General features: G+C 45.2%; 2 protein-coding genes, 3 long non-coding RNA genes and 2 pseudogenes across 32 annotated transcripts, besides 7 other annotated features; 3 read left to right on the forward strand and 4 right to left on the reverse strand.

Moving 5' to 3' along the window:
- Positions 1–489: 489 nt before the first annotated feature.
- On the forward strand, positions 490–112983 carry DAAM2 (dishevelled associated activator of morphogenesis 2). Of its 19 annotated transcripts, XM_047418535.1 has the most exons (28): positions 1094–1257; positions 38393–38483; positions 56886–57050; positions 64361–64584; positions 69042–69131; positions 72547–72621; positions 73094–73188; positions 75624–75957; positions 76937–77047; positions 78454–78557; positions 79620–79686; positions 81352–81469; positions 83444–83582; positions 86317–86375; positions 86518–86702; positions 87292–87591; positions 92076–92183; positions 94535–94561; positions 95600–95706; positions 96793–96877; positions 99455–99561; positions 99748–99836; positions 104926–105094; positions 105289–105396; positions 106991–107051; positions 108191–108322; positions 109416–109586; positions 109927–112983. In XM_047418535.1, exons 4-28 carry the CDS (start codon positions 64417–64419, stop codon positions 110149–110151), a joined length of 3234 nt encoding a protein of 1077 aa, XP_047274491.1. In that variant the 5' UTR covers positions 1094–1257; positions 38393–38483; positions 56886–57050; positions 64361–64416; the 3' UTR covers positions 110152–112983. The 19 variants fall into 19 exon arrangements, with proteins under 19 accessions (XP_047274489.1, XP_047274493.1, XP_047274490.1 ...); XM_047418533.1 differs by lacking the exons at positions 38393–38483; positions 56886–57050 and adding an exon at positions 2991–3074 and having other exon boundaries at positions 490–2865; XM_047418537.1 differs by lacking the exons at positions 1094–1257; positions 38393–38483 and adding an exon at positions 490–579.
- On the reverse strand, positions 17944–27925 carry LOC124901487 (uncharacterized). The gene is made up of 2 exons (XR_007059917.1): positions 27811–27925; positions 17944–18146 (listed from the first exon to the last, which is right to left on the reverse strand). It is a non-coding gene; the product is annotated as an uncharacterized LOC124901487 (long non-coding RNA).
- Positions 32274–32834: an enhancer, noted in NCBI's record as "NANOG-H3K4me1 hESC enhancer chr6:39791936-39792496 (GRCh37/hg19 assembly coordinates)". NCBI's record gives its function as "activates a minimal SCP1, AML or CMV promoter by ChIP-STARR-seq in primed H9 embryonic stem cells {active_cell/tissue: H9 hESC(primed)}" and the evidence as "EXISTENCE:reporter gene assay evidence [ECO:0000049][PMID:30033119]".
- Positions 57632–58132: an enhancer, noted in NCBI's record as "H3K4me1 hESC enhancer chr6:39817294-39817794 (GRCh37/hg19 assembly coordinates)". NCBI's record gives its function as "activates a minimal SCP1, AML or CMV promoter by ChIP-STARR-seq in primed H9 embryonic stem cells {active_cell/tissue: H9 hESC(primed)}" and the evidence as "EXISTENCE:reporter gene assay evidence [ECO:0000049][PMID:30033119]".
- Positions 72611–73110: an enhancer, noted in NCBI's record as "H3K4me1 hESC enhancer chr6:39832273-39832772 (GRCh37/hg19 assembly coordinates)". NCBI's record gives its function as "activates a minimal SCP1, AML or CMV promoter by ChIP-STARR-seq in naive H9 embryonic stem cells {active_cell/tissue: H9 hESC(naive)}" and the evidence as "EXISTENCE:reporter gene assay evidence [ECO:0000049][PMID:30033119]".
- Positions 95763–96962: an enhancer, noted in NCBI's record as "CDK7 strongly-dependent group 2 enhancer chr6:39855425-39856624 (GRCh37/hg19 assembly coordinates)". NCBI's record gives its function as "activates an origin of replication core promoter dependent on BRD2, BRD4, P300/CBP, MED14 and CDK7 cofactors, with strong dependence on CDK7, by STARR-seq in HCT116 cells {active_cell/tissue: HCT116}" and the evidence as "EXISTENCE:reporter gene assay evidence [ECO:0000049][PMID:35650434]".
- DAAM2-AS1 (DAAM2 antisense RNA 1) lies at positions 96904–105494 on the reverse strand. Its single transcript, NR_125831.1, has 4 exons — positions 105311–105494; positions 99737–99877; positions 99420–99493; positions 96904–97169 (listed from the first exon to the last, which is right to left on the reverse strand). It is a non-coding gene; the product is annotated as a DAAM2 antisense RNA 1 (long non-coding RNA).
- Positions 104913–105412: an enhancer, noted in NCBI's record as "H3K4me1 hESC enhancer chr6:39864575-39865074 (GRCh37/hg19 assembly coordinates)". NCBI's record gives its function as "activates a minimal SCP1, AML or CMV promoter by ChIP-STARR-seq in naive H9 embryonic stem cells {active_cell/tissue: H9 hESC(naive)}" and the evidence as "EXISTENCE:reporter gene assay evidence [ECO:0000049][PMID:30033119]".
- Positions 105713–106229: an enhancer, noted in NCBI's record as "OCT4-NANOG hESC enhancer chr6:39865375-39865891 (GRCh37/hg19 assembly coordinates)". NCBI's record gives its function as "activates a minimal SCP1, AML or CMV promoter by ChIP-STARR-seq in primed H9 embryonic stem cells {active_cell/tissue: H9 hESC(primed)}" and the evidence as "EXISTENCE:reporter gene assay evidence [ECO:0000049][PMID:30033119]".
- Positions 112284–142576, reverse strand: MOCS1 (molybdenum cofactor synthesis 1). 9 transcript variants are annotated; one of them, NM_001358530.2, is made up of 11 exons: positions 142409–142576; positions 135443–135569; positions 133792–133959; positions 124182–124346; positions 121888–121949; positions 121431–121542; positions 121006–121118; positions 120378–120488; positions 117949–118069; positions 117169–117216; positions 112284–115231 (listed from the first exon to the last, which is right to left on the reverse strand). In NM_001358530.2, the coding sequence occupies exons 1-11, from the start codon at positions 142529–142531 to the stop codon at positions 114471–114473; spliced, it is 1911 nt and encodes a 636-aa protein (NP_001345459.1). In that variant the 5' UTR covers positions 142532–142576; the 3' UTR covers positions 112284–114470. The 9 variants fall into 9 exon arrangements, 8 of the variants coding, with proteins under 8 accessions (NP_001345459.1, NP_001068566.1, XP_047274784.1 ...); NM_001075098.4 differs by having other exon boundaries at positions 117154–117216; XM_047418828.1 differs by lacking the exon at positions 142409–142576 and adding an exon at positions 142140–142337.
- Positions 142683–188455, forward strand: LOC102723789 (uncharacterized). Of its 2 annotated transcripts, XR_001744112.1 has the most exons (6): positions 142683–142757; positions 155620–155679; positions 156544–156617; positions 171624–171673; positions 182834–182890; positions 188206–188455. It is a non-coding gene; the product is annotated as an uncharacterized LOC102723789 (long non-coding RNA). The 2 variants fall into 2 exon arrangements; XR_427924.5 differs by lacking the exons at positions 171624–171673; positions 182834–182890; positions 188206–188455 and adding an exon at positions 161162–162407.
- On the reverse strand, positions 166465–166958 carry RPL23P6 (ribosomal protein L23 pseudogene 6; annotated as a pseudogene).
- Positions 200777–208383, forward strand: TUBBP9 (tubulin beta class I pseudogene 9; annotated as a pseudogene).
- Positions 257622–257794: a silencer, noted in NCBI's record as "fragment chr6:40017247-40017419 (GRCh37/hg19 assembly coordinates)". NCBI's record gives its function as "represses an EF-1alpha promoter that drives an FKBP-Casp9 reporter gene in an ReSE screen in phorbol 12-myristate 13-acetate-treated (for megakaryocytic differentiation) K562 erythroleukemia cells {active_cell/tissue: K562(+PMA)}" and the evidence as "EXISTENCE:reporter gene assay evidence [ECO:0000049][PMID:32094911]".

Consider the following 268114-nt stretch of genomic DNA (forward strand, 5'->3'; position numbering starts at 1 on the left):
CTGATTTCGCTCCTGTCTTGCCCAGCACCCCTTGGGACACACTGTCCAGTGCAGGGACACTTTGGGGAGGGACAGGGGATTCCTTGGCACCGGGACCTTCACCTCCGAGCCGGCCTCAGACCAGGCCATTTGCCCGTAGCCCAGAGGAGGAGCCGGGGAGAAACCCGCTGCCCAGGTGGCCACTTTTGCCTCTTTGACCCTTCCATGTTTCCAAAACAGAAGGGGCCCTGAGAACGCTCCCTGCCAAAGTGGGGAACAGCTACCCTCATTGTACGCCTCGCCCTGCCGGTGGCGCTCTCCCCCCGCCTGCGTTCGGTCTGAAAGTGTGAAAATTACAAATCCCAAGAAACTGCAATCAGAAGTCTACCTAGGGAAAATTCAGAGTAACCTTGCCATAAATATCCCGCTCCAAGACGCCTGACGTCAGAGCGGGGCGGGCGGACGGGCGCGAGGCCGGGCCTGGAGGGGCGGCAGCCGCGGCTTCCCGGGGATAGCGCGGAGCACGCAGCAGCGAGCGGAGCGCGGGCGGCGGCGCCGTACCTCGGGCTGCGGGAGCGCGGGCGCCCTGGGGTCCTCGGAGTAAGTGCGGCCGGCCCTGGCGCTCCCCGTCTTGGGGCCCGGGCCGCGGGGAGCCCTCTCCGCTGGGCTCCCACACTTCTCTCCCTCTGCTTTCTTTAGCATGCCCCGCGGGGCTTGGGGAGGCAGCAGCTCCGCAGGCTGGCGGTTTTGTTTCTCCAAAGTGTTTGCAGGAGCCGCCGACCCCGGAGTGGGCTCCCAGGGCCTGTGTGTGTGTGAGTTGTGTGTGTGTATGAGTGTGATTGCGTGTGTCTGTACTGGCACATCTGGACATAGGAAATGTCTTTGGAAAACTTTTTAAAAATGTTTTTTGCGGCTTTGAAACCTGACCCCTGGTTGTCACAAGTGGACAAACACAGAAGATACCCCGCAAAACTGACAACTTTTTGGTGGTGGCTTTTCCGGGTTCGGCTTGAACCTTCACTTGGCTGGGCTGAAGTCTTCACAAGCCCCCAGCTCCCACTTGCAGGCCTGGCCTCTGGCCAGTGGGCAGGGCAGCCGTAAGGTTCTTGTTCTCAGTGGCAGTGGGACCCTGGGCGGGGGAAGGAGCATCTCAGGAAAGGGGTCCCCGGACTCTGGGGCTCTCAGCACCTGCGGTCGCAAACCAACCTCATGCCCTGACTTTACCAGGCGTCGGGACTCTGACTTAACCGGGGAATGAGGGACTTGGTCTGGCGGCAGGTAATTTTGTGAAGAGGATGAGAAGGAAGAGGGGGAGGTGGTGGTGATGGCCAGGACGCTGTGGCCCTGTGTCCAGCCGTAGCTTGGGAGTGGGATGGTTGGTTCTGCCACATGGCCACGGTGAGGTACGTGCCAGGTTCTCCAGGAGTGCCGCGTGTGGTGCCCCAAACAAGATGCAAGCTCCTAACATAAAGAGACGTGTCTGAGCTGTGGGGTGGAGGAAGGGGGGCGGTGGGGGAGAGGGAGATTTTTATCAAAATTGAACACAGATTGCTGAGATCTGGGCTTGATTTAACTCTTCTCTCTCTGCCTCGGCCACTTCTCCACAGTTTTGGAGTGGATTTGGAACGTTTCTCGGAGGGTTAGAGGAAAATCACACCTCTCCGGAAAAGAGTCCCCATAGGTTTTCCCTTGATGCCCACGTGGGAATGAAAGCAGCTTCCCATCTTTAAAAAGTTCAAAGTCTTGTGTTTTCCCCCTTCTGAGTTTGGTGTTAGTTTCCTGAGTTTCTTTGCAAAGCCAGCTGAAGCGGGGGATGGATTTTCCCTAGGGCCTAGGGCGGAAAGTGTGCTCCACGGAGAGTAGGGGAAAAAAGCAGCAGTGAGGCTGTATCGATCCATCATCCCTGAGTAGCACAGTGCCAGGCACTGCCTGTCAATAGCTGGGTTCCACAAACGAGTGACCACAGACAGACTGAATTTTCAGCTTTGAGCTAGCCAGGTCTCTGGTTTTGTATTTTGCAGTAGAGCCAACCTACAATGTCTGGGTGGGAGGAAGATTACTGGACTCTCCCTCTGTCCTAGAAAAATGAGAAAATGAAGGGACAGGGAGGAAATCTGGATGTAAAAACAGACCCACAGGAAGTTAAGATTCAGGAAGGATTTTAGAAATTATATAAATTGAACCCCAGGGAAGCTCCATAAAAGATGGAGCAGGCAGCAATGTCAGAAACAGACTCATTTAACTTCAGGAGTACGTTGTCAACTGAAGTGTAATGAAGGAGGAGGAAATCATCCCATAGGCAATGTAAACAAGGGTGCATGTAAACAGGAGTGACTGGTCCCCATGAGATGCACATGCCTATGTGTTTTTACACATACATGACTGTGTGGTGATGGCCATGGCCTTAGACATGGGAGGATAAATGGTCTATTTCTTCATCTGTGCTGGGAACTCCATCTAACCCCCATTTCTTCCTTTATGCAAACAACTGTGCTATTATTGTCTTGCTCCCTGGTAGTTGCAAACTCTGGCTCCTAACTCCCAGCTGAGTTTTCAGAGCTTTTCCTCCAGCGCCTCGGATGCTGAGGGAATACTCGTGCCCCCATCAGGACAAAAAGAGGAGAGAACATTCTCCTGGGCATTAGAACTTAGAGAGTCAGGGGCTCAAGAAGGCGGAGGCTGTGCAGGCAAGACCAATAGGAAGGCCTGTAAATGATTTTGTTTTTGGTGAGCGTGGAGGAAGTTGAAATACTACTGCTTGCTGTGAGAACATGTTCTCTCCCCAGTCTTCTTTCCCGACTGTCTCCAAAGTTTTTGATGCAAAACAGATTAAACTCCCCATTACTAAAGAGCCTTGGATCCAGGTGTAAAGAATGAAGATAAAGGGTAAGTACAGGCAGTAGAGAAAGCATAGAGATAATGAAAGATGAGGCTTTCTTATTTGATTTTACTAGAGCCAATGGAAGTAACAAGTTTAAATGTTCTCATTCATTTCCATTATTTAAACATAGAAGACTACCCAGGGACAGAAGGGACCCCTCGGAACAGGATTCCCAGAAATACTCTTATCCCAGCATACAACTCCTCAGGGACAGGTGAGGGGCAAGAACTGGGTTTTCAACTCTTTCTACATGTGGGGTTTCTGGGAGTGCTGCATGTGGGATCAGTGGAGTCCTGATGCTTCTGGGCTTGTACTAGGAGACATTTCACTATGGCCGGGATGAATTCCCAGGCCATGGATGCCTAGGCTGACATTGAAGCCTTCTCATGGCTCATTCTATCAGTTCAATCTTCTGGCCAGCTCTTTGGTCATCTTTGAGATTAGATTAAGTAGATGGGATGCATTCCAAGACATCCTTGAAGGTCCAGAGGGCAAACACAGCTGGCAGAAAGAACAAGTTGAAGGATATCCTTGGCTTTGATAGCGGATGACCCTCTAGATCTCAACAGCCAGAGACTCTGTCAAGGATCCTGTGTCATTCAGCCCTAGACTTCAGAGGCAGCCCGACAACAATGGAAAGAGTGCAGATTTCTGATCAGCTGCCTGGAGAGAGAGAACTGTGACCTAAATACGAATTAGTAACCTGGGCTACATGACTTATTCCTTCTGAGCTTCAGCTTCCTCATCTGTAAAATAAGGATAGTATTTCCCTCCCCAGGTCATTATGAAAACATTTATGCACAAGAACTAAGAACAGAGCTCAGAATGTTATAAGACCCTTCATAAAGGGAGTGCTGTATTTTTATTTTTCAGTTTTTCAGCCATCACAAGCCAGTATTGCTTGGAAAGAACCTCTCCCCAAATCTAGCTACATATTTTCCATGATTGAAGGCTAGTGGGTGGAGTTTCTAGGGCTCTGATCATCCTTACTTCCTTCCTCTAGAAAAGGTGACCAATGAAGATATTCCATGAGCATCCCTGGTCCATTATCCTGAAGTGTGGGAGAAGAAACCAGGGATCCTGGATGTCTGGCCTAGAAATCACTCTTGTGTTTGTGCTCTTTAGGGAGGGAGAAGGACAGAAGAGCAGGTTGTATAAGTATGGTGGGGAGGGGAAAGGTAGGGAGGTGGGGGTAGGGCAGGAGGGTCAAGGACCAATTGGATCTTGAAGGACAAGCCTGAGTCAGAGAGCGGGTAGGCAGCCACTCCTTGTCAAGGGTGCTCAGGTCAGAGTAATGGGGGAATCTGATGGGTTGTAAAGAATGAAAGCTTTAGTCATTGCAAACATCTCCAGTGGGTATGGGGTGGGAGGCTGCCCCCTGAACCCTGATTGATACATTATCCAAGGGAGTGACTACTCCAAAGGAACAAAGGAACATCTGATGTTAGAGAGCAGCTGCAGGTCCTCTTGGCCCATCTCAAAGCTTGTAAGTTATCCTTCAAGTTGACATTTAAGATTTTGAAGATCACATTTGTTTTTGTTTTGTTCAAGCTCTCTCTTTAACCATGGCCTGGGATGACTTTTAAGCTTTTAAGAGGCTCAACCAGTGGTCAACTTCTCTTGAGATGGCCCAGAGCGGGGGTCAGTGAATTCCTCACTCTTGGCAGCATCTATTTCTCCAACTCTCTCCACATTTTTTGGTTTGTTTTTTGTTTCATTATGAGGTTCTAAAACTGCACAGTCAAGATGCTGTGGGGGGAGGAAGTAAGTGCCTGTTCTTGGAACCTGTGCAGCGTTATGCTAGCACTGGCCAAGACTTATCAGACTATGGTTATTAATAGGTGTTATGGGTTTCTTTCTGGGGTCCCCCTCCAAAAAAAAAAAAAAAAAAAAAACCTGTAAAAAAAAAATGAACTTTAGGCAGTTTGATGTCTCTTTCAATCCTGGCCAAAGAGGAGCTGAATTATTTGTGGTACATCCTATGGTTCCAAGGAAGAGCTTTAGAATCAAGCAGACAGAGATTTGAGTTCTGGCACCACCAGGTCACAAGCTTGCTAACCTCTCTGAGTCTTCTTTATCTGTTAAATGAGAACAATAACTATTCTCATTCCCCAGGGTTGTTCTGAAAATGAAATGGAATGATATAAGGGAAGAAGCTAGCAAACTGCTCAGTAAAATGTTAATGCCATTCCCCTCTCCAGTTCTAAGTCCGTGAAAATACATGGGTTTAGACATTTGTCCACAGGTCAAAGTAAATAAGCCACTTATTCAAGGATTAACAACTGTGCTTGGAGGTCAGATATCTCAGCCTGGAGATGGAGACCCTTTATACAAAAGTGGGGCACAGAACAGTGCTCCCCATGCCAAGCAAATGGCAGCCCCATGTGACCCTCTATTGGAATAAAGGAAAGGCCACTAGCTCACTCACCCATGAATTTGGGCTATTTAGTGAGCTCTCCATAGAGCTTGTTTAAAAAGCTCAAATACTGTCCTGAGAATCAAGGTCAAACTGAGGACAGAAATCATTGAGGCAGTACCTAACATTAAAATCTAATAATGATGTCACAATGACAGCAGTATTTTAAATTTATATAACATTGTATCATTTGAAAGGTACATTGTCTCATTTAAACATCGTTGACAATCATATGAGATTGATATTAACCACATTTCACAGCCCAAATTCTGAGGACTTAAAAAACTTACCATATTTCACACCTTAAGTAAGTGGAATAAACAGAAAACAAACTGTTCCCCAAGCAGTGGGTCTCAACCCTGGCTGCACATTAGAACCACTTGGGGGAGCTTGTAAAAGTATCAATGCTTGGGCCCACCCCAGATCAATTTAATTAGACTCCTTGGGAATGGAACCTAGGCGTCCACAGTTCTGTAAGCTTCCCAGGTGATCTGAAGTCTAAGCTGAGAATCACTGGTCTAAGAGGAGTGAAAAGCACCAAAGTTAGGACCCAGGATACCAGGCATGGGAAAAAGAAACAGCCAAGACTTTGCTAGGATTTAAGCCCTATGAGGGTGCAGACTTCGTATGGTTCTCCCTGTATCCCTGGAGCCTAGGAGAGTGCCAGCTACAAGGTAAGTGCTCAATAAACATTGGGTAGATGAACAAATGAACAAGATACCATAGATTAGAAGTTGTCAATTTCAACAGTGAAACCCAGCTTGTCATCTTGTTTTATAGATAAAGTTTTATTGGAACACAGCCATCTCTGTTCATTTGTGCTTTGCCTATGGCTGCTTTCGTGCTGCAATGGCAGAGTTGAGTAGATGTGACAGAGACTGCATGGCCTACAAAGCTGAAAACATTTACCATCTAGCATTTCACAGGAAAGGTTTGCTGGCTCCTGCTCTGGATCCCAGACATGAACAGAGCAAGTATAGTAGCTTAGGGAAGGTCATTACTGCATGGTTGTTAAGAATATGGGTTCTAGAATCAGATAAACCTATGTATGATTCCTGGAACACTTACCTATTAAAAGAGCTTGCAAATTATTTCACCTTTCTGATTCTCAGTTTTCGCATCTGAAAAGTGGGGATGATAATAAAATACCTCCCTCATAGGATGACTGTGAGGGTTGTCAGCCCCTGGCGGAGAGTAACATTAGCTATAGCTATGGTAGTTGCTGTAGTTACTAGCAATCAGCCACATAGAGAACTAACTAGACAAAAGTCAAAATCTAAATCCAGTATCACAAGGTAGATCAAGGGATGAAGTAGGAAAAAATAGGCAGTCAGTAAGCTTGTGTGAAGAAAGACTAATGTGAGGTTTCTGAGATAAATGGTGTCCTTTTAAGACAACACAGATCAGGCCCCAGGAAGTGTGAGTGAGGTGCTTTTGTATGACCAATTGCTGTGTCGGCCAGCAATCCCCATCAGTCCTCAAGGGTTAACTTAAGTTTCATTGCACCAAATCTAGTCTCAAGAACAGTGCACCTGTATACATAGTTCTTTCTACCTGAAAGTCCTTGCCTCAGTCCTGGTCTTCCTGATCTACTCATCCTCCAAGGCCTGCTCAGGTGTCCCTTTTTTTCTCAAATTCCCTCTACAAGGCTCATTCCAACCCCCTTTTCCTCCTTATTCCCTTGAACCTGGCACACAACTCTGTCATCACATTGAACACATTGCATTACCGTCGAGGAAGGACCAAGTCTCCTTCATGCTTTCTACATGTTTACAGCTCATAAAAGTCAAATTGCATTGTAGAATCGACGCCTGGAAGCCAAACCATATCAACTAGGCCCTTAATCCAAGGCAATCATGTCTGAGTTTGAGGAATGAGTAGGACTTGCCCAGGTGTGATGGGCTTGCAAGAGCTAGTCTCCATAACCAGAGGGGCAGGAGCTACCCAGTTTATCGACTATGTGGATACTTTGTGTCCTCGTCTCCCCACTGTTTGGTGGCTCCTGCCCTCCACAACACTTCTAGGGGGTAGCCAGAGACAGGGAAAGATGGAAGAAACTTAAAACCAACTCTTTGATTTCTTGTCAGCAGATGTGGTGAAAAGTCGGGTTTTGTCTTCTGTAGGCTTTTCATGGATATGTGCCAAGATAATTGGGAGTTGATTTGGTATGTGCCAAGAGAATTGGGATTTGGCTCTTTCGTTAGCACCGTAATAGAAATATGGCCACAAATAATAGCAAACAAATAATGCACAGTTTTGCTGTTTGACTACAGAATGTGTTGCATAATTTTTATAGACTTTAGTGGCAGACTTATTTTGGTGGCAGATATATATTGTGTGTGGAATAATGTAAAAATGAAGTTCTATTCTGATGGTGAAGGGGAGGGCACAGAAAACTCTTCACCTTGAGTTAAATATTTCTTTTGATCCTCCCCAAATGAACGATTGGGAGCTGCCTCCTAAGAGGGGCAGGAGGAGAGGAAATGAAATACTATTTATCTATATGCTCCACTATACATGACACTAGGCAGGTCATTTTAAAAAATATATTCTTCATTTGATTTTTCCATATTATGAAGGTAATTCTTTCTTGCTTAAGCAAGTGAATTAATATCATGCAAAGATATATAAAGACAAGTAGAAATGTATTCACCCCCTTCTACACCCTGGTAATTAATGTTAATAGCCTAGTAATATATCCTGCTGTAACTTCATTTGTCCATACAAATACCTACTGGTGTGTATACAGGATGGAGGTATTTTGCCTGAGTATTTTTCACTGAAAGGGAATCTTATAGTACATGTTACTCTGTAGCATACTTTTCTTTCCCTTGACCATATGTCAAGGTCATCCTTACACTGGATGTAACTCATTTTTATTTTTTCTGATGTCTTTATGCCTAGACTTACACAGCTTTACATATTTGGGATCACATTGTTCCTGGTGAGGTGGTCATTTTGTCATCAGTCAGCTATTAAGTGTGGTTTCTTTCTGGATGATCACTAGATTGGGTCTCTGAGCTGCCAGATCAAGCATCATCCATCACCCAGGCAAGCTTTGCTTTGGCTCTTAGGCTGCGTGACGGATGTACACAGCCTGCTGACCACCCTGGGGTGTGACTACCTGGTGTGTGTGGCCTCCTTGTGTCTCCTGGGCCTGGGGTAGCTATCAGGCATCAGGCCCCTATGACTGCCCTTCCTGCTCATCAGAGTTAGGCTTACCTCCTTGGAGCTCCTTAATTACTGAATATGCGGGAAACATAGCAGGATGATCAATGAGATTGGAGAACAGTTTTGATGGAGCAAATCGGGCAGCATAGTATAATGGCCAAGCATGTGGGCCCTGCACTCAACTTGCCTGGCTGGGTCCACATCCCTGTGTAGTGGACACTGGGCTGTGCTCTCTGACCCCTTTGAGGACTGAGTCCCCAGCTGCAGGGAGTGCTGGACATGGTTAGCCTTTTTGGAGCAGCCCCGGCTAAAGAGACTTGCTGTGTCAGGCACTCCTGTCCATGCTCCTCTCCTGGGTCACCCTGAAACCAATGATGGTGGGGAGCTGTGACTACCTGGCCCCTCTGCCGCAATGTGGGACAATTCTAACGGGCGTGCCAGCTTCAGGGCTCCCTGTGGGTTTGGCGGAGGCCTTAGCTGAGGCTACATCAGAGCTTCATTTCTCCCTCTGCCCAGTGCTGCCTCCAACCTGCCCTCCTGCCTGGAGGACTTGACTCGAGGAACCCTTCCTAACAAGCCTGCTGCCCACTGTACTCCATCCCAGAGTCTGCATCCCAAGAAGAAACCCTACCTACTTTGCCATTTAATAACTTGCCCAACAAGTTATGAACCTTGTCTGGGCTTCAGTTTTCTTATCTGTCAAATGGAGATAATAACATTTCCTTCCTCATGGGGTTGTTGAGACAATTAAATGGGAAGATGCATGTTAAGTCCCTGGCACAGTACCTGGAAAAATGCTACAAGTTTTAGCAATTTTATATAAAATCGTTTTAGAGGAGTTCATTATTTTCTAGGTAATTGTTGGTAGCTATGTCAGGATATGAAAAAGTACATTTTTCCCCCTGTGCTTTGTGTGGTTTTTAGGCAACCCTCAACTGATTTCTCTACAAATAGAGCTGTGGCAAAACTGGGCAGACTGAGTGAATGTCTTGACTTTTATTGGCAAATTTGCTTTTGTTCCCCAACCCCATGCTAATCTGAGGGGTGTGGATGTATCTGGGTGGAAGCATAATGAGATGGCCTTGTTGCCGACCTGCCTGGAGACAAGGGGCTGGACAAGTTGACTTTTGGGAATTCCTCTCTACCTCACCTGTGCTTCTGCAGTATGAAGGGGGTGGTCCCAAGGGACCCTGCTGGCCCACTGGGAGCCGCCATCCTGCCTGCGTGCTTATTCATGTCATGACTGCATGGCTGTCTGCCAAATCTGATTCCTCCTGATGGGTGTTTGTTGCTTGCTCCTTTGTCCCAAGCACAGGCGGTCTTTGGTGCTGTGCTTTGAACATTCCGCCTTTCAGGTTATGTACACCCATTGTCCATCCAGAATGCCAAAGCAAAGCTTGCCTGTGTGATGAATGCTTGATCCGCCAGACTCCGGGATCCAGACTCACAGCTCATGTCTGACCACATTCCCGGGGGGTCAGTGTTAACACTCCCTTCCTTGTTTCCTCCCAGACACCAAAGCCCCCTGCCTCCAAGTTCCCTTGACCAGGGCAGGGAGGGGAGAAAGTGATTCCAGGTCAGTGGGAAGATACGTCAATATTTTCACAGTGCCAGAGGCAGCTCTGAAGTTATTTTGAAACAAATTCAGAGTTTCTGTGGACTTTGGGCTGCAGAAGGATCAAGCTATTATAACACTCTATTTCTTTTGTAATCTCTGTCAGTGTATTAATCAGACTGTTCCCCACCAGGAAGCATTGCACTAGCAGCTGCCCAGAGATAGTTAGGAACTGCTCGGCCCTTCCAAGACACAAAGTCAATAAGTTACCATCCTCGCTGCCCTGAACAGAGGTAATGTTATCGATGTCTGTGGCTGCCTAAATGGAAGCTGAGGCTGACAGCTGATAAACAGACCAGGTTTCTCAACTGTTAGAGGCAGCATAAAGCTGTTTTTCAGAGCACAGGCCCTGGATTCAGATGGCCTGGATTCTGATTCTGGCTCCACTTCTTGCTAGCTGTGTGACCTTGCACAAGTTACTTTATCTCTCTGTGCCTTAGTTTCCTCATCTGCAAAGCAGATTGTTTTGGAGGTAAAGTTAATACATTACTTGGTTAAAAAAAAAGAAAAAAGAAAGTCCTTGAAATCATGTCTGGCACATAGTAAGCACTAAGAAATGTTAGTGAGGATGAAGATGATGATGGTGGTGGTGGTGGTGAAGATAGTAGAGAACAGAGAGTGCATCTCATTAGCTGTTTCCCCAGCATCCTGCATAGTGTCTGGCACAGAGTTAGGTCTCAAGAAACATTTATTAAATAATACATCCCAGTGCCTTTTGCTGTCTACTGCCTACCTAGTCCACTCAACTCTCTACCAAAGAAAGAAATATACTTTCCATTAAAAATTTTTATTTTGTCTTAACTTTTTATTGAAGCCCAACATAAATGAGAAAAAATACACAATTTTTGAGGATGTAGCTCAATATATTTCCATAAACTGAACATCCACCACCCCAGCCCTGCCCAAGAAGCCCCCTCGTGCCCCTCTCTGGTTACTACCCTTCCATGATCCTGACTTCTAGCACCATAGATTAGTTTTGCCTTTTCCTGCTCTTCATATAAATGGAATCATACAGTGGGTGCTTATTTGTGTCTGGCTTCATTTGCTCAGCATTTTGTTGTTGTGTAGATCATTCATTCTCATTGTTGCGTAGTAGTCCATTATGTGAATACAACATACTTTACTTTTTCCATTTTTCTGTTGATGGGCATTTGAGTGGTGTCAAGTCTGGGGCTGTTGTGAGTAGCCTTGCTGTGAACATTTGTGCACTTTTAGGTGAACACATGAATGCGTTTTTCTTGGTATATTCCTGGGAGTAGAATTGCTAGAGCCTTCAGCATGCATATGTTCAGCTTTAGGAGGTATGGCCAAAGTTTTATAAATGAGTTGTGCCATGTTTTGCATATTCTTGACAGATGAAGAAGCTGTTCCAACTCAATAGTGCAGAGGCTTGACAGTGATATACAGGGATTCCTGAGACGTTCACAGCTCCCAGGCTCTTTCTAGCTGAGAGTTCACATGTTCTAGAAAGTCTGCTGGGGTAGGTAGTCCTCTAAGAAGCAGGCAGTGTGCCAGGCATTTTCGCTTACACTGTTTCACCAAATCCTCACAGCAATCCCATGAGATGGGGAGTGGGAGTATCACTCCCTTTTCACAGATGAGGAGACTGAGGCTCAGATGAGGAAACTTGAGAGACTTGCCTAAGATGTTAGAAGCAGAAACTGTCAGGGTCAGAATATAAAACAGGGATGCCCGAATCTGAAGCTCATGCATATTGGATCCCATGGTGACTCGCTTTAGCCTCAGTGCTAACACTGGAAGGAAACACAGACACAGACTTGGGTGCTGTCCCCCTAGAACCTGTGCAGGCTGTGGGGTGGGGGCTGTGAGGAGAAGTCCTGTAAAGAGGAACAGACATAAGCAACTCAGTGACCTTGGGAAGCCAAATTGTTTTCCTGCCCAGGGGCTGCTGGAGAGTCATGAATTTCCTGGAAGGCAAAGGCGACCATATAATTTACTTTCTAAACCAGGACTCTCAAGAGTGAAAGGGGCATTAACTGGATGGGACACTGGAGGGAATAGTCACAGACTGAGACTGTCCTGGGCAGCCTGGGACAATGCTCACCCTCTGGAAGTCTGTGTGGGCATTGCTGTCCTGGTCAGTGGGGCTGTGTGGGTTATTTTTAACTCTTTCAGAGCACTGTCTGTCTGGAGTTTGGCCTGATGTGGCATCCTCCCCAGCCTCCTCTGTTTATGGGAAGAGTCTGGCAGAGCCTGGCTTTTTTCTTCCCCTTTCCACACCATTTCCTGTTCAAATGGCGCTCTGACGAGGTGAGCTTCTTTTCTCAGATTCAGTTGCTGTTGAGACTCTTCTGTTAACAGATTTGATACTCCTAGAAGGTTAGGACTGTGCCTAAGTCACTGCAGTGTTTACAGTGTCTGGTGGCAGACACAGAGTTAGCGCTCAGGGGATACTTGTTGACTGTATGTATCAATTATCCCTGTGTGTATTCATTTACTCAGTCACTAGCTCACTCATTCATTCATAGTCCATAAACAAGAACTTGGTTTAGATTCTTTCCTTTTTTTCTGAGCTGACGCCTATTGCACTGGTCCAGAAAGAGAGATCAGTTCTGTGTGTGTGTGTGTGTGTGTGTGTGTGTGTATGCATGCATGCGCACATACACATACAAAGGACAAAGAATAAAAGGGATCAACTTAATTAGTAACAAAAGATGTGGTATCATGGGACTTGGTGTCAGGACTTAGGTTTGAATTCCAGCCTTCCTCTAATTAGCTGCACCGCCATAGATGAGCTTCTGAGCATTTCTAGTCATGTGTGAAATGGAAATGACAGTAATACTGGTGGTACCAGATTGAAGTGAGCCGGAAGGTGTAAAGTATATGAAAAGTGCTTGGCACACTGCAAAGTGCTGTGTAAGTCTTATTTGTTAATGCTTGTGGTCACTCAACAAACATCTGGGAAGCTGCCTGGTATGAGACACTGTGTGCTGAGTCAGGTGTTGTGGAGTGAATTCTGGTGAGCAAAATTCCCGCCCACCTCCAGAGCTCCAGTCTGTTAAAGTGAGGTTGACTGCATATGAGCCAAACCCCTGTGACTGGGAATTTTTATTAATAAGAAAGGAATCAGCAAATTCCTCCAAGGCCCTAAGGATTTGATGTGGGTTTCCAAGATAAGGATGCAAAGGATAATTAATTTCTTATTAAGCCCACAGCTGCATTTTCACCAGAACAACAGCAAGAAGCATCTAAGGGCTTGTGTGCTTCCAGGAGAAGTTTTGGTATAGCACAGTGATTTCTAGTGCAGATTCCGGGAGTCAAACTAGTGGGACCTAAATTCAAATTTCACCACTTGCTAGGAGTGTAGTCTTGGAAACTGAGCCTCAGTTTCCTCATCTGTAAAATGGTGATGGTAATGATACCTACTCCCAAATGAGGATAAAATTAATATATGTAAAATACTTAGAACAGTGCCTGGAACATAGTATGTACTCCATAAATATTTATTATTATTTGCCACATAGTTTTCTTTCCATTGGAATGCTAGGTATTATACTACATGGTGTTACTGCAACACATGGATGAGGAAATATTCTGAGTTGGGGGAAGTCAGGGAAGGTTTCATGGGAAAGAAGTATCCTAAGGTTATTTTTTTTTTTTTTTGAGACAGAGTCTCGCTCTGTTGCCCAGGCTGGAGTGCAGTGACACGATCTCGGGTCACTGCAACCTCTGCCTCCTGGGTTCAAGTGATTTCCCTGCCTCAGCCTCTGGAGTAGCTGGGACTACAGGCACCCACCACCACACCCGGCTAATTTTTTGTATTTTAGTAGAGACGGGGTTTCACCATGTTGGCAGGATGGTCTCCATCTCCTGACCTCATGATCCACCCGCCTTGGCCTCCCAAAGTGCTGGGATTATAGGAGTGAGCCACCGTGCCCGGCCCCTAAGGTATTTTTAAGGTATCTTTTATAACCTGAACAAGACTGGCTTATTTCTACCATTACGCTGTTCTTAAAGCTCAGAGAAAATTCAGTGTGGAAGAATTTCCTTCCCTTAAGAAACATAAATCAAATGCCTCCTGAAATTTTGAAGTTGAATAACATGTGGTCCTTACTCTCAAGCATTTCCAAACTAGTTGATCTATTTTGCCACCATCCTTGAGCCAGAGACAGGGGACATATAGATGAGTCCTCAAGGTACTCAGCAATGTCATGGGGGAAGGATCTAGAAGTGAAGATTATTGCTATAAGAGGGAGATGCTCAAAGTGGATGGAAATTAAACAAGTCCGTCTTGCTCAGAATGTAAAAGATATTTGAAAAATATCTTAGGATGCCTCTTTCTCATTTAAGAGTATTTGGGAGTAGAAGGACATTGTGGAGTCTCCTTCCAGGTATGTTATTAGAGGAGCCATTTCATCTGTTGATATGGTCAATACGTGGTGCTTCTTGCAGTAGGAAGATGGACAAATGGTTCCTTTGATTCCTCCAGCCTATCTGCTATACCCATATAGCTATGTGCCTTGAAGGTGAAGGGTATGATGAAATCATTCAGAGCTGCTCCTAGACAATGACAACAAGGTCTAAAAAGTGCATTCCCCACATTGCCCAGGAATGGCTGGAATTTCTGCTTCATGTGATTTATCTCTAATATTATGGCTTATTTAAAAAAAAATCCCTGTCTCATAGCCAGGATGCAAAAGGGAGTCTTCCCTCTGCCTCCATCCTCAACCCTTCTTTCCTCTGCAAGTTTTCCAGTGAGGAATTAAAATAAAAAATCCTTTAGTGTCTTAAAGCATGTAAATGTAATGCTAACATTAAAATGATGCCATAGAATCATAAACATATGAAAAGATGCTTAACCTGACTTGGAATCAGGGAAATACATAAATTAAAATCACAAGGAGACTCTGTTTTATACTCATCAGATTGGCAAAAAAAAAAAAAAAGAAAAGAAAAAATCATGCTCATCATACTGGATGTGGAGCCAAAAATAACTCCTCTTCACTAAGGGTGGAATTAAACTGATAGGAACACTTCAAAGGGCAATTTGACACTATCTGGTAAAACTGAAGATGCATTTACTGTAAGACCCAGCAATTTCACTCCTAGGTAAGTCCAGACAAAGTCTAATACATATGGAAAGAAGATATGTTCAGGAATATTCACTACAGCATGGTTTTTTAGAGCTAAAAAGCAACCCATATATCCATTATCAACCAGAAGACTGGTTAAATAATTTGATACATACATACTTACGGTGGAATACTATAGAACACAGCAAAAAAAAAAAAAAGGGTGCTAGACATTGTTAAAGACAGATACTAGTGACATATAATCTCAGAAACGATATGAAGTGGAAACAATATTAAGCAAGTTGCAGAAGGATGCCATTGCTAGTAAGTTAAAATCATGTAAAACAATACTCTCTTTTATTTACAAACATTTATATGTATAATTAAAGCATAAAATTATGTTTGTGAACAACCATAAAATTCAGAGAAGCGGCTCCTTCTAGGAAAGGCAGTAAGGCAGACCAGGGGAGAAGCACATAGGGGCTTCATTTATATCTGTAATATTTTATTTCTTAGACTGAAGGGTGGGTATACAAATGTTTATTTTATTTTTGAGACAGAGTCTCACTCTGTCACCCAGACAGGAGTGCAATGGCGTGACCTCTTTTCACTGCAACCTCCGCCTCCTGGGTTCAAGTGATTCTCCCACCTCAGCCTCCTGAGTAGCTGGGATTACAGGCGAGCACAACTATGCTTGGGTGATTTTTGTATTTTTGCTAGAGATGGGGTTTTGCCATGTTGGCCAGGCTGGTCTCGAACTTCTGACCTCAAGTGACCCGCCCACCTCGGCCTCCCAAAGTGCTGGGATTATAGGCTTGAGCCACTGCACCAGGCCTAGTTTATTATTATTTATATTTTTTAGATATCTAAAATATTTTTTGGTTTAAGCAAAGCTAATTTTAAAAACTAGGCACAGACTCCTAGTTCATCTCCCTTGACCATTGGTGAGTAGTTATGCTGAAGAGTGAACAGGAAGCTGTCTCCTATTGGCTGTAGGTCCATCTGGAAAATTTCAGGTAGATGTGACATCTCCAAATAGGCTCTTCTCCAAACATCTATATCTCATGTGCACATGGTAATCACTGTTTTTGACCTTTTTTTTTTTTTTTTCTAATTTGCGGATTTGTTGGGATCATATTTTGATATACTGGTGGAGATGCCAAATAGGGTCGTAGTAGTATAGGTTGGTCCAAAAATTATGGCAAAAACCATGATTACTTTTGCACCAACCTAATAGAAACCAAACAGCAACTCTGTGGCTCATTCCCACACAGCAAATTCTGGAGCCTTCTTTCTCCCATCCCTTCCTTGAGAGCTACTGGGATTTCTTGCAAGTGCTAGAAAGTGACCACAGGCTGTCCTTTTGATAAGGACATGGGACCAGATAATGTCAAGTGCTTCTCATTGCTACAGGGTGAAAGAATTTTCCTCTCTCCACCATCACTGCCTTGTCGCCATGAAGTCCTCCTTCCCTTCTGATTTTCATTCATATACAGCCATTGCTCTGTTCCTTTTGCGAACACCCCAGCCTGAGGTGGGAAAGTACCCACCACTGGGAATTGCTTCACTTTCTTTTACTTGACAATGAAGCCATGCTGACTTCTTCTCTGGTGTCTTATTGAAGTGCAGTCGATTCAGCTCTTTCATGTCCCTTACTTTTTATGATAGCTTCCTTCCCTTGAAATCTGGTCTGAGCCCAATCCAAGTGACATACACTGTGTTGGCCCTGAGGGCCCTTGTCCTTGTTATATGGCCTTTGTCCTTGACCCAGTCCGTGAACCTTAACTCTCAGTTCAGCAGCAGTGAACCCCTTATCGGGTTGGCGTGGTGCTTGCACTGGGGACTAAAGTTGGGGGTGGCTTTCCTCTCTGCATCCTGCTTATTTATACATCGTGTAATTCACCTTAATTAAAAGACAAAAATCATGAAATTGGGACTTGTTTGAGCAAATCATGGGAGCGTGGTTTCTCTAAGAATGTGTATTGTTGTCTCTGTCAGTCAGGCTCCAGGCAGGAAGCAGTTGGCACTCCCAAAAGGGTTTGATGGATAAGAGTTTAATGAGAAGGCTATTTACAGAGGAGGGAGTAGAGAGATGGTGACGCACTCAGGAAGGAGCAGCACCAGGAAGCCGTTAGTGCTTCTCCACCTGAAGATGTGAGAGCAAGGAGTGGTGTCGTCAGAGCTCTGCCTGCTGGAGCTGTGCAGGAGGGACCACTTGGCAGGAGCTGTGGATCCAGAGGGACACAGCCTCTGCCAGACTCATGGCTTAGCAGAAACGTAATGGGGGAGTGGGCACTCTGAAATTTCAGGGACTTGGCACCTCCCTGAGTTTCTTAATTTACCTAGTTCATTGCTCTTCCGTGACCAACCTCACAGGCCTCAGTTCTTTGGCTCTCATTCATGTCTCATTAAAGTCACGTACCAGGGCTGCTTATAGACCTGGCTATCTGCTCGGTTTCTTCTAGCTGGGGAATGGTGAAATGTTCAGGAGGAAAGAAATCTGAAGAGGTCATCTATTGTAGCATTTCCCAAACTGCCTTTGATGGAACACTAAGTTCTCACAATGGTTGTCCTAGGGAAAAAGAAAGTTCTGTGGTTAAAGAAATTTAAGTAGCCCTTTTCCATCTCCCCTACTTTTCCCCCTAGAGAGCCACAATGCTCAGAGAAGCACTGCAGTAAAAAAACAAAAACAAAAAACACCCTAGTTTTACGATGTCTAAACTAGCGCTTCTCAATTTATCTAAAGGGACTTTTTCCATGGTATACCCCACAGAACGAGTGTTTTGAGGTTTGTATCAGAATTTATATTCAGCTATAGCCACATGGAACAGAAACCTGGCTAGAGTTGTTCTGTCAACTGGGGTTCTTTATTTTTCTTACACAACCAGTTCAGCAGACACACTCCAGAGTTGGTAGGGTGGTTCCACAGTGCCATCAGGGACCCAGGCTCCCTCTCTCTCTCTCTTCTTCAGCCTTCTTTAGAATGGAACCTTTGTCTTTGTGCTCATTGCTTCATGGTTACAATGTGGCTGCATCACCTCCATCTTCAATCTGCATTCCAGGCAGGAAGAAAGAAAATGACAATGCATAAAAAGTGCATGCCAGCTACTTCCAGTCTCTTTAATAAGCTTCTCGGAAAGTCCTGGCCATACACATCAAAATTCTGTTGAATAGAGGTCCCAAACTGCAGTGGAGTCCGGGGGGAAGCTGAACATTTTTTAATTGGGCATGTTGCTGCTGCAAACAAAAGCAGGGACCCATTCATAGGAAGAAAGAAGAAGAGATCAGACATTAGGTGAACAATGAGCATCATGTGTCACATCGATCAAACCTTGTTTCTCTCTTCAGCAGGCTGATTCTAAAATCTTCACAGGTAAAATAAAAACAAACAAAAACCTATGTAATCAATAGAAAAAGCAAATTCTAAGCAACAAGCCACTTGGTATGGCAGAGTCTGCAGAAAATACTATTGGTGCTCTTCCCAGACCCCTGGTTGCTGTGGGTGCTCCAGCTAATGGTTCACACCTGTGTGGGCTGCCCTTGGGTTGTCCATCCCCTCTACCCAGAGGTACCTGGAAGTTACACCCACTTGCCCCACCCCAGCCCACCTCTCCCCTGCATCCTGTGACCAATGACTCACTAGGAAAGGGGAAGAGCCCCATTTTTTTGCCCCTTATGGGGACAAATGTGTCTCGGTCCAAGTCACCCTTCAGAGTTCCTCACAGCATGAGGCTGAAGTTAGACCTCACCCGAAACCACATTCTTTCCCAGATCCCTCCCCTGCCTTTTCCTATTTCCTTCATTCCCTTTCTGGTTCTTCCTGAGAGCTCAGTTTCACCAAATCACACATACACCCATCCTGTCCGAGGCTCTGCTTCTAGCGAACCCAATCTAAAATGTCCTGGGTAAAGCAGGCTATTCTTTATTACACCCTAAGGGAAGGGATCTAAAACCCTTCCCCTCAGCCCAGTTTGTGGCCACTGGTGGGCTTTGGCTTGGCCTGGGTGTTGTGGAGGCAGATCCTCATTCCACCCTGATGATGGCTGTGGGAATGCTCCTTGCCAAGTCCTCAGATATGTTTGAGGAGGCCTCCTGACAAGGCATTTAGCACAAGGGGTCCAGCATTGTCTCTTCTCAAGGCAGATATTCTTAGAAACTTTGATTTGCATTTGTAAGCCTGTAAACTGAAGGGAGTGTGTGTGTGTGTGTGTGTGTGTGTGTGTGTGTGTGTGATTTTCCATCTTGTGGCAATGGCAGCTGGGTATTTATAGCTGGATCTTCAGGGCCATTCTCACGTGGCTAAAGAAAATGAAAACCTCATGTGGATGTTGTTTTGTTTTCTCTCTCTGCCTCCGCCATTGCAAGCACTCCAGTTGTTAAACCCTTATTGTTGTAACTAGAGCCACCCTGAGCATCCCTGCGATGGAGGGGTTATGTACATTGACTATTTCAGGACAAAGTGCCTGTTCTCCTTCAGGCAGGCCACAGAGTAAAGGAGGGGACTTTTGGGGAGAGCTCGTGGGCAACACCAAATGGCAACCCCACCCGGCACCCTCCTCTCTGGAACGTCTGCCTGGATTTACCCCATGGAATGTGGATTCCTTAAATCACCTCATGATCCCTCTGCATATATAAGCTCCTTTGAAAGAAAACTGTTTTCTTTCTCCCTTGTTTTGCTGTATTCTGAAGTCTTTTATGTCTGGGTTTGGCCTTCTCTGTTAGGCTGAGAACACCCTGGGGGCCATGGTCTGTTTGCCCAGGTTACTAGAGCTCTTGGCAGGGGATGTTGGCGGGGGGATCTGAGAAGGGTGGCAGGAACTCAGCCCCTGGCTTTCTCCAGGATGGCTTGAGAACTCATGGAGCTCCTTAGACACCAGGGTTGGATGGTTTGCCTAATGTTTACTGAGAAGCCAGTCCCCTTCCTGATAATTGAGGGAACTGAGACTGAGGATGCAGGGCCCCTGTAGACCCTCTGTGATTTCATTCTGGTGACCTGGAACCCACACATTTACTCCTTGGACTTAAACACTGAGGCTACAGAGAATTTGTATCTGGGGCATAGGGCAGGGTGCATAGCCCAAACCTGCCAGAACTAACAAAGGCTACCAAAGAGCATGTTAGGAGGGGAATATAAGCCTGGTTGCTGCGGACCCCGGGAGCTAGGTCTTCCCACTCCCTGGCCAGACCCACGGCAGTCAGACCTTCTGCAGCTGTTCTCCTATGAAGGGTTTTATACACTCCTACTCTTCAAATTCAAATTCTCTAAATAATACCTACCATGTATGGAGGGCTCACTAGGTGCCAGACACTGGGCTAAGCCCTTGCACATTTCAACACATCTCATTCTAACAGCTCTGCAAAGTGGGTATTATCCCATTTTATAGAAGAGGAAACTGAGGTTCTGAGAATTTAGTCAACTTTCCTGAAGTTGCACATCTAGTTTGTGGCACAGAGGGGATTCCAAGTAAGGTGTGCCTGACCCTAAGACCCGTGCTTTCTGTACCGTACCCCAATCATTTCACTTCATGATGAACTTGACAATCGACTGTACCTGAATTCTGCTTTGTTATAACTCTCTAGCCTCCACAAACACTCAGTATCCCCCGCCTCCCCACCCTGCCCCTGTCAGCCTTCTATTCTTAGTGTGGATGGTGACCTCTGACTGTGGAGTCAGCAGGTAGCTTTTGGAGTGCCTGTAACTCAAACAATTTAATCTGACATCTCAATCCTGCCACCCTCCCCTCTGTTGCAAACACACCCTCAACTCCCTTTTCCTGCCTGCCTCTGTCCTCCTCCAGCTCCTGTGAGTTCTAGAGGGTTTCCAAACCTAGGATAGAGCCAGCAATTCATTAGTCTTTGTCCTGTTTCCAAGAATCCCAAATATATAAGAATTCCTCATTGAAAAGCCAAGCATTCTTGGGGGAAAGTGTGTGTCACCAAGAAAGCACGATTCCTCACATTGGGAAAGGGGATCGTAGTCCAGTCCAGGAAAATAAGTGTAGATTTCAGTGCCAGATGGAAGTGGATTGGCTCTCCCTGACACCTCCCCTCCCCAGCCACCCACCCCTCACAAACCACAACCGGGGAGCTTGCCTTCCCAGTTCATCTGAGGGCACTAACCGGATGACATTTTCCTCTGGAGAGAGAAGGAAAGAAGAGGCAGATTGTGTGTGTGTGTGTGTGTGCGTGTGTGTGTGTATGTATGTGTACACAGTTCTCCTCACCTACAGGCCACTTTCTGTGCAGTTCCTTTTGGCATGGACCACTTACTGTTTGAAGAGCCCTCTAGTGAGTTTTTGGGGTGGGGGTGAATCATAGGCGATGAGTCTGGCTGCTCTTCCACTAGGAGGAAGCATCTCCCTCCTCTTTGGGGCAGCTCAGCTTACCAGAAGATCTAAGGTAAATGAATAGGAAATCTGCTCGAAAGCATTTAGAAAGCAACCTCTTATGGCTGCGTTATGCAAATTCATAGGCTAGAAACAGGACAGGCACCAAGAGGAAGCACGTGAGCTGAGTGAGCAGAGTGTGTGTGGAGTGAGTTATAATCAAGAAAAGCTTTAGGAGGATATGAAGTTGCTTTTTTTAAAAAAAATTCTCTCCTTTATTATAAAAGAAACATGGATTTATTATACAAAATACATAGTAGCAGAAGACAAAAATAAAATTAGTTCATGAGCCCATCACGGGGCACTGAAAAGAGACTTTGATCTTTCTGTTCCTCTGCCCCCTTTCCCACAGCTTCCCACCTGGCCACAAACAACACTTGGAGAATCTGCCTTCCCAGGTCACTTAACATTTGGCAGTTAATGTTTCCAGTCTTTTCTCTCCACATACATTGTAAAAGCATGGTTGAATACATATTATATGTGCAGATGTTAGACAGTTTTGTATTGTGGTTTTATCTTCTGGTTAGTATTACCAACTTTGTAAATGAGGAGATAAGTCAAGTGAGGTGTGGAAAAGGGTCATGGCCACTGTTTGGTAGAGAGGAAACTGAGAACTGGGGGAAAGGGGCCCTAAAAGACCAGCTGATACCCTGTGGGATGGAGGATCTTTTAAATCAAGCTTGTTCAGCCCGTGGCCCATGGGCTGCATGCGGCCCAGGATGGCTTTGAATGAGGGCCAACACAAATTCATAAAATTTCTTAAAATGTTATGAGATTTTTGCAAGGTTTTATTTTTTTTAAGTTTTCTTTTTCTTTCTTTCTTTTTTTTTTTTTCTCGCTCATCAGCTATCGTTAGTGCTAGTGTATTTTATGTGTGGCCCAAGACAATTCTTCTTCTTCCAGTGTGGCCCAGGGAAGCCAAAAGATTAGACACCCTGTTTTAAATGACAGAAGATGAAGAGCATCTAAACCTCAACCTCCCAGCTCCTATGTGAGTTGGGAGCAGTAACAAAGCCAGCCTCCCCTTTGACCTTGGCTTGGTTTCCCTGGCCACAGATGGAGCTCTGATGCCTTTGTTGGGGTTGGCGTTGGCGTTGGGTGAGCACTGTGGTGAGCACTTCACATACAACTGATTTTCTGTTTTACAGATTTGGAAACTAAAGTTTAGAACAGCTAAGGACCTGGAGTAAGATCCATGTGGCACAGCAGCAGAGCTGCAATTCAAACGCGTTCATCTTTCTCCTAACCACTGTCCTAGGCAGCTTCTAGTTCCATGGAAGAGAATGTCTCCTGATTCCTCACTTTCTGCTAAGCCTTTCTGGATTGACTCACCAAAGAACAAGGGGTGCCCTCCCACCATTTCTGTGGAACTCAAATGCCTGAGCCCTGCTGTATGGAGTGTGTATCAAGGAGATTTGAGGAAATAAGTAACCTCAGCATCTGTTCTCACCACGTGGCTCTTCCTCCAGGAAGTTTTCCAGGTTGAATTCCACTGGATACTCATCCCTCTCCTCCTCCATTCTCTTCAGTATTAGCCTGATTCAATTCAGAGCCACTCAGTCATTGATATTGTGACCAGATGTCACCCGAGGAGCCCTGTCTTTGAGATTCAGAATAAATTAGCTGAATCTCACTGCCACAAACAGAGGGCAGTGGTTCTCAAATTGTGGGACCTTAGACCAGCAGTATCAGAATCACCTGTGAACTTCTTAGAAATGCACATCCCTGGGCTCTGCCCAAGGCTTCTGGATCAAGCTCTAGGGGTGCAGCCCAGCGATTTGTGTCTTATCAAGCTCACGTGGTGATCCTGGTGCACACTGAAGCCTGGGAACTGCTGGTCTGGAGATTCCAAAATAAGTGGTGGTGGCTTATATTTTTCACATCACCTCTGGCTCTGAGTTCCTATTTCCACTGAATTCGTTAAGATTATTAACTACCCCTAGGTGACAAGCATGGTGGCCCAGAAATTAACATGAACTCTGGAGCCAGACTGCTGAGATTTCAATTCTGTCTCTAAGGCTCACTCATTGTATGGGTGTCCCTGAGCAAGTGGCATAAATTCCCTCTGCTGCAGACCTCTTATCCCTAATATGAAATAACCATGGTATTCCCCATAGGGCAGCTGTGAGCCTTCAATGAAACTGTGTCTGTTAAACACAGTTTAACAGTGCCTTACACATAGTAAGCTCACAGGAAACATTAACTCTTATTGGTGTCATGCAAACCACGAACTCTTCTGCACTGTGTTGACCCAGATGTGGAATTACTCCCATACCCCTGGTTTACACACACACACACACACACACACACACACACACCGTTTACACAAGGCTTCATGAATGCGGTGAACTTTATGGAGGTCTGGGGAGACCAAGGGTATTTGTATTACAACAATTCAGAATTGAGCACTGGATAAGCTTATTCTAAAATAGATTGGCCAAAGGTTACACCATTTGGTCTTCCTCCTCTCTCCCTTGGTGCTCACAAGCAACTCACTCAAACAGGTCCCCCTCTTTATTATGTTGAGTAATTCAGCTGTCTTTACTCTCCAGCCCCACTCCTCAACTTTGCTCCTCAGTTCACTTTGCAAATCCAAAGACAACTTCTAAAGAATGGACCTTCTACCCTGATTCTCATGCTGGATTCCTCCCTCATAGGGAGAAGAGTAGCAATGAAGATTTATTTTTCCTACTGACATGAACTGTGCTACCTCTCAGGATGCTTTAGTGATAGTTTTGGTTTTTCTCTATAGGTATATGAATCACACGTTGTATTTTTTCTAGTAAATACTTGAGAAAGAATTTGATCCAGGAGTCTGGGGCAGAGCCCAAGGCTGCGCATTTCTAACATGTTCACAGGTAATGCTGATACTGCTTATCTGAGGTCCCACAGTTTGACTGCAATGTATTTATTTTTGCAATGGGGCATATTGCTCTATAAATGTTCTCCTGCTCTTGTTCTAAACCTTCACACCCTCATAACTAGGGATTTGATCACAGCCACAGGTTCTCAATCTTGATACTAGGCCACATAATTCTTGGTTGTGGGGGGGCTATCTTTTGTATATAGGAGGCTTATTAACACCCCGAGCCTCTACTCAGTAGATCTCAGTAACATTTACTAGTTACGAGAACCACAAAACTTCTCCAGACATTGCCAAATGTCTCTGGGGGCAGGGGGTGTGATGGGTAGCCACCCCCAGTTTTGAGAGCTGCTGGTCTCAGCTAAATAGTTCCTGTAATAGTTCAAGTCCATTATATCTTATTCTACCCCACACTTTACCTCTGTATTTAAGTTCAGGGGCCTGGATTTATTCATTGAGAAGAAAGGTATGGAGGAGTCCCAGCAGCCTCTGGATCACCCTTGATTTCCAAGGAGAATCATCAACACTTTGTGACTGCTTTTTCTCAAAGGCTCCACACTTAACCCATCTGCAGTGGAGCCAAGGACATCCAGGTCTGTTTCCAGTACCGTCTCTAGTCCTGTTAACGCTCCCCGTGTGGCGGGAAACCTCACAGGAACTAGGGAATGGCCTTTGGTTTTTGGCTTATAAATACTCATCATCACATTTCTTTTGCTGAGAAGTTTTTCAAAATCGTGTTTAACATTCTTGTTGCCGTAGTGGAAACTTTTGTTCTTTGGAGGGCTTCCCATCCTAGGCCCAGGTCAGATTCCTCAGCAGAGCTCTGAACATTTTCTAGGGAAGTTTCAGCAGTGAGATCGCACCTTTGATGCACTTACACAACTGTGGCTGGATTCTGGGTTAAGACTCCCAGGATCCCAACATACACAACAGGGAAACTATGCAGCTGGAGGAAGGGCCATGTGCCTGGGAGTCTTTCTGGGAGGCCAGGATCAAAATCCTTTTATGATTCTATTACTTTTCTGGGTTTCTCTCCTTGCCCCCTAATGTCTTAAATCTAAGATAAACAATGAGCACTTCAGTCAGTAAAAGATTATGCGTAATAACACACAATCTCCAAATTTCAGTGACTGAAAACAACAAAGGTGTATTTCTTACTCATGTTATCTGTCGGTAGTGGATCAACAGAGGGTCTCTGCTTGTTTTAGTCCCTCAGGAACTGAGGCTGGCAGAACAGGCCCTGTCTTCAATGTTGGCAGTTGCTGTTCTAAAGGAAAAGGGAGTCTGGTCCTCACAATTAAAAGCTCTAGACCACTAATGATGCTTCTGTTCATCAGTGTTCTATAGTGAAACAGAACCAATAGGATCTCTCTCTACATATATCTGGATTTGTTTTAAGGAATGGGCTCCCATGGTTGTGGGACTGACAAGTCAAAAATCTGCAGGGTAGGCCAGCAGGCTGGAGACCCAGGAAAGAGCTGATGTTGCAGCTCAAGACTGAAGGCAGTCTAGGGGTAGAGTTCCCTTCATTGGGGGACCTCGGTCATTTTCTCTGAAGGCCTCCAACTGATCAAATGAGGCCTACCCACATTATGGAGGGTAATCTGCTTTACTCAGAGTCTACTGATTTAAGTGTTCATCTCATGTTAAAAAAAGAAAAAATTCTGGCTGGGCATGGTGGCTCACGCCTGTAATCCCAGCACTTTGGGAGGCCGAGGTGGGTGGATCACCTGAGGTCAGGAGTTTGAGACGAGTCTGGCCAGCATGGTGAATTCCCAGCTCTACTAAAAATACAAAAATTAGTCGGGCATGGTAGCACACGCCTGTAGTCCTAGCTATTTGGGAGGCTGAGGCAGGAGAATCGCTTGAAGCTGGGAGGTGGAGGCTGCAGCGAGCCGAGGTGGCGTCACTGCACTCCAGCCTGGGTGACAGAGTGAAACTGCATCTCAATTAAAAAAAAAAAAAAAAAAAAAAAACTTCACAGTAACCTTTATACTGGTATTTGACCAAATACCTGGTCCCATGGCCAACTTGACACATAAAATTAACCCTTCATATTTTCAGCGAATGGGCCAAAGTTAGCCACATGACTCCACCCAACACAAGGACCCAGGAAGTACCATCCTCTGTGTGTAATCGGGGGTGGGGACCAACAATATTTGACTAAGCACCAACAACTAGAACAACTATAAATTATTTTATCTGAGGATGAAAGAAAGTATTAATCTGTGGTATTTTGACGTTAATGCATTCTACTAACACAATGCAGAAATAGTGTTAGACTTAGCTCTACCTGCTCAATTCATTCGTAGCAGAGGTCATGGAAGAACATGGGTTGTAGCATGGCCTGGCCTCCAGGGTGACTAAATTTGAACACTGTTACTGAACATCGTCCTGTTATTCTTCTGTATTGTTTTCTTTATAACATGTTTTCTGTGTGTGATGTTGCATTTAAAGCCCATTTGTGTGCTGTGTAATTGAAGTATGCCTTGCAATTAATTTGGCCTTTGTGACCTCCTTTTAGTATAAATTCTTTAGGTTCCTTTTTCTTGCTTGGATCGGAATCATCTGAAAGGGCTCAGGAGCCAGCTGTCGCTCTGTGTTTTTTGCTACTGAGTCACTGTTTCTGACAAGCCTCTCCTGAGTGTGGGCCCTCATTTCCTTGTCTAGAGTGGGGTTGAGCAATGTGATTTCTAAGGTTCCTTCTGGCTCTGACATTCTGTGTGCCTTTGTTCCACACCCTTTTTCAGTGATGCCAGTGCCAGGGGGTACAGCCTCAGGGATGTATAACAGGGTTTTCCTCCACAAAACTGGCAGAATTGTTCTGGGTTCTTATTTGAAAATGTGGCATGTGGCCTCTCATCAGTGCTTTGGCCATTTTGCATGCACTAACTCACAGAGAATGCAGGCTACACCCCAGCTGGTGAGCATCACCATCATCTCTATGCCCACTGGCTTTCTGTTTGGCTGGAGGGAAGCTGAGGACAAGAGGATGTTAGGTTGGAGCACAGGGAGGCCTGTGGAAGGCAGGGACGGTGTAGAGTCTGGCCCAGCTGAAAATGGGCTTGGGGAGCCTGGCCAGTCCTTCAGGTCCATCTGGGCAAACCTAGTCTTCAAAGGGCAGAGTCACAAGGACCTCAAATGCTACTTACCTCCTCCAGTACTAACATTTGACACATCTAATGCCTATTCATTGTTGTGAAGTTCAAATGAGGTAACTCATGAGGAAGTGCCCACAAAACTAAACACTTATGACACACTCTCAAACACACTCTCAAACAATAAGAATTACTATCATGAGCTGCCTGACTCCACAAGATTTTAGTGCTAGGTGCTAGGGACAGAAAAGTGAAAAAAAGATGCTCAGTTAATTAGCATACAATGTGATGCTACCTCTAACAATAGACTTTGGATGATGTCTTAGTTCAAGCTGCTCTAACAAAATACCATAGATTGGGTGACTTACACAGCAAACGCTTATTTCTCACAGTTCTGGAGGCCGGAAAGTCAAGATCCAGGCACTGGCAGATTTGACGTCTGGTGGTTCAGCCTTCTCACTGTGTCCTCACATGGCAGATGGGATGAGACAGCTCTCTGGGGTCTCTTTTATAAGGGCATGAATCCCGTTCAGGGGAGCTCCACCCTCATGACCTAATCATATCCCGAAGGCCCCGCCTACACATAGCATCAGATAGGGAATTCTGCCTCAACCTATGAATTTTGAGAGGACACACACATTCAGTCCATAGCAACGGGCAAAGCTTGTGAGAGCACAGAGGAAGGAGTTTTTAATGTTCAACACTCTGCTCGTGGGGGTGGAAGCCTCCATAGCAGCACTGACAGTTTAACCTGGTCTGGAAAGATGGCAAAGACTGCACAGGTGGAGGGAATGGGCATCCTAGCCTGAGTGAGTGGCAGCGTGCTGGAGAGGCTTATGGAAACCTCTGGTAATCTGGCCTGGTGGCTGGGTGGGGTGGGTGGGACCATGTGGGGGAAGCTGCGGAGGGAGCTGGTGATCAAATTAGGAAAGGTCTTGGATAATCTATGAGGAGCCTGGACTTCGCTGAATTTTTCAGTTACCAGGTTTTAAAAAACTTTTTATTTCAGTTTTTGGCTGAAAGAAGAAGCTATTATTTTAATTTTATTTAAAACCTGCCTGTGGATCTATAATAGGCAAAACTTAACTCAAATAGATTTAATCATAGCCTTGCTGCACTGTCCTGTTAATTTTGCTACTCTCCTTCCTCTTAGAGCTTCCACGTAGAATACATTTATCTTCTCGCTCTAGTCTCGTCTTGATTGAAATATTGGAGTGAGAGATAGAAGGTGGGATCTTTATTTTTTTTTCTCTGTATACAGAATAATGCCTATTTTAGAATGTGGAAAATACTAAAAACTATAAAGATGAAAAAAGAAATTTACCCTCTGGACAAGGTTGGTAGAAGATGAGTGGTTGAGCTCCAGTAGAATCAGTTTTGTTCAAATCCTAATTTTTTCACATATTACCTGTAAGACCTTGGCAATTTACTATCTCCAGGCCTCAGTTTCCTCATCTGTAAAATGGGAATAATAATCACAATACCTACCTCCTAAAGTTCCTATTGGGACTAAATCATTTTCTTCATGCAAAGCACTTAGGAAAGTGCTGTGTACATAGCAAATAATTAATATTTCTTATGGGTTATTGCAACACCCTCTGGGTGAGTTCAGCCCTAGAGGAAAGTAGGTGAGTTCCCTTGGGGAAGGGTCTTTCTGCCTCCATGTTCTACATCAGGAAAGTGGAGAAGCTTGTCATACCACAGGATGAGGCTAGTGCCGAGTCACAGACTGGTGTGTGTTCAGAGTTTTTCCCTGGAGGATGCTAGCTTATCCTCCCTTGCTCCTTCCTTTCTAGCATTTCCACCCACCTCGGGCTCTTGGGGCAGGCTGTCCCTTTAAGAAAGAGAGCCACACATTCTGCTCCTGACAGTGGCCCTGCCTCCCTTGCTAGATACCTTGCTGGGCTGTGGTTGGGACACTCCTGGGCTGGATTTTAGTACTGAAGCCTCCAGAGGAGGGGGCACTGCTTCAAATCAAGCACACCCCACCCCAGGAATCCATGCCCACAGAAGGACTCCCTGTCTGCAGCCCCCTGCTGTGGCCCTGGGCTCCCAGCACCCAGCTCTGGGACATCAGAAGATAATTCTTGAGGACTGAGCTCAGGATTCCTAAAAAGAAAGTTGGAAAATAGCTGGATAAACTTGGTAAGTGAAAGAAAGCCGCGTTACATCCTCTTCCTTGGATTGTGGATTGCAGATTTTGGGTTGAGTTCTGGTGACTCTTGCCAGTGGTATCTGATGGGCAAATGTGAGAAGGAGGAGACAGAGGTGGGGACTGGGATCCCCAGTGGGTAGCGAGTCTTGAACTTGGGGATAGCCCCCCACCTTATCCTGGTGGTTGTCAACCTTGAGGCAGGGAGCTGGGGGTTGACATCTGAACATAGCTGGAGCCTGGCCCAAGGAGTGAAGATCCGGGAGGGGCAGATGTCAGATTTCTCCCTCATTTGGGAAAAACAAAGTGTGGTCAGTGAGTGCTGTTTGTGAAGATGCCAGAGACCAGTGACATTTGCAGCCTGAGGGTGAAATGAGTGACCCTGTGAGTGTATCTCAGGAGGAGACTTGGACCAATTCCTCTTCTTCCTATAGGGTCAGGGGACAGACCAGGCCTGGGCCCCAAGAAATCTGCGTTGTCTCCTTGGATTGAGGCAGCTGCCCATGAGCAGCAGCGGACAGTGTCGTAGTGGGAGGAGGCAGGTCTGCCAAGGGCAGGGAAGAATGGAGGGCCTGTTACTGCTGAAGCCTGGGAACGCTGCCTGGGGGGAGGCCCACGCTCCCCAGAGCTGGAGTGAGAAGGAATGGGAGGAGAAGTCTATGCAGCAGGGGGATGGGCTCAGCCAGCATCCCCACCCTCTGCAGAGCAAATGCCCCCGTCCCATTTCCTGTGGCATGGACACAGGTGAGCTTCCTGGCCTTGAATGCTCAGGTACAGTTTGGAGGGCTGGGGTCTGTTACAAAGAGGTGGCCTCCCATGGAGGAAGCAGGAAATGCTAGAAGCCTCAGCCCCTGGCACTCACCCGAGGGTTTCCAAATCAGAGACACTTTCTGCTAAATTATGCTTCAACAGATGTTTTCTGTGTTCCTACTTGTGCCAGGCTTTGTGCTGGGGATTTACCAAAATATAATATGGCATGGTGGAATTGGGAAGGTGTGCAGAGCTGGAAAGATATTTTGGATGTGAGATTAAAGCCATTTTTGAAAAGTAACAATAATAGTTACCATTTATTCTGTACCTTGAATGCACCAATCACTCTGCTAAAGGCTTTGCATCTCCTTTAATTCTTGCAGTAGTTTATTGACTTGTGACTAATTTTGTAGATTTCAAAGATTAAGAAACTAAGGCTCAGAGATTAAGGACCTTTCCTTAAAGATGCAGGGCTGGTAAATGGCAAAGCCAGGATGAACCTCTTAAGTCGTCTAACCATTTATTCATTTGTGTGTTCAACAAAGTTGAATTGCTGGCCTACTGTGTGACAGCCATTGTAGAGGGCACTCAGGACACAGCTGGGACAGGGAAGGGTCCAGGGCAGCCTAACTCCATAGCCTGGGTCCTCACCCCCAGCCAGAGCCCTTCACACTGGGCCCCAGAGACCCCTGGGAACATTGTGTGATTGTTTTCTCCAAGGTCTGAGACTCTGCTTGAGAATGTGCTTTTCCTTGAGAAATGTTTCTTTGTTTTCATTTTAATAATAATACTGTAAAAATTGGAGGCATTTATTCTGAATCATCTGAATGACCACCATATAACCTACTATTGGCATGCGATTTTAGTCCCCAGGTTTGTGTTTCTGTGCAAGTTGGCACCGAGTGGTTTCCTAAAATGATAGTTTTTAACTTTCAATGCTTTGTTTCTCAAACTGGGCTCTACACTGTGTGCTTCAAAGGCCCAAAGATTAAGAAAGGCTACATCGACAGATTCTACTGCAGGAAGGGAGATGTGCAGTATGGGTGTCCCAAGAGGAAATGGTTCAACATCCTCCTCTCCTGGGGGGTGAAGAAAACTGAGGAGTTCAGGTTGGGGCAAAGCAGCTTGGGGGTTCTGAATCTTCCAACCTGCTGGTCTCCAAGCTCAGGATGGACCTAGGCCAGAGACTCAGAGAGGAACAGGCAAGTCAGGAAAAACGAAGACTCTTGAGTTCAGATTGGTGTGCTCTGCTCTGACATAGCATCTCTGACCTCAAGCAAACTTGCTCCTTTCTGGGCCTTTGCAGATGGGACGACTTGTGCCGGGAAGGGGGAAGTGTGGGGCCTCCCTGGAACACTGTGTGACTTCCTCCCAAAGAGGGATGTTTTGTGGTCATTCAGAACTTCTGACCTTTCCTGAGGCCCAGCTGTTAGGTGAGAAGGCCATCGCATGATCCCTGGTGTACAGAACTGTGCATGTGACTTGTGCCTCACCACCCTGGGGGCATCCAGGGCTGTATCATGCTAGCCTGGTGCTTTGGCCCTTAGATGGGGCTGGGCAATCAGCATCCTTTCTGGATCGGATGTCCTGCCAGTCTTGGAGGCTGGAGGCAGGAGACTGAGGACCCCTGCCTCTCCATCCTCTTCCACCTCCTTTCCCTCCTCCCCCTGCTGGGGTTTTGGGTCTTGCTGTCATCTCTGCTTTTGAATGATGCTCCATTGTATCTCCACTCTCTGGTTACTGTCCCTCAGCTGGGCCCTGGGTGGTCATTCTGGTCGTCTTTTCTCCAGACTCCACTCTACCCTCTTCTGTCTTGTACATTAGGAGTCAGTGAACATTATCTGCAAAGGTCTTGATAGTAAATATTTCAGCTCTGGGGGCCTTCTGTGCTACACATTAGTAATTTGTTCCTAATTTTATCTCCTCAAGCGCAGGAGTCAATAGAACTTGGCTATCTCTGCAGCCTCCCCCGCCCCCAGTTCTGTGCCTGCTGGGCAGTAGGCACTCAGGAAGTATTGCTGGCATAAATCCCAATGACCTCTCCCCATCCCCCTAGAGCCCGTGCCCCAGCAGGGGGCATCTTGGGGTCTAGCTGTACCATTTTGGGAAATCAGGATCTGGTCACCTGTTGGTTGCTGTGGCATCCTGTAGCTAAATCCATCTCTGGCCCTGTAACCTGAACCTGCCCCAGGCCCTGTGCTCCAGGATCAAGTGTCCCTGTTTGTTTTGACATCCCCTGTGGGGCGTTAGAGATCCAGATTTCAAAGCAAGATTTTTTTCTAGCAGCGGTTGAAGGCCAGGCCCCTGCCAGCTCCTGGGCTCCCATGTTAGCATTTTCAGTTAATTAAGAAAACAAACCCCACATCCTTGACAGAGGTGGTTCTGCCAATTCAGGACAGAGAACTTTGCATCAGCATAGCATGCAGGAGAAGCTGGCCAGCTCCTGCAGGCAGGACAAGCTGAGGGAGGCAGATGTTTGAGCTGGAGAGGACCCACTGGTGCCTTCTCGGCAAGAGCAGGTTCCGCGGAAGTCGCATGGTTGGGAAGCCAGCTCCAGGCAAGGTCCAGAGCATGGAATTTCTGTTCCTCTTTCCCCATCCAGGGTGCATTTATCATGGGTGAGGGCCATGGGGAAAGGCCAGCTGGATGAGAATAGCAGGGGGAGACACAAATACTTTCTTGGGACTTGCCAGTCTTCCTCTCCAGAGCCAGGTTATCCCAACTGTCTAACTCCTGGAGGAGAATGATGAGAGGTGACCTGGGGTGGCTTCAGAGGGGCCCAGGTAGCTGACCTGCCAGCTGCCAAGAAGGAGCCTGATCAGAGAGGCTGCTTAGCCATGCAGGGCCTGGATGTGAATTTAAGAAGGGTCTTTGTCAGGCTGGGTGCGGTGGCTCACGCCTGTAATCTCAGCACTTTGGGAGGCCAAGGCAGGAAGATCACCTGAGGTCAGGAGTCTGAAACCAGCCTGGCGGACATGGGGAAACGCTCTCTCTACTAAAAATACAAAAATTAGCCAGGCATGGTGGTGTGCGCCTGTAGTTTCAGCTACTCAGGAGGCTGAGGCAGGATAATGCTTGAACCCGGGAGGTGGAGGTTGCAGCGAACTGAGATTGCGCCACTGCACTCCAGCTGGGTGACAGAGCAAGACTGTTTAAAACAAAACAAAACAAAACAAAACAAAACAAAACAAAACAAAACACAAGGTCGGGGGGTTGGTGGGGGGCCTTTGTTTCTTGAAGGAAACATAGTTAAGCATACTCCTGTAAAGTAGCCCAGCTCTGCCAGTGTGTGTGTGTTGGGGGGCACTTTCCTGAGCCTGGCTGTGCATTCACTCACAGAATCACCCTGTCACCTGATCACACACCCTCTCCATCGTACCAGGGATAAGATATGTCCTTCCCCTGCTCCCACCGTGGCTGTGATTGGGCAGGTGGGAATGGGGGGAGTCAAGGGAGCATAGGTGGGACTGGCTTTCTGCACCCCGATATCTGTACTGAGTGTACTGAGTGTACTCTTTCCCAGGTGTACAAGCCCTGCAGGCAGGGTGGGCTCATGTATCTCCTTGGATGTGGGATTCTCTTGCAGTTCACAGCCTGCACACTACATGCAGTGGTCCTTGTACCTCTTGGGTAGAATGGAATTGGAGGGAGACCCAGTCCTGCTCTATCATTGCTAAATGGCCCAGCACACATTATTTGGGCTTTGTGAATCTCTTAATTTCTAATGGGAAATGGGAATGAGGTTCACATTTTATGTGTCCCCATGGTGCAGGTGTGTTGGCAAATATGAGATAAGGCGTATTTCATGCCTAGTGCAGTGAACCTGGCCTCCTTCCCCATTGGACATGTGTCTTGGTCCAGCTTCTGCCTGCTGGCTTGGGATGTGGCTGCCTTAAAAGATAGTGGGGAGAAATGATAAACACACGGCTGGCATCTTCTCAGCTTAGGAGAAGAGCCCTGGGGAAGAAGCGATTGTGCGGCCTGCTCCTGGTCTCTGGTATAACTAGTTCAAATAACTGCCAGTTAGTAGCAGATTTTTTTTTTATTTTACTTTCGAGGGTCTTCTCCTTACCTGCTGGAACTCTCTGGGCTCCCTGCCATGAGTACTTTGTCATTCACAGCACAATCCCAAAGTGAGGGGCTGGGGCTATTCTAGGAAAGCAAGTCTCTTAAAAGGTGAGCATCCCTGTGGTGTCCTAAAGCTGGGGAGAAGCCACTTAGGGTTTTGGGGGACTCTCGACTCCTTCTCTTTCTCTCTTTTTCATTTCCAGTGGAATCCTCAGGTGATCGGTTGTGTAGCTGATATGCCCAATAGCTCCCCTTTCCTGGAGAACATATCCAATTTGCCTCACGATCCTCCTGAAATTCTTGAATCCCTGGACACCAGGCTAGTTTGTTTGCTTTTCTCCTTTTGCCAGTGATTTTTTTCACTTCATATTAGGACTGTTTGCACACAAAAATTAAGAAAAATGTACATAAAAAATCAGATGTGAAATGTGAAAAAGCATACTAATGGTAGGCAAATAATAATAATTAGTATGCATAGTCACAGGTTTCTGTAACTTCAACTTGGCAAATCCAAATGTCTTGGAATGACTGTCAGGAGCACCTTCTCTTTTTAAAGAGAAGTTTCTAAGTACCCTTCAAGCTTCAAAGAGAAAATCTGAGGTGAGGAAATCAGGAGAAGTTGGGAATCAGTTTCCTGGAGTATTTGAGAATATTTAAAGAGAGAGGCGGTGTAGCTTGGATCCTAGCAGGGCTCACAATATTTAGGGGAAATATTCATGAATGAATCTTGGCTAAGATTTTTGGAATTTTTAATTTTTGTTTTTATATTGCATTTTTGTAGTTGTTGTTTCCACTTAAGTAGAAACTCAGGAGAAACCAGGAAGCAAAGCAGAATTTGTCTGCGACTGTTCTGTAGTGGGAGAGAAGAGTTCTGTGCTGTGAATTCGAAAATTGGGTTCTAGACATGGCTGTGGCATGAGTTTGCTGTGGGTCCTGAGGCAAGTAGCCTGCTTCTTGGGCCTCAGTTTCTCGCCTGTAAAGCGGTCTTTAAATGGTAGTACCTTCATTCTCAACGTCTTGTGCATGCCAGCAGCTGTATGAGGGGCGTCCTGCAGATCATGTCGGAGAAAGGAGGAGTTGAGTCCATTTGCACACAGGTGGGGAGTGTGACATCTCAAGAGGGGAAGGCACAGCTATCCAGGAGCTGAAGTGGGGCGGGGGTAGTCTTTTTCAGAGTCTGATTATTGGGTCTGGGTTTGTGGAATGGTGCTTCACCACCCCAGGGAATGGTGGCCCTCACTCACGCCTTGGCTCTGTGTGTGTGGGCTCATGGAGGTGCCCCCGGGCCTGGTAGGATGCAGGGGCCTGGGCTTCAGAAACAGTGGCTGGAGGATTCTCCCTGACTCTTTTCCTTGGGGTCCTCATGCCTGGATTACTCTTCAGGGTCTCTGTCTTTGTGTGAAGTGTGATACCCCTTGACCCCCTTGGTCTGAGAATGAACTCTCTTAATGGACCAAAGGGGAATCTGGAAAATCACAAACCCAGTTTCAGAATTCAAGGGGTATAGTCCCTTCATGTCTGAGCCCTGGAGTACTTCTTGGGTCATCTTGCCAGCTGCCCAAGCTCTGCCTGCCCTGCCGCTCACACTTCTAACTCCTGCCCTCCCTGCTACCTGAAGGCTCATACCTGGGGAACGCCTCGCTGTCCTTGGAGACTCAGCCCAAAAATCACCACACCTACAAAGTCTCTCTAACGCCTCCTCCTCCCCACCAATTTCAGGTAGTAGGGTTCCCTCTCACCTGTGCTCCCACAGGCCTGTCCCTGATGAAGCACTGAGCACAATGTTTGAAAACCACTGTTCTGTCTGACTCTCGCTAGACTATTAGCTTCCAGAATGCAAAGCCCTGACTGGTTCAGTTTTGCATTTCTAGTATGTCTTAGTCCATTTGTGCCAATATTCCACACACTGGGTAATTTATAAACCAAAACAACATTTCTCATGGTTCTGGACTTTGGGAAGTGCAAGATCAAGGTGCCAGCAGAGTTGTTGTCTGGTGAGGGCTGCCCTCTGCTCCTAAGGTGGTGTTTTGTTGCTTCTTAATGAAAAACTGTAAAGAGCATAGGTACTCCTTGCATTTTTGCTATTCATTCATGCAGCCAATATTTAATAAGGACCTACTATGCATTAGCCCTTGCCAGTGGAACTATGCTATAGTTTGCATGTCTGTGTTCCTTTCCTTCCTCTGGAGGGGAAGAACACTGTGTCCTTACATGACAGAAGGAATGGAAGGGCTAAAAGGGCCTAAGCTAATTCCCTCCACCCCCCTCCGTCTTTTTTTTTTTGAGACGGATTCTTGCTCTGTCGCCAGGCTGGAGTGCAATGGTGCGATCTCAGCTCACTGCAGCCTCTGCCTCCCGGGTTCAAGTGATTCTCCTTCCTCAGCCTCCCGGGTAGCTGGGACTACAGGTGCGTGCCACCATGCCCGGCTAATTTTTGTATTTTTGGTAGAGACGGGGTTTCACCATGTTGGCCTGGATGGTGTTGATCTCCTGACCTTGTGATCTGCCCGCCTCTGCCTCCCGCCTTTTTATAATGCACTAATCCATTCATGAAGGTAGAGCCATCATGACTTAATCACTTCCCAAAAGGCCCCACCCTTAGTATTATTGCAACAAAGATTAAGTTTCAACATATGCATTTTGGAGGGAACACAGACATGCAAACCATAGCACAGTTCCACTAGCAGGGGCTAACGCATAGTAGGTCCTTATTAAATATTGGCTGCATGAATGAATAGCAGAGATGCAAGGAGAATTTATGCTCTCTACAGTTTTTCTTTAAGAAAGAAGCAAGAATGGTTACTGTTTGGATAATTCACCCAGGGACCAGCTTCACGGGATGCTGTTTAAACAGATAAATCCAATTGGCATCTCTTCTTTGTATACTTTTGTTGATGGCAGGGGCCTGGGGAGCGGGCTGTGTGTTCCACACAGGGTGTGTGGATGGGCCTGCACATGCGCCTATGACTGGTTGTGGGTAGCAAGCACAGAATGATCCTGTTTTTCTGTAAATACTGAGCCACAAACATTGGCAGTGACTTTCTGGCCATTATCCTCAGTGGTGTGTGATTCTTGCGGCTTTTCCCAGGGTGTACCAAAGGAGTGTGACTGTGGTGACCATCGATGGGGAGGCTGGCAGCACTCAGGGTGATGGACAGAACCCCATGGTTGGTTCCCTCTTAAGAGGCTTGTGTTGGAGGCTGAGTGATACCTCATTTGGCACCAGTTGGAGAGTTTATAGCCTGTGAGGGTTCTTACACTTACCAAGAGGAAATTGGGCAATAGAAATTTATGTTAATGTCTGTGGGATAACAAAAAAGCAACATGTCCCTGGGTCAGTAGTGATCTTACCTTCAGGGGTTTGTTTATTCATTGGCACACTCAGACATTTCTACTCAGTGCCTGCCATATATGCCTGTCCTCATTCTAGGGATGCAGACTGAACCTGGTCCCTGCCCTCAGAGGGCTTAGTTTCTGGTAAAAGTGCTTGAAGATTGGGAGGATGGGAGTTGAAGCTGGCACCCTCCCCAGAGCCGTTCTGAGCCGGCCCCTTGGTGGGAAATATCATTTCTCCATTTATTAGCTCCTCTGTTCTCCCCCAAGTTGTTGCTGGCCAGAAGCACCTTGGTACCACCCTTCTAGATTTCTCATGCTCCCTCCTTCCCCACGCTGAGTTAGAGACCCTTCATCCATACTCTCATCATTCCCTGTACAGCTCCACCAAGATACTTCTGCCCACTACCCCGGCCTGCTCACATTTGTACCCCCTTTCCGACTGGGAGATTTTTACAATCAGGTCTGTGTTTTATTCACTGCCGCATCCTACAGTGCACAGTGTCTGGCCCAGAGTGGGGGTTCATAGATGGTTGTGGAGTGGATGCCCATGGGGCAATGCTGGACTGCATTTATTTCATCTTCAGCATTCACACTGAAGCCTGTGTCTATCTATTTTCATCTTTTTCTGGGTCCGTCATGGAGAGGCATGACTCTCAGAGAAGTTGCTGAAAAGCTGGGGCATTGCGAGAAATTGGAGAAATCTGGGAAGCCACAGGCTGGAGTCGCTGGGGTCCGGTGAGTCCTCTGTGACTGTCATTCCACGCACTCCCTCCCAGGGAGGGAGGCAGGTGGGCTTCAGGGCTGACAGAGTGGGGCTCTGAGTCCAGACTGTGCTTGTGCTGAGGCCTGCGTCTTCTTCATCGTGAGTGGGGACAAGTGATGCTGACAGACAGACCTACCCCTGTGGCCCTCCGGCTCAGGCAGTGCAGCTGGGCCAGCAGGAGAGAGGGCCGCCTGGGAATAGCTGGGAAGCAAGTCCAGGCCTTGGGCCCACCTCCCCCAAGGCCAGGATGTGGCGTGGGACCCAGGCCTGCGGAGGTTCCCACCACTCTGCTCCTGCACTCCCAAATGCTCCAGGCCCAGGCAGCAGGAGGGGGTGGCGAGGGGCTCCAGCTGCCTGGGTCAAGACTGCATCAGGACCAGGGCAGCTCTGCAGGCACACACCTCTGACATTTAGCCTCCACCTGGATAGCTGCCAGTGGCCCTGCAGTCCGGACCAGCTTTGCATGGGGGAGGAGAGTCAGGGATTAACCATTTCAGGCCCTTCCTCCATCAGGCAGAAACTGGTCCTCTCAGGTCGACCATGTACCAAGGACCGGAGTGGGCATATTTACAAATGTTGCCTCATTTAATCTTCACATCAACGTGAGGGTGTGGGCATCATCTCCATTTCTCAGATGAGTAAACTAAGGCATGTGGGGAGTTATGTAACTTGCCTAAGTCTACACAGTTAGTAAGTTTCATATATTCCTTCTTTATTACAAGGGCCTATTATGTACCAGGTAGTAATTCTAGTCACTGCGGATACAGCAATGAATGATAGACAAAAATGCCCCATGGAATATACATTCTTGTGGGAGGGATAATGAATACATGGGATGTATAGTCTGTCAGGTGGTGGTAAGTCTACGTGGAAAATGAAGGGAAGGGAGATGGGAGGTGCTGGGAGCGGGGCTGCTATTTCAGATGCCCTTGAAAGACCTCACTGAGAGGGTGTGAGTTATTCACACTTAGTGCTGAATAGGTGCCTGGTGCTACCCTAATCACTGTACCTGACTCACTAAATTAATCCCCACAATTAATCCCCACAATCTTTGAGGCAGATTACTATTATTATTCTCATTTTCACATGGGGAAACTGAGGCACAGGGAGGTTAAGTAACTTGCCAAAGATGACACAGCAGATAAGAAGCAGCTCTAGGATTTGCACCCAGGAAGTCTAACTCCTGAGTTCTGGCTCTTAACCTCTGTGTGGCCTCTGCCAGGGCCACAAAGACAGTAAATGGGTGGGAAGGTCAAGAGGCTTGTAAGACCCCACCTGAACAGTCCAGGTCTGTGGCCTGGGGGGTAGGCACGCTGAGGGACAGGTGCACTAGGGGGCAGGTGCACTGTGGGGACAGGAGCACTGGGGAGGCAGGTGTACTGAGGGGGCAGGTGCACTGGGGGGGGGCAGGTGCAGTGCAGGGACCAGAGCACTGGGGGGTAGGTGCACTGGGGAGGCAGGTGTACCGAGGGGGCAGTTGTACTGAGGGGGCAGGTGCACTGGGGGGCAGGTGCACTGAAGGGGCAGATGCAGTGCGAGGGCCGGGGCACTGGAGGGTAGGTGCACTGGGGGGGTAGGTGCACTGGGGGGTAGGTGCACTGGGGAGGCAGGTATACTGGAGGGACAGGTGCACTGGGGGCGCAGGTACACTGCGGGGACAGGTGTACTGAGGGAGTAGGTGCACTGGGGGAACAGGTGTACTGGGGGGACAGGTACGCTAGGGAGGCAGGTGCACTGGTGCTCACTCCTCTGCAGCTCCCTTGGTGAGGAAAGGGTAGAGGGGCCGACAGGTCAGTTGCAGTTAAACCTGGGTGAAAGTGGGGCTTGACTAGTTTGTGTCAAATAAGGAGAGGATGAGCTCCCCAGTGAGGGGGTCCCAGAGGCTCCCCTTCTCCCCTCTCCTCCTATGCCAGCCAGCCTCCCTGAGCCCTCCGAGGACTCAGATCTGAAACAAAAGTGGGACTGTTTTTTGCTCTTGTCCTCTTCTTCCCTTCCTTTTGTCTATCTGGGAATAACCCACTTAGTGGTGGTGATGATGATTGATGACATAATAGCAGCTCATATTTATTGAAGACTTACTAAACTGGGCAGCGAACATGAATAACGACACTCAGCTGTGCAGGAAAAAGTAATTGATTCTTATAATGGATAATTTTCAATGAAAAACTTAGTGTGAAAAATAAAGGTACTTTAGTCTCTGATTTAAATGAGTTGCTTTGGAGCGAGGTCCCATCAAGTCAAAATTCAAACTTCCTGTGAGGGCAGCTCCCAGTGCCCCTCCCCTGAATGGTCTGGCTTCCTGGGGAAGCTCCAGTATTTTCCTGGTGACCAGGGAAGGGCCTGGGGGCTGCAGGGTTTCTGCAGTTCTCCACGGAGCTGTACCTTGCTCTCTCTGCTGCTTGGGCCTCTGTGCTGAACTCCATTGAAGGGGCCAGGTCTGGTCCGGTCCCCAGGGCTTCTGAGGGTAGACTTGGCACCCACTGCTGAAGCTTAGGTCTTCCTCAGGCTCCTGGCTCTGCCAGGACGTCCACCCACTCCTGGAGGGCCCAGGTGTCCAGTGGCTGGTCTGGGATGTGAGGGTTCTAAATGGGTGGGCCCGAGGGCAGCCCCCAGGTAACTTCCTCAGCTGTTGCCAGCCATGTTTGCTCAGAGCTGGGTTTAGGCAGGGTTTATCCACGTGACCTTTCCCCAACCCTGCACCCTATTCTGAAATTCTCCAAGTCATTGAGTTATTTCTAATGACACTGCAAACCACCCCCTCCTCTCTTCTCTGGAGGTGGGGAAGGAAGTGGAATCCAGGGCATTTACTTTCTTTTCCTCCTAGTACTAGAAAGATTTTCTTTTTCTTTTCTTTTCTCTTTTCCTTTCTTTTCTTTTCCTTTTCTTCTGCTTTGCTTTGCTCCCTCCCTTCCTTCCCTTCCTTCCTGATGGGAGTCTCGCTCTGTCGCCCAGGCTGGAATGCAGTGGTGTGATCTCAGCTCACTGCAACCTCTGCCTCCCAGGTTCAAGTGATTCTTCTGCCTCAGCCTCCCAAGTGGCTGAGATTATGAGTGTGCACCACCACACCTGGCTAAGTTTTTTCATATTTTTATTAGAGACAGAGTTTCACCATGTTGGCCAGGCTGGTCTCGAACTCATGACCTCAAGTGATCCACCTGCTTCAGCCTCCCAAAGTGCTGAGATTACAGGCTTGAGCTACCACGCACAGCCTATAAAGGTTTTCTATTGCCCTGTCCTGTCTAGAGGAGACATCATTACCTTGTATCAACTGTTCCTCCCTCTATGCACCATTTTGTTCTGGAAGCTATCAGTCTTCTTTTCCCAGGGAAAACAAGGTCCTGGCTTAGCTCTGATATTAGAAGTGTACAAGAAAAGAAAGAAAAGGAAAAAAAAGGAAACACTGGCATTTTCCAGAGGTAAATATGTTGGGAAATATTTTAAATATTTTCCTTGTGAAATCCTCTGTATCTGGCAAGCAGGGCTATGCCTGAATTCTCACTCAGTCCTCACCACTACCTTGGGGTTAGGTCCTGTCATAGTCTCTACAGATGAAGGAGGTAAGGCTTAGAGAAGTCAAGCAACTTTCCCAAAGTCTTGCAGCTTGTTAGTGGCAGAGCCAAGTTTAGAATCTAAAAATTCTGGATTCTTGACCCCGTCGTATGCCTGAGGCTTTTGCTGCTTCTCAGAAATGAGTCTTGGGGTAATGGCTCTTTAGCACTCAGTGACGTGTGATGTAGCGCCTTGAATAACGTACAATATCCCCCAGAGAAATGGGGATGGGTTTCAGTTGGCTCCACCAGGGGTAAATATAAGAGCATACCTCTTATATTGTCATAGGATATCTCATTTCAGATTTAGAGAGGGGCTTGTTGGTTTTCAAATTCCCCCATTTGTATGCATGTGACTACCTACATCCTTCTTTTTTCACTCATTTTAACTATGACTTTTCACTAACTGTTTGGGTGACTGCACTGGAGAAAAAGTGTGATGTGGACATCCTTCAACTCCACTCTGCTTCCCTAGTGAAAGAGGCCTTTGATTTGCAGCAGTAGCTCCTGTTCGCCGAGCCTGGTACAGCCCTGACTCTCAGTGCTCAAGTTGGCTAAAGCCCTGCCCTTTTCTGTCTGCTAGTAGCTGTTGAGGATCATGTGCGACATTTGAAAACTCAGCTCTGGCTTCACTTGCACTGGAGTTGAAAGGCGAAGGGGGTATCTGGGCACCACCTAAAAATAGGGGGAGATTAACTCTCACTTTATGTTTTAAGCTTTTATTACATAATCAGCATCATGCTATTGGTGTTATATTAACTCTATATAAGAGGAAGGAGAAAATCCAGCCATAATCACACCACATGCATTTGGATTCACATTTCCAAAAGCTCCAATGCCCCGGGAATTCTGAGATGGAGGGCAGGGCAGGGAAGGGAGCAAAATCAATGAGAGGTGATTAAGGTGACCTGAGGTGGCAGGAGTCAAGCCAACGCACGGGCTCAGTTTCAGACTCATTTTCCCTTAAGACTGAGCTCTGGCATTGCCTTCTCCAGAAAGCCTTCCCTGGTGTCCTCCTTGTCAATAGCCAGCGGTATTAGGTGCCTCTCTCCACCCACACCACAATGCCTTACTTGGGTCACTGTGCGCTTCCCGCATTATGTCATGACTGTCTATTTATGTGCATGACTCTCCCACTGGACTGTGAGCTCCAGGTGCTCAGGAATGTATTTTGTTCATCTCTTTATCTCTGGTGCCTGGCACATCTGAACAGGCCAAGAAATGCTGGTTGACATAGTCATTAAGCTAAGATGCTGGACATAGGGGTCCAGGTAGTGACTGAAGATGGCATGCATTGAGACTCAGACAAATTTCTAAAGTCTGCAGGGTGGAGAACAGCACGGAGTCATGAAGTGTGTTTTCCATGTCTGATACAATATGTTTTATTTTATGTATTTTCTGTGTGCAAGAGAGAGAGCAGGAAGATTTGACTGTGTCTTACCAGTGGCTGGGAGATCTCTTCTCACGTTAGAAGAGACTTGAGGAACATGAGCTGGGGCTCTATTTTTTCCTTATGACAATGTGAGCTCCCAACTCTGGACTCCAAATCTAGTGCTCTCTTCTTTAGCCTGCAGGAGGGCAGGGACTGTGTCTTTTTTCGTATTGGTGCCAGGTCACAGAGTTGGTGCTCAGAGAACATTTGTGGAATGAGTGGCTGAATGAATGAACAAACATATGGAGGAAGGAACTCTTGCCATCCAGTGAGATTCATCAGGGAAGGCTTGAGGGGATGCGCATTGAGCGTAGCTATGAAAGAGACAGGGGCATGGGTTGGCGAAGATGCCGAGAGGACTCTGTGGTTGAGTGGTTGGAAGAAGGCTGTTGGTGCCCCTCTTGGTGCCTACCCTAATGAGATGGCCAGGCTGATGCTGACTTGGAAGGGCCCTGTCTTGGGAGAAGGGAGGGTGGGGAACTGAGGGAAGTCATACAAAGACACAGGCCCAGAGAGGGCTTCCCCCTTATATTCTGCTTCCTTTCCTCCAGAACTTGGAGACATTACTAAGATTCCTTGAATCCCTAGGGCAGGGTTGGGGGTGGGGTGGTAGTGGGGGCAGTTCTAACAAATGAGTCTGGACAGAGGCATGTGGAGTGTGGCCCAGAGAAAAGGGGAGGAGGGGAAACATATATTGCAAGCTTGGAGAGAAGGAAGTTCTATTTTGGGTGACTTTAAATCCCAGCCCCTCTGCCGGCCAGATTCACAGCAGACCTCCCCCCTGTGCAGAAGATTCCCTCATTCTCAGTTCTGTGCACTGGCTTTGGCTCCATTTTGGCTCACATCGCTGCATCCTTTAAGACTTAGTTCATTCATACTTTGGTGTTCTATCTCTTGGTATGCTTGCCTGCATCTAAAACCTCCCCCCAGCCTTCCAGCCTTCTTAAAGAAGGCATCCCTAAATAACAGCAGCAAAAATGACATCTACAGTTTATCCACATTTCTGCTATGGCCCTGCACCACCCTGGGTGCCTTATGTGTCCTTCAACTCACAAGAAAAACGCGAGGTCATTATTACTGTGATCTCTAGTTGACAAATGAAGACACTGAGCCCATGACAGGTCAAGTAAACCAGGCAAGGTCATATTGTTAGTTGGTGGCAAAGCTGTACCTAGAACCCAGGTATGCCTAACTCCAAAGCTCCATTGTCATCTCTTCTCACAGCTACAGAGCCTTCTCTCTAAATCAGAAACTCTGGGGTGGGGCCCAGCAATCTGCATTTTAACAAGCCCTCCAGGAAATTCTGATGCAGGATAAAGCTTGAGAACGGCTGGTTTGGCTGATCTGGCTCCGACCTGGCTGCAAATCTCCACGTCCACCCTAGATTTGGGGGAAAGCCCATTTGTTAACTGCCATTACTCATCCTTACTATTCTATTTACTAGCTCCGGATAGAGGGCAAGATACTCAAGTTTCCTGAGCACTTGTTTCCCTAGCTGTAAAATAGGAACAATTCCAGCTCTTCTAGAGGCACTGCCCTGGTTTCTGGTTTCCAAGAGAAGATCTTCTGTGAGTGGCTGTCAATACTCAGCACCTTAGCATCACCTGGGGGAACTTTTACAAAATATTAATGCCCACTCCCTCCCTTCCCAGACTAAGTCAACATCTCTGGGAGTGGGCCTGGGGCATGAGTAGCTCTGATGTGCATGTAGGTAGAGAAACCTGCTGCCCACTCTCAGGCTTCTCCCTTCCTATCACTTCCTCAAAGGAAGAGCCAAGGCATCTCCAACTGGTGACTCTCGAAGAAGTATGAGCTGGGCCTGTCAACTGCCTCCCCCGTCTCTCTTGGATCTGCCACCTGCAGGGTGGGTGCATCTTGGCAGTGGGGTCAGGAGCTTGCTCCTATGGGGAGGTCCATAGTCCCCATCCTATGCCAGTGATTGGATGTGTGAATTGGCGTCATTCATGGGTGGAATATTAGGAGTGCATTTGGCCAGTAAACCCACATCCTTCCAACAGCTCTATCATAAACATAGCTGCTATTCTCGAACTCCTGACCTCAGGTGATCTGCCCACCTCAGCCTCCCAAAGTGCTGACCAATATGATGAAACCCCGTCTCTACTAAAAATACAAAAATTAGCCAGGCATGGTGGCATGCGCCTGTAATCCCAGCTACTTGGGAGGCTGAGACAGGAGAATGGCTTGAACCCGGGAGGCAGAGGTTGTGGTGAGCCGAGATCGCACCATTGCACTCCAGCCTGGGCAACAAGAGCGAAACTCCATCTCAAAAAAAAAAAAAAAAAAAAAAAGAAAAGAAAAAAAGAAATGGCTGCTATTTTGACCTTTATCAGGGGCTTCATGTGTCTGTTTCTCAACTGGTCCTGAACTTGAGCATGAAGGGGAAATTTTTATGTATGGCCCCTACAAAACCCCAATGCCATATATTTTACAGAGTTATTGCTGAATTTAATGAGATGGCATATTCAAGCCAGCTAGTTAGTTGGTGGTCAGTAAATGTTTGCTGCACCAGAATCAAAACAGGCCCCCTCTGATATCAGCCTTACACTCTCCCTGTGGGATGGACCTCCCAGCCTCAAACCACCTGTACCACCAGCCCATGGCTGACAGATAATTCCCTAATCACCACTTCACTCAAGTCAGTCCACACGGATGCTTCTGGTAGGGATTTGCAGAAGATCTGCAGGTGAGAGAGTAGAATGGGGCTGTTTGGTTAAGCATGTCTGGGCTCTAGGCACAGTGTTGCCAGCAACTAGCAATCTGACCTCACCTGGTTGCCTCAGCCTCTCTGGGGCCCAATGTCTTCATTTGTCAACTAGAGATCACAGTAATAATGACCTCACATTTTTCTTGTGAGTTGAAGGAGGACACATAAGGCACCCAAGGAGGTGCATGGCCCATAGAAGAAACGTGGATAAATTGTAGATGTGGATTATTATTGCTATTATTATTGAAGATGGCACCACCTTTTCAAACAAATTCCCGGGTGATGCTGATGCTGCTGGCCCAGTGACAAATTTTAAGATAACCAGCGCTCAATGAAAACAAAACGCAGGTGAGCTCTGACTTTTGGGAATTGTAGGGAGAGTGGGCTGGTTGGTCGAGGCCTTGCCTGACCTGGATGCAGTCCAGTGTTTGGTAAACTTGCCTACAAATTAGTGTCACCTGGAGAGATTTTACAACTGTCAGAGCCCAGAAGAGTGACCAACCATCCCAGTTTGCCTGAGACTGAGAAGGTTCCTGTGATTTGGGACTTTCTTTTTTCTTTTTCTTTTTTGAGATGGAGTCTTGCTCTGTCACCCAGGCTGGATGGAGTGCAGTGGTGTAATCTCGGCTCACTACAACCTCCACCTCCTGTGTTCAAGTGATTCTCCTGTCTCTGCCTCCTGAGTAGCTGAGATTACAGGCACACACTACCACACCTAGCTAATTTTTGTATTTTTAGTAGAGACAGGGTTTCACCATGTTGGCCAGGCTGGTCTCAAACTCCTGACCGCAAGTGACCCACCCACCTCGGCCTCCCAAAGTGCTGGGATTACAGGCGTGAGCCACCGTGCCTGGCCAGGACTTTCAGTTTTAAAACTAGGGTGATCTTGGACAAACCACGATGAACTGCTCACCCTAGTGGTCCCCCCTCTCTCTCCTCCCACAGAGATTGTTTTAATTGGTTCAGGTTGGGTCTAGGCTAGGCATTGTTTTTTTTTTGTTTTTTTGTTTTTATTTTTTTTAAATGCCCCGTGATTCTACTTTGCAGCCAGGCAGGAAAACCTGAGGGATCCGCTCATAACTTTGGATAGAAAGTGTGAATTGTTAAAAGGTTTGTAAAAATTCTGGCGAAAAAAGAGGAAAGAGAAACGGCAGTAAATTAAACTGCCTGCATCCAAATCTCCTGGGGAACTTGTTAAAATGCAGATTCGTAGGTCTTCCCCCCAGATCTGTTTACTTAGAAACTCTGAGGGCAGGGCCCTGGAATCTTCATCTTTCGTAAATGCACTAGGTAGACTCAAAATGTGCACTTAGTTTGAGATGTTCTGTTGAAAGTGGAAAAAACAGGAATTAAATTGAGAGAAGAGAGCTGGGAAACTCAGGATATTGTTTAAGCAGGTAGTCTGTTCAGTGGTTCTGACCTGAGAACCAGGCTTAGGACCTGAAGCCAAAAGGAAGAATGAGAAGGGTGCAGATGGAGTCCAGAAGAAAGGGGTCAGCCTCAGCCTGGGCTGGAGGTCAGCCAAGCTGGCAAGAAAGGACAATGCCTGAGAGAAATGATTCCAAGCTTAGAGCATGTGCAGGCTCACAGAGCAAGTGTGAGGTGAGTCCACACTGCCAGCAAATCGCAGGAGGCTCTGCACAGCCAGCCTCCCAGAGGCCAGTGAGGGGAGCCCAGTGTTCACACAGGTGAGCACAGACTTGATGCAGGAAGCATTTCTAAGTAGAACCCAGTAGACTGGATATGAAGACTGGATAATCTATAAAATAGAGAACTGTGTGTGGGTGCGGGAGTACCTGTGTGTTGGGGGAGAAGAATGGGAGTTTAAGACAGCTGGGTCATGGCCAGGCGCAGTAGCTCACACTCATAATCCCAGCACTTTGGGAGGCTGAGGCAGGCAGATCACTGGAGGCCAGGAGTTTGATACCAGCCTGGGCAACATGGTGAAACCCTGTCTCTACACAAAATCCAAACATTAGCCAGGTGTGATGGTGCATGGCTATAGTCCCAGCTACTCGGGAGGCTGAGGCAGGAGGATCGCTTGAGTCTGGGAGGTGGAGGTTGCAGTGAGCGAAGATCGCACCACAGCACTCCAGCCTGGGCAATAGAGTGAGACAATGTCTCAAAAAACAAACAAACAAACAAACAAACAGGCAGCTAGGTCAGAACCTGCCTCTAATCCTGGCTCAGTCAGTTTTGTGCTTGTGACCTTGGGAAGGTTGCTTCACTTCACTGAACATTGGTTTCCTTAAAATTGGGATGCTAATACCCACATTTCGGAGTTTCTTGTGAGAATTAAGTGAGATAGTACATATAAAATACCTGGCATATAGCAGTATTTAAGACAAAGGAAGAGTTAAAGATGCTTCTCTGTCTTTGAAGTTCGGGGTGGTCCGAAGGGGGAAGGAAAGGAGAGGTTAGTTGTAGGGGAAGTTGGTGGCACCAGCATTGGCACATCTGAATAGAAATGTAGATCGTTGGAAATATGGAGCTGGAGATGAGGGAAAGGAGAATTTTGGAGTGACCATTGCTGAATTAGTCTGAAGGAAGGAGATGGAGGGGAGTTTTGGAGGGGAGAGGATACAGGAGAAGGCCAGACATCCAGGGTCTGCACCTTGGCAAAGCCCTGGTCTATCTACTATGTGCCAGGCTCTGTGCTGAGCACCAGGGTTCCCATTACACTGTGCGACACTGTCCCTGACCTAAGAAGATCACAACCCAGGGAGAGTGGCTGTAATTCAGGAAACAATAGATCTGCCTGATGTTTGATTATGGGAGAAACACAGGATGCTAAGGAGGAGGAAGGGTGGCCGGGATGGCTTCCAACAGGAAGTGAGGCTTGCTAGGTGTTCCGGCTGAGGTTCCAGGGGAGGGGCTCCAGGAGGAGGGGATCTGGGGGGTAGGGGTCCCACGGGGAGGGTTCCATGGGGGGAAGCTCCAGGGGCAGGGTTCCAGGGGGAGGGGCGCTGGGAAGAGGGGCTCCAGGGGGAGGGGTTCCAGGGTAGAGGGAACTCCTTGGGGAAGGGTTGGGGAGGGGCTTCTAGGGCGAGGGTTCCAGGGGGAGAGGCTCCAGGGGGAGGGAGTCCCAGGGGGAGGGTTCCATGGGGAGGAGCTCCAGGGGCAGCAGGGTTCCAGGGGGAGGGGCGCTGGGAAGAGGGGCTCCGGGGGGAGGGGTTCCAGGGTAGAGGGAACTCCTTGGGGAAGGGTTGGGGAGGGGCTTCTAGGGCGAGGGTTCCAGGGGGAGAGGCTCCAGGGGGAGGGAGTCCCAGGGGGAGGGTTCCAGGGGGGAGGGAACTCCTTGGGGAAAGGTGGGGGAGGGCCTCCAGAGGGAGGGCCTCTACATGGAGGGATTCCTGGGAGGAGCTCTGACCTGAGTGGCTTCGGCTGAATCAGAGAGGCTAGAGAGAGCTTGGAGTTCTCAGGGCAGGTGGATCAGATTTCACATCGTTCACAACTTGAGGAGGGAGAACTGAGAAAAGGCTTCTGAAGGGGTGACAGGATGGAAAAAGGTGACACACAGCAGGCACTTTCCAGGATGAGGTGGGTAAGTGGCTTCAACACTGGGCACTGAGGAGGGAGATCCCTTCAGTGGCAATAATCGGGGTAGAGCTTGCAAGGATGTCTGGGTTGAAAAAAGGCAATTTAGAAATGGGGAGTCCATTCAAGGACTGTTCTCAGGGCTTGAGGATTGGCCTGTGTTCTCAGAGGAAATCTCAGCTTCTGTAGCCTGAAGTCCTGGAGCCAGAGTCTCGTTTCCGTCAGAGAAAGCATCCCTCAAAGCACAGAGACGAAAAATATCTCATACCTTTTACATGCAAGATGCCTTTTGTTGACAGAGAGGAGGGGGAAATTAAAAACAGAAATGAAACAAACAAATGAAAACATCCTGCATTTATCTGAGAATTCCAAGACCTGATTTAACCATGCAGGTTTATAAAGAAGCATTCCTTTGCCACTTGCTGAGGGTCACTTGAGAAACCTATTGAGGGTGCCTGGCCAAGGCCTGGATGCCTTCATGGATTGAAGGACCTGAGTCATTGGCTGGGCCATGAAGGTTCATTCCTGGGGTGTTAACCACTTTCTCCACTCTGCCTCTCCCCACACGCTGCTGTTAGATGTCGTTCCTTTAGGAAGAGCTCACGGAGGACTGAGGACCTGCTGCACACATTCCACTGCGCCAGGAGCTATTCTCATGGACTCAGAGTCTAGATGGGGGAGAAGTTAATTGGTATAAAAAACATACACGTGGCCAGGTGAGATGGCTCATGCGTGTAATCCCAGCACTTTGGGAGGCCAAGGCAGGAAGATCTCTTGAGGTCAGGAGTTGGAGACCAGCCTGGCCAACATGGTGAAATCCCGTCTCTACTAAAAATATAAAAAATTTGCCGGGCGTGGTGGTGCATGCCTGTAAACCCAGCTACTTGGGAGGCTGAGGCAGGAGAATCGCTTGAACCCGGGAGGCGGAGGTTGCAGTGAGCCGAGACTGTGCCACTGTACTCCAGCCGGGGCAACAGACAGAGACTCCGTCTCAAAATAAATAAATAAATAAAAATAAAATCAATGAATACAAGATATTAAATAACGTATGTAATGAAGTATATAATGAAGTGTCCTATAAACAGCAGACAAAAAGTGCTTTGAGTTTATTTAGGAGAATGCAGGTAGGTTGGAGTGGTTAGGGAGGCTGCTTGGGGAAGGTGGCATCTGCAGTGGGGATGGATGAGAGAAGAGGGGGAGGAAGCAGGGGAGGTGGGCATGAGATTGGGGTGAGGGGTAATGTTGAGAATCCGCATGTGGAACGAGCAAGTCTATTCTTTACTATGTTTCAAAGCTAAAATAGTCTCCTGCTTTTATTATTTAATTTCAGAAGGATGTAGAAGCTTCGTGTATGCTTAATGTCATGTCATCACATTGATGATATGTCTTATAATTGATAGGGTCAAGAATTCAGGAAATATAGCAATTTATTTTTTATCATACCAATTTTTAAAAACTTTATTTTTTAAATTGACAGATAACAGTGTAGCAATTCATTTAATCCTTTAGCTCTTATCAAGTTCCTGCTGTGTGTATGGAAAGAGCACTGCGGGGGGAGTTGGAGATAAAAATGTCCCTGCCCTCTAGGAATTTCAGTCCCTTGAGCAATGGTGCATTTAAGGAGGAATGAGTGGGACAACATGGTCGGAAAGCAGGGAGTGTGGAGTGGAGGAGTGGGGTGCGATGGGGAAGAAAGATCAGGGTGGGGAGTAGTCCAGCAGTTACTGAGATGTAGATCAACGCCGCTTGAACAGGAAGCCACCCCAGATTAAAGTAACTTGTCTCTGTTCAGTCTTGACCATTCAGGGACTGTGGGTGACATTTTTGGAAACACACAAGGAGTGGCCAGCCAGGCCGCTCTTCCTGGGAAAGGCTGCCTGCGCTGGCTGCTGGAGAAGATGGGCAGGGCCAGCTGCATGATTTGCGGGCCCAGCACAAAATGAAAATGCAGGACTCCTTGTTCAAAAATTATTAAAAGTTTCAAGATGGCAATAGCAGAGCTTTAAACCAAGCGCAGGGCCCTTCTGAGTGTGCCCAGCTCGCATGCCCAAGAGGCCGATCCTGAAGGTGGGACAGCCTGGACCTTTCTGTGACTAAGTGTGTGGTGAGACGATGGGGCCCAATTGCTGCCTGTGAGTAGGTACAGGGTTTGGTCATGCAAGCACTGAGTTCTTTCCTGTGAGCTGGGATGGGGAGATGGGGAAGAGATGGGAAGTGCACCATAGGAGGTGCTGTGGCTGTGGGGATGCGTGTGGTGTACAGTGATGCTGCCATTTACGAGCTGTGTTCTGCTTGCAGTGGGAAGGCTGTATCTGAATGTTGGAATCAGTCAGACTGAGGTCACATGTTTTATCAACTTTACTAACTTGGGCAAGTTACTGATTTTCTCTGAGCCTTAATTTCCTTATATGTAAAAATGGAGATCATATTACTGCTTTTGCAGGATGCTAGCATACTTAAATAATAGTTGTAAAATTTTGAGCCTAGCCTAGCTTTTAATAAATACTAGTATTCTCTTTTCTAGAAATGTGTGAAATATTTATGTTTTAAAGCATGGAGCATGGAATAGTTTGGAATATATTATTGTCAGCAACTTTCTTTTTCTATTTCAAGCTCAATGGGGATGCAGCTAAAACCTACCACCCTGATTTCAAATAGCAGAGGTGGGGGGTTGAGGGGAGGTATGCCCCATTGTAATATACACCCAAGGGAAACCCAGTTACATCTGCTGGACACACACACACACACACACACCCCACCCAGAGCTAAATCGAAGCTGGGTTGGAATGTGATACTGTGTTACAGGAAGAGCCCTAGTTTGGGCATCGTCTCCTGGTTTTGAACCTCAGGGTCCTCATCGGTCAAAAATTCTGACCTCTCTGGGTTGTTGTAAGATTAAATGAGATGCATGTGTGGATACTCAGTCTCCGGTCTATGGCGGATGTAAGCGTCCTTTGAATGAGTCTGTGCTCCCAGGCCATAGTGTGGTTCATGGGAAAAAGAAGAAAAGACATTGCCTTCTCAACAGTAACATTTCCTAAATATTATGCTTGGGCAACTCCTTTATAAACGAAGAGCGGGCTGATCAGAAATTGGCACGGGGGCTGATTTCCAGCGATCTTACTGTTTCCTCTGCTCATATACTTTGGGGAGTTGCCTGGGAGTTCTTTCTACTTAGATTTGGAAGTCGGTACAAGCATGTGTGTTTGCTTTTTGGAGATGGACACATATATGCATACCATACATGCACACATACATCACCTACACCCCTCCACCACACATACATACACCACACACACCACACATATACACCATACACATACCACATGTACACAAACCCCATCACACACACTACACACACCACACATACACACCCCCCCACACATATACATACACCACACATGCACATATACATCAACTACACCCTTACCACACATACATATACAACACATATATACCATACACACATACCACATGTACCCAAACCCCATCTACACACACATTACACACATATACACCACACATACACACACCACACACATACACATACACCAGACATGCACATAAACCATCTACACACACATCCACACATGCTCATACATTACACACATATCGCACATACACACCACACATACACAAACCCCATCTATACACACATCACACAGATACCACGTGTATACACCACACATACACATCCCATACACATCCCATACACATCACACATGCACAAACATACACATATACACACACCACACATACACATTCCCTACCTACACACACCACACACTCACCACACACACCGCACACATACCACAAATATATGTACCACACCACATACACATATACCACACATGCGCATACACCAAGTACACATACCACACATATGCTACCTACACATACATAAACATACACCATACCACATACACACATAAATACATACCACACACACATACCACTCCCCACCGCTTCACCCAGAGAGTCAAAGATATGCATTCATGTCTTCTCTCTCCTCCTCCCTCTCTCTTCCTGTCTTTAGTGAGCATCTCCTATACTTGCTTGTCCAGTGCACAAGGACTCAGGGTCCTCCTGGACCCCACTCAATCCACATCCCTCCCGATGCTTTGTCCTGAAAACTCCGTTTCACAGCTCCCATTCCTAGTCCTCTTTGCCATCTCGTCTGCCTCTAATAAATTTCTGGAGTGTGACCTAGGCTGTGAGTGCCCTGTTCTTATCCACCCAGGGCCCTAGGCTGCTGTCAATTCAGCTGAACTCAGGAATGCAGAATAACTCGAGAAGCACATCATTCAGAGAGCTGTTTGCAGGGTGGCTAGGAAAGGGGGAAATGAGAGAGGTTGGCCCTGGTCTCAGCACGGGATCACGTGGGGCTGGTTTGGAGCCTGGTATTTGGGAATAAAACAAATGCATCCAAGGCGTTTTAGAAAAAGGTGCTGAGAATCATTCACAGGATGGGGCATTAGGGATTGAAGACAAAGGACAAAAGGGACTCTGAGCTTGGGAGACTATAGCTCTGTAAGGGCAGGAGCTGTGTCTGATGAGTTTACCTGCACGTACCCAGCCCCAAGAGCAGTGCCGGGCATACAGTAGGTGCTAAAAATCAATGGTGGTTGGATGAATAAATGAGCAAATGAGTGAATGATGAACTAAAGGGAGTTCATGGGATAGGATTCAATTCAAACAGCATCATTTAACGCCTCATATACTGTCTGACACAGATTCTAGTGATGGGGTAGAAGAAACTACTAGACAATATGTAGTTTGACTGGCTCATTTACAGACAGGGCCCAAAGTACTTATGTTCTCTTGCCCAAGGTGTTTTCAATCTCCTATGGCATCAATAACCCTATGTTGGACTTCTGTTCTTGATCTTTGGTAGCATCTCTGAGTATTCCCAGCTCTCATTCTACTCTACGACGCCTCCTCTAAACCATGTTTATGAGCAGAAGGTTTAGGGTGGACTAGAACCCCCGCTGGGCTACAGTTCTGCAGACATTCCGCAGATTCAAACCTTTGTACTTCCCTTATCATAACCACATCCACGCTTTTTTTTTTTTTTTGAGACGGGGTCTCGCTCTGTTGCCCCACATCCACACTTTATTATATTTATTTGTCTCTCTTCCCAACCAAACTGAACTCATGCTTATTTTACATTTTTACAGCTCTTAGCATGGTACTTAGGGGCCCAACAAATATTTGTTTGAAAGAACGAATGAAGTGGTGAAATTGTACACACAACATTTAGGAGGAGGAAAGGAGTCACCCTGGATCTACATTTTCAACCACATTTGCCTTTCAGGGGCCAGCTCAGCTCCCATCCTACCCCCTAGTTACTGCCCCATCCCAGTCTGCCCTCCCTGAGGAGATGGACTGTGCCTGTGGGTCCTGAGGCAGGAGCAGGGGCCTTTCTGGTAGAAAGGCAGGAAGGTCACCTTGTACTGCAGAAGGCACAGCCCCGGGGGCCAGGTGGGGCCATGTGCACAGGCCCTGCTGTGTTTCTAGGGCAGAGTTGGCCTGACAGAACCTCAAGGTCCTTCCCTCAAGAGTGACAGAATGCTTTTTGTGCTGGGACCCTGGGAGAGAGGATCAGGAATAGTAGCCAGTGGGGGCTTCTCCCAGTCCTGGGCTGTGGAACGGTGCTGAGGCCTCAGCGATGGGTTGCTCTGGTGGGAGAGCTGGGAGTGGAGCACAGAAGAAAGCTGGAGGCTCCTTTCCCTGCGCCTTTCAGTAACAGCAACCCCGTCTGTGTGAGCCGGAGGAGGGGCTTGGCTTCTGGAAGCAGAGGGGGCGAGGCCTCGGGTTCTCCTGTGTAGGGTGATTTCCCTTTGGCCAGGAGCCCCAGACTTACGGCGCTAATGGGTAGCAGAGACATGGGCGCTAAAATTCCTTCTCTTTCACTTCATAGCTGTTGCCCAGAGAGCTCTCCATGCTCCCCAGGTTCATAGTCAGCCCAGGTCCTTGCTCTGTGTGTCCAGCCCCTCATCCTCTCACTCACGTGCCGGCACCCCTCCGTGGCACCACCAGCATCCACCCCTTCCTCTCTATTCTTGGCGGTTCAGGGTCTCATTCCCTTCTACCCAGACACACAGACTTGCCTCCCAACTCTTCCACTCTTCCACTTCTCCCTCTTGTCTTCCCACCCCATACAGTGCCACCAGAAATGTCTCTTCTAATCTCAGACCTCACAAACTCTCTCCTCTACCATAAGTCAAGGAACTAATCAACAGCAAGCCACACACTCTCCAATGGCTTCTTCCTTCTTCCCCTGGCACTCAAGGCCCTCCTTTTTCTGGCTGTAGTTTTGGTTCCCACTGCACCTTTTTGAGCCCTGAGAGGTGCAGTGGAACCACCCTAGTAGAGCTTCTCATTCATCTGGGCTGTCGTTGTGCCAGGTTCTCACTCTGGCATGCCACTTGTTGAGAATGCTTTCCTGGACACCCCTGAGCCCCTGGCATGTGCTGACGCCCTCTCTTCTTCTGAGGCCCAGCTTCATTGACACTTCTTCTGGTGAATGTTCCAGATCCTTCCAGCCAGAAGTCACTCTTCCCCACCTACAGTCCCAGGGCCTGGAGCCGCACCTCCTTGCCTCCCTTACATCCTAGGATCTGATGTCAGGCTCATCTAAGATACCCAGAACATTGCTTTATACATGGCATTTACTCGGTGGGTGGGTGGATGAATGGATAAATGAATGAATGAATATTTGACCATGACCTTGGAGAACTATCATCTGCTTGTTTAGTGCCCTAGTGAGTCAAAGAAACCTTTATTCTCTTTATCATTTCTCAAAATGAGAAAAACAGTTGGAAAATCCTCAACTCCCACCCTCACCCCCAAGTTTGAGAAATGCCACTCTGAGGGATTTTCAGTTTCACTTTTCTGGAAAGACGTTCCTTTCTCTCCTTCCTCTTCTCGGGTCTCAGCGATGCCCCCTGTGTCTCCCACCCCTAGGCCTGCACAGAGGGGACTCAGAGGCCGAGATAATTTACTTTTGCTTTCTTTGCCTTTTCCAGAGCATAGGGGGAAACCGTAATTTAGGCGGCTGCTAAGAATAGCTCCCCCAATCCTGGAAAGAGCGTGTGCTTATTTTTGAAAGTGCTCCTTGTCTCTCCCCCAGCCCTGCCTGAGGCTCACAGTACAAGTCAGTCAAATTGTTCAGGGCAGCAGTGGTGTCTGGAGACCTGGTTTGAGTTCCTAGGTTCATACCTAGCGTCCTTCTGAGCCTCAAGTTTCTTCGTCTGTAAAAAGAGAAGATGAAAGTTTGAGATAAACCTCGAACATGGTAGGTGCTCAATAAATAATTACATCTTTATTATGGTTGGAATCACTAGATTTAGAGGGCAACGCTCTCAATGGGTCAGATAGTACAAGTGAGGAGCCAGTACGATATATTAAGTGGAATCATATGAAATCGGTGTTTCTGTGGACTAAAAATAATTGGATATTGTCAGTTGCGTAGGAATCAATCCAGTAATCCAGGAGTTGGCAGTCTTTCTATAATGGGCCAGATAGTAAGTGTTTTTGGCTTTGTGGGCCATACGGTCTCTGTTGCATGGTAGTAGCCGTAGACAATACTTAAATGAATGTGCATGACTGTTCCAGTAAAACTGTATTTGGGAAAACAGTCCGTGGGCTGAACATGGCCCCTGTAATATCTGCCAAGCCCTATAGTAATATGTAAAACTAATGAAATTACAGAAAGAAAACTCTCTGTAATACCGTCAACATTCAGGTATCTTCGCAAGTAGAACAGCAGCTTATCTGTGTAGCTATTAATAGTCTTTACTTTTACTAGGCTCTATTCCAAATGCTTTACAAATATTAACTACTTTAATCCTCCTGACAACCCTATGAATTATGTACTATTATATTTCCCCTGTTTTATGGCTGAAGAAACTGAGGCTCAGAGAGGCCAAGTAACTTGTTTGAAGTCACCTGGTTAGAGTTGATGGCAACTGAACAGAATTCAACTGAGTGTGTAGGGTAGAGTTGGGTGATGGTAATTCAACAGCTTCAGGGAGGAAGTGGATGGATTAGAGCTAAGAGGAATCCCCAGGTCTGCTTGCTGTCCACCAGCTTGAGGAGATGGTCTGCAGAGGCTTGGGGTGGAAGCAGGTGTGGTGTAGGTGGGCAGTGGGGAGATGTGTGGGCAGAGAGTCTGGTAGTGTCTCTTGGGACACGAGATGGAAAAGCATAGATTCTTCCTTTGGGAGCCAGGCCCCAAGCTGAGCCTGGGGCCATTTCCTGGGTGACTCCCAGCAGCACGTGGCACGTGGAGGGTCAGCATATAGGGAGCAATGTCCGCCTGTGGAGCAGGAAATTGTTTACATTCCTTATGTTCCATGCAGCAGCTCTGGGAAGCTCTGAGCCCCATTCCCAGCCCCAGCCCCAGGGGACCTGGTGGGGAGAGGAGGGCAAAGGAATAGGCTCCCCAGGATGCCCGCAGCTCTGCCATCAAACCAGGGTACTCGCATACCCTTTCCATTTGCTTTGCCTGTTGATTTAGCCACCAAAGGATGAAGCCACTGGTCAGGACTCTGGGCTCACACATGCTGTGCTCTTCCTTCTGTGCCTCTGCTTATGCCGTTTTCCTTGCCTGGATTGCCTTTTCCCTCCCCTTGCACCCTTCCTTGATTTTCTCCTCTCTTTCAAGGCTGGCTCAATGTCTGCTCCTCCTGGAAGCCTGCCCTGACTTCCCCTTTACCCCCCACCTCCCAGGCTGGACCCGGTCCTCCTTCTCAGGGCTGCCCAAACACCTCGTTCTCTAACTCTCCTTGTTGTCACTGCCTGGACTCTCCTTGCTTTCCCACTAGAAGGAGACTTTTAGGAAAGGGATCACACCTTGTTTACTCCTGGGTCCTCATCACAGGTCAGTGTTCAACACATGGCTAGAAGCTGGTCAAAAGCACATTTGTTTGAATGAGACACTACTGTCCTCAAACGTAGCCCTTTCACTTCTAAAACTTGGTCTTTGGGCAACTTGCCTGACCTCTGAGACTCTTAATGTCATCATCAGTAAGAAGGGATCGTGGTATCATTGTAGGGTTGGGGGAATAAATGAGATAATGCAGAAAATTATCAGTATAATACCTGGTTCTCAGTAGGTACCTTGGAAGTGACCAGGGACAGATAGTCAATACCATGTCCTTGTCCTGTTACCCCTGTGTCTGAAGGTAGGAAAGGAGGCAGTTTGATAGGAGGCAATTTGAATGTCCCAAAGCAATAGCATTTTCCGCAAGAGCTAGAGGAGGGGCTCATGAGTCAGCTTTGGTTCTGTGACAAGACCACTAGGCTTAGAGTAAGAATACTTACTTGTGAGTCCTAGCTCTATCTCTTAGCAGCTGGGTGTCATAGAGCAAGCCATGTAACAGCTCCTGAAGCCTCAATATTTTTATCTGTAAGAGGGTATAATAATAACCACCTTATAAGGTCATTGTGAAGCTGAAATGAGATTGCCCAGCTGTGAGAACACCTGGCCCAGCTCACAGGAAATGCAGAATCATGAATTATTAATATGAATCTGTGTAACACTTGAGAAAACTCTGAGCAGATCTCAGCTTAGGATACTTTCTGGACGTGTGCCTTATGGCTTAGTGGCTTACTGCTTTAGAGTCAGACAGTCCTGGGTTTGAATCCTAGCTATGTCCCTAACTAGCTATGTGACCTTAGGCAAGCTACTTAACCACTCTGAACCACAGTTTTTGTGGCTTTTGTTTTTGTTGTTGCATTTTTGGTTTTTTCTCCATAAGTTCTATAAAATGAAGCCAGTTATCTCAGAGAGTTGTCGAGGGAATAAAATGTCGACATAGCCAGTGTCTGGCATGTAGGAAAGTCTCAAGTGTTAGTATTATTCTGCTTCTATGTAAGACTGAGGGATAAACACTGATGATATGGGGCTTTTGAAGTCCTGAAATGTAAAAGCTGGTGTGTGCAGTGGCTAGGGGTTAGGGTTTGAGGGTAAGGGCTAGGATTGCATCTTTACCAACCAAATGGAAGGAATCAGCTCAAGTGGTAGGAAGTCCTTCCTGGCTCGGAGAGCAATGTGGGGGAAGCGCTCAGTACAGGCAGAGGACAGCCCCTTGGGAAGCCTTTGGGAATAGGATCGCGCAGGCAGTATGAAAGGTCAGAGCTGGGAAAGTCCTTGGAGGTCTTTAGTCAAACCCTGCCATTGCACAGAAAGGAAACTGAGGCCCAGAGAGACTAACACCATGGCCTGCTGAACTCCCGCTGGTGAGTGACAGAACTGGGACAGGCAATGTGCTTTCACTACAATGTAGAGGGACTGTGATGGTGATGGGTGCAGTCAGGCTGGAGCCACGAGAAGCGTTGCTTAACTGGCTGTGACCTATGGTTTGGTGTCTTAGGCCAGTTGGTCTGTGCTTGGGGACTAACAGTCTTGAGGAGACCTTGTCCCCACAGGAAGAGGGGAGGGAGCAAGGAGACAGGATGTGGAGGGCAGGGAGCTGCTGGCGCTGGGGAAGTTTTCATGGAGAGAAAAGTGGGTGGAGGTGGGGGCAGTTGAAATCTCTCTGGCCTGAGTTCAAGTCCACTTGGTTTCCTTGTGTCTTTGCATCCCCTTTTCTCCAAATTGCTTCTCAATTCTCCTCCGAGGTGGAAAACTCATTGTTCCTCTTCTAAAGAGGTTTTGCAGAAATGAATTCCTGTGGCCACTTCACCTTCTCCTCTCCCTGTCCAGGGCCAGTGATGAAGATTTGCTTATCTTTCTACCCAGAGATAGCTCAGAGCCCAGGGAAAAGCACAGCTCCCCTGGCCTAGAGGAAGGCAGAGCTGGGTGACTTCATAAATCTGGCCAGGCACATTCCCAGAATGCCAGGCCTCGGTCACCCCATCATTGCCTGGAGAAGCGCTGAGGCTTGCAGGCTCTGGGCAGGGCGAGTCTTACCTTGCTGGCGATGATGGGAATGGAGGCCCGCTGCAGGGTGGCGCTTCCTCTAGTGTCGCCCAGTGTGCTCCAAGCATTTCACTTCTATTACTTCCTGTACTCCTCACTGAAACCCAGCGAGGAAGACCCTGTGATCAGGGTGTCACGGATGAGGAAGCTGGGGCTTCAGAGGTGAAGAGTACTCATGGGCACTAGCTGAGAACACAAAGGTGGGGGAATCCCAGTCTCCTGACTTCAAAGCCTCTGCTCCCTACCCCACCCTGCTACTAGGAAGCTGGAGTGAAAGAGGTGTCAGAGCAGGAGCGGGTGAGGAATTAGGGTTCAGATGATGGAAGCAGCTCCTACTGATGAGGAGAAGGAGGCAGCATTTGGAGCCTCTATAAACCTCTCCTGCTCTCTAGAGGGATTTCTAAACTAAGCTATAGAGATTGATCTGCTCTAGCGGAGGGAGGCTATGGCTATGGGGGAGCTGAAGGCAAGGTAAGAAAAGCCCATTGACAGGGAAGACAAGGTCTGCTGGGGCAGTGACCGGACCACAGCCTGGCTGCTGGAATCCTGGGTTTTAATCTCAGCTCTGTTCCTAGGCCTGTGACCTCAGATAAGACAGTTCCTCTTTGGACCTCCATTTTCGGATCTCTACCATGAAGTGACCTGATTTCTAAGGCATCTTTTGGCAGAGAACCTGTGATTTTAGTCTTGGATGTTCAGATGGGGCCTTAAGAAAGGGAGGCAAGGAAAGACTTAGGGTTTGGTTGGGAGGGCATTGTCCTCAGGAGCATAAACATACTTGGGAGCTGTCATACATGCAGCCCCTCAAAAAGACACATATGCAGCAGCCCCCTGTATGCACGAGGTCCTTCTCTTGGGGGATGGTACTTCCTGTTCGCAGGGTCTGTGTCTACTTCTCCTCTCCTGAGGGCCACTGTGCCTCACTCCCCGTACTCAGGGGAGATGCTCTAATATTTAACAACAGGTATGGCACAGGCCCTGGCCAGTCAGAGCAATCATGGCTGTAAACAGCCGGTGTAAGACTGTGCCAAGGTGCACCAGCTATATGCCACCCCTGCTGCCATGTCTGATTCCTCTAGTAGAGCCAAGAAAGGTAAGAGGGAGACTAGGGAACAAGAGGCTGGGGAAGTAAAGGCAGAAAGAGGGGTCACAGGTTCTCCTTGTCCCTCCCTCATGGTGCTGTCATCCCAGCCTCCCCGCTGCCTCTCGGAGCTCCCTTCCCATGCCTTGTGCCCTGAACAAAGCAGTCTTGCTTGCCAGCTGCAGCTGCGTTCTGGAGGCTGATGGAACCAAGGGGATCTGGTCTGTATTCCATGTGATCATCCCACACTTGACAATGGGCAGGGGACCCCAGGGATTCCACCCCTACCTGCCTGAAGAGTTGGTGCTTTACTAACCCTAATGGTCAGAAACCAGGGCTTTGTCTTACTCACTCTCTGCCATTGGCTATCAAGTCCCAGGGGAACCCCAAAGTCCCCCTTCCACTCTGTTTTACTCTAATGCTAACCTACTCCAGGTCTTTGCTGCCATGTCCCTGGATTGCTGTGCTAGCCTGCTGGCTGCTTCTCCTACCCTCAGCCTCTAGGATGGTTCTCTTTTTCCTTACAAAGGTTCTTGATTGCTTATTAATTGCTAGTAGTCAAGATTTCCATCAGTATTTTTTGACTGATTAATAAGGACCCCTCTTTCCTCCTTTTCCATGAGAATAGGTCATTTCCCAAATGGTCAAGAAATATTTATTGAACCCCCATGAAGCACAAGGCTTTTATTGGCTATAGAAATGGGGATGGCTGTCAAAGAAGCAGGAGACACAGCTCCTGCCCTCCAGGAGCCCTCACGATATTTATGAGAGCCAGCAGCAAAAAGATAACCAGTAGTACAACGGCAATCTTCCATAATGTGTTATTTGAGGCTTTTCTGGGCCTATTAAAAATTCTGTCACAAAGTTTATAAAGAAAGAGAAAATGGAGCTGGTAAAAAATTCTAGAATGACAGTTAAAATAGAGCATGATGTATGAGAGGCCAGATGAGATTATACTAAATTATTAGCTAGGACTTAGGAAATAAAGCAGTGTTCTCTAGAAGTTACCCTGAGTTCACTAGGAACAAATTATGCCACATTTATATTGTTCTCTCTTTTGATAAGATTCTAGAGCTTGGTTCAAAGGAGTGTCATAGATTTAGCATATCTTGAGTTCTACAGGGCTTTAGGGGAAATCTCTCATGTTGACTTTATAGAAAAGAGGGCTAGATGAGAGCATAGTTACATAGATTTAGAGCTGGTTGAAGGACTGTCCCCTGAGAGTATTGATGAAACTTCCCTGGCATTCCTAGATCAGATTTTTGTGTCATTAGGGTCTGTGTCCTTGATGTGGTCAACATTTTTAGCAAAGATGTGCGTGATGACCACAGAGGCATTCTAATCTGTTAATAATCTGAGTCCAGGAGAAATAGCTAAGAATCAGAATTCTAAAATATCTTGACTGCAAACCGATGATACTCAACAGGGATAAAAACAGAATTCCATATTTATGGCCAAAAAATTAAGATCTATAAGTATGGGATGGGGAGAATCTTGGCTGGGTAGCAGTTTGGTGCATAAGCTATGGTCTCTCTACTGAACCCCCCTAGGTTGTCAGGAACGAGTGGTTGAGGATGATTCTGCCTCTCAGGAGGCATGTGTACTGGTTGTTGGATTGAATTGATCTAGAGGCCATGTGGCACCAATGACAGGGGTAGCGTTCTTTCTCAAGCTGGTCATCATTGACCTAGGCTTTCCTAGTGGCGAGCCAAAGCCTTGACCCTTTCTGTCCAATGACTACTCAGCTGTTAAACGTCCATCAGTTCTGGTCTCTAGACAGAACAGTGTTCTCTGTAGTTGCCTGGTATGAAAAGAAAATCTGAGCAGATTTCTTCTGAAAATCTGAGCAAATGTCAAATACCATTCCAATGATCAGTCCTATTTCTGTACCCAGGCTTCGCTCTGACTCCCCTGGGTAACTCTCTGAGGACAACTGGCCGCCTCCTTCTAGAAGGATCAGTGAACCACTGCCTGTTGCTATTTCACATTCATCCAAACATGCCTGTACAGAAAACTGAGCACAAAACTGTACAAGCCTCTGTAGTCTTCCGTCTTCCTCCTGCTCTGGAGACCCAGGCTGCAGGAGCTATGCCACATCATTAGCTCAGTGTTTCCTCTGCCAGCCTTCTTCAACTCTTTCCTCCCCATTGGTCCATGCCTTTAAATCAGTTATCCCCAGACCCGGAAATGAATCAAGTGAGTAAGTGAGCCTTGCTGGAAGCTGATCTTACGGAAGACAGGGAATAGGAGCCCGTCCACACATTTATGGAAAGTCAGCTCTGGTCACATGGAAGTCACATTCAGTGACCCCAGCCTTTGTCCTTCTCTGAGGGCAAGGAAGGGGAATATGAAAGTGTCTTGGCAGATAACACTCAGAGGACATGGTGGGGAGGATATGTAAATGCCTCCAGGTGGGAAGAGCTGGAGGGAACAGAGGGATGCTGTGGGAGGAGGGGCGACAGCGGGGTGGGTGGGGCTTTGCTATTGGGTTGAGGGCTCCCAGCAACCTGTGGGACAGAGGTTATGAAGGCAGAGTGACCTCTGCCCTGGCCTATCTGACTGTATGCCTGACCACCCTGTGTTCTCTCCTCTTGTCCAGATCACAATGAGGACCTAGGGCATCTGTCTGCTGACGCCCCCTGGCCTGCAGTGACCATGGCCCCCCGCAAGAGGAGCCACCATGGCCTGGGCTTCCTGTGCTGCTTCGGGGGCAGTGACATCCCCGAAATCAACCTCCGGGACAACCACCCTCTGCAGTTCATGGAGTTCTCCAGCCCCATCCCGAACGCAGAGGAGCTCAACATCCGCTTTGCAGAGCTGGTGGTCAGTGAGAGGGTGGGGAGAGACAGTGACAATGGGGAGGAGGGTGGATGGAGAGGCAGAGCTGGACAGAGGGCAGGGCCCCTGTGCTGGGGTCTCCATCTCTCAAAACTCCTCTTGGGAGGAGATAGGCCCCCAGGACACCTCAGCTATGTTGGGGAACCAGAGTCTCTCACTGGGATGGACAGCATAAAGTGTGTCCCCAGAAGAATGGTCCTACCTCCTCTCTGCATTGGATTGTAGACCACATGGTGCAGTAATTAGGTTATCATAGGAAGGGGCAGCTCTGGGTTTTGCAAAATAAGATGGTGAGACATCTCAAAGAACATCAGAACATTTGACGCCTTTCTCTCTTCTGCTCCTTGGAGTTTCCCTGGGATCTTTTAATGTCCGAGGCACAAAGAAGGGACAGAGTGGGATTCTGTGGGCAGACACTGGGCACCTCGGAACAGGGGATGATTGGCTAGGAACCTGGAGGTGGAAATGCCTATGTCATGCCTGGGGTCCCAGTTCAGGCCTGGGATGATTATGTGCTGTGCTTAGCAAGGGGCAGGCGGAAGCTCTGCCATTCACACCCGGACCAGCCTGTGCTGATTCCGCAATGCCCGCCCAGACCAGCTTTCAGACTGCCCTTGTGAGAAGCCCGTGTGTGTGCAGCTTTATACCCTGGCCACAAATAGACAGGCTAGGAAAGAAGCATGATTCCTTCTCTCTTTGGAGGTCTGGTGGTGAGACAAAGTCTGCACACCAAGGGAGGTCCCAGGCCTGGTAAAGAGCCATAAGTACATGTTCATCTACCATTAGCTCTTGGTCACTCATTCTGTGGTGGGCCATTAGTAAGCCAGTAAAGAAACAAGGCCATGTGGTTGGAATGTGGTTTTATACTTGTATTTGCTAATAGATATACCTGGTTAAGCCAATCCAGCTCTTTAAATAACAGGGTCCCTGAAAGATGAGATTATGCAGGTTATATGAGAAAGGTGTCCAGCTTCCTTGTCACATCAGGTTTAGGAAAACTCACTGTTTCCTGATTTTTTAGCTTTCCTCTGGATGGGGCAAGTGGTGGGGGCAAAGCGTTTGCTAGTGTAGAATAATATCTGGAGCCTGATTAGTGTTAGGGATATTTTCTTGAGTAGAGTGAGTTTTGAAAGAAGGACATGATAGGCAGTGTTCCTTTCTTTGGCTCTTTTATTCAACAGATATTTACTGAGCATCTTCAGGACAGGGACCCTTGCATGGCACTTTAGCAAAAACAAGGGTGAGTCAGACAAGTCTTGCCTGCAAGAAGAATAGCATCAGGTATCTCTCAAACAAGTGAACAATATTTCTTGGAGAGACTGCTGGGTGCTGGGCTGTATGAGGGTCCTAGGGATGTAGAGATGAGCCACCAGAGACCTCCCCTGCCTCCAAGAATGTGAAAGCCTAGTAGGGAAGACTGATTTTGAGGAGCAGTGACAAGTGTGATGAGTGCTAGGACAGGGAGCATTCTGGGGGTGGGGGCATGGGAGTGTCTAGCAGGGAGCTGTATTCTAGACTGGGAGAAGTCACAGTGGCCTCTGTGAGCAGTGACATTTCCACCGAGATGATTAGATCAGTGAATGAGGTTCAGGACAATGACAGAGGGTCTCCTGCAGAAGAAACGGCATATGTGAGTCTCAAGTCAGAAAGGAGCTGGGTCCTTTTGGGGTACACAATGAAGACCAGAAGAACTAAAGTTTTTGGATTAAACCCTAAGGGCAGTGGAAAGCCATGGAAGATTTTAAGTAGGGATTTGAGGTGATCTGATCTGCTTTTCTAAAAGACCACGCAAGGTGCTCTGCTAAAGAAGGGTTCTGGGTTGACCATTTGGAGGCTTTTGCCTCCTAATCCTACAGGTTAGAGAGAAGGGTGCCTTAGACTAAAGTATTAGCAGTGAGGATGGAGAGAAGTGGACAGATTCAAGAGCTGTTTAGGAGGAAAGATAATAGGACTTGGTAGGATCAAAGAGTGAGTAGGAATCAAAGAATACCCTGGTTTCTGACATGAAGTGTTGGATGGATATTGGGGCCCTGGGCAGGATAGGATATACTGGAGGAGATTCAAGTTGAGGGGGCTGGGATGATGAACTCAATCCACACATTCTTTCTGTACATCAGTTTCCTTATCTGTAAAATGAGTTGTTATAAGTTGTTATTTATTTATGAATAAACATTACATACTTAGAACAGTGCCTGGTACATAGTAACTCTACATAAGTACATCATAGTAGAGACGTACTGGAGACAGTGGGGCCCTAGGGTCTGGAGCTCAGGAAACTGTTGGCCTAGGGGTACAAGTTTGAGAGAGTTTGAGATAATAACTGAGTCCTGGGGAACAGGTGAGGGAGGATGGTGCCCTGAGGGACTTCTACATTTAAAGGTAGGATAGAAGAGGAGAAGTCATCAAGGAAGCCCACGCAGGAACATAGGGTGAAGCAGGAGAGACTGCTCAGGAGGGTAGTTGCTAAAGAAACCAGGGAAGTGAGGTTTAATAAGGACCGAGCAGTCAGCAGTCAGTCATGTGCTGCCTAGGCTGAGCAAAACCACCATTGATTTAGGGGTATAGAGACCACTGGCTGGAAAAGACAAGTGCATCAATAATCTGAATACAAGCTCACATGGAACTGCTCTGTAGTTCAGGAAGGGAGAGATTCTTCTTACCTGGGAAGGTCTACTGAAGACTTGCGGGAGGAGGCTGACACTGTGCCCTAGGAATTAGACCAGGTCCTTAGTGTGAGTGGGTGCAGATGCCTGTCCAGGTAGGACTCACTGTGTAAACAAAGGCACAGAAGTTGAAGAGGTGCAGAGTTTGTATTGGGAAATGTAAGGTGCATATAACTCTCCTTTTCCTTTTATTTCTGATTTTGATCGTGGGAAAGAAACCTCAAACAGGGTTCTGGGAATTTTGAGAAAGAACTTCCTGGGATATATAGAGAGCAGTTCTAGGGAAGAAATTTTGTTTGGGATTAAATCTGCAAGAGTCTTTAGTTCCAGAGGCAGGTGAACTGATGGGTATTATTTCAAATAATCCTTGTCTGTGCTGTCTGAATGGCAGTCCCTGGCCACGTGGGACTACTGGCTCATCTGAATTGAGATGAACTGTAACTGTAAAATGCACACCAGATTTTGAAGACTTAGTGTGAAAAAAGGAATGTAAAATATCTCATTATTAATTTTCTACATGATTTTATGTTTAAATGATTATATTTTAGATTTACTGGTTTAAAATATACTATGAAAATTGACTTCACCTATTTCTTTTAAATTTTTTAATGTGACTAGAAAAAATTGAAAATATATGTCGCCCATGTTATCTTTCTATTAGGCAGTTCTGATCTAGGTGAGAGAATAAAGTCTTAATATTCTCCCTTGAATAAAAGTATAGGGAAAAGATTACAGATATCAAAATTTAAGACTATTATACTTCCTTAGATATTGTTTTCACTGTTTATTGTATTTGAAAATATAAAGAGTCATAATATTATGCTTTGTTATGCTTAATTTATGCTTAATGCAAGTTTTGCTTTTGATTTTAAAAAAAGCACACTATGGTCTCCATGGCCCATTAACTAGTCCTTTGATTAGCCCTGGCATTGCTCATGAATGACAGGAGAGGCAGCTTCAAAAATAGAGCTTTTCAGGGGCCGTCTAGCACAGCAAAACCTTCAAATTCACCCTAAAATACCTATGGAGTTACCCCAAATATGACCTCATAAAGTTCCAGTTAGCTCCTTGGAAAGTTTGGACTAGCCTGATGGAGCCCCGTGCCTTCTCTTGCTGGTCCTGCAGTGGGAGGGGCTGCCTCCAGCAGGCACTACCTCCCTCGGAAGCAGATCAATGCCTCCCGGGGCATGGCTCGCCCATCCTACTCTGAGCAGCCCCTTGTCCTCACCAGCTCTCTCCAGCCTGTGCTAGGGCCTATGCTGAGTGTGGGGGAGCCAGAGAATGTCTAGGGCAGAGATTCGAAGGGCAGGTAGATGTGAAGGATGGGGCAAGAATCTGAGAGAGGCAGAACGAGATCTGCAGACAATTCCCTTCTTTGTTAGGCTTTGTATTATGGTGTCCACAAGCTTAAGAATGACAAGGGATGGAAGACAAGAGACCCCAGGGCGAGAGGATCAGGAGCTAGCAAAGCAATGCAGGCGATGGGCAGGGAACAGGGTGACCTGAAGCAGGAGGGTGGATTTGCAGAGACAAGGCTGGGGGTGGACAGGAAGTAAAGGGAGTGCAATAGAAGTCACATAGGGTTGGTTGAGGCAAGGGGATGGGGCTGTATCTCTGATAGAAAAAGAAATGCCCTATCATATCTTTGATGCTCTTCGGGAGGAAGATAGTAGTAGCCTGAGGAACTGATTTGGGGGAATTGTAATTTCCTGCAGGGCTGACTATTCTAATCTCAACCATCCCTAGTGTCAGACGTATTTTTTCTTATTGTCTTTGCAGGATGAATTGGATCTCACTGACAAAAACCGAGAGGCTATGTTTGCACTGCCCCCTGAGAAGAAATGGCAGATCTACTGCAGCAAGAAGAAGGTGCCCTCTCTGACCCCTCTGGCCACATCTCAGGGTTCATGGCATGGGGTGGCTCTTGCTGCCTTGGCATGCTCATGCATTCACCTGATGTTTATTACATGCCAGCCCTGTTCTAGGTGTTGGAGGAACAACAGTGAATAAAATAGAAAAAGGAAATTCTGCTGTCCTGGAGCTTACACTCAAAGAAATAGGATTCTCTTTTTCAAAAACGCTTAAAGCAGGACCTGCTGCATCCCAGGACTGGGGCTTGCTGGGAGACAGACAAAGAAGCAGAGTCTGGACTCTCTCGTGCCTGCTCCCAGGCATGGAGGGTGGGCATCATGGACCATACCTGGAGCAGCTTTGCTATAAGAAATCAGTTTGGGGGGCAGGGATGTCCTCTTTTGGATCTTTAGTCTCCACTCTGTCCCAGGCTAGGGCTCACACATCTGTCCATGTTCTCCTCAGCATATCCTCCCTCTCTTCTTGCTCATTAAAAGATGCTGTTAGCCTCCTGCTATGGCCCTCCCTAGAAAGGGGTATGCTGAGCTCCAGTGGGGCTTAATTGGACTTGATCTCCTCCCTTCTGCTTTCCCAGCGGCTGTGCATTCTTCTCTCTGCTGTCTCCATCTCCGTGTTTCTTCAGCTTGCCTCTGTCTCTACGTCTCTCTCTTGCCCCCTTTCTATTTTAGTCTGTTTCTTTTGCTCCTGAATTTTCTTTTCATGGCCTACTTTCCTCCTCTCCCCTCCACCCTCCCAGTTTTCAGACTTGAGTCCCAAGTCTAAAACTTGTTATTCTGCCCTCCTACATTGCTTTGGTGTTTGGGGACCAGAGCCTGGCTATTCCCACGCCTGAGGCTTAGGCTCCCTCCCTCCTGGGAGGAGACAGGAAGGTCTGGGCGGAGTCTGAGCCATGTATCCTTTGTGCTCCTGTGCCCCCTCATAGCTCTTCTCTTACTCTTCCTGCTGAAGACTTTATCCCATTCCGAGGTCTCCACACTGAGCCAGACTGACCTTGTAACATTGGAGGATTCAAATATACACCATTTCAGAGTTGCAGGAACCTGGAAAACCACACAGTGTCGATGCAGTCTCATTCTTTATTCTACAAATGAGGCCAAGAAGGCCTAGAGAGGCAAAACTCACCCACAGCCCACCCAGTCCGTTATGGCAACTGGCTGCCCATTGCTAGAACCTGAGACTGCTGGGGAAAATAGTGCTAGAGGCTGAGGACCTGTGACAAGAGGCATGGGCTGCACACGCTATGAGCCATTGTCTAGTATACTCAATGCATGCTTATTAAGCACCTGCAGAATATAACACTCTGTGTTTATGCATCTCATTGTGAGAAAAGCAGGTCTTTAAAAAGCTCAAATCATGGAAAGAAGGAAGGAAGGAAAGAAATTTCAGGCGTAATTAATCATATCTCATGATTCTCCATTTTCCAAATTGATTTACTATGGAGTTCCCTTAAGTTGGTCTCTTCTACAGCTGCTAAAACAAACAAACAAACAAACAAAAAAATGGCCAGGCATGGTGGCTCATGCCTGTAATCCCAGCACTTTGGGAGGCCGAGGTGGGCAGATCATCTGAGGTTGGGAGTTCGAGACCAGCCTGACCAACATGGAGAAACCCCATCTCTACTAAAAAAATACAAAACTAGCCAGGTGTGGTGGCACATGCCTGTAATCCCAGCTACTCGGGAGGCTGAGGCAGGAAAATCACTTGAACCTGGGAGGTGGAGATTGTGGTTAGCCGAGATCATGCCATTGCACTCCAGCCTGGGCAACAAGAGCGAAACTCCATCTCAAAAAAAAAAAAAAAAAAAAAAAAAAAAAAAGATTTATTAAAATAGAAGGCATCTCTCACTGCCTTCCAAACCAAATTGTAATTTCCCCACACACTTTCACAACCTTCCACCTTCCCACATGGCACTTCCTCTGTCTATAACACCCTCCCCACCTGTCTTAGCTGTAATGCTCTTTAATAGCCCAGTGTTCTTAGACCACTCACGCCAACCCCCTACAAGCCTTCTGTGTTGGATGGATCACCCCCCAAGGTCTGCTATGGGTGGCTCTACCATAGAACATTTACCACCCTTTCTCTGGCACTGGACTGTTACATGGAAGGCAGAGACCATGACTCTTTACTCCGTACTTTCAGAGCTCAGCACAGTGATTGGCATCTAGTAGGTCCCCATTCAGTGCATATGGCATGGGTAAATGACGAGCCAGCAAGTTTAGGAAAGGATGTGTTTGCCGACACAATTGTTTTTGGTGCTGATTCCCCTCCCCAAGGCAGAAGGCAGAATGTTTGGCCTTCAGTCATGGAGAATTTAACATGTATAACCATGATTAAATTTAACATTTAACCATGTGAAGTCATAAAGACCCAAACAAAGCAGCTTTTCTACTGGTCTAAGATTTGTATTTTGTGAAACAAAATAGAAAACATTGAGTGGATGGAGCTGAGAGCTGCAGGGCCCGCTGGCAGCTGGCAGAGAGGTGTTTTGTCAGGGAGGGTCTGGAGGAAGTTAAGTTTTCATGCCGATTTGGAAGCAGGAGAGTGGAGAAAGCAGATGGGGAGGAGCCTCCAAAGTGACCTGGGGCACAGGAACAGGAATGAGCAGGATGGGTGTGAGGCCCAGAAGCAGATCCATTTGGCTGGAGAAGGCTGGATTTTCAGTCAACATTAATATTTCTTTAACTCCCATCATTCTTGCCCATACTTGGGGAAGAGTCGAGCCTGTCTCTTGAGGGCTGAGCACTGGGCCAGAGGTCCTCGGATCTGGGCTCTGCCTCCCCGCTGCACATCCCCCTCATTCAGGAGTTTGCCAGGAATTAAATCACAGGCCTAAGGGGGTCTCCTGAGTCTTTTCAAAGCCCAAAGCCTTGGAAATTTCTCTATTTTTCTAAAGTTACTATTTAGTGAGTGCCTACTATGTGCCAAGTGTTTTCTATTAGTGTTCTAGAAATACCTGAAAGACTTAAGTTTTTAAATTTCCAAACTGTCACAGACCAATACTTTTGTAAAATATGAGAATGAGATTATCAGAAAAAGTAAAAAGATGTATAAAAATAAACAGGAATCTGAATTAGATTCAACAGCCAGGAAATTATATTTCATTAAATACAAGCTGAGCAAACAGAACAAGAGAAAAGAATTTTTAAAAAATGGTGCACGTTGCTCACTGAAAGTACACACACCTGCATAGTTTCTGCCCGCGTCGTTGTCTGGCCATGAGAGTCAATGTTCATCATCTGTATTTCACCAAGGGAGAAATGGAAGCCTGGGGGAGAGTGTAATTTCCTCCAACCCACCCGACATGGGCAGAGCTGAGAAATGAATCCCTCTGCTGACACGGAATGAAGCTCAGGATCTCAGGCCACGGGCCTGTCTTGCCTGTTGGTCCATGCTGTCCTTTTTCTTGTTTCAGGAGCAGGAGGACCCCAACAAGCTGGCAACCAGCTGGCCTGACTATTACATCGACCGCATCAATTCCATGGCTGCGGTGAGTGGCTGCCCCTCTCCTGCCCTGCCCCCACCTGGAAAGGCTACGGCAGGGAGTGATTCCCCCAGCCCCCACCCCCCACACACCAAACTGCCTTTTACTGCTCCTCAGCGCCCCACTGCCCACTCACTGGAGTTCAGCAGCTTTCCAGTTATTCATGAAATTTTAAGGTAATCCACCCCTCCTCTGGGCAATCTCAGAGTCCCCCAACCATTTAAACATTTTAAAATCCATTTGGGCATCACACAAACTTGGGAAATAAACCGGGCCAGTACTTCTCTCCATTTCACAGATGAGGAAAGTGAAGTCCCAGCCCAGAACCTAGGTCTTCCCAGGGGCCGACACTCGGTCTCAGTAAACCATTCCCTGAGGCCTCACCCTTTCTGAGGCAAGCATGGCCCCTGGGTCACACCTGAGCTGTAGTGCAGAGGGTTGGGAGACAGGCAGCCCCTTTCTACCTGCTGGCCCTCAGATGCAGAGTCTGTACGCGTTTGATGAGGAGGAGACGGAGATGAGGAACCAAGTCGTGGAAGACCTGAAGACAGCCCTCCGGACACAGCCTATGAGGTAATTCAGTTTCCCCCTCTTGCTTCCTGCTGAGTCCCTTCACAGTTGGTCTCCTTGCCTTCCCGAAGCCCTGTGCAGTGCTCTGCTCCCATGCCGGTCCTCCTGGCCAACTCTGCCTCACCTGACTTCACTTCCCAGCCCCTACTCCTCTCCTGGGAGGCTGCCAGGGCTTGGGAGGAGGGGAGAGAAACCTGGGAAAGTGGGATAAACCTCAGGTCCTGAGGAGCTCTCTAAAGAGGAATCGAGGGCAAGTGCTTTTTAAAAATTTATTGATTTATTTTTGGTAAGGGGATAGAATAGGAGCGTGACCAAATGGACAAGGTACAAAAGAAAGAGCCTTGTGAGGATGAGGGGGCAGGGTGAGTGCCCCATCCAGGAAAAGAGGGACGCACGGGTAGAGAAGTACTCCAACCACTAGGGGGCGGTGTGGTGTCTCTGGATGGGATTTGCCATCTAGAATGGGAGCAACGCAGGCATGGAAAATGGGGTAGAAGTCCTGGAGCCATAGGAGGACACCTTTCCCTTCCCAGGCCACAACGTGTGGGGCCCAAAGTGGGGCTCCTTGTGTCTGGGTCTGCCCCGTGGTGTGCTGGAACTGGCTAGTAACAGCTGGCGAATGCTGAGTGTCAAATTTTCAGCAATTTTGTAAGCTGGTTGTTAAACGTAGCTATGATTAAAATTTCAATTGTATAAATTTAAGATTCAGTAAGTTATATCAAAACAAAGGTAATAAATACTTGAAACTCTTCATTCCCAAATTACCTAATTATTTTTCTACATTTTACTATAAGGTATACTTTTGAGTTTACATGCATTGTATGTGCATGGAAACACTATGAAATATGCATCTCTTCCCAACTCTGCATTCAATGACATCATATCTGTAGCTTGAAATTGGCTATGCTGGGAGCATTTACACCATGGAAATGAGCAAACAATCAGGAGCCACCCTTCACCCTTCCCCTGGCGAAAAGCTAGCCATCCATTGCATGGGGATGTGTATGTTGTCTGAGCTGAGCTCTCTCCCCAGGAGACTAGAAACAGCCTCAAGAAGAATGGGAGCATCCCAATTGTCTCTTGTCATTCTGGTAGTGGTGGGGCTCTGGAATGGGAAGGGGATAGAGGAAAGGATGAGGTAGTCAGGAAATAAAGGGGTTGAGAGGAAGTTGCCAGGTTTGTCTCCTACCCCAATTTATTGTAATTTCCCTTAATAATATTCTGCTAACAAAAGTTACATATTGTCATTGTGGAAATTTTATGGAATGCAGACAAGCATAAAATAGAAAAAAGTAAAAAAATAGCTATTGTTAACAACTTAGTTTGAGAGCACATTCTTTTATTTTCTAGGCGTATTTGTACAATAACATAAACACAAATACGCTTGGGATAAGTAATGTTATTTATAATAATTTTCTTAGATCATTAATTATTTTACTAAATCAAGGGTACCTGTGTGTGTGGGCATGCCATGGACATCCGGCGCCTAGGTGAAACTTATGGACTGCTTCGCAGAAATGATGTTTTAAATAATAGATAAAAAGATAGGCATAACAAATCAATGAAAATACAGCTACAAATAATAAAAATGAGATAGCAATGAATTCTGCTTCTTTACACCTTAAATAGCAAGAGCTAGCTGCGAGTCTTGATAACCATCATAATTTTGAAGTACTGAGGAGTGTAAATGGTATTTTGAGATACCTGGTACAACTGTAATTTGGTATGAAAATAGCTGTGATTTCTTGGGGTGACAAAGTCACAGATTATGCTAATACTACTGTCATTTATTGCTGACATTCATCATTGAGGAAAATACTAAATTTTAATTAGAAGTTACCAAAAATAAAAATGTAATTTTCTTTTCCCACCCAAGTCCTTGGATCTGTGAATGCTATCCATAGATTCTTCAGCAGAACACAGACTCCAAATTAAGAACCCCTGAACTAAATGGGTTTTAATGTTTTTTTGCTAACATTCAAGATAGATAACTCTGCTATTTTCTTTAGGATCCCTTGAAATGTAGCTTCCCTAGGCTTAACGCCATGACTTGATGATTCTGATGGCTTTCCTATCTGGAAGCCCTCTTTGTTATCCGACTGTAATTCTCTTAATCTCCATCCTCACTGGAGAGGAGTGTTCAGGTTTAACAGCTCTGATAATTATCATGATCATGTGAAGAGGACTTCACATTCATACCATTTTAGCTATGCAACTGACAATGATATGCAAATACAGAGTATTTAAAATGCAAATAAGACACAAGTCTTTTGTGAAGATGATAGGATTTCACTGCTTTAGATAAACTACGAATAAACCAAGTGGCTACTGTAGGTGGGACAAGGTGCATGGTGGTACACAGGTAAGGGGGTAACTATTTGCAAAGTGTACACAGAATCATATGCAAATATATGTTTGTTAATGGCTCTGATTTGTAGGTTTGTGACCCGCTTCATTGAGCTGGAGGGCTTGACCTGTCTGCTAAATTTCCTCCGGAGCATGGACCACGCCACCTGTGAGAGCCGCATCCACACCTCACTCATTGGCTGCATCAAAGCATTGATGAACAACTCCCAGGGGCGGGCACATGTGCTGGCACAGCCTGAGGCCATTAGTACCATAGCCCAGAGCCTACGCACAGAGAACAGCAAGACCAAGGTGGCTGTGCTGGAGATCCTGGGTGCTGTGTGCCTCGTGCCTGGTGGCCACAAGAAGGTGCTGCAGGCCATGCTGCACTACCAGGTGTATGCAGCAGAGCGAACCCGCTTCCAGGTGAGGGGCCAGGCTGGAGGTGGGATGCCAGCTGGGTGGGGCAGAGGATGTCACATGTGAGTGAGAGCCTGAAGATTCTTTGCAGCAGAAACTGGGGGAAAAGGAAAGTAATGTGGTCTGCATGCCTGCTCCTGGAAGGTAACAGGTGAAGAGTACTGGGACCTGGAAGGCTTGCATAAAAACACATGCAGGGCCTTAAGAGTTATGAGTTTGGCTGGGAAATGGACTTGTCTTCCTTATTAGTCAGTGGGTTCCTGGAAGCCGGAATATTGGCCTGCATTATTTTTGTGGCTCTGCATCTCCAACCTCAACACCTGGCTCATGATAGGGGCTCAGTCAAGAATTACTGAATTGAGTGCAATTGCTGAGATTGAGATTTTAGGTGCTATACTTGGGCCAGTACCTAATGTGGGACACTGGGACCATCCCTGGGAGCTTCAGCCATGCTATTCTCTTTTCTTTCCCTGACCTGCCCAGAGAAGTATCAGTGAGATGAACAGTAAATATGAAGTGTCTTAGCACAGTGCCTGGCACAGAGTAAGTCCATAGAGACATGAACTGATGTTACAAACCCCATGGTTTATTGCCAAAAACTGGGTCCTGACTCTGCAGAAGACGGAAAAGGGATAAAAGCAGTGTCCATACCATAAATGAGCTAGGCAGGGAATACATATGAGCTGTAAACAGCTGGAGCACGATGATAAAGCAGCACTGAAGCACTGCTCAACCATGTAGACCAAGCCCCAAAGGCTGAGTGGAGAGGAAGTGAGGCAGCACTGCCACTGAGGTGAGAGGCAAGGGAATTTTCCAGGCAGAGGTGAGGTTTGGGGCAGCCCAGAGTAAATTGGACAGACCTGATTGGGTGGAGAGAGCAGATGGGGCATTCTAGGTAGTGGAGGCGACAGGAGTAAAGATGCAAAGGCCACACCTGTTGGGAACTCAGCCCTCTCCTCCTGCTCTGTCCTGCATTTCCACCTAGACCCTGCTGAACGAGCTAGACCGAAGTCTGGGCCGGTACCGGGATGAAGTGAATCTGAAAACAGCCATCATGTCCTTCATCAATGCTGTCCTCAATGCTGGAGCTGGAGAGGTGGGGTGCCTTCTCCTTGCCCTTGCTGTTCCCTGACTTTCTGGACCTGGGGTAGAGTGTGTGAGTGTGTTGCTTCCCCAATAATTGTTTTTGCTATTAAACCTGGGAGGGCTCCTGGGGAGTTGCCTACATAGGTAGCATCATGCACGGTGGACAGACCCAGAGCTGAGCTGGCTGATGATGGCTCAGGGTGGCAGAGAATCATTGGTGGGAGGAGGGCGAGTTTGGGCCCTTGTTTATGGAGAGCTGTTTCTGGACTGTTTTCTCGTTGGCTGGTCATGTTCTTCTAGTGCCTTCTGTTAGGTGTGCCTTCTGGTTTCCCTTCCTTTGGGGTCAGAATGGGATTCTTGAAGTATAAAAATAGCAACAGGCTGGGCGTGGTGGCTCATGCCTGTAATCCCAGCACTTTGAGAGGCCTAGGTGGGTGGATTACCTGAGGTCAGGAGTTTGAGACCAGTCTGGTCAACAGGGTGAAGCCCCGTCTCCACTAAAAAAATATAAAAATTAGCCAAGTGTGGTGGTGGGCACCTGTAATCCCAGCTACTTGGGAGGCTGAGGCAGGAGAATCACTTGAACCTGGGAGGCGGAGGTTGCAGTGAGCCAAGATTGCACCATCATTGCACTCTAGCCTAGGGGACAAGAGCAAAACTCCATCTCAAAGAAACAACAAAAAAAGCAACAATAGAAGAACTTGAAGAGCAGGTGAACGTTCCAAATTCTAAGGCAATCAGATGCCCTGGTCAAGGTTAACTTGAAGGACAGAGGGGGCAAAGGGAGCAATTTAATGATCTTTACTTTCCCCTCTTTTCCGCCAGCATACTTTTTTTTTTTTTTTTTTTTTTTTTTTAAAAACAATTTATCTTTATGCCCTGGGTTAGGGAAGGCCGGTTGGGGGAATAATCTGCCCCTAAGATGCTAACATCACCTTTGTTGGTACCACCTTTTCATGGCTGGCATGTGCTCTGATTAGCTGGTAACCACACCTCATCAGGTAATTATAACAAGTGTCATCCCTGTAGATTAGTTATGCTATGATCATTTCACAAATGGGGAAACTAAAAGTTTTCCCAAGGTCACAAAACCAGATCCAAGATCTGTCTGATTCCAAAGCTTGTGCTCCATGTCACTCTACAACACTGCTCTTTGGTGCTGAAGGCTAGAACTGGCAAGGGGCTTGAAGGAAGTGGGGCAGGAGACCTAAAAGAAGCTGGGCAGTGGGTTTGCTTTAAACTAAGAAATAAGGTCTCCATTCTTTCTTGGAACTCTGGGATTGGAAGCAGCTCCAGGTGAGTTAGCTGTGGGAGATGTGTTGGGTCTGTGGCTAGGGTGGTGATGAGGGCTCCACTGGGGATGTTGTGGAAACTGAGATCTGCCAATGAGTCTGGCCCTCCCTTGGTGACCCCCAGGATAATCTGGAGTTCCGCCTACATCTACGGTATGAATTCCTGATGCTGGGTATACAGCCTGTGATTGACAAGCTCCGGCAACATGAAAATGCCATCCTGGACAAGTAAGTTCCAAGCACCCGTCTCCATTGCAAACCTGTGGGGACAGTGCCTCAGATGGGGATAGTTGGGACCTTTGTGAAGGCTGCCCTTCCCTCTGGAGACCAGCTGCCATTCCCAGCGCAGATTCAGAATCAGCTCTGTGGGGGGAAGGGGTGCCCTTGCCTGTCCTCTTTGCTGACCTGCTTGTCTCATCTCTGATGTTATAGACAGGTGAACCCAGTAGCCCTCAACCATTGCAGTACTTCCCCCTGGGGGGCATGTGGAAATATATGAGGGTACTCTTTGGTTTTCAAACTGGTTGATGGTGGGCAATACTGGTATTGGTTGTTGGGGGCCAGGAATGCTAAATGTCCCGCAGTACCTTCCTGCTCAACAAAGAAATGTCCCACCCAAAATGCTTGCTATAACGCCCTTGTTGATCCAAGGGCACAATTATGTTCCCATGTGATACCAGTGAGGCCCCTCTGGTTCTGTCCCATTAGTTTAGGCTATTTTATTACACTAGGTTTTAAGGGACAGAGGATGGATCCTTTTGAGGTGGAACAAGTGGATGTGTGCATGAGGATAGAAAATGAGGGAGAGATTAGTTTTGAGGGTTGACTTGGAGACCCTATGAAAGTACTGGGGAAAATAGACCAGGGCTGATGTCCTCAACTGAGAGACATTGGGCGATGCCTGCAGACATTACATTCTTGGTTGTCACACTAGGGGGTGCTGCTGGCATCTAGTGGGTGGAGGCTGGGGATGCTGCTAAACATCCTCACAGATCAGCCTCCCACAACCAAAGATAAGCGAGCCCAAAATGTCAGTAGTGCCGAAGTATAGAAGCCCATTCTAAGGTGAAGGGACCCTGGATTGGCCTCCCTGAAGGAAGGTCATGGGATCTTATAAAGGGCAGACAATGGGTGTCCTACAAACAGCGGCTTCTTTCCCATTTTGCCTTCATTTTGCTTGAATGAAGCTTTCAGATTTAGCCAGTGGGGGGCTCGAAGGGGCTGTAACCCTCAACCAAGGGTGTGTCCTGGCTGTAATGTCTACTCTCTCTGTCTCCCCATTCTGTCTAGACATTTAGACTTCTTCGAGATGGTGCGGAATGAGGATGACCTGGAGCTAGCCAGGAGGTTTGACATGGTGAGGAGCCAGCAGGGTGGAGCGATTGCAATGGGGTAGTAGGGTTCTTGGTGGCCCCACAGCCACTTTTCTAGACCCCGTGTTGTGGCAGGGCTGGTGTGGGCTGGTTCCCTGGTGGGCACCCCCATGGCCAGGTCCTGTGATCAGTCATAGTTCTTCATAGAAACACAACCAATAGGATACATATATAGAGATAGACAGATGAGAGGGCATTTATTAGGCGAATTGGCTCACGCAACTATGGAGACTGAGAAGTCCCATGACAGGTCGGAGTTATTGCATGGAGAAACAGGGAAGCCAGTAGCATGGCTCAGTCCAAGGCCAAGGGCCTGAGAACATAAGGGGCCACTGGAGCAAGTTCTGGAATCCAAAAGCTGGAGAGCCTGCTGTTCTGATGTCCAAGGGCAGGAAAAGAAGGATGTCCTGGCTCCAAAAGAGGTAGACAGAAAATTCACCTTTCCTTGGCCTTTTTGTTCTCTCCAGACCCTAAGCTGATTGGATGGTGAGGAGCCCACAGGGTGGAGTGATCGTAGTATGGTAGTAGGGTTCTAGGTGGCCCCACAGCCATTTCTCCAGGCCCTGTGCTGTGGTGGAGCTGGTGTGGGATCTTCCTTACCCAGTCCTCTGATTCAAATGCCAGTCTCTTTGGGAAACACCCTCACAGACATACCCAGAAAGAATTCTTTACCAGCTATCTGAGTATCCCTTGATCCAGTCAAGTTGACACCTAAAACGAACCATCACATCTCACTTCCAGAGCCTTGGTAGTATGCAGGCTGTGGAAGCCTCCCCCGGGAAGGCATCGGCCTAGGAGGAGACTGAAACCCCCAAAGGAAAGGGAGCAAGTTATTGCATGTGATTAGTCTCAAATACCTTTCCTGGGCTGACTTTCCCCTGCCTTCCAGCAACTTCCTGAGTCCCCTCTCCCCATCCCTAACCAGATCATGCTTAGCAAACTAAATTGTATTTTCATTTTAACCTCGGCAACCCTGAAAGCACACAACTCTGCTTTATTGTGTTATAAAATCCCCATCCAAATAGAAAGCTACTTTTGGGTGGTGCTTTACAGTCACTGAGTGCATCCATTATATTTTCACAAAAGCCCTGGATTTATAGATACAGAAACAGAGGTTAGAGGGGATAAGCAGCTTGCCTGTCATCACACAACTAAAGCGTAGATCTGGGGTTTGAACCCAGGTGGTGGACCTGCGCCACATTCCACCTGCTACTTTGAATCCTCTATGCCCCTGCTCCCTTCCCTAGTTTGGATCAGTAGCTCTCAAGCAGGGATGATTTTGCTCTCCTCTCCCCCTGGGGACATTTGCAATGTCTGGGGACATTTTGACTTGTGTGAGGGGGTGCCACTGGCATCTGCTAAGGAGAGGCTGGGGTGCTGATACACAACCTACAAAGCACAGGGCAGCCCCCACAATGAGTAATTATCTGACCCAAGATGCCAATAGTGCTGAGACTGAGAAACTCTAGTTTATAAAATTGACTATCTCCCTGTTCCTTTTGTCTTTCTCTTTTTAAGCCTGGGCCAGAGGCAGGGGAAGAAAACCTTTCCTATGAGACAGGGCATAGTGGATGGAAGCAGGGTCTTCTCTCTCCTGCTGACTTCCTCTGCTGCCTACCCACTGATCACTGTGCCCTCTTCTCTCCCAGGTCCACATCGACACCAAGAGTGCTTCCCAGATGTTTGAGTTGATCCACAAGAAGCTGAAGTACACGGAGGCCTACCCCTGCCTGCTCTCTGTGCTGCACCACTGCCTGCAGATGCCCTGTAAGTACCCTGCACTTGCTGCTTCCCTCGACTGGCCTGAACCTTGACTTGGGGCAGGTTTAGACAAGACTTTGGGACCTCCCTGGTTTGGGGAGTCTGACCATGTCTCCCTGTGCACTTGCTTTTGGGAGGGCAGGCCCCATGACGGAGGCCCCTGCTTTTCCTTCCCTCCTTGGGGTCAGGTCTTCACTGTCATCTGGGGAAGGAGCTGGGGACTTGGCCCTGAGCAACTCCAACATCCTAGTCCAAAAACGGTAGCTTGATCATTGCAAAATTAAATAGCTCAGCTTTCAGCTCATGACGGGGGAGAGATCAGTCATGCTGGGGAGTTCCAAAAAGTTTTGTGCTTGGGGGAGTAGCACAGATGTGGAATGAACATGGTTGTTTTTTTCCTTAAGGTTTTATCAACTCCTTCATCTAGTCCTTGTTGGCTTCCACTCTTGCACTCTTGCCCCTGCTTCTGCCTACAAATACCAAATGTCAGCATCTATGGGAGCAGATGGCTAAGTTCTTAAGATCCAGGTGTGCACAGTGATTGAATAAATTGTACATAATTGCTAATAGCCACTCCAGAATGCAATTTGAAATGAGCTTTAACTGTACCCCTTGGTACTTAAGCTCTTCACAAAAGAGAATATTTTGAAAACCAGTGTGGCCCACCATAATGGTTGATGTTGGCGGTGTCAGCAATCATAGTGACAGTGATGACAACTGTGACTTATTGTGTGCCAACTCTGGGCCAGGCGTGATGTGAGGTCCTTTAGCACATCATCTCTGAACCTTAGAATGACCTAAGGAATACACATTATTATGTCCATTTGAATAGTGAGTGAACCTGAGGCTCAGCGAGATATTTACATATAGAAAGAATTTTGGTTTCTGCGGGGTCAAGGGTTGAGATAAAACATGTTCTGCCTCTTTGAGCTAGTGACCTGGCTTTACACGATTTTGCTGGGTGAAAAGTAGATGGTAAATGATACAACTTTGCAATGCATGTGTCAGTAGACTTGTGGACAGGATAGATGCAGTGACCTGAATTAAGAAGCTATCAGTTCTCCAAAGCTCATTGCAGCAGGTCTTCATGAAGGGCATAGAAATCTCTGGGAAACCTGACTTCTTGTGCTCCCAGGGATTCCTGTGTTTCCTGTTCCATGGGCAATGTGAATGGGTTCTTCTACTCTGCCCCAAAATGGGGCTTTGCAGACTCGATATTCTACCTTGTAGGCATTGTGGTTTGCTTTGATGTCAGGATTGAACTTGTTGGCTTTTTATGATGGTCAATAAAGTGCTAGGGATCAAGGACCAAGGAAAGAGAGTTTGTGGTTATTACATAAAAAGGAAGTCCATGTCCAGCCAGATGACTATCATTAGAGGGGATGAGAGTGAGACTCTATGAGATCACACACAACACACTATGCCTTTACCTTCATAGTTCAAGGTCACTTCCACAAGAAATTTTCTCGAGTTCCATTAAGCACTTCTCTAACCCATTTTGACTCTCAGTGCACACCTGCAATCAGTTTCCCTTCATCTTTCTCTGTAGAGTAATAATGTGGATAATCCTAAAATCTTTTTTAAAAAAAACTTCCCTGGAGACTTCATTATTCAGCATGTAATATTTTGGAGCAGGTGGTTTTTATAGATAATGTAAAAAGCAATCTGCACTTCCTGGGCATAGTATGCCCAGGGTCCAAACAAGGAAGAAAGGCAGCCAGAAAGTATTTCAGGGAGTAGAGAAATATGTTGGGGAGGTGGTTGACACATCCGTAGAAGTCTAGTTGCCGATAATCAAGAGATGACTGAATCAGTGAGTTGCCATTATCAGCAATGGCATTGCCTCTTCTTCTAGACTGGGAGCTTACCATAGGTGGAGAAGGGCATGCCTCACCAGCCAGACCCCAGGCAGCAACTCTAGGGTGGGGCCCAAGGGGGACTTCAGGACTCAGGAAAGATATGATACCTGTCATCCCTCAGACAAACGGAACGGTGGCTACTTCCAGCAGTGGCAGCTCCTGGACCGCATCCTCCAGCAGATTGTCCTCCAGGATGAGCGGGGTGTGGACCCTGACCTGGCTCCCTTGGAGAACTTCAATGTCAAGAACATCGTCAACATGTGAGCAGTGGCCAGCCTTTGCCCTGTCTTCCTCCACCTTCCTCATCACTCTCCCACTCTGGTCTCACCAGCGAAACCTCAGCTCCCTTTCGCAACCCAGTCATCCCGAAATGAGTCTTGGGCAGCATGGTCCAACAGAACTCTCTAAGCTAATGAAAAAAGTGCATTTCTCTACTGTTCAACATGGCAGCCAAATGTGGCTATGGAGTACTTGACACACGGCTAGTATGACCAAGGAACTGAATCTTAAAGGTTGTTTCATTTAAATTTCAATAGCCACATGACACGTGGCTAGTGATTACTCTCTTGGACAGCCAACACAGGTGTATTGGGCATGTTCTCAACTCTCCACGATCCACTGCATGGCTTGGATAGATGGGGAATTTAAACACATTAACGTAGAACAAGGGTCAGCAAACTATGGGTGCATGGGCTGACTCCAGTCCTCCAGCTTATTGTGTATGGCCCATGAACTAATAATTTTTACATTTCAAACAACACACACACACAAGTATAAGTGACAGAGACTATGCATGGTATGTAAAACCTAAAATATTTACTCTGGCCCTTTATAGAAAGTTTGCTGACCACTGACATAGAGCCTGACCATTTGATCATGAGGTTGCTGGATAAGGTTATCAGAGCCTAAGGCCTTCTGGTTTACCATATTTTATTGATCTTGGATAGAGAAACACAGAGAAACATTTAAATCTACATCAATTAATAATAAGGCCTTACATTAACATACTAATTTTTAATTTTAAGCTTTTACTTAACTTTCAGTATGAGTTTGAGCCACTTGCCCTTAAGGAGATAAATTGGCTGTCAATGATTCATTATGTTGCATTCCAAAGCCAAGTACACAATTATTTTCCAGCTATTCTTGCTACTGTTTTCATTTGCATAGTCAGATATTGATGTAGTTAAAATCCTAATTGGTATGTTGGACAAGTGCAACTGGGAAAGTGATCAAAAGGTGACTTTAGTTTTATTTCCTACCAATTCATTACACTATTTAGTAGGCAATCTTTTCCACTGCCAGAGGATAAAAACTCCTGAGGTCCAATGAAGTTTTTAACCCTTCTTGGGTAACAGGAGTCCTAAGATCACTTTCAAGTGCAACATAGTCTGAAATCTACAACTAGGAGGACTAAAATCATGACATGACATTCTAGACATGATTTAGCCTTAAATCTTTCTCCTCCACCAGCTGGGGCCAGGAAACTGGAATGGGAAGGGTGTGTGTGTGTGTGTGTGTGTGCGTGTGTGTATGTGCATATGTGTGCACATATGTCTGTGTGTGATATTTGCCTTCTTTTCTCTGTTCTATTTACCCTGTAACCCCTTCTATCTCCCACCCCTCCTTTCTACAAACCAGTCCGACCCTCTGAAGAGGCAGCCTGGGGACAGGAAGGAAAGAGGGAAAAGGTCTTACTTGATAAGATAATTTAGTAAACAGGCTCCCTGCTCTCTTGCCTTTTTGGCATATGGGTAAAGACGTCAGTGTGTTCCTGGAATCTTCAGAAGTTCCTTGCTGGGTGCCTCTCACTACAAAACCCAGCTCACTGGCCATGCAAGATTTTTGTTCCAGCTGGCTGGCTGCTTCCAGCTCTTCCATCTGTCCCTGGTTCCCTGGCAGTCCACTGCCTGTAGACTTATGGTGTGGATGTTCCCACTTTTCGCTCAGGTGGAAACAGCTCCCCTTGCACAGGACTGTGAAAACTGCACCCCAGTTCCTCCATGAGGCTTATATCTGACCCATGGGCAACCCTCATGCCATCTCTTGTGCCAACGAACTCTAGGAGTGCTGGCAGGGCCCCACACAGCAGTGTTCTTCTTTTGCTCCCAGGGCTTTGCTTGGTTCCAAGTAGGGCCCCAGTCTACCCTACCTCCCTCCCAACTTCAGGGAACATGAGTCAAAACTCTTGGGGAAGGCCCAAAGAAACCCCTTCCTTGGATGGTGGTGAAGGAGGTAGCATCTTGGGGATAACAGCAGTGGCCCTCTTCAAAGAAATGTCTTCATGAAATACTCTCCCTCTCCATACTCTGTTCTCTATGTCCTTGATGTGGCTGAAGAGGCCAAAAGTCATGGGTCTAACTCTTCCACATTCTCAGATTTATAAAGGAAAGGATTCTTGGGATCTCGCTTTGGGATTTCACCTCTGTTAGGCCTTGGTGTCAAGGTAAAAGCTAAATTTGAACACAGTTTCAAGAGCTTGGCATGAACAAGGCTGTCCTCTGTGTCACTCTGAACACATTCAGTCTGTATTGCTGGTGTGGGTGATGTCTCTTGCTCTTACGCATTGGTCTTTGGAAACCTGGACCATGGTAGGGCCAATATTTTGATCTCTTTTAAAGGTAAAACCTATTTTACAAGGAGGTGCAAGTCATGATATAATTCTTGGGAGCCTGAGGTTCAGTCCTAGTTCTACCATTAATTAGCTCTTGCCCTATCCCCATTCTCTGAGCCTCAGTGGCTCCGGCTGTATCACAAAGGGGCCGGGTTATAGGGTATCTAAAGGTCTTTTCTCTCACGGTCTCCACAGACACATAATGTGAACGGGGCAGGGGACCTGGAGAGACACCTGGGAAGTCTAAATCCTAGCCCCCTTGATGTGGCTGGACAGATTGGAGACCAGGGTCCCCACCTGGAGGGTAGAAAGATGATGTCTCCTGGGAAGCTGTGAATCAATGGTCAACAATCACATTGCCCCTTCCCTCTATGCCCTGCCAGGCTCATCAACGAGAATGAAGTGAAACAGTGGCGAGACCAGGCAGAGAAGTTCCGGAAAGGTGAGGGGCTCTGCTTAAGCCTGCTGTCCACTCCACATGCCCTTCCCCTGCCCAGCCCATAACTCCATGCCCTTCCAGGCAGGGAGTCACATTACTCACATTCTCTCCTTCTGTTTCCTCTCCCGTCCCACCCCCATTCCAGAACACATGGAGCTTGTGAGCCGTCTGGAGAGGAAGGAGCGGGAATGCGAGACAAAGACATTGGAGAAGGAAGAGATGATGCGGACGCTGAACAAAATGAAGGACAAGCTGGCCCGGGAGTCCCAGGAGCTGCGCCAGGCTCGGGGACAAGTGGCAGAGCTGGTAGCCCAGCTCAGTGAACTCTCAGTATGCAAGCATCTCCCCCTTTACATAGTTGAGCCAAGACCCTGGGCTTCAGGACTGGGTGGGCAGAGCAGGTGTCGGAGAGGCCAAGGACCCCAGCATGAGGGAGAAGGGAGATGGAGACCTTGGGCCAGGATAGAAGAGACCCTTGAGGCTGTACAGGTGGCATCTTTGTGTTAGAAAAATAATGTCCCTTCCTCTGGGTGACACTGTGCCAGGAAGCACACCTTGGACAGCAGAGTGCAGCTGGAATTGGATCCACTTCCCTCTCTCAGCTGGAGATCTTGTGCAGTCAGTAACCTACACAACTGCATAGATCAGTCCTGCTGTTGCATTGTGATGGCTATGACTCTGATTGTCCAGTGTCCGTGTGCGTGACGTGTGTGTGTCTGTGGTGGTGGTGTGTGTGTGTTTGCGTGTGTTAGATGTTTGGATGCAGAGAGAGAAAATGGGGCCAAATGTGTGTAGAAGATAAGGGTAGGATTTGGGGCCTAGTATAGAAAGAAACTAGAAGGAGAGGAATCATGGTGGGAGACCTGAATGGCAACGGTGCTGATGGCTTTGTCCTTGCAATTTTTCTGTTTCCTCACAGACAGGCCCTGTATCTTCCCCACCACCCCCTGGGGGCCCACTCACCTTGTCTTCCTCAATGACAACCAATGACCTGCCTCCACCCCCTCCTCCTCTGCCCTTTGCCTGTTGTCCCCCTCCCCCACCACCACCCCTTCCTCCCGGGGGACCCCCGACTCCCCCAGGTGCCCCACCTTGCCTCGGCATGGGCCTGCCCCTCCCTCAGGACCCCTACCCCAGCAGTGACGTCCCACTCAGGAAAAAGCGTGTCCCCCAGCCTTCTCACCCACTGAAGTCCTTCAACTGGGTGAAGCTGAATGAGGTGAGCATCTGGGAAGGGGCTGGAGGGCCCATTCTTCTACAGCAGGGCAGTCAGCCTCAGGGACCACCCGCCCCTTGTTTACAGATCTCCACTCTGGGTCCTTTCTTTGGTGGGGGGTAAGGGCAGTCATGTGGATGTACAAAGTGGGTTTGCTGTGCCAGGCAGCTCACGGTCAGAACACCTACCCTGGGAGAGATGCTTGACATTGGGCAATGCTGACGTTGACAAAGTCATCTACAAATGGAATTTGTGTTTGCCCAGGGTTAATGGAGTCACAGCCAAGACAAACACTGAGTAGAATTCAAGGACAGGGTCCAGTTGAAGGAAAGGATGGAAAAATAAGCAAAGAGCTTGGGCCAGCATCTAGGTTTTGGTAAAGATCAGGACAATGTATACAAAGGACTAAAGAGTTTGATGGCAAGACATAGCTATTTTGGCATCTTCCTGGGGGAAGCTGCACACACTGGCCTCATGTCTGGACCAGCAGTGAGAGATCCTCATGAGTATTATCCACTAATAATCACCAATCCCAGAACCACAGGTAGGGCTTGATTCCTCTATGGGACTCCCATGAGCATAGAGTAGAGACGCCCTTGGTTGCATTAGACCTCTAGCAATCGAAGGCCAGTTCCAGCCTGGACCAAGGCCTGCCTCTGGTTCTGCACAATGGCAAGTCCTATTAGGAGGACTAGGAGCTTTGTCCTTGAAGTAAAGACCTGCATGGTAACTGGTTTCAGTTAGGTTGGCTCACTGGGATTTGAAGCTGGGATGAATGGATTCCACACTGACCTTTATCCCATGGGCCTGTTGGACTGGCTCTTGGGGAACTCATAACTGTACCATGTGTTTGAGCTTCAGTGAGCTCAAATGCAGAGTCAAGTGGGAAGAGATGCAAGATTGCTAAGTAGGTGGTCAGCTATCTGCCAGGGGTCTTCTCCTAATGGTAGACCAGCTAGCCTGTCAATCTGAAGTCTGCTTTTGTAAAGCTTTGTGCTGGGGGCTATGATGGATAGTAATAAAATGACATTGTCCTCTCAGAGCTTAGGATCTGCCAAATTAGGAAGCATGTTCAAAGAAACCCCTAGAGAGCCTGAGATGAGTTAAGGGTGAGGTTCTAACCAAACCAGGTGTAGCTTTAGCGGTACAACCTCTGTAAATCACTCAACTTGTCTGTAAGTCAGTTTGCTCATGTGTGAAATGATCTCAAAAATTCCCTCTGCCTCTGGCTTTATAATCTAGGTGGAAAGATGAAGCATAAACACAGTCCATTTGTAGTTTCCCGGGCCTCTGATAACATCTCCAATCTGAGTTACTTAAGCTTTAGAGCCACCTGTTAGCAGCATTCAAAGCAAGATTGTTGAGGTTGGTGACAGGTGCACTGCACAGTTGTGCCCTGTGGGTGCTCTGTGGCCATGAGGTGAGCCAGAAAGACAAACTGCACATGAGTAGGCCAACCGCTCTGCAGAACGTGCAGAAAGGTTCATTGTTCATGGTCAGAAAATAACATTTTGTATTGTGGTAAAAAGAGAAATAACATTCTGTCTCCTATTGTCACAATTTATAATGTAAGATTTTAAAGATGTAATAAAAAGTTATGCACATCAATAATGAAGGAAGACAGCTAAAGCAAGCAATATTTGTGCAACATTTTCATCATATGAAGCTGTGTGCTCAGGAGTTTCTCTGGGTCCAGTAATAGTAAGGTCTATACAGATTGCCCAGGGGCCCAGAGCAGGCCAGAGTTTCATTTCTAGACTGGAGAGTGTGGGTTTGTTGGAATAGACAGTGGGGGATATTTGGAGAAGTAGAGCAAGGTGAACGGTCTTTGAATAACATTTGAGAACTTATCACCCCAATGCCAAGCTTTTAATTGTGTGACGGGCAGGTTATGGAATCATTTGGACTTCAGGTTCCTTATCTGTAAGTGGGGCAATAATAATGTCCATCTCAAGAGATTGTAGCCGGGTGCGGTGGCTCACGCCTGTAATCCCAGCACTTGGGGAGGCCAAGGCGGGCAGATCACAAGGTCAGGAGTTTGAGACCAGCCTGGCCAACATGGTGAAACCCCATCTTTACTAAAAATACAAAAATTAGCAGGGTGTGGTGGCGCACGCCTGTAATCCCAGCTACTCTGGAGGCTGAGGCAGGAGAATTAAACCTGGGGGGCGGAGGTTGTAATGAACCAAGATTGCACCGCTACATGCTGCACTCCAACCTGGGCAACAGAGCAAGACTCCGTCTCGAAAAAAAAAGAGATTGCTGTGAGGATTAGTTGATTTCCTACATACAAAGTACTTGGAACAGTGACTGACACATAGAAAGTCTTCATATAATAAATAGATTATTATTAGTGGCCCTACCATGTATGTTTGAAGTATGTTATCTCACTTCTCACGTCATCTCGGTGAGGTAAAAAAAATCATGGAGACTCAGTTTCCTTTTATGTGACATGGGAGAAAAATCTCATCCCTCCATCTTCCCACAGTCCCACAGGATGGCAGGGCTGGGAGCGTCAGCCAGCTAGGCCCGCCTGACCCCAAAGGCAGTGCACCACGGGGGAAACATAATGAAACATGCTTTTGAGAAAGCTTTCCCTGGCATGTGAAGGATATCTCCAGCGGGCAGAAGTCCCAGGAGTCTAGACTAGAGATGATGGGCTCTTGGCCAGAGTGGTGGGAAAATTAAATTTGAAAATTATGCAAGGTGGGCACATCAGGGCGACGCGGTGAGTGTCAACATGTAGGGAATATTAGGAACAGACTTACCGCTCTCTGGCTCCAGACCTCAGTTATACCTCCTCGAAGAGCCTCAAGTCCTTCTGGCAGATGCTGGAAGCTGGGGGTGGGCTGGGCAATGTTTGGGAAGAAGTGAGAGAGAGAGAAAGAGCCCGAGCTTAGTCAGCTGTCTCATGGGAAATTCTTCCCGTGTGAAGCAGCCAGCTCTCTCGCTGCAGCCCGTTTCTTCTCACCCCAGCCTCACCAAGAATAGAGAAGGATGGGAAGCTTTACCTCTGCAGGCTTCTCTCTTCCCTACCTCCACGTTGGTCCTAGCTGCAGAGGGAGGCCTCCCTGCAGATCAGACTGTGGCTGCACACTGCTTCAGCCAGCGCCGTCCCTGCCTTCCCTGATTCCATTCCCTTCTCATCTCTCTGCCTCCCACACCCCTTTCCAGAAGCCCGACGCCTCTCCTAGTCCCTTCCCCTATCCCACGTGTGCTTCTGTGAGCGCACACACACACACACGCACACACACACACATACACACACTCATACACAGTGGTTGTTTCTGCCATGAAAAGAATGCATCTGTGTTGGGGTTGGCCAGCTGCCTGTATCCCTTGCTGCTCCAAGCTTCCCAGCCGGCATTCCACAAGAGGGTCCCTGGCCTTCAGAAGGCCACAGGAATGTCCCCACCCCCTGACTCTGGCCTAGCCTCCCCTTTCCAGAGTTTAAGAAAATAACAGTGAGTGAAAGGTATGTTTCTCTCTCCAAGTCTTTCTGAGGGGGGTTGTAGGGAGGAAGAGGAGGCATTAAACAAGGTTCCCCAGCTGCGCTCTAGGTAGAGGAAGGCAGAGAGATTCTATGCTGAAGGACAGCAAAGCTCTAGATGAGGTGGGGATTCCTGAGAGGGGAGGGTTGGAACACCCTGTCAGGAGCTTGGCTGGCTGTGCTCTGGACCATCAGCAGGGTGCTACGAGACTGCCAGGGCTTTTTTTTTTTTTTTTGGCTTGACTAACAGCCAGGATCCAGACCCTAGTGCAAGGGTCCTACACAGAGATGGGGCAAGGCCTAAATGGAGAGACCTTGGAATGTAAAACCCTGGACATATCCCAGTTGTAAAGGATGGTAACACCTTCCCTGGCTCTGACCAAAGGGAAATTGTGGCAGAGTCTTGCTGGTCTCAGCAGTGTCACTACAGGTGCCAGGTCCCAAACTTTGGTATTTGTCCACTTTCTGAGAATCTGGGAAAGTGGGAGGAAGACCCTTGGGAAAGAAAACAACCATCTGAGATACATAAATACAGTCCGTGCTGCAGCTTTGAGGATCCAAAATATGTATGGCTTTAATCTTCCAATGATGGCTGCCAAGGACAGGGGTGACTCCAGGCAACCTGCCCTTTAGGGGGAGTGGGCCTGTGTGAAGTACCCTGAGTGCAGCTTCTGACTTTGCTTTTGGAAAAAGTGAAGTGGACCCCCTTTCCTACTGCCTACCCATCCCCCCAGCACCCCCCATGATTTCTAGAACATGTTTACATGTGGCTCCATGCACAAGGGAGGAAAAGGGGGTTGTCTCTGGCCTCTACCCTGGAGCAGAGTATTCAAGAGAGTTGGAGGTTGAGGGGAGCAACCGACTACCTTCTGAAGGTCTGAAATCCTGGTCATCTTAGTATGTGCAGTTGGGAGATAAGTGGGGTTAGGGAGGCATGGAGCATCTTCATGATGGAGTTGGGCCAACCATGGGATCTTCTCCCTACCCTGAATTTTAGGAGCGTGTCCCTGGCACCGTATGGAATGAGATTGATGACATGCAGGTATTTCGGATCCTGGACCTAGAGGATTTTGAAAAGATGTTTTCAGCCTACCAGAGGCACCAGGTAAGACCCTATACCCTCTGGCCTCTTGGACCATACCCTTGAATCCAAACCTCAGCTTCTCCTTTTCTTTCTGCCTGCCTGCCTTCCTTTCCTTTCCTTTCCTTCCTTCCCTTCCTCCATCTTCCCCTTCCCTTCCTTCTTTCCTTCCTTCCTCACATGTATACTGAATGATTTTATTCTTTATGAGGTGATGATTTTATTCTTGCTGAGGATGTAGGTATGAAGTAGAGGTGCACAGACCATAGGGGGAAATATGCTTGTATTATGGTTCATATTTATACACCAAGTATTGAAATGGTGTTTTGTCCATTTCTCTCTTCCATCCTGGAGCATCGGAGGTAGAGTCGCAAGGCCTGACCACTGTGGACCCTTGCTGTCTTTGGCCCAGGATTTAGGGACTAGGCTTAGAAGGCATAATAACTTCTCAAACCACTTTTCCACCACATTTTGTCTGTCAACACCTCTATGAGACCGAGCAGGGGATGTTGCCTTGCAAGGAAGGCAGAAGGTGCTGCTCCATGTCACTCAGGGGGCTGAGGCTGAGGCTGAGGCTGGGGCTGGGCCTGGGCCTGGGCCTGGGAAGGCCCGGGGAAGCCTTGGATATTGCTCTCAAGGCTCTATGTGCAGGTGGCTGCCAGCAGTCTGGTCTTCCAGTCACAGAGAAAGTAGGGGGTGAGTTGGTGGCAGAGCGCAGGGTGTTCCTGAGGTGGGAATCTGAAACTGTGCCGAGTATCTGTGGGGACTGCCAAAAGGGTTGCTTCTCAGACCTCATCCTGGAATGTGATTCGGGAGATGAGTTGGGGCCCAGGAATCCGCCTGGTAACTAGCAGCTAGGGGCCTTCCCTCTAAGTCCATTTGGGGAATGACCAGCTTAGAAGCCTCAGGGAATTGCTTTATCTCTGGCCCGCCCCAGAGGGACTTCTCCCTCTTGGGGCTGGGCTACCATCTTCCTTGTTTTCTTTACTTAGCCTGGGATCTCAGTCTTGAGGGTTTCCCTGGGTGCCAATGAGTGGGTCCTGGCAATGGCTGGCTGTTGTGGCCTGGCTCCCCACTGAGCTGGAGAGGTTGCCCTAGCTCACTTTCTGCCCAGCCCTGATCTGTGGATGACTGAGGACACATGCAGCCGCTCCTAGGGCTCTGGCCAGATGATTGCTTATTTAATTTAAATGTGGGTGCCCACAGCATCGGATTCTCTACTCCTAATTCCAGGAGGCATTTTTAACCCCATGCCCATGTCAGGCTGGCAGCTAAGGCTGCTGGAGCTGAAAGGAACTCTTTGAGCACTGGCTCCTGGGAGCCAATTCTCCACGAGTGGGGTTGAGGACAGAGGAGTGTGTGGCAAGCATACCAGGCTTGGTGATCGCAGGCCACCTCCTCATTTGAGAGTCTTTCTGCAGGACAGGACTCTGGCCCAGCCTACTCAGGCTCCAGGGCCCTGAGGTGAGGCTGGGATGGGGCCAGTCAGGAAAGAAGGTTATGGATTTTGTACAAACTGGGTCTGGGGCCTCCCAGCTTGGTGAGTTGAGAAGAGTTAAGACTGAAAGACCCCCTGTCCTGTCCCCCTCACCTCTCTGAGCCCACACAGTCCAATCACCTGCCTCCCCTCACTCAGTGGGCCGTCTAGTCTCTGGGACTGAAATCCCAGCAGCAGGACTGGAGAGATCCCGGAGGCCGTATTAACCTTGTTGCCTCTTCTCTCAGTTGGTTGTGGGGCAGGGGAGGTCCTGGGAGTCATGGTCTTCTCTGTGCCCCATGCGAGTTTTGAGTCAGTAGCTTCCACTCCATCGGCGTCAGGGAGAACAGAGGTGCGTGCTGTGCCTCTTCAGTTCCCCTTGCACATCAAAGGACAGATGAGGGGCAGTGAGCAAATTCAAGGGCACTTGCTTTTCTCTGCCTCAGTAAACACAACTTTCTGGAGCTTCCAGATCGAGTTCATTTGTGACTCCTCCTCTATTTAGAAAGGTGAACTCATCCCAGGATGGAGGAATGTCCTCCACCCTCTCTGCAGGTTTTCAGCAGAGGAAAAGGAAGAACAGGCAGCAAAGCCTGGGGTGGGAGAACTCAGGGGTTTGGTCTGCCCTAACTGGGGAGTGGTGGTCGCACTAGGCAGATGGGAGGAGCTGCCTGATCTCCGCTTCGTTTGGCTTCTCCGTGAGTGCATGTCTGCTAGAAGCAGCTCCTGTCTAGTGCCACTTATGGGTGCCTGTCTACAACCATGGGTCTCACTGGGATGAAGTGGACAGTGTAGATGCTGAGGGATCCCTGTGTCTGTCATGCTATTTCTGGGTCCCCAAATGTCTTGGCTAATGTTGTGCATGTTTAATTCTCTGTTGGCTGTGGCTGCTGCCTAGGAGCTGATAACTAATCCTTCTCAGCAGGTGAGTTACTCTCGGGGCTCTGACCACTCCAACTTTTAACTGCTGTCCCGGGCTGCTGCTCTGTACTGGGCCTGACAGAGAGGACTTGTCCATTCCACTTTCTACCTTATTCCCCATTCATACAGGGTGGTATGGGAGAGGGCCCCCAAAGAGAAAGAAGAAATGTAGCAGAGGGAGGTAATCAAATAGACCCCTGGCAGCAGTGGAGGTCAATGTCTCCTGGAATGAGGAGAAGGCTTCTAGGTCTACTGTCTTACCCACCAGGCCAAAGGAGAGCCTTTCCTGTAAGGACACACAGGGTAGGCACGACACAATTCACAAAGATAACCATGCAAGGCGGCCCCTGAAGTTGTGCAAGAGGGACCTCCCAGAGGAAGAACAGCACACTAGACAGCCTCCTGTCTACCTCGCCAGGGGCCCAAGAGAAGGAGTGGGGCGGGATCAATGATTTCTCCAGAATCTGCCTGCTGGGACTCAGAGGAGAGAGTTCTGCTTCAGTTTCCATACCTCTGAACTTGTGGATGCTCTCTACCCTGGGCATCTTGGGCTGTGCCTGAAGTCCCTAGGAGTCAGCAACTGTTCCCTAGGGGGGTTTGCAACCAGGTTCTCAGCATAAGCCTGAGGAGGGCCTCTGGGTTGGGCAGTGGGAATGGGAGTTGATTCTGTTGGAGTCATGGGAGGTTATGTCACATTGCCCAAAGCCACAGAGATCAGTCATACCCTGACCCACTGGCACAGCCCCTTCCCTCATTGCCCAGAGTGGATAATTTCTAAAAAAAATCTCTAAAAAAATAAAAAAAATAGGAAGGGGGGCTTCTCGGTGTCCTTCCCCAACCCATTGGAGCCTATGGAAAAGTCCCAGATACCGTCTCTTAAAGTTAGCTATTATCCACCCTCCTCTCTCTCCTGTCTTTTTCTTCCCCCTTCCCCTCACACCAGGAGCATTCCTGGATTGGTAGGAGGTGGCTCTTGCGGGGCGGGTAAGAGGAGGATTAGGGAACCCACACCTCAACTGTCCACTTGACTTGTTGGTTGCAGAAAGAGCTGGGCTCCACTGAAGACATCTACCTGGCTTCCCGCAAGGTCAAAGAGCTGTCGGTCATTGATGGCCGGAGGGCCCAAAACTGCATCATCCTTCTTTCCAAGTATGTGCAAAAGAAGGTGGTTGAGTTGGATGCCTGGGGGACAAAGGGGGTGGAGGAACGGAGTGGTGGCAGTCTCGGGCCTCTCCCTCTCTGCTGTCCCCTGGGAGGGGCAGGCATTGATCTGGAACTGTCTCTCGGGAACCTGCCTTGAGCAGCAGTTTGGGGCTCTGCAGGCAGGAAACTGCCCAGTCACGAGGCCCTTGCCCAGCCTGGTCAGCGTCTGGCAGCTGAGTTGCTCTAAGCCCACGGAGGGCCTCGCTTGGCTCAGGCCATGGAGCAGCATGATCTCAGCCCCTAAGCATTTCCCGCGGCTGCAGAACAAACAGGGCAGTATCTGCGCTAACAGCACAGCTTCTGTACGGGGGGGCCTCCTGCCTGAGCAGGGTCAGAGGGCACCACCTCCCATACTATTCTTAGTGCTGCCCCAGCCGCCTCTGAGACATCCTCCTCCCTTTCTTCTCACAAGCCCCCAGGCCTCAGTTTCCCCCACTTGATGGTGGAAAGAGTTCTGAATCCCCAGGGTTCCTAATGGGGGTGCATGTGGAGGGGATAGGGAAGGGCTATGGGGGTGTGTGGCTTCTCCCTCTCCCAGACAGCAAGACTGATTGGGACAGCTGTGTGGGAGCTGAGGCGCTGTCAGAAGACTGAGAGCGATTCTGTGTTCTGAGAATGAAGGCAGCAGGAAATTGCCCTCTTAGTGGCTTGCCGATAATCCTGTCCTCCCGTGGAGATGCTGTGCATTTTTTAAGCATGAGGAGGAGGAGAAGGATCAGGAACCCTTTGCCCTGTCCCTTTGGTCTACATTGAAGACATCTCTTTTACTCCCAAATGCCCCTATCAGCTCTGATGGATTATCAAGAGAACAGAGACCCTCACGTCTCTATTTTGACACTAAAATGCTCATTATCAAGTTTGTGGACTGAATCATACTAGTCTAATCTAAGAAGGCTTTGTAGAGGAGGTGAGGGGGGAATACTATTAAATATATTCCCAAGTCCTGTTAGGGAATGAGGGAAGGCGGAGGTGGTACCTTTTGGAGAAGAAGGTTTGAGGGCTGTCCTGGATTGAGGTGGGGTTTTGCCTTAGGTTGAAGCTTTCTAACGAGGAGATCCGGCAGGCCATCTTGAAGATGGATGAGCAGGAGGACCTTGCTAAGGACATGCTGGAGCAGGTGAGGACCCTCGTGGGAAGGAAGGGGAACTGAACCCAGCGGGCAGCCACGCCCCTTCCCAACAGCCCCCAGGAGGCTGCGATTCTTGGGTCAAGGAGAAATCAGGCTGGAAGAGTTAGGGAGAAGGTTTATAGAAGCCTCCCTGGGCCAGCCTTTCTTGGGGAAAGCTGGAAAAGGCTAAGTGTTCTCCAGGAGTCATTCTCCCATCTGACTCCAAGGCAAAGTCAGATGAGGAAAAGTGACATCTTCCCCAAATCTCTTCCCTCTCAGTTTTTTGGATCCTTTGGGAAACCTAGAAAACACACAAAGAAACATCATCAATTGGACTTCATTACAGTTAAGAACTTCTGTTCATCAAGGGCATGGTTACTGAGTGAAAAGAAGACAAACCTTAGAAGAAGATATTTGCTATACATACATATAACAAAGATCATATTCAGAACAAAGAACTCTACAAATCAATGAGAAAATGATGAAATCAACTTAAAAATGAGCAGAAGACTTGAAGGGGTGCTTCATGAAAGAGGATTTCCAAATAGACAATAAGAATATGAAAAGGTGTTCAATATGATTAGTTATCAGAGAAATACAGTCAACCACAATAAGGGGGCACCACACACCCACTAGAGTAGCTAAAATTAAAAAGACTGACAATGCCATGTGCTGACGAGGATGTGAAGCAATTGGAATTCTCATTTGGCACAATTATTTTGGAAAACTACTTGGAAGTACACTCTACAGCTAAACATATACCCGCCCTATTGCCTAGTAATCCCACTCTTAGGTATAACTCCAGGGAAATGAGTACAAATACTGACTAAAATAAATACACAAGAATAAAGTTGACCCTTAATAATGTGGGGGCTGGAGGCATTGACCCTCCATGCAGTCAAAAATCCACATATAACTTTTGACTTCCCAACAACTTAGCCGCTAATTGCCTACTGTTGACCAGAAGCCTTACTGATAAGATAAACAACCAATTAACACATATTTTTATGTTACATGTATTATATGCTGTATTTTTATAACACAGTAAGCTAAAGAAAAGAAAACGTTATTAAGAAAATTATTAGAAGGAAGTCCGGGCACAGTGGCTCATGCCTGTAATCCCAGCACTTTGGGAGGCTGAGGTGGACAAATTACTTGAGGTCAGGAGTTCAAGCCCAGCCTGGCCAGTATGGTGAGACCCCATCTTTACTAAAAATACAAAAATTAGCCAGGTGTGATGGTGCATGCCTGTAGTCCCAGCTACTTGGGAGGCTGAGGCAGGAGAATCACTTGAACCCAGGAGGCGGAGGTTGCAGTGAGGTGAGATGGTGCCATTGCACTCCAGCCTGGGCAACAGAGTGAGACTCCATCAAAAAAAAAGAAAAAAAATCATTAAAAGACACTGTTCATTGAGTGGAGGTGGATCATCATAAAGGTCTTCATCCTCATTGTCTTCACGCTGAGGAGGAGGAAGAGGAATGGTTGGTCTTGCTGTCTCAGGGATGGCAGAGGCAGAAGAAAATCCACATACAAGTGGTCCTGCACAGTTCAACCCTGTGTTACTCAGGGGCCAACTCTATTTATAGCAACTTTATTTATAAATTCCCCGAACTGTGAACAACCCAACTGTCCATCAATAGGAAAGTGAATAAGTAGACTGTGGTATATTCATACAGTAGAATCCTACTCAGCAATAAATAAACTACCATGACATGGATGAACCTTAGACATTATGCTGGGGAGAAGTCAGACATAAAAGAGAGCATACAGCATGAGTTCAAGGACAGGCAAATCTGGCTAAGGTCCTAGAATTCAGTTGAGAGCCTATATTCACTTGAATGGCTTACTGAAGTGATGAAAAATAACTTTCCTGGGGGATGGAAATGTTCTCTATCTTAATCTGAATGATGATTCAATGGATGGAGATTTGACAAAAATCACTGAACTGCACATTTAAAATGGGTGCATTTTATTTTATGTAGACTATACCTCAAGTTTGTTTAAAAGAAAAGAAAAATCACTGAGCTGTACATTGAAGAATAGTGTACTTTAGGCTAGACGTGGTGGCTCCCACCTATAATCTCAGCACTTTTGGAGGCTGAAGTGAGAGGACTGCTTGAGCTCGGGAGGTAAAGACCAGCCAGGGCTACGTAGTGAGGTCCAGTCTTACAAAATAAAAAAATAAAAAAAATTAACCCAGTATGTGCTACATGCCTATATTCCCAGCTACTCAGGACCTGAGGTGGGAGTATTGCTTCAGCCCAGGAGGTCACGGCTGCAGTGAGCTATGATCATACCACTGCATTCTAGCCTGATTGACAGAGTGAGACCCTATTAAAAAAAAAAAAAAAGAAAGAAATACTGTATATCAGTTACATCTCAATTTTAAAAAAGAAAAAAGAATTTCAGAGCTGTGTGCCCTGTCATCCCCTTCAGGCAGATGAAAGAAATCTGTCCACATGAGGGTGCCTCCCTCTTTCAAGGCACCCTCCCCATCTTGACCCAAGTCAGTACAGCTTCTCACACCCTGTACCCCATGTCTGCTGCTCACCAGTTGCTTGTGTGACTTGCGCCTGCTCTTTGCAGCTCCTCAAGTTCATCCCAGAGAAGAGTGACATTGACCTCCTGGAGGAGCACAAGCATGAAATTGAGCGGATGGCCCGTGCTGACCGCTTCCTCTATGAAATGAGCAGGTTGGGCCATGGGCATGGTGGGGATTCAAGCAGGTGGGGTTCTGGCAGGTGGGGCAGGTGGGGCTCTGCCAAGAGGAAGGGGATGGAGGTGGGCAGGCTTGAGAGGAGACTGGAGCTGGCTCCGGGAGCTGGGGCTGGCCAGGATAGGGGTGGGATACCTCAAGATATGGTTCACCTTGTCTACAGGATTGACCACTACCAGCAGCGACTGCAAGCCCTCTTCTTCAAGAAGAAATTCCAGGAGCGGCTGGCTGAGGCAAAGCCCAAAGTGGAAGGTAGGGCTGAGGGTTGCAGGAGGCTTAGAGTGGAGAGTTATCTGAGAAAGGCAGGGTGGGTGGGAGCCAGTGAATAGGGGCAGAGGGAAACCCCTTTCTTATTCTCAACCCAAAAACAAAAACAAAAAGTCAAAGACAAAATCTAAAATGATGATTATTATAAAAATATGCACTTGCTTATATTAGCACATGCGCCAACCTTGTGACATGTTCCTTATGCCTCAGCATGCAAGCTCTCCAAGGTGGGGCGTCTGTTGACATCTGCCCCAGCATGGGATGGAAAGGTAGAAAAGATAATAATAGCCACACCTACAACAGTGCCTGGCTGGGACTGAGCTCATCAGTCTTTACTCTACTTAAGAGGTACTAGGCTCATAGAAGACTTCTGGGCACGTTAGTTTAAGTGTGAGCCATTCAGAAAGTAGGAAATTGCACAAGCTGATTTCTAAAGGCATCTGATTTTCTGAGTCAGGAACACTTCCAATACAGGCCATTTCCAGATGAGAAATTTGTAGTTCAATGAGAACCATGCGCCAAGCACTGTGTGAAGCACTCTGCTTGGTTGGTCCTCATTTGGTCATCACAGCAATCGCACGGGTGGGTGCTATTATTAATTTCCATGTGGCTCCATTCTCTCCTTTCTAAAGTAGGGCTGTGTTAATGTCCCGAGGCTGTGACACTGGTGAGTGGTGGAACCAGGGTAGGAATGCAGATGCTGATCTTCAAAATCAGTCCCTTCCCTCTTGTCCCCTAGTACTCCCCAGGGGCTGCCTGTGCTGATGGCACAGCAGGGAGGGGCGTGGAGTTGTTGGGAGAGGCAGGAGGTCAGGACGGTGGGCAGAGACATGTGGACCCAGGAGGCAATAAGCAGGAGAGGCTGGGAGGCTCATTTGTGGGGAGGACAGGGTCAGCAGAGTGGAGCAAGAAAGCCTGTTTCCAGGATGTTGAGGTTACCAGGCTGGGGGCAGAACAGAGCATGGGCACCCCCTGCTGGACACCAGGGCCAGTCAGTACTCCCTGAGATGCCCAGTCCAGAGAGCAACCCTTCCTGAAATCCATTGAGATGCTTCAGGGATAGTCTATGGATAGGGTGGAGCATGCAGAGCTAAGGCAGACATTTTCTGTAATCAGATCTTGTTCCCCCTCACACTACACACACACACAGCAAGGGACCTGCAGGTGGTAAGCATAGATAATCAATCAAGAGGGAAAGAGAGCAGCAGTGACTCTCTATTTCTAAGGTCTGGCCATATCTCCTGCCCTGGTGATGGGTGAATCCTTATCTTCTTCACAACTTTCTTTCATCCTGCTGCAGACTGCCTTTGGAGCATGCAGCACAAGTAAGGGGTTCAGCCCAAGACATGTGTGCACAACTATTTGTATGTCTTGGGTCAGTGGAACAAATGTGAGCAATTGCCATTTGGAGATTTGGAACCAGAGTAGCTTAGCCATCAGAAAGGTTTAATCTCAGACAGTTTCCTGCTCCCAGGAGCCTAAGAATTAGTCAGTGGAGGCTGGGTGCGGTGGCTGATGCCTATAATCCCAGCACTTTGGGAGGCCAAGGCGGGCGGATCACAAGGTCAGGAGATTGAGACCACTCTGGCTAACACGGTGAAACCTCGTGTCTACTAAAAAATACAAAAAAATTAGCCGGGCATGGAGGTGGGCACCTGTAGTCCCAGCTATTCAGGAGGCTGAGGCAGGAGAATGGCATGAACCCAGGAGGCGGAGCTGGCAGTGAGCCGACATGGAACCACTGCACTCCAGCCTGGGCAACAGAGCATGACTCCATCTCAAAAAAGAAAAAAAAAAAGAATTAGTCAGTGGATATTCAGGAAAGAGTCTCCATTTGATATCAAGCTAAGCCGAGTAAGATGTGTTTGGGATAGCAAGATCTGCTGGGGAAAGCTACTCTTCTATAGCTCTGCTCTATAATAATTGCTCTGTATAGCAATGGCTGCTGTCCTTGTATAGACCAGACATAAGTCTCTTTCCTCTAAGAGCTAGATAGGAAAGATATGCCTAAAGTTGTGTATTATAGAATCAGATCAGTGTGTGTGACTATAAGTGGAGAAAAGAGGATTGTGCAAAGATGGGATTCTTATTCTTCCTTCCAGTTCTCCCAGGAAGTATTCCTGGAAGAGCTAAGATTTAGCCTATCCCAGCTAGGTGTGATGAGCTGTTGACACCTGCCCTCCTATCCCCAGCAGGGGCTCTGAGTCCATTTGCCAAAAGCTAGTTCACCAAATTTGACAAATTTACCAGTTCTTCTATGAATATATTCATGAACTTACAATTCTTGAATATATTCTTCTTATGAATATATTGCTGAATATACCACATTTACCGATTCTTATTATAAATACATTCACCGAATATAGTCAAGATGAATATGGTTGCAAATGTAATATTCTTATGAATATATTCATGAATATATTATTCTTGTGAATATATCTAAAATGTCAGAACTGCATCTGGGCGTTTTCCCATTTACACTGATTTCCTTTGAACTCTTGTCATTTTCTGTTTTGCCAACATTTTAGCATTTTTAGGAGGATTCCTTTGCAGATTTTCCAAATAGCATATAAACCTTAGAAAAAACATCCCAACCAATATAAATTGCCAGAAACTTTCCCAAGTATTCTTTTTAAATAAACTATTTTTGAAACATAACATGCATATAGAAAAGTACACAAATCATAAGAGTCCTACTTGAAGAATTAAAAAAGGGAACCACATGTGTAATCAACACCCAGGTCAAGAAATACAGCTTCCAACCCCCCAGAGCCTTCTTCATGTCCCCCTCCCAAACTTTACCCCCCTCCCTCCTCTCTAAAGGTCAAACCCATCTTGACTGCTAGTTTAGTTTTATCGGTTTTGAACTTTATTTTTTAAATTTTTACCTATTTTCTTTTTGAGACAGGGTCCTGCCCTGTCACCCAGGCTGGAGTGCAGTGGTGTGATCTTGGCTCACTGCAACCTCTGCCTCCTGGGCTCAAGGTATCCTCCCATCTCAGCCTCCCAAGTAGCTGGCACTACAGGCACATGCCACCAGCCTGGCTAATTTTTGTATTTTTGTAGAGACAGGGTTTCACCATGTTGCCTAGGCTGGTCTCAAACTCCTGGGCCCAAGTGATCTGCCCACCTTGGCCTCCCAAAGTGCTGGGATTGTAGGCATGAGCTACCATGCCTGGCCTGTTTTGAACTTTATATGAAAGGAATGATAGAGTATGAATAATTTTAGGCTGGTGACTTTTGCTCAACATTATGGTTGTGGGTTGTCCCTGCTGTTACATGTAGCAGTGGGGTATTCATTTTCAGTTCTGCATTTTATTCCATTATATGAATACACCATAATTTACCCATTCTATTTGGAATTTAAAAAACCTAGAAACAACCCAAATACCCACCAAGAATAATGTGGCTTTTAGGTTATAGAGTATGTACATGTTCAACTTAAAAGCTACTGACAAACCTTACTATTCATTTTTACAACTTTATTTACTTATTTATTTATTTATTTATTTATTTGAGACGGAGCCTCACTCTGTCGCCCAGGCTGGAGTGCAGTGGTGTGATCTCGGCTCACTGCAACCTCTGTCTCCTGGGTTCAAGCAATTCTCCTGTCTCAGCTTCCCAAGTAACTGGGATTACAGGTGTGCACCACCACGCCTGGCTAATTTTTGTATTTTTAGTAGAGATGGGGTTTCACCGTGTCACCCAGGTTGTTCTCGAATGCCTGACCTCAGGTGATCTGCCTGCCTCAGCCTCCCAAAGTGCTGGTATAGCTTCTTTTTAACAGTTACTTATTTCTAACTGTGTTCGAAGCTTTCTACAAACTTTTAGCAAAGTCGTTTTCATTTTATCTTCCTAGCAGCATCTTAAAGAATGTTCAGTTTGGCATAAGCCACAGATCACAGGATAATCTGGTCTTTTTGTTGCCACACTGAATATTCAAAAATCATATTCCGTAACTAGTAGACAAAATCTCAGTTTAGGATTTGTGTCCCCCTTCTGCACACCCACCATAAAGACATCATAGCTGAGGAAGGGCCAGAGCATACACAGCAGAATGAATTATTGAAGTTTTGGTTACTGTTAGCTTAGTTTGTATTTCTGGCAAAGATAACATTTAGAGCATTGGGGGAAAATGGTTAAGATGCCCAAAGGTTGGAAAAATCTTAAAAATGACATTCAACAGGATGTCAAGTAGCTTATTTCATCAAATCTTAGACACTATCAACTGAAAAGCATGCCATTATTTTATAGAACAAAAATAATAGAATATTATAATTTAGAATATGTTATTTAATTGATTTTTTTTCTTTCCAAAAAACCAATAGAATATAGCATTTCAAGACAGGCAGAAGCAATCCCATAATAGGTAAAATGCTGAAGTTAAGTGCTAGGTTTAGAAAAGTAAAAGTGTCATATTCATGAGTATATTCATGGAAAGAATATCTGAATAATCTTTTTTTCTTTTTTCTTTTTTCTTTTTGATACAGAGTCTCATGCTCTTGCCCAGGCTGGAGTGCAGTGAGGCAATCTTGGCTCACTGCAGCCTCAGCCTCCTGGGTTCAAGGGACTCTTTTGCTTTGGCTTCCCAAGCATCTGGGATTATAGGCATGCACCACCACACCTGACTAATTTTTTGTATTTTTAGTAGAGACAGGGTTTCACCACGTTGGCCAGGCTGGTCTCGAACTCCTGACTCAAGTGATCTCCCTGCCTCGGCCTCCCAAAGTGCTGGGATTACAGGTGTGAGCCACCGCAACCGGCCTTCTTAATAATCTTTAAATACATGTAAGAAAAGATCTTCTGAAATTGTCTTCTTGGGAAGAGCTGGCACGTCCTACAAATGGGGTATCTGGTGAATTGGCCTTGGTGAATGTGTCTGCTTCCCCTGGAGGTGGGTGAATGTGAAATCGATGGGTCTGCTGAGGAGTAGGTATAATCTCTGCCTCACTGAGAGTTGAAGGCATTTGACAGCCCCTTTTCTGAACTTTGCGGTGGCATCTTCCTGGGGTGCAATGAGAACTGCTGCCCTGCCTAGCCCATGCAGGCCTCTGACCTGTGCCTCCTCTCCCAGCCATCCTGTTGGCCTCCCGGGAGCTGGTCCGCAGCAAGCGTCTTAGACAGATGCTAGAGGTCATCCTAGCCATAGGCAACTTCATGAACAAAGGGCAGCGTGGGGGCGCCTACGGGTTCCGGGTGGCCAGCCTCAACAAGATCGCTGACACCAAGTCCAGCATCGACAGGTGAGGACCTCCCTTCCCGGCCACTTCCTTGGCCTCTATCTCACCCTACCCTGGCCTCTCACATCCTCCCTCTATTAGGACGGGAACATCCTAAGACTCATCACCCCTTTCTCTTAACACTCCATCCTCTGACCCTCTGACCCTCGTGCCCAGTTTCCTCTGTCACTTACCACTGACCTGACTTTCATCCACAGAAACATCTCTCTGCTCCATTACCTGATCATGATCCTGGAGAAGCATTTTCCTGATATTCTAAACATGCCTTCAGAGCTGCAACATCTTCCAGAAGCTGCCAAAGTCAAGTGAGGGTTCTCTCCAAGACTTCCTTCTCCCCATGATGACCCTCATTCTTGTCTTACTTTCCTCTTTTGGGGTCTACTCTGGGCTTGATGATGGCTGGTGTGAGACCTCGGTTCTTGTCTTCTGAGTTCAAAAGAATTTAAACAGACACACAGCAAAGGGGGTTTAGCATAGAACAATGTATTGCAAAAGAAGATATCTTGTGAGTTAGGTGCAGAATAGACAGTACACCCTGAGAGAGAGAGGATTCAGGGTGGGCTGCTTGTAAGGATGAGACAGCCAAGACTGGCACCAGGAAGACTCCCAGTATGGGAGACTTACACGATTATTCATAAAGAGGTGGGAAGAGGTATTGGGAAGCAGGCTCTGAGTGGTCCTCTGGGTGCACATGTGTAGTAGCTGTGTGTGCTTTTTCATACATCGCATGTCTCATTAGCACCTTAAATCTCCACCTAGGGGTGTGTTTTTTTACTATTATATGAGCAAAGGGCCAGTCTGAGGATAGGTAAAATCAAAATGCGCATGCTTTCCAGAGGGGAAAGTCCCTACTGCAGATAGCTTTGCTTGAATGAGCTCAATTACAATGCGAATGCTGAGGTTTATTGTGTTGACTGTATGGGCACCACCACAGCTGCTGTGTTCTGAGAAGTGCTCACTTCCTTGACTACCTATCCTGCCTCAGGCTGAGTAGGAATGGGCCATGTCTCAGGGTCTGCTTCTGGGAAAAACCAAACAAAGACAATTTGCTCTTAAATCCTTATTTCAGAGATGCTTCCAGAAAATACCAGTAGAAGAATGGGGAAGTGAGCCAGAGATAGAAAGAATGCCAGTAACAAACATTATTAAGCCAGTTACCAATCACAGGCAATTGGTGCTTAACCCCATGAGGAATTCTGGGAAACAGTGTGGAATAGTTACTTCAGTTTTCCCACCCAAAGGGCAAGGTTGCTGGGGCAATCAGAGAGCATCTCCTCTCAGTAATTGGCTGAGGGGCTCTGCAGGGGCAGGGAATAACTCTCTGGCCACAGGTACAGGTGGAAAGAGCTTGGCCTCAAAAAGAGTGTGCGTACAGTTGGAAGAGTTGGGGCCATGCCCTACAATGGATGGTCCAAGGAAATGTGGGTGGGGCACCAACAGCATCTGCTAGGCAAGATATCAGACACGAACATCTAGGCTGATAGATGTCATCTCCAGGAAAACTAGAAACATAGTGGTAAATGGCTCACTGGTATCGAATGCTATTGCTTGCAGGATCACATAAAGAGCTTATAAGCATTACCTGGTAGTAATAAAAATAAATAGGTCTAAGCCAGAGGCCACAGGTTGGAAATCTTCTGATATTGCAGCATGACATTTCTGACCTGGAAAGATCTATAGAATGCAGGCTTCACCTTGTTAATTTATTGATGCACAGACAGAGGCATGAAGGGGAGGTGCTTTGTCAGGGCCAACATCAATGGCCACACCAGGGCTGGAACCCAGGCTCACCGACTCCCAGGCCACTGTGCTTGGCTCTGCCCTCTCCCTGAACCAGCCTTAGCACCTCAAGGCGGGAGTTGATGGTCCTCATTCCCTTCCCTCTGTGTCTCCTTACAGCCTAGCAGAACTGGAGAAGGAGGTGGGCAACCTCAGGAGGGGCCTGAGAGCGGTGGAGGTGGTGAGTACCTTGTCAGTGCCTACCTGGGTGAGGGCTGCTGTCAGCAAACACTGTTCGTCACTGCACCCTAAGCTCCTACACAGGGGCAAAAAACAATGGGTACAGCCTCTAGCACAGGGTCAGCCCTCCCAAAGGATAACTGGATTACTGGGGCTTAAGTTTGAGCCTTTTAAAAGGGGTTACCTAAGACTATACCCATGTTACTGTCCAACTTGGTATCTATTTGGCAGTGGAGTGGAATGAACCATACATCTGACCCATGCCTACATTGGATTCAAGTGCATGGGAAAAAGAATCCTCATCCCTTGACTGCCAGCTAGGGGCAGGAAGCACGCAATGTGGCAGTGGGACCGATGTACCCAGAAGGTTCTTCCTTATGTCTCTCTGCCTGTTTCCTGGGCCAGTGGAGGACCCAGGTCTTTTGTTCCCACCATTCCCGTTCTGATGGCTTCTCGGCTGATACTATCTCTGGCCCTAGCCTTCCAGAAAACACCAGTAGAGGAGTGGGGAAGTGAGCCAGACTGGCCCAGTATGGGGATGTCTCTAAGTCTTGTCCCCCACACCTAGGAAGAAGGGACCCGTTCCGTCTTCACTGAGGAGAGAGGCAGTGGGTAAGGGAAGAATGGACTTTAGAGACAGATTAAGGATGACAAAGAACGTTTTGTTGCCACTACGGTGGGGGAAGATGATTTCCAAATTTACAATTTTATAGTCCTGTTAAGTGCTACTCAAAGTGCGGTACATGGACCAGCAGCTTCTGAATCAGCTGGGAGCTTTAGAAAAATGTCTCTTTAATTTGTGCATGAGTCACCTGGAGTCTTGTAAAGATGAGTCTTGTTAAAATGCAGCTTCTGATCCTGTGGGTCTGAGAGTCTGTATTTCTCATAATTTCCTAGGTGATGCTGCTGGCCCCAGGTCACATGTTGGGTCTCAGTGCTCTAGAGAAAGAAAGATGGCAGGGTGGGCTGGCTGCTAATGTTAGCTCATAGTCTTTGCCATCCTTAGAACTTTGAGATGCAGGGTGTTCCCTCTTCCAAAGGGCTCAATGTCCTGTGAGTGACGAGGGGAGATGTGGTGACCCCTGCACCCGACTCTCATCTTGGCACCAGTCTAAGCAGCACTTCACCCTCCCTCCTCAGGAGCTGGAGTATCAGAGGCGCCAGGTACGGGAGCCCAGTGACAAGTTTGTCCCTGTCATGAGCGACTTCATCACGGTGTCCAGCTTCAGCTTCTCCGAGCTGGAGGACCAGCTAAATGAGGCCAGGGACAAGGTAAGGGTGCCCCAACCCCCACTGCTTGCCAACCCAGCCTTATCTAAACAAGCTCCTTCACCCATTCCTACCACAGACAGCCCAGGAGGGACAAACCCAGAGTTACAGAGCTTTGAGAGAAAACCGTTTCTTCGCTCTTAACAAGACAAGCAATGATAACCACATACCGCAAAGATCATGGTCCATTTATCAGATATCAGGCACCATGTTAAGTGTTTTAATGATTTGTCACCACCTACCTTATGGGTTTGTTGAAAGGTTATTTCCCACTTGACAGATATGAACGCTAAAATCAGAGATGCTAAGTAACTTGCCCAAGATTGCCCAGCTGTAAGTTATAGAACTGGGTTAGAATCTGACACCACAGCTCAGCAGTGGACATGATTACCATGCCTCTATCTGCTTCTCACACTAACGTGTCCATAGACCTCATGTATGGGGGTCTTATTAAAACATGGATTCTCATTTAGGAGGCCTGGGGTCTGAGATTCTGCATTTCTAACAGGAGGTGAATCTGCTGCTAGTCCATGAAGCACACTTTTGAGTAGTGAGATCTTTCTTAGAGGATACTGAGTGAGTTGAATTAACAATGGTAGCTCTCAGTAACTCAGAACAGTGCCTGGCCTATATAAATATAGCCACTGTTTTATAGCCACCAACTCATCTAACCCCCCAACACCACTATGATGTAGATTCTATTATTCCCATTTGACAGTGGAGGAAGCTGAGGCACAGAGGGGTTATTAACATAACTAGAGGATCTTTGAAGTTCTGAGTTCTGCCAGCCTCTTCCTGACCTCAGGAAGGGCTTCCCAAGGTCTATACCCCTGACCTCATGCCTACCCCTTACAGGCCCAGGGGTGGCTCTAAGGTGGACTGAGTGAGCCCAACTCTTTACCTGCCTCTCCTTAGCCTTGTCTCTGATCCTGATGATGATGGGGGTGTCTTCTCACCTCTTCCAGCCCTGCCCCCTGTGCCAACAGTCCCCAGCCTTGCGCTGGGCTCTGCTCTGGCTAGAACCCAGCTAACCTCAGGGGCTGAGCCCAGCATGCTCCAGGGCACTCTCCACCAATCCTGTTCTGTCCCTTGACAGTTCGCCAAGGCCTTGATGCACTTCGGGGAGCATGACAGCAAGATGCAGCCAGACGAATTCTTTGGCATCTTTGATACCTTCTTGCAGGCCTTCTCAGAGGCCCGGCAGGATCTAGAGGCCATGAGGAGGAGGAAGGAGGAGGAGGAGCGGCGGGCGCGCATGGAAGCCATGGTGAGGGGCAGTGCCAGGCCTGGGACTGAGGGGAGACGGGTGCTACTTGGGGAGAACACCCCCAAACTGGGGTGTGTGGGAGGAGGGCAGAGACTGAGGAACTGAGGAACACCATAGGGGTTGGATGTCAGCCCCAGGAGAGAGAAACTTCTTCCCAGCCTGAGGGAAGAGAGTGGTGTGAAGCTGGGGGCCTGTATGTCCTAGGCAGGAAGAAAGTGGGGCCAACAGATACAGGCAGGCAGCATGACCATGGCCTAGGAGTTAGCCCAGGGTTGGGGGGCTGCCCTGGCCTCAGCGCCTCTCCCTGAGAGGGTTCCTATCTTTGGCCCCCCGCCCGCAGCTGAAGGAGCAGAGGGAACGTGAGCGGTGGCAGCGGCAGCGGAAGGTCCTGGCTGCAGGCAGCTCGCTGGAGGAGGGAGGAGAGTTCGATGACCTGGTGTCGGCCCTGCGCTCTGGGGAGGTCTTCGACAAGGACTTATGCAAGCTCAAGCGCAGCCGCAAGCGATCAGGGAGCCAGGCCCTGGAAGTTACCCGGGAGCGGGCAATAAACCGGCTAAATTATTGACCTGGGGAACTAGCCACACAGGAGGCCGGGAGACAGGGACTGGTGAGAATGGGGCTGAGTGGAGGAGGTGGTGATATTTAAACCATTTGGTGCTTGGTTTAGAGCCTTGGGCTGGGTCCTGGGATGGGGGGCTGTGTGTGGCTGGACCAGGTGTCTCCCCACGCTTACCTTAAGGGGCTCCTCTTATCTCCCCTTCACATGATTCCTTCTGTGCCCTGGCCCCAGGTATTATTCTGAGGCTGCCTTGGATGGCCTCAGGCCAGGTAACCCCAGGCTGAAGGGGCCCTGCTCCCCATCCCCTACCATGGGCACCCATGTGCTGGCACAGAACAGTTCCAGATCTAGACTGGAGAGGTCCACAGCCTTGTCCAGAGTTCCTGTGTAGCACGGGGAGCAATGATGGAGGGAGCCCCTGAGAGGGAATCTGGTGAGGGAATCCAGACTCCCTTCTCTCAAGGGGAGGCTCAACAGAACATTGACCTGGGGGCAAACTTTCCTCTTGAATGGGAACAGAGGAGGCATTATATATTCTAGTTAGATCAGCTCTGGTAGGTTCCAGAGAACAGTCAATGTTGGAAGGATGATGCAGGGACCAAAGCCATCAGGACAGAGTAGCAGTGTCTGTTTCCCATGTCACAAGTCCTCTGGCCTCTCCCTGCATGTCTTAAGTATCTTTCCCTTCCTTCTCTACCCTCACCTCCATCCTGTCTACTAATCCACAGTCCTAGAAGACTCACCTTGGGTTTCCACAGCTATGGCTCACTACCAGGTGCTTGATGAATCTGGCGAGGGGCTCAAGACAGACCTCATGCATCACCACACCTCATGCCTTTTGGGCATCTCCCATGTCCCCATCTCCTGGACACCTGGCCATTGTTGTGAAGCCAGACAGTGACCTCAAATGTTGCCTTGGAGTCCCCTACAGCCCCTCAGCAGAGGGCAGCACTTGAATGCTTAGCTCCATCCCATAGTTCTCTACTTCATATAAATTGCTCAGGCCCTCCCACCCCTTCTCTAACACTAGCTTCAAGGCAGAAGCCACAGCAGCCTCTGTCCAGCCTGCAGGTGGCCACTTGGAACCATGTGTCCACTGGCGTTGGGGAGTTGGTTCCTGAGAGGTCTGAGGGCCAGAGCTGCCCTCTACATTAACATGCTGTCTCTAAGGGTGGCCCCTCCTCTCAGGCGTTCAGATGGTGCGAACAGCAGAGCAGGCAAGGGAAACTGGGGAGATGGGGATGGAGGAGGAAGGCTGATATCCTCTGGGGAGCACATCACCTGAAGGTGCCAAGGAGGAAGGCTGAGAGGGGGGCCACCCCATTTCTGGTACCCAATTTGGTTCTTCAGCCCAACTTGCAAGGGGTTCCTTCTGGTCCTCCCATCCACTGCCACCTTCCATTTTGTCCATCTCATGCTGGCCTTGGTGGATGGGATGGCTGTATCTAGACAAAATTTTTCTAAAACTCCATCAAGGCTCTTATTCAATACCACGTTCCGAGTTGGCCTTTCATCTTCTTTGAGACTGGCCCTGCCTAACCTCTACCATCAATGAGCTCTTGGCCCTTCTGCCCTTCCCTGTGTTTCTCACTTTCCAACCTAATCCCTGGCTCAGGGTTATTGCCAGTGGAGACTGGTGAGCTGGGCCTACTCTCAGCTGCCTATCTTCTGCCTTTCACTTGCATCCAACTCCTGGGGCTGGGACCGTAGTAGCTGCGGGGGGGAAGAAACACAGGGTCGGTGAGCCCAGCATGTGCGTTGGTTTGAGGGGGCGGGCGGTGTGTGTGTGTTCTGGTGGGAGGGATCTGAGCAAGTGCAAGCCTGGCTGACACAGGTGTGAAGAGGCCATCCTGGAACCCAGGTGAGGGCAAGATGAAGGCTTCCAGGCAGAACAGCTGCAGAGAGTTTGGCTATATGCATCTGCAGCCCCAAGAGCTCCCACTGCAAGACAAGTGTTGGGGAAGATGGGAGGTTGTGGGTGAGGCCTCTAAAGGTCCTCTCCCAAACTGACCAGGCTGATGTCAACCTAACCCCCTCAGGGGCAGGGAACAGGGGAGGGCTCCACAAGCGTGTCTGGCATTCCCACCCACCATGGAAGACTGGATACGCACCTGGAAACAAAAGGACTATGGAAGCTGTTCAAGATACATTTGATCTTCAGAAAAGCAGAATTTGGTTCAACTGTTGACAGAGGACACAAATACGTTGTTCCAGAGCTCAGCCTTCTCACTCTAAAAGAAAGATATTTTTCTATTTATTTTCTACATCTGGCCAGTGGCTCTGGTGCTAGATGCCACTGTAGCCAGATCTCCAACAGTGCCTTGGACCATGGACTCATACTCAACTGAGTAAGAAGGGGCTGGTGCCCAGTCGGGGTGGCTGAGCTGGTCCTTAATAGGTTGTTTCTTGGTCTTGCTTTCTTCATGCCCTCCCCACTGCTCCTGCCACCTTTAGATAAGTTTCTCTAGCTAATTTTGTGGCCAATGTAAAATTCGTCATCAACCTAACAAACACAACCTTCTCAGCAGCATTTCTCCCCTGTGATGGAAATAAAGTGTTTAGGGCAGTGGGAGGAGAAAATTCTCCAGGTGAATGGGGAAGGGTCTGTTCCAGCCTCTCCCTACTCCCATCCCATTTCCACCAACTGGGGAACTGTGACTATCTATCTCCCCCGACTTCTACCAGGGATGCCTTCACGCCAAGGCTGTTCTCACCAGCTGCCTCAGATGACAAATGAGGCTAATGGACATAATCTACAGTGTCCTTTTTCACTTGCACCTTTTTTATAAGAATATATTGTAATACTAAAAAATATTAAATTCATACCATCCCTACCCAGTCTGCCTTTAAACTTGTGCCTTCTTCCTATGAGGGGATCTGGGGTGGGCTGAGAGTGTGCTGGAGCCAGCTTGTACCAGCTCTGTGAGAACCAATTGTTTACATTTTCAGAAATTTTGCAAGCCATTTGACATACTGGTAGCTTGAAATTATTCAACATGGGAGTATTTATATCACAAATTGTCTTTTCCAGAGAGCTGGTTGTTTAATATTTGCCAGCACACCTTGGCATAGGGCAGAGGGGAGGCAGGCAGGGGGCACCACTGAGGACTCAAAGACATCCAAGTTAGAGAGCCCAGCAGGCCAGAACTGTGTGTGTTTGGGATGTGAGAACCAGGAGCCTCTAATTAATTGCCCTCTCTGATCTCTCTAATAGCTGGTAATGCAAGCAATGAGCTTTGAACACCCCTGGCCACCACCTGACAAAAGATTTCCCTTAGATGGTGCATTTCTATGCCCCCTACTCCACTTTATTTTCCCATAGCGGGGCTATACAGAGAGTACACCCTTAGGCCTTTCCAGGTCCCTCCTCTTCTTCCCTCAGGGAACTGTGTCTTGGGATAGGATTGATTGATTGATTGATAGGTGCAGCCTTCCCTGTGAAACTGCAGCAGCTCAGTGCCCTACCCACACAGTGTCTTCATTCTTGCATCTGCAAAGTTGGCATCGTAGCTTTATTTGTGCGCTGTGAGGGTGAAGGCAATCTATCATCAACTTTTCTTTCCCTGATATGCTCCAGAATAAAGAGGGGTGGGTGGAACAGCCGTGAACAGGGCCAGGTGTGGGCTGTGTGGTCTGGCAGGAGTCCTTAGGGCTATGGCCCATGTGTGCACATCCTGTTTCAGAAGAGGGGGGCCAGAGGAAAAGGGGCCAGCAGGACCGGGCAACTGTTAAGCTGAAAGGCTGCAAGTCTGATGGGACACAGACTTGGGCAGAAGGAGAGATGAAGTCAGGACAGGACAGGACAGGGCAGGGCTGCGGCTTCACAGACTTAGGGAGGCAGAGCTGCCGGGGAGAAGTTGGGATCCATTCTTCAGGCAAGCTTGTGCTTTGCTCTCCTCAAAGTGGGCTCCTCTGCTTAATGAGCGCTTAATCTCTCCCCAGGAAAGCAGGAGAAGAGAAAACCCAAAATGAGAAGGAAAAGTTCTGGGCTGGACTGTCGGAACCTGGTTGTCTGAAATAGTCCACAAAGAACATGATTTCTCAGTTATCTGGCATTGCTTGTTGCAGTCCCGCTCCCACGACCTTAGTGTCCTGGAAGGCTTAAGGGCCTGCTGGTATCCTCCCTATAGAAAGGAAGCCCCATTGGTCATTAGAGATCATCTAGCAGCAGGCCTGTTTGTTAGTAGTAGAGCAGGCTGACTTCGGGTTTACTGCTCAAGGTAAACAAACAGTGACTGTGATTAAAGGAACCTGACGTCTTTCCCTCAGCCTACATTGCATCCCAGCTCCAGGCCTGGGTGGGCCATGGGTGAGAAGGGCAGGTGCTAAGCCCGATGGAAGTCCCCCCGCTGACCACCAGTCTTGCTAATGAGCTTGATCTCCTCCAACACGATGTCCCTGCTGACAGCCTTGCACATGTCATACAGGGTGAGGGCGGCCACTGCAGCAGAGGTCAGGGCCTCCATCTCCACCCCGGTGGGGCCCCGAGCCCGGCAAGATGCCTGGATCTTCACGGCATGGCGTGTGCTGTCCAGCTCCAGCTGCACCTGGATGTGGCTCAGGGCCACGTGGTGGCACAGAGGGATCAGCTGGCTGGTCACCTTGGCTGCCTGGACTCCAGCCAGCTGGGCCACCACTAGGGCATCTCCTTTCTTGAGCTGGTTCTGCTGGACAAGCTTGAAGGCTACCGGTCCCAGGAGGACCACGGCTGAAGCCACAGCCACCCGCTCTGTGTCTGGCTTCCTGCCCACATCTACCATAGCTGCCCGTCCTTCCGAGTCCACATGAGTTAGTTGTTCTGAGGTTAGCTGGGGTCCTGAGGGGGCAGCAGAAGCCCAGGAACCTGGGCTAAGGCACTTTGAGTTGGCATCTGAGTCTGCACGGGAAGTGTAGTGTCTCTGAAAGGAGCCAGACCCCAGCCGCTGCTGGGCTAGAGGAGGGGTCTGGGGGACCCTGCATCCTTTCCATAAAGTGGCCACCTGGCTGGAGAAACTCATTCTGGGTCTTAGACCCTGAACATGGAGCGGGTCCCAGGAGAAAATGCTTGGATTGGCTGGTGGGGAATTGGGGAACATCAAAAATAACTCTGCAAGGCAAGAAGAAAAGAGAAGAAACACTAAGTCCAAAAGGCAATTCTTTTTCCCACCTCTACTCCCCAACCCTCTCCCTATCCCACCTCAAGTTCTCTTTCATACCGGGGAAAGAGGAATGAAGAACAAAAAGCATAGTGGGACAAGACAAAGTAGAAGATCCACAGATAGATGGCACCCAGAGTCCAAGTTCACAGCCCTTCTCACCCAGTGATGTACAGGGTAACAGCCCTCCTAGAAACTGCTGTGCCACCGTGGCACAGGGTTCCCTCCACATGAAAACCTTCTCAATTCCCAAGTTCTCTCAAGCAGCACCAAGTTGAGGCCTGGATCACATGACCTCTGAATGTCCCTTCATTTTCTTAAAACTAGAGCTAGGTCTCACTCTAAATTACCAATTACACCTATTTTTATCTTCACATTCTCCATGAAGAGTTAATATAACCACTTAGTTTACAGACAAGATAATAAGGGGAATTTGTGATCTACTTAAATGTTTTTCAAGTCCCCTGAAGCACATGAGAAGCACATACAAACTGACGGGCTAATTCAGATGGTGCAGAGGGCCTAGGGAATGGTGCAGGCTCTTGTTACTCAAAGGGTGGTTGGCTTATGGACCAGCAGCACCAGCAGCACCAGCACCACCTGAGAACTCACAAGAGATGCAGAATCCCACCCCAGACCTTCCAAGTCAATCCAAAAGGACAAAATCCCCAGTGATTCACATGCACATGAAATTCTGAGAGGCCCTGTCCTAGGCAACTCTTGGTTGTATAGAAAGCAGACTGGTTACTCAATATCTCTGAAAGTATGAGGCAAATGCTCCCCCAGCTTCCCACTTCGCATCATACTCTAAGCCCCAGACATGTCAATGTCAGAGGGGCAGCCTCCCTTCTGGGGAGATGCCATCAAGGCCATGAAGGTGCCTCAGCATGGGTCAGGGCCCAACAAGAGGACTTGGATGCTGGGGGTGGGAGGAGAGGAGATGAGAGTCTTCTTCCCAGTGGCAAGCTACCTTTGCTTTCCCGGGCAGCCAGTGGGCAAAGATGGTCCTTGGGCTGTCTCTAGCCTGCCTTCCCCTCTGGGCCACTGAGTTCCCTCTGCTCTAACCTCTAAAGAAAGGATCTTTCCTCTCATCTTTTCTCCCCCCTGCTTTTTCTTTCCTAGTGGCACAGTTCAGGGGGCTCAGAACTGACTGCGAGCAAAGGGTCAAGGCCTCACCTGCTATAATCTGGGCACCGTGACAGAGGGGCAACAGCCACCCTACAGCTCCTCAGTGACCAGCCCAGCCCCCAGGGGTAGGAGACCACATAAGGACTTAAAACCAGGGGGCTTTTGTTTGAAGCATCCTACACACACGATGATACATCCTATGCAGATGTTCCTGAGAGTTAAGGAATTGGGAAGTTGAGGTCTTGGCCATCATTACCTCATGTTACATGTGAGTAACATTATTAACTTGCTGCCTCAAGATCTGCCCAGCACAGACGTCTGGCCACACATCCACCCGTGGGGGCTCATGGTCCAGATACACCGTGCATGGATCATTGGGTACTACAGAGGACACCTGTCACATTATCCAAATGGGAGATTTTAGAGCCGAGGAAAAGGCCTCTGTTTTAACCAGGATTTCAATTCTCAGGGAGCCACTAACTTAGTGATCATTAAATCTGGCAGACCATCCCCCTGCTCTGATGTCTGGTGAGACAGAAGGATCATTTCTGTGGCAGGTATAGTAAGGGGGATCATGAACAGTGGGGGAAGAAACAGTAAAACCTTGAAGGTTAAGAAGAGATGAAGGAGGAATAGAAGAAAAACAAGGATGAGAAATCAGCATGAAATGCAGGAGCTGGGGGTGCCTATGGCACGGCTCCCACCCCACGAGATCCCCAAATGACAAGGGTGAGTGGTTACGTACTGATGGGTCACCCACCGATGAGGATCATGGGCCGGTTCTTCATCTGGGAAATACTGAACATGCCTGGGGTGAGGGAAAGATGGGGAGGGAGAGGAAAGCAGGGGAGGGGGAGAGGGAGAGGAAAGCAGGGGAGGGGGAGAGGGAGAGGAAAGCAGGGGAAGGGGAGAGGGAGAGGAAAGCAGGGGAGGGGGAGGGGAGAGGGAGAGGAAAGCAGGGGAGGGGGAGGGGGAGAGGGAGAGGAAAGCAGGGGAGGGGGAGGGGGAGAGGGAGAGGAAAGCAGGGGAAGGGGAGAGGGAGAGGAAAGCAGGGGAGCGGGAGAGGGACAGGGCGGGGAGAGGAGAGTTCACTGAAACAAACGCGCTTGACAGCCCCGAGCACATGCACTCAGCTGTATGACAAAAGGCCCCCACATGTGCACTGCGAGGTCGCTCAAGGCTGAGCCCAAAGAACAGTCTGTGGACATCAGGACCCTGCCCTCCCTAAACAGAAGGCCACGTGTGGGATGAGAAAGAAGCAATGACACCCCCTTCTCCCCACCTAGTAAAACAGCCCAAGAGAATCTGGGGTCCCCTCTCCTGTGCAGCCTCTGCTATGACTTTTCCCCATGGAAGGAGAAGCATCACTGTACCCTGAGTCCAGAGGGCCAACAGCAGTGAGTGGTAGTGGGGATGATGCTGACTCTCGCCAGCTTCCCCCTAGGTGTTCCTTGGTCATCTCACCCCACAACTCCACACCTCCCTCCCAGGGACAAGGCCCACTCACCATCCAGGCCAGCCCTCCCCACCCTGCACTTACCTGCATGCTGCCGCTTCTTCCTGCCCACAGCAGCCCCAATGATTCTCAGCAGCTCCTGCTCAGAGGCCCCAGCTCGCAGGTGATCCCGCAGGGATACCTCAGAGTTTCCAAAGAGGCAGACCTACATGTGGGTGAGGACAATATGCCTTCCTTACCCCTGAGCCTTGGCCTCCTGGCCTCTGAGGAGCTAACTCCTTCCCTGGTTCTCCCTCCGGGAGGAGCACCAGGGCCCAGGCCTCCCATGGCAGGGCCCCTAGCAGTGAGAGACAGAGGTGCTGTAGGGAGGTCAGAGAGGCTAGAAGAGCAAGAGGCAAAATTCGACTTCCCAATACCTATATGTGAGTTACAGTCATACTTCCCTCAGTGTATTTTTAAAAAACTAAGTAGATGCCAACAGAGATAGCATGTAAAAATCCAGATCTCTACCTTCTGAGACACTTGCTGGAATGGCCACTTTATCACCATGAGAATGGCCCCCAACCAGTTGGAGCTGTGTGTGTCCTGGAAGTCTCCTACCCCTGTTGTGGCACACACATCCCATTTCACCTCAGCCCCTCCAAGTCCCTTGTGGACATCACCTGACTGCCCTGTACCTATTTGAGTCTGTGATCACTGCTTGGAAGCTTCAGCTGAGGGCTGCTGGGCATGACAACTTAAGGTCAAACTTCACTCAATGCTTCTCAGCTTCTGTAAGAGGGATGGATGAGACAGCCCCAGAAATCAATATACCTACCATCCTTCCACCAAAACTTATGAAGCATCTACTCTGTGCCAGCTCTGCACAAGGCACTGTGGCCACAGAGAAAGAAGAATGTCTGAGAAGCTTCTGCAGGCAGAGACCACTGGAGAAGATACCAGTGAAATCTAGGATAGGTCTAACTGCTTCAGCGTGCCTGTTATTCCTCATGCCTCGCTCCCCAACCAGCCTCCAGGTTCCCTTCTCTGCAACAAAGAGGTTCCTCCTGTGGACTTCACCTGGTACCACCCTCCCCTCCCGCCCCCCAGCTGGCTCCTGCCTGGGAGATCAATGGGTAAAGGGAAAGAACAATCTTCAGGCATTTCTCCCCTACTTCCTCCCTGCTTTGATGTATCTGGCAGCAGCTGCTTCTCTGCACAGCTCAAGTGCCAATGAGGTGGCCTCTCTTCTAAGGCTCCAGCCCTTCCTGGGCCCCAGTGACATCAGTGCCTCCCCCTTGCCCTTCCTAAGTGGGAACAGCACTTTGCTGCTGCTGGTCCCAAGTACCTCAATATCCTTTATTGGTTCCCTTAATCTTATATGTTATAAATAGCTTCTTCATTACATTCTCTTCAGAATCCCACCTTCCATTTCCTGCCAAGACCTCACAGATACAGATACCACCTCTAGTCCAAGTCAATTCCGTATCTCCAGCCCAGAAAAACCCCCAAGCTTTTCAGCAACCTGCTGGATGGTTCCTTTTGGATTCAAACTGCATGCATCTAAACCCAACCCACCATCATCACCCTCCCACAATTGTAAAAGATCCCAAGGCCTTCCAGCTACCTTGATGCCTTCCTCCTCTCCTTCCGCGAACATTACCAAGCTCTCTGAGTCTTCCTTCCCTTCAATTCACACTCTAACATATTTGGAGAACCACTGAATGGCCACCTAATTGGTCTTCCTGCCATCACACCCAGCCTGTGGCTTATAAAACATACATGGGGGATGTCTCCCCTGTTCAGGAACCTTACGCAGCACACTATTGTCCACAGAACACATTCTGAACCAAAGCCCCCTACAATGTAGTCTTCCCATAGCTGACTTTAATCTGCCCTAGCCCGCCCAACCAGTATGAACCCTATGTATGCACCCTCCCCTCCCCACTTCTGCCCCACCCATTCTTCAAGGCTCGCTGAGGTCTGTAGTGCTCTTGATGCCCTGCACTCTCACAGGCTATCTAGCCACGCGTGTGGCAAGGACTCTCGTGCTGCCACACATTGCCTCTGTTTGGTCTTGCCTGTGAGTCTGCATAGCCCTGACGAGAAGGGGTCCCGACATCCCCCACAGGGACGAATGCACAGGACATGCTTGTTAGATATGAGTAACATCCATTTCTGGTTTCAGAGCTGAGCCCCTGGCCTGGTGGAAGGGGCTAACCATGGCGGGGGCCAGGCAAAATGCACATTGATCCTGCAGCTCCATGAGAGCTGGAAAGGAGCTCCCAATAAACCAGAAGCTACTTCAGGGCCCCACAGAAGGAAGGAAGGAATCAGGGTGACATTTCCAGAGGGGCCATGAGTTCACCCTCACCTGCTGCTCCCATCATGCCCCCAAACCTGACATTATTGCACCAACCACCTCCCCCGACACCGTGCCCTGCCAGCCTCCTCTCCAATCAGGGAGCACAGGTGGGAGGAGACATGAGAACACAGAGGTGGCAAGGGGTCCCTGTGGAGGAGGGGATGCTCACCTTGAGGTTCCCATCAGCTGTGATTCGCAGGCGGTTGCAGGTCCCACAGAAATGCTCAGACATGGATGTGATGAAGCTGATCTGGCCTTGGAAGCCAGGGATTTTAAAGGCCTGGGCAGGGGAGAGTGGGAGCAAAAGGGCAGTGGAGGGGATGGGCTACTGAGCCCAGTTTCTCACTCCATGACATCAGAACCTCCACTCCTCAACCCTCTCCCAGAGGACCCCACGTGAAGCTCCACCCAAGGCCCTCAGGTGATAGAAGACTCTGGTAGGATGGATGACCCATGGGTTGACCTATGCCTGGCTTGCCCTAGATAAAAGCTGCTAAGGCAGGGACCTGTGGGCAGCATGTTTAGAAAAGTCTGCGTGGAAGCGGGATGAGCACCCCTCTCTGCCACTTCCTGGAGTGTGTCCTCTGACATGTTACTGAGCCCCCCACCCTAGCCGAGCCCACATCTTCATCCATGAAACAGGGAGGTGGTTGTGATAGCACTGATGCTTCCTGCTTAAATGGTACCATCCCACATCACAGCATCCCCACCACAGTGCAGCTCCCTGCTAGCTCTCCATCCTAGGGTGGAGGTACGACCTTCCTCCAGGCCTGCCCCACACCCTCCTGCTCCCTAACCTTGGCTGTGCTGGATTCCTCCTCTGGCACCTTCTCCAGCTCTGGCCACTGCTGCCGGACAGTGTCTAGCATCTCCTTATAGCTGACCATCTTCTTGAAGTTCCACTTGTTGCCTGTATTCGGGATGGGGGAAGGCAAGGGGAGCTTCTGAATCACAGTTGAAGGGGCCCCGGGGTCTTTGAGTCCATCCCCTGCCACAGCATAGCAATCAGTTCTCCAGCCTCTTGGAAGGGAGGGACGGGGGCTCTGCCTAAAACTGGTGGATTGAATCACATCCACAGCGGGCTCCGAGAAGCCACCAACAGCCCATCATAATCCTAGACTCACTGCCCCTGAGGTCAGCCATACCCAGTGGGTGAGCCACACTATGCGACCTGCAGGCCCAACCCCTTCTTCCCTCCCTCAACCCATCCCTGGTCACTGACCATCAAAGGGCATATACTCTATGAAGCGCACATCCAGGGGGAGGCCCTCAGTCAAGGCCGCAAAGTCCAGGAGTTCATCCTCGTTAAGGCCTCGCATCACCACACAGTTCACCTGGCCGGGGAACAATGGGACCATGAGGGCTGTGCCCCCTGCATTCTTTTGTGGAGATGACCCTTGGGGGCCTGGCACTCACTGAGGCCTTCCACTCAGGGACCCATTCCTTGCTTCTCCCACTCAGTTCTCTAAGTTACGGGATTCCTTGGGGTCACTGATTTTCTCGTTTCTCTCAAGGGTCGGCAGGGCTGGACCAGCAGGGAGAGAAGAGGTGGAAGGGTGCACGTACTTCAGCCATGCTGGCCAGAGCTGAGGGCTCTCAAGTGGGCCAAGGGGCGGTGAGGGGAAGGCCAGGGCAGTGTGGAGGGAAGTCGGGAATCTACGGCAGGGGCACGGCCTCACCTTCACAGGGTTGTAGCCCAGCTCGATGGCCTTGTGGATGCCCTCCATGACCTTGTGGAAGCCTGGGAGGGAGAAACAAGGATCCAGGAACTTCTGTCCTCTCTCCTCTTCCCCCACACCCCCACAGAAAAGCACCAGAGCCCATCTAGTCTGGAGATTGGCAAACGTTTTCTAAAACAGGCCAGAGTAATATCGTAGGCTTTGCAAGCCAAGAGGCAAAATTGAGGATCCGTGTAAGTACATGTCACAAAGTGTTGGCTAAATTCAAAATGTAATAGTAATAACTGACTACAGTGTCTTGTAAAACAGATCTACAAATGGGATACAATAATGCGATTCTTTTTGCAGGGACAATATTTTGCTTAAATGGGGTTCATAGTTAATGTTCCCTATCATTAACTGATTTTGAATGCTATCTGTAAAATGCATTCTTGGCTCAAAGGCTACATGAAAACAGGCAGGGGGCTAGATGTGGCCTGTGGGCCATAGCATGCTGACCCTGGATCTAGTTGAACCCTCTTGTAGTCTACGGGAGGAAACCAAGACCCAGAGTGAGGCAATGCTCTGCTCAAAGCCCCATGGCTCCATCTTTCAGAATGCAGGTTTTCCACTCCCGTTTCAGTGTTTTTTCCTCAACAGTCCATCAATTATTCACTCAACACATACTCTCTGAGCACCTACTACGCACAGGTGCTGTTCCAGGGCTGGTAAGCAATTATTGTCTCAACAATCATTAACCACAGTCAATGTGACCCCAGGCTGACTTCTCACTGCCCAGTTCTCTCATGCATCCAATCACTTGATCACCTACTGCATCCTGGCCCCCTCCAGCACCCCCAGCCTGCACAGCCTGGGTGGTCACCTGTGAGACAGGGTGCCTAGAGATGGCCTCCATGGTTTCCTTGCAGCATTTTCAGACTGCTCAGTGAGAGGGTAAAGGGAAAAATGTATAGCTTTGAAAAAAATAATGCTGCTAGGATAACCTAGAACTATAAGTTTTCTTTTCTGTAAAACACTCCCCTCCAAAGGCAGGTGGTGGACAAAAGAGTATGAATGGGAGGGAAGATCTGATGTCTCCAATCCATGTGCCAGGAAATAAGAGACAAAAAGGGAGAACGTGTTTGCGGGCAGTACAGCCCACAGATCCACCTCCCACTTTCCCACCGTAGAGCCCTTGCAGGTTCTGTACTCCTGCTCCCCCTCAGAGTATGTGCCATTGATTGAAACCCTCCAGTTCCTCAAGGCCAGCATGCATGCATCCTCCTTGAAGCCCTCCTAGTTCTCTCCTGCTAAGAGTTCTTTCTTCCTCTCTGTAACTCTTTAATCAGTACCACAAGACAAGCAAAGGCTGTCCCATGGAATGACATCTTTTGGCCCTTAGCAGCCTGTAAGGACAGGGCAATGTCTTATGTGTCTTCTGTCCCCTCCACAGCACCTGGAGCAGGCCTCCATAGAGGAAAGAGACACCATGAGTGCTTCCTCAGCACATGGAGGGTATTAAGCAAGGCATCACACCCCGTTTAAGAAAAGGAAGGAAAGAAGGTGGTGGGGCTGATCTTGAAGCTGTTTCCAAGGAAGAGGAAGGAGATCTGGGTCTCCCTGCCACCCCTCTGATCCTCCAGAGTCCTCAGTCATGTACCCCCTCCCAAATATCAAAGGGTATCCCAACCTGAAGAGCCTTTGCCCCAACATGAGGTCCATGCCAAAGGGAAGCCAGGCACTGGTCTCCTGTGACCCAGAGCTCGAGGCTGGCTCCACCTGTCTACCTTGGGCCTCCTGAGGCAGGTGAGTGGAGGGTATGGCTGTGCCTGTAGTAGGAGGTGCATAGGAGGGGCTTATACCCAGGTGGGCACAGGGATAACCATGGGGGCCTGCTGGGGGACCCCCTCCTGGCAGCATACACCCAGACCCTGGCATCCCAGGGTGGCTACTTCCACCCTGGGCTGTCCCGTGTTTCTTCAGAGCTCATCGTAGAATGACCAACTCGGCCCAGTTTGCCACAGACTGTCTTGGTTTTAAAACTTCAAGTCCTTCATTCTAAAACCCCCTCAAGTCCTGGGCAAACTGGGGCTGGGGTGGTGGGGAGGTTGGTCACCCTAGGTCATTAGCGTCTGACCCCCAAAGTCCCTGACATACATTTGGCAAAGATGAGGGGTGAGAAATAAGTGCTTTGACTTACTGATAGCCCAGACACCAAGAGGAAGTGACCAGGCCCCTGGCTCAGCAATGGCCATGCCCTCCCCAGCTATGTGCAGGCCCTGGGAGGGACACCCACCCCATCCACATCCGCTCACCTTTCCTGCGGACAATGAACTCAAACTTGGCAGGCACCAGGGTGTCCAGGCTGATGTTGATGGCACTGAGACCAGCCTTCTGAAGCTGGGGCAGTAGCCGGGCCAGGTTGATGCCATTGGTGGTAACACCTATGGTTCTCAGCCCTTCCAGCCGCTGGAGCTGGGCTGTAAGGACAACAGAAAGGGGGTCAGACTGCTTGCTTGTTCTTGGTGAGGCCGGGAAAAGGGCTGGAAGGCAAAACTCTTTGTCCAGACAAGATGGATGGAAAAGAGGCTCTCTGCAGACCTATATTAACCAGGCCTAACTTAAAAAGAAAGCTAAGAATCAAAACTGACAAAAACAACCAAAAGATTAAGCATTGAGTGCTCTGTGCTAGGTGCTCTGCTGAGGGCTTTGCATACATTAGCTCATTGAAGCCTCACAATAACAATTATCTCATTTAGTAGGTAAGGAAAGAGGTGCTCTGAAAGATTATGAAAATTGCTTAATCTCACACAGTAAGAAGAGCTGGCATTTAAATCCATGTGTACTTGACTCAGGACTCTGCTCTTAACAACCAAGTACTACACAGGTCTTGATACTCTGTATAATGGAAACAAAAGTGTTTGAATTAAGTGCTATTTGACAGCTCCATTCTACCAAATATCCCTAGAAATAATGGAAGGATTTTAAAAATCCATAATAGCATTGGAAGGTAAGAAAGAATGCCGTAGATAGCCCAGAAAGGTAAATTAGTACTGAAAGAGAGAAAGCAGATGGAACCGACCAGACGGATAGAGACCACAGCTCAAAGTGCACCCAGGAGAAGGTTCTGTAAAAACAGGGAGTGACTAGTGTGCACGCAGCTTAGTAGTCACATGTACAGGAGCAGAGGGGTCCTACTACATGTCAGGGAGGTTGTCTAAGAGGGGAGTTATATTTGAAGGAGCTGGACAGGTTGGCCTCATCCTTCCCTGTCGGCACGGGAAGGCAGCAGAAGCATTTGCCTCAAGGATAAAGCACCAGTGCAGACACTTAAGCCAGCCATGGGGCTGTATTAGTTCCTTCTCATGCTGCTAATAAAGAAATACCTGAGACTGGGTAATTTATAAAGAAAAGAGGTTTCATTGACTCACAGTTCAGCATGGTTAGGGAGGCCTCAGGAAACTTACAATCATGGCAGAAGAGGAAGCAAACACGTCCTTCTTCACATGGCAGCAGCAAGAAATGTTGAGCAAAACAGGAAAAGCCCCTTATAAAAATCATCAGATCTCGTCAAAACTCACTATCATGAGAACAGCATGAGGGTAACCACCCCCATTATTAAATTACCTCCTACTGGGTCCCTCCCATGACACGTGGGGATTATGGGAACTACAATTCAAGAAGAGATTTGGGTGGGGACACAGCCAAACCATTTCGGGGGCAAGGCCTGAGTCCTGGTGACACTCAGCAGTACCTCACACCCCTTCTCCACAACCTTGGAGCAACCCAAACAGAAACACAACACAAACAACATTGCCGGGCAGGCCAACAGAGACCTCAGGCACTAAGATGAGTACACCGCCAAGAATCAACAAACATTTAAGGAAGAAGCATGAAAGAAAGATAACTACTTCCCCAAATAGAAGAATGAAAGGAGGAGGAGAAGGAACAGTGATAACAGAAGATAATTCTTTTAAAAAGCAGAGGGAATATCCTTATTGGGATAAATATTCAATCTTGAAAATAAACCAAGAAAAAACCCTAATTAGGGCTCTTGAAAATTAAACAATATATAGTTACAAGAAGAAAAAACTTGAGAAGCAGAATGAACACAGGAATGAATGAGCAAACTGGAAAATTCAGCAAAGGCATTCTTGAAGAGCTGGATACAAAAGATCAAAGAATGAAAAGAATGAGTCTGAAGAAACACACCTGCTCACATTCAAATCCAAGAAGATCTAGAGAAAAGATAAGCTATGAAAATGTACACAGTAGTTATCTGTGATCAATAGGATCATAGGTGATTTTTGTATTTATTTATAGGTAAAATTTCTTTCTATAACAAACACGTTTTCTTTGATAATGTGGGTGACACACATACACACCCCTCCCCCTGAATTTTAGCTGACCTTTGCTACATGGACAGTGCCACTGACTACACCCTTCCAGCCACCAGACCAGTTGTTTCCAAGAAGCTATGTAAACGTATGTCTCTATGAAGACCCAGCTCAGCGCTGCAAGAGAGAGGAAACCAAGAGTAAAGTGCTCAAGTGAAGCCAAATATTAGAAAAGGCAGAATGTTACAAAATTCATCATCAGTTTAAGGTAGGGGTGCATGGGAATGCACACAATCATGGTGTAAGAATAAAATCATATAATCTTTCTGGAGAGAAGTTGTACATGAATTTTTAAAGCCTTTGACCTGAAATTCCACTAAGAATTTAAGGAAATAATCACGGATGTGAATAACATTTACCTACAAGGATGTTCATCACGGAGTAATGCATAATTAAGGAAAGTGGGAAATAATCTAGAGAGCCAACAATAGCAAACTGGTTAAATTATGTTTTCTCTGGATGACGGAACATTATGCAACCCAAAATGACTCTATAAAATCATACATTAGGGTGTAGGGAAATGCACGCACTATATTACGTAGAGAGAACAGTAACAAGAGATGCAGTAAACACAAGATGCAGAGGAAAAATGGCAGGTGGGTCATCAAACCAAAATGTCAACAGTGGTTACAAACAGGCAGTAATGACATTCTTTCTGCTTTTCTGAAATAAACATAAATTACTTTTGTAAAAAAAAAAAATAATAAAGTTTACAAATAAGAGCTGTTTGAAAAAGGAAAGAGTTTCACTCTGACTCTACCAATAAGGAAAATTAGCAGTGGTTGTTCACTTCTACCAAATCAACCCCGGAGAAACACAATCTAGGCATGTAAGAACTTAACAATCTAAGTCCTTAAGAAGGCTAGTTGTTGTGAAATGGTATGAGTTAGGGGATGAATATGGGCAAAGAATGCGAGTAGATAAAGGAAAATGAAGCAGGTTACGTTGTATTCTTTCCCTTGCCCACTGAGACCTCAGCACCATCACTGATTATCCCCTTACTGAAGAAATCAGCGGCAACTGCCCAAAGAACTAGCTTAAAAGTCAACTGGAGGCCAGGCACGGTGGCTGATGGCTGTAATCCCAGAACTTTGGGAGGCCAAGGCAGGTGGATCACTTGAGGTCAGGAGTTCAAGACCAGCCTGCCCAACGTAGTAAAACCCTGTTTCTACCAAAAATACAAAAATCAGCCAGGTGTGGTGGTGGCATATGCCTGTAATCCCAGCTGCTTGGGAAGCCAAAGCAGGAGAATCGCTTGAACCCGGGAGGCAAAGGTGGCAGTGAGCCGAGATCGTGTCATTGCACTCCAGCCTGGGTGACAGAGTAAGACTCTGTCTCAAAAACAAAAAACAAACAAAAAACAGCAACAAAAAAAAAAAAAACCTGATAAGCTGATTTCAAAATTTACATGGTCAAGCCTTAGTATATGTAAAACACTGTTGAAAAAGAATAAAAAGAACTTGCCCTACCAGATAATTGACTGATGAAGCTACAGTGATTAAGACAGTTGATACTGGCACAGAGACTAACAAATGGACCAACAGAACAAAGTAGAACTTGAAACAGATCAAGTTCAGAATGGCAGATTTATGGAGGAAGTAAGGATTGTTCAATATAAAGAACTATAAAAAAATGGCTATCCATATGGAAAAAAATTACATTGAATTCCCAAAAATCATCTACAGATGAACTAAGGACCTATATGCAAATTTAAAATTTTTTGTGAAGAACGAAGGTAGGTGATCTGATCTGGGGTTAGGTGTTTCATTAACAAGATATGAAAACACTAACCATAAAAGAAAAAAACGCTGATAAATTCAAGAACTGCTACTGATCAAAAACAATCATTACACATGGTGTAACTTGTTTTTTCAGATGGGGAGGAGATATTCACAACATATATAAAGAACCTGTACCAAATAAGTACGAAAGGACAAAGAACCAAATAGAAAAATAGGCAAAAGACATGACCAGGAATTACACAGTAAAATATATTTTATATATATGTATAGCTAATTAACATGTGAAGAGATGCCAACTTCATTCTTAAACATGAAAATACAAATTAAGACCACAATGAAATATAATTTTACACTTGTTCAACTGGCAAATATCAAGAATAATACTGAGTGTTGGGAGGTCATTTGGCAGGATCTCTTACATAGGGCGGGTGAAAGTGTATTTGGCACAACCATGTTATTAAGTAATGCCACATTGTTTTCCAGAGTTAAACATTCACCTATTTTATGATCCAGCAATTCCACCGCTAGAGAAACTGTATACCAAGATATGTTAATGAAAACAGTGTTTAAAGTGGCACCGTCCACAACAAAAAAGCTAGAACCAATTCAAATGCTCACTAAAAGGAGAAAATAGGGTACATTCACATAATGTAACAGTAGACCACAGAGGAAAAAAGAACTACAACTCTGTATAACATTATGCATTTTACTTGAGTCAAAAACAATAAGCCCTGAAAGACTACACACAGCATGACACTTACAAACTTCAAAACGCTATATCTACTTTTTAAAAAGCAAGGGAATAGGCCAGGTGTGGTGGCTCATGCCTGTAATCCCAGCACTTTGGGAGGCCAGGGCAGGAGGATCACTTGAGCCCAGGAGTGCAAGACCAGCCTGGGTAACATGGCAAAACACTGTCTCTACAAAAAATACAAAAATTAGCTGGGTGTGGTGGTGTGCGCCTGTAGTCCCAACTACTCTAGAGGCTGAGGTGGGAGGATCGCTTGAACCCAGGAGGTTGAGGCTGCAGTGAGCTGTCGTGCCACTGCACTCCAGCCCGGGCAACAGAGCTAGATCCGGTCTCCCAAAAAAAAAAGGGGGGGGGACAGGGCAGCAAGAAAACGATAAATAGAAAACTGAGGAACACTTACCTTAGGTGGCAGTGGGGTGGGGGCAGGGTACAGTATAGGGAAGGCCCCATAGGTAGTTAAAAGTTATTGCCAAATGGCTGGGCGCAGTGGCTCATGCCTGTAATCCTAGCACTTTGGGAGGCCGAGGCGGGTGGATCATGAGGTCAGGAGATCGAGATCATCCTGGCTAACACAGTGAAACCCCGCCTCTACTAAAAATATAAAAAATTAGCCAGGCATGGTGGCGGGTGCCTGTAGTCCCAGCTACTTGGGAGGCTGAGGTGGGAGAATGGCGTGAACCTGGGAGGCAGTGGTTGCAGTCAGCTCAGATCGCACCACTGCACTCCAGCCTGGGCGACAGAGCAAGACTACGTCTAAAAAAAAAAAAAAACTTTTTGCCAAAACATTGGTGGTATAGTGGGTTTCCTTAGGAACCACTAACATTATTAACATGAATAAAGTAAAGCAAGTCATACATGGATCAATGATGAGAATATCTCATGAACCAAGTATGATTTAACTATGATTTAACCTAATTCTATGCAACTGGAGCCCACCAAAAATAAAACAAAATGCTTTACCTCTTTTCACAATCTGTCATTGGCTTTCCATTACATTAAGCCTCTCATGGGCTTTAAGCTGTGAAATCAAGCTATACTCTACAAGAAAGGCAGGAAGGAATGGAGGGAGCGAGGAATGGAAGGAAAGAAGGAAGGAAAGAAAAAGGAAAGGAAGAAGCTGCCGCAATGAGTGATTTTTTTTCAACTTTTTTTTACGTTCAGGGGTACATGTGCAGGTTTGTTACATGGGTTAACTTGTGTCATGGGGGTTTGTTGTACAGATTACTTCGTCATCCAGGTACTAAGCCTAGTACTCAATAGTTATTTTTTCTGATCCTCTCCCTTTTCCCACCCTCCACCCTCAAGTAGGTCCCAGTGTCTGCTGTTCCCCAGTGAGCAATTCTTAAGCTAAGTCCAGCTCATCTGGCAGTGGCCAGTCGTTCGGGAAGTTAGGATGGAAAACAAGGGCCCTGCAAACTCCTCCAACACTCTCACAGTACTTGTGCGCTTAGTTCCTCTTCCTTCCTTTGGAAGACCCTAACTTTCACTGTCCAACACAGCAGCTGCTGGCCACATGAGGCTACTTAAATGAACGAAAAAATCATAAAATACAAATTCAGTTTCTCGGTTACATTAGCCACATGTCAGGCCCTCAAGAGCTATGAGTGGCTACTGTATCAGACAACACAGATGCAGAACATTCCATCATCTTGGGAAGCTCTATGGCAAGCTTGTCCAACCTGTGCCCTAGGGGCTGCACATGGCCTAGGATGGCTTTGAATGTGGCCCAACACAAATTTGTAAATTTTCTAAAAACATTAGATTTTTTGGTAAATTTTTAGCTCATCAGCTATCGTTAGTGTTCGTGTATTTTATGTGTGGCCTCAGACAGTTCTTCCACTGTGGCCCAGGGAAGCCAAAAGATAGGACACCCATGCTCTATGGGACAATGCTATTCATGGCCAAACCCGCCATAACTTTTGCACCAAGATAATGCTTTAAACCCATCTCAGCTGAAAAGAAGGGGCATGGGACTTTGTCTGCACACGAAGCAGGGTGCAGAAGTGCTGGAGAGGCAAGGGGTTGGCAGAGGGAGCCAGAGAGAGCTGAGGGGCCCAAACCCTTCCCGTGGGGTGTTCTGCAGCACCTCTCAAAGGCTGACAGAGCTTCAGACATGGACCTGAGGTGAACGGGACCTCAGGCTCGGCAGAAACTGTAACCTGCAATCCTTTTGCTCTGCCTCCAGGTGGGGGCCCCTCAAAACCCTCACGTGAGAGGGTAGGCACAAGTGTTCGTGAACATCCTGGCCCTGACTTCTGTTCTCTCTCTTCCCCCATCCCTCCTTCCTCCACCAGCACCCATCTGCCCTGCCCTTCAAGGCTGCTTTGCTCTGAAGCAGCTCCTCTGGGGAAGATCAGAGGCTAGCCCCTGAGGGATGTCAGAGTGCTCACAGGCACAGCGCCACAGGAAGTGAGGGGGTGCAGCCACCATTCTTTTTGAAGCACTGGGAGAGGGGCAAGGGGAGGTGTTTCACCCACCCCCACCACCTGGGAGGCAGGAGGTAAATCCTCAGAAGCAGGTCACTGCAAGCGGGGCCTTGTCCTAACTAGCATCCATGTGGCGATCACCCCTTGCCCATCCCATTCCATCAGCCAGGGCCAATAACCACAGAATATCACAGCAGAAAACATCCTTAAAGTGGCTCATCCACAGCTGAGGAAACTGAGGCCCTCGGTGGGGAAGGAACCTGCACAAGTTCACCCAGCCAGAGAGTGGCAGAATGGGGACAGAGCTACCAACTTTCCTGGCTCCCATTCTTCCCTCTCTGCATGCTGGGGTTTCCCGGGAGAGCCCCGAGTCCTCATACCAGTGCTCAGCCATCCTGTACCTCCCTGACCAGTGAGTGATCCTCATCCCCTCTGCTCTCTCACAGGTCCTGGCACAAGGCGGCCCATGCCCGCGGGTGCCAGGGAGAGGAAGTGGCCTGGATGAGGGGGCTGGGCCTGGCAAGCAGCTGGTTCAGCAGGTTCAGCCCTTTCCTGGCAGCCAGCCTGCCTTTTAGCCCTGAGGAGCTGCCTGGAACATGGGGTCAGCTTGCCTGGGCCAGCTCAGCCAGCACAGGATGACAGAGGTTCCCAGGCCAAGTGACCAGTAGGAGCTGAAGGGAGCTGGCCATGGGGCAGGAGGGAGAAGAGGGCTGTCAGGGGGACCTGGGCCCCTCCTTGGGACTCTCACAGCACCTAGGCTCCCCTTATACAGCAGCTGCTTCCTCCAGTGGGCCACAGGTCCTCAACAGCAGGGCTGGTGCTCATTCATCTTCGTGTGCTCAGCACAGTAGGAGGCATGCAAGAGGGCACTCCAGCGAACAATTACTGAGCTAGAGAGCTGAGGGGCGGGGGGTCCTGTCCAAAGCAGCTGGACGGGGCAGCAATCAAGAACATGGAACCTCATAGCCCCGATTTCATCACCTATAATTACATGAGCAAAGGTCTCTTTCCTGATCTTGGGGTTTAGAAGCTCATGGCAAGAGGCCCTTTAGAGCTACCTTTACAGAGCACTTGCCATAGGCTGGGCATTTCATTCTCATTCCCTCCTCAGGTCAACCTTATAAGGTAGGTACTATCACTGCCTCAAGGCTTAGAACAGATTTTAAAAGTTGCCCAAGGTACGCTTCTTGTAAGAGGCACAGTGGAGACTCAGATAGGAATATGCCGTACTGCAGAGACTACTCTGACCCAGTCTCCATTCATTCAGCGAATTTCAGGGAGCATCAACCACGTGTCAGGCACGGTACTGGATGCCAAAAACAAAACCTGCTCCAGCAACCTGAGAGCTTTCACGCCAGCGAATGCAGGAGACAGACAATTAAAGAAACCAAACACACAACCCAAACACACAGTGCCAGGATGAGATAAATGCTATGAAGCAAAACAAAGTAGGGTAAGTGAGTAGGGCAGGGGTTGCCACACTTTTTCTGTGGAAGTCCAGATAGTAAATATTTTCTACTTGGCTGGCCAGCTTTGCAACACAGTCTTTGTCAACACCATGCAACTCTGCCAAAGCAGCCATGGGCAATATGTAAATGAATGGGCATGGCTATATTCCAATAAAACTCCATTAATAGACACTGAACATATAGGATTTTATAATTTTCGTGTGGTAGAAAATGTTATTATTTTATTTTTTTCCCCATTATTTAGGAGCATAAAAACCATGGCAGGATGCAGTGGCTCACGCCTGTAATCTCAGCACTTTGGGAGGCCGAGGTGTGTGGATCACTTGAGGTCAGGGTTTCGAGACCAGCTTAGCCAACATGGTGAAACCCCGTCTCTGCTAAAAACACAAAAAATTAGCCAGGCATAGCGGTGTGTGCCTGTAAGCCCAGCTACTCTGGAGGCTGAGGAAGGAGAGTCACTTGAACCTGGGAGGTGGAGGTTGCAGTGAGCCGAGATCCTGCCACTGCACTCTAGCCTAGGTGACAGAGCGAGACTCTATCTCAAAAACAAACAAACAAACAAACAACACTCAGTTTGCACGTTAGACAAAAACACATGTCGGCCCAGATTTGGCTGCTATAACTTGCCAATTTCTGGGAAAGAGTGGCTGGTGTGAGTACATGAGGACGCACTTTAGACAGGATGGTTGAGGAAGGCCTTGCTGAGAAGATGACATGTGAACAGAGACCTGAATGAGGTCGAGGAGAGTGCCCTGAGCTCCTAGCAAAGGGAACAGCACATGTCAAGGCCCGGTCATGTGAATGGGAAGGAGGGGAAAGGTGGAGAAGCCTGCAAGGGTTTTGGAGGTCAGCAAGAGCCAGGTCACGTGGGCCTCCTGGAGGACCTTGGTCTCAATGTGACAGCAAGCTACTGAGGTCTGGCATTTGCGAGCTTCCTGACCTTGGGCAAGTTATCCAACCTAAGCCTCATTTTCTCATCAAAAATGGAAATAATAATAGCACCTGTCTCAGCAGGTGTTGTAGGACCAAGAGAGTGTCATGTGCTAAATGAATGTCAGCTGCCACTGTTAACATCGGCATCAGTGTCCAGCCGGATGAGGCAGCGCTGGGAGAAGTGGCGATGACTTTCGTCCAACTCACCCACAATGTCCACCACGTCCGGCCGGATAAGCGGCTCTCCACCTGTGAGCCGGATCTTGTCGATGCCTTCCTTCACAAAGAGCCGGGCGAGGGTCAGGATCTCCTCTGTGGTCAGCAGGTTGGCTTTGGGGGTCAGCGGGACCCCCTCCTCGGGCATGCAGTACTGACCTGAGGGAAGGATGAATGGGAATGTGGAGGGAGGAAAGAGGCACGGCCACAGCCCCGTGATGCCTCCACTCCCCAACTCTCCATCAGGCCAAAGGCTTCTCAAACCCATCTGGATGTGAGCGGAGACCTCACTAAACCTGAGGTGGAAAAACCCCAGGCCAGCATCTCCCCAGGCCTCACCTTTCTCATTTCTGAAACGTTAACACCTTTCCCTATGCCCAACACACACAATCTGGCCATAACATCCCTCAGTGGGAGGCCAAGGGCATGGGTTAGAGATGAAGTAGGCTGAGGGCAGAGCCTGGCCTGACTTCCTGGGCTGAGGGCACCTGGGCAGGGGCGTTCCTCCTGGCATTGTCACCCATCCTCCTGCATTTCACTGGCTATGGCAAACAGGTAGCTTTCTCTCTGTGTGTCATGGGGTGAGAGAGAGGTACTCTCTGGCCTGGCAAAAGCTGCCGTCCTCTGTAGCTACAAGCATTCTCAAATCCACTCTATCTATTTCAGGTTATCATCAGACCCATTTTATATGTTGGAAAACTGAGATACTACTTGTTCATGGTGAGGTATCAGAATGGGGTAAATGAGGTGAGCAGCGGCAGGCTGTGGAAGGGCCACCATCCTCCACCATCACTTCCTGTGGTGCAGTTTCATTAAGGTTTGGGTCAAGATCTGTTAGAGAGTCATGAAGGCAAATTACTCAGTTGGGTCCAGAACCAGTCCTTTGAGACTGAAGAGAATAAGTAAGACTACCAGAATGTAAAGCATATAGTACATCTTGTTTGGTTAAAAAGTTACTAAACATACATGCATGCATTTATTGGGCCATGAAGTAACTTTATTTCTTATCGTGAGGTATAGTGAAAGAAAGTGGGGAGGAAAAGAAGGGGGGGAAGGGGGGAAGGGGAGGGGAAAGTGGGGAGAGGCAGAAGGAAGGAACAGAGGGGAAGGAAGATCAACTTTGGAAGTCCCTCCAGCAGTGGCTACAGATCCAGAGCACTCTTTGGGAGGATTATGAAATGAGGCCTCTTTGTTATTAGCCTAGCCCCAGCTGATTTGTCACGGGACTGGGGCACCTCCAGAGTCAGCAGTGCTGGCATGGGCATGGCTGTCTACTTCAAATGTTTATAATGTCCACCACCCCACCCCTGGCCATGTCCTGGACTTCGGGAACTACAGGGAAACAGGAGGAAGGACCCCTGAAGAATGAGAGGTCCAGGATCCAATCTTAATTCTAAATCCAACTGCATTTATGTTTTCAAATCTAATTCCAAGTAGGACACAGCTTCTATAATCATACAACTCAGCCTTGACCCCTATCTTGCCCCTGAAGCCCACCTGGCCTGGTAAGCAAGGGGTAGCAGGTGAAGAAGTTAGAAAGCAGAACTGGAGGACACAGGAGGATTTCCAGGCACAGGGAAATTTCAAGGGCTGCTTCAGCAGATGGACACCAGCCCAGAGAGGGCCCAGGAAGGTGACTCACATCTGAGGTTGCACTTCTCTGTGAGGGAGATCCGCAGGTAGCTGTGCTGCCGGCCGAAGCTGTCTGTGAGGAAGGCGGAGAAGGGGGCCGCATGCTCCCGCAGGAACTGCCTCCGCCTGGACACCTCCTGCGAGGACAGACCAGGGAGGAAGCATGGGCCCCTGCTACCGGGCTGGGAAGAGGCACAAGGAGAACCGCCTGCCCCCTCCCTTACTCTGACATCTGTGCGGAGCTTCCAACTCTTCCACATGTTTGGGCTCTGCAATGTTGGGGAAGCTGGGATTGTCCCTCTCGTTGAGAAATCAGCTTGATGGGAAGGACCCACCCCTTAAGTATTCAGCTTGGGGGTCGGGGGCGGATGGTGATCTCTACTGGGAAGATTTCTGGCTGGGCAGCAAGGTGGAGGCAAGGGTGTGGGGAAATCTATTAGCCCTTATTCTTCACTCTAGCCAGTGCCAAAAAAAGGATTGTGCACCCATGGTCTCGGGCATAAATGAGAAGAGACTGCTGAAGGCCACAAGCAAGGCCCAAACCCGTCCTGCAGAGAGAAAGGAGGGAGCCGGCTTCACTCTTTCCCATGTACAAGTCTGATCTAGTCTGATCCGTCTCCCCCTGACCTATCGGTCCTTGGAGAGTACAACCTGGGTCCCGACAGATGCTGATGAGATAATTGCTCCAAGGAAGTAGCATTTACCAAGCATCTTAAAGTTTCCAAAGAACGTTCTGTTTCATTCCCACACCCACTCCACAAGGGATTATTATAACTAAGGCTTGGATGGGGTCCAAGAACACCCTCGGCAGAAGCAGGATTCAAATCCAGGTCTTCTGATTCCAGGTTCTTTTTTTTTTTTTTTGAGATGGAGTCTCGCTCTTTTGCCCAGGCTGGAGTGCAGTAGCGCGATCTTGGCTCACTGCAAACTCCACCTCCCAGATTCATGCCATTCTCCTGCCTCAGTCTCCCAAGTAGCTGGGACTACAGGCACCCGCCACTGCACCCGGCTAATTTTTTGTATCTTTAGTAGAGACGGGGTTTCGCTGTGTTAGCCAGGATGGTCTCGATCTCCTGACCTCGTGATCCACCTGCCTTGGCCCCCCAAAGTGCTGGGATTACAGGCATGAGCCACCACACCCGACCCTGATTCCAGGTTCTAAATTACTCCCTTCTATCACAGAGAGAGTCCAAGAAGATAGGGAGGATGACAACTAGGGTGGGTAGAAGTCACTTCTCTAGAATATTTCAGACAAAAAAATCACGACCCTGGAAGTCATGCATGAGATCTACAGACAAGGTTCTGGAATGGGAATAAGAAACCCTGGTTTCTGCAGTAGGTATGACCTGGTACACTGTGAAAGTCCCTTAACTTCTCCAGGCCTGCTTTCCCAGTTGTAAAATAAGAATACAGCTACAGGCTAAGGTTGTCTTGCTAGGAGTAAAGACAGGGGTGGAGTGGTAGTGGTGGTATCAGAAGATGGTAGGTGAACACTTAAAATTATGATGAAGAACAGAAGGTCTCAGGCCCTCCAAAGGTCTAGCGCAACTATGCCTACAATTAGGAGGAAGAAGCATTTGCTTCAGTAAGTTCCTCAGCTCCAGCTGCACATTAGAACCATCTGGAGAACTTTAAAAAAACATTCCAGTGGAGACCAACTAAATCTGGATCTCTGAATCTGTTACGTTTTCAATCTCTCCAGGTAATTCTCATCGGCAGCCCTTGACTGGGTCAAGAGCCACTGAGTGGCTCAAAGATAAGAGACATGAGAGTATGTGTGAAGCTGCTCTTGATTTTCTGGGCCCATAAAACATTCCTCACTCTACCCACCGCGGGAGAATTTCCCACCTCCTCTGAGAAGCCCTGCTCACCATCCTGTGGGGAGTAAGCAGCAGTCACTTCTCTAACTGCCGTCTGCTATAATCACAACAGTCACTTCCTCCCTCCCTGCGGTATGATGGAGAAAACTCAAACTCAACCCATTGCCTTTCCACAGATAGCCTCAGGGTTGGGGCGGGGAGCACTCCATAATCAAGAATCCCATCAGCCACCGGAGTCCAGATGAGATACCTGGGAATCTGGATGTATTGCAGTGCTGTGCCCTCTTTTTCATCAACAGCTATTTGCAATTCAGTCATGTTAGTCACCCTAGATTCTGCCTCTTCACTTGCCAAGATACCCCCCCTCAACCCAGTCTTGACATGATGGGGGGATGGGGTGGCTGGATGGGGGAGGAGTCAAAATACATCAAAGAATTGGAAGTTGAGAGGACCAAGGAGCATTATTCAGCAGAAACCTGAGAGCAAGCAGTGTGATGGAGCAATCAAGAATGGAATTAGGGGCCGGGTGTGGTGGTTCACGCCTGGAATCCCAGCACTTTGGGAGGCCGAGGAGGGCAGATCATTTGAGGCCAGGAGTGTGAGACTAGCCTGGGCAACATGGCAAAACCCCGTCTCTACTAAAAAATACAAAAGTTAGCTGGCTGTGGTGGCGCGAGTCTGTAATCCCAGCTACTCGGGAGGCTGAGGCAAGAGAATCGCTTGAACCCAGAAGGCAGATGTGGCAGTCAGCCAAGATCGCACCACTGTACTCCAGCCTGGGCAACAGAGCGAGATTCTCTCAAAAAAAAAAAAAAAAAAAAAAATGGAATTTGGTGCTTTTGTTCTGGCAATGGGAGAGGCTGGTCAGATTTCACTTTTAAGAACTTCTGTGACCTTGTCTAGACTTATGCAGACTGCACCACCCGTTCTGAACCCAGCCTCCTAAACACACACACTCTCACCCTGCCAGCAATGCAAACTCATTACTCAGATATTAACGAGCCCCATTCCTGCATCTTCTCTCCTCTAACACTGCATGCCCTACTTTCATTCTTCTACTTTTTTCCCTGTCCCTTAAGTCTCCTGGAGGAAAAAAATATCAGCACCAGTCAAAGGAGCCCAAGATTCAGAGGGAATTATAGGACAGAGTAGACAGCAACCCTGCTTGCTCAGGAGGGCTGGGACATGCCAGAAGTAGTAGGAAGCACTCAACGGATCATATTCCCAGGGTCCCAGGCTGGCCTGGGCTGTTTCCTCTCCGTGAGAAGTCATTCTGCCTGATTCAGTATCCCCAGTGTCTAGCACAGGATGTTGGTACATTTTGAATCACATGAACAAATAGTCCTGTCCCTAATGTAAGCAGAAAGGTCGTATATGCAAAAGCCAGTTACATGGGGGTAATCATTTCCCGGCTGGTCTCTACTGTCAAAATGGTTTAACCTGGTATAGTGGTTTGAAACCCTGGCAGCCCATCAAAATCACTCAAGGAGCTTCAAGAAGGATTCTAGTTTCAAGAAGGAGCTAGAATCTGTCCCAAAGATTCTAGCTCAATCTAGTGCCTCAGCTGTGCAGCCAGGGCTGAGAACCATCGGCCTAGTGACACCAAGTGCCAGGTGCTATTTTAATCCAGGGCAAGTTGTTGTGGTTCTGAGCACAGGATTTGGAGTAGGTGAGCCTATATTACAAGCCTGGCTCTAGCTGTTGAGCAAGTCACCTAAATTCTCGAAACCTTAGTTTCCTCATCTATGCAGTGGAAATAATAATCCAACCTAACTCAGTTGGAGGAGTTCCTGGCACCGAGGTTTTCATTCAGTGATCCATGGAGGAACACTGTTGTGTGCTGTGATCAGTTTTTCTAGTTTGTCAGCTTCCCTTCCCTTCCAAGACCCTGGCCTTCCAACCCTACTAACAGCAGATGGCCAGAGGCAGGGTTTCAAAGCTGCTGCCACACCACCCAAGTGGGGTCTGAGCATCCCCAGGACCACCAATACTGGTGTGCATCAGCAGGCACTAAGCAGCCTGCCAGACACTACTGGTCATCTCATGTCTACCCAATGCAGATTAGGGTGAAGGGGGTGGGGAAGGGTGGGACAAAAGAGTTAAAGCGGGACCCTGCCCTCAAGGTGCCCTCCTCTACTAGTCACTCATCTTAGGCATCTGATTTGACTGCTAAAGGCTAGCCCTCAAATAGCTCCAAAGTCTAAACAGAGCAGCAGGGTTATTCGAGAGGAAAAAAAGCACATTCCAAATCTAAGTATCGTGGCCCTGATTTACCCTGCTATTGGGATGATGTATACTAAGGGTCTCTTAAAATTAATCTCTTTTAAATGAGAGGACCCAACAAAGAGCCTAGCCTAGCTCGATTCTCCTTCCCCCTCCCCTCATTCCCACCCTAAGTGTGAGGTCTTTACACCTATAGCTTCTGAGGAGGACAGTCACATTTCGCTGAAACATGGATTTTGAGGAGCTGGGCAGATTGGAAGTCAAGATGACCTCCTGAAAGCCCTCTTTCCCTCCTCCCCCTCATTCTCCCTCACCAGTGCCTGCTGTACTCCTTCTACCTTCACCCACACCCACTTCCTTGCAGCCTAACCCCTAGCCAGCATTTGTTTTTTCTGGCCCCCTGAACAGATGGGTGCCTTTGCCTTGCCTAGACTCACCCTCCCTGCTTCCCCCGCCACAGGCAGCAGGCTTCATTGTTGCCCAACAAAGCCTGCATGGAGCCTCAGAGGGAGAAAGAGGGATACAGCACTCCCAGGCTAGGCTGAACCCTACAAAGATTGTCTGGGCCACCCCAGATGCAGGCTGGCAGGTTGCTGTGTCTCCCCCACCCACCTCCCCATTGACCCACACACTACTCCTTTCCATAGCTAGAAGCTACTCGACCTGTTCTTGGACTCAGCCCACAGCCCCCTTTCCGCAATCCTCACAGCCAGCTCCCACTTAACCTCACTTCTCTCCCTCACACCCTCATCCTGCCACACAAACAATGCCCAGTGGCTTTCCATCCTAGCTCTCCAAGCACCTCCCATCCCAAACCAGACTACCAGAGCCCTGTGTGGGCGTGTTGGGGGAGACAGACCCTGCAAGAAGGGGTTCAAGGTGTCCCCACCCCAACTGGCAAGCTCTGGAGATGAGCAGAACATATCCATTTCCAGACTCACCTCCCCTTAGAGTCTCCTCAAGACAAGTTTCTGTGCCCTCCCCCATCTTATGATGGGCTGGCCCAGTCCTCTCATTTTATAAACATGAAGCAAAGGGAAGTGACAGCCCCAGGAGCCAGGTGAAATTGGAGGCGAAACTGGCGGGTGAAAACATGGGACTCCCTGTCCAGTGTGGTCTACTATGCCACGTGACTCCTCACTAGTTAAGTTTCAAGCAGCTACAATTATTGGCTGAATCCACTGCCTGCACAACCCTGCGTTAAGCGCTTGTGGGGATAGAAAGGCGGAGGTGCACCCAGCCCTCAGGAACTCCCAGTCTGCTGAAGATAATCCTAATGAGATGTCCAGGATTCAATGTGAGTTGACAGAATAGCTATCCAACAAGTCCAGATGGGAGGGGACTCACAGGACAGAGCATGTGCCAGTGGCAGCATGGATAATAGTAATTACCACCAACATTTACATAACACAGCACTTACATGGGCTAAGCTTTGTTCTAAGTATATACGTTAACATACGTTAACTCTTTTAATCCCTGTGACATCCTATGAAGTAGACACTTTTATTCTTACTTTGCAGATGAGAAAACAGACACTGAGAGGTAAGGGGACTTGGTGAATCCCTAATAAGGGATGGGGCTGCCCCAGAGTCTATGTTCTCCTTTCTGCCACATTACCCCTCCCTTCACAGTGTAAAGGGATGGATAGGAGCAGGCTCTCTCCCTGGCCTCCACACAGGGAGGACGGAAAAGCATTAGAGTTGAGTTCCTGCCCTCTACAGCTCTGCGACTGGAGGAAAGTTAACTTAGATTAGCCCCCTCATCTGAACATACAAACTCTACTCACCTCACATGGCTTAGTGAGGACTAAATGCTTCCACATGTGAGTCACTCAACACAGGTTCTCTCATGAAAGACCAGTACAAAATAAACTAGGGGGTGGGGGGCTGGAGAAGAAAAGTCCCTTTTCTTGAATTCTTTAAAGATCTCTCAGCCATCTTTGCTTTCCTATCTCTTCCTCAATGATGTTCAGAGTTTGAGGATACTAAAAAGTCTTCACTTCCCAACCATGGGCCTGCTTATCTGAGGATCCCAGAGGGGCTTAGATTTGGGGAAAGCAAATTTGGCGGAAGTCATTGAGCAATATAGGGGAGGAGGGAGCAGTGATCTTATGAATCCCAGGACAGGAAGCCTAGTTCTGGGAGACGGGGAAAAAAACGCCTAGATAGGTACCGAAAAGAGGTTTCACTAAATGAAAAGAGGTACTTTTCCCCCCAAATTATTCCCTAACCACCTGAGCAGAAGAACAACCAAAACCTAAAACTTTTAATGACTTGAAACACTCTGAGGGGTGCTGGCAAGGACTGAGGGATCTTACCCAAAACCCTAAAGACAGAGGAATTAATTTCTCACCTGGAAGAAGCCACGTCCTGCCCTGTTCTGCTCTAGGATAAGGCTGAACCCTCCCAAGGTTAATAAAAAAGACAAGGAGAGTCAGCAAAGGATGGGTTACAGAGCCCTGGGACTACAGTAACAACTCATCGTTGGTGACACCGAGGTGACATGTTTAGTCAGTCGCACTATGAAGCAGGTGTCACAGGGACACCTGATCTCTCAGCTCTTGGGATAGGGAGGGAAAATGTTTAAGAAAGAGGGTGGGTGCAAGGCAAGGCTGAAAGGTACTAAGACACCTCACTGGACCCAAAGTCCCAGTCCTCTGCTTACCCGAATTTCTGGCCAAGCTCAGGGCTAGAAGGGGTGGCGTGGCTGGGGGGCAGGGAGGTTCTGAAGCGGGACTCCCAGGAACCTCTCCCGCTGGGCTAGCGGGTGAGACCGGGCGGTCCATCTGGAGAACATCGCTCCACTGAGGAGTGCCAACGGGTCCCTCCCAGAAGCGGTCAAGCAGATAGGCCGGGAGCTACTGGGGGAAAAGGGCAGTGTGCCGGGGCCACTCCTGCCCCGGGAAGCTGTGGACGCAGGCGGGGTGGGCTCACCTCCGAGGCAGCTCGCGCGGACTCCCCGGGGCAGGGCTGGGTCACCGGAGCCCCTGAGCTGCAGCTCCGGGCGCTGGACCTCAGAAGCCGCCGCAGCATCCGGGACAGTGGCCGCGCCGCCATGAAGCCTGATACGAGCGGAACCGCAGCCCGCTTCGGGAGCACACTGGCCGGGCACTCGCCCCCGGGGTCATCCCAGCAAGGGCGGGGAGGGGCAGGGGGAGGGCGGGACCCGCGCAGCCAATAGGCGAGGACGCAGTCCCGCGTGGCCTTGTGGGAGCTGTAGTACGCTCCCTGTGCCCACTTTCCTGGGCCGGGGTAGCGCTCTAGGGCAGAAGGGTAAACTCAGGTAAGGAACGGGGTTCTTTTCCTTCCAGTTTTTCTGGCTGCTCTAGTCTCAGATTTAGGTCGTGGTGTGACAGTAGGCAGGACAGGACAAGGGCCAAACGAATGAGGCACTGCCTTGGATGCAAAATTTAAGAGGGTGCCAGGTAAACTGCGGTTATCAAAGTAAGTAATTTTTTAATGTAATATTTCAAAAAATCGTAATAAATTTTCAGAAGTCCGTGAAATATCAACATTCTAAATAAAAAGATTTAGCCTACACTTGCATGACTCACATCACTCAGTGCACCATAGTGCAGATTGTGGTTGTAAAACGGTCAGTTAGGTCTTTCAAGATACACTTCTCCAGTTGTGCCCCAAAAGGATATTAACAATCTTTTTTTTTTTTTTTTTTTTCGTGGAGAAGGCAAGAGTATATGAGAAGTCACAGAATGAGTGGACAACATTTTTGAAATGCTTCTTATACACCAAGCACCATGCTAAATGTTATTTAAAACAATCCTGGTATGAATAGAATGTCCTTTTTGCAACTGAGGACATTGAGGCTTAGAGAGACCAGGTAATTTTCTCGAAGTCACACAGCTGATAGTGGGTTTCAAACCCAGGGCAATCTGCTTTCTACAGTCATTCAGTCAAGATTCAGTATGTGTTAGGAATGGTGGGGTGTGCCTCTTCCTCTCTATAAAAAGCAGAGTGCTGTAGTCCTTTAAGATTTTGGATAACACACACAATAATGAGCTTATGTACTAAGAATAATTATGCTCAAACCAGCCTGTTGTATCCAAAACCCTGTCCCTGTGGAATTGCAAGAATAAAACACCGGCTGGAACATACAGCTGCCAAGTGCATGCTTAGGAAGTGGGAATATAGCTCCTGATCTTGAAGAATTGACCGAATAGTGGGAGAGGAAAAAATAACTGAATATAACTGACTTTTACAAGTGCAGTGGGACTGTCAGAAAAGCTGAGATGATTTTAGCCTTAGATTCAATGTGAATTTCTCACAATGATACTCAAAATTCAGAAAATATATTGTAGGGGATGAAAGTGTATCTGGGGTGTGTTTGAAACTGATGAGACAAGTATGCCAGAGGTCTGTTTGCAAGGGGCCTGAAGACCAACTGAGGACTGTTCAAGCTCTGTCCACTGCTAAGTTTAGATATGTCTGGATTTATCAGGAAAACTGGGTATGGGGGAGAGAAGGATAAAAACTTTTTTTTTTTTTGTATGTATGAGGCTTGAAGAGCCTTCTAGAGAGGACTCAACCTCAGGGAAGAAGCCATCTGACATATGAACTTGATCCAAGAATGTCACCAGCTCCTTGGAGCCTCTCTAGATTCCACCCTCTTCATACAAGTTGTATGTGATCATCCCTTCACTTGGGCTTTACTGTCATCTTTTATAGAACTTGGGTCTCCAAGGCAAGACCTAAGGCTTACTCAGTTCTGTTTGAAGGCTGAAATCCTCTCCATATTATCATACATCTACTTGGACTCCTGTAGTGCTGGGAAACTTTCTGGCTTCCTGATGTTGTCTGGTCCACTTAAATGTTTCCCCACCTATTAAAGTTCTTACTTGTATTCAGCAAAAAAGTGCCCCTTTCTGTCAACATATGGTGATTAAGTGTCATCAGGGCCGAATCCTCTGCTAATGGCTGGGAATAAGGAAATACTTTCAAGGGCTCACAGCCTGCAGTAGGGCTCTGATGTGACAAGTCCATGGATTGATTTGGAGGGTTCTGTAGACCCCTGAACTTGAATGCATAATACTGTATTTTTTTTTCCTGGGGAATGGTGGCTTTTTGTCACATGCTCAAAGAGCCTCATGGAACATACTGTCCTAGAAATCTCTCTTTTGTGATACCCTCCTATTGGCCCTAGTTTTAGCCCCCTAGGCATATACATCCTCTCTTTGAGACTTTAACCCAAGTACTCTCTTAGTGATAAACAGCAGCAGTTATTGCCAACCCTTGTACACAATGTCTTGTGAGCCACTGCACTATCTTCTCTAATACAATTTGGTTTGCCTAGGTCCTGGTGGCAGACTGTATTTGCAAGATGGCTGCAACAATATTTCCTGTCTCGTATGTTCTAGAGCTGTGTTGTCCAATAGAAACTTCTGCAATAATGGAGATATTCCATGTCCTGACATAGCTATTGAACACATGAAATGTGGCTAGTGTGACTGAGAATTGAATTTCTAATTTTATTAAATTGTCATTAATTGAAGTGTAAACAGCCATGTGTGGCTACTGGCTACTGTATTATTCAGCCCTATGATAGAATTTTGCTTTCTCCAGAAGGGGTGGAATTAACTTTCCTTCCTTTGCATCTGGGTCAGTTTGTAACTTGTTTGTAACAGTGTGAAAGTGATACTGCATGGCTTTTGAGACTAGGTCAGAAAAATATGATGCAATTCCCACCTTACAATTTATCTCTAGTGATCTGTTCTCCAGCTGACAGGAAGATATGTTTCTCCTTATTCCCTACCCATTTTCTCCGCACTTGACTTTCATCTCCCAACTCCCCCTCAAAAAAAGATCCAGGATGTGATTTCCAGCCATATGTCCATTGTCTCTTCTAATAGGAACCTCAAGTGTCCAGTCATCTGAATATTCATTCAAACCTATCCCCATTCTATCAGTAACTGTGGACTCTCCTTGCAATTTTAAGCATTTTAATGAAGCAATAAAGTTTCAAAAAATATTGTATCAATTATTCCTATCATTTCTCTTTTGAGGACCTTGTTCAGGATAGTCTTTATTTGCCCCTCCAGATCCTTCTCCACCCTGCTCTGAGGACCAGGAGATTGACTTCTACCAACTGCATTGATGGCATCATCCAGGTGCCCTGACCTCTGGTTTCCAGGTGGATCTTGCCAATAGGGAGCATGGCAGGAGATCAGAGAGCAGGAGGAGAGAAAAGCTGGATTATCTATTCTTCCTGATCTCCCCTGTTTTGCTCTGGCTACAGCTGTAGTTGGTGTCATCTGGCCTCTCCGCCATGATTCCACCTCCCACTTAGTCCAGTAACACTATTTCTCACATTTGTTTCTTCACTTCAGACTGGGGTGGGATTGGCTTTCTTCTGCTGATTGTCCTTGGATGCCTCAGCATTCCTGTTGCCCCCCTCAGCCCGCCCACCTTAACCTTGCCCACACCTCCAAAATAGTCTCTCTTAATGGTAAAGAGCAGCAGTTACTTTTTTATTAAAACTTCATTAAAATATCCCTTCAAAACTTTTAGCTGAGTATGCCGTTTCTTGCTGGTTCCCTGATACAGGATTCGTGGACTCCTCCCTTCCATAGTACCCTTTGTTAATAGTGGCAATTACAACAGAGTGACATTGTTTATTTATATGCCTTCTGCACTATAAACCCTCTGAGGGCTGTTGCCAAATCTAAATCATCTGTAATCATACCACCTAGCATGGTATTTAATGCACAATAGGCTCACAATAAGTACATTAAATGGCAGATTCCATATCCTTGATTTGCCTGTAAGATGGCTGTTATGATTTGGATATGGTTTTTCTGTCTCCACCAAATCTCATGTTGAAATTTGATCCCCAGTGTGGCAGTGGTGGAAGGTGTGGGTCATGGGGGTAGATCCCTCATGAATGGCTTGGTGCTGTTCTCATGCTAGTGAGCAAGTTCCCAGGGGAAGGGATTAGTTCCCATGAAAGTGTGTTGTTATAAAGCCAGGACACTTGTCCAGTTTGGCCCTTTTGTACTGATGCTAGCTTCCCCTTTGATCTTCTCCACCATATCTTGACATAGCACAAAAGCTTTCACCAGAGGCTGAGCAGATGCTAATGTCATGCTTCTTGTAATGAGATAAATAAACCTCTTATCAATTGCCCAGCCCCAGGTATTCCTTCTATAGAAGTACAAAACAGACTAAGACAGCTGTGTCAGTCAGCCTGGGCTAGATTGTACTGTTGTAACAAATAACTCTAATATCTCAAAGGCTGAAAATCACAAGTGTTTATTCTCTCATTTGGGCTACATGTCCAGGAAAGGTGTATTTGTCTGCTTTACATTGCTGTAAAGGAATAATGGAGACTAGGTAATTTATAAAGAAAATAGGTTCATTTGGCTTATGGTTCTGTGGGTGTATAAGAAGCATGGTACCAGCGTCTGTTTCTGGTGAGGGCTTCAGGAAGCTTCCAATTATGGTAGAAGGCAGAGGGAAGCAGGCATGACATGGGGAGAGGAGGGAAGTCACATTAAACAACGAGCTCTTGCATAAGCTAATGCAGTAAAAACTCACTTGTCACCTAGGGGATAACACCAACCTATTCCTGAGGGATTTGTTCCCTTAGCCCAAACACCTCCCACCAGGCACCACCCTCCAACACTGGGGATCAAATTTCAACATGAGATCTGTAGAGGACAAACATCCAAACTATATCCAAGAGTTAGCTGTGAACTTTGTTTCTGGTCAGTGTTGCCCTCACTCTGGGTCCCGGCCTGATAGGGCAGCGAATATCCACATAGAACATTGGTGGTTACCAAGAGGGAAAAAGAGTGTGGCAAACAGCAAACTGGCTCTTACAGCTTCTTCCTGGAAGTGTCACACATCACTCTGCTTTAAGCAAGTCACATGGCTGTATCTAATTTCAAAGGGAAGAGCAGCTTAGTCCTCTCTCAGAGAGGGAACGCACATGCTGGCGAACAGTAAAATAACCTTACTCCAGGAACAAACTTCCCCTTGCTCTCTTATGTATCATCCAGTTTTTCCATTCAACTCTTCCACTTCTTTGCACCTATCACTCCCCTTGCATACTGAAACCAGCCATGGCAGCCTTATGCATCTGCATGTATCATGCATACCCTCAGAGCCATGAGGTGCTGACTAGGAGTCTCTTGTTTAGATTCTGTCATCAGCAAAACTAAGAGAAGAGTTTGTAATACCTCTTTAATTCGATTGTTTTCAAAGTGTGGATTTCAGAGGTCAACACTAGTTTCATAGTAATATTAAGAAATCGTGCCAGGCGCGGTGGCTCCTGCCTGTAATCCCAGCACTTTGGGAGGCCAAGGCGGGCGGATCACAAGGTCAGCAGATCGAGACCATCCTGGCTAACACGGTGAAACCCCGTCTCTACTAAAAATACAAAAAATTAGCCGGGTGTGGTGGCGGGCGCCTGTAGTCCCAGCTACTCAGGAGGCTGAGGCAGGAGAATGGCGTGAACTCGGGAGGCGGAGCTTGCAATGAGACGAGATCACACCACTGCACTCCAGCCTGGGCAACAGTGCGAGACTCCGTCTCAAAAAAAAAAAAAAAAAAGAAATCGTCTTTTCCACTCTCATGCTCCTATGACCATATAGGAGTTTTCTATGTGTGATTTCACAGATTGAACGCAGAAGCAGATATGAGAATCCAGTTGCCTTCTACTAAGCCAGACATGAAAGCAAGTTGCCAAAATGTAGCGCAATGCCACTTTTTTTCCCCTGTTTTTGTTTTGGAAATTATTGTTGTTTTCATAAAGCATTATGTTAACATGTAATAGGTATTATGGACATTATTATTTTTCAGTGAGTTAAATGTTTTCAGATTTTCTGAGTTTGAATTTCTAATATCATAACTATAAATCAAATAAATTGATATAGTAAATAGAAATTAAATATTTCAAAAGATCTGTTGTACGACATGGTGACTGTGGTTGATAACAATATATCGTATCTTGAAAATTGCTAAGAGATTTTAAGTGTTCTCGCCACACAAAAAAGTGAGGAAATGCAAGTGTTAATGTTAATTAGCTCAATTTAGCCATTTCATAATGAATGTTTCAAAACATTGTATATGATATATATTATTTCTGTCAATTTAAATAAGTTAAAAATAGGTATTAAGTAGATATAACACAAATAAACAAATAAGCTCTTTTGGGATGTTTGATACTTCAGAGCAGTGGTCCACAACCCTTTTGGCACCAGGGACCAGTTTCATGGAAGACAATTTTTCCATGGGGGCAGTGGTGGGGGAATGGTTTCAGGATGGAACTGTTCCACCTGAGATCATCAAGCATTAGGTTCTCAGAAGAAACACGCAACCCAGATCGATCCCTTGCAGGCGCAGTTCACAATAGGGTTTGAGCTCCTCTGAGAATCTAATGCTGCTGCTGATCTGACAGGAGGCAGAGCTCAGGAGGTCATGCTCGCTTGCTTGCTACTCAACCTTCTGCTGCGTGGCTCAGTTCCTAACAAGCTACAGACCAGTACCAGTCCAACGCCTGGGGGTTTGGGACCCCTGCTTTAGAGTATAAAGAGTTCCTGAGACAAACAATTTGAGAATTGCTGCCTTAATACACAACCTTTCATCCTCTAGAGACCTAGAGACATCCTAATTATTCTCTATAACTGCTGTGTCCACATCACCCTCCCCAAGCCATTGAGAAGAATATAGAATAAACTCTTACCTATCCCTCATTTCCCTGAGCTCCTGGAGTGGGCTGTTTTCCTATGGAGTTGATGATGAGATTGGTTTGAGGGTCCTCATCCTGAGGTTCGATAGGAGCCCTACACTGGGAATCAGCTCCACGTTTCACATCCAACCTCTGCCATAGAGTCACTTTCTCTCTACTAGTTTAGGCTCCTCATTGACTGGAAATAAAAAACTGGTCTTCAGCTTTGTTGTGAGACTTGAGTCATGGAATGCTTAAGCAAGTGCTCTGTTGTTTTTATGATATTGTTTTAGGGCAAGGAGGGCCTTACTCATGTTACCGAAACCATCCTTTCTCACATGAACGAGATTAAAGAGATTAGCTCTTTTGGATGTATTGAGCCTACAGAAAAGCTCTTATTAGAATTAGGTAACCCCCGTAAGGGATGGCGGGTTCATTATAAACCATGTATATAACTCAGCTCAAAATAGTTTAACTGTTTTCCAAGAGTAGGTAGCCAAGAGCAATAATGGGAAGTAGGGTAGGTATGATAATGAGTTAGGAAAAAATAAGGCACAGGGATTGCCAAGAAGGATGGGCCCCAACTCTCAGGGAGTCCTGAGACCCTTGGTGTGTGGGAGAACAGGAGGGGCTTGGAGGACACTGAGAACTTTCTTCTGAGGTATTCCCAGGTCTTTTGCAGGCCAGACCGTCACCCCTGTTATGAAATCATCCTGAACTGTTTTCTCCTACTGATCTTCTTAGTGTATGGTGGTTTTAAACAGGTCCATAAATTCTTAAATATTCTTCACTTTAAAAGGTGGAGCCTAGTTCCCCTCCCCTTAAATGTGGGCTGAACTTATGAACTCTAGCAAATCAAATGTGGCAGAAGTGATGGTGTTAGGCTCCTGAGGGTAGTCAGTAAAAGACCACGTGGTTTCCTCCTTGCTCCCTCTGGGAGAAGCCAGCGGCCATGCTGTGAGCAGTTCTCTGGAGATGCCCATTTGACGAAGACTGAACCTCCTGCCAACAGCCAGTTAGGAACGAAGGCCTCCAGCCAACAGCCATGTATGGGAACCATTTTGGATAGGACTCCTCCAGACCTAGTCACAGCTTCATGTACCTGCAGCCCTTGCTGAGATCTTCACTGCAGTCTCACAAGATATCCTGAACCAGAAACATCCAGCCAAGCCACTCCCAGGCTCCTGCCCCTTAGAAACTGGGTGAGATAAATACTGGTTGTTCTTAGCTGTTACATTTTGGAGTAACTTGTTACACAGCAATAGAAAATTTAAAAGTTGTGTGTGAATTCCTACAGTGAGTTGCTGTTTAACTATATTGCCTGTTGCCATCACAGGAAAGAGATGCTGTTTATGTCTGTAACTGTATTGGTGGCGTTCTGGGCCATTTGTTCTCCATGTGCCCCACCCTTCCCTGGGATCCATTCTCCACCTGTCTTTGCCCCCTGTTCTCTGCCCCAAGAGGTTGATCCCATGGACCCCCTTGCCTTCAGGCTTCTGTTTGGAGTCCATTCACGGAAGATACTGGGAGGGGAGCAGAGGACAGCATGGGAGAGAGATCTGGGCATGGGCACCTCCTCCCCGCCAACTCTGCATTCTTTTCTACCAGCCGAGGGAGGCAAGAGATGACTTTACACCTGACTTTGTTCTACTCACACCTACAGAGTTAGAGTTCACTGTGTTAAGGCCCATGCATTTAGAAGAAAAGCAACTCACGCGTGGCTCTACCTTTGAACTAGAAAATAACCTTTAATTCCCCTAAGACAATCAAATCCACTAAACTCAGGCCTAATTCCTCTGCAAGCAAGGTCAAGTTGTACTGTCTGGATTATGCAGTGGCTGTTTGTTAAATTGAGTTGGGGTAATTATCGGGGTGGAGAGATAAAACAAGAAGTATCAAAGGCTGACATTTTTGGAAACACCTCAGAAGTCCTCACGCTCATGAGACTTGGCCCAGCTGAGAATGCCACCTGACATGTTCCCTCCTGGGACAAGTCAGTGAAGGGCAAGCCTCTGTAAGTAAGGCAGGTGATGGCTTGGAAAGAGCCCTGGCTCAGCAGTGGGGGCGATCTGATTTGTGCCAGTCCTCAACTTGGCACAAATTCCCTGCTTAACCTTGGGCCAATTACTTCATCTCTCTGGTTTCATCATATGTCAGAGGGGAAACTGCCTGTCTTATCTACTTCACAGGGTGGTGGTTGTGAGAAATCAATTAGAGAGGATTTTACTATATTATTAAAATATAAGATGAAGCACAAAGAGGTGAAGTAACCAGCCCAGTGATGCATAGCTAATAAGGGGTGAAGCTGAGAACCGGGGGGTTAACATGTCCGGCTCGCAAATCCACACTCTGAAGCCCTATCCTTTCTGTGTTCTTGACCCTGACCACACCCCTGCAAACAGTCCCTTTAGTACATTCTGAGTGTCCCTTTGGCTTCCCCTTTCTTTCCTGCTGCAATCCTATGCTATACTTGATTGTCTTCCACGATCTCTTAATATTCAAAAGGGGCAGAGGAAAACTTAAAAAACTAAGCTTGAGTTAAAAAGAACTTTACATGTTGTAAAGTTCAATTTATAAAGCCACATTCTAAGTAGAGAAAGTCTATCAATCATAAATGTAAAACATAACTTTCCCTATCCTTTTTTTTTTTTTTTTGAAGAGGAGTCTCGCTTTTGTCGCCCAGGCTGGAGTACAATGGCATGATCTTGGTTTACTGCAACCTCTACCTCCTGGGTTCAAGCGATCCTCCTGCCTCGGCCTCCCGAGTAGCTGTAGCTGGGATTACAGGTACCTGCCACCACACCCAGCTAATTTTTTTGTATTTTTTTGTAGACATGGGGTTTCACCATGTTGGCCAGGCTGGTGTCAAACTCCTGACCTAAGGTGATCTGCCTGCCTCGGCCTCTCAAAGTGCTGGGATTACAGGCAAAAGCCACCACGCCTGGCGCCCGACCCTGTTTTTTTTTGTTTTTTTTTTTTTTTTGAGACAGAGTTTCGCCCTTGTCAGCCCAGGCTTGAGTGCAACGTCACAACCTCGGCTTGCTGAAACCTCCACCTCTTGTGTTCAAGTGATTCTCCTGCCTCAGCCTCCCGGTGGCTCATGCCTGTAATCCCAGCACTTTGGGAGGCCAAGTTGGGTGCATCACTTGAGGTCAGGGGTTCAAGACCAGTCTGGCCAACATGGTGAAACCCTGTCTCTACTAATACAAAAATTAGCCAGGCATGGTGGTCCCTATCCCTTTTCTAAAGAATATTATGGAGTTGATGTGAATCAGAACATAAGTTCAAAGTCTCTTTTCTGAAGGCTGAGGGGCCAGATAGATTTTGGACTTTAGGAGTGTTTGGGGTTTGAAATGTCATAAACTGTACATTATATACATTTTGTATGTATATGTAAAAGCATATGAATATAGAACATAAGACAGGGGCTAGGAAAGCCCCCAGTAACCAAGCAATTTTTCTGCAAGAAAATATTCACACGAAATAGGGTAATAAATAGTTCACATCACACGGCCATGTTTTGTTGACAGATGAAGTATGGAAAAATTTTCAGTGTACAGAAGTAGTTTAATTTTGGAATTACACTTAAGGGATAATAGACTTGAGGTAATATAGAATTGGGCCAAGGGTAATCAAGATAAACTGTTTCATTACTGAGAAGATTACACACTTTCCTTTTCTAGTTCTAGTTACCTCTCCAGGAAGGAGAACCACATTTTACAGCTTTGTTCCCTCCTCAAGTCAATTGAAGTTTGGTAGATTGGAACAGTCCCTACTAGCCACATCAAGCCATGAAACACTGATCCTAAGAAAGTAATGAGAGATTTTGCTTTTGACATGGGGATGTCTTCCATTTGCACCACCAGGCCTCCCCTCCATCTTCTGCACCTTGCTCTGGCCTCAGAAGGCTGACCTGCAGGGATGACCCTCCCCATCTGGTTCTGATGGGGCCTGTCCAGTGGGGAGCCCTGGCAGGAGACTAGAGAGAGGGAGAAGAGTTTGTGAGGGTACCAGGCCCTTGGCTGCTTCCCTTGGTGGCTGCCTTGGGACAGCTGTGTCCCTCAACTGCAGTTATAGCTTCTGTGGGTGATCCTCCCCATGTAGTTCTCTCTCTTCCTCATGATTCTTCAGGCCTAGGAGTGGGACACCCTCCACCACTCCCCTCAATACACACCCAAACCCACACCACTAGCTCCAGAATACCACACTTTCTCCTGAGGTTTCCTTGCACCCAGCCCAGACCTTTATAAATATTACTTTATTAAACTCCCAATTAAAAAAATAAACTCCAAACTTGAGTGTGGTCCTGACAGGACATTGATTGGTACAAAAGCCAAGATCAATTAAAAAGTAATAAGAGTTGGACCAATCTGTGCCTATGATTAAGTTTATTTAAATATTGCTTCCAAGTGGTAATTTAGTAGACAGTTAATATGGAAATAGTATTTTATAAAATCATTTATTAAAGAGTATTTTATGGAAAAATTATAAACTCAACTTTGTGAGTGTGAATAAACTTATTCCCTGTGTGGTCTGTTTTAAATCCTTTCTAGAACAAGGTCAAATACAGGCATGGTGCACAGTGAGCTTGGGGGCTTGCTGCCATGACTCTAGAAAACATCTGGGCAACTGACTCTTGGTCTGTGTCAACAGCTCTGAGTGCTAGAAAGTTGCATTGGACCAGGCTGTACTATCAGAGCATGGGGGTGGTATCCTACCTGTGCAGAGCCTCCCAGCAATTATACCATACACTTGAACACCCTAAGCAAGATAAGACATGCCTAGCCCAGGGGAGGAGTTCTGCAGCACATACATAGGTTACAGGAATACAAAGACTGGCCCGGCCTGATGTGTATAAGGTGGGGCCATGGAAGGGAATGACTTGTGCTTTCAGAAGCCTTAAGAGGCCTCTGACTCCTGGTGAAGCCATGTGGACCAGGGAGCCCACAGACCTCTCAAGATGGAAGGGGAGTATAGTCCAGTGGTTATGAGCATGGGCTCTGGAGCCAGGATGCCTGGGGTTAGATCCTGTCTCTAGCACTTACCAGCTGTGTGACCTTAGCAAGTCATGTCCCCTAGTGCCTCAGTTTCTTTATAATTGGAAGGGGACAATAGTATCAACTTTCTATGGGTACATGAAGGTCAGATAAGTCAGTGTTTAGTCTCAGAGCTATGCCTGACATATTGGAATGCTTAGTATTGTCACCTACTGCTATGGTGGGAATGTTTGTGTTTCCTCAAATTTCGTATGTTGAAATGAAATCCCCAGTTCAAAGGTAGAGGGGAGGCATCTGGAAAAGGACTGAGTCATGAAGCCTCCTCTCTTATGAACAGGATTAGCTCTTTATAAAAGAGGATGGAGATGCCCTTTTGCTCTTCCATCATTTGAGCTATGAGGAACAGGCTCTCAGACACCGGATCTAGTGGCAGCTTGATCTTGGGCATCTTAGCCTTCAGAATTGTGAGCCATAACCTTCTATTGTTTATAAATTACCCATTCTAAGGGTTTGTTTGTTTGTTTTTAAATAGCAGCCTGAATGCACCAAGGTCTTTATTGGAGCTGGCTGCTGACCTTGCTGCTGTGTCCTGGCCGCTGGCTTCTTTCTGTATTCTCTAAGTATGTCTGGGCCTGGCCTTTCAGTCTCTCCATCCTACCTCTGGATCTGTCTGCTATCAGTCTTTTGGGCTTTCATTAACATCCCTGTCGGGCACCACCAGACCCCTTAGTGACATCCCTATAACACACAGTCGGCACCTAGGGAGGGCCAGGTGGCCTCTAGGAGAAGAACTCTGCAATTTCACGCCTGTGAGTTATAAAAATGGACATTTCCTATGTGGGAATCAGAAACCAGAGAGAATATAAAAAGTAATAGAGACCTCAAATGAGCTAATAGAGAGGGTAAAACTGTTCTCCATCTCTGAGGAGTCAAAGAGCAGGGATAAATAACAATTTCTTTCTTTAAATTACATTTTGTACATTCCCATCTCATTTTGCTAATCAATCAAGGATAATTTCCTAGAACTGCAGTTTGGCTTTCTTCATGAAGACAGGCAGGGGACTTAGAAAACTAGGAGAACAGGTAAGCCTAGGGAGAAGCTAGGCAAAGACAAAGGCAACACCTGAGCAAAGGCTATATGATAGCTCCTTGGAGAAAGAAAGATGAACAGGAGGAGGGGCTTCCATAGGAGAATTAAGGAAGGAGAGATGCATGACTTTGAGCAGTGAGTGGTACCATCTCAGTCCTGAGTGTGACAGTTTGACAGTAACTAAAATGTTTACTGCAACTCTAATCACAGACCTTAGGCCTGGTAAAACCTTCCATTCCACTTCTAAAACAGTGTACAGTCACTTCCTCCTAAATGCATTTAATTCTCCTTTCTTGTTCCCCAGGATTTGAAACATCATATGTATGCATGCTTCTGTACGTGTTGTTACTAATGCAGAACATTTTTTCTTTTTCAGACACAAGGAGGGCTCTTAGAAATGTGTGAGGAGACTGGTGATCAGGCAAGGATATTAAAGGTGAGATCAAACCCAGGATTGCAGGTGTGCAGTCGTTCAGCTGGCTTGTCACAGTCAGCCATGATAGGGATCACTCTTCCTGAGTCTACCCCTAGGTTGCCCAACTCTCCCAGTTTTTGCTGTTCCTCCCCCCGCCCCCAGAGTGTGTATTCGGAAGGTCCCTGGCTGAGATGTGTTCTCACCGTTCTGCCTCTGCATTACAAAAGAAGGAAGACCTCACAGTGCAGCTGGAGACTGTGCTCAGGAGATCCACAATGCTACCAAGCTTCAGCTCAGTGTTTAGTACTGCCAGCCTCTTCCAGTGCTCTCTGTTTCACTCTTTCCCCAGGCACACCTTGTTTTTCTTCTACCTTTGACCTCTGGAGAAAGGGATGGGTGTAGGGAGGGAGGGAGGGGGGAGTAGCTCTTGCCTGCTGTTTCCATGCTCATTGCAGGACCGTGCTGCTGCGCTCCTATACAGTAACCACCATTTCCTGACTTGGTCTAAGGTTCATTGCTCACCTTTAGGGCAAATGTTTTCTTCAACTCCTGGTGTATGGTGCACGATCAATAAACTGAGGAACAATGATGGTACAGATATTAGGTTGCTACAAAAGTAATTGTGGCTTTTTGCCACTTTCAATGACAAGAACTGCAATTAATTCTGCACCAACCTAATATATGCAAGAAAAGTCAAGTCACTGGGTTCTCTATTTTAACATAGAGTGTACAGAGTGCAGTTGTGGAATGGAATGAAACATGACCTAACAAGGCACTGACTACATACCTTCTTATGCTTTCGAAACAAAGGGTCAAAGGGTAGAGCACGGTGATAAAATCTGCACCTCTGCCTGCTCCTGCCGTTAATTCTACCTCCCATTTCAGGAAGAGAATGTGGGGCTGAGAAAAGTTATCTATTGCTCAATTGGACCTCTCCAGTTTCTGTGAGACAATGTCCTGTAAGTACATCGCATTATCATCCACTCATTATGCTAAAGTCTCTATCATGCCTGCCTTGAGTTACATTTCGAAAGGTCCCCTGCTGTGACCTTAGCCATGTGACTTGGTGAGGTAGTTAAGGGGTTCTGCCTGTGGCAGATACTAGGCTGATGCCCTACCCCACACTTCCTGAGCTTTCCAGAGTTCAAGGCAGTTGCACTGATAGCTCCAGCATGCTAAACTCTTCCCACCTGCACTGAGGGTGTTCTCAGAGCCACAGGAGCTTGCTGGGCAAACTGTGAGGGGATGGGTGTTGTCAGGAAGGATGCTCCAGCCACAGCCGTCTATCAACAAGGCATCGAGTCAGTGAATATGTGGTCCATGGGAACTATTGAGTCCTGGTTCACAGTTTCCTGGGAGCCCCAGAAGGGCTGTGCCTTGGTTGTTTGTGCACATGAGTCTTGCCCATAAGTGCCCTGTTTCACTGCCTTTTCTTTCTTCTTATCTCTCTTACCAACACTTCACTTGGAATTTTGGGGTTTACTTCCCAATTAAATTAGCTGTACCCAAGTACTGGTCTAGGGTCTGCTTTTGGAGAAAATCTAAATGAAGATAGTTGGAAAGGAAGAAAAAGTCTACAGTGGCTCTCACCTCTTCTTTTTAGCTTAAATTTACTCTCCTACCCACTGAAAGCTAGCTTCTGGCCCTGTCACCCTGAAATTCCCCATACTGTCAAATCCAGTGATTTTGCCCAATCATATCATACTTGACCTCTAGGTAGCAGTTGACCAACCATCGCCTCCTTGGAACACACTTCTCTTTGCTCCCAAAGACGGCCTTTTCTCCTAGATTTCCCCTTTCCATTAAGCTTTCTGCCATTCAGAGATGCATCTTTTCACTTCCCCCTTAAGTGTCCCATGTCCCATAAAGCTCCACCTGAGCCCTCTTCTATTCACACTCCCCACACTCACTAGGCAGTCTCAACTTCAGTGGCTTCCATGATAACAAATGCCAGCGATACGCCAATCTGTCTTCCACCCAGGCTTCTGTTTTGAGCTCCCCCTTCTATGTTCAACTGTCTACTAGGTAGAGACCCTGAACACTCCATGGAGCCTTCCCCAAGCATGCACCCTAGATAAAATTTCTGTGGTAGAACACTTTTCCCCAAGAAATTTGGCAGGGAAGAATAGAAGAGAGGCAAGAAAATGAGGTGGTGAGGTTGAGAACAGTTATGGACTGTTCCATAAGAACAGTAAGAGGCCAGCCATGGTGGCTCACACCTGTAATTCCAGCACTTTGGGAGGCCGAGGTGGGCAGATCACCTGAGGTCAAGAGTTCGAGACCAGCCTGGCCAACATGGTAAAACCCCATCTGTACTAAAAAATTAGCCGGGCATGGTGGCAAGTGCCTGTGTAGTCCCAGCTACTCAGGAGACTGAGGCACGCAAATAGCTCGAACCCAGGAGGCAGAGGTTGCAGTGAACTGAGATAGCACCATTGCACTCTATCCCTGGTGACAGAGTGAGACTCTGTCTCAAAACAAAACAACGATAAGAAGGCAGAAAGGCAGAGACACATGAGAAGCCAAGTTTCTGAGAAGGTAGAGGGGAAAGGCTTTAAGGAAGGAGGAAGACAAGTTCAGATTCAGAAGTACTTAACAGTGTCAGAGAAGCAGGTGATAGAGTTCTTGCCAGATGACTTTCATTTCTTCCCTCAACTGGGAGGCAAGATCATTTGCTGTAGCAAAATGGAAGATTTGAGGGTAAGAGGTAAAATTTTGGAAGGGGGCATCAGTGAAGATGCAAGCATGGAAAGCTCAACAGAAACTGGCTTAAAAAGCAGTAAGATTTATTGACTGGTATTCTTGAAAGTCTAAAGGCAGACCAGGGTGTTGGCACAGTTTTATCCAGTAGCTCAAGATATCAGGACTCTAGCTCCTGTGATTCTCTTGCCCCTGGTTCTACCTTATGAGCTCCAGCAGTAAGACATTACACCCACATTGCAACACCCAGACAGAGTCTCCTCTGGGGCTCCAGAAGAAGACAGGGGAAGTATATTTCTCAGAAGCCCTTATGGTCATCTCCTCTTGTCTCATCAGCCCATCTGGGTGGTGTGCTCATCTGTGATGCACCCATCAGGTGACCACAGAAATGGGAGAGCTGATTTGCTGAAGCCCATCAGTGCCTCCTCCTGGAGATGGAATGAGGTCAAGCCCACCCAAACAGCATGATTGAGAATGGGAGAGGTACACCTCCTCGAGGGAAAATCTGGGTGCTATTGGGAAGAAAAGGGAAAAATGAATACTGGGAAGTCAACCAATAAATGCCCACCCATAGTTAGTTTCTGAGGAAATGGTGAGAAGCAGCTGTTGAAAGATTTGTTAAGGTGTGATAATGCTGAAGTGGAGGTTCTGATGAGTGTGCAGGAGAGAAATTTGTAGTGGCTCCCACCCTCCTTGCTCTATGATTGTCCCAGCAGCCTGAGTAGGGGGGTTGTAGGAGTGGAGAAGGTAAATGATTGGATTGATCCAAAGTTGAGGTTTGCCAGGTGTATATTGTGTAGGGAGAACTGGGCACAACATGTGTTGAGGGTAATAGAGTGCTTGAAGTGATGGATGGGGGAAGAATGGAATTTGGAAGAGAGTCGATAGATTGGGATAAAATGGACTGTGTTCAAGGACTGAACTTTCAGATGAACTCAGAAGGCTGGCTTGAGGGGAGGGAGAAAGGATGAGTGCATACACGTAAGACAGCCAGTGAGAACTGCGAGCTAGGGAGCGTGTGAGTGAGAGAAAACACGTGAGAAAGGGTAAGACATTGCCATTTAACACTCAGAGGGAGTCAGTGACAGCAAGGGCTTCCTGGGTTCTATTTTCTAAATGAAGACATCATGACACGTTTGGCAAGTTACAGTGGGCTTGATAACACAACAGGTGTCTTCAAGCCTAAACCAGCCTCAGAAATGGGAGCCATATCCCTGCTGTTTCTCCTGCCTGGGTGTCATTCCCACAAATATCAGTCCAGCTGGGTTCTTTGGGACAAAGAAGCTGGAGGCTACTGGCCATCCCTTTGCCTTCAAAATGGAGTCCTTAGGACTCTGAGACCACATCTCACTTTTGTTTTGTCTAAGGACTCTGCAAAAAGGTTTGGTTGTTATCTTGTCTTTTTCTTCCAAAGATGTGTCATGCCACTTAGGTTCTTGGAACAGAAAAGAATGGAAAGGGAAGATGCCAGGAACAGATATATTCTAACCACTTTTTATTATTTTTTAATCAGATTCTTATTCTGGGTTAAGGAGATACACATGATTGAATGGGTCTAAATTTGGAGGCTTGCCAGGTACACATTCTGTAAGGAGAAAGGCAATGTCTTACCCTTACCCACTCTGAGTTTTCTTGTTCACGCTCTTTCTAGCTGGCTGTCACATGCATGCACTCATGCTTCCCTGCTTCCCAGAAGCCAACCTTCTGAGTTCATGTGAACATCCAGTCCCTGAACCCATTCCATTTTATCTTAATCCATTGACTCCTTTCCAAATTCCCTTCCTCCTCCATCCATCACTTTAAGCACTCTATTACCCTCAACTCAAATTGTGCCCAGTAGAATTTCTATAGAATGAGCAGGCAAAGAAGTTGGAGAAGGAATCTACAGGCCTAGACTGAATGATTGGCTTGACTACTAACATACTCTGTGAATTGAATTCAGTGATCTAAATCAGCAGAGCCGCAGTTTATACATACATACGATGAGTAGTGTAACAGTCTCTATACCATGGGTCAGCAAACTTTTTCTGTAAAGGCCCAGAGAGAAAATATTTTAGGCTTGGCAAGCCATCTGGCCTCTGTTGCAACTACTGATTCTGTGGTTGGAGTGAGAAAGCAGCCAAAGACAATCCCTAACCAAATGAGCATGGCTGTATTCCCATAAAACTGTACTTGCAAAAATAGATGGCAGGAAGGATTTGACTCCCTGAAGCAAGGGGCTGTGGGGAGGATCACGTAGCCTGTGTTCGTGGAGTCCTTTTGCCATAGCTTTGGTCACTAATGAGACTAATCACCCCTGTGCACTAAGCTGACCTCTCACCTATGTATTTGAGAGGACCAGTAGATGTTTCAAAGATGATAATGATGCCAGTAAATACAACAGATACTATGTTTTCCTTGCTCATCTTCCAGCCCCCGACCTTCACATGATGTTAGTGGCCATGACCTACTATGCCAAGTGGAAGACCCTTAGCCCTGCTTCCACCTTCCAGAGTTAGTTGCTTCCCCAGTGCTGCTGTGCACCACTGGGTGGTGGCATCTTGAACTGCCAAAAATCATACAAATTACACCATATTCATAGCAAATGGAGTTGAAAGTCTCTCTTATTTGTGTTGTTAACATCTAACAGAAAGCTACAAAATACAAACATAAATGAGGTCAAATGTAATGGGGGGAGCTATTTAAGTTTGGGGTAGAATAGCAGTAAGGCTGATGTATTAGACTACATAATGCTAGATACTATAATTGATACACTTATTGTCAGACCACTAAAACTTGATTGATTTTTTTATTTACATCATAGTTCTATGCACCTTGGGAGAAGAAAGAGAATCACTGCTCCATGCAACTATTCAAAGACCCAAGCTTCTTCCATCACATGATTCTACCATCTTTTAGGAATTTGTCTTTTTTTGCATTTAACCAGAGTAGGAAAAGGATGAGGAGAGGAGACAGAGAGGATTGTGTGGGGGACATTTTATAGGTCAGGCCTGGAGATGACAGCGTGACTTCCATCTGTTTTGTTGTCCAACTGAGCCATGTGGCCATATTTAACTGCAAAAGAGTTTGGGAGATGTGGTCTAACTGCAGATCTAGATAAAGAAGAAACAGATTTATTGAACATGTGGGCAGACTGCCACAACTGGGGACAAATTAAGTGACAGGCATGCCTTACTCAGAATTACTTTTCCCAGTTGACCATAGAGGCTATGTTACTGTTGGGAAAAAAAACAAAACAAACAAAAAAACTCCCTGTGGATAGCATCTTCTGAGAAGAGGCACTGACAACACTCTGGGTTATCTTTTCATGGATGTTTATATTACAAACGGCATTGGAAGATGGAAATAGTGTCTCCCTTTGGAGCAGAGGGCAGTTTGGTGTCCAGGTTAACAAAGATATTATCTCTCTCTGGGAAAAAGTTTAGACAGGTTTGCTTACAAACCTTGTTTAGATTGAAGTTTCCTAAGTTTGAGGTTTCTTAGGTGTGACCCTAAACCATAATATGCTCAGCATCCATGTGCGCCCAGCCCTTGCCCCACAATCCTTGGTAGGCAAGAAGAACCAACAGAAACATAAAACCTATGCTGCCTGCTGTGGTACCAGTCACAAAATCCTTTTCTTTTGCCTAGACATTCTGTGTCTTCTGGAAGCACACATGAAACAGTGCCAGGCTAACCTGTTAGCTTGCAAGTAAAGCCTCAGACCCATTACAGTTTTTGAGAGTTACCAGTTCAAGTTTATCATGGTCAGCATTTAGTAAATGTCTCTGGCTAGCCAAACATTTTTAGCTTTCCAGGATCCCAAGTAGCAGGCTTAAACTGACATTTCATCTTTGGTTAAATGAAATAAGTGATAACAGTGTAAATTTTGTAGCCCCCAGGCATATGTAACATAATACCAAGGCCTCCACATTGTACAACTCCGGGTGCTCTGTTCATATCATAGTCTATGAATATGAAATATAGCTGCTCTAACTATTATAAGATTTCATCATATCTAACACCCTTAATAGTAGAACACACCTTTACTTTAGGTGTAACAGAAATAAAAAAGAAACTTCCAACTAAACTATGATAAAATGCTCTTCTGTCATTTTGATTTTTTTATTGTACATTGAAAGAGCTCTTTAATGCTTTTTTTTTATTTATTTTTTCAGAGACAGGGTCTCAGCTCTGTCACCCAGGCTGGAGTGCAGTGGCACAATCACGGCTCACTGCAGCCTCGACCTCCAGGGCTCAAGCAATCCTCCTGCCCTAACCTCCAGAGTAGCTAGGACTACAGGCATGTGCTACCATGCCTGGCTATTTTTTAAAATTATCTGTAGAGAGTAGGTCTCACTATGTTGCCCAGGCTGGCCTTGAACTCCTAGGTTCAAATGATCCTCCTACCTCAGCCTCCCAAAGTGCTGGGATTACAGGCATGAGCCACCATGGCCAGATTTTTATGCTTAGATTTATCATATATCAATCATGTACACATATAAGAGAAATACCTATTTCTATTCAACATTATACTAGGGAGTCTAGCCAGCACAATAAGGCAAGAAAAAAAAAGAAATAAAAGTTATATGAATTGGAAAGGAATAAATAAAACTAGTTGCAGACAACATGATTATTTACCTAGGATGTCCTAAAAAATATAAAATAAAAGCTACTGTTGAGGTTATCCTGGTTGCAGAATACAAGGTGAATGTACAAAAGTCAATTTTATTTCTGCATACTAGCAATGAACAATTATAAATTTAAATTTAAAGAGAAATGCCATGTATACTAGCACCAAAAAAGCTCACAAAATATTTAGAGATAAATCAAAATATGTGCAAGGCTTATGCTGAAAATTATTAAAACAGTGAGAGAAATCAAAGACCTAAATAAATAGACATACTGCCTTCTAGATTGGAAGACTCAATATTGTTAAGATGTCAATTCTCAAAGGAACACTTATACATTGTTGGTGGGAGTGTAAATTAGTTGAACCTTTGTGGAAGACAGTGTAGTGATTCTTCAGAGACCTAAAGACAGAAATACCATTCAACCCAGCAATCCCATTACTGGGTATATACCCAGAGGAATATACATTGTTCTCTTATAAAGATCTGTGCACATGTATGTTCACTGCAGCACCATTCACAATAGCAAAGACATGGAATCAACCCAAATGCCTATCAATGATAAACTGGGTAAAGAAAATGTGGTACAAATACACCATGGAATACTATGCAGCCCCCAAAAAGAACGAGATCATGTCCTTTGCAGGGACATGGATGGGGCCGGAGGCCATTATCCTTAGCAAACTAATGCAGGAACGGAAAACCAAATATCACATGCTCTCACTTATAAATAGGAGCTAAATGATGAAAACACATGGACACATAGAGGGGAACGACACATTGGGGCCTATCAGAGGGAAGAGGGTGGGAGGAGGGGGAAGATCAAGAAAACTAACTAGTAGATACTAGGCTTAACACCTGGGTGATGAAATAGTCTGTACGACAAACCCCGATGACACAAGTTTACGTACGTAACAAACCTGTACATCCTGCACATGTACACCTGAAGTTAAAAAAAGACAAACAAAAAACCAAACCCTCCCAACCTCAAAAAACGCCCAAAACCCAAAACAAACATAAACCAATTTGGGAAGAATTGACATCTTTTTATAAGTTTAACACAATCCCCAGATCCTAGAAAGGTTTTTGTAGAAACAGAAAAGCTGATTCTAAAATTTATAAGGAAAAGCAGTGACAGGAATAGTCAAAACAATTTTGAGAAACAAGAAGAAAGTTGGAGGACTTATACCACTTGATTTCCAAGTTTGCTATGAAGCTGTAGTAATGAAGACAGCATGAAATTGGCAAAAGGACAGAGAAATAGATCAGAGGAACAGAATAGAATAAACCCACACTTATATGGTCAACTGATTTTCAATAAAGGTTGAATTCAACAGAGAAAGAATAGTCTTTTCAACAAATGGTAATGAAATAATTGGTAACAAATGTTAACCCATCTCTTGTACCATATACACACATTAACTTGAAATGGATTATTGACCCAATTGTAAAAGTCTAAAAACCATAAAATTTCTACAAGAAAATATAGGGGATGATCTTTGTGACCTTGGGCTTCACAAAGATTTCTAAGACAGGACATAAAAAACATGAGCCATAGAAGAAATTTGACAAAGTGTAGTTTATACATTTAACTATTTTGCTCTTTGAAAAACACCATAAAAATAAAAAAAAGATTGAGAGAATATTTGCAAAACATATACCTGATCAGGAATACCCAGAATATATAAAGAACTCTCATAACTAAGTAATAGAAACACAAACAATCCAATTATGAATGACTTGAACAGCTATTTCAAAGACACGGGTAGCAAATAAGCTCACAGAAAGATGCCCAACATAATTTGCCAACGGGAAAATGCAAATTAAAGCCACAATAAGATACCACCACAAACTAGTACAATGACAATTTTTAAAAGCTGATCATACTAAGTGCTGGTGATGTTGCAGAGTAACTGGAAGTTTCATTCATTACTGGTGGGAATGTAAAATGGTATAGACACACTGGAGAACAGTTCAGCAGTTTCTTAAAACGCTAAATCTACATTTACCGTATGACCCAGTAATCCTATTGCTAAGTGTATACCCATGAGAAATGAAACTGCATTCACACAAAAACCTATACAGGAGTCTCTTCTTATCCATGGTCTTGTTTCCCGTGGTTTCAGTTACGTACGGTTAACCAGAGTCTGAAAATAGATAGAAAATTCCAGAAATAATTCATAAGTTTTAAGTTTCATGCAGTTGAGATCAGCTTGGTGAAATATCTTGCTCTCCTGCTCAGTCCTGCCTGGGATGTGAATCATCGCCTTGTACAGTGTATTCACACTGTCTGTGCTACCTCCTCATTAGTCACATAGTAGTTATCAGATCAAAAAACAATAGTATATGGCATAGGATTTGGTACTATCTGCAGTTTTGGGCATCCACTGGGAATCTTGGAATGTATCCCCCATGAAAAAAGGGGGACTACTGTACCTAAATATTTACAGCTTTATTCATAATTGCCCAAAACTGGAAACAATCCAAATATTGTTCTACTATGAATGGATAAACAAGTTATGGTATATTGGCACAATGGAATACTACTCAACAATAAGAAGGAATGAACTAGTCATAAATGCAGAGGTATTATGCTAAGTGAAAGAAGCCAGATTCAAAATGCAGCATGACGTTATAGAAAAGGCAAAATAGTAGAGATGGAAAACAGATCAGTGGTTGCCAGGGGCTGGTAGTATGGTATGGGATTGACTATAAAGGGCATGAGAAAACTTAAAAAATACTCTATCTCTTCATTTCAGTGATAGACACACAACTTCATACATTTTTAATAATTTGTAGAACTTTGCACCTAAGAAGTATATCTCCCCGTACTCCCCCAAACTCCCTTCCGAAAGAGTCATCTCTTGCTGGCTGTATCTCTTGACTTGAAGGTCACCCTTCTCAAGGTAGTCTGCTGTACCTGTCTTCTTACCTGTTCAGGTTTAGAGATAATAGCTCAGCTGACTCTAATATTGTGTTCCTATGCTGTTCTTCATGATTTTCATATGTTCTGCCCACATTTGTCAGTAGTCCCATATATAAAACCATCCTAAGTTTTACTAAGTTCAGTGTGACATCCGTTTCTTTGCTGGGACCCTGATGACACCAGGCACAGGTCAGTTGAGCCAGACCCTTTTAGGGTTTCCTGAAAGCTCTGCCCACCATTTTTTACTCATGGTTAGAAGTTAGTCAGATGGCCATCCTGAATAAGAGAGGTGGGGATAGGTAGGTGGTATATTATTGTTGTTGGCTTTTTGGGGGACTGGGAATTGTAGTTATGAAGGAATATTGGATACTGGATAGGCAGTTAGATGTCTGTGTCACAGAGGTAAAGATAAAGAGAGCCTACAAGGGAAGAAACAATATTAATGTGTAGTTAAGTAGACTGAGGAGAAAGGGAATATACATCAATAATCATTGAACTCTCAGCAACACAGTCACATTTTAAAGGTCACTGGCAAATCCATAGGCCCCTGCCTTTGAAGTGCCCCACCTTAAGACTTTTTAATGGGCTTAAAGTTTTTTTTTTTTTATTTTTTACAAATATACTGGAGAATCATGCAATGCTGCCAGCACTGGACGCAATCCAGGGCCACAAGTCTGCACACTCCTTTGCTACTGGTCCTGTAATGGCAGAACCTTTCATCTCGCCTTTATTGTTCACTGTGACCCCTGCATTATCTTCAAAATAAAGAAACACGCCATCTTTTCTGCGGTATGACTTTCGTTGTCGAATAACCACTGCTGGATGTACCTTTTTTCTGAGCTCTGGTTTGCCTTTCTTGACTGTGGCCATCACCGTGTCACCCACACCAGCAGTGGGAAGTCTGTTCAGCCATCCCTTGATCCCCTTTCACGGAGATGACATACAGGTTTTTGGCTCCTGTGTTGTCAGCACAACTGATCACACTCCTACCAGAAGACCCAAGGAAATCTGGAATTTCACACCAGAGGACCCACCACGTCCTCGCTTCAACATCTTGAAAGCCGGAAAGAAGAAAAAAGCACTTAAGGCCTTTTTAAGTGTGTTTTTCCCTCTTGTACAGGCCCATGAATCCAATTAATTTATAACTTTCACCCTGGAAGAATACAAACAATATGCACAATTGTTTAACTTAATATTCTTTCTGTACAAAGAATGTGAATTTTCAATGCAATAAAATCTTATTTAACAACAAAAAAGCATGACATAGTTGTTAAGAAGTTGTGTCCCAGAGTCAAAGTACCCAAGTTGGAATCCTGTTTCCACTACGTGCCAGCTGTGTGTTCTTGAGCATGCTGGTCAACCTCTTTGTGTTTGTTTACTCATGCACAGAGTGGGTGTGGTGGCATGAAAATGCACCTGGCAGACCTTCTAGTGCAGAGCACATAACTAGCCAAGGGTCCCAGTTGCTACAGTTTGGAATCCATCATAGCATGTGTGCCAGGGTCACATCTCTTCCGGGCTGCTCCCCACTAATGACTGAAAATGGCAGGGGTACTAAGGTACATCTATTCCCGAAAGACACGGGACTCCTTTCTTAACCAACTGTGGCTCAAAGACTCTCCAAAGGCTTTGCTGAACATTTCCGAAACTGCTGTGTAGTCTAAGACATTTCTACCCAGCCTTTTCTCCCTTTCTCCTTCACTCAGAGTCAATCTTGGGTTATGACATGATTCTCCCAGCCTTTACCCTCTTTCTCCCATTTCTTTTTCAAAGGCATTTCCCTGAACATACTTGCACATTTATTCTGGTCTTGTCACCTTTGTCTTGGAGGACCCAGATTAACACAGTGGAGACAGTAGTACCTACACCTCACAGAGTTGAGAAGATGAGTTAATTCATTTAATATGGTAATAGTCATACTTGAGAAATAGTAATAACTCAGTCCATTTTGATTGTTAAAGATAGACCCCATCTTACATTTCTAGTATTACAGAAATGCTGTAGCATTGTAGCAGATTAGATAATCCAAAAACCTTTTCATTATAAAATACCATGAAAGTATGATTAAATACAGAAAATAATCTTCTAAATGCATAGCTGAGCTTATAATAACATAAATCCTGGAGCAAAAATGAATAGAGAATTGAAAACCAGAAGTATTCTTCAGTTCACATTGTAGCTGTCCTTAGGTTTGTCTACCTCAGAGACCATGATGGAGGCTTTGCACATGAAGCCGAAAACTATCAAAGAACTACTACTATATTTTCAGAAGAAGGGCAGCAACTAAAAACAAGATCAACCCTTCAGCAAAGAGGGATATCAAGGAAGCTTGTCTGTTTTTACTTGTATTTGAATAAAGGGATAGGATTCCCCCAGACACCTGCTCTCCCTGAAGGCAGAGTTTCACATTTAGATCTCTTATGTGGCTGAGAACTCCCAAGCTGGTAATATCTGTAACAAAGAGAATGTAAGTCCTCTCTGGAGGGACAAAACCTTATCTAAGGTTTCTCAGAGTTCCCTTCAATACAGCCCTGCTAAAGGTGAACTCACAATCCACAATCACAAAACACATAAGAAAAGAATTCACCATGAGTGAGAGTTGTCAGTATTAAAAGTGGGATTATAGTCTCAAATTTAAAAGATAGTAATTGTAAGCATTTTTTAAAATTTTAAGTTAAGTGGTACATGGGCAGATTTGTTACACAGGTAAACTTGTGTCATGGGGTTTTTTTGCACAGATTATTTCACCCAGGTATGAAGCCTAGTACCTATTATTTTTTCCTGATCCCCTCTCTCCTCCCACACTCCACCCTCTGATAGGCCCCAGTGTGTGTTGTTTCCCTCTATGTGTCCATGTGTTCTTATCATTTAGCTCCCACTTGTGAGAACATGCAGCGTTTGGTTTTCTGTTCCTGTGTTAGTTTGCTAAGAATAATGGCCTGCAGCTCCATCCATGTCTCTGCAAAGAACATGACCTTGTTCTTTTTTATGACTGCATAGTATTCCACAGGGAATCAATATCATTAAGCATCTTTTACTCTCTCTGGCTGGAAGTTACATTAATAGTTTTTTTTAAATATAAGAGAAGGCTAAATTATCAAAATCAAATAAAAGTGTTAAAGACTCTCTTAGTTTAAGTTCTCTAGAAAGCAGAGCTTGAGACAAGGATGAAGATGGAGATATTTTATTTAGAAATTACAAGCCCAGTGACATGAAAGTGAGGGAGAAAAGGGGGAAGTGGGGCAAAGAAAGATGTGAAGCAATGTAATATGAGGCATTACTGCACTAGCCACTGGTTCTTGAGAAGCCATGAAGAAACACAGCTAGTCACATAGAAGGTATATTTGCTTAGCACACAGTACCTTTCTGGAAAGTTTTAAAAAAGAAGCACCACCTCTGATTAGAAGGGAGAAAAGAAGGGGGAATTTCTCTGCCCAGCTCCTTCCTGTTTCTCATTTCCCATTGCTCAAATTTCACACCATGGAGACCTAACTCATAATTATTGCATTATTCATCCTTTGATGTCACTCAGAAAGCCAGATCCTATGTCCATAAGTGGAGGAATGACTTGTTGCAGACAGGCATGGCATGTGAGATGTGAGGTCCGTTCAATCTCAGGCCCCCAGCCAGTCTGGGAAGCCGAGTAGAGGCGGCAGTGCGCCTGTTTACTCCAGGGAGTTATCGCAAATAGGAGGAATTTTGAGAACAAGGGAGGCAGTTTGGCTCTGAGAAAGTACACAAGGTTTGTGTCTGATGTGAAATGAGAATAGAGCCATTGAAATTAAGGAAAAATTCCCAGTGGAAAGATTAATCAGATCCAGATGAAGATAGAATTGGGAACTGGAAAAGAAGTGATTTCTCTGTGCTACATTTTGGGTAAGGAAACATTAAAAAATGAGAGGCATGAGAGATAGAGTGAAAAGGTTCAATTTATATTCAGTACAAATTTCAGAAGGTGAGATTAGAGAGAATCAGCAAGAGACTACATCGGTAAAGAATATGAATCCTTAGATTCAGTTTCTATGTGAGAATTTTTTTAAGTCCAAGGGCAGGTTTTGTGCACATAGATTAAAAATCAAACCCAAATAACTAAAAATAAAGTTTTGTTTACTAAAATTGTAAATGTAAACAGTTTTCCCTAAACCTCTAAATTTATCTTATAAATTGTATTATACTGTTTTAAACCCAGTAAGTTTTATATAAAATAATTATTTTCAGGGAGCCTTATTAAATTGGACTGATTACTTAAGGGAGTTTGATTTTGATTAATGTTAAGTAAACCTGAATTGAACAGACTAGTTTTCTGTAAGCACTTTAACATTTATAAATTTAATATATTCCATTTTCTTTAAGAAATTAGAAGTCTAAACTCAACAAACTCATGACCTAACAAACGAATCCTTCCCTCATTATTAAGCAGCTACAGTTCTTTTAACTATCCTAACACTCTTTATAAGTTAAGTCACTTCCTCTTATACCATCCAACCTCAAATCCAATGCACATTTAATTTGGAATGACAGGTCAATTTGTCATTTACTTTAATATGCCACATTCAATTATATTTTACCAGCATTTTATATACCCACCACTCAGATTATCTTGACTGTAACATAAACTAATGTCATGGGTTTGATGCACTTCATAATTTCTATATTCCTGGGGTTAAAAGACACTTAACCCACTAAAGTTCAGTGTTATTTTAGGTTACTGAGACAATTCATGATGTGATTATCACCCAAGGCAAGTTGGATTTGCAACTGGACAGAGACATAGAGACATTTGGCACAGGGATACCAGACTTGGAAGTGCCTGTGTCAAGTGTGGCTTCATGCATCACAGATGGATGTACTGAGTCCAGTTTTAATAATCTCTAGATTGTTAAGGACCTTTCAGGTAGGGTTGGTACCTACTGTTTCAGTTATACACCATCACACAATACTTTTTGTAATCTTTCAGTTTTATTACTTGATTTGAATCATCTGAATTCTACAATCTCCAACCAAATTTCAGCTGATTTTGTTCCCTAATGTCATCACTACTTGACTAAACTACGTATTTTTCGTGGCTACCAAGAGTCTGGTATTGGTAGACTCTGCTTCTCTCTTTTCTTTACCTAGCTCTATGGTCACAACACCCCTGAATGGTATAAATAAAAGTAGGTATACATTAGACACATTGAAATGGAATCAGAAGCAATGGCTACCAAGAGGTGGAAGTGGCCTAGTCAAAGCAAAAGCAGACCAGTGAAGAGCAAAGATCGTGGCAAAAGTTTCTTGGAATGCTCAAGGCATTTTTCTTGTTTACTTTCTGGAGGGCTGAAGAATGATATCATCTGTTTATTATGAGTGTTTTGAGAAAGCCAAGCTTTATGAGAAAAATACTCAGGAAGACTGCTAGAGAGTCTTTCACTACGACAATGCTCCTGCTTATTCCTCTTAAACAAGGGCAATTTCATGAGATTTGATGGAAAATTAGGCATCCACCTTACAGTTCTGATTTGGCTCCTTCTGATTACTATTTGTTTCCTCATCTTATAAAATCTTTAAAGGGCACCCATTTTTCTTCACCTAATAATGTAAAAAAGGTTGCACTGATGTGTTAAATTCCCAAGACCCTCAGTTCTTTATGGATGGACTAAATGGCTGGTATCATTGCTTTCAAAAGTGTCTTGAACTGATAGAGTTTATGTTGAGAAATAAAATGCTTTATTTTTATCTTTTAATTCCAGTTTCCATGAAATTTTGAGGTCACCTTGTATCTTTTAAGTGCTGAGAGAAGGTAAGAATGAACCTACAATTTTATGCCTAGTCAAACTATCATTCAGGACTGAGAAAAAAGTCATTTTCACAAAGACAAAGACTAAATTCCCTAACAGACTGTTTCTGGAAAAAAAAAAGTTAAACTACATAAATTCCACTCTATGAAAACACTTGCTATTTGCTATCTAAAATGCAGGAACGAAATAGACTTGCATAACATGATATACTTTACAGTCTCAGTATCCAAATTCATTATCCAAACCTAGGAACCAGAAAGTTCAGATGGTGAGGAAAACATAACTAAAGGAAGAAAAATTAAACCCCCCAAAAAAAGAAGTGAGATTCTCAAGAAGGAAAGGTGAGCAAGGAAACTGATTAACATATGGGTAAAACTAAATGACCATTGTTTGAAATAATACAAATAATCATTGTTTTAGGAGGTATACAAAATAGTGGAAATAAAATATGTACTGATTAATATATGAAGTAGAATTGGTAATTGAAATGAAAAGTTCAAGGTTTTGGCAATCGGCAGGAGGAGATTAGAAATATACTAATCGTAGCAGGCACTGTTGATACCGGTTTCCCCAGTATCCTTTCTGCCCACCCAAGTTCATTTGCAACTGTGGTAGACAGTTTTCAACAGGCTGACAGCTCCTGCTGAAGCACATGTCTCTCTCCCATGCCCAATGTCCTTCTCCTGAACCACAGAAACGTGCTCTGCCTTAAGCACCTGTAACCTGGAAGTTTAGGGAAGTTAACACCCATGGATAACGTTCAACCAATAGAGGAGTCAGATAAATGTCCTGACCTCCTTATCCCCTGGCGGGAAAATTGTCAGACACATTCCATTTGCTTATTCAGAGGGTTTGAGCATGTTATCCACAACAGTTACCTGCCCATGAGGGCTTCCCGTATTGGCTTCTCTCTCTTCCCCATCTCACTGTCCCATTCATTCACTTGTGCTTCCTGATTTTACTTCCAAATGCCTGTACTCAAGTTCTTGTCTCAAGGGCAGCTTCTAGAAGAATCTGAATAAGACACCGATTACCTTTAGAATTTAACTAAAGCATGCTTGCTACAATTTTAAGAGTAATCACTAAAACGATACAGACAGGATGTGAAAATTCCAGGTATAAGGGAAAAAAGGAAATGAAAAACCTTAAGTCAATAAAGATAAAAGGGGTGGAAGGGGAAGAGAAAGTTAAGAAAATCTGAGTAAATATTGTATTTCTTAGAATCTAAGAAATCTAGGATGACATCAGTTGTAAAATGTACTTAAATTTTACATGCTACTAAGTTAAAAAAAGCTGCTAACTACAACATGAATTGTAAGAAACACTTTAATTTCAAAGATATTGCAACATGGGGAAAATGTATATCTTTTGGCAGCACCAGAAAGATTCTAGAAATATAAAAGTATTCAATAATCATTATATAAAGGGGCTAAGTCATTTGAAAGGTCAGATTGTCCAACTGGATTATATTTTTAAGATTAGCTCTATGCCATCATTAAGAGATACTTCAAACATGAAAGAACACAAAGGTCACACATAGAAGAATGGAAAAAAGATAATATCAGGCAAATATTAACTAAAAAGCTGGTGTAGGTATCTCAAAATACCTCTAGAAATGCTTTTTTGCTTTAAGGAGAGCTTCTCCATGGTTGTAAAATTTCAATTCCTAAGGAAGATGTGACATTTCTAAATATTATGTACCTAAAACAGCCTAAAAACATAGAAAGCAAAAAGAAGTACAAGGAAACATAGAAACAGCCTAAGAACATAGAAAACAAAGAGAAGTGCAAGGAAAAGGTCAACTCCAGGTAACTCCAAAACAATCTAGTATTGACAGATCAAATAAATAAAAAATTAATAAATGTTTAGCAGATGTTAACATAATGACTATTATATAATGAACATGTAATAAACCCTATATCACAAATTAAAAATATATATACTCTTACACATGGAACATTTATGAAAATTAGCCACATATTAAGACATAAAACCAACCTTACAAATACTGAAAGAATCAATATCATACAGATTGTATTATCTGACCACAGTATAATTAACTTAGAAAGCAGTAACAAAAACATAAAAATACATTTGGAAATTTTCAAACATGTAGTTTTTGGGTCAAAGACAATATTGTAAGAGATATAAAGAAACATTTCAACTGAATAATAATGAAAATCTATGTATCAAAACTCATGCGGTACAGCTAAAGCTACCTTTACAGAAATTTACAGCCTCATATACTCAAAGAAGTCTGAAAATTTATGAGTTAATCATCTAACTCAAGAAATTAGAAAAAGAACAGGGTCCAAAGTAACTAAATGGAGGACAATAAAGATAAGATCAGCAATTAATTGTAATATCTTGCATTGGACTCAGTTTTTTTTTACTCTCCTACAATAGGATTATACATCCACATCCTCTACGTACAATGGAAAGATACTGTAAAGTTACTGGGCAGATATAGTTCCCTGCCCCCCTGAAAAAGGGCTTCACTATCAAGGCCAAGGCTTCCCACTTGGCCTCTGCTGGCCTCAGGACCACCAAAACTCAGCATTTAAACAACAAGCATTGATTTCTTACTGCAGGGTGTATGAGTCAGCTGGGATAGGCTAAAATCTGGGCTTCAGCCTCCAAGTTGCAGGTTGTGTTCAGGTCCTTAAACCTGGAGCACGTTCTTCCCTTAGTGAATGGCAGGCAAGCAACAGATTAAACTAGGCCGGGTTCGGTGGCTCACACCTGTAATCCCAGCACTCTGGGGGGCAGATGCAGGCATCGGAACACCTGAGGTCAGGAGTTTGAGACCAGCCTGGTCAAAATGGCAAAACCCCATCTCTACTAAAAAAATACAAAAACAGTTGGGCATAGTGGCACGTGCCTGTAATCCCAGCTACCTGGGAGGCTGAGACAGTAGAATCACTTGAACCTGGGAGGCGGAGGTTGCACTGAACCTGGATTGTGCCACTGCACATCAGCCTGGGTGACAGCAAGACTCCATCTCAAAAAAAAAAAAAAAAGATTAAACAAAACTGCGCTAACATATTCAAGTCTCCTGCTCCTATCAAATTTACCCACATTCCATTGGCTAAAGCAGAGTTTTGGTCGTCCCCAGGCCAGCAGAGGCCAAGTGGGGAGACTTGGCCAGACTGTAAGGAAGCACCAAAATCTCCTGTCCTCCAAAAACTGGTATCAAAGAAGGCCAAGTGAGAATATTCATCCTTCCTGGCAGTACCAGGCACACTGCACCCACATGGGAGCCTCGATTTCCATGGCCCCTTGGCAGTAATAAGACATCTCTCCCCTCCTGCTGGAGGGTGGGTGTCAGGAAGCCTGTGGAGAGGGCTGGGCCTTTCGCCACCAGCCAGCCATAATGAGGCTACCCTCTACCCCTATGGTGTCAGTGGAGGCTATTTGGAGAACACTCATGAGACACTCCTACCCCTCCCCTCAACCAGGGAGGCCTAGATGGGGGCTGGAACTTGCACCCCTGCCCAGCAGTAACAAGGAGTTCTCTCTCTCAGGTGTTAATAAAGGCCAAGTGGGAAACCTGGACTTCCAGCCCCACCTGGCAGTGGAACCCCCCTTCCCCTATCAGTGCAGTGTCAGAGGAAGCCAGTTAGAACAGAAAATTTATGTAAGATCAGACTCTCATGACATAATACCCCAAATTTCCAGGGTTCAATCACAAATCACTCATCATACCAACCACCAAGATCTCAAACTGAGTGAAAAGAGGTAATAAATGCTCATATCAATATGACAGAGATGTTAGAATGATCTGACAAATAGTTTAAGATAGTCATCATAAAAATCAATGAAAAACAACCAGATTTTTAAAAATAGGCAAAAGATTTGAATAGACATTTCTCCAAAGAAGATATACAAATGGCCAGTAAGCACCTAAAGAGATGATCGGCATCACTAAACATTAGGGAAATGAAAATTAAAACCACAATGAGATAATACCTTACACCCATTAGGATGGCTACTGTCAAAAAAAAACAAAAAACAAAAAATAACAGCGTTGGTGAGGATGTGGAGAAATTGGGATCTTTACGCGCTGTTGGTGGGAATATAAATGGTACTACTACTGTGAAAGCCAGTAGGGTGGGTCCTCAAAAAATTGAAGATATAATTACCATATGATGTAGCAATTCCACTTTCACCCAAAAACTGAAAGCAGGATCTAAGAGAGATATCTGTATGCCCATATTCATAGCAGCATTATTCACAATAACTAAAATGTGGATGCAACCCAAATGTCCATCAATAGATGAACAAGCAAAATGTGGTATATCATAAAATGGAATATTATTCTGCCTCCAAAGAGAAGGAAATTCTAACACATGCTACAATGTGGATGAACCTTGAGGACATTTTGCTACAGTCACAAAAATATCAAATTCTATATGATTCCACGTATGAGGTAGAATAGTCAAAACTAGGGAGACAGAAAGTAGAATGGTGGTTGCCAAGGGCTGGGAGGAGAGAGGAGAGAGGATGGGACATTATTGTTTAATAGGGATAGACAGTTTGAGTTTGAAAAGAGATGGATAGTGATGAGTTGTGTAACAATATGGATGTACTTAATACCACTGAACTATACACTTAATGATTAAGATGAGAAATTTTACATTATGGGTATTTTAGTACAATAAAAAAATAGAAAAGGCTGGGCATGGTGGCCTGTAATCCCAGCACTTTGGGGGGCCGAGATGGGTGGATCACCTGAGGTCAGGAGTTCAAGACCAGCCTGACCAACATGGTGAATCCCCATCTCTACTAAAAATACAAAAATTAGCGGGGCATGGTGGCGTGCACCTGTAATCCCAGCTACTCAGGAGGCCGAGGCAGGAGAATTGCTTGAACCTAGGAGGCGGAGGTTGCAGTGAGCTGAGATCACGCCACTGCACTCCAACCTGGGCAACAGAGCAAGACTCTGTCTCAAAATAAAAAATAAAATAAAATAAAAAAAAAAAGAAAAAAAAAATCAAGGTGCAATTATGACCATATTTGAAATGAATAAAAAAAGTCTCAAAGACATAGAAGATACAAGAATCAAGTGACAATTTTAGAAGTAAAAATACAATTAGTTAAATAGTTTTTAAAAACTCTCTCCTCTGGGTCTTTGTAGTCAGAAAAAAAACCCTTAAAGGATGATACTGAATATCATTGCCTCTAGAATCTGAAGTCTGAATTATTTCTTGCAAAATTGAAGAAATAATCAGTGAACTTTAAGATAGAAATTATGCAGTGTGAACAGACAGAAAGTAGACCAAAAATAATTAACAGAACCTCAGGGATTTGTGGAAGTATATTAAAAAAATCTAACATTTATATCACTGGTGTCCCAAATAGAGAGGAGAAGGAAGGTGAGTCTGAAAATGTTCTTGAAGAAATAGCGGCTACACAATCCTCAAATTTGGCAAAAGACATAAAACTACACATTCAAGCAGCTAAGAAAACTCCAAACAGGGTAAACCCAAAGAAATCAACACCAAGTCATATATACTCTAACTTGTGAAAACTATAGAAGGAGAGAGAGAGAGAAAAAAAAAAACTCTTGAAAACAGCAAGAGAAATGATACGTTAACTATATGAGAAAACCAACTTCAATGGCAATGACTTCCCATGAGAAGCTCTGGAGGCCAGAAGGAAATGGCACATGTTTCAAGTATGAAAGAAAAGAACTGTCTGGCATAATATTTTTCAAGTAGGAAAGAAAATAATTGTCAGCCAAGAATTCTACATTCAACCAATATATTCTTCAAGAATGAAGGGTAAATCAAGACATTCTCAGAAGGTAATGAAATAGTATCCAACAAACCATATACAGGATTTGTATGCTGAAAACAAACACTGATTAAATAAATCAAAGAAATGAATTGCGATACACTGTTCATGCATTAGAAGATATCAATAGTTAATATATAAATTCCCCCAGGTTTAAACGAATTTCTATCAAAGTTGTTCCAAAATTTAGACAGGAAGGCGAAGTAATTGGAATGATTCGATTTTATAAAAAAATGAAATGGAAGGAATATGTCTATCCAACTTTAAGACCTTATATAGCAATAGTAATCAAGTCTGTGATATTGGCAGAGATCAATGGAACAGAATAGAGAACTATACAAACAGATTAAAGGAGATAAATGATATTTCTCAATGGATGCCATTCTATGAAATTCTCAGCTAACAAGGAATACAAGGCAACTGCTTAATCCAACAAAGTGTACCTTCCAAAAACCCATAGGAAGTAACGTACTTCATAATGAGTATTCTTTTAAAATCAGGAACAAGATAAGGATGCCCATTACCACCATTACTATTTAACCCTGAACTGGCAATCCTAGGCAGTACAATAAAAAATAAATAAAAGTAATAACATTGGAAAGATAAAAGCAAAGCTTTCACTAATTGTATATGTTATAACTGTCCTCATTAAAAACTCAAGAGAAGCTAAAGATTACATGCAAAAATTAATGGTTACTTGCGGAAAAAATCTTTAATCCCAATATCCGTGATTTCTCCACTCATAAATAGCCAGCCTTCCCTTTTAGAGATAGGGGTATAAAACCTTTCCAATTGGCCATGGGAAGTCCATTCTTCTAATCAAGTTATCTGCTCTTCACAAAATTTCACAGAATCCCTATACAAATGATGCAGGTCCAAAATTCTTTAAGGCATTTTCTGCTATCTACACATTGCTTCTACTGGCTGTTGCTACTCTTATCACACTCGTTTTGGCCAAGTCTGGCCACTGCATCTTTCCTTCTTACAATTAGACTTAGGCTATGGTGTATCTTCCTGAAAGCTTTAGAGTAATAGAAGATGGTCACAAAGCAGAAAGGAAAAAAATTGATATTGGATACTGTATATCATTGCTTCTAGAATCTGAAGTCTGTGTGCATTCACAAGAGGTCTCCTCTAGGTTCTAGCCAAACCATCCCCTTCTCAGTCCTGAGAGCCCCTACCTTCCTTCTATCCCCTTTTTTTCTCCCCTCAAATAGATGCATTTTTTATTAACAGCTCAGGTTTTGATCCTAAGCCTTCATATATTTGCTTGCATGGCTGACCTACCCAATACGTAGACAACCCAATACAACTACTCTAAAAGAATAGCATTCAGTGTTGGTTCATCCCCTTCTCTTCCTTTTATGCCCTTGGATGATTGACAGCAGTATCCACTCTATATCATTTGGTCATGGCTCTCCTTCAGACAAAGCAATCAAAATAGATAAAACTTCATAATCTAAAGTTTCTTTGTTTTCTAGAATGACACTTGGTGCTTATATCTGGGAATGAGTTTTGGCTTTAATCTGTGATTATCTTTTAGGATTCTGCTACCAGCATTAGATAAAAACAGGCCAGAAGGTTCTTTATGTGACTGTCCTCTGTATACATATTCCAAGAATTAATGGCAGGGAATCAGAAGCAAACTGGCTAAGAACAAACAATTCAGAGGCAGATAAAATTACTCATAAACATCTATTTAAATCACACTGATATGGTTTGGCTCTGTGTCTCCACCCAAATCCCATCTTGAATTATACTCCCATAATTCCCACATGTTGTGGGAGGGACCTGGTGGGAGATGATTTGAATCATGGAGGCAGTTTTCCCCATACTCTTCTCATGGTAGTCACTAAGTCTCATGAGATCTGATGGTTTTATCAAGGGTTTCCGCTTTTGCATGTTCCTCATTTTCTCTTGCTGCTGCCATGTAAGAAGTGCCTTTCACCTCCTGCCATGATTCTGAGGCTTCCCCAGCCATGTGGAACTGTAACTCCAATTAAACCTCTTTTCCTTCCCCGTCTCGAGTACGTCTTTATCAGCAGCATGAAATGGGCTAATACTGGACATTGGTACCAGTAGAGGGGCGCTGCTGAAAAGATACCTGAAAATGTGGAAGCAACTTTGGAACTGGGCAACAGGCAGAAGTTGGAACAGTTTGGAGGGCTCAGAAGAAGACAGGAAAATATGGGAAAGTTTGGAACTTAGAGACTTGTTGAATGGCTTTGACCAAAATCCTGATAGTGATATGGACAATGATGTCCAGGCTGAGGTGGTCTCAGATGGAGATGAGGAACTTGTTGGGAACTGGAGCAAAGGTGACTCTTGTTATGTTTTAGTAAAGAGACTGGCGGCATTTTGCCCCTGCCCTACAGATTTGTGGAATGTTGAGCTTGAGAGAGATGATTTAGGGTATCTGGTAGAAGAAATTTCTAAGCAGCAAAACATTCAAAAGGTGATTTGGGTGCTGTTAAAGGCATTCAGTTTTAAAAGGGAAATGGCATCAAAATTTGGAAAGTTTTCAGCCTGACAGTTTGAAAGAAAACAAAATCTCATTTTCTGAGGAGAAATTCAAGCTAGCTTCAGATATTTGCACAAGTAATGAGGAGCCTAATGTTAATCCCCAAGACAATGGGGAAACTATCTCCAGGGCATGTCAGAGACCTTTGCTGCAGACTCTCCCATTCACAGACCTGGAGGTCTAGGAGGAAAGATGGTATTGTGGGCAGGTCCAGGGTTCTCGTGTTATGTGCAGTCTAGGGACTTGGTGCCCTGTATCCCAGCCACTCCAGCTGTGGCTGAAAGGGGCCAATGTAGAGCTTGGGCCATGACTTCAGAGGGTGCAATCCCCAAGCCTTGGCGGCTTCCATGTGATGTTGAGCCTGCAGGTGCACAGAAATGAGGAATTGGAGTTTGGGAACCTCCTCCTAGATTTCAGAAGTTGTATGGAAACACCTGGGTGCCCAGGCAGAAGTTTGCTGCAGGGCCAGGGATCTCACGGAGAACCTCTGCTAGGGGAGTGCAGAAAGGAAATGTGGGATTGGAGCTCCCACATGGAGTCCCTACTGGGGCACTGCCTAGTGGAGCTGTGAGAAGAGGGCCACCATCCTCCAGACCCCAGAATGGTAGATCCACCTACAGCTTGCACCGTGCACCTGGGAAAGCCACAGACACTCAACACCAGCCCATGAAAGCAGCAAGGAGGGAGGCTATACTGTGCAAAGCCACAGGGGCATAGCTGTCTAAGACCATGGGAACCCACCCTCCTGCATCAGTGTGATCTGAATGTGAGACCTGGAGTCAAAGGAGATCATTTTGGAGCTCTAAAATTTGACTGCCCTGCTGGATTTCAGACTTTCATGGGCCCTGTAACCCCTTTGTTTTGGCCAATTTCTCCCATTTGGAACAGCTGTATTTACCCAATACCTGTACCCCCATTGTGTCTAGGAAGTAACTAGCTTGCTTTTGATTTTACAGGCTTATAGGCAGAAGGGACTTGCCTTGTCTCAGATGAGACTTTGGACTACGGACTTTTGGGTTAATGCTGAAATGAGTTAAGACTTTGGGGAACTGTTGGGAAATCATGATTGGTTTTGAAATGTGAGGACATGAAATTTGGAGGGGCCAGGGGCAGAATGATATGGTTTGGCTGTGTCCCCACCCAAATCTCAACTTGAATTGTATTCCCACCTGCTCACATTTAGACATACCTATGTCATGAAAGGTGAGAAAATTAGTGAGCTGCTACTTCTTTCCACTTTCCTTCTCCCCTTCCCCCATCTGACTCACTGTATTAAACTTTAACGAAGTGAAAAGGATATTTTTGTTGTTGTGGTACCCTTCTACTAAAATGACTACTGTGCTTTTCTACAGATTAATTCTGTAAGAAACAAAAACTATTTATGATTATGATTATTTGGCTTTTATTTGTAGTGAATTCCAAGTGGGGTGATTGAACCCTTAGTGGAAGGAAGTGTGATGCTTTATAGCCTGTGCCACCTGAAGGGCACTGCACCAGGCATTGAGGTTACATAGGCTTTCTTTCATAATTTTCCAGCTTCCTTTGCTGTTCTAGGGTGAACTCAGTGCCTGTGATTTCTCAGGTTTCCCTCTCTCTTCTTTTGGGATGTGTTTCTTTTGGGAAGAAGTATATCCTTCATTTTTAACACACAAGGTTAGTTGGTTGTAAACTTTCTGAATCTTTGTAAATCAGAAGACATCTGTGGCTGCTGTGAGAATGTGTCCCTCAGAAGTTCCACTGCAGGGAGTATAATTGACCCACAGACTCTGGTGCTGCCTCTGAAATCCATCAGCATGTCCACACTGGGGCTTCTGAGAGGCTACTCCCAGCCAAAGACTGAGCAGGGAGACAATACTCCCCGGGGGCTTGAGGACTCCCTGCAGACTTTTCTAACTCTAAGACTGCAGTGCAGTCTAAATATGCCCACCCGCCCTGTCTTCCTTCACTCTCTCCTTTATAGGGGGTCAGATCATTATTGCTGACTGACAGCTTGCTGAGCCTATCCTGGCCTCGTATCTTTACAGGTGTTTGCTCTAATAAATTTCTTGCACACATAACCCTGTCTTGTAATGTTTCTCAAAGGACCTACCCTACCACATCATCTTTATACTTCCTTATACTTGATTTGATATTTTTGTCCCAGGGATTCTATAGCCATTTCTCTCAGATTTTTGAGGGCATTTTTCCACTGTCATTTAGCTTCCAGAATTGGATGAGGTCTTATGTCTTTTTGATTCTTGTTCCTTTGTGGAAAAAATTTTGCATCTCTGAAAGCTTTTAAAATTCTCTTTATCTTTGAGGTACAGAAATGTCACCAGTATATATCTAAGTGCATGTCATCTTAGAAGTTCAATACTTGATGAGCTCTTTTGAAGATGTATTCTTAGTGATTATCTTAATATTTCCATTCCTCTTGTTCCACTCTGTTTTTCCATTCTGTTCCTCTTTGACTTCTATTAAAACTGCCTCAGTTTTAAACTCCTTCATGTTTAAAACCCCATAACTACATATTTTGGAGAAAGAGTTGCATTTTGTTTTTTGTGGTAGTTAGTGGTAGAAATATGAGCAGGCCAGAGCAGGTTGTAGAACCAGAGCAGGATTTCCTGGGAGGAGAAGCCCCAGGAGAGCCACAGGAAAGCAGATCCAGGCCAGGTGCATGTGGCTGTGGATTCTCGCCAGGTGAGGCTCTGTGCTTAGAAAAGTGCTGATGCCCTTTGTGGTCGTGGGTCATTTGTTTCGGTACAAATTGTCTTTATTCTCTGGATTTACAATGATGAGAATATGCAATTGTGTAATGGGGAAAATTCACTGTATTCAAAAGTCACCCTGGCTGCCCCTTTTCCAGGACCCAGTGAGCCCGGAGTCTGGAGCAGAGCAGGCCACCTGTGATGGCAAAGGAGAGGTGCGTACCCAGAAGAGTCAGCTCAGAAAAGGCAGGCCTCAGAGAGAATGTGCCAGTCAACCCCTGTTTATTGGGATGCTAGAGGCAAAGCTAGTATGTATATGTGGCCCAGGGTTATTTTAGCACTAAATTTGCACGTATCACTAAGAACTGTGAAAACAGTTCTTGGGGGCTCAAGTGGGATCTCCTGAGCCCCATTCTCACTGATAGCCTCTCATTCCACTCACAGGAGGGGAAAGGAGCACTGGACCAGGAGCTATGAAATGAGTTTTAATCCTGGAGCTTAGGCAACTCGTTTCCCTTCAAGGCTCTTAGACCTCTCATTTGTCTGCCCAAGGGGTGGATCTGATGCTTCCCTCTTCCTGTGAAGTGCAGGATTTCCCAGGGCTGCTTTCTTCCTGTCCCCACTGGAGTGTCTTGGTCCTGGCCCTCTTCTGTCACCTCCATTGCACTAACTGCCTCCCTGCCAAACATCCAATGTCATCCCCCTCCACAACTCATGGTGGCATACATGCTTCCCCAATCACGCCTTTCTCCATGTCACAACCCTACTCAGAATCACTTTGCCACAGAACCATGATTTCTGGAAAGATACTTGCAGTGAATGGTCTGACAGAAAAATAGACATCTGAAATAGACAGAACTTGGGAAAACACAGGGTACTGCCTAAAGGATGAGGTCCAGACCCTTAAGCCTGTCCACCAGTGTCCTTTGAAATCCTTGACCCCAACAACTTAGTCTTCCTAGCATCATCAGAACCATCAGTTCCAGCCACACTGGCCTGCCCTTTATTTACCAAACATTCCAGACCCATCTGTACCTAAGGCTCCGGCTCGAAGCATTTCCTTAGTTGTAAAATCCCTCCTGCAACTGGCAGCCAACCCCCAGCCCAGCTTAAACCCAATTCCAGTTTTGAGCCCCTTATAAGGGTAAGGCCCTGTGGGGTAAGCAGAAGTGAACATGACCACTAGTGAACTAGCTGTGAGTCTAGTGTGAGTGACAGGCAAGGGCACTGTAATGACTGGCACAACAATAGAGGAAGAGAGTCTATGTAGACAGAGGAGACAGCAATGAATTCTGATTGGTAGAGGAACTGGGGCAGGGAGGAGATGGTCTAGAAAACCTCAAAGGCGATAGCATTTGAGCTGACATGTTGAAGCCTTCACGGTGAAATCCAGGCATAGGGATTAAGTTTGGCCTGTGGCCAAGAATGTACACAGTATTTTGGGGAGGGTTATGTTCCCCATACATAGTGGAGCACTGGTGTAGAGCAGGAGACAAGTTGGAGGACTGAGGAGTCAGACTGCAGTGGGTCTTACTTAAATGCCCTGCCATAAATGTGGACTTTCTCCAGAATAATCCTCTGAAGTCTATGAACAGGGAAACACTATGAACACCAGATCTGAGTTTGATAAGGTGGAAGGCAAATTAAAAGTGAGGAGGCTAGGAGCCTGTTCCCATTAGAGATGAACCAGTCTTTCTGTTTCCAAGGCCAGGACTAGGCAGCCCATTGAGGGCAGGATGAGTAGTTGGTGATCTGTGCAGGTTTTTGGCCACAGGGAGTCTGGGATACTGAGAATCCAGGTGGCAAATGTGGGACTCTGCCCAGAGAAGGAAAGCAGAGCTCCATCTCTGCTCCTCTGACAGAAAAAGAGAATGGAAGTCATTCTGATGTGAAGGAAAGGAAGTTCTCTCATTTTCTAATAAAGGAAAAGCTGTTTGTAGGATGTGAAGGGGTCAGGAATGGGGAAAGCAAAAGAAATACTGTGGGACCTGGTCAAGGAAACTACCCCGTAAAGGCTGAGTGGAGGACCCAGCAGCCCCAAGACCCTCTTGGGATGGAAAGTATGGATATGCAGGGTAAGCACGCTCCCCGGCTCCCTGGGCCATCTTAGTGACAGCCAGGCACATGGAGACAGTCAAAGGGCTCCTTCTGACATGCTTCCTTCACCTCCAGGACGTTGGTTCATCGAGGTTTCCTTCTATTCTTTTGGTGACTTTGTCAACATCCTTGCTGGTTTTCCTACCCCTCTGGACTCTAAACATCAAGATGTCCCCAGGGCTCCATTCTTATACCTCTTATTTATGCCCACTCCTTAGAAAATCTCATGTGGCACTGTGGCTTCAGACATTATTGGTAATCTGATGACGCCATTTTTTTTTTCTTTTTGTTGAGATGGAGCTTCGCTTTTGTTGCCCAGGCTGGAGTGTAGCTGGAGTTGCTCACTGCAACCTCTGCCTCCTGGGTTGAAGCGATTCTCCTGCCTCAGCCTCCTGAGTAGCTGGGATTATAGGCGCCCGCCATCATGCCCAGCTAATTTTTTGTATTTTTAGTAGAGACGGGGTTTCACCATGTTGGCCAGGCTGGCCTTGAACTCCTGACCTCAGGTGATCCACCCGTGTTAGCCTCTCAAACTGCTGGGATTACAGGCGTGAGCCACTGCACCTGGCCACCCCATGTTTATATTGTATGTTAAACTGCCTACTTAATAGCTTACTTGACTGTCTAAGAGACATCTCAAATGTGTCTAGGAAACAACTTCTAATTTCCTTGTCACTCTGCCAACCTACTCCTTTAATCCCCCATCTCTTAAGATGGCAACACTCTTCACTTTGGAGTCACTCTGGATTTGTCTCATGATTCCCTGTAACTCATGCCCGGTTCTTTCACAGATTCTGTGGGTTCTACCTACAGTCCGTGTCCTGCACCTGAGCCCTTCTCATCACTGCCACCCTCCTCGCATGAACCCCCACTTCTCCCCAGGATTTCTGCAACAGCACCTGCATTGGAGGCTCTTTTCTCTAGTGATCACATCACTCCTGCTGAAATATTCCCTCTCCAATGGCTTCCCATTACACTTAGAATTCAAATACAGCTCATGAGGCCCTATGTGCACCCATTCCCAGCTTTCCACTTCCTACCACTCCTCCTCTCGGTTAGTTCACACAGCCACACTGTCTTCCTACCTCAGGGCTTCTCCTCCTGGAGTTGTTTTGAGATGGAGTCTCTCTCTGTCACCCAGGCTGGAGTGCAGTGGCGTGAGCTCAGCTCACTGCAAGCTCCGCCTCCTGGGTTCATGCCATTCTCCTGCCTCAGCCTCCCGAGTAGCTGGGACTACAGGCACCCACCACCACGCCCGGCTATTTTTTTGTATTTTTAGTAGGGATGGGGTTTCCCTGTGTTAGCCAGGATGGTCTCGATCTCCTGACCTCGTGATCTGCCCGACTCGGCTTCCCAGAGTGCTGGGATTACAGGCCGCCTGGCCCTTGGAGTTTTCTTATTCAAGATATTCTCCTGGCTCACTCTTTTACTTCATTCAGGTCAAAGAGTTCTTCCCTGACCCCTCTTATTACTCTGCTTTGTTTTCATAGCTTTTATGACATTTTATTGCATTTTTTTACTATATATTTATTGTTTATATGAAAATTTTCTACACAGGCCCCAGAAGGAATTTTATTCCTCACTAATGTATCCTTAGCATCTAGAAGAGTGGCTGGGGCCCATGGCAGGTATTTAAAGAATATTTAAGGAATGGATGAAAAGCATGGGTTGCATTTAAACTGGGACTTGACAAGGTGGAAAGATCAAGGGCATCGGGGATATGAGGAAGTTGTTAAGAATATAGCTGGCCATGGATTCATAGGAAAATATGAAGGTAGGGAGGTAAGGAGGCTGAGTAAGCTGGGAGCTGGGAGATGGGTGGTGGTAGGGGTGGGTCAAGGAATCAATGAGTGGGTGTAGCAGAAGGAATGGGAGACAGGAACTTGTAGTAAAAGGGAGGCTGGAGTTGGATATTCTAGAGAAAAGAAGTATGAGTCAATTGAGTGATTATGAATTTTCTCAGAATGGTGACTACATTTTCCTCATCTATCTATCTTCTGTGGTCAGTATTGAGTTTGGCACATACCACTCAATAATTCATTGGTAAGCTGGGTGCTGTGGCTCATGCTCATAATCCCAGTACTTTGGGAGGCTGAGGCAGGTAGATTGCTTGAGCCCAGGAATTTGAGAGCTGCCTGGGCAACATTGCAAGACCCCGTCTCTGCAAACGAAAAAATTAGGCATGGTGGTGCATGCCTATGGTCCCAGCTACTAGGGAAGCTGAGGTGGAGGATCACTTAAGCCATGGAGGTCAGGCTTCAGTGAGCTGCAATCATGCCATTGCACTCCAGCCTGGGCAACAGAGTAAGACCTTGTCTCAAAAAAGTATTAGTCCATTGGTAAATGAAGAAACCCTATTTCCACCAGACTCTGGGGACACAGTTTTATTCTGGTTCCTTGTATTTCCCAAATGCTGCAATGAGAACATGTTATTCTTATGCCCTGTTCCTGTCACAGTCAATGCTTCCCCTCCATTCATTGCCACAGGGGACACCTCCCTTCCTCTTACAGGATCCTGGGCAATGCAAATCAGGCCACCTGAGGGAGATAGAAAACCTTGCCTGATGTTGCCCAAAAACTGGTGGCAGGATCAAGATGCGGCCACTTTATTGGTTATAATAGCAGGTTCAACTAGATTTCCTCAAATTCTCAATTTCTGATACTAAGATTTTAGACTTATTCTAAATGTCTCTGCAGGACTTATTTTTGAATTTGCACTTTCCAGTTTCTGCTATTTCTTTTCAACTACTAAATAGCTTCCTCCTTCATTGTTCCTAGAGTTTTGCATAGAAGATCCAGATTAACCCTCTAGGTATCTCCCCATAACCTTGACATTCTCTGTTCAGTTCTACTCAGCAAGCTCTTATTGCATGCCTACTCTGTGCTAGGGCCTGTGCTGGGTGCATGAAGTCTGCAACTTAGCAATGTTTAACACAGGCACCATGATGCAAGTAGAGAACTGAAATCCAGGCCTTCTTCTCTGTGGACCCGAGCCATTGCCTCCTCTCAGGCCAGCTCAAGTCTTGCCTCTGCAGAAGCCATTCAACTCCCTCTTTTTTTACGTTCTTTCCCAGGAGATGGGTGGAAAAGACAAGCCCAGCCTCTCAGAAAAACAGGGTGAAATCTTCAGCCAACAAGAGAATAAACATAATCTTTGGCAATCTTGCAAAATTCATGACCAAAAATAGACCCAAAGCAAAACAAACACATCCCTTTACTCTTTCACTCCTGACAATTAAAAGGAGACCAAATCAGTCTATTTCAATAATTTTGATTCCATATTACACGAAAGACAGGAAGTCATGTCCACCAAGTGACCTGAAAAATATGGACACTTTCTACTTTTTCATGGAGTTTTCACTGTATTCTTTTTGTTTCTATCTCTTTCTCCCTTCTGCCCACTCTTCCTTCCCCTCCCATCCTCCTCCCTCAGTTCTGTTCCAGGCTGAACATAGCATACAGCAAGTGGATGATGTCCAAGGCAATTCCTGGGTCTAGAAATCCATCAAGAATGATGCCTGGAGTCCAGATCAGAGGATCCTGAATCATCTGCCCTTTTCTCAAAGTGAGGAACAAAGCAGTGAGACTTGGCTCTCTAGTTGTTTTTCTCCTACCCAGCCTCAAACCTGGCCATGTCTCAGAATTAAGCACTGGAAAAGAGAAGAAGCACAACTCACTTTGGTGGAACTTCATCCAAAGTTGCAATAGAAATATTGTTCTTCTGACCCTAGGTTTGAAAAAAGTGGATAGAAGTTGGGGTATAGAAATAAGTAGAATTAGAAGTAGGGATGATTTTCTCCAATAGAAATATTTCATCAGCCTTTGGACTGTAGAGCAGAAAACTTTTGTCTTCATAGAACATTGAATATGTAAGAGAGCCAGTTGATGACAACTGCTGATAGTGAGGGGAGACGGTAGGGGCAGGGGGTGGGGATGATGTCCTGGTAATGGTAATAGCCAATACCCTTGACAATGACACTAGTAGCTCAGACACTAGAGGACATCTGGTGATGGTGGCCTTTTCAGCATAGATAACAATGTCCCCAGTATCTTACATGGGCTTTGGTATCTCATTAAGCAAGGAGCTGTAATATTTAGAGATGAATGCCAAAAGAACACATCATTCCAGTGAGTGAACATATAGTTGATAAAAAAATAAACATGGCATACATTACAGTCACCCAGATGACTGGAGTTGTCAACTGGCACTGACAATTTCTAAAATCACTAGGGAGGAATATGAGGGGGCTGAAGGCCACTCAAAATAGACAGTGAAAGATCCAGAGGAATGCCATGTTTGGACACTATTGCCATCCTATGTTTATACCAAGATGACGAACAGAGCCAGGAAGCACGGATGTACTGTTTTAGATGAAGGCCACAGAGGCTGATATGTGAGCACTGCTTGCAGGTTACAAAGCCTTATTCCCATGTAGGGAACTATGTTCATGTGCATGGCAGTGGAAGACTGGGGTCAAAGAGACAGTCACTGAGAGACCAAGCAGAGAATGGGACATTTCTGTCTTTTATAGAAGCTGTGCAGTGGGTGGCGGGGAAGAGGGGTGTTGATCCTGTGAGATGATTTCCAAAGGTTCCCACTAGGTGGAAGTGTTGGTTAGTACATGAGTCAGCAAAGGTTTCTCAATGAACCAATTTTTTTTTTTTTTTTTTTTTTTTTTTAAGGGCTGAATGGGAAATGCCACTGTCACAGATAAGAAGATGGGGGTGGGGAGTAAGGGGTAGGGTTGGTGGTCAGGGAGGCAGTAACTTGGTTCAAGATCACCAAGGAATAGCACTGTCCCATCCTCCCTTGCCTCAGACTTCTAAGGACAAGGCAATGAGCTCAGATTCTGCTTCCAGTTATTTTTAACTTCTAATCTCTACTTCTACCACTGAAAACAAGAAGTGCCAGTCTAAGACCTATTAGTTGTTTTGATGGAATAGAGAGGTTAAGGGTCTTAGACGGTAAACCCTGTGGCTCCCCATCGCCTGTGAGATAAAGTTGAAATGCCGTAACATGGCTTGTGAGACATTTTCCTGCTGCAGAATTTCCTTACTTTTACTAGTCTGTTACTTGAAGCTCCTTAAATTCTCCCATGATGCTTTTTGGGTTCTGAAAACCTATGCCTTTAATAGGTATTGCTTCTTTGGGAAGCATCACCTGACCTATTTATGGAGATTTGATCACCGTTGACTTTGTGGCATTCCTTTACCTAATCTGTACTGTGAAGGATTTAGGTCAGAGGTTGTATGATGGCCAGGGACCCAGAACCACCACACATCTTCTCTACTAAATCAGTCAGGACTCTGTTGCTTGTGACAGAAATCCAATTAAGTCTACCCTAGACAAAAAGGAAATGTTTTTGGCCTCAGGGAGGGCATGGGTACAGCTGGGAAAGACTGGATGAGTGACAGTTATATTTTCTGGAACATTCTCACCGATTTTTCTATTGCTTTGAATGTCAAATTCTTTCTTTCTTGTGAAAGACTGACTCTCTCTGGTGGGAGATGGGGTCCTGGCTGCTTTATGCTCATCTCTTACCAACTTCACTACAGGAAAGGTAAAGGCTCTTTACAACCAGAATTCAGTTTAACAAGGACTGACACTGGCAAAAGATGAGCATATGCTCAAAGCAGGGCCAATCATTACTGTTGCTCTGATTGGCTTATCTTGGGCCACTTGCCCACCCTATAGAGTGTGATTGACAATCTCACTCAAACTGCATGATTAAAGTCAGAATAGAGTTTTTCAAAAGGAAAGTGCTCTTACCAAAAGAAAAAGTTTTTCTTTTCACTGGGTAAAGAATAGTGGATGTCTAGTCTTCTGCTCCCCAAAGAGACATTTATAAAAAATGAAGTCAGAACTCAAAGTGTCTCTTTATTACTTGACAGATCAGTGTCTTAGTCCATTTTGTATTGCCATAAAAGAATACTATGGATTAGGTAACTAGGAAAAGAAACTCATTTCTTATAGTTCTAGAGGCTGGGAAGTCCAAGATTGAGGGTTTGCATTTGATGAGGGTCTCCTTGTTACATACCATGCCAGAAGGCATCACATGGAAAGAGAGGAAGAGAAGAGGGCAGAACTCATCATTTTATCAGAAACTCACTCTGATAATGGAATTAGTTTATTCATGAGGGAAAAGCCCTGAGGACCTAGTCACCTCTGTTTATACCCCACCTCCCAACACTGTTGCATTGGTGATTAAGTTTCCAACACATGAACTTTGAGGGATATATTCAAACCACAGCAGTCAGTGACATGTAACCTTCAATACAGAGCTCTGAATTAAACACAAGGCTGGGGTTTGAGGTTTTGGCACAGATTGCTACCTACCCTCCACACTCAAAGGCCATGGATTAGAAACCAAGATACTTAGCTAAAGAGAGCTGAGCTTCAAACTGCAAGCAGGAAGGAATTTGATGAAGACACTCAAATAATAAAGATCATGAAAAACTTCCTAGAGCTCTCATTCCAGTTGACAGAATGAGTGCGCTGAATCAGGACCCTCTTATAGGCCTAGTCCTTCATCAACTAGTAAATGAGACCCAACCAACATCTCAGCAATATCTTTAGATGCAACAGGTCTTCCTTGTGTGTTGAGTAGAAATTAAGATGGAGAGGGTTGGTTGGTGGGAGTGGTGGAAGTGTTTCCTCATCAACATTTACTTGCTTTGTGTTTTATCAGAACTGTGAGCTCAGGTTTATTGTCCTCACTCAAGGCTATAGTCAACCAGGAATGAGACCTGCTCCTTCACTTGGGCAAGTTCCTCCCTTCAAGGTAAACACTTAAGGCTGCTTCCTAGTACCACTGACTTTTATAAATTCCTGAGCCCAGAGAAATGGGCAGTTCTTCTGTTGGCTCTAGTCTAGAAGCTTCTGAAATGGATAAACCAACACATTTGGCCCAAGCTCATAGTCAGATATTGACCCCTCAATTTTATTTCTTAACTCAAATTGTTGCCTGCCATGGATAAACCTGGTTCACTAGAACAGTGGGTACCTAAAGTAGCACACATAGAATACTCAGTGTGAAAAATGTCCCAAACAAACCATATGAATCTTCTCCCTTTATTAAATTCTCTCAGATATTTAAGCTCCAGTAATGAACCCTTTATTTGTTGCCATGGAGAAAATAAAATCTCCCTTCCCTTGGGGAAATTAAAATCCTAGATAAATTAAAGGCCAAAAGTCACTGTAATTTTCTTATTTTGCTCAACCTAAGCTAGGGACAGTCTCACTGTGTTGAGTCTGCTTACTCCCCTAGCCCTAGCCCCACTCCTCATCTTTCTCAGATCATTTCCTGCACCTCTCTGCCCAGGAAGCTGGTGCCTGCGAAGTGCATCCTGGAACCCCCTTCCTAGCTGGCTTTTCTCTCAACAGGTTCAGCCAGTAAGAGACACTGATAGGAGATTGACAGGTGGGAAAAGAAGATGAACTATTTCTTCCAGCTTCCTTCCTGCTTTGGGCCACATTTCTGGCAGTGGCTCTGAACTTGAATAAGCATAGATCTGTTCAGCAGCCCCTATTCCTCAGTTCTAGCTCTGATGAGCTAAGATAACCCTATTTCCTCTTATGATTCAAGGGATTACCAGGTTCCTACAGATGCTAGCCTTGGGTGCCTCAACAACCTGGTTGATTCTCTTAATCCTGCCCACACCTCTGAAAATCCTTCCATTAAGTCCTCTTCCTTTGAACCATATGAGTTGCATTCTCTTTCCTGCCATGAGCTTGACTTAATACTCCCTATGTACCTGGCACCAGGAAGCCTTGGAAGAGGGGGCCCTTCTCCAATGGCAGCATCCTGGGATGTCTTCCACTGGAGGGGATGGAATTATTTTAGCACTTTCACTGTTAAATTCCAACCTTGAGTCTCATCTGTTCCACTTTTCCTAAGGGTAGTCTTCCAAATAAATGGTAGATAGAACCTATGGATGTCATAGCACCAGTTCTAGACCTATACCATCTAGGTACAACCATAGCATTTCCTAAACAAGCATAATGTTTCCAGAACACAGCATATATTGCTGTCTCTAGCCTCACATTGCTGTTGCCAGCTACAGACACTAACACAGATGCAGGGCTCTCTGGGCGAATTGAAGTAGACAAAGCAAAAGAAGAGAAAGTCTGGATCTGGGCTTCACTTTTATAGGATGCCAGTTGTGGTCTTTAATAATGCTGTTCACCAATATTCACCTTCTTCACTCCAGGCACATATTAAAAAAAAACACCTATTTCCTGGTTCCTGGTTGGTTTGGCTCATATAACTCATGAAGTCCAAAATGATGAGCAGAAATGACCGGAAAAAATGTCTATTTGGGATAGAGGATTTAGTTTTTGGTGGGAGGCTCTCCAGAGTGTTCTTTATGGGCATTATGACCTGGCAAGTTCAGGTGGATGCTTCACCAGCCTGAGTGGTAATGAGCAGAACACTCAGGCCAACCCCTTATGGACATGAAGCATGAGAAAGAAATAAACCTTTGAGCCACCAAAATTTGGGGGTTGTGTTACTACAGTACAATCTAGCCTATCCTGATATAAAATATTTTTTAACATAGCAGAAGTCCAGTAACCTCATTGACCTTTACCATTTGCTTCTCTTAAGCCTTTCAGAAGCCCAACTTGAATAACTATAGAAGCCAACTGTGATTCTGTGAAATATATTTTTAGCTCTTTTTCTCAGTTTCCAGACATATACATACACATCTATGGCTTCTAAAATCCTTGGAACCTCCAGAGTTTCTGGAGCGTCTTTGGTATACTAATGAGATGATCGATGGCTGAGTCACTTAAGTAGCTTCAAGGTTGGGAGCTGGTCACTGGAAAGACCATGACAGGATTAGAGGGTTGGAACTTTTAGTTCCATCCCCAGCCTCCTGAGAGGGAAATGTGGCTGAAGGTTGAGTTGATCACCAATGGACAATGATGTAATAAATAGTGCCTGTGTGAAGAAGCCTCCATAACAACCCAGGACTAAGATCAGGGAGCTTCTGGATAGCTAAACTCAACACATGAGGGTGCCTGGAAGATGTTGCCCAGAGAGGGCATGGAAGCTTCTTCCCACATGCCTTACCTTGTGTGTCTCTTCCATCTGACTGTTCACCTGTACCCTGTGTAATATCCTTTATAATAAATGGGCAAATGTGTTTCCCTGAGTTCTATGAGCCACTCTAGAAAATTAGTCAAGTCCAAGGAGGGGCTTATGAGAACTCCTGCTACAGGGTCAAAGTGTAGGCAGCAACTACTACTTGCAGCTGATACCTGAAGTGGGGGGCAGTCTTGTGGGACTGAGCCCTCAGCCTGTGGTGTCTGATGCTATCTCCAGGTAAATAGCATCAGAATTGAATTAAAGGACTCCCAGCCTGTGTCTGCTGGATAATTGACTAGTTTTGTGTGAGGAGAAATCCCCACACATTGTAGTGGCCAGAGGTGAAGTATTCTGTGTTGATTGTTGAGTAAAGGAATAGGAAAAACACCTTTGACTTTTTCTGGTATCTTAGACTGCCCCTAGTTCATGCTTTAGAAACCCAGTGAAATACATCAGAACCTCAGCTCCACATGCTGCAAAATCTCATCTTACTTTAGCCTTTGGATTCCCTAGGCCTTGGTTGATTTTACTACTCCAAAGGAAGCATAAAAATCCCTTTCCTCTGCTGTGTTGCTTGCAACATCAGAACTATAGTCCCCCTGGAGAAGCAAAAAATTCCTGAGCAGCATTTGAGAATATATATTTTTTTGAGAGGAGGGAGGAGGAGTTGTGGTAGCAAAAAGCCATTACGCCCACCAAAGATTAAAGGAGTTCTTTTGAATTACACTTGCTCTGGCCCAGATGAGAGCCCTGCCCTTCTCTATCTGGAAAGAGGTTAGCATGCAAGGCCTCATGGTAGGTGTAGCCACTTCCAGTTTAATGTCCCAGAGTGAGACTCCCCTGACCCTAAAAATTCCAATGCAGGCCAAGATCTAAACTCAATTTATGATCCTAGGCCAGCTATACATCAGAGACCTCAACTTTCCAATATAGTGCTTAACTCCCAAATTCTACACATGTACTCACTTGATCTGCCATGATTATAGTTAATAGCATTCGGTGATATTTCCATGGGATCCAAGAATGTCAGTCATCCCTTCAGTTCACAATGATCCTTGGAGGAGGATAAGGAACAGGAACTGAATGAAAAGCAATTACTGCTGATTGTTAAGTGGAATAGGACCTCCCTGCTCTGGTATTACTCTTTGCAAAAGCTGGGTAAGAGGTATCAGAGGACATGACAGCCAGCTTTCAAAATGGTCCTCAATGATCCCCACCTTACTGGTATTCAGGCTCTTGTGTAGCCCCCTCTTGCTTTGTACCAGGGGTTGGTTCTGCAACCCCAATATGCAGCAGAAGTGATGGCATTCCACTTATGAAATTAGGTTATAAAAGACGCTGCAGCTTCAGTTTTGGGTTCTCTCTCCCTCTTGGGTCATTGGCCTGACAACAACCATGTGAGTGAGCTTGGAACAGATCCTCCAGGCCTGGATGCTTGAGGTCTGGTCCCAGTCAACAGCATGACTGTAGCCTCCAGAGCCAGGACCAAACTAAGCTATTCCTGAAGTTCTGATCCTTAGAAACTAAAAAAAACAAAACTTTAAATGGACACAATTATACATATTTATGGGGTACATAGTGATGTTTGTTGTTTTAACCTGTTAAATGTTGAAGGATTTTCTTCATAGTAATAGATAACTAATAAAAGGCCAATGGCTCTTTGAATCCTGGGACCTTCCCAAGCTTCTGATAGCTTTATTGTACTGGAGCTTGAAGCAACATTCAGCCTCTTGGCTATGCTTTTGGGATTGGGAAGTATGGGCTTGGGGACTAGTAAGCATGGCCCGCTGAACTTTTTTTAGGTGCAGGGGGTCAAGAGAATAGGAAGAAAATGGGCATGTAAACAGATCTATGATAGGGGAAGGGGGTTTGAGATTTGCGTTTTTATATATACCTATACTAATACTGATCTTTTCTGTATTGTTTTTGTTGTTGCTTGAGCTGGGCCTTGCCCATTGTACAGACAATGCCTCACCTCTGTCTCTCCCAAATGTACCTATGTACATGCATAGATACAGGATGGGAATTTTTGCTTTGTAATTTGGGGGAGCAATTTTGGTTGGGTTGGAAAGAAAGTAACAAAGGTAGTCTGAGATCTTCTTCAGGAAGAAAGTGTAACAAAGGCAGTCTGAGGTCTAAGTCCTGTCCAGCCTCAACAGAGAGAGAGAGAGGTCAGACCTGCTCTTCAGGAGACACTGATACACAGAGCAAGGCTCTTGAGCCTCTGGGCCCAGGAGAACTGTTCTGGAGTTGGAGAGGAGGATTTTCTTCTTCCCCTTCCTGCTAGCATCCAGGAACTTGGGTATCTCTAGGATGGAAAACCTAGTATACATGCCCTGGGTGCATACTTCAGGAGGTGGCATGCCCTACCACCGCCCGCCCGCCCCACCATAAGTCCCCAGAAGCAAAGCAGCTGAGACCCACCCCAAGTTAAACCCCCCTCTTGAAGTACCTGGAGTGCTTTTTTTTCCTGACTGGACCTTTGTTGACACAGACCCTATTGCCTAGGAAATCAGCGGAGGAGGAAAATGAAGCTAATAAACATGAGACTCTAGAATAAAGTAGCATAGAACTGAAATAACTTTTACATCTTACCAGGAGCACATACCAGTCATATAGTTCTGGGCTTCCAGCCACCTGTCCTGAGTCTCCAACCTGGTCCGCTCCAAGTCATAGGCATATGTCTGAAAGGTCAGCCCTCTCATTGCATGGCAGAGTATAGGAGCCAGAATTTGGAGATGGTTTCAGAAAAGCAGAACCTTAGGCAGAAAGTGCTGCACACTTGCAAGAATGCCTTGCCCTGCCTGCTTCAGTATTTCTACAAGCAATGTCCCAGGTGAGGGTTTCCTTTAAGGTAGGCCAATCCTATGTTATGGAAAGAATACAGACTCACCTTGAGTATTTAATTTTTTTTTCTGGGAGGTTTGAAGCATAAAGAAAAATAAGAATTTATAATACATGAAGCAAACAATTCTTGGCACCAGGAAAAATCAAACTAAGCAATGGTTGGTTTCAGCGCAACTCAATCACCTTTACATTTTGGCGAACAGCTCCTATAGGAAGCCTGTAATTTTCTTTTTAAAAGGTGTTTTTTCTTTCCATGTTAATTTTCTAAAATCTGAAGTTGAAAACGAGATACCAATACTAAAACCCATTTATGGTTCCTTGGTATATTTGATTGGATGATACTGATTTTGTTGGGTTTCTAATGTGGCCATATTGCACATGGGGAGAATCATGTCTGTGCTGCCTGTAGGGAGGAGTTGGTCTCACCCATCCCTGGGAGTGGGATCATCTTCATTTGCAGGTAAGATGTGATGCACTGAAGTGAAGGGAAATAACTGAGGTTATTTCACTGTAACAATTTTCTATAAGCAAGATCTCCTGGAAGCAAACAAAAAGTTATTGAGAGTTACCTTATGACATTCCATTGCATATGAGCTTCTCAAAAAAAAAAAAAAAATGAACCAGAGTTTTTAAATTTCCATGTGGGGAAAAATATACATAGCTATGGTAATAAACATACAAACCCCAAAATGTATGCATTATAGTCAGTAATTTTTTAAAAAATATTTTAACTTTTATTTTAGGTTCATGGGTACATGTGCATGTTATATAGGTAAACTTGTGACTTTGGGATTTTGGGTACAGATTATTCCATCACCTGGATGCTAAGCATAGTATATGAGTTGTTTTTTCTTAACCTCTCTCCTCCTACCCTCCCCTTTCTGATAGGCCTAGTATCTGTTTTTCCCCTGTATGTGTCCATGTTATGAGTTAGCTCTCACTTATAAATGAGAAGATGAGGTATTTGGTTTTCTGTTCCTGTGTCAGCTTGCTAAGGATAAAGGCCTCCAGCTCCATCCATGTTCCTGCAAAGGACACGATCTCCTCCTTTTATGGCTACATAGTATTCTGTGGTGTAAATGTACCCCATTTTATTTATCTAGCCTATGACTGATGGGCATTTAGGTTGATTCCATGTCTTTGCTACAGTGAATTTTACTGCAATGAACATACATGTATATGTGCCTTTATGGTAGAACAATTTATATTCCTTTGGGTATACACCCAGTAATGGGATTGCTGCTCAAGTGGTAGTTCTGTCCTCAGTTCTTCGAGGAACTACCACACCACTTCCCACAATGGTTGAACTTATTTACACTCCCACCAGCAGTGTATAAGCAGTCCCTTTTCTCTGCAACCTCTCCAGCATCTGTTATTTTTTGACTTTTTAATAATAGCCATGCTGAAGGCTGGGTGCAGTGGCTCACACCTGTAACCCCAGCACTTTGAGAGGCCTAGGCAGGTGGATCACCTGAGGTCAGGAGTTCAAGACCAGCCTGGCCAACATGGTGAAACCCCGTCTCTACTAAAAATACAAAAATTAGCTGGGCATGGTGGCACATGCCTGTAATCCCAACCACTTGGGAGGCTGAGGCAGGAGAATTGCCTGAATCCAGGAGGTGGAGGCTGCAGTGAGCTGAGATCGTGCCACTGCACTCCAGCCTGGGTGACAGAGACCCTGTCTCAAAAAAAAAAAAAAGCCATTTTGACTGGTGTGAGATGGTATCTCATTGTGGTTTTGATTTGCATTTCTCTAATGATCAGTGATACGGAGTTTTTCATATGCCTGTTGGCCTCATGTATGTCTTTTGAGAAGTGTTCTTTCCTTTGCCCACTTATTAATGAGATTGTTTGCTTTTTGCTTGTATGTTTAAGTTCCTTCTAGATTCTGGATATTAGATCTTTGTCAGATGCACACTTTGCAAATATTTTCTCCCATTCAGTAGGTTGCCTGTTTACTCTGTTGATAGTTTCTTTTGCTTTGCAGAGGTTCTTTAATTAGGACCCACTTCTCAATTTTTGCTTTTGTTGTAATTGCTTTGGCATTTTGTCATGAAATCTTTGCCCATTCCTATGTCCAAAGTGGTATTTCCTAGGTTATCTCACAGAGTTTTTATAGTTTTATGTTTCACATTTAGGTCTGTAATCCATCTTGAGTCGATTTTTATATATGGAGTTGATTTTTATATATGGTGTAGGGAAGGAGGTTCAATTTTCTGCATGTGGCTAGCCAATTATCCCAGCATCATTTATTGAATAGGAAGTCCTTTCACCATTGCTTGTTTTTGTCAGTTTTGTCAAAGATCAGATGGTTGTAGGTGTGTGGCCTTATTTCTGGGCTCTATATTCCATTCCGTTGGTCTATGTGTCCATTTTTATACCAGTACCATGCTGTTTTGGTTACTGTAGCCCTTTGGCATAGTTTGAAGTCAGATAGCATGATGCTTTCAGCCTTGTCCTTTTTGCTTAGGACTGCCTTGACTATTCAGGCTCTTTTTGGTTCCATATGAATTTTAGAATAGTTTTTTCTAGTTCTGTCAAGAATGTCATTGGTAGATTGATAATAGTATCAAATCTTTAAATTGCTTTGGCAGTATGGCCATTTTAACAATATGGATTCTTACTGTCCCTGAGCATGAAATGTTCTTCCATTTGTGTCATCTGATTTCTTTGAACAGTGTTTTGTGGTTCTCCATTGTAGAGATCTTTCACCTCCCTGGCTAGCTGTATTCCTAGGTATTTTATTCTCCTTGTAGCAATCGTGAACAGGATTTCATTCCTGATTTGGCTCTTGGCTTGGGTGCTATTAGGGTAACTGAATGCTACTGATTTCTGTACATTGATATTATATCCCAAAACTTTAAAGTTGCTTATGTGCTCAAGGAGTTTTTGGGCTGAAACTGTGGGGTTTTCTAGATGCAGAATATCATCTGCATATGGGGATAGTTTGACGTCCTCTCTTCCTATTATATTTGGATGCCTTTTATCTTGCCTGATTGCCCTGGCCAGGGCTTCCAATAGTTTATATACTTGCAGATGTTGAGATAAATGTCAAAATACTTCAGCCTTGTACTATGTATGTATATGCAAAATTTTGTGTGTGTTTATTTTGCTCATTATTAAAAGCCTGTGGCTTTATTATTATATGGTTTGGAGGACTTAACTCTTATTTGTGGATTTTATATATGTCTTTTCAAATTTTTGCCAAAAGTTCTGCTGTTATTGTTTAAGGAGATTAGTCAGGACATTGAAATATTAAAATGTTTTCAGAAATTAAGAGAAACATGTACAAGAATAAAGTCATAAAAATACTCTATTTTTTGAGACAGTCTTGCTCTGTCACCCAGGCTGGATTGCAGTGGTGCTATCTTGGCTCACTGCAACCTCCACCTCCTGCGTTCAAGCAATTCTTCTGCCTCAGCCTCCCAAGTAGCTGGGATTACAGGCATGCACAGCCACGCCTGGCTAATAAGCCACCATGCCCGGCCTAAAAATACTTTTTAAATCATGCAGTGGAGATGCTTGGAATATTAGGGTAACATAAATCTGCTTTTCCATTTGACAATGACTTAAACACTGAATATTGGCACTAAACTTTTAAGAACAATTATATTGAATAAAAAAAGAAATATCAATTTAATTAGCTGTTTGTCCCACTTCATTTTTACCTTTTAGGACTCAGCTTCCTCACCTGTAAATTGAAAATCTTATCTAAGATTTCTAAGGCCAGAAGGAAACAAGGGTCTGTTTTTAAAAATTCTTTGATGTCTGAGAAAACCCAGGTTCTCAAAATCAATCACGTAACAGCTTTATCTTTACTAGCTATAGGTCACTAGTTCTCAAAGTTGGCTGAACACTGAAATCGCCTGGGGAGTCTTAAGCCAGAATCCAGGAGTGAGAGCTGGACTTTAGCCAGAAAGTTTAATTGGCTTTGGGTGTGGCCCTTACATTGGGAGTTTCAGGAGTGCTCCAAGTGATTCAAATGTGTAGCAAAATTTGAGAACCACAAGCCTAGGTCATGTATTAAAATCATCTAGGTTGCTTCTTAAAGGTGCAGCTGCTTTCTCCCTCTCAAACTTCCTGCCACTGTGTTCTCACCTTACTGCTCCAGCCTCTGGGGCACATTCCAGTCTTCCAACCTGCGACCAGCAGAGAAAAGAATTACATGTTTTCTTGCCCCATAGATACTTTGAGGTGAACAAAAAAATTAAATTTTAACCATGAGGGAAATTGTGCATATCCAGGCCAGTCACTGTGGCAACCAGATCAGTGTCAAATTCTTGGAAGTGATCCATGATGAACATGGCATTGACCCCACCATCACCTACCATGGTGACAGTGACCTGCAGCTGGACTGCATCTCCATGTACTACGACGAAGCCACAGGTGGCAAACATGTTCTTCATACCATCCTGGTAGATCTAGAACCTGGGACCATGGACTCTGTTTGCTGAGGTCCTTTTGGCCAGATCTTTAGATGAGACAACTTTGTTTCTGGTCAGTCTGGGGCTGGCAACAACTGGGCCAAAGGCCACTACACAGAAGGGGCTGAGCTGGTTGATTCTGTCCTGGATGTGGTATTGTAGCGGGAAATCAGAACTGGAGAGACCAATAGGGTTACAGGAGGATTTATTAAGGTGTACAATGGCTCAGGGGACTCACATCCAGAAAGTCTGAGCCCCGAACAAAGACAGACAACCCTTTTAAGTGTTTGAGGCGAGAAAAATGTGAAGCAGGAAGCAGGCTTACAGAAGCAAGAACAAAAGTAATTAATCATCATGTGACAGGTCTTACATCTTAGAAAAGGAAAACATGTTTTGCAGCTCACGCTTATCTGCCTTGTGACCTTGCAGCTGCTCAGCAAGAAAAACAAGAACTTACAGAACTTACAAAATAAGCAGAACAGAGATATGGTTAATGTTTCAGAGAGAGGCAGTTAATACTCTTTAACTTCAACTTTGGTTGGTAGGTGGGGGGTGGCGCTGGTTACCAAAAACCTATTTCAGCCTAACTTTAAACAGCAATTTTAGGTAACCATAATGATTTTCTCTATTTCATTCCCCTCTTTGGTGCCTTTTATAAATGGATTTTAATAGAAGGCACCACTATCATTTGTTTCTTCCTTAGTTGGCACATATTTTTCCTTGGGTAGAGGCTGATATTTAGTTAAGGCCATTATTTGGGTGGTAGTATGTCTGGCCACAATTGCTTCTATAGTTGACTGTATACTCCTGATTAGAAGAGGTAGAAGACAAGGGAGAATTAGGCGTCTGCCAAGGATAAGCATAAACCCTCCTATTAAGGTTTTAAATCCATCAAAAGATGAAAACCATCCTCTGAAAAGGGAGTCTGGAGACAAACCTTTCCAGGTTTGGACTGAAACATGAGCTAATTTCTGCATCCTAGCAGTTATTTCCATGACAGCTTGTCCATTATCATCAATTTCTAGACAGCAATTTAAGTTAAACTTCCCACATACTCTTCCTTCTGAGGCCAGGAGGTAGTTTAGTGCTAAACTATTTTCATAAAGGGCATTTCTCATCTGTGTGGCTTGCATGGCCAGCAAATTCAAGGCCCTTGATGTTTCACTGGTTATAACCTCAAGAACAGCCTGTAACCATATGATAAAATTTATCACATAAATGGGGGTACAGTAGCCCCATGTTTCATCCTCTGCCCAGGTGGCTGGGCCATAGTACTTAATTCTCTCAGGAGGCCATTCATTTCTTCAGTCTCCTATATCTATATCCTTTTTTATGTGTGTGTCCTTTTTTGTGGTTATGCTTTCCTTAGCTTTTTAAAAAATATATAGCTCTATGGGCATGTAATGTGGCAAAGGCATAGAGTCAGTATAAATATTGACCACTTTTCCTTTGGCTAAGAGCAGGGCCCTTGTTAGAGCTATCAGTTCTGCTTTTTGAGCTGTCCCGGAAGGTAGAGGCTGTGCCTCTACCACTGAATCCCATGTCAGTACTGTATACCCAGCTCAGCAGACCCCTTCTGAGACAAATCTGCTTCCATCCATGAAGTACTCAACATGTGGGCCACCAAGGGGCTGGTCTTTTAAGTTCCTTCAGCTGGAGAATACCTCATCTACTATGTCCACACAATAATGCTAAGGTAGGGGGTCTTTTGGTCTATGGGCAGCAGAGTAGCTAGGTTTAGTGTATTTACAGTCTCTATAATCATGTGAGGATTTTAGCATAAGGGTCCTTGATATCTAGTCATTCTTGGGTTTGATGATACCTAATGATGTTCTCTCTGATCCATTAAGGTGATAACTGTGTGTAGCACTTGAATAATCAATTTTTGTCCTAGGGCCAATTTGTTAGCCTCTTGTGCCAACAGAGCTGTGGTGGCTAAAGCTTTGAAACAAGGAGGCCAGCCTAGTGCCATCAGGTCTAGTTGTTTAGTTAAGTATGCCACAGGTCGATGCGATGACCGCATAATTTGAGTTAGGACCCCTATAGCCATTCCTTTCCATTCATGGACATACAGAAAGAAGTGCTTGGTTTGATCTGGCAGTCCTAACCCGGGGGACTGAATCAAGGCCTTTTTGATTTTCTTAAAGAGCCTTTTTTGGTCAGCCTCCCAAAGGAGGGGCTCCCCTATTCCCCCATTTGTGGCTTCATATAGGGGTTTTACCATAAGTGAGAAGTTTGGAATCCAAATGCAGCAGAAACCTGCTACTCTTAAAAACTTACTTGACGCTGGGTGGTAGGGGTGGGAAGTACACACAGCCTGCTTTCATTCACTGCCAAGTTCACGTTTCCCGTGACTTATTTCAAAACCTAGATATTTGACTCCTGCTAAACAGATTTGTGCCTTTTTCTTGGATACTTTATATTCTGCTTTCCACAAAAGGTGGAGGAGCTTCTTAGTGACCTGTAGGCAGTCCACTCAAGTAGGGGCTGCAAATAGAAGATTTTCTATGCACTGCAGCAGGATGCATTTGTCATTAGGTGGGACATAAGCTGAGATCTGATGCCAGCACTTCTTCAAAGATCATAGGGGAATTCTTGAACCCCTTGTGGGAGTCTTGTCCAAGTGTGCTGTGTTTCATCCCAATGAAATGCAAAGATAGGCTGGCTTATTGGTGCTAACTGGAGACAAAAGAATGTATTTTTTAGATCTAAGCAAATAAGCCAGGCTGCACTAGCTGGTATTTGTCCCATTAAGTTGTATGGGTTGGGCACTACTGGGTGGATTGTCTCCATGACCCGGTTTATAGCATGCAAATTCTGCACTGGCTTATATTTACCAGATGGCTTCTGCACTGGCAATAAAGGAATGTTCCAAGGTGATCTGCATTTAATTATGATTCCGTGCTTGAAAAGCTGGTCTGTGTGCTTTTGAACACCTCAGATGCCGTCTATGAAAACTGGGTATTGGCGAACTCATACTGGGGAGGCTCCTGATTTTAGCTCTACTAGGACTAGTGCCTGATTTACAGCCAGCCCAGGCGGGTTGTCCTTTGCCCACACTCCAGGTATTTTAACAATTAGCTCATATATTTTAAGAGGTTCTGACAGTCTTGGGCTTAAGTGGTACTTCTGCATATAGCCTCCACTCCTTGGCCTTTGGGAGTGTGAGGGTTAACACCACAGCCTTTGGCTGACTGAAGTTTAAGGACATGTTTCCTTGTGGCCTGAAGGAAATTTGTGCCTGTAGTTTTTGGAGTAAGTCTCTTTCAAGCAAGGGGACTGAGCAGTTTGGGAGGTATAGAATCTCATGCTGACTTCCTATCCTCCAATAATGCACCTCCTTGACAGAAAGGCCTCTTTTTCAAAGATTCCAATTGCCCCAATAATAGTTGTATAATTCTTGGATAGTGGCCCTACAGGTCAGGTCACTACTGAGGGTTCAGCTCCTGTATCTACCATAAAGTCCATCTGTTGGTCCCCTACCTCTACTGAGACCATAGGCTCCTGAGGGCCTGAAGAGATGGAGCCTGGTCTGCCTCAGTCCTCATTGCCTGCAGCCTTTGCTAGGCTGATCAGGTCAGCATCTGGTTTTAGAACACAATGGCTGGCAGCTGGTGGCTCTAGCCAAATTCCCTGGTCATGGCTATTTCCTTTATCTTTCTCTGGACATTCATCCTTCCAGTGTCCTTTTTGCATAGTGCACATTGATCCCTCTCCAGCCTAATCTGGCCTTCAAATCTTGGTCTAGCCTGACCTCTTCCATGACCATGACTGCGTCCCCTCACAATGCCAGTCTCTCTTTCAGCCAGGGCTGCCACCAATAGCTCAGCCTTTTTCTTAAGCCTCTGCCCAGCTTCCTTCTTTTCCTCTTGCTCACAGTTGACATATACCTTGGTAGCCACCTCTATAAGCTCAGTAGCATTTATGCCTGCGAAACCTTCCAATTCTTGAAGCTTTTGCTTAATGTCACCTTGTACCTGGCCAACAAATGAAGTACTCACCATGTGCTGATTTTCAACAGCCTCCGGATCAAATAGAGTATAGAGCCAGTATGTCTCACAGAGCCTCTTGTAGAACTGACTTGGGCTTTCATTAGCCTTTTGTAGGACCTCTAAAATCTTTCCTATTGTCATGGCCTTATTCCCACCGGCTTTCATTCCATTTAAGAGTGCTCTCGGTACCTTTGCAGGTGTTGGAGCTCCCCTGCCTCATTTGGGTCCCAGTTAGGATCTGTCTCTGGGAACCACTCCGGGCATAACGCCAGACATCATTTGTGCCATCTGGCACATTGTTCTCTAACCACTGGAGAGCTGCTTGGGTCACTCTCCAGTGCTCTTCTGTATTAAGCAGTGTCAGAAGTTGCTGCTGGCAGTCTGGCCAGGTGGGGTTATGAGTCAGAAAAATGGACCTCATCAAGTCTATGACAGCCTCAGGCTTCTCTGTATGGGAAGGAGTACGTTGTTTCCAATTTAGGTTGTCTGTCATAGGGAAGGGCTGGTAGATGAAAATCCACGGCCCTCCCCCTACCTGGCCTTGCTCATTATAAGTTTGTGCTCAAGTCTCACAGAGGGGCATTCGTAAGGCTCGGGTGTGGCCAGACTGGAGGTGGCTTGCTATATCGCCTTGCTTTTCCTCTTTAGCTTTCATGGGCAGGGGTTCAGGCTCTCCCCTGTGGGGAGATGCTTGAGACTTGCTTTCCTCTGAGCCTGATTCCTCAAGGGCTATTTGCTCTGTACCCCGTCCTAGCCCTGACAAGGACAAGTGTATTGGAACATAACGGGGAGGAAACTCTTTCCTCTGGGAGGTGCTTGTAGGACTGGCTTTTCCTGGCTCTCCTGTTACTTTTTCTTTTCCTCTGAGGTCCCTGGCATAATTGGCTTTTCTATCACCTTAAGCTCAGCCCAGGCCACCAAGGCTTTACAATAGATTGCCAAACAAGGCTGTAGAGCCATTTGGGGCAAGTCTGGACCACGTTTAACCAGGAGTCAATGTATGTAAATTGATCTGGATACCAAGGCTATCCTCGACCCCACTTACCACCCTAAATACATGGCCAATTGCTTCCCTATCTATTGTTCCTTCAGCTGGCCACCCTGTATTAAAAGAAGGCCATTCTAATTCACAGAGTTCTCAACCTTTTGGGGGTCAGTTTAACTCCATAATCTCCTCCAAAACCTTTCTTAAAATTATTTAACATGCACTCCAATGGAGTGGGTTTCGACAATTTTCCTCCCATTCCTCCCTTTATGATGCACACTCACTCAGCCTTTTGTGCTGGACTGACCAGACCGGTTCCTATTATGGGAGTTTCAGGCGCCACTTAGCTAGGAGAGTACCTTATTCCTGCTATGACTGCTGGAATCATAAGGCAGATCCTATCAACCATATGTGGATCGACCTAGGCCTGGTCAGTCATACACTTGCTTTGGAGCACAATGTCAACACTAAGAGATCTGTGCCTCCCCACATCATGCCCTGCATTGATCCCTCCTGGAACTGTCTCTTTCACATACTTTCACACACCTCCTCACTCCCCAGTACCTGTTCCTTAATTGGGGTGGTGAGCCACTCTCACCACCTTCAGTTTTAGTTTCCTTTCCTAAGCCAACTTAGTGAGCCTCTCTCTCATCCTGTGTCAGTGGGGGTATAAACTTCATCTGAATTGGTGAGCCACCTTCTCTGCCCTCAGCCCCTCTGGGGCCAAACTAGTAGTTACACCCGGGGAGGCAATCAATCTCCCTCCCGTCTTTATGGGAGGGGTCCCGTCTTGAGGCCCCAAACCTAACTGTGGTTCTGAAGAATGCGTGCTGCTCCTGGAATCATCCTGCAGCCCCTTTTCTGGTTCTGTTGCACTGTCAGGGAAGGGCACCGGGATGCGGGAGAGCCAATCTCCTCTCTGGGCTGAAGTTCTCCCATTGGCGCCTAGGGTCTTGGGTCTCCCCCAGCCCGGGCTCCAATCCCACAAGCAAAGGAGAGAAAATCTGCCATCTCTAATCCTGGATGAGCCCCCAGAAAAAGTATTGGGAAATCAGAACTGAAGAGACCAATAGGGTTACAGGAGGATTAAGGTGTACACCAGCTCAGTGGACTCGCATCCAGAAAGTCCGAGCCCTGAACAAAGAGGGACACAGGCCCTTTTAAGCATCTCAAGGGAGGAAAAACGTGAAGCAGAAAGCAGGCTTACAGAAGCGAGAACAAAAGCCATTAATCATGTGACAGGTCTTAAATCTTAGAAAACACGTTTTGCAGCTCGCACTTATCTGTCTTGTGACCTTGCGCTACACAGCAAGAAAAACAGGAACTTACAGAGCTTACAAAATATGCAGAGCAGAGATATGGTTAATGTTTCACAGAGAAGCAGTTAATATTCTTTAACTTCAACTTTGGGGGGTGGGGGTGCAGTTATCAAAAGCCTATTTCAGCTTAAACAGCAATTCTAGGTAATCATAATAATTTTCTTTTCTTTCTCTCAGTATGGAAGGAGACAGAGAACTGTGACTGCCTGCAGGTCTTCTAGGTGACCCACTCACTGGGCAGAGGCACAGGCTCTGGAATGGGCACTCTCATTAGCAAGATCTGAGAAGAGTACCCTGATTGCATTGTGAACATCTTCAGTGTAGTGCCTTCACCCAAAGTGACACCAAGGTCGAGCCCTACAGTGCCACCCTCTCTGTCCATCAGTTGGTAGAGAACACTGATGAGACGTATTCCATTGACAATGAAGCCCTGTATAACATCTGCTCCCACACTCTGAAGCGGACCACACCAACCTACAGGGATATGAACCCCCTCGTCTCAGCAACCATGAACAGTGTCATCACCTGCCTCTGTTTCCCTGGCCAGCTCAATGCCGACCTCCACAAGTTGGCAGTCAACATGGTCCCCTTCCCACATCTCCATTTCTTTATGCCTGGCTCTTCCCCTCTCACCAGCCATGGAAGCCAGCAGTATCAAGCTCACAGTGTCTGAATTCACCCAGCATGTCTTCAATGCCAAGAACATGATGGCTGCCTGTGAACCCCGCCATGGCTTATACTTCACCTTGGCTGCTGTCTTCACTGGTCAGATATCCATGAAGGACGTCAATGACAAAATGTTAAATATGCAAAACAAAAACAGCAGCTACTTTGTGGAATGGATCTCCAACAACGTCAAGAACAGTCTGACATCCCATCTCATGGCCTGAAAATGTCATTCACTGGTATTGTCAACATGGTCATCCAGAAGCTCTTCAAGTACATCGCAGATCAGAGAAAGGGATCAAGTGGGGAAAAGAGACCATCCTTGGTCCCTAAGCCTCCAGAAATGTCTTAATCCCCACCTTTTCTTATCCCGAAAAGGAATTAACATCCCTGACTATGTGTGATGGTGTATACTGCCACAGTGTTTGAATCAATCCCCAGAGGAGAGGGGAACCCTCCTCCATCTTTTCTGCAACATCTCATATCTTCTTTTTGCTGTTGCTTCCCCTACCCCTACACTTGGTTTTGTTCTATCCTACATTTGAGATTTCTATAATGTGTTAAACTTGCTGAAAAGATGACATTGCTCCAATAGCCAAAAATAAATGGGATTTCTTAAAATAAAATAAATAGGTGCGGCTATTCTCTCAGAGACTCAGTTTCAGATTCAATGGGTGTGGAATGGAATCCCCAAATCCACCTTTTAAACAAGTTCCTCCAGCTCTTGGGGCAGGGGATCTCAGAACCACACTTTGAGAAGCATTGTTTGGTTGCCAATCTTTGGGCATTAATTTAAAGCTGGTTTCATTTAACTTGCACTATAAGGAACAGATTCTCTAGATTAGGATCCAGCATTGGGAAACTGGGAGGGTGAAGTGCATAAGGAGCCAAGAGGCCCTTCCTTCCAAATATTATGGATTGAGGTTTGCTTGAGAAATCAAGACACTTTTAAGATAACAGGCTTAGGAGAAAGAATCCTTCCAAACACATGAAATCCCCTGTAAAAGAGACACTCAGGTATGAACTGTTTAAACATGACCACAGGAGACCAGGCTCAGACCAGAGCGTCTAGGACTCTAGCTTCCTGCTTCTTCATAATCCTGAGTTCTTACATTTGAACATAAGTAAGGTGCTCAGTAACATCTTGCTGTAAAGTCTCTAGTGCAGTGTCCTTGACTCATATCAGGATACTCAACGAGTTATGTCCTCCTGCTGTTCTGGTCCAATATAATCACCCAGTGCCCTTCTGTGTCATCCAGGGCGCTCATTCCATCCAGGCCCTCTAAATAATGGTAGAGAGGGCCAAAGGTCTGTGGTTGTGTGTAGCAGACACTGCTGGTACCCTGCCCAGGCTTCTTCAGCCCCTCCCACTTCAGGGCATGCTGGCCTGACTCCCATTCACCAGCACCTGCTTCTCAGCCTGAGGACTTCCTTTATCCTGCAACAGTGGATTAACACATACACTAGGAGTCCTCAACTAATGACCAATGGGAGTTGGCGTTGGCTCCCTTGCCTCTTAGGTGGGATAACTCTAAAGCTTGTTTCCTACTGTGGCTCCCAGAATCCTTCAACAGGATTAAGCTTCAGGAGCTACAGTGGTGAGTAAGGTAGCCTTTTTTGGCTGCTCCCTTTCTTGTCTCACTCCCCAACCAGTTTCCTGGGATCACATCCAAAATAAACTACATGCACTGAGATCTTAGTCTGAGTTCCTTCACAAAAAGATGCTAAGACAAAGACATTGGGATTGCTAGCTTCTTGTAACGAATCCCCAGTGTTTATAGATCAGCTACTTCTGAATATTTAAATGTGATGCTCTTGGATAGAAATACACATCTTTCATTACAGAGAAGGTTCTGGTGCTGAGATATCTGAACTAAACATCTTTAATTGTCAATAATACTCAAAGGGTTCTTGACCTTTAGACTTTATAAAGAGAATGTTTGTTACAAATTAAAAATAATTTATGATATGCATACTCAATCATTTTTGGAACAAGTAGGCATGGATAAACTTAAAGTGGCTGGTAGGCTATTATATTAAGCTAAGTTTACAAACATTATTTCAAGCTACACATGCATGGCATGAACTGTGTCGTCAATTGCTGCATCCCTTACTGGACTTTTTCTCCATTCTGGTCTACATCATTTGTTGATCTTCCTCTGGGCCCATGCTGTTCCATACCCCATAGAGGCCTGTATTAGATCCTCTCTATTGCAGTAAAGAAAACAGGTATAAGGTAAACTTTGCATATCCAAGTGATTAATACACACAAATATGTATTTAACACTCAGCTGCTTTTATGATTCTAGTCATATATAATTTGGTAACCACACACCTCTGATTTGGAGCACAACCATTTCCCTTTGATGATACACTTTGTGAAAAGAATGGCAGCCCCCAGTAATGTAGCTCTCCTTTTTGGATAAAAAGACAGCTTCCCAACTACCATTTAGAAGTCTTACTGGTTGTGCAGGACATTAGTGAACATTTGCTTGTTCAACAAATGTTCAACCTCTGGGAGGTTCAGTCAGAAGCCAATATGACTCTGGTATCATATAGCATGTGTGGAAAACCCACACAGCTGGGGTCTTTGGAGATATTCATTTTCTTTATTTCCTGTCTTATCTCAGAACTAATTGAAAGGTAAACACCAGGGACATCTCAGTCGAGATCAAGCTATAAACTTTATTGTTGGGGTTGGTGGCCTGAAAAATGTGACTTGGGTCTAAGCCATGATCAAATTCCCAAACATCCTCCCCTCCTACAACCCTGCAACTCTAACATTACGCCCTTATAGGGGAGAGCTGGCCTATAGAGCAGAAGCCCATGCCCAGGATCACTTGGTGAGATATACAGCCAGAGGATATGAGGGACCCTGGCTCAGCTGACTAATTCTACCCATGGTCAAGGCCATCATAGGATGTGGATGCTGGTTGAAAAGAAGAGAGTGAGGGAAAGTTATTCTGCCTAAGAGCATGTGTACCTATCCACCAGAGAAGCATGGGCCTGTGAATGTCAGATTCTAACCTACTGCATTAACTATTACTCTCCTAAGAAGGAGTGAGGGTGCTAAAGGGTGGTAGATATTCCTGAGCTCTCCTGTTCCCACATGGAGGGGGAAAGGAGGTCCCTTCTGTGGACCATGTCTGTAGTACTTCTGTGCTCATCACCCCTTGGAAACAAGTCCTCTAGTTGGATGGACTTACTAAATCTCATTCAAATCTTCCCATTTCTCTGCTATGCCCTCTCCCTGTTCAGCCCACCATAATGCTGGAATTACCACTAGAGATTTGTCTTAGTCAACTTGAGCTGGCATAACAAAATACTATAGGCTGGGTAGCTTAAACAATGGATATTTATGTCTCAGTTCTGGAGGCTGGGAAGTCCAAAGTCAAGGTGCTAGCAGATTTTCTTCCTGGTGAGGGCCCTCTTCCTAACTTACAAAGTTGCTTTTTCCTCCCATGGGAGGAAGAGACTAATCTCTCTTGCTCTAAGGATATTAATCCCATCATGGGTTCCACCCTCATGACCTCATCTAAATCCAATTACCTCCAAATACCACCACATTGGGAGTTAGGTCTTCAATATAAATTGGGGAATGGAGGATGCAAACATGCGGTCCATAACAAACCTCCTGTGCACGTTTTCTCCTCTACATCCTTCTGTGTCTAGGAGGCTGAACTTTACAGATTGCATCACCTGGGCTACTGTGCCATCAGTCTTCTGGTTGGGTTAGGCCAATGGGAGGCATGGGCAGGAAATCAGAGGTTAGAAGGACATGGCAGTTGGGGTATCCCTCCATCTTCCTTCTGGGCATGGTTTTGGCAGTGTCATTCCTCAAGAGCCACAGCTTGTTAGGTGGCCACTTTCCTTGCTCCAGGTCCCACCAAACCCTGGTACACAGCTGTGTTACCTTGACCCTCTGGTCTTGGTGTGGTAAAGGCTCTGCTCTTGCCACTTCCTGGGTGCTGTACTGTCCTCTGTGTGGTTGCCTTGATCTGCCTACACTTTTAGAAGTAGCTCTTCCCTAAACTTTCTTCAATCGAACCCCATAAGTATGCTATTTCCTGTGGGAACCCTCCTCCACCCTCTAAGTGATCTCCTTACACACATCAGCCCAGAGCCACTTTTCTGAAATGCAAATCTGACATCACACCTCTGATTAACACACACCAGTGTGACTAACTGATCTCAGGTTAAAATCCAACTCATGGAAGACCCTGCGTAATCTGTTTATTCTCACATTTCCTCTTGTCATTCTCCACTTTGTTCTTTTCTGTCCAGCCAGACTAAACTTTAGAGTTGAACAAAACCTCCTCAAGGTTGTTGCTGCAACCTCAAGCTGCATATACTGCTTTCTGCCTGAGATATCCCTCTTTTTCTTTTATCTTCCACCCTTAATCCCCCATCATCCCAACCTTTTACCTGGATAGATCTTATTTGTATCTTAGGCCTCAGGTGTGATGGTGGTGGGGGTCACCTCTCCTCCCATTAGCAGTCTAGATTAGGGACCTTCCTTTACTTTCCATAACACCCATTTTGTTTGCCTGCACATCCCAACAAACAGATTTCCTGGCCTTGAGAGCTCTGGTGTACCATCCTATCCCCAGTCTTTGGAGCAATGCCTGGCAGAATAGGAACAAAGGAGTAAGATGGTCAACAAGTAATTACTACATCGTTAATTTTCCTGTTTCATGCAGAAATTACCTCCTGCTCAGCCTTTAACTAAGAACTTATATAACTAAGAACCTTATAGAAGAAATATGATATATGAATGTTCAGGCAGATTTGGATACTATCAAAAAGAGATCCTTTTGGTCCCAGGTCACCCTACTCTCAAAACTTAATGCTGGTAAAAGGCGCACATTTGTATTCTAACTGAACTCTGGGTTACTGAGAACCCATGCACATATATGCTTCTCTTTCTGCAAAGATAGCGACAATAGGACCAGTTCTGTCATTATGTATAACTATCTCAGGTACATAGATTTAGAATATGAATTAGTCATGATTCTAGTTCATAAAGCATTCAATCATGAATAAATTGCCATTTAGCTATTTTTAATAATATCACACTTATAAAATACTTCTGCTATTCCTCAGAAATCGAGATCTTGATAGTAGCCTACATATAACAATGCAGTTTTCATCCTTTGCCCTTGGATCTTCCTACCTCAGGTAACTATCATTCTGAAACTTGTGGTTATCACTTTTCTGCTTTCCTTTTTATATAATTTTATGGTGCCTATATGTATTCTTAGTATTTGAATTTTAGTTTTCTGAAAAGGGCATCTTGTTATATATATGAAAATATATATTATATTTATAAATTGTCTTTTGGATTTACTTTCACTTCATTTACATTGCTAAAGCTCATATGTATTGTTACATGTCACTGTAGTTATTTTACTCTCATTGCTGAATAACCTGAGTAAATATGCCGCAGTTTAGTCATCCTCTTTCAGGCAACAGGTATTTGGGTTGTTTCCGAAGCCATTGTGAACACTGGTGCTATAAAACAGTCTTGTCCATGTCTCCTATTATGTATGTATCAGAATAGGTTATGGTATTCTGTAGTAAAAACCAACCCTCAAAATCTCAGCAGCTTAAATCTACAAAGACTTATTTCTCACTTATGCTGTATGTCCTTTGTATTCAACAGGAAAGAACGTGTATTACGCTGAATCAAGGACCTAGGCTGACAGAACAGTCACTGTCTCAAAGGTTGACAGCTGCCAGAGGGAAAAAGCTCTGAAGAATCTGGAATCAACATTTCAGTGCCCTGGCATGGAAGAAACGTGTCACTTCTACTCCCAACTCATTGGTCAAAACTAGACCTATGGCTCCACCTAAGCAAAAGGGGCTAGGATGTATATTTGATGAGAAGAGAGGAGATCAGATATATTTGGAAAAGAATTTGGTGGCATCTCCTTAAGCTGAATATTAAAACGCTTCATAATCTAACAATTCTTCTCCTGTATATATACATGTGAAGTTATTTCATAAGTTATGGTATTAATGTTATCTTCTCAAGTTATTGTTCATAAGATATAAGAAATCTTACAGAATCACAGCTTTCCCAACTCTTGGCATTGTCAGACTTAAGTTTTTGCCAGTTGAATGGATATCAAAATGCAAGTCAAGATCACAATGAGATGGCATTTTATCACCAATAAAAATCTCATATTTTATTGGTTTTGTTTCACCTTCAGTAAATGCCCATTTATGTCTTTTGTCCATTTGCTCCTTATTTGTAGGACTTCTTTGCATATTCTTTGCATATTTTCAGTATATATTGCAAAGATATCAATTCATAATTTCTCTTAACTTTTGACAGCTCATGAAGTGAATTTTAATGAAGTTTATTAATTTTCCTTCAGTCAATATTTTTGTGTCTTAGGTTTTTCTTAACTCCCAGGCTCAAAAAATAAAGCTTCTTAAACCCTCAGTAGAAAACAGGTGAATTATTAATTCATGTGACATTATTGGGTGTGGTGTGAGGTAGGCATTAAAATTGTTTCTCATAAGGTTAAAATAATCCAGCTATATGAAAAAATTCCCTCACCCATGACATGACATCTCACTTTCAGGGTCTGTTTCTGGGACTCACTATTCTATCGCATTGGTCAATTTGTCTACCCCTGTCAATATCAACCGATTTAATATAGCATGATAGTTATTTTTTTCTAATACAGAAATGTACCCTTCCTACTATTCTTTTATTGGACAACATATAGAATAGTAAATATTCTAAGTATAAAGTTTGTGACAATATTGAGTTCTATAAAAATTTAAACATTAAGCCTTTAATAAACATGCTGTAATTCTCCATTTTTGATATTTCAGAGTTAGGGCTTTTTTTTCCTATAGAGGTCTTACTTTTTTTGTTGGATTTATTCTTACATCCTTGATATTCTGTTCTTGTGTTCTAAACAGAGTCTTGATTACATTTTTAAATTATTTGCTACTAGCATATGGATATACAACCAAATTTGAATATACTATTTGAATGCTATTCTTATAGCCATCTTGATGTGTATTTTTTCTTATAACTTGTCTGTAGATTGAGTTTGTTATGAGTTTTAGTTTCTCCTTTCCAATCCTTATGCCTATATTTTTGTTTTATTATACTGGCTAGGATCTTCAATACAACATTGAATTATAGTAAAAATTCTTCTCTTGATTTGAAAAAGAATGCTTTTAATGTTTTCTTATATAATAACTTATCAGAAGTAGTTGTAGAGTATTATTACATTCTTTATCCTATACATTCTGAGATGATATTTGTCAAGAAACGAAAAGTTTGAGATTTTACTTAGTAAGTTAGCCTGCCATAATTTTATAGATGTTGGCAGAAGACATAAGACTCATGGGTAAGAGATAAAAGGACTATTGTGGCACAGCAGGCAACAACATGTTGATGTTCACACCACTTCCCTTTGCCCCTCATGCCCCATGAGAGCAATAAAGGGAAGGCTAGGTGGATGCTGCACATGTAGTGGATTGTATCACAGCCAAGGAATTCTGAATCTTTTAAAATGGGCTAAGAAGCAGACCTGTCTAACATTTGCTCTGAAGTGAGACATCATATTTATTATATTGAACTGTAAAAAAATCTGCCATCTGCTTCAGAAGGAGACACTATCTTTGAAGGCTATTTTCTATACAGTGATCCTTGAAAAGTTAGTTTGGAATATATGCCATGGGAGCTTCTGCTCACAAGATGTGCAGAAACGAGATCTGTGGAGAATTCTCTCAATATTTGGTTTTTCTGTTAATCTGTGGGATGTGGCAGATTATGTTTACGAGCTTTCTGACAGTAAAAGATCTTTGTATATCCCCAATAAGCACTTTTATATACTCTTGGATTTAATTTACTAACTTTAAGATTTTTGCATCTATGTTTATAAGGGTAATATGCCTACAATTTTGTTTTTGCATAATATTTCACTAGATTTGGCATCAGGACTGGTAAATACTGCCTCTTTTCCTATTGCCTTATATTCTATAAGATAGAATATGTTCCTTGACAATTTGAGAGAATTTGTCAGTAAAACCACACAGGTCTTTTTATTAGAGAGATTTTTTTCAACTCCTTTTTAAATAGAAATATGAGCTTTTTTATTTTGTTTCAGTTCTAAGTCGTCTTTTTCTAGGAATTTACCCTTTTTGTTTAAATTTGCAGAGTTGTCAGCATATAATTGATGGTATTTATGTATTGTCTTTTGATCTTCTACTGTGTAACTGTGTCCCCTATTTTATGTATGTTGTCTTTTTAAAAATTTTAATTTTGTGGTACATAGTAGGTATATGTATTTATGGGGTATATGAGCTGTTCAGATACAGGCATACAATGCGTAATCACACAGTAAATGGGGTATCCATCACCTCAAGCATTTAACCTGTGTTACAATCAAGTTATACTTATTTTTAAGTGTACACAAATTGACCATAATCGCCCTGCTGTTCTATCAAATACTAGACCTTATTCTATTTTTTTAAACCCATTAATCATCCTCACTTCTCCCTCCTTCTATACTTCAACCTCTGGTAACTGTCATTCTACTGTCTCCATGGATGATTCAATTGTTTTAATATTTAGCTCCCATAAATAAATGAGAACATTAACGCGATGACCCTTAGTTCCAACCACGTTGCTGCAAACGACAGGATCTCATTTTTATGGGTGACCAGTACTCCATTGTGTATATGTACCACATTTTCTTTATCCATTTGTCTGTTGATGGACACTTAGATTGGTTCCTAACCTTGGCTATTGTGAACAGTGCTGCAATAAACATGGTAGTGCAGATCTCTCTTCAGTATACTGGTTTCCTTTCTTTTGGATATATATATCTAGCAGTGGGATTGCTGGATCATATGGTAAGCTCTAGTTTTAGTTTGGGAAACCTCCCAGCTATTTTCCATAGTGGTTGTACTAATCTAAATTTCCATCAACAGTACCCGAGGGTTCCTTTTTGTCCACATCCTTGCCAGCGTTTGTTAATGCCTGTCTTTTAAATAAAAGCCACTTCAACTACACAAAGCTACAATGAGATTATCTATTGTAGTTTTGATTTGCATTTCTCTGATGATCAATTACATTGAGCACCTTTTCATATACCCATTTGCATGTCTTGAGAAATGTCTGTTCAGATCTTTTGCCCATTTTAAAAGTGGATTAGTAGGGTTTTTCCCTTTTGAGTTGTTTGAGCTCCTTATATATTCTGGCTGTTAATCCCTTGTTGGATGGATGGTTTATGAATGTTTTATCTCATTCCGTGGGTTGTCTCCTGTTTCCTTTGCCATGCTAGAGCTTTAACTTGATGTGGTCCCATTTGTCCTATTTTCTTTGGTTGCCTGTGCTTGTGGGGTATTGCTCAATAAATCTTTGCCCCATCCAATATCCTAGAGAATTTCCCAAATGTTTTTTTTTAGTTTTGGTTTGAGGTCTTAGAGTCTTTAATACGTTTTGATTTGGTCTTTGTATATGGCAAGAGATACAAGTCTAGTTTCATTCTTCTGTGTATGGATATTCAGTTTTCCCAGCACTGTTTACTGAAGAGACTGTCCTTTCCCCAATATGTGTTCTTGGCACCTTTGTCAAATTGAGTTCACTGTAGATATACGGATTTGTTTCTGGATTCTCTATTCTGTTCTATTAGTCTATGTGTTTGTTTTTATGCCACTACCATGCTGTTTTGGTTACTATGGCTCTGTAGTATAACTTGAAGTCAGATAATGTGATTCTTTCCTCCAAGTTTGTTCTTTTTGCTCAGGATATCTTTGGCTATTCTGGGTCTCTTCTGATTCCATATAAGTTTTAAGATTGTATTTTATATTTCTGTGAAGAACATTATCGGAATTTTGACAGGAATTGCATTGAATCTGTAGATCGATTTGGGTATTATGAACATTAACAATATTAATTCTTCTAATCCATGAACATGAAATATCTTTCTTTTGTGTCCTCTTAAGTTTCTTGCATCAGTGTTTTGTAGTTATAGATATCTTTCATTCCCTTGGTTAAATTAATTCCTAGGCATTTAATTTTATTTTAGCTATTGTAAATGGGGTTACTTTGATTTTTTTTTTCAGATTACTTGCCACTATCATAGAAATGGTACAAATTTTTGATTTTGTACCTTGCAACTTTACTGAATTTATCAATGCTAATAGTTCGATGGGGTCTTTAGGGTTTTTCCAAATAAGATATCTTCAAACAAGAATTTGATTTCTTCCCTTTCAATTTGGATGCTCTTCATTTCATTCTCTTGTCCAATTGTTCCAGCTAGGCCTTCTAGTACTATGCTGAACAACAGTGATGAAAATGGGCATCTTTGTCATGTTCTAGATCTTAGAAGAAACACTTAAATTTTTCCCCATTCAGTATGATACTAGCTGTGTGGGTCTGACATATATAGTTTTATTATATGTTGATGTATATTCCTTTTATACTCAGTTTCAAGAATTTATTAGGAAGACATGTTGAATTTTAATCAAATACTCTTCCAGCATTAATCGAAATGATTTTATGATTTTTGTCCTCCATTCTGTTGACATGATGTATCACATTTATTGGTATTTGTTGAGCCATCCTTGCAACTCTGGAATAAATCCCACTTAGTCAGGAGGAATGATCTTTTTAATGAGTTGAATTTGGTTTGATAGTATTTTAAGGATTTTTGCATCAATGTTCATCAGGGATATTGATTTTTTTTTTTGGATGCATCTTTGGTTTTGGTGTCAAGGTAATTCTGGCCTCACAGAATGAGTTTGAAGATACTCCCTCTATTTTTGGGATAGTTTGAATAGGATTGATTAGTTCTTCTTTTAAATGTTTGGTAAAATTCAGCAGTGAAGTCATCAGGTTTCAAGCTTTTCTTTGATGGAAGACTTTATGACAGCTTTAATCTCATTTGTTATTGGTCTGTTCAGGTTTTGGATTTCTTGATGATTCAATCTTTGTAGGTTATATGTCTAGAAATTTATACATTTCTTCTAAGTTTACTATAGATGCTTATAGTAGCCTCTAATGATCCTTTGAATTTCTGCACTATCAGTTGTGATGTCTTTATTTTCATCTGATTTTATTTGGGTTATCTTTTTATCTTAGTCTGACTGAAGGTTTGTCAATTTTGTTTCTTTCCACAAAACCAACTTTGTTTCATTGATCTTTTATACTGTTTTATTTCAATTTCATTTATTTCTGCTCTCATCCCTATTTCTTCTAATTTTGGGTTTGGTTTGCTCTTGCTTTTCTCATTCTTTAAGAGGCAGCTTTAAGCTTATTTGAAGTTTTTTTTTTTGATGTAGGCATTTATAGCTATAAACTTTCTGAAGTTTCACTGTCTCATGGGTTTTGATATGTCAGTTCATTATTTGTTTTGAGAAACTTCAGTTTTCTTAATCTCTATCCACTCACTGGTCATCCAGAAGTATATTTAATTTCAATGTGTTTGTGTACTTTCTAAAATTTCTTTATTTCTACTTTTATTCCATTGTGGCTAGAGAAATGTCTCAGTCTCACCCAAGGCCCATAGCATGTACTACTTAGTTATGGCTGATTATTCAGGGTCCAAGGGCTCTTTACTCAGCACATAATTAATCCTGCCAGGATTGGGCCCTTCTCTTTAAGATGATGGGTTGTTTTCTGGCCCAGGGTATGTCTAGTAATATCATCTGGGAGCTAGGGCCTAGAATGGCGGGGGCCTCATGACTTTGCCTTGTGCCTTATCCTACTGTGGCTGAGCTGTATTCAGCTTGCAAGATGAAATACTCTTTACTCTTCCTTCTCCTCTCAAGAGAAAGAAGTCTCTTTTGGAGCTGTGAGCTGTGCTGTCTGGGGTTGGGAGAAAGGGTGACACAAACACTTTCTTAGCTGCCTGGACTGGTATCTCACCCAGGTCACGTGTTCCCCAAGTCCACTGGTTCTGAGCCCAGCACAGCACTAGGAATTGCCTAGGGGTTGCAGTCTTTGTGACCCAGGTGGCCTTTCAAGTTTATTTAGAACTCGAAGACTTTAGCCTTCCACAGCAAGACTTGCTGAAACTCAAGTTGCAACCACTGCGATGAGTAATTCCCCTCTGGCTAAGGTTGGTAAATGCTCCCTCTGTGGGCACCAGTTGAGTTCTGCCTGGGGTCAGCAGTACTGAGTTCCAATGCAAAGTCCCACAGTCCTGCATTTTCCCTCCCCCAAATGCAGATTCTCTCCATGCCATGTGGCTGCTGCCAGGCTATAGAAGTAGGGTGCTATGTGCGCTCTTCCCTACTGTGGCCGAGCTGATATCTATGTTGCAAGACAAAGTCCCTTTTACTCTTGGAAATTCAAGGCTGTCTTTCCTATTCCCTTCAGTGCCTCTTTTCAGTGATAGGAAGTTAAAACCAGGTACTGTGATCCCTCACCTGGTTTTTGGTTCTTATGAAGGGACGTTTTTGTGTAGATGTTAAATTTGGTGTTCCTATAGGGAGGATGATTAGTGGAGGCTTCTATTTGGCCATCTTGCTCTGCCTCTTACTTCTTTTGATCAGTCATATCGGAGGTGTCTATTTTATTATTCATTTCAACAATCTCACTTTAGCTTATCTTATTGAAGATTTGTTTTTAATTCATGTTTGAGTTTATTCTCTAATTTTGTTAAGTTCTTGACCTTTTGAAAATTCCTGTTTTTAAAAGGTATCTAATAGCTATTAGCTTTATCACAGAGGCTGTAATATATGTCACCATTCAGTTCTAGGTATTTTTTTGTGTATGGACAAATAGATGTACTCCCCAAATATGTACATGTGATATTTTATGTATTCATATGATGTGTAAGGATCAAATCAGGGTAATTGGGATATCTAGCACTTAAATATTCATCTTTTTATGTTAGGAGCATCTGAATTGTTTTGCATTTTGAAATATATAATAGATTGACAGTCACCCTACTGATCAAACACTAGATCTTATTTCTTCTAGTTGAATGTTTATTTTTACCCGTGAATCAATCTCACTTTCCCCCTTCCTGGCCTCTGGTAACTGCCAATCTATTCTATCTTCATGAGATCGCTTTTAAGCTCCACATATGAGAACACACAGTATTTGTGTGTGTGTGTGCGCTTGTGTGTGCTTGGCTTATTTCACTAAACATAATTGCCCCCAGTTCTATGTTGCTAAAAATGACGATTTCATTCTTTATGACTTAATAGATTCCACTGTGTATATATACAACACTATCCATTCATCCATTTATGGAGATTTACATTGATTCCATATTTTGGCTGTTGTGAGTAGTACTGCAACAAACATGGGAGTGCAGACATTGCTTTATACTTATCTCCTTTTTGTATATACTCAGTGGAATTGCTGGAAGATACAGTAGTTCCATTTTTAGTTTTGAGGAACCTCTAAACAGTTTTGTGTAGTGGCTGTCTTAATTTACATTCCCACCAACAGCCTATGAGTGTTCCACTTTCTCTACCTCTTCACCAGTATCCATTGTTCCCATGTTTTTCATAAAAGCCTTCTTAAAGGGGATGAGATGGTATCTCATTGCAGTTTTGGTTTGCATTTATGATTAGTGATGAACATTTTTTCTTATGTGTTGGCCATTTGCGCGTCTTGAGAATTATCTATTCTGATGCCCATTTTAAAATCAAATAGAATAGTTTTTCCTACTGAGTTGTCTGAGCTCTTCATATATTCTGGTTACCAATCCAGAATATATACCAATGGGTGGTATGTGAGTATTTTTTCCCATTCTGTAGGTTGTCTTTTCACTTTGTTGATTGATTGGCATGCAGAAGCTTTTTAGTTTGATGTAATTCCTCTTGGTCTCTTTTTGCTTTGGCTGCCTGTGTTTGAGGTCTTACACAGTTTTTGCTGAGACTGATATTAGAGTATTTCCCCAATGTTTTATTTTAGTAGTTTCATAGCTTCAGATCTTAAAGTCTTAGTTCTTCAAATGTTCAGAATTCAGCAGGGAAGCCAGCAGGTCCTGGGCTTTTCTTTGATGGGGGACTTTATGGCTTCAATGTCATTATTTGTTATTGGTCTGGTTTTCTGTTTCTAGATGCTTCAATCTTGGCAGGTTGTGTATGTTCAGGAAATTGTCCATTTCTTCTAGGCTTTCCAATTTGTTGATATACAGTTGTTCATAATAGTCTAATGATTCTTTGTATTTTGGTAATCTGTTATGTCTTTTTTCTGATTTGACTTATTTGGATTTTCTAAGGAAAAGTTTCAATTCTGTCTTTTCAAAAAGTCAACTATTTCATAGATCTGTGTTTTTTAGCTTCAATTTAATTTATTGCTGCTATTTATCTGGGGTAAGATGATCTCATTGTAGTGTTTTATTTCTTTCTTTGATTAGTGATGTTGAACATTTCTTTTATATTCCTATTGGACATTTGCATATCTTTTGAGATGTTCATGTCCTTTGCCCACTTTTTAATGGATTGTTTTTCCTGTTCTGAATTTATGTCTTCTGGATATTAGTCCTCTGTTGGATGCATAGTTTGCAAATATTTTCTCTCATTCAACATCTCTTCACTGTTTTCTTCTGCTGTGTAGAAGTTATAGTTTATGTCCCATCTATTTTGTGTTGCCTGTGCTTTTGAGGCCTTAGTCATAAATTCTTTGCCTAGATTGATGTCCAGAAGAGTTTACTATAGGTTTTTCTTCTAGCATTTTTATAGTTTGGGTGTTACATTTAAGACTTTAGTCTGTTTTGAGTTGGATTTTGTATATAGTGAGAGACGGGGGTTGTTTCACTCTTCTGCATGTGGCTATCCAATTTTCCCAGCACAATTTATTGAAGAGGGTGTCCTTTCCCCATTTAAAGTTATTGTCAGCTTTGTCAAAGATCAGATGCCTATAAATATGTAGCTTTATTTCGGGGTTCTGTATTCTGTTCCAGTATTTTTGTACTAGAAGCATGCTATTTTGCTTACTATAGCCACGTAATACATTTTTAAAGTAATGTGATGCCTCCTACTTTGTTCATTTTTCTTAAGATTGCTTTGGCTATTCAGGCCCATTTTTGGTTCCATATGAAACAGGATCTTTTTTTCTAATTCTGTGAAGAATATTTTGAAAGGAATTGCAGTAAGTCTGCAGACTGCTGTGGGCAATATGGTTGTTTTAACAATATTAATCCTTCCAATCCATGAGCATGAGATGTTTTCCATGTGTTTATGTCACCTTCAATTTCTTGAGTCTTTTGTAGTTTTCTTCATTTTAGGGATCTTTTACTTTCTTGGTTAAGTTTGTTTCTAGTTTTCTTTTTTTAATTTGAGATAGAATCTTGTTCTGTCACCCAGGCCAGGGTGCAGTAGCACGATCTTGGCTCACTGCAACCTCTGTCTCCTGGGTTCAAGCGATTCTCATGCCTTAGCCTCCTGAGTAGCTGGGGTTACAGGGGTACAGCCACCATTCCAGGCTAACTTTTGCCATTTTTTAAATGGCAAAATCCACGATTACTTTTGCACCAAATATTTTTAGTAGAGATGGGGTTTCACCATGTTGGCCAGGCTGGTCTCAAACTCCTGACCTCAAGTGACCCACTTGCTTTGGCCTCCCAAAGTTCTGAGATTACAGGTGTGAGCCACCATCCCTGGCCAGTTTTTTGTTTTGTTTTAAGTGTTATAAATGGGATTGCCTTCTTGATTTCTTTCTCAGCTAGACTGGTGTATAGAAAGGCTATGAGTTTTTATATGTTGACCTTGTTTTTGTCCTGCAAAATTACTGAATTTATCAAATCTAAGTTTTTTAGTGACGTCATTAGGTTTTTCTAGATATAAGATCATATATGCAAAGAAGAACAATTTGAATTCCTCTTTTCCAATTTGGATGCCTTTTCTCTTTCCTTATTGCCCTGGTTAGGACTTTCAGTACTGCTGAATTGGAGTGGTAAGAATGCACATCCTTGTCTCATTCCAATTTTTAAAGGAAAGACTCAACTTTTCTCTGTCTAGTATGTTAGCAGTGGGTTTGTTGTATATAGTTTTTATTATTTATTCTATGTCTAGTTTGAGTTTTATGAAGGGATGTTGAATTTTATCAAGTTCTTTTTCTGTGTCTCTTGACATGATCATATGGTTTCTCTCATTCTGTTGATGTGACATTTATTTGCATATATTGAACCATCCTTGCATCCCTGGTATTAAAATCCCACTTGATTATATCTTTTTGACGTGCTGTTGGATTCAGTTTGCTAGTATCTTGTAACAGGTTTTGGCATGTATGTTTGATATGGTTTGGCTGTATCCCCACCCAAATCTCATCTTGAATTCCCACATGTTGTGGGAGGGACCTAGTGGGAGGTAATTGAATCGTACGGGCGAGTCTTTCCCCTGCCATTCTCATGATAGTGAATAAGTCTCATGAGAGCTGATGGTTTTAAAAAGAGGAATACCCCTGCACAAGCTCTTTGCCTGCTGCCATCCATGTAAGACATGACTTACTTCTCTTTGCCTTCTGCCATGATTGTGAAGCTTCTCCAGCCATGTGGAACTGTAAGTCCATTAAACTTCCTTATTTTGTATGTTTCCCAGTCTCAGGTATGTCTTTATCAGCAGCATGAAAACGGACTAATACAATGTTCAAGGATACTGGACTGTAGTTTTGTGTCCTTGTTTGGTATCAGGGTGAAGCTGCCCTCATAGAATGAGTTAGGAAGAATTTCCTCCTCTTTGGTTTTTTGAATAGTTTCAAAAGCACTGATACTAGTTCTTTGTACATTTGGTAGAATTCAGCTATGAATCCAGCCAGTCCTGGGCATCTCTTTGTTGGAAGACTTATTACTGATTCAATCTCATTACTCATTATTGGTCTGTTCAGGTTTTCTACTTCCTGATTCAGTCTTGGTAGGCTGTGTCTCCAGGTCTCTGATGTTGTGTTTCATATCAGTTGTAACGTCCTTTTCACTTCTGATTTAGGTCTTCTCTCCCTGACTAGTTAGCAGTTTAACAATTTTACCTTTTTAATAAACTGACTTGTTAATAATTTTATGTTTTAAAGTCTTCATTTAATTGTTTTCTTCTGTTAGTTTTTGTTAGTTTTAGTCTTCATTTGATTCAGCTTTTTCTCTTCTGCTACTGGGGGGGGGGGTTGGCTTATTTTCTCGCTTTCCTACTTCAAGCTGCATTGTTACACTTAATTTATAATCTCCAGCTGAAGCAGGAGAATCACTTGAACTTGGGAGGCGGAGGTTGCAGTAAGCCCAGATCGTGCCACTGCACTCCAGCCTGGGCAACAGAGTGAGAATCTGTCTCCCTGAACCCCCCACCCCCCCTTTGTTGATGAAGTCTCCATTGTTGATGAAGGAATTTAATGCTATACACTTCCCTCTTAGCACTGCTTCTGCTGTATCCAGCAGGTTATGTTTCCATTTTCATTTGATTTTAACTCCACCTGTCGATAATTCTCCTAGTGAGTTTTGTACATGTATTACAATGAATGCTTACTGTTTTCTAATACCTTAAACTTTTCAGCTTGTCCCACTTTTTACTGCGGGTATTAAATCCTATTTTTATGTAATATCTATCTTCTTAACATGGCAAGAAATTTAGCATAATCTTACATCCTTTCCCTCCCCCCCACATCTTCATGATTAATGTTATAGATTAATTCTGGATTATTGTAAATTTAAGATTGTCTTAAAAAATAGCTAAGATAAAAAAATGCATCTGATCATTGTTCTTGTAGTATATCCTAGATTTATATATTTTTCTGTAAGTATAGTGCTTCATCCAAAACTGCTTTTGACTTGAATAATAAGATGGAATAAGAGGTCTCCAGCCTGCTTCCCCCCAAACAATGATCAGCAGCAAACTCTGGACAAAAGTGTCCTTGTGGGATCATTGAAATAAAGGTAAGGGTTACAAAACCCTGATTATACCCCAGTGGCAGGCTTGCCAAATGTGGTACTAGCTGTAGACCAAAGATATCCCCATCATGCTAGATACTCATCCCCAGACTCATTTGCCACAGTCTCATAACCACACCCATCTGCCAGAGGACTTCAGAGTAGCCACGTTCATCTGTGTCCCTAGTAGCAGGCTCACTGACCTCAGATCCAACTATAAATTTTGAAGTAACCCTGTGACTTAGCTCCAGCTCTGTTCTACCATGACCCACAGTCAGTCCTTCTCACTCAGGGGTCTAGCAGGAGACATGCTTTTCTGCTCTGGTAAATAAGCCCACCAACGTCAAGCCAACTGTAGATCTTCAAAAGCAACCCTGCAGCCTATCTCCAGCTCAACTCTGATCTTAAAGCCCATCTTGATTTCCTAGGGATCTACTCAGGAGGAGCACACTTGTTCATACTCTTTGTAATGGGCTACTATCTGCAGAGTTAACTTTGGAACTAGAAGTGGCTTCATGACCTGGCCCTTCTCCTACTCAACTATGGTCCCATATAGGAAGTCCCTGTTCATCTGGGGATCTAGCAGAAACGAGGCCCACATATGGTTCATTAACAGGCCTGTCAACCAGGGACCAAGCTGCAGACCCAGTAGCAGCCAGATGTCCTGGGCTCTAGCCCCACTTGACTGTGATCCTGGAGGCAGTATCATCAATTCATGGACCTGGCAGAAGAAGGTCTTTACCTGACAAAGCCAGTGTGTTAAGATAGGAAGAAGTGTTTGCTCCTTAAAATGCAAGGCCATCAACACAAGACTACATAAATCATGATCAAATGAATATGACACTGAAGGCAACTAATAAAGCTCAAGTAACCAATCTTCCCAAAATGAGGATCTATTAGTTGCCTGAAAATATTCATAATTGTTTTAAGGAAGCTTAGTGAGCTGCAAGAGAAAAGACAACTCAATAAAGTCAGGAAAATACTTGAATAAAATGAGAAGTTCAATAAGTAGAAATCATTTTTAAAGCCAAATAAACATTCTGGAGCTGGAGAATACAATGGATGAAATGAAATGCAAGAGGGAGCTTCAACAAAATTGATCAAGCAGAAGCAAGCGTCTGAATTTGAAGACTGGTAATATAAAATTATCTAGTCAGAGGAGAAGAAATAAAGTGTACGGGATTTGTGGGACAATATCAAGAGAACCAATGTATGCATTAGAGGAGTTCAAAAGGGAGAAGAGAAAGGGGGCAAAAAGCTTAAAAAAATGGCTGAAAACTTCCCAAATCTGGAGAGGAATATGGACATTCATACCTGTGAAGTTTCAAACATAACCCCAAAAGATTACATAGACATTATAGTTATCAAAAGTGAAAGACAAAAGTTTGGAAGTCAGCAAGAAAAAAGTGAATCATCTCATACAAGGAAGATCTCAAAGCTATCAGCAAATTTCTCAGAATACTTCCAAGGCCAGAAGAGTGTCACAGAATATATTCTAAGAGCTGAAAGAAAAAAAAAAAACTGTCAACCACGACTACTACACCTGGCAAAGCCGTCCTTCAAAAACGGAGAGATAAGGACTCAAAAAAATCTGAGGGAGTTTACGGTCAATTGATCTTTGATGTTATAGTCAGGTGCCAGGAATACACAATGGAAAATGAATAGTATCTTAAATGGTTTTGGGAAAACAAGATATTCACATCCAGAAGAATGTAAATAAGCCATTTTCTCACATCATAAAAAAAACCCCAAAATGAATTAAAGACTAAAAGACCTATAACCTTGAAACTACTAGAGGAAAACGGGGGAAAAAGCTCAGTGACATTGGTCTGTAGAATAATATTTTGGGAGGCTAAGACATCAAAAGCACAGACCATAAAAGGATAGACAAATAGAACTGCATACAACTAAAAGGCTTCTGAACAGCAAAGGAAACAGTAAAAAGGCAGCAGTACTGGTAGTTAAGAGGAAGTTTTCTAGAAACAGCTGCATTAGTTGGTGCCCTATTTTTCTGCAGTTTCTCACGAGCACAGGGCTTCTGCACTGCCCTGGTTTTAATCGTGAGGATGCTGCACATTTGTCATGAAACAGATACTCTTATTCATGCTCCTCTATTCTCCCACAGCATATGCACATCAACAGTTCCTCCCTTCTGCCTTTAGAGTTTCATCACTTTTGACATTTTCCTGCTTGTTTTTATAGTATTAATCTCGTAGGAAGGAATGAACACCTGTTAGTTTAGCCCCTCGGTAGGCCCTGTTGGCTTAACATCTCTCTTCCTTCCAAACCTATATGAGAGGGTTAGATATTACTCACCCAACTTCAGATAGGAGAAATTAAGGCTTATGGGGTTCAGTGACCAGCCCAAAGGCCACAATGTCCTCCACACTGACTGTCCTACTTAAGTCTGAGCCAGTCCTCCCTGACATTCTACCTGCAAAGGTCTTGAGCACCTCCCTTCTACTTTTCCACCCATCCCCCAAGATAAAGAAACAATGGCTTGGCAGGGAACCATATTCTTATCAAGCACCCTGCCATGGCTATCAAGATGATACCCCTTTTCACACAGTTTTAACTACATTTCCCAAGCAGGCTAAATGGAGTACAGAGTAACTGCCATGGGGCTCTGCCCCAGGTAGGTTTCCAATGAAATATGTGTATCAGTCCCAGCCAGATAAGAGTGGAACCAAGGCAGGAAGAATTAAGTAACTATTTGATGAATTCAAACTGATCTTGGTCTTCACTGCATGATCTCTCCTATCCACAGAGAATCCTCGAAGCTCATGGGTCCTCCCTAATTCAGTATCTTACACCCTAACATTTTTCCATCTTCTCTCTTCCCTTTTCAAAATTTTGTCAGTCCCACGTTCCATCTTTAAGGAAACATCTGTACTGCCAGGAATAATAGATTCTAGGTTAATAGCTTTCCCCTTCAACATAGGTACTTTATCAGGTGTTATCTGGTCCAAAGACTTTCAAAATTCTTTAAGAGTGGTAGAAATATTAAGAGGTAGATAGGTAGATAACCTGAGAGTACATTTTAAATATTGATTTTTTTTGACCTTGGATTGATTCTTACACGCTACTGGCATGGAAGAAACAGCCTAATAATTGGGGTCAGGAGGAAGGGCCTCTGGGGCCCTCAGCATGCCTGCAGGAACAAGTCTGAGCACAGGCAAGAACTAGAGAGATGATGTGGCTTCCTCATTTCTAGACCCCGAGGCTGTTCAGTCCCATACTGCACAAACCTTCAGGCTTTTAAGGTCTGCCTGTACTCCTTGAGAGACTCCAGGAAGGAAGCAGGAGGAGGCCTGGTAGATCTACACCACAGCTTTGAGCAGCTTACTCAGAATTTTTGGGTTGGCCATCAGCTGCATGGGGTGTCCAGCCTCACAATGGCTTTACTGGCAGCTTCCCGTAATCCTCTGCATCTGACTAAAGTGGGAACAGAGAGGTAGGTCTTGGAAAGTCACTGAATGGGGTACCTCCTTTTATTCTCCTACCCCTACTGGCAGCTGTCCAAACTCCAGCCATTCCCAAAACGTGGCAGGAATCCAAATACCACTGAGTGTACACAGATGCTGCTCCTTCTACCTAAAGCTTATCTAAATAACACCTCCTAAATTCATTTCAGCTATCATCTGTGAAGTCTTCTAGTAATCCCTTTCTGGCCAGCTTTCCAAGAGTGGGAGCACTATTCTTTCCTACTACAGTTATCTGAACTGTAAGATGTAGAACACCTGTCCTATTGTATGGCCTTTGATAACTGCTTCACTTTCTAAGCAGAATTTCTTAAACACAAGGAATCTCCCTTCGTCTCTCAAATCCCCAGTGCCTAGCATGGTAGCATTCTCTAAGTGCGTTCATATGATATTTCTCCAGGTAGCCTGTAGGTTACAATTCTTTCAGGGTCCCTTTCCTCATTCCATCAGGCCTAAGGGTGATCACAGCTCCACTGTTGCTAATCACAGTTCAGCACACCTCACCCTTGCTTTGTAAAGGGTCCCCTTATAAACCTCCTCCAATTCTCCTAATACGTGGGAGCTGTCAGTTGAAAATTTGACTAATATTTACGATAGTTATAATATAGTTAGCTTATAAAATATAGGTGTTATATAGTTATAATAGTTTATATCATAGTTAAATATACTTAATAGTTACACATATATTTTTAGTTTAATGTTTTATTCCTATAACATTTCTTCTGAAAAATAGGGGGCCTGTGATCAGACATAGCATATCAGAGAAAGTAAGAAGACAGAAGAAGCCACTTGGCCTGTTAGGGGTGTTAGGCTCTACTCCCGGGGGCAAGTATCCATTTCTGGTGGTAGGTAGCTACATCAGATCTGGCTCCAGACCCCATCAACCATGGGGTTGGCCCATCTGCATCCATGGTTTGATGGTACCCACCAGGATCTGGCCCAACTATGGCAGCAGCCCCATTCAGGCTCTGTATGGCAAGGGCACCAAACAGCAGCCACTGCCCAGGCCACCCACCCTGAGTGCTCGGTCAGCGAGGGCACGTGAGGGAGAGGAACAGAATCTGCAACTGTGTGGGCTCCAGGTAGGTGCCTTCCTCTGAGATCTCATCTGGGGAAACTGCAGCCACCCAAAGGGTGCTTGTTAGATATTTAAATTTCATTTGCAAGAGCAGTAGGAAAGATGCAATTAGGTCTTATACGAAAAGATGCTTCTGAGGAGAGCGAGTTCCTTCTGTATCCGGGAAGACTATTCTCTCCCTTCCAAGTCCCTCCACTGGGCAGCATCTTCCGAGAGACTTAATTGCCCCTTAACCTGCATCTGCAGGTAGCCTGGGTAGGACACCAGCTGGAGATGTAACAAGATCTGTCAGGAATGAGGCGGGGAGTGGAGAAGGAGTGGAGCACAGGGTCTGAGACAAAGAAATAGGCTCTTGCAGTTTGGGCGGATTATATACAATGGGAAATACTGGTTGGTATTCATTAGTGTTTTACAGTTTATGAAACACTCTCATATTCACTCTTATCAGACCTTCATCGGATCTGGGAAATCCGTTGTAAATTAAGCATGCTGAGAGTTTTGAGAGCATTTCCCTGAAGTTACAGACTGCAATCCAAGTCTGATGACACATCTTTCTGTGCTCTAGGTCACACCTCTGGTGGCCCGCCTCGGTCCCCCCAGCCCACCTTTACTCTAGCTACAGCTGTCATACCAACTCCGGCACTGGAACCGCACATCTCACATTCTGCCCAGGGCCTTCTTTCACTTCCGGCTTTTGCAGGCACAGCTGAAAGCAGCACAAGCAATGAGCAGTTAATGACCAACGAGGTGACTTGACCAACCAGGTGACTTGACCAACTAGGAAAGGGAGCCAGGAAGTAAGTATTCCCCTCTTCTGACCCTTGAACAGACAATTCTGGGGTGGTTGTGGGACTGCTACAGCTCCTGGAGAATCCCTGCAAAAACATACCTCCCTTGTCCTCAGTGGTAACAAGCTTGCTACACCACACACTTAATTTTGGATGCCCCTCCCTCCTTCCTGGTTTCACTTAATTTGTTTCCAAACTCAGTTTCCTGGAATCACTCCTCAGACTGCATTGAACCCACACCAGCCCTCACCATCAGGCTTTCATGCATGTCTTTCACGCATGGACCACAGTTCCTTCTACCAGGTCAAGCGGTAGGGGTAGGAGAAGGACTGATACAGATGCTTTGCCAGTTACTACCTGTGTTCATTTCCTGTGGTTGCTAGAGTACATCGCCACAAATTGGGTGGCTTAAAATAATTTGTTCCATCAGTGTTGAGGCCAGAAGTCTGAGATTAAGGGATGGCCAGGGCCATGCCTCCTCAAAGCTCTAGGGAGGATTCTTTCCTTGCCTCTTCCAGCTTCTGATGACTCCGGGTGTACCCTGGCTTGTTGCGGCATAACTCCAAGCTCTGCCTCCACCTTCACATGGCCTTTTGTGTGTCAGATATCTCACTTTTCTTATAAGGCTGCTTGTCATCAAATTTAGGGGTCATTCTAAATTCAGGATGATATCATCTAATTTTCAAAGATTCCATATCCAAAAGGTCATATTCACAGAGTTCTGGGGGTTAGGACTTTTACATACTTTTGAGGAGGGGTGGCTATTCAAACTTATTATCTGTACTATACTACCTCTTTGTACAAAATACGAAAATAGCCAAGAGTCTCAGGATCTGAAAACCTAGAATAAAAGGTAGGTGAAAAGAAGGTGTGAGCCCAAAGACAGTGCTAGAGGAAGACAAGACAGCTGGAACAGTGTGGATATGTGACCAAAATCAGAGGCTGAGAAGCAGCCTGGTATGCCCAAAGTGTGCATACCTCACCTGGAACCTGAGGCCAGGGCCTGCAAGTAGGAGCAAGGCACCAACAAACTGGCCCTTGAAGCTCTCAAGGGTACATAGGTCCCATCCAGGTCACTCTGCACCTTCATGAAAGAGCAGAGTGCACAAACCTAGGAGTGTGGACTAGATTGCTGTGAGTGGAAGCAGACCACTGCTAGGAGTCTGAAAAGTTCAAGCCCAAAAGAAGAAACGGGTATCTTCCTCTGGACTAAATGGTGGCAGTGTATCAATGATATGGAAAAACTAAGCTCCCAGATTTTTTTCCAGAGAGAAAAAAGGAATACAAGATTGAGAGCCTGAGTAGAAGGGAAAGAAATGGAGGAGACAGAACAGACTATGAGCATTGGCACTCTAAGAGTTGGGCACTGTGGTAGGAGCTGTCCCAAATCTAATTAAAGATGTGTAAGAATACAACTAGAAATTTAAGTGGCACAAATTATAGACACATATACTGTTATATACTATATAAGACTCAGAAAAGCATAAATTTTGCCTGTAATTAAGCTAAACAAAAAAGCCAGTTATATTTAGTGTTTGCAAAAATGGATTTGTACTCATGTTTATAATTCATCACATTTTGTATTTTCCCATGTCAAAGTACATTTCAACATTATTTTTTTATGGCCATAGAGCATTCTGTTTTGAGCTACCATAATTTAACTATACTGCTGAGCATTTAAGTTCTATTTCTATATTTTTCTATTATAAGCACTGCAATGAGTTTTTATATACTTGCTTAATGACATGAGACAAATTTTCAGTAGAATTTGCTGAGTAAAAGGAGGTATGTGTATTTGTTCCCTTCAAGTCTAATTCTCTTTTATTGGGGTAAAATTTACGTATAGAGAAATGCATAGATCTTCCGTGTACAACCTAATGAATTTTAACAACTGTATATGCCTGTTTAACCACCAAACACTCAATATATAAACTACAGCCACGTGTGGCTTAATGATGGGGATTTGTTCTGATAAATGCATTAGGGGATTTAGTCATTGTGCAAACAGAGTACTTAAACCTAGATGGTATAAGCCTACTACACAACTAGGCTATATGACACAGCTTATTGCTCTGGACTACAAACCTATACAGCATATTACTGAATATTGTAGGCAGTTGTAGCATAATGGTAAGTATTTGTATATTTAAATGTATCTAAACATAGAAAAAGATATGGTATCAATCTTACAGGACCAACTCATTTGGTCCATCGTTGACCAAAACATCATGTGGTACTTGACTATTTCTACTACTCAGGAAACCTCCCTCACACTCTTAGTAGTTATTTTCTATTCTGACACCTTATAGGCAAATCCTATTCTAATTTCTATCACAACAGGTTTTGCCTGTCCTTGAACTTTACACAGAATCACAGCTTCTCTTTCGTGTCTGGCTTTTACTGGAAAAAAAAAAAGTTTTGAGATTCATCTTGTCACATGTATCCGTTCTTGCTATGATTTGAATGTGTCCTCCAAAGTTTGTGTTGGAGACAATCCCCAATGCAACAGTGCTGAGAGGTGGGACCCTTAAGATGTCATTAGGTCACAAAGACTTTGCCCTTTTGAATGCATTAATGCCATTGTCATGGAATAGAGTTGGTTATCACTGGATTGTGTTTCTGATGAAAAGGATTAGTTTGGACCCCTTCCTAATGCTCCCCTCCCATCTCCCTTCCATATTCTTGCCATATGCTTTCCACATTATGACACAGCAAGAAGCCTTCACCAGGTGTGGTCCCTTGACAGACTTCCCAGCCTCCAGAACTGTAATAAATCTCTAAAGTTACCCAGTCTCACATATTCTGTTATAGTAACACGAAATGGACTGGCAATTTATTAGTTTGTATTTTTGTATTTTGTTTTTATTCCTTGTAGGGAAGACACAGTTTGCCTTTGTTATTTTCTACACTGTATGACTGTATCACAGTTTGTGACCCTGCTCCACAGTCTTGGCTTACCGGCTTACAGAGGGTAGTAGAAAATCTCTTAAGTCCTGGAATGACAGTCTAAAGGGCTCTTCAATGATCAGAATTTTTGTGTCCTCCCAAAATTCATGTTGAACCCTAATTATCAATAAGTTGTTAGGAGGTAGGACCTTTGGTAGGTGATTAGATCATGAGGGTGGAACCTTCATGATGTATGAGATTTTTGCCCTTACAAGAGAACCCCAGCCCCAGACAGCTGCCTCACCTCTTCTACCAGCAAGAAACTATATCTATAAGCCAGAAAATGGGACGTCAGACAGCAAATATACTGGTGCCTTAATCTTGAACTTCCCAGCCTCCAGAATTATGAGAAATACATTTCTGTTTATTAGCTATCTAATCTAAGGTATTGTTATATCAGACTGAATGGATGCAAAATTGGTGCTGAGAAGTAGGATAGGTGCCCCTGCAACAAATACCTAAAATGTGGAAGCAGCTTTGGAGCTAGATAGTGGGTAAAGACAGGAAGAGTTGAGGTTCGTGCTAGAGAAAGCCTGCATTGCCATGAACAGACTGTAAAGGGTGATTCTGGTGGGGACTTGTAAGGAGTAGGAGAGCTATAGAGAAAGGCTCAGTCTTCTTAGAGAATACTTATATGCTCATGAACAGAATTCTGATAGAAATATGAATGGTAAAGGCCATTCTGATGAGCTATGAGATGCAGAAAATGTTCTTGGAAACTGGAGGAAAAGCGATCAGTCACAAAGAACTTGACTGAATTATGTTTATCTTCTAGTGTTTCGTGGAAGGTAGAATTTGTGAACGATGAAATAGGATATTTGGCTGAAGAAATTTCTAAGCAAAGTGTCGAAGGTGTGACTTGGCTTCTCTTGAATGCTTAAATGCACAAAGAAACAATTTAAAGATGAAATTTGTAATCAAATGTAATTGATTACAAAATGTAATCCAAACTTAAGTTTGGGAAATTATCAGGAATGAGAAAGCTTGTTTAGGAGAAAACAAGGGGATGACCATCTGATAAAGAGATTAGTCAGTAACCTAAAGAGAAGCCAGGACTTACTGTCCCAGGCAATGGAAGATAAGCCCTGAAGACAGTTCAGAAATCAAGGTACCACCCAATCACAGGCCCAGAATGCAAGGGTCTATGGAGCCAGGATGATTTTAAAGGAGGGGCTGCTATAGTGGTCCCACCTCACATCATAGGCTCCACTCCCTGAGCTCCATTGCCACACACGTTGTCTATGCTAGGTGCAGTGTGCACTGTACCAGGAGAAGCTATGGAGGTATGGCAGCCTCTACCTAAGATTGCCAAGGATGCCCCAGAAAACTGTGGGGTAGGGCCCGTCATAGAAAGCCCCTACCAGGGCAATGCCCAGCAGAGTCATGGGGGATAAGCCATTCCTAAGACCACAAAACTGGTAGAGCTACTGGTATGCAATTCTAGCCTAGAAGAGCCAGCCACCCACTATAACCCACGAAAGCTGTGGCATGGGCTGTACCTAGCAAAGTCATGAGGGTGGTGCCACTGAAGGCCTTGAGGGTCCAACTTCCACCTTAGTGGGTCTAGAGGTGGGACATCAAGTCAGAGAAAGATTCTGGAGCCTTAAGATTTGTTGTTTGCCCTGTTGAGCTTTGGACTTGCTTGGGCCCCAATACCTTTTTCTTCCCTATTTCCTTATTTTAAAATGGAAATGTCTATCCTCTCTCCATCCCTCCAGTGTGTTTTGGGTGCATATAACATGTTTGATTTCATAGGTCACAGCTGGAGAGCAATGTGCTCTAAGATGAATCATTCCTTGAGTCTCATCCATATCTGATTTAGATAATATTAGATGAGACTTTGAACTTCAACTTTGAAGTTGATACTGGAATGAGTTAAGAATTTTGGCACTATTGAGATGAATGAATACCTAATGTGAGAAGGATAAGTTTTAGAGGTCCAGGGATGGGATACTATCATCTGTTTTCCCCAAATTTGTATGTTGACACCCAATCACCAATGTGATATTAGAAGGTAGAGCCATTTGGGAGATGATTAGGTCATGAGGATAGAGCCTTCATGAATGGGATTAATGCTCTTATAAAAGAGACCCCAGAGATCTACCTTTCCATTTCCATCATGTGAGGATATAGTGAGAAGGCATCATCTATGAACTAGGAAGTAGTCCCCTACCATTATCTTGATCTTGTACATCTCAGCCTCAAGAACTGTGAGAAATACATTTATAAGCCATTCTGCCTATGATATTCTGGTACAGCAGTTTGAACACGTTGATTCCTATGTATTTGCCCCTGAAAACAACAAGTTAGAGATGATACCCAAAGGAACAGGCATTCACTCATGGTCTTATGGTTCTATAGGATCTGAGTCTCCTTGGCAGCCTTGAGTCAGAAATAGCTCACTTACAACAGTAAGATGGGAAGGGAGTAGAGGAGAGAACTGAATACATAAGGGTTAGACTTCTAGATAATAGAATTTCCCCCGCCTGATGATTTAACAACTCCAATACTCCAGGGGGCAGTAACTCTGGAGGAGGTTGGTTAATTATTGCCAGGCTGAGGAATCAAGTTTCCCCAAGACCCCAGTTTTCTGGGCTGCATTTCATACCAATTAAAAATCTAATCCAATGGGACCCCTTACCCAGCAAGTTAACTTCATGGACTTTGGTGAACTGATGCTTTTAATAGACTTGTATTTTGGTGGACTCTGCCACAGCTGTAACTCCTCCTCAATCAAGTCAGCAAGACCAGATCTAGGGAACAAGGGCCACTGGCACAAGGTGGGACAGAGCAGTGAGGGTGGAGAAAAGTAGGGAGTTAGAAAAAGCACTTTGGGGGATCATTCATTTTTTTGACCAACTATTTATGGTTAGCAGCAACTGACTGGGAGTCAGTTATTCTATAAGATTTCATTCAGTTAATTGGGTTTTAAATGCCAGACACTGGGGATAGATTTTTCAGGAGCTAGGAGTTTATAGGGGAAAAACCTCTGGTACCTCCACATACCCTCAAATACACATATTCATGCCCTAGACTATGCCTCATTTCTCCATTTTACAGTTGTACCTATGAACTAAAGCCTTATGTCTAGAATGTTTTGGTTAATCACTTGCCCCTCCCAGGAACGTTTCTACTTTAAGTTATGATCCAGTCATAGAACCCAGGTAGAGAGCTGGAATAAGAGACAAATGGGGCTAATGGAGACAAACCACCATAATGTGTTGAGAGTCATATGGCATTTAAGAAATGGCTTGGGTGATACACTAGTTAGGATTTGACTCCTGCTTCTAAACATAAAACAGATACTTTGACAGAAGTGCCACAATGGACAAAATTCTAAGATGCACTATTTTCTTGGCTTATGATTTCTAATGTAATTTTAACAAGTATTTATGGTATAGCTGTGACACCAGCACTGTGGGGGTGGAAGAGGGTATACAGAAGGAATAGAAACTCTGGCTAAAAAACCACCATTTCTAGTCTGAAGGATGGCCCTATAAAATTTAGACTATTTGGTTGCCTTAATTTCAGATGGAGCCATTTCTAGAAATTATTTCAGGGTTTAAGCCCATGCAGACATCAGGAGTTAGGGTTGATAAGACTGGGGTAGCTCATGGAATTCCAGATGTCAGACTAAGTAGCTTTAACACTGGCCCCTATTTTCTGAATCAAAAAATCAGGGACCTAGGGTTTGAAGTAGTATGTTCACTCCTACTACAACTTCAGTCCATTCTGTTATAAAACTGATTCAGGCACAAAAGCAGCTCTGACCACCAACCACCTCATTGGGGATAAGATTATGATGGAGACTATCCAGCTGTCCCTCATTTGGTGGTGGGGAGGGAGTTGGAGGTTTTAGATAAGTCTGTATATAAGGCATCTAGTAAATTACCCAAAGATGATCTTGGAGAAAAGACATTGGAACATCTTCATCCTTGCAAATAGAAAAAATGGTAGCTCGAGTGCCTTGAGCTTCCTGGAGCTAGGCAAAGACAGCTTTTTGCTGTAGGCTGGTAACACTGTAAATACAAAATGACAGGCTATGACAGAAAAAAAATAATGAAAAACTGACCCTAATTAATTTTATACAGTCATTCAGGTGTGTGGTGAATATTCCTATTGTGATGGTTAATATTAAGTGTCAACTTGCTAGAAGGATGCAAAGTATTGTTTCTGGGTGTGTCTGTGAGGGTGCCAGAGGAGATTTACATTTGAGTCAGTGGACTGAGAGAGGCAGACCCACCCTCAGGTCTTGGTGGGCCCCAATCAGCTGCCAGCACTGCTAGAAAAAGCAGGTGGAAGAAGATGGAATGAGTTGACTTGCTGAGTCTTCTGGCCTTCATCTTTCTCCCATGCTGGATGATTCCTTCCCTCGAACATCAGACTCCAGGTTCTTTGGCTTTTGGACTTACACCAGTGGTTTGCCAGGGAGTCTCGGGCCTTCGACTACAGACTGAAGGCTGCACTGTTGGCTTCCCTGTTTTTGATGTTTCAGGACTTGGAGTGAGCCACTACAGGCTTCCTTGTTCAACTTGCAGATGGCCTGTCCCTGGGACTTCACCTTGTCATTGTGTGAGTAGATTCTCCTTAATAAACTCCCTTTCATATATGCATATATCCTATTAGTTGTGTCTCTCTGGAGAACCCTGACTAATACACCTATTTTGTGCTAGACTGCCTCCCTCCAACCTCCCTGAATGTTCTGTTCCTTGAATTCACCCTTCTCTTCCTTCACAAACAAGGCAGCCTGTGAAGGAAGAGAGCATGGTTTTAACAAATATTTATGGTATAGCAGTGTGGTGGTCCATCCTAGGGGTGGGAAGGCTGAGAGGAAAACAGCATAAATAGGAAGATGAGAGAATCCCCCCTGAACCTTCTCAATAAAATTTGCTGCCCATTCCACTCAGCAGCTTCCATAATAGTTCACTGGGCCAGGCATTTTCCACGAGCTCTGCCTTATGCTCCAAAGGTCAGAACTGTAATTGCTTCTTCCCTCTAAGGACCCTGACATTTACAGAGCCCAACTATGAGCTCAAGCTCACCTCCAGCAGCCAAGATGGCTCCCAGGAGTCCCTCCATTCAAACATGCATTTTCTGAGCACAAACATGGATCACATTTATCAAAACATCTTGCTTGTCACTAGGGACTAAAGATGAGAGTACTGCCCTTGAGGGAGCTTATAGTCTTACATTGAAGTTTGCCACCTCGGCCTGCTTTCTGGTTCTCTTTTCTATCAAAATTTGGCCATTCCCACTAGGTTCCACAAAGATTCACCACAGCTCTACTGAAATGGGACATATGAGGGCATCGATGCTAAAGATTCACCTTGTGCCCCAAGAATTATCTGTATTCCTTTCTAGGGCAAAACAGTAAACTCCTTGTCCCCATATATAATTCACTCTCAGGTCCCCAAGGTATACCTTCAGCAAAGTTGATCTTCTTCCTTTCTTCCCATGACAATTATTGCTGTGAAGTTATTTAAGTTGGGGATGAATTACAAACACAGAAGTCACAGGAGTCTAATAATCTAGGCAAAGAACTAAGGGAGACGTCCTAAGGGGCTCTAAATTTAAGGAATCCTATCACACCCTTAGCACCTCCCGTCTGTGCCACGTATCTCCACCTTGGCATCTGCCTTGCTCCTTTCCTATCCACGATGACACCTCAAGTGCCACCTCTTATTAAAGGTCCCATCCAACTCAGAGGGAGGAGGTGGAGCGGTACTTCCATGTACCAATAAACAGAAAGCTAATAGGATTGATACAAAAGTGATGCCACTGGATGTAATTTAATACAGTAGCAGCAATTGGTAAATGATATTTACCTATAAAAAACTGGTCACCATTTTCAAATTAAAAATTCAGAGTTTCCCATGTGAACATCACTCATGACTCTCCTCTGCTCCTTCTTACCAGCTCAGTTCCACTGAACTGCCATGTGTCTGGCATCAGTGGTTATACACAGAGGGAGGAGCCCTGTGTAACAGGCCTATCACATTACCTGGGGGACAAGCACCTTCCCGCCTCCACCAAAACAATGACATTCTAAATACACTTGGGTTATCTGCAGTATATTCATGGAAGGAAATATGAGGGTCAGGGGATGTAGAGAATCTGTCAACACTATGAAATCTCAGCCAGGCCCAGATTGAAGTGGCAGTGAGCCATCCTAGGTTTTTCCGCCTGAATTTCAACCTGAGCCCTTCTCAGAAATTGTGATTTTGCTACTCAAGGAGTTTTACTTCTATTAAGATAGGAGCGATTAACATGCCTTCTGAATTTGAATCAAGAGATCAAATTAGTTTGTGGACAGAGATAATGAACTTAGTCAATATTAATAAAGAAAGTAAACTGCAGAAATGGGTATCTTATATATGAAAATGTCAGTAGCCGTAAGATATTGATAAGAACCTCTATGCAAAGATGTAGTTCTCAGTTTCCCTCAAATCTTCCCAATAGGTTGTATCCTCCCTTGTAGGGGCATGGGGAAATCATTGCATAAAAGTAGGCATATTTTGTTCAAGTTGATATTTGGATAAAGTAAAAGTAGGCAGGGTTTTGCTAAACTTTGAGACAGGATCTTACCATGTTGCCCAGGCTGGACTTGAACTCCTGCACTTAAAGGATCCTCCCGCCTGAGCCTCCCAAGTAGCTAGGACTACAGTCATGTGTCACTGTGCCTGGCAAATCTTGTGGTGTTTCACTTGGTTGTATTTTTTTTTTTTTAGTTTTGAGAAAGCATCTTGCTATGTTGATCAGGATGGTCTCAAACTCCTGGGCTCAAGTGGTCTTCCCATCTCAGCCTCTGGAATAGCTGGGATTACAGGCCTGCACCACCACATGATGCCAAGAACTTTGCTAAGCCTTTAACCAAGAACACCTCTCCCCACCGATCCTGTGGGTAGAGGGAAAGGCAGGACTGTCTGGTAACAAGAAAACTCTCCTCAAATGGGCAGTGGCAGACATCCACACAGCAGCTCCCCCTCAAATGGACTTCTCAGGGACACAGATGCCAGACTCATCTTAAGAATCTAGAAAAGTCAATTTATCTAAGACTAAGAGGTGGGTATTTCAGGATAAGTTGATTAAGAATACCTTGCTCCCTGCAGCAATATGTGCCCTGGTTCTGGGACTTGAGTCTTCAACAAATAGCCAAATGGACCCTTGGCAGGTTTCCTTGGAACAGGTCCCCAGTCCCAAATCCCATGACCCCACTATGGCACGGTTTGAGGGCTGCACTGCTCCTCCTTGAGATCTTTGGAGACAAAGTATAGGTGTGCATACAGAGAAGGGGGCCTGGTATTCAACAATCTATAATAGGGCTCAAAAGGGATTGACACAGCCAGGGACTTAGTTTATGTTTCCTCAAAGGATTCAATGCAGGTTTATTTGGGAGATACAGAGGAACTGGTAGGGACATAGGAAGTGATACAGAGAAGGGAAGGAGGCCAAAAAAGCTACAGAAAGGAAGGGCAACAGGAACTTACTTCCTTTTGGAGACCCTAGGTACTGGTGCAGAGTTAATGTCTCAGAATTATCTCTCCCAGGTCGGGTGTGTGTGTAAGAGGAAGTTGGGGTACTTATGTTCTTGCCAGTTACTGGTTGAGGGCAGCTCTAAGGTAATGTCAATTGCCTTATAATTTCAGAAAAAAGCTATCAGATGCAAATGCTGGCAAAAGTCAGCCCTGAGTACTCTAAAGGTCCAAGGAAAATAGGAGGGTCACTAACAGATTCTGTGTAGCCAGTTATATATACATACACACATATATACATATGTACACACATATACATATATACATATATACACATATACATACATATATACACATATATACACATACACACATATATACATATATATACACACACATGCACACACACGCACACACACACGTATACATCCAGAAGAGTCGCAAAAGCAGGGCTGGTAAAGGCAAGGTCAAGGCCTACGGCAAAAATAGAGGTCTATAGGACTTGCATAGGTCCTTTAACTCTCCCCCATACTTAGTCAATGATCCAAGAAATTCTTCTGAGAACATAACTCATTTTATAATTAGTAATTGGAAAATTGATTCACTAGTCACGTTAATAAAAACAAATCCATTCCTCTCATGAATCCTCCAACGTGAGAATCATCCTGTGATGCAGGTTAAATAGCAAGCCTTCTCCTGGTGCATTTACAGTGATTTAATCTGCGTAGGTTCAAGAACTTGTCTAGGGTGGGCATGGCTATGTGCAGAACCTCAATTTGTAATAAATTTCCTGGAATGTAATTTGTATTTTTCTTAGATTTGAAGGAGGTCAAAACATTTTTCATACCTATTATCCTACCTCACTACTAATGAAAGTCCCTGATTGGGCAGTGAGATACAACAAGGTTTTAACAGAAGAGATTTGGAAAAAAAAACTGAGTTTTTGGTCAGAATAAGGTTCACCCAAAGTCTAGTGGGTCTGAAAAACAAGATTTTCAGATCCCTCACAGGATTTGCACATCCCTCACAGGGTTTGAGGTGACCTTAGAACCTTCTTATCTGACTACCCATCCAAGACTGTCTCAAAACCCTTTACAGCAGCCCAGCCAAGCAATGATCCTGCAGCAGCTGTTGCTCAGTACAGGAGAGTCTGGTGACTCCTGGGGCATCCACTATTATTCAGACAGTACTTCGAATGTCCAGTGTGTCTCCCTTTAACTTCTAGTTCCTGGGCCATATAGTCCAACTTATATCCCTCTTCTGCCATATCTTAATCCATTTTCTGTAACTAACAGAATACTTAAGGTTAGAATGGGATGACAGTGACTACCACTTGGTGACCATGTACTGTGTGCTAGACATTCTAACAACATTGTACTTTAGTCCTCTTAGCACCCTTAGGAAATAGTTGTGAATCCCCATTTTATATATCAAAAAGCTGATGATTGGAGCGGAAATCATGAAAGTTGCCCAAATGCTCTTAGCTTGTAAGTAGTTAGGCTAAATTCTAACCCAAGATTGACTTGAAGGCAATATGATGGCTTCCACGACCATCCAGCTTCTTCCGAAAGCTTCAATTTCTTAAGCTCTTTCTTATAAGCCCCTTTTCCTGCCAGCTTACATTTCTCCCTCAATCCCATCTATCTCTGTCTTGCTTAATGTACTTCACCTCCAGAAGTCTTTCTTGGACTATATCCTATCTAGAATCATCATCTGGAATGTTACGCTTATCCAACTACCTTTGAAAGTATTAGCCTGCCTCCCATATTGACTCTGAAATTCTCTATCATAAAAGACCATTATCTCCCAACACATTTCTGTTGCTCTCACCCTGGGATAGGATGTTAATTTCAGCACCAAGACAATAATTTTGTCAGACTCCAAGCAAGTAAGCAACATTAGATCAGCATCTGTCAAAATAAAGTTAGCATGTACTGTGAATTGACTGATACAGTGAAATCAAGATTCCCACAGTTCAGTAATTCAGTCAAGGTACATTATATTCCAGATACTTCCTGTGCCACTTCCTGGCTTATAATGTATTGTGTTCTGAAATTCCATGGAATGCCTGTTCCTAAGGGCCAACATCAGATTTGGCATTGCCATCCATGGAAAACTGATAGATTTGGCAGACAGTTGTCCTCAGGCTTGGGCACCCAAAGGACCTTGCTTGAACCCATTAATATCTTGAATCCAAGAGGGCCATCATATGTGCCATGTCTTAATCCATTTTCTGTAACTAACAGAATACTTAAGGTTAGAATAATTTATAAAGAAAATTCTTATACAATTCTGGAGCTGAGAAGTCTAAAGCTGAGGGGCTGCATCTGGCAAAGGTCTTTCTTCATCATCCCGTAGCAGAAGGCATCACATGGTGAAAGGGCTTGTGAGAGAAGGCCAAACTGGCTTATGACAGACCCACTCATGACCCATTCCCCTCAAGAACCCAATCCATTAATCCGTGAATGGATTAATCTATTCATGAGGGCTGAGACCTCACAACTCAGTCACCTCCCAGAGGTCCCAACTCCCAACACTGCCACATTGGACCATGGCATACCACCAGTTCCAGCTACTTGCCCCAGTGAGGTGAGTAAGCCTCTGCCTCCACCCCATTCAGGCTCCTCAGGGAGCAGGACACTCGCAGGGGCTCTTTCCTCATTTTCCACTCTTGTTTGATCCACTGAATCACCTGTAGGGCAGCACTCTTGACCATACTGTTCATAGCAGAAGGCCAAGGAGTGGTGATTATTATGCCCACACTAGGGGCAAAGGCAGAGATTTCCATCTAATCATTCCATTCCGATGACTCAGGATTCATGTTAAATGAGCTCTTGGGGATTTCTTATTAGTCTCAGTCAGGATATCAAGAATGTGGCATTCCCATCTTAATAGATGAAAATTGGGCAGAATCATGCTGCTTTCAAACCACAAAGTCATACAGCAAGTAAGCAGCCAAGTGAGCCATTGGAATCAGCTATCTAAGCCAGATCGATGGCTTCCTCAGGCCACCTCAAGTCTGAGTGTCCAGTGTCTTAAATTGGGTTTTGACAGAGGAGACCCAAGCTCAAGATTTGAGCAAGTTATTTAGAGGGGAGCCAAGGAAAGGGAGGGAAGAAGTGAGACAAAGGGAAGATAGTCAACAATTGGTGTGTTAGCAAGCTTATTACCACCAAGGGTAACTGGAGCACACCTTTACAGGGGAATTCTGAGAGCCAGTACAGGACACAGAGTTGTTGCCATGGAAGGAAGAGGCAGCTGGGGTATTCATACATCAGCTCCTGTAAGTCATCGGCTGAGGACTTCTCTCAGTGGTGTTAGTTCCCTAGCCTTCTGGCTGGCCATGTGCTAGATTTCAATAGCTAGAGAAAGCTCTCAGGTGAAGAGTCATAGATGCTAGTCAGTAGTTGAGCTAGGGGGCACTGAAGTGGTAAGAACGAGTGGATGTGGGCAGGCCACCAACACTGTCTTACTTAAATGAGTTTCTCACCCATAATGCCAAAACTGATAAACATGTTGTGATGCACTTCAAATAGGTGTTAAGATATCCACGCTTCAGAGCTTTGGAATCTCCAATCAGGTGGGATCCTGAGACTCTGGCCCTAATATCTGTGGGGACAGGCTTAGCTCAGTCCTGAGGTGGCATCTACAGATGTGTATTCACCAAGGTAGAGCATCTGCTACAAATATGGGGGCCAAGAAGCTTTTTTTCCCTCTGGAGTTGATTCTCAGCATGAGTCTATGTCAAGGTTTGGCAAACTACAGAAAGTGCCAAACCTTAAGTATTCAGGATGTGAGGGCCAAGTGGTCTGTCAACTAGTTAATTCTTCTGTTGTAGCTTGCCCCAGCTGCCATAAACAAACAACACTGGGCAAACCAGGATGGGTTGGTCATCTGAGCTAGGAGTGTGTGAATCAGCCACTGTGGAAGCAGATGATCCAGTCCCAGTCAAGCCTGCAGATGAAACTCCTCAGATACCCTGTGTCCCAGATGCCCAACCCACAGAAACCATCAGGTCATAAATGTTTAAGACACTAAGTTTTAGGGTAATTTGTTATGCAGCAATAGATAAATAAAAGCACATAAGAGACCAGCCTTTTAGCCAGCTCTTGGGAATGAGCTTTGATAGGGATACAAACACTTGAAGAGGAAGCTAAAACTCTGTACCCATGTGTCCCACTTGCTCCAGATAAACTCTCTATCTTTCCCCACTCTACCTTGGAAGGCTGAGCTGTGTGAATGGCATCAATTGGGCTCCCTGCCCTGTCTCCTGGCTGTTTTCAGTTCATGGGGAAACTGGAAAGAATAGCAGGGAAGGGCAGGAGGGTCACCTCCAGCTGAGTGTACCCTTGGCAAAAAGTCACTGTTCCACTCAAGGCTGTATTTTCTTCTGAACTGGCTCCCTGGGTTCTGGTGACCTCCCCAGCTGGACACCCCCAATACCTTTGGGCTCAGGTGTGGTAACAACTTCATTGATGTTTTTGATCATTCTTTGTGCTTCCTGCTATGGTCTGAATATTTGTGTTCTTCCAAATTCATGTTGAAATCCTAAACACTCAAGGCAGTGTTATGTGGTGAAGCCTTTGGGAAGTGATTAGGTCATGGGAGTAAAGTTATCATGAATGGGATTAGTGCCTTTATAAAAGAGACCCCAGAGAGCTCCCTCACCCCTTCTGTCAATTGAAGACACAGCAAAAGGTGTCATCTATGAAGCAAGTCCTCACCAGATACCAGATATGCCAGACCATTGATCTTGGACCTCCCAGCTTCCAGGACTGTGTGAAATAGACCTCTGTTTATAAGCCACATAGTTAATGGTATTGTTATAGAAGCTCAGATGGACTAAGACAGTTCTTCTATGACCCACAGCTTCAAAGTTAGCTCTTTTGGAAGTCAACATTTTTTTAATGATTCAAATTTGACTGAGCCATCAGTTCCCTATCAGGGCCCCTTTGACAGATCCCAAGAGCTGAGTGACTGCGGAGCTCCGCCAGCCTCAGTGTCAGCAGCATCCCTTGGCAGACAGCTCCCTCTAGCCCCTCCAGAGGCAGGGGGATTTGGAAGTTGGTCCCAACTTAACTGATAGTTGCCTCTAGGAATGGAAAAAATAGCCCTAGAAGCAGCATTTTAGGCCATTCAATGATCCCTGGCATCAATGTGCCTGAAAATAGCCTCTGCCAATGGGCTATGCCCCAAGAGTGAGTGGCATATGGTACAGCAAACTGCAGGTTTTGTGAAAGAGCCTCAGGGGCAATATCTAGGCCACAGAGGCTTGGAATCCTCAGCTAGGCAGGATCCTGATTCTCAGAGAAATCTGGCTCTGGGCTTAGAGCTCAGTCCTAGGGTTACCCAGGCACATTTCTGATTACCTTCCCAACTATAGCTGGGCAAAAGCAGGCAATGCAAGCCTCATCTTTCCAGACTGCAGCTCAAGGAGACGAGTGACATGGTGCTCAGGTAGCTGTATACCAGGTGGTTGGGGACAAAAGCAAATAGGCCCTCAGTCTCATCCTGACACACAGCGCAGCCTTGAATAAGTGCCTGCAGATCCCCATTTGCAGCTGGGGAAAGACTACGGGAGCCCCAAGATGACTGCAGCTTCTCCTGAGCTCAGTACACAGCCATTCCTTGTCTGTGGGGCTATGACAGGAAGCAGGGGGATGGTGAGAGCAGCCTGATCAGAAGGACTCAGGGTGACAGCATAATCCAGTTCCTCCAAAGCAGAAGCACCATTCAGATGATCACAGAGGGGAACACCAGGGGCCAAGAGAGGGAAAGCACTCTATTTAGGGAATGGCAGTTTTGCTGACGCTCAGGTACTAGTGTATATCTAATTATCCAGATTCTTAATGTATTTCCTGCTCTGCAATCACTAGTCCCATGCCTAAGGAGGATACCTATAGTAGGCTTATGTGTCCTCAGTCTGAGTCTGGCTGTCTTAGGGAGGAGGGGACACCAAGGATGTGCCAAGGAGGCTGAGTGTAGGTTCAAGCTGAACGTCTGAAACAAATTCAAATCGCACTTTACAGACTAACAGGAACTATTGTGATCCATCACAGAACCCCATTGTCTCATGTAGGAGTAGCTCCTATTCTACCTTATCAGGGATTCCGGGGTTGTCATTCTTTCCATCCATAGTCTGGGGTCTGTACATTGGTCAGAGAGCAGCCCCATCCTATAGGCTACCAGAGCCACAACTGGGAAAGTGTTTTAAACATGGAGATGTGCCAATCCAGATCTACCAAGAAAGGACTTGAGTTCATCTCTTCCTTGGGCAGTTTGTGCCCAGTGACAGAGGGGTAAGATGTAGAGGGCTGCTCATTTTGGCCCAAAACTGGAGGGCAGGAGTGGCTGCAGAGTTCCCCACAGGATCAGCTGAGGCTCTGTTGAGTTTGCATTATTATTCAAATTCTATTCCCCTTTCTACTTCCTCCCTGCTTTCATAGGCATTGACCTCTAATCAACACCTTGCACCCCAAAGTCTGTCCTGGAATCTCCCTGTAATGGGGAGAAACTTAACATATGGAAGAGTTGCATCCTTTAAATCCAAGAAAATCTGGATGAAATGCGGCATTACACAACAGGGCCCGAGGGGACTCAGAACAAAAGGTACAGTACTGACAACTGACTATGCCTTAAGCTTGTGTCAGTCCAACAGCTCCCTAGCTCTGGCCTGAGGAGCACAGCAGTTCCCTACCACCCCTGAGCAGAGCACCTTGGTGCAGATGGGACTGTTCCCCCCATAAAGGGCAAGGTCACCTTTCTCCTGGAACAAGTTGCATTCACCAACTTCCTGTGCTGCTAGCCAGCTCCCTTCACTGGAACCCTGTTGTGATGTACTTAGGCATGTCCTCAGGAGCCTCCTGTTGCTCTTCTCCCTGGGAGGATGCTCCAGTCACTGAACTGTTTAATCATCCCACTTAGAGCAGCATCATTTGGCACCACTGTAGAGTTTTCCTTGACAGCACTCAAGGGAGTCTCATACAGGGCCGACATGCACATAGACCACTGGAGACAGCACCAGCCATGTGCAGACAGCCTTGCACACTGCCATGTGACAGGCACGCACACCTGATAATCATAGCTCCCCAGGTTCCTACATATGTCCCCAAGTGGTCCAGGCCCTCAGACTGAAGGGCATCAGGTTAACTTCCTCTCTTCCTTTAACGAGTTAGAACAGTTGAGCACAGGGAGTGGCAGCTAAGTGTAGACTTACTGGTTATTCCGTGTTTTCCCCCTAGAGCCATCCTGTCTTGCTCTGCACACAGGAGGCTAACCTGTGTGATTGTATCACTCAGCTCTCTTGCTGTTATAGGTTGGACAGTTTGGGATGCAAGGTGTTTATTAGGTATCGACACCTGTGAAAGGAAGGGGAAGAAGCAGGATTAAGCAGAGAGAAAATAATCTGACTGCTATGCAGGCCCAGAAGAGCTTTGGCCAGCTTGGTGGAGAGCTCCAAAGCAAGTATTTTCCATTTGTTCTATGTGTGGGTGACACACCTGGGCTTTTGCCGCCACACCTCAGTCACTGGTGGCTTCATGACCTTGGGTAAGTGGCTTCCTGTACCTGGGCAGCAAGCCCGGTACATCTTGTTGGGCATCTTAGTGACACAGTTGTGTCATCTATACTTGCCCTGTGGCTTTTAGTGAACTCAGCCCCTAGAAGGCACTCAAGAGGCCAAGGATGAGGAGAACAGGATGGGGTATTATTCCCTCTGTTCCTTTCCCTATAAGGCCATCTTTGGCCGGGTTGTGCTCCTTTACCAAAAGCTTTAGTTCCTGCTTGATCTAGACCCCATGGCTGAAGCTTGTACTGGGTTCTAGCAACAGCTTCTCCTGTACACCCCCTCCAGGTCCTGGTGGCGGTAAGTGCTCCTTTTGCTATTCCGCTGGTGTTTCACCATTGTTAGTTTCCTTCACCCTGCCTCTACTTCTTTAAAGGGTCCCTTTATTAAACACTAAGCCTATTAACTATGCCATCTCTTTTCTCCGAGGACCCAATAGGACCAGTAATCGAATAATTTTGTTCTCCTTACTGGTTCTCCCCTGTCCCATATTCCTTACAATATCCAAACTTTTCTACAAGTCAGATAGGGGTTTAGGGAAAAACCTATTTTTCTACTATGAAAAGTCATGTATAAAAGACTACTTTTTTTTTTTGAAACCCTGAGAAGCTATAAGCTTCTGTTTGCATAGAGAGATGCAGTATGTAATTTGAGTCTTAGGAACAGCTCCAAAACAGATCCTAGAAACAGACCTTGAGGTGAAGATAAGTACAAATGATTAAGGAAAGATTGCCAGGAGGATCTAGTAAGGAAGTCACAAAAGCAAGACAGGGAAAAGAAAGCCAATCAAGTGGGGATATGATTTAGGCAAGGTCCCGGAGACCAGCTGCAGCCTGATCCCACAGGAGGGCCCTGCACCCAAAGTCAGAGGCATAATTTTCATTCTAGTCACTGGCCAAGGACTGTTCCAAGAAGATAAGCTCCCAGGGATGTCTGGCTTTCTCTGCCTACAGATGAGATGGTCCCATTCCTTAGGTCAGTTCTCCCAAGAAGAGGCACATATGCAGGCTATTGGAAGTAAACACACAAAGCCGGGAAGAGATGCTCAGGAAAGGTAACAAGGAATTGAGGAAGTGACAGCAAGATGGCAGAATAGAAAACACTGGCTTATTCCTCCATCATGGAAACATGAAATATACAGGTCAGAGTAGCATTGTGAGAACTCTAGAAACCAATTTAGAAGCTGCAGCAATCAAGCTTATGCTCAACCCAAGAAACCACACTCAATGATAGGAAATTACTCAGCATTTTTGCTCAACCTTGCTTTACCACATCTGTGGGTGGTTAGAAGAAAGCTGCCCAAATCCTGGCCCCTTCCTTGGCACATAAAGAATGGAACTTGCCAAGTTCTGACTTGTCTGTGAAAAACCTGAAGGATTGGTTTCTGTGTCACTTGACTGAGCACTGACAGGAGTGGCAGCATAGTTTGAATATCAGGTTGGAAGCCCCTGAAAGCAGTGGCAGGTTCTGTAGCATGAGATTCAGGGGGCTGCAGAACCATGGGCTCCTGAGAATGAGAGATTCTGGGAAGAGAGGAACAATAGAACAAAGCTCCTGAGAAGAGGTGAGGCTCTTAACATGTTTAAAGGTAAATGTGCATACAGTGAGAAACATACCACATATCAAAGCTCCTAATTATATGAAGCAAACATTGACAAAATTATAGAAATAGACAACTTCACAAGCACAAATTAACACCCTACTTCCAATAGTGGATATAACAACCAGACAGGACCAATAGGGAAATAGGTCCTGAATACCACTACCGACAAGTTGTACGCAACAGACATGTACAGAACACTCTTCTCAGCAGCATACACATTTTTTTCCAAGTACATATGGAACATTCTTCGAGATAGACCATATATTAGTCCACAAAACAAGTCTTAATAGACTTAGGAGGATTGAATTATACAAATTATCTTTTCTGATCACAATGGAATAAAACTAGAAAACAAGAAAAACTAGAAATTAGATAATACACCCTTTAATCAAAACATAAATCACAAGAGACAATAGAAAATCTTGATAAACCAAGATAGAGAATATATCAAAACCTATGGGGTGCAATGAAAGCAATGCTGAGAGGGAAATTTATAGCTGTAAACATTTAAGGCAGGTCTCAAATCAACAACGTAACTTCACAACTTAACCCAGACACGTTATGGATTAAACCTAAAAGCAAGCAGACCAAAAGAAATGAAAATTAGAGTAGAGATAGAGAAATCAAACTATGTTCTTTGCAAAGAAAATCGACAACTAGATTTAAAAGAGTTAAATAACTAAGATCAGAAATGAAAGATGAAACATTACAACAATTGACTTTACAAAAACAAAAAACATTAAGAGGATACTAGGAATAATTGTGTGCTAAAGGATTGGGTAACCTAGATGAGATGGATAAATTCCTAGAAACATACACACCAACTTATTAAGAAAGAAAATCTGAACAGGTCTATAACCAGCAAGGAGATTTAATCAGTCATTTAAAACCTCTAAACAATTAAAAGCCCAGGACCAGATGGCTTCACTGGTATGTTCTAAAACATTTAAAAATTAATAACCCTCCCAAAACATTGAAAAGGGAATACTTCTAAACATTCTATAAGGCCAACATTACCCTGACACTAAAGCAACACAAAAAACACCAGACCAGTATTAGTGATAAATATTGAGGCAAACTTATAACAAGATACTAACAATTTAACAGCACATTAGAAGGATCATACTCCATGACCAAGTGGGCTCCATTCCTGGAATTCAAGGATGATTCTGTATATGAAAGAGAAAAGTCAATGTCGTGTACCACATTAACAGAATGAAGGAGGAAAAGCAAAATTGATGTGGAGAAAGAACTTCAATTTACCTGTTCATAATTAAAGACAGTCAAACTAGGAATAGAGGGAAACTTTTTTTTTTTTAACATAAATGTCTTATATGAAAAGCCCACAGCCATCATACTCAGTTGGTGTGAAACTAGAAACTCAGATCTAAGATTGGAAAAGGCTAAAGAATGCCTTGTCTTTGCCACTTCTATTTAACATAGTACTGGATGTCTTAGAGCAATTAGGGAAGAAATAGTAACAAGGCATCCAAATTGGAAATAGTTCCCTGTTCAGACATGATCTTTCATGTAGAAAACCCTAAAGATTCCACAAAAATGCCTGTTAAACCCCATTCTAAAAGTGGGCAAAGGACATGAACAGACACTTCTCAAAAGACGACATTTTTGTGGCCAACAGGAAAATAAGCTCAACATCACTGATCATTAGAGAAATGCAAATCAAAACCACACCAGCCAGAATGGCAATTATAAAAAAAAGTCAAGAAACCACAGATGCTGGTTGGGCTGTGGAGAAATAGGAACACTTTACACTGTTGGTGGAAATGTAAATTGGTTCCACCATTGTAGAAGACAGTGTGGTGATTCCTCAAAGACCTAGAAATGAATACCATTTGACCAAGCAATCCCATTACTGGGTATATACCCAAAGGGATATAAACCATTCTATTATAAAGATACATGTATGTGTATGTTCATTGCAGCACTATTCACAATAGCAAAGACATGGAATCAACCCAGATGGCCATAAGTGATAGACCAGATAAAATGTACATGTACATTGTGAAATACTATGCAGCCATAAAAAGGAATGAAATAACGTCCTTTGCACAGACATGAATGGAGTTGGAAGCTATTATTCTCAGCAAACTAATGCAGGAGCAGACAACCAAACACTGCATGTTCTCGTTTATAAGTGGGACCTGAAAATGAACACATGGACACAGGAAAGGGAACAACACACATTGGGACCTGTTCAGGGAGCAGAGGGAGGGAGAGCACCAGGATAATTAATGCGTGTGGGGCTTATTACCTAGGTGATGGGTTGATCTGTGCAGCAAATGACCATGGCACATGTTTACCTATGCAACAAACTTGCACGTCCTGTACATGAATTCCGGAACTTAATTTTAAGTTAAAAAAAAGCCTGTTAAATAAGCAAATTTAGTTAAGTTGCAGGATGTGAAAACAAAAATAAGTTTTCCATACACCAGCAATGTTAAGAAAAGGAAAACTTATAGTCACAAAGAATATTTAAGAATAAACCTAGGAAATGAAAAACTTACACTGAAAACAAAACACTGATGAAAGACAGTGACACAAAGACATTCCATGTTTGTGGATTGGAGTGTTATTAATGGCAATACTATCCAAATTTATCTACAAATTTAATGTCACCTCCATCACAATCTCAATTTTTTTTTGTAGAAAGTTTTAACTAAATTAATATGGAATTTCAAGACACCCAGAATAGCCAGAACAATTTTGAGAAAGAACAAAGTTGGAAGTCTTATACTTCCTGACTTCAAAGTTATAAAGCTACAATAATCTAGATACTGAGATACTGCCATAAAGTCATAGACCAATAGAATAGAAGAGTACTCCAGAAGTAAATCCTATCACATTATGGTCAAGTTATTTGACAAGGATGCCAAAACCATTCAATGGGGGGAAAGAACAGCCTCTTAAAATGGTACTGAGTAAACTAGATATCCCCACGCAAAAGAAAATTTGGAACTTTACCTTATAAGGCTTATCCCATATATAAACAGTCAACTGATCAAAGACTTACATAAAACTATAGAACTTAGAAAACCAGTTTGACATTTAATTTGGCAATAGTTTCTTGGATATGACAAAAGCATAGGCCAAAGTAAAGACAGATACATTGGACTATAAAGTTACAAACGCCCCTACAAAGATCACAATGAATACAGTGAGAAGGCAACCTGTGGGATGGGAGAAAGTATTTGCAAGTCATATCTTACAGGGGCTTAATATCCAGAATATATGCCAGGTACTCTTGCAATCCAACAGCAACTAAAAAAGTGGGCAGCGGACTCATCTGAGGGATGTCTATTCAAATGGTGAAAAAGCACACAAAGAGATGCTCAACACCACTAATCATTGGGGAAATGCAAATCCAAGCCACAATGAAATACCCCCTAACACTCATTAGGAAGGCTACCATGGACAAAACCCTACAAAATAAGGGATGCTGAGGATGTGGAGAAATTGGAAGCCTTGTTGGTGGGAATATACAATAGTACAGGCACTATGAAAAAGAGTATGGTAGTTTATCAAAATTAGAATTATATGAACCAGAAATTCTACTTCTGGGTATATGCCCCAAAGAGGTGAAATCAGGGCCTCAGATGTTTGTATATCCATGTTCGTAGCAGCATTATTCTCAATAGCCAACAGGTAGAAGCAACCCAAGTGTCCCACAGATGAACAAAGTGTATACACATACAATGGAATATTGTTCAGCCTTAAAAGGAAAACCGGCTCATGTCACAACGTGAATGAGCCTTGAGGACATTACACTAGGCAAAATAAGCCCATTACAAACTGACATACTATATTATTCCACTTATGAGGTACCTACAATAGCCACATTCATAAAGATAAAATGGTTCTCACAGGAGCTGTGGGGGAAGATACAAAGGGGTATATAAGTTTCAGTTTGGGAAGATGCAGAATTCTGGAGGTTGTAAATATGAACGTACTCAATTAACTGTATTCTTAAAGTGGTTAAGATAATGCGTATTTTACCTCAATTTAAAAGAAATTGGAGGATCTAGATTGAGCACAGAATGTCCACTATACTTAGGAGAAACTTCTTGTAAAACACCTTTTAGAATAAGGTTAAGGACAAATAATCAACTGTTACCTTGGGATTCATTTGTAACACAATAATCTGCAATGGGGACTTAGCAAAGCTACTACCTCTTACCTTGGTGTGCAGAGTTTAGAGATAAGGGTGAGCTATTTGGAAGTCTCTGGACTTCTTACGATGGCACTATTGGTTCCCTAGGTTAAAAGGGGAAAGAGTCCCTGAAATAGGATTCCCCAGAGAAAGGGAATTTCGGGCTGATAGTCTGGGGTCAAAATAACATTTAATGAATGCTGGGTTCTCTTTTGAACATGAACATTGTATTTTAGAAACTGTGAACAGGGGAATTGAATTTTAGTCAGCTGTAACTTTGTCACTCCAATGTGGAATCCCATTGTAGCTTTGACTGGATTTGGATCAGTAGAACTGAAAGGCATCCAGGATAGTTTAAGAGTGCCCTGCCAGTAGAAATAACTAGCAGAAGTGGACAGGTCAAACAGGGCTAACTTTCTCCAAGGCCAAACATAGCCCCATATTTTGAGAGCCATGGGGATTATCTTCAAGAAGTAGATATTGGACATATGGAACAAAAGTGAGTATTAGAGGAAGTAATTGATAAGGCCTGTTTTACACTCATTTGAGTTATATAAGTAGCCAAAGTTCAGGACAAAGGCACTTTCAGTGGTTAGTATTCTAGTCTGTCCTGCAACAAGATGGTCAGATAACCTTAACCCCAGCACTCAAGGACACTGACCCCCTTTTTGAGTGCAGGTACCACTCCCAGCTACGTATCAAGGGTCCTACAACCCGCCTTTCTCCTTGGGTTCATTTAATTTGCTAGATGGCTCACAGAACTCAAAGAAGCACTTTTTTTTACTTTAAGTTACGGGATACATGTGCAGAAGAGAAGCACTTTACTTATGTTTACCCATTTTTTATAAACGCTATTACAAAACACACATATGAACAGCCTGATAGAAGAGACTCATTAGGCAAGGCATGTGGGAAAGGGTTGCAGGGCTTCCATGGCCTCTTCAGCATGCCACCTTCCAAGCACATCCATGTGTTCAGCTATCCAGAAGCTATGAACCTGTCCTTTTGGGCTTTATGGAAGTTTCATTACATAGGCATGATTGATTACATCTTTGACCATTGGTGATCAACTTAACTTTTAGCCTTTTCTTCTGATAACCCAAGGTTGGGGGGTGTGGCTGCAAGTCCCAACCCTCTAATCATGCTTTAGTCTTTCCAGTGACCAGCTCCCATCCTGAAGCTATCTAGGGGACACTAGTCATAATTAGCATCATCACTTCAGAAGTTTTAGGACCTGTATATTAGAAAACAGGGATAAAGACCAATTATCTAATTTATACCATACTATGTCAAGCACATAGAGCTGTCAGGTGATATTACGGCCCTAAAAAGAACATATGGAACTGCCCTCACAGGGTTGACAAGAAGCACAATCCAGGCTTTAGGTAGAATTATAGTTAGGCATTAAGGTGTGTTGGCACATTTTGACCCACTTTCCTTGCAGCTGCCAACTGAGTCACATAGCATGCTGACTACTTGCTTCTCCATCATTCCTGTACATAGGTTCTCTAATGCTAGAATAAGACTTTTGCTCAAATATTGCTTAAGTTGCTTCCAGAACCCCAAATTCCAGCAGAATATCTGGTGTCAAACAGACTGAAGACCACCTGAGAAACTGACTCAGCTCAAGGATGCAATTTCTTCATCTCCTTGTCACATGACTTAACTTCTCATTTTCAGGACAAGTCAGTGATCCCCTACACCTCAGCCTGCCATCTGTCCAGAGTCCTTAAAAGCTCTATTTCCAAACTTCTCAGGGAGGTGGATTTGAGGTTTTCTTCTCTCCCATTTGGGTGGCCCTGTGATTAAACACTGCTGCAACCCTCAATGTCTCAGTATATTGACTTGCCAGGCATCAGGCAATGAATCTGTTACAATTATGATATTTAATGGCAATCTAGCCAGGAGACCCCTTGTGGGAATCTGTCCATGGCTCGGTTTCCCTACTTGTCATTTCAGTCTGCTCAGAGACAAACTCAAGAGGTCACCTGGCTCCTGAAGACATGGACTATCTCTGAAGCCTTCCCTGCTGGCTGGGCATTGCTCAGCATTGGTGCATACACTTGTTTCCAGCAGAAATATGGTATCTGGACCTGGAAGAACCCACTTTTCCTTCTAACTTGTTTACCTCCTTGGAGGTCCTGTAGCCTCTCCAGAGGTCTTGTTGACCCTCCCTTATCACTAGGAAAAGACTTGCTGAGGGCGAGGGTGGGTGGGTGGGAGGGACTTATTCCAACCAAAAAGGGAATAGAGGATCCTCTCTGGGAGAGGTACTCTTAGACTTGTCTGGGTCTTAGTTTCAAAATCAAATTACGGAACTGACTTGTGAGACCTTATGTTTCATCATGTCTTGTTTGTATGAAAACCCCAAAGGAGTTGCTGGCGAAAGCTCAGTTGGCCTGACTTGGAACCTGTTCTGTCTTACTACTTGCAGTTAGTGAGTCCCAGAGTAGTCAGCAGCTTGGTAGCCTAACTCAGGGTGGCCATCTGCTCTATCACACTGAGTGACCATTTGCTAGATTACTGGCTGGGGGTCATGTCTCCCCCACATTGTATGGATCGATAGTGTCAGGTACTAGCTGGGGCAAGTGTGAGCCTTGCCAGGTTGAACTCGGGCATTGAGCAGAGCAGCTTGTGTTTGTTGTGTGTACAGTGGAGTTTTGTCTTGGTTGATATGGAAAACGCTAATTTGATTCCCCCCAAAGCAGTCCATTGGGCTGTCTCCTCCAAAATCGGGTTTCTTACCTACAAACACATAGAAAGTGATTTTCTTTATAATACAGCCCGGCCCCAGTACTCATTAGAATACAGGGAAAGAGGCCAGAAAATGTTTTCCTTAATTATAATGCCATCTTGTAGTTACACCTGTTGTGTAAGAAAGAAAAATTGAATGAAATTCCTTATGTACAATGTTTTGTGTTGCTTTGACAAAAGCTGTTACAGAAAAATGCAAAATCATGGTACAATGGAATGTTAATGCAAACAATTTTGTATTAGTGGAATCACAGGAGAAGGATGACAATACTTTGCTAGTTCAGTTGAATGAGCCATTGATTTCACCTCCCCAACTTCATGGGAGAGATGTGACCATGCCACAAGCACTTGAATCAGACTCCCTGCCTTCAAAAGGGCAGGAACCTGGAGCTACAGCAATGGTTTCCCTTGTTGCTACTGTCAGAGAACCAAATTTGGCCAGGGCACCACTTTAGCTCTAGCAGGGCAATTCCCCCATTAATAGCTCCCCATGGAGGGACCGATGCTGACACAGGGCAATCCATAGGGCTTGTTTGGGTCTATTCCTCATTATCTACTTCTGGCTTAATCGGAAAAATGACTTGCCCACCTATTGGGATGATCAAAAATGAAAAATTTCCCCTTTATCTTTGCAACTTATAACCGCACCAGGGTCAGTGTCTAAAGCTTGTTAAACACACTTAATGTCTGAGGAACAGAAAATGGTCTTAGAAAAGGCTAGAGAAGAGGTAGATCCCCCCAGTATGCTGATTCCCCCAGTAACCCAGTGTGGGCAGCTGCCCAGGTCACAGTGCCCACAGCCAACCCTAAGTAGAATGTTAACACTGGAGGTAGGGATAAGCTTGGGCATTATTGTGCTCATGATTTCACTCTGGCCAGACACCGTAAAGGAATACCAAAGCAGAGAAGCCTTGAGTTTCAAGAAGTACAACAAGAACCCAGGTAGAGCCCCTCAGAAATCCTGGAACACTTTTTTTTAAGCACTTAGGCAATATAGTGGTATTGACACTAAGGCACCAGAAAATTAAGATAATATACATGATGTTTATTAGCAAAAGTGCCTCTGATATTCAGAGGAAGGCACAAAAAGGAACATTGACCATGTCTTTGTCCCAATTGGTGAAGATTGTTTTCAAGGTATTCATCAGCAAAGATCAATGTCAGAACAATGAAAAAATGCAACAGCAAGCCACCATGCTGATAGCTGCTCTGACTCAAGGAAACTCTAGACCACCCTGAGGGTACTCCCCAGGAATTCCACTTAAGGTAGAGCCTCCCTGGGCCCCATGATCCCCACAAAAAGAAATACCCCACTGGGGGTCCTAACCAGTGGGTATATTGCAGACAGGAGGGTCCATTGGGAAAAAGATTACCTATACCTCAAAAGGGCCAATATGGGGGTGGGGGGTGGGGGCTAGGGGGTTAAGAGGGGAATCAGTCTCCTGTTCAACAGATGCCCAAAATAGCTGAAGGGTCTAGAGGGCTGAAGATTTTGAGGATTAGAAATGACAGTACAAGGTCTCCCTCCAACACAACTAATACACTCCATATTTCCCACATGGAACCTTGGGTCACTATGACCATGGAAAATCAACTTTTGGACTTTCTAGTAGATACTGGTGTCACCTATTTGGTATTAAGTACATGCATATCCAAACTGTTGTCAGAAACTATGAAAGTGACTAGGGCCTCAGGGGAGACCCTGAAGACAATTCCTCCAACCCCTGGATCAACTGGGACAAGTCCAGTTAGAAACAGCTTATATGTGCCTGAATGACCCATTTTGAGACATTATCTCTTGACTAAACTGAATGCAAAGGTTACATTTTCGCTGGGTTGGCTGAGTATCAGAATGCTCACAGGACAAGCTTGCACCTTGCGAGCTTCGTTGTTATAAGCAGCTTAAAAGCCTGTGCCTATTTCTGAAGAATTTCCATAAGAGATGAATCCTGATACATGGGCAGATGGGAGGCCAGGGAGGGCCAACTCCACAACCTTAGTATAGGTAAAGGTGTACACAGGGATGGTACCACTCAATCTGAAACACCTTTTGAGAGAACAAGCGTGATGAACTATTCACCATTTGCTCTCCACTTTCCTACAGGTCAGGTTGAACTTATATGGGGACTGGCAAAGTCTAATAACCTATCCCCCCAGTTCAGAGACTCTGGACCAAAGAATATACGTTTGTTCAGGATTTGAGAGTCATTCATCAAGTTATAGAAGGCATTTATCCAGTGGTCTCCAGCCTTATACATTACTCACAACCTTAATTGGTGAGCTTTGCTGGTTTATCATCTTAGATATGAAAGATGCTTTCGTTTGCATTCCAAGTCCAGAATCCAAAGAATCATTTGGAAGGAAGATCCACATAACTAAGGAGAAAACAACAATATTGTCATTTGTCATCCAGGGCTTTATGAACTCCAACCACTATTGGGGAAGTTTTCCCTAAGGACCTCCAGGGTTAGCAATTAAAAGATGGGGCTCTGCTCCAATATGTTCATGACATTAGTTACTAGCACAACCAGAGAGGCTTCCAATCCAAACACCATACTGAAATTTTCTGGCTAAATGGGGTTTATAAGACATCCAAGAAAAAGGTTCAAATCTCAGCCCTTGGTTAGATATCTTAGATTTAACTCTCAAGGACAGAAAAACCTGCTCCCTGACTGAAGGGAAGCTGTTTGACCTATTTTGTACCTGAAAGGCAAAGTTGGTTTAGGACTGCTGATGTAGGACATGGGGAGCACCAAGAGGCTAGTTGCTTACTTTTCAAAAGCAGTTGGACATCACCAAGGGATGACCATCTTGCCTTTTGGCAGTTGTTGTCACCTGTGATCTACTTTGGGGACCCTGGGCCAGCTTACCACGGTGTATACCCTTTACTGTGTACTTTTATTGGAACAGAAAGGAGGCTATTGGCTGACCTCTGGAAGGCTAGGCTATACTTCAGGATGACCCAAATGTGATCTTAAGAGCTGTTTCTACCTTAAGCCCTGCTACTTTACTGCCGCAGATAGCATCTGAACCTACAGGTGACTGTTTGCAAATTATGGAACAAGTTTATTTGAGCCAACCATATTTGGCCAACATACCCCTTGGAAGTTCAATTGAGATATGTTCACAGATGGAAGCTTCATGGACCAGGGACAGCAGAAAGCTGTATATGCTGCAATAACACATTGGCCAGTTTTAGAAGCTGAAATACTTCCTCATGGGAAATAAGGATGGAAAGACAAACTTGAGGCAGGATGGGTAGTCAAGGAGGTAACCATGTCCTTGGGACATGTTACAGGCTACTGTACAGTTAACACAATAAGCCCCAGCATTCACATTGTAGTCAAGCTTATTCAAGCACAGCTATCTCCAGTAGGCAATTTCCCCTGTAGAGAACATGCATTTTTACCTGTCCTCAGACTGGCCCTTTGCTCATTTTAATAGTAAAAAAACACACCCCTGGGTGGATATTTAAGATGCTAATGCGACATATGTTTTGAACAAGCAGGTACCACTACTGCACATGTGCAAAGAACCACCCAGAACATGCTTACCAATAGCTCTTCCCACCCCCTTATGAATAATCATGTAAGACTCCCATAAAGGGAGTCTCTAGTGCCAGTCTTTGCTGTCTCATCCTTATGAGCACCCTACCCTGAATCTCAGGGTATACTATCTGTTCTGCACCTAATTTTCAACATATTCTTTCTCCTTTGCAATAAATTACTCTATGTTGCATTTCCTTTGCTGTATGACTTGTTTAGATTCTCATAAACTAAGAACCACCAAGGTTTCACAGCAGCCATCAAACTCATCACCCTGACCTGGGTGCTTCAGCTGGATGAACACCCATGAGCCACAGTCTACACTGATTCAAGATTAGCCTTTTCTGTGGTTCATGCTCATGGAGCCATTTGGAAAGAAAGGGGATTTTTAACCTCTGATAACAAATTAAACATGCTAAGAATTTTAAACTCTGTTGAAGGCAGCCCTGGTCCTAAAGAAGTAGCAATAGTTCATTGCCTTGGGCATCTGTTGACAGTTTGGTGGCAAAAGACAATTGGGCACACAAGGCTGCAAAGGCAGCAGCAAGAGAAAAGGTCCAAAACTTTATTAATGCCTGAAATAGACCTTGAATCACCTATATACTGTATTTGAATGATCTGAAAAGAGCACTTGACTGGGGTTGACCCCAATCAACAAACCTAGGACAGATAGATATATAAAAGAGAATAGTCCTGGACAACTCACAGATGGCATTGGACATTCATGACATCATATGACTGGGATGTCACTCTCCAATGGATTCAGAAATATCTTAGCCCACATATGAATATGGCTGTTCAAAGTGTATTTGTGCCTGAAACAACTTCAAAACTAGTCCTCTACTCTTGATGCAAGGAGTCCAGGTGTGAGATGAAAGGCCAACTGAAGATTAGCAGGTTGACTTCACCATGATGCTAAGGGTCATGGGAAACTATCTGCTTATGTTTATAGACACTTTCAGGATGGATTGAAACATTCCCTTGTGAAAAAAAGTTATTAAGGCTTACTCAAAGTTGTTCCTCAGTTTGGCCTGCCCATTTCTACTCTAACAGTGGTGCTGCCTTTGTGGCCAAGGTAACTTAGGATGTTTATGAAGACCTTGGCGCAACTTGGAAACTACACTGCTTGAAGGCCACGGTACAGAGGAAACACTAAAAAGATGAGTCATACCTTGAAAAAGGCTAAGATTTGTCAGGAATCAACCTGACCTGGAATAAGGCTTTGCCTATTGCCCTGATCAGAGTAAGAGTGGTCCCTACAATTGGGTCCAAACAGAGCCCTTTTGAAATCTTACATGGGAGAAACTTCCCATGCTTCTCCTCTAAACTGAAATGCCACAAAAGCATAGGTGTAAAAGAGCTAGACACTGTCAGGTATGTGCAATCCTTAGGTTTGACTGCCATAAGTCTTCTAGCAGGTTGTTTAGAAACCAGCACCCTGATAATCAACTGAAGCCCTAATAGAATGGACCATATGAAGTGCTGCTGGTGACTTGCTCCTCCATGAAATGTGTGGGAATTAAGGCTTGAGTCTACCACAGCTGTGTAGAGCTTGTCCCATCTGACCCACATTCAGAGCTGAGTCATCCAAAGGCTGCTAAACACTACCTAATGGATGAGCAAAAGCCTGATTGACCTCAAGTTTTTCTAAGAAAAACAACCAACTAGATAATACCAGACTTCAGAGCCTAAGCTTTCCATCTGTTTTCTGCTAATGAATAGCCTAACCTCTTATACCTTGATTATACTGTTTTTGGATTCATTACTATTATCCTATGTAAGAAGTTAGGTGAGGGGGCCAAGATGGCTGACTAGAAACAGCTACAGTATGTGGCTCTCACAGAGAGGAACAAAAGGGGCAAGTAAATATGGCATCTTCAACTGAAACATCCAGGTACTTACAGCGGGACTGATCAGACAAACAGCTTGACCCATGGAGAATAGAGAAAAAGCAGGGCAGGATGATGGCCCACCCAGGAGTGACACAGAGCCAAGGGAAACTCCCCTCAAGTGAGTGAATGTGCAACCCTGGGAACCCACACTTCTCCCACAGATTTTTGCAATTTTGGGCCAGGCGATCCCTTCACGAACCCACTCCACAAGGGCCTTCAGTCTGACATGCAGAGCTGTGTGGAATCTTGATAGAACAGCTCCTTAGGCATACATGGAGACCCAGAAGCTTTACATATTCCAGCTCTGGGCTCCTCGGCAAAGGCAAATGCAACTCAGGTAAGGCAGGAGGTTGGACCTCTGTACATACCCCTAGGAAGGGGGCTGAGTAGCGATGGTCTGCAGGCCCCACTTCCATGGCACCTCACAGGATAAGACCTACTGGTTTGGAATTCCAGCCAGCCACTGGCAACGGTGTTACAACACCTACCTGGGATGGAATGGAGTTCCCGGGGAGATGGGGAGGGGGGCAGGCCACTATCTTTGCTGTTTGGGCAACTCAACTGTTTCAGCCTGTGGGCTTTGAAGAGTCCACACTGACTGGGAGTGAAAGAAATCCCCCAGCACAGCTCCTCTACCAAAACGTGGCCAGACACTGCTTCTTTAAAGCAGATTCCTGATCCTTTCCTCCTTACTGGGCAGGACTTCCCAACTGGGGCCTCCAGCCATGCCTGCCCGTGTTCTCTGGTGGACAGAGATTTGAATTCTCCCTGGGATGGAGCCCCCAGAGGGAAAGGTGGGATGCCATCTTTGCTGTTTGGGCAACTTAGACATTCCAGTCTGTGGGCTTTGGAGTTATCTGAGGCACTTGGGGGTAGAAGCAGTACCCCAGAACTGCACAGTTGCTCTATGAAAGTGTGACTGAACTGCTTGAATCCCCAATCCCATTCCTCCTGACTGGGCGAGACCTTCAAACCAGGGTCTCCAGCTACCTCCTACAGGTGTGTTTGGACCAGCAACAGGTCTGTAACCCCCCGGGCCTGAGCTCCCAGAGAAAGGGGCAAGGCTGCCATCTTTGCTGCTTCACAGCCTTCAGTGGTGATACCTTTAGGTACTAGAAAATCTAAGATGACTAGGGACTGGAATAAACCCCCAGGAAAATACAGCAGCCCTATGGAAAAGTTGCCAGACTGTTAAGGAACCCACTCAAAGGTCAACAACCTTAACGATTGAGGGTAGAGAAGAGGCATTCGGGTTTTTGGACTTTTCAGGCTTTTTGTGCTGGTTTCTCCCCATCTTCGTAGATTTATCTACCTTTGGTCTTTGATGTTGGTGACCTTCGGATGGGGTTTGAGTAGACGGCCTTTTTGTTGATGTTGATGCTATTCCTTTATGTTTGTTAGTTCTCCTAATAGTCATTCCCCTCTGCTGCAGGTCTGCTGAAGTTTGCTGGAGATCCACTCCAGACCCTGTTTGCCTGGGTATCACCAGCAGAGGCTGCAGAACAGCAGATTTCTGCCCTTTGTTTCCTTTGGAAGCTTCGTCCCAGAGGGGCACCCACCAGATGCCAGCCACTGCTTTCTTATACGAGGTGTCTGTCAGCCCCTGCTGGAAGGTGTCTCCCGGTCAGGAGACATGGGGGTCAGGGTACCACTTAAGGAGGCAGTCTGACCCTTAGCAGAGCTTGAATGCAGTGCTGGGAGATCCGCTGCATAGAGCTGGCAGGCAGGGATGTTTAAGTCTGCTGAAGCTGCACCCACAGCTACCCCTTCCCCCAGGTGCTCTGTCCCAGGGAGATGGGAATTTTACCTATAAGCCCCTGACTGGGGCTGATGCCTTTTTTTCAGAGATGCCTTGCCCAGAGAGAAGAAATCTAGATGGGCAGTCTGGCTACAGCAGCTTTGCTGAACTGCAGAGGGCTCCACCCAGTTGGAACTTCCCCACAGCTTTGTTTACACCATGAGGGGAAAACCTCCTATTCAAGCCTCAGTAATGGCAGACGCCTCTCCCCCCACCAAGATTGAGCATCCCAGGACAACTTCAGACTGCTGTGTTGCCAGCAAGAATTTCAAGCCAGTGGATCTTAGCTTGCTGTGCTCCATGGGAGTGGGATCTGCTGAGCTAGACCACTGGGCTACCTGGCTTCAATCCCCTTTCCAGGGTAGTGAACGGTTCTGTCTTGCTGGTGTTCCAGGCACCACTGGGGTATGAAAAAAACTCCTGCAGCTAGCTCAGTGTCTGCCCAAACTGCCACCCAGTTTTGTGCTTGAAACACAGGGCCCTGGTGGTGTAGGCACCCGGGGGAAATCTCCTGGTCTGTGGGTTGTGAAGACCATAGGAAAAGCAAAAGTAGTATCTGGATTGATTTCAATCTTGGAGAACATGATCACATAAACAGAACTAAAGACAAAAACCACATTATCTGAATAGATGCAGAAAAGGCTTCAATAAAATTCAACACCCCTTCATGTTAAGAAATCTCAAACTAGGTATTAAAGGAACATACCTCAAAATAATGAGAGCCATATATGACAAACCTACAGCCAACATCATAATGGACAAAAGCTGGAAGCATTCCCCTTAAATACTGAAAAGATAAAGATGCCCTCTCTCACCACTCCTAGTCAAAGTATTGGAAGTTTTGGCCAATCAAATTAGCACTCTGGCCAGGGCAATCAGGCAAGAGAAAGAAATAAAAGGCATCCAAATAGTAAGAGAAGAAGTCAGACTATCCCCCTCTTTGCAGATGACATGATCCTGTATCTAGAAAACCCCATCATTTCAGCCCAAAAGCTTAAGCTGATAAATAACTTCAGCAAAGTCACAGGATACAAAAATCAATGTGCAAAGATCCGCAGCATTCTTACATACTAACAACAGTCAAGCAATGAACCAAATCATAAACGAACTTTAATTCACGATTGCCACAAAAATAAAACACCTAGGAATACAGCTAACAAAGGAGGTGAAAGATCTCTACAAGGAGAACTACAAACCACTGTTCAAATAAATCAGATTACACCAACAGAAAAAACATTGAGTGCTCATGGATAGGAAGAATATCGTTAAAATGGTAATGTTGCCCAAAGAAATTTGAAGATTTAATGCTATTTTCAATCTAACTACCATCGACATTCACAGAACTAGAACTATTTTAAAATTCATATGGAACCAAAAAAGAGCACAAATGGCCAAGGCAATCCTAAGCGAAAGAACAGAGCTGGAGGCATCATGCTACCTGGCTTCAAACTATACTACAGGGCTGCAGTAACCAAAACATGGTACTGGTACAGAAACAGACATGTAGACACCAATGGAACAGAATAGAGAACCCAGAAATAAGACCACACACCTACCACTATCTGATCTTCGACAAGCCTGACAAAAACAAGCAATGGGGAAAGGATTCTCTATTCAATAAATGGTGCTGGGATAACTGACTAGCCATATGCAGAAGATTGAAAGTGGGCCTCTTCTTTACACCATATACAAAAATCAACTCAAGATAGATTGAAGCTTTAAATGTAAAACCCCAAACTATAAAAACCCTGGCAGACAACTTAGGCAATACCATTCAGGATATAGGCACAGGCAAAGATTTCACGATGAAGATGCCAAAAACAGTTGCAACAAAAGCAAAAATTGACAAATGGGATCTAATTAAGCTAAATAGCTTCTGCACAGCAAAAGAAACAATTACAGTACACAACCTACAGAATGGGAGAAAATGTAAACTATGCATCTGACAAAGGTCTAACATTCAGCATCTCTAAGGAACTTAAATTTACAAGAAAAGAAACCTCATTAAAAGGTGGGCAAAGGACAGGAACACTTTTCTAAATACACACGTGGCAAACGAGCATAAAAGACTTAATATTACTGATTAGAGAAATGCAAATCAAAACCACAATGAGATACCATCTCACACCAGTCAAAATGGCTATTAATTTAAAAAGTCAAAAAATAACAGATGCTTTTGAGGTTGCAGAGAAAAGGGAACACTTATATAATGTTGGTGGGAGTGTAAATTAGTTCAAACGTTGTTGAAAGCAGTATGGTGATTCTTCAAAGAGCTAGAAGCTGAACTGCCATTCCACCTAGCAATCCTACTACTGGTTATATGCCCAGAGGAATGTAAGTCATTCTATCATAAAGACACACGCATACACATGTTAACTGCAGCACTATTCGCAATACCGAAGACATGTGATATGGTTAGGCTGTGTGTCCCCACCCAAATCCCAAGTTATAATCCCCATGATTCTCATGTGTCAAGGGAGAGACCAGGTGGAGGTAACTGGATCATGGGGGGCAGTTTTCCCCGTACTGTTCTCCTGATAGTGAGTTCTCATGAGATCTGATGGTTTCATAAGGGGCTTTTCCTGCTTCACTCCTCATTCTCCTGCTGCCATGTGAAGAAGGTCCTTGCTTCTCCTTCACCTTCTGCCATGAAAGTTTCCTGAGGCCTCCCCAGCCATGTGGAACTGTGAGTCAATTAAACCTCTTTCCTTTACAGATTACCCAGTCTTGGGTATTTATAACAGTGTGATAGACTAATACAACATGGAATCAACCTAAAAGCCCAATGATAGACTGGGTGAGGAAAGTGTGATAAATATATACCATGGAATACTATGCAGCCATAAAGAAGAATGTGATCATGTCCTTTGCAGGGACATGAACAGTGCTGAAGGCTATTATCCCTAGCAAACTAATGCAGGAACAGAAAACCAAATATCGCATGTTCTTACTTTTAAATGAGAATTTAAGAACACAAAGAAGGAAACAATACACACTGGAGTCTACTTGAGGGTGGAGGTTGGGAGGAGGGAGAGGAGAAAAGATAATGGATACTAGGCTTATTACCTAGGTGATGAAATA

This window comes from Homo sapiens, chromosome 6 (assembly GCF_000001405.40).
Source record: "Homo sapiens chromosome 6, GRCh38.p14 Primary Assembly".
Taxonomy (NCBI): domain Eukaryota; kingdom Metazoa; phylum Chordata; class Mammalia; order Primates; family Hominidae; genus Homo; species Homo sapiens.

Bases quoted from the DNA above. Each gene is read 5' to 3' on its own strand.
- MOCS1 (NM_001358530.2), bottom strand. From the start codon at position 142,531: ATGGCGGCGCGGCCACTGTCCCGGATGCTGCGGCGGCTTCTGAGGTCC. The intron at 135,570-142,408 runs GTGAGCCCACCC...CTGTCCTCGCAG, and splicing joins CCGCGCGAGCTGCCTCGGAG to GAGGTGTCCAGGCGGAGGCA. The intron at 133,960-135,442 runs GTGAGTCACCTT...TCCTTCCCTCAG, and splicing joins AGAGAAGTGCAACCTCAGAT to GTCAGTACTGCATGCCCGAG.
- DAAM2 (XM_006715039.4), top strand. From the start codon at position 30,098: ATGAGCAGCAGCGGACAGTGTCGTAGTGGGAGGAGGCAGGTCTGCCAA. The intron at 30,339-64,360 runs GTGAGCTTCCTG...CCTCTTGTCCAG, and splicing joins TTCCTGTGGCATGGACACAG to ATCACAATGAGGACCTAGGG. The intron at 64,585-69,041 runs GTCAGTGAGAGG...TTGTCTTTGCAG, and splicing joins TCCGCTTTGCAGAGCTGGTG to GATGAATTGGATCTCACTGA.